Source organism: Lepisma saccharinum, chromosome 1, assembly GCF_977018435.1.
Source record: "Lepisma saccharinum chromosome 1, izLepSacc3.1, whole genome shotgun sequence".
In the NCBI taxonomy this organism is placed as follows: domain Eukaryota; kingdom Metazoa; phylum Arthropoda; class Insecta; order Zygentoma; family Lepismatidae; genus Lepisma; species Lepisma saccharinum.
Genome location: NC_139229.1, coordinates 111741983 through 111999770, shown reverse-complemented (window position 1 = coordinate 111999770; position 257788 = coordinate 111741983). Strand labels below are relative to the sequence as shown.

The window sequence follows — 257788 nt, the reverse complement described above, 5'->3', positions numbered from 1 at the left end:
TTGATTACAAGGCGACGACGCTAAGCGGCGTGCACGAGAGGGGGTTGGTTGGTGGGGGTCATATCCCCCTTCCCTTAGAGCCAATATTCCTTTTTTTAAAAAAAGGAACGTTAAAGGCATGAAAATATAAACAAATAACATAGTTGTAACGTTGCATAAGTAAAATCTTAAAATATTATTGACTTCCGTTATAAGCTGAGGCTGTAAACGGCCACTCAGCACACATAAGGACAAAACACAGTACAACACACAAAATTATACTGACTATAGGACCAGTCGCCAGAGCCTCGTTACTCTGCATAAAGCAGTCCAGGGTGTACTGCGTGGAAACTCACCCCTTACACACCGTTGTCTTCTAATCAATGGGTTCCGTATTCGATACCTTGTGGAGTCACATAGTGGTTTGGATCACACTTTAAACTGTAGGTCTCGTCCCGATTAGCGATTGGTCCTATAGTCAGTATAATTTTGTGTGTTGTCCTGTTTTTTGACCTTATGTGTACTGAGTGCCCGTTTACAGACTCAGCTTTTAATGGAAGTCAGAATATTACTTATGCAACGTTAGAGTTGCTCTTTGTAACGGTAAGGGGCTGGACTCCGTATAATGTGACGGGTGCAAAGTAGCCTAAGTGCTGACGTACCTAATATTTTAAAATCAAATTAAAATCGCCTGATTAGCCTTTCGGTGCATAAATGCAGAGGCACAACCACGAATTTTTGTCTGGGGGGGCAAGTACCAGGATGAACATACCAATAATAATAATAGTAATAATAATAATAATAATGTTAATTATAATAATATTATTATAACATTATTATTATTATTAGCATTATTATTATTGATTCGCTTTATTCTACTTCGCTTCTTGTGCCACTTTTGGCTAATTTTCGAAGGTGGGGATGCGTGATGATATGATGAAATTGATGAATGGACACTCAAAAACATCCATGCCCAAGCCAGAATTTGAACCCGGGCCAACATTATTAATATTATTATTAGTAGTAGTAGTAGTAGTAACAAAGACGTTATTACCCTCGTAAATTATGCAGAAAGGGGGTAGAAGTTTGTGCTAAAGCATTTGATTTCTAACAAATGATTTGAATTATTTTTTCAACACGTTCAATTTCACATTAATAATGGAAAACAAGCACACAAACTATTTTTTAAAGACAGAAAATGCTTGATAAATGCATTCCAAATACAATTCTTTTTTACATTAACGTGTATAACTTTCATGCACGATAAGCTATAGGTTTCACATATATGCAACATGAAGCGACGTGGACACTAAATTGTGTTCGTATTCAAAGTTTCTTTAATACATATATGTATTATATACAACATATAAATGCATTACACATCCAATTCATCCATCTCACAATAAACCAACAGCAAAAATTACACACATTGTCTCTGAAATGAGCACGTTCCCTTTCCTCAAAACAATTGTTCATGCATTTATTTCTCTGTCTGGAAATTTACAATGTATTACAGAGAACAAAGACAGATTGCGAGCGAAGCGAGCAAGAAAATATTTAAAAAAAGGTAAAAGGTAAAGTGCTCCCCTGTGCTTAGCACCACGCCATGAAGGCGTATAGGGGGTGTGGGGGTAACGCCCCACACTTTCTTGATCCGGTCGTGAGTGGGGGTGATGTGATCAGCATCACGCCCCTGACCGCCTTTACCCCCCAGGGTTTCCCCCAGGTACCCATGTTATTCGACGCTGAGTGGGCGCCGGGACCGCTTCCATCGTTAGAAAAGTTGACGGATTTGAACCGGCCGGGGATCGAACCCGGGAAAATTTTTGGATCCAATTTTTTTGCAGGCTCAATATTGATTTAATATGCCGCAAATAATTTCACGGGACGCTAATGCATTCTCTCTTTTACAACTTTTGTGCCTCCCTGATGTTGTAGTGGTAACATCGTCGCCTTGTGATCGAGGGGTCCTGGGTTCGATACCCGGTGGAAACACATGGTACAGTGGTTCGGATCCCACTTTAAACTTTAGGTCCAGTCGCGATTAGCCTTTCTGTGCGTAAAGTGGACTTAAAACAAAAAATCAACCAATGAATCTTACAACTTATATTCATCTAGATCGTTTGGCGCCCTGGGCCGAATCCAGCCGCCCCCTAGCTACGGTTCTGAATTTGATAAGATAAGAAAAGCAGGGGTTGCCAGCGAAGCGAGGAAGAAAATTTTACAAGTATTTTTATTTGCATAAAATTTGAAGTTGTGGGCGGTAATTGCCCCCCTGCAGGTTTACTTGGCCGTCAATGTATGCCCCCTTTGCTCCCCTAGCATTCATTTCAGTCCAAGGTTGGGGGGGCAATGGCCCCCCTGCCCCCCCTGTGGTTGCGACACTGCATAAATGGACTTGAAAACAAACAAATTTATATAAACTAAACTCCTTGGTGCAAGATCCAAAGACCTGCGAGGTGACTTTTCAATGTTTGGCCAGCGATCCCCTTCGCCGCTATTATTTGACTTCCTGTACCTGAATTGTTTGTTTGTTTGTTTTCAAGTCGCTCGCCAGTTTTCCTCAAGATGGTGAATCTGCACCCAATACTTTTTACTTTTCCACCATGGAACCAGTAACCTCTAGCACCGTAGACAATCGCCTATCAATTAGCTGCGCAGGACACCCTTTTCTTTAGTTAATTTGAAAAGTTAAAAGTTCTAGTTTAATAGCCCCAAGTACACTCGCCGGCAATAAAAATGAGACACCTATATCCTGAAATGATCGCTTTCTTGCAAGGCGTTGTGGGTGTTGCCTAAGTCTACGGCGGTGGTAGAAGTTGCCATTGAAATTTTGCTATTAAAATGAATTTATCACCGTACACACATGCGCCTTGTAGGGAAGCAAAGATTCCAGGATCTAGGTGTTTCATTTTTTATTGCCGGTGACTGTATGTATATTCGAAATTTTTAGGGAAGTAGCAATTTCGTATGTCACATGAGCAAATAACACACAAGATGTACCTAGAAACTCAGGCTTCTTCCGTCGCCTCGATGACTGAGCGGGATGGGTACTGGATTCAAGATCGATTCAGATTCGAGTCCTGGCGTGGGCATAGGATCTCCTTTGTGAGTGCCTCCTCATTAATTTCATCTTATCATCATTGTCCTCGTTGTCTAAAGAGGCAGAAAAGCGACGCAAAATATGAAAAAAGCAAGCATAAATATAAAAATCGCATAGTATTACCAAACAATAAAATATATGAGACAAAAAGCATAGCGTGGGCGGGGTTTAAGAAATTCAACCCCTCCACACGAAATATCTTTAAAATGGACGTATCATCAATAAAGTTTTAAAAATGCCTTTCTGTGCATAAAGTGGACTTCAAACAAACACAATCAACTAATTAAAGTCGACTTTATGCACAGATAGGCTAATCGAAACTGGACCGAAGCACTATGTGCCTCCATCGAGTACCTGACCGGGAATCACTTGATTACAAGGCGGCTACGCTACTATTATCCATCGTCGAGGCTATACAATATATGCTCTAAGATTGTAACTAACTCTCTAGCCTCCTTAAACCTGAAGGTTTATGGTTGCAGCAATACAAGCCTTCCATCTGTCCCTATCCAATCTTTTCCATCCTTACCGATTTCATTTAGGTTCATGTCAACATTAACCCTACATCTTCGCTTGGCCTTCCTACATGTGTCTTACCATCAGGTTTCCCAACAAGAATCCTGTAAACTCCTCTTTCCTCTCCCATTCGTGCCACATGGCCTGCCCATCTAAGTTTTCTCGATTGAATTATTCTAATAATATCTGGACACGCTCTAAGATTCAGCGTCCTTTAACGAACCAGCCATTATTATAGGTTCGTAAATCATATTTCTTGACATAAAAAGATAACTTTTGTAGGGAATTATGTGCTCCTTTACAATAAGTTTTCAATATACCTCCTCCCTCGTCAAAAGAACATGCACCTTCAGCAAGGACAATATTTGTTTTAGAGTATTGGAAGGAGAAGAGCAGATTTACAAGTCTTGGGGCATTCCCAGCGGAGCGTGAAAAAATACATTACAACGGAACGAAGAACTAAGAAGCTGCGCGGACATTAAATTTAACCAGATCGCGAAGTATCGTTCAGTGATAAACGACCACAAAAGAAAACAAAAAGGATCGCCATGGCGTCTGTTCGTCTGTGGAACAATGCCAACTTTGCCCGAAACCTTGACACTTCAGGTTTTCGAAAAAAAGTTCCGGACACAAGTCACCAAAACTCCTGTCATGGAAGATGGCAGCTGGTACGTAACCCTCATTCAACCATGGTCACTTCCAATAAACCACTTTTGATAATTTACAACGATCTTCAAAAACGTATTAATGTGAAAAACAATTATCATCTCTTCAATTCCTAAAACCACATTTTCGCCAACGGGAAGGGAATAAGGAAAATTTATTTACTCATTCTTCCCTTATATATTTTATTTGTTGACCTTTCAACACCTGACCTTCCTTCCCTTTAATATTCTTGCAAGATTTTTCTACCCTATCACGGTCTCTGTTCCACAGGCTGCCCCAGCTATACAATAAACTACCAAACATTATCATATTCTCCCCAGAAAGTACATTCCGATCGTCACTATCAATGGACATGTGAATCGTTTGTTTGTTTCCTTGTTTATGTCTGGTCATGTTAATATTTACCTTTCTTGTTTTACCTAAATCATCTTGAATTGTGTTTGTTAAACTATTACAGTTTCAGTGTAAAATGGCTATTACAGTGCTGTATCTGAAACTTGGAATAAATAAATAAATATAGTACCATACTCACTGGCGTACGTAGGATTTTCTTTTCGGGAGGGACTGAAATCGCAGAGAAATTTATACAAATGTATAAAGCTGCTTTCTAAGAGGGGGCAAGATACATAATATATTATTTCCTATTCCTAGAACTTTCCTCTCCCATAAATGACAATCAGGGCTCATGACAATCAGGAGGTTTCTACCACTCTGGTTTCTTTCAGAGTTCCTCATTGCTTTTATTTGAAAATATTGATTTTTATGAAAATTTCTGAGCAATCTGTAGCCCCATCAGCTCCCCTCTGCGTACGCCAGTGACCATAGTTGTCAGGTAACGGATTTTTATGTACCAAAAAGTGTTAGATATGTAAATATATATTTAGTTACTTTAATCAAAATATGGAATTATTATGTGGACTTACAATTGCGAAACATTGCACTTAGCAAGCGGTTCACATTAATTGTAATGCAAAATTAAAATAAAATATGTGCTTTATTTTTTGTTACCAATGCAATGACTTAGAATCTCTTGTTGTTCCAAATATAAGACACATTTATATTGATTGAAACTACGCTCGGCTCGATATCATTTAAAATATGTAATGGATTTCAGCGCGAAAGCTTGAGCTTGCGTTCTCTATTGTTGGCAATAATGTTTCAACAACAGATGCATTGTCTATTATTACAAAACGAACAAAATACAGATGAACGGAGAACCTTTGGTATTTGGCACAAGAATGGAAAATGTAGTAATAATGAATATGGAATATATGTCAGAAAATGTTTGAAAATATATGTAACAATATCTAAAATATGTAATATATGTGCTAATATATATGGAAAAATATGGAAAATTAAAATACCATGTTGCGAGCTTACGTACTACAATTGTCAAAGATAATACAAAATAACATTAATGTTAGTACCATACAAAGATATGTATTTCCGTGGACTGGTATTTCATTATTTTGAGTCTGAGTGCTCATTCTCCATATTACTCTCAGTTTCACGCGCTTGCAGTTCTATACTCTCTCTTCCTCTCTCTTTTTAACCTCTCTCCCTCTCTCTCTCTCTCTCTCTCTCTCTACCTCCCTCTTTTTCAACCCTCTCTCTCATTGTCTCTCTTCATTTCTCTTTTCCACACCACTCTCTTTGTCTTCATTTATCTTTCTCTCTCTTATTTCGCATGTCTCTCTTTTTATCATCTCTCTCTTTCTCTTTTCACCTCTATTTCTCTTTATTTATATATATATATATATATGTGTGTGTGTGTGTGTGTGTGTGTGTGTGTGTGTGTGTGTCTTTATATAACTCTCTCTCTCTCTCTCTCTCTCTCTCTCTCTCTCTCTCTCTCTTTCTCTTTCTCTTCATTTCTCTTTCCATCTATTTCTCTTTCTCTTTTTAATCTCTCTGTTTTTCTCTAACACTCCTTCTCTTTCTCTCCTTGTCTGTTTGTCGCTATTAATTTTGTTATCCGTAATGCAATATCATGGATGACTCCCCCAATAACCTTCCTCTTATATGCCTAAATAATTCAATGTTAACGACACCTTTTTTATTTGCTTGGAGTGGGAGCTAGGATTTAGATCTATTCAGCTATCAAAGGGGGTGTAAATCTAACGCCAGATTTCGCATAAATTAGATCCTTTTGAAAGCTTTGGTAGGGGATTTACTTTTGCGGCCGGATGGCGGTAGTGCTAGCGTGTGTATAAGAGTTCTATCAATCTCCATAGATAGATTAAATGGTATGGAAAAGAGGGGGGGGGTTGAAGGCAACACAGAACGACAGTCGTTCTATCCCCATAAATCCACACATCTTTTCCACCAGCTTAGTAGTCTTTGGTTGTGAACTTCTATGCGAATTCCAAGGTCCTGCGTAACGCAACAGCGCCACATACACTTATCCATTGTGTTTAACGAGGGACAAGCTCTTATCCCACCTGCCATCGTGGGACAAAGGACAATCCTGCTTCCGGAGTGTTTTAACTAGAACACTTGCAAGCAAAACAAAGAGTCATATTAACCAGTCTGGGGCACAGGATATATTGGTGCGCAATATTATCAGAGAGACGTCATTGTTACGCAATGTAATAGACCGAGTTTTGCTTTTCCGAAAGCACTAGACAGCTCACCTCCGTGGCGGAGTGGTTATCAGAGGCGCTAGAACGCCAGAGGTCCCGAGTTCGATTTGGTTAATTGGTTGATTTGGTGTTTTAAGTCCACTTTATGCACAGTAAGGCTAATCGGGACTGGGGTTAGGTGGTAGACCAGCAACAGCTGAACCTCGCCCAGCAATAAAGTCAATTCAATTCAATACAGTTTAAAGTGGGATCCGAACCACTGTGCCATGCGCCTCCACCGGGTATCGAACCCGTGACCCCTTGACTTGATTACAAGGCGAGGACGCTACCTACCACTGTCCCGAGTTCGAATCCCAGCCTGGACGTGGGCGTTCTTTGTGAGTGTCCCTTAATCAATTTAATTATATCATCACCCATCCTCAACGTCGCGATTAGCAAGAAATGGTAGAAAAGCGACGCAAAATAACAATTCAATATTTCTAGCTTCCCCTTTTGTCCACTCAGATCTCATTGAGCGAGAAGGTACAGTCACCGGCAATAGAAATGGAACACCTTGCTTGCCCGCAAGGCGTCATGTGTGTTGCCTAATTCTTAAGCGAAAAGTGGATTCTAATAAGAAATTATCGATGGCAACTTCTACCACCAACGCACATATCGCCTTGCATGGAAGCGAGCATTTCAGGATCTAGTTGTCTCCTTTTTATTGCCGGTTACTGTACGTATAGTGTAAGCCTTACTGAAATGTATATGCAAGTCATCTTTGTGATAGAAATGTGCAGCTACTGAGCTTTGAAGCGATTGATCAACTCGGGTGCGATTTGACCAGCTACCTTGATTCCGAGGCATGCATTTCGTAGTGAAAAGCGTACCGTGCAATTTGGTGATGCAATTTTCGCGTAGAAACTGGTTCGTTGACTTCCAGTTCGATAGGCGCTGCAGTGTCTAGCGGTGTGCGTGCGAAGGGTCAACGCCATTCCTCGAAGCCGTTAGGGTAAACAAAACATTCACACTTGCCACACGCTGGTTTGGCTTGTCTTTTTTTCCACAGCCCAAGTACGTTTCTTGGTTGCTCTGCCTTGCCACAAACTTTTTATAAAAGAGCAAAGGGTGCGTCACGCGAGTCACCAATTTGATAATTGCTTTTCTAGAAGTTCTTTATTGTGACTGTCCCGATGACAAGGAGGCCAGTGGTGTTGGGACAGTTGGTGTTGTATTTTCCTTCATTTACGTCGCCATTGTCTCTTTAATGTAATCGAGGCGATGTGATGAAGGGATCTCCAAAATCGTGAAGGTGAGGATGAGTGATGATATGGTGAAATTGATAGGGACACTCACAAAGAACACCCATGCCCATCCCAGGATTCGAACCCGAGACCCCTGGCGTCGCAACGGGATGTGCTAACCACTCTGCCACGGAGGTCGCCATATTGAAGTGAGACCGTTGTTATTGTATACAACAATCCTACTCTGAAAGAGAAGCCGTATTAACTTCCTGTACATGTGGCTGTTATGAACAAAGCAAGCCAAAATGGAGCAAATTACTAGTATACCCTGTCCCAGCTAACTGTGGAGCAGGGCCGCGCATAGCGGCAGAGAAGGAGGGAAATTGAGTGGTGAAAGCGCAGCGTTGCCAACTGTAGAGCCCTGATCGTACATGTACGGCCGTACGGTCCAGACCTTTGTCCGTACACTAAATGTACGTATGGCTTGTCAAAATTTCCACTTCCTGTTATATCGCTAATATTTCCCTAACAAATTCTTAAACCAAGCAAACGGACCTGGAGACAAAAATATTGTCTGTTTGCCATGTGCGTACGGTATTATCGTTTTTAAAAGTTTGCAACGCTGCAGAACGAAGGAGAGAAAGCGGATAATTCCAGTCGTCCATTACGTAATCCCGTTTCTGTCACTGTTCATTGGTGGAGCCGTCTCGCGTCACTACTTGCGCAGAGACTTGTTCTCTTTTGCCTGGTCTACAGTTAGCTGGTACGGGGTTTAGTTTTCTGTTTCAATGGAATATTTTCACAGAAGGCTACTAAAAGTAGCACCCCCTAAATTTAATTCCGCATCCATCAAGAACCCCTAGATTATTAATCCTAGCACCTTCAGCACACCTAGATGATATTAGTAGGCAAATTGTCCATCGGTATTTTCAATCTTGTTTATTCTACGTACAGTCACCGGCAATAGATATGGGACACCTAGATCCCGAAATACTCGCTTTCATGCAATGCGTTAAGCATAACTCTACGGCGGTGGCAGAACTTGTCCTTGAAAATTTGCAGTTATAATCCACTCATCACCGTGGAATTAGGCAAAACACACATAATGTATTGCAGGGAAGCGGGTATTTCAGGATCTGCATTTTTATTGCCGGTGACCGTGCATCCTGTGTTGTTTTAAGGAATGGAATTCTGTGGATGCGAATCAGATGTCGTCCACTGCTTATTGAAGTGTTCATATCAATTCATGATCATATAATATTGTGGGAAACAGACTGAATAATATAATGGACAATTCGCCTACTATTACTTTTGTTGTTGAGTGTACAAGTCCACTTTATGCTCAGATAGGCCAAAGGGGACAGGAGCTACAGTTTACAGAGGAATCAGAATGACCGTGCAACGTGCTTCCACCGGACTGGAATCTGGGGCCACTTGATCGACTAAACACACACACAAGCAATGACGTCATTTTTCTTTGAAATATTGGTTGGGCACAGTGTCTAATGAGCCTATTTTCTATTGTCCATTGTCTATCTTTCTCTTTCTATTACGGTTACAATATCTTTAAAATAGAAAACCGTGTGGTTAATTCGTTACTATGAATTGACAATAAATGCATCTGTTTAAAATTAATAATATCCTCACAAATTCGTAACAGAAGTTTTGATGCAAACAAGGAATAACTAGCAAAATTGAAATTTGCTACTGTCACAAAAACACGAAAGCGGAGTGAGCAATAATTTTCCTGGAGAATTGTCTCTACAACGCATATTTGGAATAGTGATATACTACAACGGAATTCGCTAAGAAATGTATTTGCTCTTCTAGGTTACTAATGTCTTCAAACACGAGAACGTTCGCAAAGTGCCGCATACCACATCACGAATTGATAATAAGGGTGATTCAGAGTTCGTGAGTAGCAAGCGAGGAAAACAATCCCCTTTGTTCTGATAAGCTGGTTGAAGAAAACCGTGGTACGTGGGTGAATGCACCTTCTATAAACAATCCGTTACTGAAATGGCAATAGTATTATTCACCAGTGCTCAGAAAGGAAATAGTTAAAAAGAAATAAAGTTTGAGAATTGTTTGGCGCACCAGTCCTTAATGACGCATTTTTTGTCGAGCAGTTTGGCAAAATTGATTACAGTTTAACTGGTTTTTACTCTATACAGATCCGAGGAGGATTGGGAATGAATACATCATTTCGAAAAAACTTTAATATTCCTAGTTTGTAATAATAATAATAATAAAAATAATAATTTGTTTATTTAGCGGGCGAGGTTCAGCCGTAGGCCGCTCTACTACCTAACCCTTGCCATGAGCTACACAAGAAAATATAAGTAGCTATATATAACATGAATACATATAGAAAGAATGACTAAAACTAAAGAGAAATAAATAATTTCACATACACATACATTACAAACGTATTCATTATAGTAATAGTAGTCATAAAATAATACAAATATGAAAGAACAAAAACTCGATAGTCTAATCACTCCACCAAAGGGGTCTCGTTGAAGAGCTGGGGGTACCTTCTTAAAAGCAAATTACACCAGCGACCTTCAGTGGATAAATCTCCGCTGACACGGGATTTTAACAGAAATCCACAGGAAGCGTTTAAATAACGCAACGTCAGCCTTAGTCAAGAAAAGACAGTTAACGACAGACGCAGTATCGTCAACGGTTTTAACGATCTGAAATTCGAATTAAACATTTTAAACAACTTTTTTTAAACATGCCTAGGTAGATCAAACAGAGATGCTAGTATTGTTAAGAGAGTGTCGTTCAAAGTGGTAAGTAAGAGGGATGTTCTTGTGACCAACTGGCCCTGACCGAACATGTGCCTGGGGTACACATTTATAAATCTGAGTCTCACAGATAATGGATATGGAACCATAGTAATGTATGATGACCACAGGGCACGCATCCGTAACTATACCCTGTCCCAGCTAACTGTGGAGCAATGCCCCGCATAGCGTCAGAGAAGCGAGGGAAATGAAGTGACCAGCGAGAAGCAGTACACGCTGCTGGGAAGGCTGATAACTTCAGTCGCTTTCCCCCCACTCCACGCAATTCCGTCTCTCTCGCGTCACTACTTGCACAGAGCCTTGTTTTCGTTTGCCTGCTCCACAGTTAGCTGGGACAGAGTATACAGAGGGATCGCCCTGGACGCCAAACGAGCAAGAAGAGAAAACGTTTGGAAGGAGCATAAGTCGTGGCGCTCTATTATATTTATATTGTTGTGAGTTTGCAAAGAAATATATCTAAAAATTGTCTTGCTTGCAATTATTTCTGTAAGATTCATTGAATTAAGTTATTTAAGTCGTTTTCTTCCAATATTGGTTAATCGCGACGATGAGGATGATTGATGGAATTGATGAAGGAACACTCATAAAGCATACCCATGCCGGGATTCGAACACTGGATCCCTGGCGTTGTAGAGCGCTGTGCTAACCACTCCACCACGAATATCGGCTATTTCTGTGAGAATCACAGGAAGTTTATAGTTGTTTTTTTTTAATACGATACTTCGTCTTGAAGTTATGTTACGTATATTTCAGGCACATGCATTATTTTAACAATGCTTTACTGTTGGAAATAATCCTTAGCGATTATTTCTATGCTGTAATAACTGTATTCAGTATACTAATCAGCAGCACGTTGTTAAATTACCTATAGAATTTAAGTCCAACTTATTGATTGATTTGCTTTATTTTACTTAGCTTTTTGTGCCACTTTTGGCTAATTTGCGAAGATGGGGATGGGCGATAATATGAAATTTATGAATGGACACTCACCAACACCCATGCCCAAGCCGGGATTCGAACCCAGGAACACCTGACGTCGTAGCGCGATGTACTGACCACTCCGCCACGATGGCCGGCTGTGGTCCAATTTAATCACAGATAGGCATTGGACCTACAGTTTTAAAATGGAATCCGTTAGCACTATACAATGGGGGAGGCTGTAGCAAATAAGAAAATCTATCTTAGGATATTACGGGAAACAGGCCGCAACCAATAGCAACACAATCGAAAGCCATTGTTATGTGAGAATACAATATGATAAGTAGGGAACGGAACTTTATGTGCTAAAAAACTCAGAAATATTTATTTTTTATGTGTCATAAATGTTGAAAATATGTGATAAAAACAGGAAAATATGTGACAAAAATGAAAAACATTTGGTAACAAAAACAAAATATTACATGCATTTTAAACACCTAAAATCAGTTTCTAAATGCTTACCTCTTAGCGAGCTATTTTTTGGAAGAGTTGCAGTGAATCACCATAGTTTTCTCCAAATTCTCCATTGTAAATCTGTGGCGATTATCTCTAAACAGCATCTTATATTGTGAGAAAGATCGCTCCACGTCACAAGAAACAATTCTTGCATATTTGAAGCACGAAATGTCACTAACGCTGAAGTTTTCCAAAGCTTCTTCTTCCTCTACTTCACCTTCCAAAACACGTGCAATTTGGCACAAAGTTTGAAAACCTTGGTTTTTCCCAAAAATTTCCGTACATTTAGACATTAGCACTTGTGAGTTAGATCCAGTGAGTTCTTCCAGTTTCGTTTCTACTATACGGACTTCACCCACGGAAGCTGCCAAAGTGTTCGCGGACGATTCAAGCTTTCGTATGGAATTAGAGAGAAAGGATAGGTTTGTTGAGATGTATGTCAATTCGACTTTTAAGGAGGGATCCTTCAACAGTTCTTGCAGAATTTCTATAGACGATGCGTCTTCTTTGTCGAGATCGTTTACAACAGATACAAAATTTTCAAAGTTCTGGGCATAATATACAGCTGCATCCAACCAAGTGCCCCACCGCGTAACTACAGGTGTAGGGGGAAGGGGAACCTCAGGACATTTTTGTTTAAAAATGTCTATTCTTCTAGGCGACTTGATAAAAACTTTCTTCCCATTTGAAACCAGTTTATCGACGTTGGGATAAAGAGCTCTTATCTTTTCACATATTCTATGCAACGCATGAGCCACACATGTAACGTGCACCATTTTGGGGTAGCTAACGGCAAGGCCTACTGCAGCTTTTTTCATGTAAGCTGCAGCATCTGTCACTAGGAGAAGAACATTGTCAAATTTTATGCCTTCCGGCCACAATAGCTGCATTGCTTCGTTAAAAAGCCTTGCTATCGTTACATGTGTAGCCCCAGCTAGCTCTCTACACACTAGCAAATAATTTATCGTTGAGACATTTACGTCTTTATGTAGCACTCCCACAATCACATTTCCCACTTTTCTACCGGTGGAGTCTGTAGTTTCGTCAATACATACCCAAATATTTTGATTCGCACATTGTGAGCGAATATGTTGTAAGGTTTGCTCGTAACACCTGTGCAGATACGTTTTTCGCAACGTTGATTCGTCAGGCGGTTCGAAGTTCGTATATTTCGAGAGAAAGTTTCGTAAATCAGGGTTCTTTAATTTGAACAGTGGAATATCTGCGGACACAAAAGCTCTGCACAAGTTCATTGAAAACGCGGACAATTTCGACGGTTCCCCAGAAGTAGATGGAGTTTGTTGCCCGATAAGTGCCTGTCTGCCGCTCAAACGTGAAGAAGCAACAACATGCTTGTTGCTATCTAAATGCTGCGTAATTTGCGAACGTTGGTCAGCTGCGATAGATTTACCACACGGTTGGCAAAATAACACTTTGCCATCAGTTGAAAACACATCCTTATATTCTTTACAGAACTGTTGCAAACGAGATGAAACACTTGCCTTAACTTTTGGCATATCGTACGAGAAAACACCTACTGCTGCACAAGCACCGAATCAGAACATGACAAAAGCAGAAACACTCTCGAAGCTCTGCATTACGTTGTGCGTTTGCCTCATCTGGGTAATATTTTCCCCCAGTAGGATCGTAGACGAGGCGCCAAAAGTCTGCCAGCGAGCTTGTTCAAAGACAAAACAAACCTAGCACTCTCGATATGAAAGAGGTGCGGATAATAAACATTTTTCCTTGGAGGATTTCGAGGTAGCTGAAGTCAATGAGCGATTTTATGTATGTAAAATAAAAATTCGCAAAATATGTATTTACATACGGAAAACTGGAAAATATGTGTTTTTATGTAAAATAAAATTTGCTGAGTTGACATATAAGGCTATGATCAGAATTTTGGCAACAACGAGGGTCTCTGTCTTATCGCAGAAAAAACATTTATTTACCTAAACTTCCGTTCCCTAATGATAAGACACCACGAGTCCCCCACGCCCTCCACTCTTCCGAACTGCGACGGAAAGTACAGATGTACTTGAGTCGGTACACGTGCACTCAAATGCTGACGTAAGAGGCACGTTATCAACATCCTATGGAAGGAAAAGGAGTGGCTTCTCAGGTTCTCGTGCTTTTTTGTTGTCGACTTGCAATTGTAGGGTCAGTCCCGGTTCGCTAAAGGCATAAAATAAAGCTTGCTTGAAAATGCAGACAAAGGAGGAAAACGTACACAACTGGGGTTGGGAAGTAAAAAAAATATTTACACCACAGTCCCGCCGCCCTCATAGCCTGCACCGGGACCGTCCTTATGACAGTGACCCTCTGTTGCCGCGTTTACCCACGAAGGAACTTGCGGTCAAACAGCCAATTAGACCTACCGCTGCCCCCTCTTTGGGCAACAAGCGGCAACCTTTCAAACACCACTCCCCGAAGCAGCCAGCAAGGAAACAGGATTTTGTCAAAATAGCCGTTCTGCGCCGTGATTGGGACCGGTTCGTACGGCGGTACAGCTATAGTGGAATGTTATGGGTATGGGAGGAAGGAAGGCCATTTCAACAGAAAACTATATTCCGGCCGTCGTAGCAACCGGTGTCCAATCACAGTGCAGAACGGTTATTTGGACGAAATCCTGTTTTCCTGCTGGCTGCTTTGGGGAGGATGATTTTTTATCGTTGCCGTTTCTTGCCCAAGTAGTAGGCCTAATTGCTTGTTTGCCCGCGAGTGCTTTTCTAGGTAAACGCGGCAACAGAGGGTAACTACCATAAAGGCGGTCTCCGCGCCGAATATAAGGACCGCGGGACTGTAAATTAGAGACAGAATACTGGGCATAGACGCACAAGAAAAAATAACAGAATACCAAACAAAAACGTCAAGCAAGGAAAAATATGTATTTATCTGTCTTGGTGAGTGTCCCTTCACCAATTTCATCACTTATCTTCATCTTCGCGATTAGCCAAAAGTGGAAGAAATGCGAAGTGGAATAAACCAAGTGAATCAATCAATAAATTACATATCTCTGTATAGTTCTCTGTCTTCTCTTTTTAAATGTAAATATTTCTAATTCTTTTCCCATACTTTTTCTTGTAGTAGTGTCGAAGTGAGCGGTGGGCCAGTCGAATGCTGTGACTGCTATCAGGGTTCGATTCTCGGCCTGGGCGATCTCAGATGGAAACTTTTCACAATGTTCCTGCGTAAAGCGGTTCTGCAGTTCATTCATCTTCTAATAAATGGGTACCTGGCGTAAACCCTGGAGGGTGATGACTAGGGAAAGGAACTTTAGGTAATTAAATGTTTTTTCTGCGATAAGATACAGACCCTCATTTTTGCCAAAATTCTGATTATAGCCTTATATGTCAACACAGCAAATTTTATTTTACATAAAAACACATATTTTCCAGTTTTCCGTATGTAAATACATATTTTGCGAATTTTCATTTTAAATACATAAAATCGCTCATTGACTTCATCCACCTCGAAATCCTCGAAGGAAAAATGTTTATAGGCTACTCTGCACCTCTTTCATATCGAGAGTGCTAGGTTTGTTTTGTCTTTGAACACCCTCGCTGGCATACTTCTGGCACCTCGCCTACGATCCTATTGGGAGAAAATAGCTGTAAGTAGTAGCTGGGGCTGGCTACACGTAATGATAGCAAGGCTTTTTAATGAAGCAATGCAGCTATTGTGGCCGGAAGGCATAACATTTGACAATGTTCTTCTCCTCGTGACAGATGCTGCAGCTTACATGAAAAAAGCTGCAGTAGGCCTTGCCGTTAGCTACCCCAAAATGGTGCACGTTACATGTGTGGCCCATGCGTTGCATAGAATATGTGAAAAAAAAGAGCTCTTTATCCCAATGTCGATAAACTGGTTTCAAATGGCAAGAAAGTTTTTATCAAGTTGGCTAGAAGAATAGACAATTTTAAACAAAAATGTCCTGAGGTTCCCCTTCCCCCTACACCTGTAGTTACGCGATGGGGCACTTGGTTGGATGCAGATGTTATGCCCAGAAGTTTGAAAAAATTGTATCTGTTGTAAATGATCTCGACAAAGAAGAATTCTGCAAGAACTGTTGATGGAGCCCTCCGTAAAAGTCGAATTGGCATACATCTCAACAAACCTGTCCATTCTCTCTAATTCCATATGAAAGCTTGAATCGTCCGCGAACACTTTGGCAGCTTCCATTGTTAAAGTCCGTATAGTAGAATCGAAACTGCAAGAAGTCACTGGATCTAAGTGTCTAAATGTACAGAATTTTTTGGGAAAAAACAAGGTTTTCAAACTTTGTGCCAAATTGCTTGTGTTTTGGAAAGTGAAGTAGAGGAAGAGGAAGCTTTGGAAAACTTAAGCGTTAGTGACATTTCGTGATTCAAATATGCAAGAATTGTTTCTTGTGACGTGGAGCGATCTTTCTCACAATATAAGATGCTTTTTAGAGATAATCGTCACAGATTTACAATGGAGAATTTGGAAAAAAAACTATGGTGATCCACTGCAACTCTTCCAAAAAATTGCTCGCTAAGAGGTAATCATTTAGAAACTAATTTCAGGTGTTTAAAATGCATGTTATAGTTTGTTTTTGTTACCAAATGTTTTTATTTTTGTCACATATTTTCCTGTTTATATCACATATTTTCAACATTTATGACACATAAAAAATAAATATTTCTGTGTTTTTTAGCACATAAAGTTCCGTTCCCTAGTGATGACGGCCGGAGGGAGCTGCTTGCCACGTCGCCTCCACAAACGACATGTTGCTATGTGCCCCGAGATTTATCAGCAAGAACCATCGCCGGAGTTTTCCAAGATTGTACGTCTTCGGTGAATACACGATCTCTTAAAATAAAAACTAATAATAAAGAAATGCCTAATTATACTAATTGAAAGTCTCTTTACGTTTCTTGTTCAGGTGGATACGCGATTCTTACGAACACCAATGACGTTCACAAGCTGGAATCCGCAAAGTGCGTTTATAAGTACTTGAAGGACCTTCACGCGTATTTTCCTCCTTCCATGAACTTGACACTGTCAATGGCCATGACCTCAGGTAAATCTGATGAAATGCCAACCTTAACAAAGAAATAAGAGCCATGCAATGTTGAAGAGAAGAAACCGAGTGACTTTTGTAGTTACTTGCGTCAACATTCCAAAAAAACAGAATGACGTAACTAATTATTTGCGTCACCGCCGAGGAAGCTACCACGAATCACTCTGAGCCAATGTTACTGCTCAAATATTCCCATTAGGGAGATAATTATTTTAAACATCTTGATTAATACATGTACAGTCACGGACACTTCTGGGTTGTAACGACTCCATATACTTTCAATGGAATTGCTACAACCCAGAAGTGTCCGAGACTGTACGGGTGTATGCCGATATTATATAGTTCTGGGCACAGGCGTGCGCAGACCCTCTGATTAGGGGGGCGAAAGCCTTGATGAAAGTTCAGAGTCGAGAAAGAAAAACCTAATTCTATCTCACTGTTTAAGTTTTATTGCATTGGTGTGTGTGTATACACCCCCCATATATGTACACACACACACACACACACACACACACACACACACACACACACACACACACACAATACATACATACATACATACATAATCAATTCATCCCCCACATAACAAACCAACAGCAAATATCATATTAAATTGTCTCTCAAATGTACGCACCCCTTTTCTTCCAAACAATTGTTCATGTATTTCAGAGAAATCCGTTTAGCAGCAGAACTTCTCTCCCTGGCAATTTACAATGCAATACAGAAAACAAATTGCGAGCGAAGCGAGCAAGAAAATTTGCAGATCCAAATTTTTGCAAAATGAAAACAATATTGATTTAATATGTCGGAAAAGTTTTCATGGAGCGCCATGGCATTTATTTGTTTAGATCTTTCGGCGTCCAGGGCCAACTCCAGCCGATCCCTAGCTACGGTTCTGAACTTGACAAGACTGCAAGAAAAGCAGACAAGAGCCTTGATGAAAGTTCAGTCGGAGAAAGAAAACCTCATTCCATCTCGCGCTTTTATTGATGGGTACTAACAGTGACGGCGAGTGGGTTCCAAAATTGGGGGACAAGATGCCATAACTTGGGGGGGGGGGGGGGAAGGACAGTTTGCTTTCTCTTGGTAGATAAGGCTTAGCATAGTGCGGGGACAAATGTGGCAAAAAGTGGGGGTAGTGTCCCCAACGTCCCCTAATCGCCGTCACTGGGTACTAAAGAGGGGTGTATATATAAGTAGCCTATGTGTCCGGACCCACCGAAAATCACTCCATTAGAAGAATTAAAGCTTCCGTGGTATAAAAGTTATCTGTTCCCCTCCCCATTTATTCTCCTTCTCTGTGGTTCAAACTAATGTACATATAAACATGTTTCCTAAAGCAGATTCAAAACAACTACACATGATTTATTCATTTCCAATGTGTGGCCAATTTTGTTCTTCACCAACATGGGTGTAACACTGCCTGAGTCTTAATAACAAGTAAGTTGCTGGAGAACGAAGTGAGATAGTTTAATTACGTAGGAAATAAACCCGCCGTAGTTGCTTGGAACTTTCGCCGACTTGAAAATACTTTATTCTTTAAAGAGAATAATAATTGTTTAATAACGGTAAAAAGATTTATCTACACTAAACTTCTTGCCCAAGATAGAGACAGATAGAAGACTTGAGGTGCTGCAGCCATAAACCTTCGGATTTAAGTCTAGAGAGTTATAAATCTAGTGTAGCTAACTAGCTAAGTGAGAGTATTAGGAGGGGTAACTGGCTCCATTGCCTTCCTTGCACACGCCTAACACTGCGGGAGGGGGATAAATTATGACTTTTTAATGTTTGGTGAGAACTTTACTTACCTGCCACTATAATAGAATCAGATCCCACTAAATACAATATTTCATTGGATGAGGCTTTATAATGCAGACAATCCGGTGTAAATATCTCTTAACGTGATTTGCATAACGGTTGCTCGAGTTCTGAAACACCCTGCAGTATAAAGGATACAGTAAATTAATGCTAACCTTCACGATAACTTAGTAGGTAACGATGAGCCCTTGAAGTGAATAACGCTGCCTCAGTAACATGGAGGTCCCGATTACTCTAACTTTGCCCAATTTTAGATGAATACATGGAATTCTTATGGAAAGACAATTATTTTAAAAATGGTCTAATAAATCCTTCCATTCTGAGTGTGCTTGCACACGTAACGATAAAATCGGAGTTCTCGTCGATACCCTGTTGGGTTGCAAGAAGTTGTGGACAAAGTCTGAGAGCGGAGATGGCTCATGCCTGGAATGTAGAAGGTTTTATCTTTTGTGTTTCTTGCAATCGCGATAGAAATGAAATATGGTAGACCAGGGCATTACGGATCAATTTTTCTTTACAACAGTTTTTATTGGCCAAGGAATTATGCTAGCAACACAAAATTCTACCAAAAAATTAATTATAGTTTCTACTATATGTGCATAGCATTGAAAGAACCAGAAGTTGAAAATACAATTCAGAAAAAAATATTTTGTGAGACACTGCAATTGATCCGTATTGCCCTGATAGCAGGGGTAAAACGGATCACTAACGGGGCAATATGGATCAGTTTAATTTTATGTATATAACATAAGATTAAAAACATAAAAAACATAAAAACAAGTACCGTATACTGTATTACAGTTTTGGGATCTGACATATACCGCACACAAATTGTTTTCTTCCGACAGCATTTACGCAACGCTCATGATACCATTTACGACAGGACTGACATTGAATCCAATCTCCCATCTGTGCACATCTTGGATCATCATATGAAATGTTACAAAAACTACAAGAATTGCTAGCAAACATGTCTACATTCGACATGACATTTGTTCGTACGCCCTGACTAGTCCTCTTTCTTTATTAAAGGGATGCGGTATGTTCTCTTTCTCTGCAAACTTGAAAACGGATCTTTGCACAGCTTTGGGTGTTAGCCCGAATCCTCTTCGAGCTAAATCACACAATCTCGAAGAAAGAGTCTGCTCAAACTCATCACTAAACACTTGCTGTACACCAGGACGACCAACGTCATCTGATCCACCAGATGTTCTTCGTTGCAATGAAGTATATGGCACACCACAATGTTCCGCAGCTTGCCGAATAGTCTTTTCTCCGGATGTCACCAAACGCACAGCTTCACACATTCCTACTACAGACCACGAATTTCTGGTGGACTTCTTTTGATAATCGCGAACTATCTGGAAATTGAAAGTGTCGTATTAGAAGAGATACTGTTAAGTAAAAGTACGTAAAACGTACTGAAAGTGGGAGATCCGTTTTGCCCCGTTTTGGCCGATCCGTAATGCCCTGATTTGCATATTCTCGACATATGTCCATTTAAATAATAACAAATAGGGTTAGTCATATCAAATACTGGCACATCGCAAAAACACACCCTACCTTATCACATGTTAAATTGTAGAGCACTTAAACCCCTACATTCTACAATGCAACCTTACCAAACGTCGAACAAAACTTACAATGGGTACTTTTCCTGCACCGTCTCCACCAACTTGCTTACAACAATCACTTGTTACAGACGCGCGCCAACTGCCACAGCGAACAAAGACAGGCAGCTAGTAAGCGGACAGATGGCAGCATGATCCGTTATATTTTTCAAGTTCGTGCCTGCAACAGTTTTCTTTGCAGGTCACGTGAACCTTACATTGATCCATAATGCCCTGTGATCCGTAATGCCCTGGTCTACCCTACGTTACTGGGTGCTTCCCAGAATGTGAAAACATTTGAAATACTCGCAGTAAGATCTCTGGAAGGCAGTTCTCATACCGTACCAACTTGCACTTTGTTGATTGATTGATTTGGTGTTTTAAGTCCACTTTATACACAGTAAGGCTAATCGGGACTGGACCTACAGTTTAAAGTGGGATCCGTACCACTATGTGCCTCCACCGGGTATCACCAACTTGCTCTTCTCTCTCCATTTGATGAAAGGCAGGTTCCAAGAAAGCAAAATTTCAATTCCAGCCTTAGTGCTTTTCCATGAGACCTTCGAAAGAATCATTGGCTTTGTCCCGAAGAGGGAGGGGGCTAATTTAACTAACTAACTAACGAACTAACTAACTCTCTAGCCTTCTTAAACCCGAAGGTTCATGGCTGCAGCAACACAGGCCTTCCATCTGTCCCTATCTTGAGCAAGATCTACGTATATACTCTTTTCCATCCCTACCGATTTCCTTTAGGTCCATCTCAACATTGTCCCTCCATCTTCGTCTTGGTCTTCCTACAGTTCTCTTACCATCAGGTTTTCCAACAAGAATCCTGTAAACTCCTCTTTCCTCTCCCATTCGTGCCACATGGCCTACACACCTAAGTCTTCTTGATTTAGTTATTCTAATAATATCTGGACATGAATACAAATTATGTAGTTTAACAACACAATAATAATAATAATATGTTTAACAACACAGCTTTTTCCTTGACACAGCTGAAATTTATGACTGGTGGTCTTTTTCGTAGTGAGCGGTCTTTGGTCCGGTCCGAATGTCGATTTGTCGAGGGACCTGTATACCGACCTGTCGGTGGTCGTTCTAGAAAATGTATAGTGCTGGACCACGTGTGCATCTGTGCCATTTACCCCCGTTGGTTTCTTTGCTGACGATATCGGTTTCGGGGAAGACACCTATTTTATGGGTGCCTGTGCAAACGCTCTAACTGTACTGCAGTCCTGTTGTCCTGACTCTGCCGGGAAAGGAGGGGGGGGGGGAATCAGATAGGACACACTACGCTAGACCAGCTCCCCGTAAGATAGGAAACCAGTATGAATAAATATTTTAAAATCAAAAATATAGTTTTGTTTCGCACCTCAGAGTATATTAAGTATGACTGTTCTCCCAAATAATATCCTCTCCCTCTTCTGTCTAAGTCATTCCTTCTTGTGGCGCCATTATTGCTTAAAGAGCACAGGTCTCGTCATGAGAACATCAATAAAAAAAGAACCAAGGGAAAGAGAGGAGAAGCAGGTTCAACAATCCCAGCCTAACGGCATTCCTCAGACAAAGGTGACAAAAGGACGGCTGTACCAAGAGTCGAGACACACGAAACAGGAACGGAAATACAGTTTCATAGAATTTTCCTTCTATTTTACAAGGCCAATTTTTTTCTTTCCAAAAATACCATCCTTTTGTAGAATGCTTCAAATAGTTATTGTCTTTTTCGAAAATTAATTTTGTTAATTATTTGTATGTTTTTTACTTTGGTTTGCATTTATGTTTTAAAATAATTTCAAATACAGGTCAGCAGCAACGTATTTTCTGTCGTACTCGTAATATTTATTTTATCATTCGTCATCAGTTCCTTCATTGATAACAATTACATATCGCCACCATTTCGTACATTAACTTTATTTTTCCACCTATCTATAGGTTTTTCTTATTTATAATATTAATATTCGCTCTATTGAGAGAGTACGTCTCCGCGTAAAGGTGTGACCCATTTTTAAAGACCCCAAATGTCAACCTCTCTTCCTCGTAGCACACCATGTACTGCTTTTTGCAGACTAACAAGGCTCTGGCGTCTGGACGAATAGCCAATAAATCCTCCTTGGTGCTCGTGTTGTGTCGTCCATGTATGTATGTGATTGTCCCTTCATTCATCTGATCTTATCACCATTCTCATTCCCATCGTCGCGATGAGACAAAAGTGTCAGGGAACGATGTAAAATAAACTTGATCAATCAAACGAATCGATCAACCAAATAAGATAAGCATCTTCAATTACTTTTATACAATGCGTGGAAACTAGAAAGGAAAAAGTGAAAAACTGCAATTCCAACTTTCAAATTCTTCTTCAAGAAAGCAATGAATGAGAAGATAATGAAGGATTAGGCTCTAGTGCAGAGACCTTCAACCCGCTACTTGTCTCTAGTTTAGCAACCCACCAAAGCCCGTAATGGCTAATATATATTTTTTAACAGCATTTGATTATATTATTCTTATTTGTTGCGTTGCAGTGACTAACCTCACTTTAAGGATTGGCAATTTCTTTTCTTTTTTGCAACAGTTACGCATGATGTTGTATATTGAACATGTAATTATTTACAAAGCTACCACTGCCTCTGAAAACGTCAGAAAGACTGGAAGAAGAACTGCCGAGGGAGGGAAAGAATGTGTATATAGGGGACAAAGTAAGAGACAGCTTAGAAGAAAACTAAATGTAACAAAATATTGTAGAAAAATCAAAACTATGTAGTGCGAACAGCCTATGGCTCGCACAAAAAGAAAATAAATCTATAGAATGTAAAGATGTCCTACTATAGGCAGACACGTATGTAGAACTCTATTTCGGAAGGGGTTGGAATCTAGTCTCTTACATGTAGTAATAATAATAATAAAGCTTGTAATTAATAGGTTAACAAGGAATATGTATATTAATAAGATTAAAACAAGTCAATTCATAACAATAAAATTAAATAATAGTTATTACATGAAGAGGTAAAACGGTATTAATTACACCTTATATCTATTTTAGATCAGTAAAATTTGTATACAAAGAGCTGTTCTACAAAATGAATTTAGATGAACAATTTTAAATGGATCATTTATTGAATACCAAAATGTTGTATGTAAAACTGATTATGTATAAAGCCTCCGATCATTATTTTTACGCCTATTATTATTGATTTTGGTACACATAAATTTTCGCAGTCTTTGTCAACGTAAAGCTTTCACAATCTAAGTCTTATCCTATGTAATTTCTGCGGAAATAAATCAACTTCACATTACACACAAGAAAATAAGTATTTGGCTTATTTAATATTTGACTGTCTTTGACTATAGTTAAAATTTTTAAGACCACTGCTAGTGTCGTCTTATTCCCTTTCATTTCATGTTCTTTTTCTGTTTTATTTCACTTCGCATTTCTGCCAGATTTGGTTAATCGCGAAGAGGAGACAGAGTGATATGATAGAACTGATGAAGGGACACACACAAGGAACACCCATGCCCAGGCCGGGATTCGAACCAGGGACCTCTGGCGTCGCAGCGTGCTGTGCTAACCCTTCCGCCACGGAGGCCGGCACCTTTCACTCAGACGTGTGCTGTGATTACACCATGGTGAGGGATTCTCCAGATACCACAGCTGCCTCGAAGAGGTTTTCCCGAGAGAACACGTCAGAGACCTTCGATGGCCTTGCCCCTAGCGGGTGGATTGTTTTCTTCCCAGTGCACGCGCACTCGGGGCATTAGGTGCAAGCGTACTCGGGTTGTTGAGTGCACGTGCACTCAGGTGCAGACGCACTGGGAAAGCACCGTCAATGCTTCCGATTGAGTACTGCGAACCTGTTGCACAAGAGAACCTTTCTGGTAGCGTCGTGATTAACGCTGTTGCCTTGTGGAATTGGAATGGAAAGGAATCAGAGGCGCAACCACGAATTTTTGTCTGGGGGGGGAGCAAGTACCAGGATAAACGTACCAATAATAATTTTAATAATAATGATGTTAATAAAACAATGACAATAATAATAATGTTATTATAACATTATTATTGTTATTGTTATTATTGATTTGCTTTATTTTACTTCGCTTTTGTGCTACTTTTGGCTAATTTGCGAATATGGGGATGAGTGATGGCATGATGACAATGATGAATGGATACTCGCAAACATCCATGCCCAAGCCGGACCAGAACTAATTTCCGACCAAGGTGGTGGGGGGGACAATGTCCCCCTGCCCCCCTGTGGTTGCGCCACTGAAAGGAATTATTGTTATTCCACTTTATGCACAGATAGGCTAATTGGGACTGGACCTAGAGTTCACAAAGTGGGATTCGAACCACTGTAATGTGTCTCCACCGGGTATCGAACCCGGCAACAAGGCGACGACGTTACCACTACGCCATCGGGGAGGCCACTGTTGCTTGTGGTTAAGAGGTCAATGATTCGATTCCCGGTGGTGATATGTATGTTACGAATTGGACCAGTCCAGTACCGATTAGCCAATCTGATCACAAAGAGGGTTTAAAAACCGCCTGTTACACAAGATAGGTCAGTAATGATGATGTAGAATTTGGGTATATAAAAAAGCGGGATCTCACTATTTTCAATGCCACGCCAGGTTTTTTGTAAGATATTCTTCTTTAGCAGTCAGACCAACATTTTATCATGTTTTGATATCTTTGATGTTCTTTCTTTAAGTCCTAAGGGTGTTAAATATGTTTCTTTGTATATGTACTATTCAGTTACCTTCAAAATACATGATAAAAACAATTGAAATCGTAAAAAAATGTCAAAATTCTATCCTAAAAGAAGTGCTTCAAATATGTAATACGTACCACAGGAAATGAACAAAAAAAGGGCTTATAATATAGAATATTACCTAGGTAGTAAAAATCCCGCTCAGGTAAATACATGTAAATTAACTAGGAGGTATACAGTTTCTCAAAATACAGGATTTACGGAGGAAATGTGAGGGGGGGGGGGGGGTCGAATCTCCAAATTTTTGTCTGTATATATTGAATACTTCAACCCGTTATGGTATTCCATATTAGGTACCTGGCTAATATTGTTTTCAAATCCACAAGAATCAGATCTTTCCAATGACAGTCCAACAATATCTACACTACAAAACCTCACCTTTGTATCAAAATAACTCCCATTGCGTTTATGTTACATTAGAAAAAGCGACAACATAAAAAACAACTCGCCTCCGATAACATGGTCAACATGATTTTTTTTCAAAAGTAAAGTAAATGGCGAATCTAGTGTATTCTTTTGCCCTGAATTCAAATATCTAACTAGAATTTTTCCTGTGACAGTTATTTTTGAAAATCAATTATAGCGAATTAATATGTAGTGTTTCTTTTCAAGACGTATAGGTGTTGTTAACCTAGTATCTTCATAGATTCTTCCAAAGTTAATTTGAAGGCTGTACTGCTGCATAATGGCAATGGATTACTATCAGTATCTGTAGCGCATGCAGCTGGTACTAAAGAGACACATGAACATATGAAATTGCTGCTGGAAGAACTCTAATATAGCAAATATAACTGGAATATCTGTGGACACTTAAAGGTGTCTTGGATACACTAAATTTTGCTGTTTCTTCTGTGAATGGGACAGCAGGGATAAGAAGTCTCACTACATTAGAAAATTGTGGCCTAAATGTGAATCTCTTATTCCTGGACAGAAAAAATATGGCAAATACACCTTTAGTGAATCTTGAAAAAGTGTAATTACCTCCATTGCATATCAAATTGGGAGTCATGAAAGATTTTGTGACAGCAATGGATAAAAACTCTGCTGCATTTATGTACTTCAAATCTAAATTTCCCAACGTCAGTGATGCGAAACTGAAAGAAGGAATTTTTATAGGTCCACAAATAAGATCACTAATGGCTGACAAACATTTTGAGGAACTGTTAAATCCACCGGAAAAAGCAGCCTGGCAGTCGTTCAAAAATTTATGTTGCAATTTTCTTGGAAATCATAAAGCAGAAAACTATCGTGATGCAGTGACCGATCTTGAGAATTCATACAAAGCTATTGGATGCAACATGTCTTTAAAAATTTATTTAGACTCCCACCTATAGACTTCTTCCCAGAAAATCTTGGAGCCGTCAGCAATGGACATTGCGAGCGTTTCCACCAGCAGATTTCTACCATAGAAAAAAGGTGCCAAGGCAAATAGAGTATGCTGGATGATTACTTCTGGACCATGAACAGAGATATCCGAAATGCAAATATGTCTACAAATCAATACCTTCAACGTTTTAAGTAAGCCAGAATGACATATTTCTTTATCATATAGATTTATGTTAAGTAATGATTTCATAAAACTTTATACGTCTGTCACACAAAAACCCTGTCTGATGGAAAGAATCTCAAAACATATTCGCATTCAGCATGTAAAATACTTCTAGATTCATTTCATTTTGTTCTTGTGAAAGAAAAAAAGTTATTTTTGTAGAGAGTGTATCCACCAACTCCAAATTACACAAAAAATGGCTCCCGCCTCTTATGCACATGTTTAACTACATGTAAAATAGCTATGCACTATTATTGGTCATTATTTTCCGCTTGCATTACTGGGTTACAGCACCATAAATTTTATTCATAAAAAAGAGCAATAAACTTATCATGTTGATGGCCAATAACAGAAACAAAGTTCAGTTAATTCGCATTCTAGCAGAATATCCGAAAAAAAATGAGCTCAATAGAATTTAGTTCTAAATGTATTAGGCGGGTTCAGAAATCCATGTTATCCTATCCTGCCACTTAAAAGATGAAATGGTTCTATGGATTTCAAAATTACAGGATGGAGAACGTAAACTTAATTATCAAAATTTGGCCCTAACTTCCAAAACTTCTCCTTGAACGAGATGTATAAAAGTTGATAAAGTGGCATAGCCATACATTTCAATATATTAACGGTGTAAAATGTAAAATTGAAGATATTCACTGTCAAGCGGTAACCTCGCGAAAGATTAGTTTGGCAGCAAAATGATTTTTGATATTATCATTATTTATTAATTATTATGGTTATTATTAATTTTTAATGATAATAAATGGGGTGGCATTATACCAGTTAGGCCTCTCCTTCGAGACCGAGACGAGAACAGGTGTTCATAAATCGAGACGAGACGAGACGAGGAACGAGACAGACTTTTACAACACGGGACGAAAGCCAGATCGAGTCTCGCCTTGTCTTGTCTCAATATTATTCGTATAAAAGAAATAGAGAAGCAGAGGAAAGAAGAAGGAAAATGAGAAACAAATAAAAATAAGGAAGGAGAAGGGAAAGTGGAAATAAAGAAAGATAATAAAGATAGAGAAACAAAAGAAAAAATAATAAAACAGGTACAAGATAGAGAAACAGGAAGGGAAGGAAAGAAAGGGAGATAAACAGAGTAAAGAAAAAAGAATACGAGAAGGAAAGAAAAAGAGTGAGAAACAGAGTAAGAAAGAAAGAAAGAGACATGGAAATGGAGATATGTGGAGAAGCACAGGGACGACATAAGAAAAGAAATAGAAATATACAAAAAAAGAGAAGCAGGGAAAGAAAAAGAAAAATGAGAAATAGAACAAGAAAGGAGAGAGAGAGAGAGATTCGACTACGGCAGCAGTCCGATCCGATGGAAATTCTGTGAATCTCTTGTGAAACAACTCATAGGGAACGCTGTCACATGAGGCTAAAAATTGATATCATTTTAGCATGGATTCCTTACGGAGCCAATGACTTGCTGTATGCACATGAGTATAGCTATAGGAGAACATCATTTGTCCAGAGCAAGGGAAATAGGGTATAAAGCTCTGAATTCAGTGCAGGGCCGTCATATTCTATTTTACTTTCATGACCTTCCAGAATAGCTTTCAGACTGATGTAAAAACATTCTCTTGTTCACTGACGATTGCAAAATATATAGTAAAATCTCAAATTTCACTGACATGGCACTTCTGCAAAATAATTTGGATTCCCTAATAAAGTGGTGTGAATTATGGAACTTAATAAACTTAACCCTCAAAAATGTACCGTGGTGGATTCTCCTTTAAAAAACACATTAAATACAAAATACTCCATTAAAGATAAATGTGTTCAAAGAGCTGCCGCTCAGAAGGACCTGGGCGTCATATTTGATGAGAAACTTTCCTTTTCTGAACACATCTCCGCAGTCACCAAGGGTTCCATGCGTATGCTGGGTCTACTCTATCGTTTTACCGAAATAAACAACTTGTCTGCTCTTAGCACTTTTTACAAATCTTTTGTTTCACCAAAAATGGAATATTGCTCTCCGATCTGGTCTATGGAATGCCTCTCAAACTTAGACTAAATTGCGTTCAAAATTACATCCTGGTCATTGTTCGACACCGAATTCCGTCCACAAGACACTTGGAAAAGTCCATCCTTCTACAAATGTTAAATATCCAAACTACTCACGAGGGAGATAGACCGGCAGACCATATATTCCTACCGCCTTCTTCACGAAATTCATTTTCGAGAGCTGCCCCCGCTCAACAAGAAGCACTCAACTTTGTGCTTCTCAGAAGTCAAGATTATACCTCATCCAGCATTCTCTGTTCCATAGACTGCCCAGCCAATAAATCTAACCAGCCAAATAGACATTTTGAAAATCTGGTACGTTTTAGAAGACTGTTAGCTAAAAGTATGTAAGTTTCTTAACCACATGTAATTTTATATTATATGTTATTATTTTTGTCGTTATTTTTTTGTTGTTTAAAATGGCTAACACTGTATTTGGAATCTTCAGTTAAATAAATAAATAAATTTGTCTATTTTTGCCCTGGAAGGAGAAATCTCTAGCTATGATTCTAGGGATTGGCGCACAAATATCTCTCTTTTTTGAAAGCAGTACACATTTTGTTTTGCCATCTTTCACTGTATTCGATTTTCAAAGCAAAAATTTTCAAAAACCTGAAGAGAAAAGTTAACGAATACTAAAGTAGTAGTTCTCCCCGAATTCTGATTGAAATAGAGAAGAACTAATCAATAGATACTGTCTAATTAAGATGTCATACTTATGAAAAATCTACCTTCAGACAAACATGGAGGTCGACGACATTTTATCTTACTGTTCCTCTAGGATAACCGACATTTAGAAATAAAACATGCCTTTCTTGATTCATACACAGTTTTATAAGCTGAACGTTACATTGCTTCATAACTACACAAGTTATAGGTTATTGTAAAATATTAACTATAAAGTACATGAACTAATTTGAAACTTTTAAGAACAAAAATTGATATTTCATTGTGCTATACCAGTTTCTGAGCTTTATTCAGAAACAGACCCGGATTTATGTATGTGAGGATATCCTGAGATCCCATTTATGCAATTTCTGTTATAACTATTAGAGCAAGCTCTGTCAGTATATATTTTAAATTTAAACATTCTTACGTATCTCATTTCCTAGAGCTCTTTCTTTTTCTTTTTTTTACAAAACAGGCTCCTTTGTTGATGGAGATCGGAGCTAAAGCCCTCCCCCTCCCTCCTTTTCAAGTTCCCTAAATCCGGGCCTGTACAGGAAGAAAACAGAAGAGAAAATCAAAATATCGGATAACAAATTCTTTCTCTTGAAAAAATACTACGAAGAAAGTTGAAGATAAAAATGACAAACAATAACATTACTGCTTACAAATATTTCAAAAAATCCAAATATTTCAGAATTTCACTTAATCTCTGGTTAGTGTCAGGTATAATATTTTCTTGTATATTGCAGGGGCTGTTTTCATACAGACGCTCCAGAAGCATTCTTGCCAACTGCACTACATGTGGCATATTGCACCCTACAGAGACCTTTTTAAGGCACTGGAGCTGATCATTTTTTGCCCTGAAAAAGACAATATCCAATTATTATATGTATATAAATATATACTTGTAAGTAGAATGCGACTTGTTGTTTTTTCAAAGGGGGGATGAAGTGAGTGGATTTACTATCTTAATTATCTTATATGCTCTCCAGTAGCCCCTCAGAAAACTATTTATTAATAGGTTTCCATTAATTAAATGAAAAAACTATCTTTTCCAGTTCTTCTTTGTAGCTAATCAGTGGTGATTTATTCATTCTAGTTTTTGGACTTTTAACCACTGTTATGTTTTAAAGATATTTACCTACGTTTTGGAGGCTGAATCTGCCTCCGTCTTCAGGGTAGCGTGTAGTCTGATAGATCACATAAAAGGTTGCCTATGAGGATTATTCTTGGTGGCCTAGGCTCCACCGCGTCTGTCGGTCACAAGGACCTCTATATACAAAAAATTGCCAGGTAAGATTATCAGTGGCCCAGGCTCCACTTTGTCAGACCACGTCAAGGTCACGATCAAGGCTTCGTGTGACACCGTTAGGTTTCCACCTTGATCTCCGGGGACTGGACCTCCTAGGCAACCTCTTATGTGATCTATCAGACTACACGCTACCCTGAAGACGGAGGCAGATTCAGCCTCTAAAACGTAGGTAAATATCTTTAAAACATAACAGTGGTTAAAAGTCCAAAAAATAGAATATCTTTTCCAGCTATATACCTTTACAATTTTAATCTTGATATCAAATGGAATACAAATCAACCATATTCTAAGTTGAATTCTAAAACTCACACTGTAAGAAATGATTTTGACTTGCATAAGATTCAGAAAATAGTACTCAACCTATTTTCACTGCATGTAACAATAAGCCGTGGCTCTACAGCTCGTAAGGTGGCCTATCTCCCGACTGCCAGTCTCCCTCCCACAATCCTAACTGGAGGTGTGGAGTTCTTCAACCGGTATTGGAGTGACGTTAGGTCACCACGTCGAACTTCCAACCGTCATAGGGGATTTTTATGACCGGCTTACGCTATTCACTTGTAGCTATTCACCCACGATGTTGGGTGGCCACCGGTCCTATCCATAGGCCGAAAACCCAGAGACTGACCCAGGCGGACACGAACCCATGCCGTCCCACAGTCTGAGCCCAATGCACAAGCAATATTATAGATTTTAAGATTGCTTGACAATATAATGCATATTTCTTATATATACTCATAGTTATGGGGCTTTAAAATTAACTGAACTGAACAGAAACTCTATGAGTATGATATATTAAATAATATAGTTTACATATCAAGCGGGTGGGAAGTAATTGAGGACTAAAAGTGGTAAACGTTGTAAGTGCCAAAAGCGAAAGTGTTGGGAAATCGCATCGTTCCGCACATCAGCCCGTAAGAACGTGCACACTAGTGACCTCTTTACACGCCCTTTGAACTACTTAAAGGGCTACCAGCCACATTTCACAGTTTAACGTGGAAAACGGTGTTTGAATTATTGTGGCACTTACAGCGTTTACCAATTTTAGTCTTCAATTATCCCTCGTTGGAATGAGTCACTCATAACTAGAGCTAGGGTGGGGGGGGGGGGTATAATCCGCTATCTCTCCTTTCAACCGTATCGTGCTTAGAAGTATGCTATACTGTATATAATACATATCTATCTATTTATCTACACACACACACACAAACACACACACACACACACATTTTATACGAAACAAAGGAAGACCTTGCACAATATTCTGGTAGAGAGAGAAACATCTCTATTAACTTCTTTATCCTCATAATATCAGCACCAGATATGGGAATTGTATTTATAATTATAAATTATTCTATGATATTAATGTAGACATGTAAGAAATTATATTTAATCACGAAACTGTACTTTGATGTAACACTAACTTGAACATCTAAAAGACATTTAAGTCATGAATATTAAAGATAAACTAAGGACACTTTGATTTTGTGTAGAGTTAGTGTGACAGCTAAATCAAATAAATAAAGAAAAATATTTTTCGGGTAGGACAATAATAAAATAAGATTTTCATTACCCATTTTAAACATATAAATGAAAAAAAATGTGCTTGACAAAATTTGCTTAGATCAGTGCTTGATGTACGACATTCCATCAATTGATTTGTTGTTGGTTTAGGATATTATTTGTGTGGATTAAATTTTACACGACAGGGGAGAGGCGATAATTTTTTTAGATGTCAAGGGAAGGAGGGGCAGTTGATCACCATTTGCCAATAACCATGTTATTTAACCACTTAAAAGGATGCTACCCGCTCATAACTCCAATGTACTAACATTTAATTTAATATGTTCGTGTGATTGTGTTTAGTATACATGTTAATCAAAGATAAGAGATTGCCAAACTTACTTGCAACTGTCTTCATTGTTGCTACCTGCAAGCGTTTTTGTTTCTTCATTGCAAACAACACGGCTGCGATTGAGAGCGACAAACACACATTTTTCAATGTCCCTGTTAACCATTACTTCAACTATAGCTTCCCCTGAAAAGACAAATAGAGTTTGGTTGGCAGAACACTGTGCATAAAGCAGTTTCTTCTTAGTTTGTTAGGCTGATCTAATGTAGCGTTTAGCTACATCAGTGTTAGTTGATTAATATGAACTGATAAAGGGGAAAAAATCAAGTGAAAATGCAATGCAAGTGGTATTAGTATTCTTGTCATTAAGCATCGCTTTTCTGCCACTTTTGACTAATCGCGAACAACGATATTCAGTGAAAATTAGATGAAATTGATGAAGGGGTTTCCACACAGGAGGGCTGGGCTGGCTGACTATACCATCAAAATTGGGGTTGGGGGTGAGAATTTTTTCCTTAGAATAATATAAAATTCAACATGTATATTCTTCTCAAATATATGTAAGGGAAGTTTATACCTTGGCACCATTCTGCAATATGTGCAACAAGGCAATGCAGGGAAGAATCGGAAAACATTTCCTTGGTAATTCATTCCCAGATAGCACAGTGAGCTTGCTTGAAGCTTTTCATGTAATGTGAAGAAACTAATGACAAGCTGTAAGCTTGCATCAGGTTTGAATGAAGCTAACTACATTACATAGTTACCCCGTATCAAAATTGCAGCAAGCTTGACATACAAAAAACTTGCACCAAGCTTTTCACAGAAAGATGCATGTTTGAAACAAGCTTATGTCAAGCTTGATGTATCCAACTGGCTTTGACAATCTACAAGCAAGCTTGCTACAAGCTTTAATGCTATCTGGGTTTACTTCAGCTCGTCCCAAGTCAATTTTGCCATTAGTTGTACCATACTTAATCCGTTAGAAGAAGAAATGGAATATAGGGAGGGGGAGAAATTAAATGTTCACTAAAGCCAAAAAAAAGTGAGTTTCTGCATTAGGACAGTAGTAGTCACATTGTTGTAATTGAATACTCGAGTTTTATGACATGATCTGGGCGAGATGCGCTAGTGGCCCTGGAGGGGATGGGAACCCTTGCACTCACAAAGACCACCGATGCTAGACCTCGAACTCGGGAAACTCAGTGGGGATATCGAAAGCACGGCCACTAAACAGGCACAATCTTAGTTGTAAAATACCCACCAGAGATGCAATTCCAGGGCTTCAAGATTACCAGCGTGGTGTGATACACTTAGTTGGCAGGTTCTAATCGCTACTCTGGCCGTGTCCGAATCCCAGCTGCTACCGTCTAGAGTAACGTGGTGGAATCTTACTACCGTTATAGTTCGAATCCGCGACATAACTTAGGTGGCGTTGGGAAGAGGAGCAACTCGTTGTGACGCTACGGCAGCCATATTGGAACTTTCACTTTGTAAAGATAATGTTTAGTGAATGGACGATCTAAAACGTAGCTCAACTTTGAAATTTTATATACAACACTGCATTTAGTAAAGTTATTAAAGAAGAAACCACACATCACATTTTAAAATTAAGTAGTGGAAACATTGAAAGCATTATAATATTGGCATCAGCTTTCTGCTTCCGTACTGTGCGCGTATGTCCCGTGGGCAGTTCACACCTGGCGGCAAAAGTGGCAACTATACTGCAAGGCAGCACGAGCGGCTAGCGGTCGCCATAGTAATGTGGAGTTATATTCCAACAGCACCAAACCTGACCTGCCTATCTTATTCACGTATTCATCTATAAATGTAGATAGCACACAAGTGTACAACAGACAATAAACACGTGACGTCATAACATCACTACTGACAGTATATTCATAGACCAAGTTGTCGCTAACCGCTCGAAAAGGCAGCATCTAGACGATTTCGACGACACAGAAGAGTGACGGCGGAAAAGAACGTAAGGATGCGCTTGCGGACTGTGAATGCCACTATAATGTAGCAGCTGGGAAGTTTCTGTTGGAAGATTGAGAGCCAGAAGATTTGATTGTTCCGACTTTCTCTGCTATGATTAGTGATTCTAAAAAAAATTGGTCACATGGTCTGACTGATGCTCATTTTGCAGGAATTGCCGCCATCTTGGATTTTCAGAACTATTTTTATAAACCTTATTGTGGCAATGTACACGTTATTAATTCATTTTTCTTTTTCTTTTTGCGGAATATTTCTTGTCTTGCGATGATTTAAATATGCAGGCAGTTGAATTAATGAAGTATCTCTCGAAGAATAAGAGAAAAGACTCTGATGAAACTTATGTTTGTGTTTCATATAAATCGAGAAGGCAAGGGGAAAATATATGGAACAGTATTTGTACAATAGCAACTCAAAGAATCAATTGGTGTGCTAAATGATTGTGTAATATAGACAAGGAGGACTTATTGTCACTTACCTATGTGGTAGGATCGCAATGGGTATCTAAATTTTTGGATCAGGAATCTCGACAAGTGACTTCAAAGAAAACCAACAACTCGCAAATAGTGTAAGCACACTCCAATGTTAAGTGGATAAAAATTGGTTTCAACAGTATGTGTTCTATGTTATCAGTTAACCTTCGAGCGGGCGCGCCTGCGCAAAATTTACGCCAAAAGTAATTTTCTTGAATTTTCTTGTGTTCCCTTTGAATTCGTCGACCTATGCTTTTTATGTATTCCTAAAAGAGGTATTTTGTGTTGCATATTAGCAGTCATTGTTACTAATCCATATGTTATACTCTGTCAATTGTTGTTTATTTCAGATCAGAACACCGTGTCGTAAAGTTTGCGCTGCGCGCCTGCTCCTGTTCTGTAATTATTTAGTCAGGTCATTTTTGAAAATGAGTTGACAAAACGTAGACGTTAGCGAAATTCAGCGTATCCTTCAAGTTTCTTGAATAGAATAGATTGATTGATTTTGATTTTGATTTTGTTTTTGAGTCCGCTTTATGCACAGAAAGGCTAATCGCGACTTGACTTACTTTGGTAGCTAGGCTCGTTCCCAGGATGTTTTGAGGGGACGGACATATCAAAAAATGTGAAAGTAAGTTCTTATTATTTGGTTTATTTTGCTTAGTTTATACGAGATATAGTGTGTGTGTGTGTGTGTGTGTTTGTTTGTGTGTGTGTGTGTGTGTTGGTGTGTGCGTGTGTGTGTGAGGTGAGGGAAGGGGGAGGCGGGAGTGTGTACACAGGATATTGCCATAGACTGCCCATAATTTTTGATATGACTTAGAGAATTTTAACTCGACTCGGTCCCTCTTGAACTTGGAATGTAAAGTGTTTGTACATAGACTTGTAACATTTAGTACGACACGCGCCTGCTGATGAAAAGCGTGGTGCGCTATAAATATGTAATAAGTTACGTACTGTTTTTTCATCTTTTTTCAGCATTCTAACTTGTATTTCAATATGTTTCATTTATATTAACCTCAGATATGATATCAATGAATGTAGACCCAAAAACATTTACGTTTATATTATAAAAATCCTTGCTCATAATGAATGATACTAAATGACGTAAAAAATGCGTCACGCGCCCGCTGGTGACACGATTATGAACGCGCCCGCTGGAAGGTTAAAACGTAAAGGAGAAACAGCTTTTCCGAATTTGTGAGCACAGACATTTTTCGATGCAACAAACTTTCTTCAAGATGTACCGTAGGTAGTTTTTGAGATAACTTCTACCGTTAGTGATGTGTCAAGTGTTTTTGCCTCAGATATAATGTGCAACAACACTGAATCTATGATAATTGAAATGTATGGTTACAGTACGCTTTTCATATTCTAGGAAAAAACCCTTTCCCAGCTTCCATATCCATTCAACGATAAAGCAAGATCTGCTGGTGTCGATAAGAAATGCACCAATGGGCTCCGTGAAGAAGCACAAGAAAAAGCTTCGGACCCATACCCCAATTTTACCTTGTTTTACATACATAGATGGGCCAAAGTAATTCGAATCAGTTAGTTGTGCCTTCGCCATTGATTCTAAAATTCCAGTTACTCGCTACATCCTGCCTGTTCCATCTATATGGCAGAATTGAACGTCACCATAAAGGCTCTGGATTTTGCTGATGTCCACTCATGTGAAGAAATTTCTTGTCTGCTCTGATTTGATCAGCGTGCTTAAGAATCTGGAATCGCCTAATTCCAGGCTGATTCCAGGTAGTGCAGACCATCCTTCGACGGCTCGTGTCCTTGTTTGCCACTGCTGATGTCCCTGGCCACTTGGGTATAAAGGAGAATGAAGCATCCGATACTGCTGCTAAGTCTTCTGATGGAGACGCAACGTCCTTGTCCACCTTCTGCCCGCTAGGGACCTGCAGAATGTGGTTTCACTGTTCTCTTCTGGACACTTGGAAGGAAGAGTGAGATGCGGTAACGGGAAACAAGGGTGTTTCATACAGCCCCTCCCGTTGTTCTAACTCGGCTTGGTATTGGATACAGCCGTCTCACACACGGACATTTTCTGCAAGGGTTGGATCATCCTGTCATTTTTTTAATTGTTGGGCATAGTCTTCTTAAATGTGCCACCTTTGCTTTCCTCAGGCAGACTTTTAATCTTCCCAACTGTTAATCATCCGTGTTGAGAGATTACGAAAGTGATTTTAGATAATGTTTTTACGTTTTTCCCCAGGGGCTATTTACATCCCTTTATTTAAACTTTTGAAGAAGAATTTTATATCAAGGACTATTTCCCCGCATATATTGAAGGGTGCGAAATGACATGTACCCTACAATTTTAATTAATTCATTCATTCCATGTATGCAACCATTTTTAACTTTCAAGATATTCTGTCAATTGAATCAAGAGGGTACATAATGACGTGATTAAGTGGTATAGCCTATCGCATATTGAAGGAAATTCAGCTTCTTCATCCGGCAATCTTTGAATATCTTTCTTGCCCTAGGAAAATTTCAACTGAAAGTAATCTTGTATCGGATTATATCTAAAAAAACATTGGAGGTTTATTTTTTTTTTAAAAAAAATATTGTCGAATAATGGGACTTGCATGCATTCGGTATGCAGTATAAGACAGTGCTTACCACTATTTTTTCTTCACATTTGATAAGAATTTGCATGTTGTGAAGTGCTTCCCTGTGCTTCGTGCCACGCCATGAAGGCGCATAGGGGGTGTGGAATTATGGCACTACACTTTCTTGATCACGGCCGAAGGTGGGGTTGATGTGATTATCACCACGCCCCTGGCTGCCTTTATTCCCCCAGAGTTTCATCCAGATAACCACTTTATATGACGCTGGGTTGGAACTAGGGGTGGCCAGATCCGGATCCTAGCGGATCCGAAATCCGGATCCGGTTGGTTCCGGATCCTTAGGATCCGGATCCTAAAATTTTTCGGATCCGGATCTGCGGATCCGGAATTTTCAGATCCGGATCCGGATCCAGAACTTTCGGATCCGGATCCGGATCCGCGGTTCCGGAATTTTCAGATTCGGATCCGGATCCGGATCCAGAACTTTCGGATCCGGATTCAGAACTTTCGGATCCGGATCCAGAATTTTCGGATCCGGATCCAAAACTTTCGGATCCGGTACTTTCAGATCCGGATCAGGTACTTTCGGATCCGGTACTTTCAGATCCGGATCAGGTACTTTCGGATCCGGATCCGGTACTTTTGGATCCGGATCCGGAATTTTCGGATCCGGATCCGTTTTGCCATCCCACATGCGCTTCTTTGGAAAGTAAGAATGTGCTTATAACATATTGTTACCTGCTAATATACATATATATATAATATACATACACATATATATATATAGTGTGTGTGCTCGCGTGCGCGATTTGTAATTAATTAATACACTTACTTACTAGGGAGGTCTAAGTCTCCCCCTCCGATTTCCATGAAACTTGGCAGGAGCCCCCCCCCCCCCTCCCTCAAATGTCAAGATGAGGAGAAATTGAAGTGGGGATCTGTCCCCGAAACCACGTAAATATGGCATAGGAAGAAACAGGGGGCATAAGGCCTCTCTATACACCTGTCAAATTTCATGGGAATCGGAGGGGGACACAGGGGTCAGATGATTCCCACGGCAATTTGTCCTAATCTTGACATTTGAGGCGGGTTTTGCCCCCTAAAACAGTATTTTAGCCCAAACAAAAAAACACGTATTTCTTCCTTTGGGCCCCTCTATACACCTGCGAAGTTTCATGAAAATCGGAGGGGAACACAGGGGTCAGATCCTTACTTCAATTTGTCCTCATCTTGACATTTGAGGGGATTTTGCCCCCTGAAACAGTTTTTAGCTCAAACAAAAAAACACGTAATTCTTCCTTCGGGCCCCTCTATACACCTGCCACGTTTCATGGAAATCGGAGGGGAACTCAGGGGTCAGATCCCCACTTCAATTTGTCCTCATCTTGACATTTGAGAGGAGGTTGCCCCCTAGAACAATTTTTTTTCCGAAACAAAAAAACACGTATTTCTTCATTTGGGCCCGTTTATACACACACCTGCCAAGTTTCATGGAAATCTGAGGAGGACACAGGGGTCAGATCCCCACTTCAATTTGTCCTCATCTTGACAATTAAGTGGGTTTCGCCCTGTAAAACCGTTTTTTAGCTGAAACAAAAAAAAAACATGTATTTCTTCCTTTGGACCCCACTATACACCTGCCAAGTTTCATGGAAATCGGAGGGGGACACACAAATCAAATGCCAACTTAAATTTGTCCTCATATTGACATTTGAGGGGGGGTTGCCCCCTAAAATCATTTTTTTGCCGAACAAAAAAAAACACGTATTTCTTCATTTGGGCCCGTTTATACACACACCTACCAAGTATCATGGAAATCGGAGGGGGACACAGGGGTCCGATCCTCACTTCAATTTGTCCTCATCTTGACATTTGAGGGGGTTTTGCCCCCTAAAACCGTTTTTTAGCTGAAACAAAAAAAAACGCTTATTTCTTCCATTGGGCCCCACTATACACCTGCCAAGTTTTATGGAAATGGGAGGGACACAGGGGTCAGATCCTCACTTCGATTTGTCCTCATCTTGACATTTGAGGGGGTTTTGCCCCCTAAAACAGTTTTTTATCTGAAACAAAAAAACACGTATTTCTTCCATTGGGCCCCACTATACACCTGCCAAGTTTCATGGAAATCGGAAAGACACAGGGGTCAGATCATCACTTCAATTTGTCCTCATCTTGACATTTGAGGGGGTTTTGCCCCCTAAAACCGTTTTTTAGCTGAAACAAAAAAACACGTAATTCTTCCTTTGGGCCCCACTATACTGCCAAGTTTCATGGAAATCGGAGGGGGACCTTTAGATAACCTCCCTTGTTAGTCTTACACTTTGTAATTATTTAACACTGCATATATTATAATGTTTTATTTTAATTTGTAAAACTGTAACTGTAGAACAATTGTATAATTTTTGTATAACATTTCTATCTTGTTATATGTGTTAAAGGTTTCATCCTGGAATGGAATGTCTCACATTTATGTGTGTTTTCATTTCCAATACATTCGAATGAATACATATTCGTTTCAATGGTATTTACAAAATCACTTCGGACATTTGTGCACGAGTGTGTTAGCCGATGCGTAGCAAAGTATTTTAGGAACAACACTTGAAAAAAATTCTTGTAGGACTAAGGTGTGGTAATATTATAATGGGATTGAGATACGAAACTCTCGGATCCGGATCCAGATCCGAAACTTTCAGACCCGGATCCGGATCCGCGGATCCGGAACTCTCGGATCCGGATCCAGATCCGGAACTTTCGGATTCGGATCCGCGGATCCGGAACTCTCGGATCCGGATCCAGATCCGAAACTTTCAGATCCGGATCCGGATCCGGAATTTTCGGATCCGGATCCGTTTGGCCATCCCTAGTTGGAACCAGAGCCGCTTGAAAAAAACACGTTTTTTCCTCGCCGAGATCGAATCCGGGTCTCTCGCATAGTAGTCAGATGACATAACGACTTAGATACAGCGTACGTATATCACAATGAATGCTTGGAACACTGCGACGACTACACCGTTCATTCCAACAAGAGATTCGGCAGTACTCCCTTAAGTCCAGAATTAGAGCAACTTGGCATTGGACCATCTAATTCAACTTTTGTTGAAGTACGATTCGTGCAATACCACCATACAAAACATGTTTAAGTTTCGAAATTTTGTCCTCCGTTTTCAAGTATACTCTTCCACATAGAGCGTGCATGCCTTCAGAACATATACCGATGAATGCGCTGGAAAACAGCTCAACACTGGATCCTTTAAATTATGGTTACATAGAAAAAGTTGGTACGTACAACCCTATTGTAACAACCGAACATTAAAACCTCTTAACTTTTGGTACATCCTGTTTCTATCAGAAGTGCCTATGAGTAACAGTGCGTCTTTGCAGAGTTGGAAACATCAGTTTCTACACATTTGTCAAGTATAAAATAAACAATTTATGTTTAAATGTTTGATGGAAATGAAAAATAAAACATAATATGAAACATTGCAATATTTTCAGTTTTAATGTCCTCCCTTCCAAATGTAAAAGCCACATAGCATTTATTTTTATTTTTAGCATATTCTATGCTTTTTCTGAGCTCAGTGGGCTTGAAAACATATAAAATGACAATCTACTCTCCCATGATACTAAAAAAAATTGAAACAAAAAAAAATCGAGAATCCAAGATGGCGGAAATTTCTGGAAAATGACCACGAGTCAGATCATGTGACCAATTTATTTAAAATAACTACATATAATAGAGTTCAAATATACAAACAACATTTCTTGCTCTCAAAATTCCAACAGAACTTTCCTAGCTTCTAGACTACTATGAGTTATAGTGAAAAGTTTTGACGATTTTTCATTAGTAATTGGCATGACTAAATCGGCCTCAAACTTATATTAAGCACTGATGAATGTAATGTACATATTTACACGATTTACAAAATTAATAAGCTGTTATATTACATTTAGATTTCATTAATATCAAATGAGAAAAGTTAATACTAATATTCTTACCTCCAAGCTTAATTACTTCTTCGGTGCACACATAATCCATTGTTGACTTTATAATATTGTCAGTTATTTCCTTAATGGTAGGGTCTCTTGGTTTGGTACAAAACTCCACTACCTTTGCGTACTCCGAAACGCAGCCAAATATTAATTCTCTCTTGCTGTGAATATAGACATGGTAAAATCAATGGAAATGTTTGGTACGTACAGTCAGTCATTTGCAATAAAAATGGATAAACCTAGATCCTGAAATACATCTTCAATAGCAGGTTTTGATATCTCGGTAGACTTAGGGAGCATTACAGGAAGCATGCTTTTAGGATCTAGGTGTCCCATTTTTATTGCAGGTGTTTGCCTACACACAACACTATGTATAAACAGTAAACACCTCATCCTGTCCATATCTACACTTGTCACCTCGGTCTCCATCTCTAAGTTCTCTGTAATCAGAGAGCCTCCCCAATTGCACATAACACCGTCTCCTTGTAATCAAGAGGTCCAGAGTTCAGTACTTGGTGGAGGACATAGTTGATTGGATCATACTTTAGTTCCAATCCCAATTAGCCTTTCCGTGAATAAAGTGATCTTAAAAAAAAAAAAGCTTCTCTAATCGTGTTTCATGTTTCTCCTTACCCTCTCTTCCTCTTTCTGGCTGGATTCTAGTTTCTTTGCTTGTCTGTATAGAGGCAGAAATGGGGTGTGGGAAGGCAAGAATATTTTCTAGGAGACAGTAACATAGGGTAAGGACGGGGCAAACGGACACTGGGGCAAACGGACAGTCCCTAAGGAAAATTAGAATAATTTGGCGTTGAAGTTTGCAACAGTGCATCGGTTGGCGTTGTGATATGAAGCAGAACATTGGAGAGAAGGTGTGTCGAACATCCGTTGAAATCTTGAAGAAGAACGCCAATCCAGCAATAAAACCTGACCAGGTAAGGATAATTGTACTAGCAAAAACCTAAACAGTAAGAATCTCTCTGCGGAACATAAGGATTGCGTGGATTATGATGGTCCCGCCAAAGTTGCGCTTTGTAGTGTGGATACGGCATTGCTTCCTCGACATACACAGCCTGTGACAACATGCTGCTGCCATGTGGTGGGCTTTTTCGAAAATGTAAAGCCCAACAGGCTTGTGTTGGGGCAAACGGACATGCATAAAGTGCATATCATTTAAATACTATAAGGTATTATGTAATTCAGCAACTAATCTACATTTGACTCAAAATCGAAAGGGCACGTGTGTATGTAATGCATGTATTATCCTTCAGATGTATGCTTTTCAAAAATAATGTGTCCTTGTTACAGGATGGTGCGACATCGTGAACGAACCACAGACCGCTGTTCCTGGACGGATGAGAATATGCAGAGGGCTGTTAAAGCAGTACAAGATGGCATGCCTCTAGCTACAGCCGAAAGAACATTGTCTGTTCCTCGGAACACTTTACGGAGACGGGTGGGTAGCAACGTGCAAATTCCGAAATTTGGCCAGCACACTACGCTTTCAAATGCGGTGGAGGTACAACTGGTGGAGCACCTTCTGAAACTTGATTCTATAGGATATGGTTACCCCCACACCCCCTATATGCCTTTATGGCATGGTGCTAAGCACAGGGGAGCAGTTTACCTTTTTTTACCTTTTAGGATATGGTTTGACCTCTAAGGAACTCCGCAGTTTGGTATATCGGTATGCATTTACAAATGGTGTGCCACATCCCTTTAATGATCTACAAATGGCAGGGAAGAACTGGATACAAGGATTTTTAGCTCGTCACAAGGAACTCAGCTTGCGTGTTGCAGAGGCTCTGTCATATGCACGCGCTAAATGACTATCTAAATCAAATGTTAACATAGTTTACAATAATTTATCAAAGTTGCTAGACGAACACAATATGTGGGACAAACCTGCCATCGTACAACTGTGACGAGACAGGCTTGCAACGGATCTACAAACCAAAACGAGTCATATCAATGCGGGGTAAAAGAGAAGTCGTGAGCCAAACGAATTGTGAAAAGGGAGAAACAGTAAGCGTTATGGCATGTGTATCTGCAACTGGCCAGTATGTGCCTCCTTTTGTTATCATGAAGGGTTAAAGATATAATGAGAACTATGAAATTGACATGTCTCCTGAGACGAAAATAGTTCTTTCGGATAGTGGCTACATGCAATGGGAATAGTTTGCTCATTTTATGGACCATTTCAGTAGTGTCAAACCCCCTGGTCCTGTTGTGCTCATTCTTGATGGACACGGATCGCATTGTTCAGATCCACCAACTCTGGAGAAGGCATTAGCCAATAACGTGTACCTTCTGTGTTTACATCCACACAGCACACAGAAACTTCAGCCGCTCGACGTTTCGTTCTTTGAGCCACTTAAAACATTTTACAACGACGGCTGTAGAGTTTACGTGCAAGAAATCCGGGGGATGGTATCAATAAAGTGGCCTTTGGTGGCATTTTTGCAGAGGCTTGGAATCGTGCGGCCACAGTGGGGAATGAAGTAAATGGGTTTCGTGCGTGTGGGATACATCCATTTAATCCACAACGCCTGCCTGAGCACGCATTTATTCCTGGAACTGCTTTGTCCATGAAGTGAATGGTCAAGATCAGCGATCACCAGAACCTTTAGCGACAGACGATAATGCCTCTTCCCAAGGAAGTTTTCAAGAACTCAACCGCTTGCCATCAACTTCTGGGACCTCGAACAATAATCGAAAAACGGGGGAATTGCACTTATTAACGGATCCTTCTTTCATCGCTCGCCTCAAAGAGAAAAACCTGACTGCAGCAAATCAAACAACAAGAAAGGAAAAGCATGTTAAACGCACCGCAAAAGATGTGTGCCGTGTATGCAACGGTGTGTACAAGCAGGGTCAACACTGGGTGCATTGCTTAGTGTGTTCTGTCTGGTTCCACGTAAAGTGCGTTGCGAATGGAAATGACCAATACTTTGTGTGTTCTTCTTGTGAGAATGATGACAGTTCATAAATGAGCTAGTGTCCATTTGCCCCTCTCACATGTCCGTTTGCCCCGCGATGGTGGGGCAAACGGACACTGCTACACACACTGATTCATTTAACAATTTGGAAGCCAACGTTCATTATTTTGAATTATACATTGTACTATTTGTTAACTCAATGTTCACACTTTCTGTATCGACCATAATTGTAATTTTTCAATAAACAGTTTGATAGTTATTTTGCAATATATCCTTAGGGTGTCCGTTTTCCCCGTCCTTACCCTATAGTATACTCCTAAATATCACACACAGGCTTAAAGAGCATTTATTTATCCAGTTTTTATTGTTTGATGGGGTTGAAGGATCGACAGGGGGAGAAGGTGTCCATGACGTACCTGTACCAGTAACTAAGTTACTTTCTAATATGAGTAACTGTACCTCAGTTAATATTTTAATGAAATGACTGGATTTCAGTTACTTTTAAAAAGTATTTTCCAGAACCCGGACCAGGCAAAGAACCGCCCCCCCCCCCCATTCACAGCGCAAAACGGCTATTTTGACAAAATCCTGCTTCCCTGTTGACTGCTTCATGGAGGAGGAGATTTATATGTTGCCGCTTCTTGCCCAAATAGGGGTGCCGCGGTAGGTCTAATTGGCTGTTTGACCGCAAGTCTCTTCTTAGGTAAGCGCAGCAACAGAGGGTCACTGCCGTAAAGTTACGGTGGCCTCACTATAGTCCGTTAAACTACCAATCACAACTGAAGAGCGCTCTGGTGGTCAACTGAAGACAGGAACAAGAAGCAGCGCAGTTGCTGTTCAACTGTTTACTTTAGGCAGCTTTCTTTTTTCAGATATGGCAACCATATATAATTAAGGAGGAATTTCATTTATATAATTGAAGTGTTAAATATAATTGATTTATGGTCCACATGTCTAAATTTGCTACTGTTTTTACATTGATATTTTATTTTTCAGTAGCATACGAATATGCACACTGTGTTGTGTACAACAGTGCACGAAATTAACATGTATTGTTGTTATATGATGATTGTTTTTAAATTGCGATGTGTAACTACTGCATCATGACTTTCGAAGTAAATTTGACAAAAAATATTTGAAAGTAAATGTAATATAAATGTGATAAGCTTAATGTGAACATTACATTTTTCGTATTTTGAATATTGTTGTGAAGTTTATGATGTTCATTTGGCTATTTCGTACTGGGGAATAGTTTTTCACAACTATACGGAGAAGGGATTCATTAGAAGATGCAACCCCATTCTCAATATGGGTAATGCAACTGTGTACTACTAGTGACTCCGTAAAGTGCTATATAAAGTGAAGTTATTGTTGCATTCTTTGCTGAATAAAACATTATTTTATGTTCTCTCCCATAGTTATTAGCACTAAAACTTTCAAAGTGATATATCGCATTTGCGCAGTCTCCATTTTTAATGCTGCGATTTTAAGGACCGTGTGCACCCCTATTGCTGCATTCCCAAACTGATGGCGTAAAAACCCTCTCGTATTCTCTCTCTCTCTCTCTCTCTTTTCTACAAACCTGCAAGCTGCTTTAATTCCATCTCTCATAGTTTCTAATTTGGGTCCTGTACCATCGATTCCTCTTTCAATAATTGATTGCACACTTCCGGCGCACCGTTCGATTCCTTTGACAAGTTTCTGAAAAAATATACAGTTGAACCTGAGTTAAACATATGCCAAAGTGAAGGAAAAGTAATACGTATAACTGAGAATTACTTACAAATCAGAATTAGTAGATACGTCGTCATTATTACAATACTGTAATTGTATCTATTTTGAGCAACAAGATATACGTAATGCAGGTTATTTCTCTCACAAAGTAGTAAATTAACGAATCTAAAATTTGATTCTGAAATACATTACATTTTCCAGTTTATCAGTGAACGCTTGACACTGTAATACTACAGTAGACACTATGGTTTTATAGTTTTACTACCAAATTTTAAGAAATTGTCTAAAATAGCATTTCTTTTACTAATGACTGTGCAAAGTGTGGTGTACGTGACGCCTAAATCTGCAACATTTTAGTTTTAGTTTTATGTGGATTAACATCACTTAACGTATATTTCCTTCTTTCTGGTCAAGCGTGTAACTTTTTCTCCTGCTGTTCTCCATGGCCGAACAAGTAGCAACTGAAAACTGTCGCTTCTGTGACACTCTTTTGGCTTGGTTACGTATAAATCAAAAGTCTTTCATGAAAATTAATATAACATATAACACCGAATTACGTATAAATGCATTACGTTTTTAAATTACATTGGACCTACATTAATTTACGTATAAAACAGAATTGCGCAGAACTGAGTTACGTATAAAGCAGTCTCAACATTAATTCGTTGAGTTAATTTGATACCGACAACATTAAATTATCACACTATAATAATTTATAGGAAAATATAGCATAATTTTGTGATTAGAACATATTATAATTTATTAGAACGGAAATTGAAGGAAATTATCAACAAATGATTTCGCATTCAATAAAAATACAAAAAAAACAACAACACAATAGAGGATGTACAGATAAGATTCATTTCATTCCTGATTTCAAATTCCGACTTTAGAGATTTTAGCATGATTTTACAATAGGGGCATTCCAAGCAAAGTGGTGCTACTCATGTAAATAACAAAATGAATTAATCTGAAAATAAATAGTGTTTTTAATTTCACTAAGGTTTAAATGTTTGTGAATGCATATAATTTGCATATTTCACGAACACAAATTATTAGCATCTGTAGACAGATGTAGTATCACAGACAAATAGTGTTGCTCACGGGACGGGACATGTCCCGTCTCGTCTCGTGTCTCGTCTCGAAAACGAGACGAGACACGAGACGGGACAAGCCTTTTGAAATTCGAGACGGGACGAGACGGAATGCCTTTCTCGTCTCGTTTTCGAGACGAGACACGAGACGGGACGGGACGGCTTTTGAAAAGTCTCGTCTCGTCTCGAATGTCTCGAAAAAATAAAAGCAAAATATTTAATCAGTTGCAAATACTTGTTTGCTTGGAATAAAGTATTTCAATTAGAAACGTTGATAAACGTGCATTAAGTCAAAAGAGAGGAATGAATGAATACTTAAACTTATTTTCAATACTCTTTCGAAACATAGCATTACTCCCCATTCTTGTTTTTCAATTTATTCCAGGTTAATAACTTTATGTAACGATAGTACTCCAGATACTAATACAATTCTGAATAACATCAAGTAAAAGGGCAGGTAGAGAAGGTGGAAGGAGGGGCCAAAAGATCGTGGAATGTCTGCGTCCGAGGTTTATCTTGTAAAAATAGTCTCAGCTCTATAGGTTGGAAAGATAAACGGACCGACGGATAGGTATTATTATTATTATTATTTAATTTTTACATCAAAGGGTGTACAGAAGTGAATGTTATTAGGAAGTAGGAAAAACATTGTGGGAAACATGGCAGTACAAACTGATAAGGAGTTGTTGGGAAAGTTATTAAGGAGTCCAAGATATAAGCAAGACTAAGAGAAGGAGATAATTAGGGACAAATAATCTTGCATTATTCCACTCCGAACAGCTGAGAGCTAAAGAGGAGGGGAAAATACGGGAAATATGGAAAGAAGTAATTTGGTGATTTTAGTGTTTACAGGGAACCACGACAAGATTTTACCACATGATTATTTGCACGGGTTGCGAAATTATTAGAATGTTATGGAAATTTCGGATGTCTTTGTTGAGAAAATTCTTGTTGTTTCCCTCAGGCATTCTGCAGGTGGTTGGATTCGATTTTTTTACGTCCGTTTGAAGATTATTTCCAATGCTTTTTTTATTTATTTATGTATTTCTTATTTAAGGAGAATACTATTCCTGGGATTGTAATAACGAAATACTGAGGCTGATATAGAATAGATTTCAAATGAAGGAAGTGCACTAAGTTCTGTATAATCGTCGTAGAAGGTAACTTTGTTCTATGGGGACTCCCCGATGGTACAGTAGTAGCGTCGTCACCTTGTAAGCAAGGGGTGCCCGGTTCGATACCCAGTGAAGGAACATAGTGATTTGAATCCCACTTTAAAGTGTGGGTCCAGTCCCGATTAGCCTTTCTGTGAATTAGATGAAGGAATGTTGTAGCTGTTCTTTTTATTCTGTGAATTTAGACTTCAAGTTTATGAGCAAAATACATATAGTATCTACTGTCTACATTTTCAATCGTTACTAAACAAATTTCACAAAGTAGTTTTATCAAACTTCAGAGGGAAGCTGACACCAATGTCAGGGTGGCGGGAGCCTGTTTACGGCCAGGGTGTATTCCGAGACTATTTTTCGCCGTTCCCCACTGACAGAGGTTTCGCTTTGAACAATGGACGCCGTTGCTTCAGGGGGCAAACACCAAACATAGGGGCGAGGTTGACCTGCAGTAGCGGGTAAGTGCCATAAATCGAGGCCTATGAATGAAGGTTGATGCAAGGCAGGGGCAATAAAAATTCTGCAATTTGGTTTGCTTGCTGACAGGAAGTTTTGCAGGAAAAGCTGAAAAGGAAAACGGCAGACTTTGAATGAAAGAGGGACAGTGAACACAAGTTATTTGTATTATTCGCCGACACACAAGCTTCCAATTCGAAGGTGAGGCTATCAGCAGCGAAGTTATTAGAGGGTTGGGAGCAGTGACGACGCCAGAGGAGGCAGGGGGACGCCCCATGTCGGACACTTCGCCCCCCGGGCCCTCCAACTGAAGTTAATTAAATATCGGATAATAAGAGAGTTCATTTATAAGAGTATGACGATTTTCACCTTTTCAAAGTGGTGTATTCTGCATGATATCACTTTTCTGCTTATACAGTAGAGCGTCGATTATCCGAACGTCGGTCAACCGAACGACCGCTTAACCGAACTGTGTACTCGGCTCACTTTCAGATATCTGTAATGAAAAAAGTACGTGACTTAGCTGCTCGTAAGCGTGTCGGCTTGCTTAGACAGACCAAAATAAAGGATTTTTTTAAACGTTAATTTTGTGTACTGTGTGTATTGTTCATGCAAAATGCGTATGTAATATGTACATATTTTTGTTTAATAAACTGTACCACATACTATATATTCCTACTAAAGTTGCCTTTGTACGTTACTTTGTAATACATACTTAAAGAGATGCCTGTTTTTATGAATAAATTTACTGTACAGTACTTCTTTTTGGCAAATAAACATGCACAGTTCGATTATCCGAACAAACCAGTTTTCCGAACACCCATGTCCCCCAATTACTTCGGATAATCGACGCTCTACTGTAATACCAACTTGATTAACAAATATTAATTTGTTTCGTCCAAGATTCGAGCGCCGACCTGGGCATAGGTGATTTCTCATTCATTTATGTCCTGTAATAGCCGAGATTAACCTAAGTTTTAACCAGTCTTAAGAACTGGGAAAAAGTGTTGAATGTGGATGGTTTTAAAACATCACGAATATTTTCAGGACCACAAGACATCATCTGTAGTACGGGCAAATTATGCTAATCGTGGTCGTTAGTGACAACGCTAATTATTAAAAGACATTGAAAGTTGATTCAAGATTTGGTTGGTTGGTTGATTTGACGTTTGAAGTCCACTTTATGCACAGTAAGGCTAATCGGGACTGGACTTATAGTTTAAAGTGCCTCCACTAGGTATCGAACCCAGAACCAAAGGTGATCGAAGAAAACCCGACACTACATGTCAGTTGTTGTGGATTCATCGCCGTTTCTTACTCTTCAGGGACTTCAGTTTCGAGATGATGAGTCTGAGGAAACCTTAACAAAGGGGATTTCTTCGATACTCTTGAAGCTAATGAGGGGATATTATTTCGAAATGTATTGAACGTGAACCTTAAAATGCAAATTACACTTAAAATTCGATTCAAAACATATCGCGGGCAGGTAAAAGAACGATTATTAGGATTTGCCACTCTTCAATCATTGGATGCAGGTTCGCTCTTTCTCGTACATATCAAAATCGAAGAACAACTTCCCACGAACTCCATAGATGCCTGTAATTGTGTAGCACAGACATACGTTGGAGTGGTAGAGTAAGAGTAAGTAATGCCAGGGTCAGAATATTTCTTGAATTATGAGATAACTGTAACCTTTGTCTGATTTTTTTATCCTGTGATAACATTTCCCTGAAAGGCGAAACACAAATTTTGCCCATAACTCTTCAGCTTTACGAAGATTGTTGTCCTTAAAATCTTTGGAAAGGCTTGCTCGAAACAGGATGCTGGATGCAAACTGCCTCATTTGGCTGTTCTTGCCATTGAGAAGAAATGTCAAGTCCTGGACGTACCAAAGGTGGGCAATGTGTTCTCCAAAGCACATAGAGCAGAATTCTCCTACAGGAGAAGTGCCTCACATTGTTTCTAATACTTAAGAAGATTCATTTCTTCCAACGTCACGTTTATTTTGCAAGAAAATTAAACTCTTAGAAGCATTATTTTCATCATTTATATTATTATCTTATAAATTAAATATTTATATCAGTAGTTTCATCTCAAGAAAGACGATGAATTATAAAATTATGAATGTCTTTCAATACTGAAATAGGCCACTAGAGACAACGCAACTTACCAATAAAAAAGAATTAATGTCTTTATTAAAATGAATCATGTGGAGATAAACTCGTAATCAAGAAGTAAATTTAGGCAGTAAACGTCCACTCTAAATAAAAGACACACACAAAACACCATACATGAATATAATAATAATTATAATATTAATAATTATTATTATAATTATTATTATATAAGTATATATATGTGTAGTGTTTTCGGGCGTTTTAATGTGACTACCCCCTTACAATATTTTGTTGCCAGCCTTCCCCCCCCCCCCCTTCAGTCAAATTTCCCTGGCGCCGTCACTGGTTGGAAGTAAATTTATTAGGACGAGGAAAGTAACATTAGCTGTTGATAGTGTTGCACCAAAGGACGTGATACGTGCTACTGTTTGTATAAATGATAGGAAATTTAAGCAAAAAATTATAATTGTTGAGACTTGAGAGTTGTTTCCTTCATTTGATCTTAGGAAGAGGTATTCTGAGACAGAGTGGGATTATTTTACACATACATGGGAAAGGGTGGTTGTTTAAAGATAGAGACGTATTTTGCACATTTTTTAAAAGTTCAGATAAAACGAGAATTTAGCCTTACTGTTATGAAAAGATATAACGCAGTACAGGGAAATAATAACTTCACATTTTTCGCACCTGGTGGGATGCAACACAAGAGTATTCCAGGAAGTCTATGAACGAGGATGAAGGAGGATATGTGAAATTTGACTTACCTGCGGGTGAATTAGTTTATTCTAATATTCTTAAGGTTGATATATATATATATATATATATATATATATATATATATATATATATATATATATATATATTAAGTCCACGCGAGCCGACCTACAGTTTAAAGTGCGATCCGATCCACTTTGTGCCTCCATTGAGTATCTACGCGAGGACCCTTCATTACAAGACCTCGACATTATTACTACGCCATCGGGGAGGCACCCAATTTACACAAATATGTTGATTCCAATAACACGTTATATGCATAATCTGATAATGATGCACTTTGGGTGCATCTAAACATATTTTTTTCAACTATAGCATGTCTAAAAGAATCATTGAAGTTGGGATTTTTATAACTTCAGGAGGCACGGCTCTGTAAACGTGAGATATAAACTTAATGCAGGTTTGCCTTCCATACGTGGTGGTTTTGTCACGTTTCTTCGCTTCGTAAAACATACACTTTTGCAGGAAAGGCTTCTTGCATCCTCCTGGGGCCTTGCTCTAGCTAAACAAAAAATATATTTGTTTATCATAATCGAGGGTTACATATTCCTGCCGAACTTACTAGAAAACAAGGATTCTATTGGGATCATACTGCTTTGAATGACAGTATCAATGAAGTTTTATGTACGCTAATACTAATAATGAGAATAAAATATTAATCAGGAACTTTATTTTTCGTCAACTGGATGTAACATCTTTTTTTGTTATTCAGCAAATATTCAATTGATCACCTTTTTTGACATTAATTTTCTTGCCAGGACAGCTGTTTTTATGCAGATTTTGACTATCTTAACTACACGTAAGCTAGATATTAGCTAATATTCGTGCTGTTATATTACTATTCTTCTACCATCTTTGTAACATGTCATGCAATAACAATAATAGAATTGATTAATTTACATATTCGAGTGAATAGACCTATGAATTATATTAATGCATTAATTTAAACATTTACTTAATTGTTGTCGTTAATGTTATTATTATCATTTTTTTCTGAAACACTTGGCTCAGACAACCTCCCCCGACATATATTTCTAGATGCGTGCCTGCCGAAGGATAAATTAGATCAAGCGGTGGTGGTACCGGACTTAAGAGGCTAAAGGGAAAACAAAGAAGTATGTGCGTCATAAGCTGGGCATAAGAAACAGCACAATATCACAAAGAAACACTTTTTGAAACTTATGTCATATAAGATGTTTAACAATATTAAGAACAATAAATGCTTTCTATTTGTAATATACTAAATATTGCAATTTTAAATAGTCTTTTGTGTTCGTACTACACATTTAAAAACTTTTTGGTTGCTCCCTAGCGCCAAGCTTAGAATTTAAAGAAAAAATGTACATTTTCATAGTGCACGGAAGTTCGACATTCAGAAAGAAAGAAGGTCTATTGGAAAACATTTCAAGACTTCCAAAAGGTATAGCAGTAATGAAAAAGAGCACTCACTTATACTGTGTTTGTTACAACCTGTCCGGCTTCCCGCGGTAGCTGATCGCTGGCTTTTCTAGCATAAACCAAGCGGTGTTGCTGCTGAAGACCGCCTGAACTCCGTGCTGGGGAAAGCCAAAGCCAGGCAGCAAATTAAAATACGCAACGTGGCAACAACGTCTACGTAAGCTCCTCTCTTCTGGCTTCCATTCGCTCCTCGCTGCCCAGCAGACGACTTTTTTCTCGTTTCTCATTGGCACCAAAACTGTCGAGCGATCGCTAGCGCGGGAAACGGGACAGGTTCTAACAAACTTGGTATAAATGTACGATGGATAGACAGTTGTATGAAGCGAGAAAAACCACAAAGTAGATTTCATAAGATACCTAGCAATCAGTAACCAACAAACTGCATTTTTAATATTAATGTCCTCATGATTAACGAACCTTATTTATTCTCACTACGCAATGGGTAAAATATTTGGAGCTTTATCCCACTTTCCGGAAAAATATTTCGTGTTTCTGCTACTTTTGACTTTTGTTGGCATGATATCCCGGATCACTTTTACGAGACGAGACGGGACAAAACGAGACGGGACGGGACGAGACGAGACAGAACCCTTCGAGACGGGACACGAGACGGGACAAACGAATATTTTCGAGACACGACACGAGACGAGACAGCATTTTCACGAGACGGGACGGGACAGACCAAAATCTCGTCTCGTCTCGTCTCGTGGGCAACACTACAGACAAATGAAGCCAAATTTTCGTTAATGGCTATGTCATCGTACTCAAGCTTTTCCATTTGTTAGCAGACACCACACAGTACCTACTTCATAACTCTATGAAATCAGATCATTATTTCTTCCACTTTTGGCTAATCGTGACGATGAGGATGAGTGATGATATAAAGGATTACTAATGATATCATGAAACTGATGTTCACTCACAAAGAACAGCCATTCCCAGGCCAGGACTAAAACCCGAAAACCCTGGGGTCATCGAGCGCTGTGCTAACCACTCCACTGTCACGGTATCTAGTGACATGTGAAACGCAGTTCGATGTAAATTATTTTTGTTTAATGATTCACTTATGTTCAAATATAAAAGTGTGAGGTATTTTATTTTGTGGATAAACTTGTATCCGAGCCAGACGTCGGGAGTTGGAGCCGGGTCTTTCCTGAGTGACAGCCGCCGCTTAGAACATGACATATTTGCACCAACGCGAAGATAAGGAAAGATTATTTTCGTCGCTACCAGGCTTGAGTCGCAGCGGGCGGGCTAACCCATGTTCACGGATGACCAGAGATATCAGCTGGACCCCAAGCCTGCAAGTGTCGAAGACGCCTCGGTGACCGAGTTTCAAGACAATGGACACAGGTCATTCGCATCTCCTCCAAAAGCGAAGCCAAGCTACCTGAGCGTGGGTTTCAACGGACGAATTTGATTATCTTATAAATATACGGTGCTACCATCCGAGACACAGTTTTTACCCGGATTTCATAGAGAGAGCATCTCCGTGCTACACTCTCGCGTGATCATTGCTTTGTGTCCGTGAACTTTGTTTCCTTACGTACTGTGAGCGACTTGCAGATAGAGAGTTACCAGTGTGCGCCTTATTTTGGTGAAGATTACGCGGTGATTTGTTTTCGCCAAGCGTGGACTACATAAGGATGGAGGGCTAAAGAAGATAGAGAAGGGGGCCGTCGCTTCCCCGGCACCCGCAACGATGCAGAAGCCAGCCAGACGACGCCAAAGCCAAACACTGCCCAAAGCCCGAAGGACGTTTTCAGAACGACGCCGATCGAAGCCCGTCACCAGAGAGAGAGATTGAAGGACGACTCCAGAACGACGCCGATCGAAGCCAGAGGGAGAGATTGAAGGACGACTCCAGAACGACGCTTCCAGAACGACGCCGAATCGAAGCCCGTCACCAGAGAGATTCCGAACCGGCGCGTGACCACGTACACCCGACGCTAGTGACAAGAGGAACTCCCGAAGTTCTGAGGAGGTGCAAGTACACCATATCGTCGCAATTATTCTTCGTCGCGATCTACCTCGGAGGACAACTTCGCCACAAACGAACCGTGTGCAAGCCCCGCGTCCAGGAGAGATGAATGACCACGCCATGTAGCAGAGTCTGGTACAGTATACTTCAGAGGGTCTCATGTCCATGTAAACGTGCGTCGTTAGTATCAACACCGTACAGTTAACGCCGAAGCCTCACTTATTTGCAAAGTTACTCAGGAAACCCCGAACCTAATTTCCGTCTCTGACAATTTTTGGTATTGTTGTAAAAAAGGGTTATTTCATGTTCAGATGTTCTAATTTAATTGTCTGCATTCAGCGTTAGAAGCTCCATTTCATTTCTTTAATATTTAGTATAAATTGTCAAAGTGTGCTCCATTTCCTGTGTAACCGACCGCCCCGTCGCGCCATTTAATTTGTCAATAGTTGACTGATGAGTCTTTTTTAATTGTGGAAAGCGTAGTTGTTTTTATTGCAAGGTCGTGTGCGTGAAATAGTACTATTTGTTGCATAGTGGTTTTTAAGGTAATTTTTGCTCGCGCCGACGATTGATTAGTGTATTCCGGCAGCTGGAGCCAATTAAGTTTTTGCATCACTATGTAATTGAGTAGTTGTTCTCATTGGACGAGAGAGGCTTGTGTGTAATACCCCCGTCCGAGAAACTTGTATAATGTCGTGCTTACGACTCGATGCATACGTTCATTCGAACGAAAGATTTAACCACGCCGACCCAATTGTCTTAGTTAACCGCTTTCCGAGGGCTGGCACTTAAGTTAATTTAAAAGAGCACAGGAGCTGGCAGACAAATGCCCTAAATTCACATAAAGGTTTAAAAATTAAAAGGAATGATATGTTAATGAGATCCATGATTTGTATCCATACTTCACATGTAAAAATACCTCATGTGTGTGAAAGAGAGATAGAGTGAATGTTGTGAGAGTGAGGAGGCTTTGTAAACAGTTGTTGATTGCAATATTTTCTTTGTTGTTACAATATATATTCACTTTTTTACCGTTCGTCAGTGTTGTTATTTGACGTTTTCAGGTACCAGATATTATGCTATTAGTGTTTTATGATTGTTCGAATCTACATATCAAAGGTAAACAAAACAGTGTAACTTTTCAAGGTATTAATCTCCGCCTCGCAATAGTATGACAATAAACGACCGTCTCAGTACCGAACTTGATAACTGGACCGTGAGTCACGACCGGTTTCCCGTACACATAACGACGTTTGGCCCCGTGCCGGGGTATGATTGACACGTCATTTCGGGGACCGTGAGTGCACTCGTTACACCACAACGGAGTAATATTATCAGCAATATTTATCAAAGTCTCGAACAGGATACAGTCGATCTTCTTGTCTTCTTACCTGGATTTTAACAAGTCTGTTCGGTTTGGAATCATCCTTACCGGTTGCGGCAATGTGTGTGTACAGTCTACGAGACCGACCCCGTAGCGGAGTGGTTAGCACACCCCAGCCTGGGCATGGATGTTTGTGAGCGTCCATTCATCATTCGTCCGTCCACCACCCATCCCCATCCTAGCAAATTAGCCAAAAGTGGCACAAAAAGCGAAGTAAAATCAATCAATCAATCTACAGTCTACTAAGGAAGTGCATGCGAGATACTGTACAAACCTTATAACGTCTGAAGTCTTCGATTCCCAAGTTTTCAAGGCATGATCCAAACAGAAAACTTTGGAACGGATCTAACTGCAGAGTAGAGCCTGTGAGATAAAAGAATTGCCACAAAATCAACGCTATCATATGACACAGCATGTAAACTAACTACAAATAGTTTAAACAAACAAGTGCATGTATAGGGAAAGCAACATTTTCAGGACAAATATACCTATATACTCAAGATGGAATATGTTTTCACGTCTTTCTTGCATTATTTCTTTCAGACGGCCAAGAGCACCTGCAGGGGTCACATACGGGCAGTTGCCCCCCCCCCCTTGATATTAAATTTTGTACAAATAAAAATACATTTCGTAAAATTTTCTGGCTCGCTTCGATTGCGGTGTCTGCTTTTCTTACAATCTTCTCAAGTTCAGGGGCGGCGGAAGTTGGACCTGGGCGCCGAAATGAAAAAAAAAAATGTAAAAGAACAACATGGTGGACCATGAAATTTTTTGTGCCATATTAAATCAATATTGTTTTCAGTTTGCAAATATTTGGATTTAAAAATGTTCTTGCTCGCTTCGGTCGCAATTTTTCTCCTTTCTGTAATGCATTGTAAATTATCAGAGAGAGAAATTATAACTACCAAGTACTTCAGGCTCTTGCTGCTAAATAGTTTTGTCTTAAATGCATGAACACAATTATATTGTTTTGAGTAAAAGGAGCGCAGCACATTTCACAGACAATTTATTTATTCATTATGGTTCTTCTCGTGGCCTCCCCGATGGCGAAGTGGTAGCATCGTCGCCTTGTAATCAAGGGGTCCCGGGTTCGATTCCCGGTGGAGACACATAGTGGTTCGGATTCCACTTTAAACTGAAGGTCCAGTCCCGATTAGCTTTACTGTGCATAAAGTGGACTTAAAACACCAAATCAACCAACCATTATGGTGCTTCTATGTTGCTGCATTAGACCATATATATATATATATATAATGTATATACAGTGAGAAAAAAAAATGAGGTTTTTCTTTCCCGACTGAACTTTCATCAAGGCTTTCCCCTCTCCCCCTAATCACGCCTATGTGGAGTTCTTCAACAAGTAATGGGGTGACATATGGTCAGCCGTTATAGGATATATCCGCGACCGGGTTACGCTACTCACTCGTAGCTCTCCAATTTCCTCACGATGGTGGGTTGCCACCGGTCCTATACACACGTCCAGAACCCAGAGACTGAAACCAGGTGGACTCGAACCCATGCCGTCCCGCAGTCGGAGTCCAAAGCACAGCGCCTTATACGGCACGGCCACGGAGGAGGACTATTAGAAGCTATACTGTAGATAAATTGCTTTTGTGTTGTGTTTGCCAATTTCAGAAGGCTTCATTGAGTCCAATCCAAATTGTATGACATGGCAATTTCACTCGAAAATTGAAGGATGACACATTTTACTGTGTAACTAAAAAATGCCCAAAATGTCACTTACCATGTTTTACACTCGAACCCTTCAAATAATTTGGTTAGAATTATCAAATTTACTAAATTTCGTATCAAATTTGTTATTGATGGTTACGAAAAATCTTAACCAAGCGTGTTCTGTTATTTCACATGAATTACTGTTTTCTGTACAGCTTACTTTTCTTTTTCGAAATGCCCTGCTTCCAGATAAATGTTCACATCTAACGGAATATATAGCTTCACAGATAAATAAATTTAGAGGTCAATTAATTGAAAATAAAATGGTTATAATGTATGAGAAGGCAAGTAGGCCTATTCATTATGTTCACCGTTACTGGACGAAACGACAGCACCAACTTGAACATGTTTCACAACTTACCTAATGTTATGGACTCTCAAGTTGGTTATTTAATTAATCGTGATTAGCTAAGGGAAAGGAAATCGACTTAAAATAAAATAAATCAACTGAACTAACTTTAACCTGCAGAACACAAGACAACATTTAAAAGTTCTTTATATTACAAAACTTTCCACAGATAATAATTAGTATATTTTAGTTAAGGTAGTTTATTGAGTCACCATTCTTCCAATAAATAAAGGAGGCCGATACTGGTTGTTATACATTTTCTTTGCATTCATGTTTTGACTTAAACAATTGATAGTATTATCAATGAAGTGAAGTTAATTTTTAAAGTATCCAATACCATTTCATAAAACGTTTTGTGAAAATACAGTGCTTTGACAGATGATGCACAACATGCCCCACAACGATGCTAGATGTCACACATGCTTGTTACATACCCTGGAAATCTGAGAGAAAATGCTGTTGGTAGTATTTTAGAATAGAAAAAAACGTACATAAAGTAGTGGTTTTCATTAAAAAGACAAACAAGGACACTGCATTTAATTTCGGGTACATTATCAGCATTCAAGGAAATCAATTGCACAGATATATTATAATTTAGAGATTTCTAAAAAAAAATACAAACTTAAAATTTGAGCAATATTTTTTTACATTTACTTCAAATTTATGATTATTTTATATTTGATAAATACTAAAAATATTAAAGAAAATAAATACACACTGTACCTGTCTCTTGCCTGTTTCGTTATTTGTCATGGCTTTCCTACGTCTTTAGGATAATCACAAGTAAATGTTCGAGCATAATAAATGATTTAGATTAAATAATGTAGACATAAATAATTAGCACAAATACATACGACATGCCTCCAGATCTTCGTCACTTCCGTCTCCACAGTTATTTATCAGATCACATTTCTGATAATTTCGAACACATCTTCCATTTTTGCACTTGAATTGTGAGCAGGGTCTTGTACCTAAGGAAAAATAAGAACAAGAAATTATTTTGTTATATTTTTTTCTTGGAAAAGCTGTCGTTGAATGAAAACATTAAACACTTAGGGAGATTTCACACCAAAGAGACAAGAGACAGCGAAATGCAACACGCTGCAAAAGACACTTGTCGCTTGGAAGCGAACCCTTCTGTGCCGCTTTCTCAATACCGTGCATCGTGCCGTCTGAGTTTGTTGTTCGCATATGGGCGTGATTGCATTGAATGCTTCACCTCAACGAGCTATATTTAAACTCTAGAAGAGAGCCCAACCGGAGACCTTGCAACATGTTTGAACCTCTTAATTTGTTGATGTAGCCTAATAAAGTATCAATATGTACAATGTTTTAAGATTTAAACACAACTTTCTTTAGATTTATCAAGGTTTTTTTTTTGTGCAGTTATCGGCTGTAATTTGCCTTCACCATCATGTTGTGTTTTGGCCATTTAGGACGTGACTGTTTTTGTTTGAAACAACCAGTACATGGGGACACGTTACTCCAAAATAGATCAGTCAATGTGGTAAAGTACTCTAGTTCATTGCTTCTCAACCACCGGCCCTTCGTATCACATATAAAGCTGCGAAAGGTTCTGCTGAAAGTGGTTGACAAATATAACAATCCCAATTTGATATTAGAGGTGTGAGTTTTTGTTTTAAGTCCATTTTATGCACAAATATACTAATGAGGACTGGACCTACAGTTTAAAGTGGGATTCGCACCACTACGTGCATCCACCAGGTATCCAACCCGGGATCACTTAATTACAAGGAGACGACGTTACCGCTAAGTCATCAATATTTTTATATTTGTCAACAATCCTACACGTAATCAAACTCTTAGGACTCTTAATGATTATGCCAGAATTTATTTATCAATACAAAAATCTTAAATACTTGAAAGGTATTTGGAGGAAAATTCTTGGGTTCCGGGCATTGACAGAAAACGGGACATGGTTTCACGAAAGTTGAGAATTACTTTTTTTTCGGTTGACTAATAAACTGATTAATGCAATTATATTGGTACAAACAAGTGTCGCTTGCAGCTTGTCTTTTCGGTGTGAAACTCTGGTGTCATTTGTCGCGTGTCGCATGACGCGTGTCTCTTCGGTGTGAAATCTCCCTCGAAATGAGCAACAATAATTAGAGGGTGAACTATATTCGACAACACACTGAGTTTATGAATCGAATGGGGGTGAGGGAATTTCCTAAAAGCAGCCGAGGGCTGGCCTAAATATCAGGTGCTCTTGCCCCTTCCTCTGTTTCACGCTAACGCCATTCGCAATTCCAGACTGGGCGAGAAGATCACTGCATTTACATGTAATTTTTGTTAGGGATGGCCACAAAATCAGTATAACGGATATCAGGATTTCAAATTATCCGATATCCGTTTCGGATGCAATGTATTATCCGAATATCCGGATAATTCGGAAATCCTGATAATACAGATATCTGGATAGTACAGGGTTGATGAAGGATTTGTAGATAATCTGCACAGTGAAATGAGAACGTGGCGAATAAAAGAATATGTGGATAATCCGAATATAAGATATCCGGATAAATCGGATATACAGAATATATGATATCCGGATAGAAAATTATCCGATATCGCGATAAAATTTTATCCGGATTTGGCCATTCCTACTTCATACATATTTACACGGTGTTCGATTGTGCCCAAATTAATAATGTCTATATTATAGCGCTCTCATCATCACTGCCTACTGTAGTTTCGCAAGTCAGGACTCTTGTGAAAAGCCCATCTGATGCTGTAGAGATCATCTATATTATCTTGTAAGCAAGAGGTCCCAGTTTCGATTCCCGATGGAAGCACTCTCAGCAGTTCAGAGTCCGCTTTAAACTGTAGATTTACTCACAATTAAATAAGCCCATCTGTGTATTAAGTATACTTAGAAATAACGAAAAGGTGCTGTTGTAAGATACCCACTATTTATAATTCAAGAGAGAGAGAAGCAAATGCCGTCGGTACTATAGCACTAATATTAACGAAGATTTTGCTTTGTCATGTGACCATTTTTTTATCTAATTATTACAAATAATGTTACGAGGGCCACTATTTATATTTTGAGCCTTGGCAACACTGATTGAAGTTAGGCGCGATTTGACGTTTGCACGGAATCGTCTGGCATTATTGACCATAACGTACTTCAAATGTTTTGTCAATAGCTTCATTTGTGTTGTTTATGTTGCCTTGGAGATTGCGCGACAACAATAAAATGGAATTAACTCGTGAACATTTTCGTGCGATGATTTTTTACGATTTTCGACGTGGATTATCAAGACAAGAGTGCATCGATCAACTTACTTCCACATATGGCGATGAAGCCCCATCCTTTGCCACTGTGAAACGCTGGTATAACGAATTTAATCTTGGCCGCCATTCGCTCACCGACGAGATTCGCGAAGGTCGTCCAAAATCAGTTGTTGTTCAAGAAAACATTGATGCTGTGCAAAACCTAATACTGCAAGATCGTCATGTGACATACTATGAGATTGAGGCAACCATAGGCATTAGCTCCACCAGCATATATAAAATATTACATGATCATTTAGCTGTGAGAAAGGGAAGGTTCTCGTTGGATCCCACGCAATTTGACAAAAACTAAAAAAAAAACGCTCGCGTCAATTGGTGCAAACAAATGCTCAATAAATTCAATCGTGGTGCTTCAAAAGACGTATATAAGATTGTAACAGGTGACGAATCATGGATATATGCATATGAGCCGGAACGTAAACAGCAGTCGACTGTATGGGTGTTTCAAGATGAACCCAATCCAACGAAAGTTGTTCGCGCTCGAAGCACATCGAAACAAATAGTCGCCTGTTTTTTCGGGAAAATTGGTCATGTGGCAACTGTGCCTTTAGAGGAACGTAGAACGGTCAACTCTGAATGGTACACAACAATTTGTTTGCCAGAAGTCTTCGGTCAAATACGGAATACAAACAAACGCCGTCGGATCATTCTTCATCAAGACAATGCCAGCTGTCACACATCTCGTCTAACAACCGACTTTATGAACAGTCAAAAAATCGAATTGATGGGTCATCCGCCGCACAGTCCTGATTTGGCACCCAATGACTTCTTCTTGTTCCCGAATGTCAAGAATAAATTGCGTGGACAACGATTTTCGTCGGCGGAAGACGCCGTTGATGCGTTCAAAAACCATATTATGGAGGTGTCTCAAGAAGATTGGAAAAACTGCTTTGACAAATGGTTCGAACGAATGCAAAAGTGTATTGACCATAAAGGAGAATACTTCGAGAAACAATAAAGCAGTTTTCAATGCCAAATTCCTGTTTTTTCATTGTTAGGCTCAAAATATAAATAGTGACCCTCGTACTTGCTACAGTATTGAATAAAGAATGTTAATGTAACTGGTTTAGACCTGCATAAAGGCATTTTATCAGCACCCTTTTCTTGCACCTTTTTCAAAACATTTTCAGAATCTTTTCTTTCCCTTTCGCGACCATAATTGTGCACCTTAAAATCCATTCCCTAATGTTGATGATGATAAACCATTCACGAATTGAGGAGTACTGGTACACTCTACTGTACTTACGGCATGTTTCAACTCTTTCATCGCTTCCGTCAAGACAGTCATAATATCCATCACAAATATCTCTGGCTATGAGGCAACGTCCATCGCCACACCTGTGTCCCGACCCGTCGCAGGTTTCTGCATGCAAAGAAAGAAAAAAATTACCACGAGATTGTTACAATTTTCTCTTGATATTTTACAGAATAAAGAGAACTCTGCACAAGCACCAAAACCATGTTTACGTACGTTAACGTGTTTGTTGCACAATTTTTAAAATACTTTAAAACCATATTACGAAAATATCTTGTTTTATACGTAACATTGGCAAAATGCTTACGAATTATATGAAAATTAAGTCCTCACGATAATTTTTGAATGGTAGATGGAATAAAAATATTAATAATAATCCCTATACACACAGGAAAGTTTAGCAGATTGTTATGAATAAATTCGTGATAAGAACTGTTAGTGAATATGGAAATATACGAGGGTCGTTCAAGGAAAAAGTTTCCCTATGTTGAAAAAAATTGATTTCTTACGTTACAGACGAAACTCAAGTTACAACAAGTAGCATGGTCCTTCTCACTTTTCAACATAATTTCCAAGGCGATACAAGCATTTGTCCCATCGTTGCAGAAGTTTTGAAAGCCATCTGCAAAAAATTCGGGGTCCAGGGAACGAAGAACACTTTTCACGGCTGTCTGAACCTCCAAATCAGTGTGTAAACGTTGACCTGCTGCAGGAAACAAGTGAAAGTCACTCGGGGCCAAGTCAAGCCTGTAGGGGGTGTGGTAACCTTTCCCATTTCATTTCTCGAAGTTTATCCTGTGTTAGTGCTGCCGAATGGGGACGAGCATTGTCATCCAAAAGAATGACACCAGCAGAAAGGAGTCCAGGACGTTTGCGGCGAATTGATTTTTTCACTTTCTCCAGTGTTTGGCAATAACGTGCAGCATTGACTGATTCCCCTTTCTTCAAAAACTTTGAGCAATACTCCACACCGCCAAAACACGTTGTTCCGCCATGACTCGCTACTCCTTATCCAGGGCACGTTTCTCACTGCATGACTCACGCTAATCACGTGACGCGCATGCGCGGTAGCCCGCACGAACATTCCATTGTGTGTAAATGTAGAGGAAAGACGAAAGAACACACTGCTAGTTTCATTTCATTTATCGGGCTCGTACTTTCTAAAAAAAAAAAAAGAGGAAACTTTTTCCTTGAACGTATAAATTGAACTTGTGGAAGATAAGCAAGGAAAACTTGCATCGAATCAACTTGAGTAAAATATTTTTTTCGTTTCATGTCTCTACTACAGAAAATTCTGTATATGTTGTGTCATTACCTTATATACTTGTAAAATCCTAATTGTATTTGCCAATTATCTAAGTTAAAATATATTTCTACCAATTAGCAAACAAAACATACCTGGACTCTCCACATCGGCGCTAGAAGATGATGGTGTGCCTAAATAAATAAAAAAATGTTAGCCTATTAAAAGTTTCCTTTACCACTTCATAAACTGTACAAAATTAGTTGATGGAAATAGAAGAATTATTGGACGAAGTATTTCTAGGATTAAATAAAATATATACTATATATATATTTCTAAAAGTTCTGGTTCAAATATTTTCTGGAGTGCAATTCGTTTATTGCATTCAGAAACAATTAAACTCGCATATAATCAATGTTCATTATGTAGTTGAATTAATAAATTATTTAAAGAACTTCTAGATAAACAATATAGGCTTACCTGAGTTAAAGTATTAACTTACTATAGTAAGTTGCAAGTATAGAACTAATACACTAATAGATTTAATAAATTAACAAAAAAAAATATCCAGGAGTTTAATTCGGTCAATTCCTATAGCCTATTCATGCTAATTTATAATGTTAAGAAAATCCATGGGACATGAAGTGGCTTATGTGCGTTAACTCCCCCCCCCCCTCACACACATACAGATATATGAACGTGCTGCTTAATTAGTACCTATATCCAACTCCCTGACTCAATAATTAAAGCTTGAGTATTGCATTTAAAATACACGGAATGTAATTAATATAATATTGTTTTTTTTAAAAATGCTTCCATACCTACTTTTCAATAAAACTAGTTATGCATGCAATCAGGTTAATTATGAATGTTCTAATGAATTGAATGTTCTAAGGGTAATACTCACTTTATGAGTTACCTAGCACTACGGTAAACATAATATTTTTGACCCAAAACCGGGACATCTCAAGGAGGTTAGTTTACACCCCCCCCCCCCTCCGGGTGTAAAATCGGTTAGGCCTAATTATAAAAGTATTGTTATCATTAACGTATTATTAATATTATTTATTAAAATATAGATCACATAAATGATAAATCATAAGCGTTGTCAAGATGTATTAATTATTGTAATCTCCGTATGACTTACATAATGTTTCTGGTCCCTTCCCATCAATCATTGATGTACGAGGGTCACTATTTATTTTTTGAGCCTAACAATGAAAAACAGGAATTTGGCATTGAAAACTGCTTTATTGTTTTTCGAAGTATTCTCCTTTATGGTCAATACACTTATGCATTCGTTCGAACCATTTGTCAAAGCAGTTTTTCCAATCTTCTTGAGACACCTCCATAATATGGTTTTTGAACGCATCAACGGCGTCTTCCGCGACGAAAATATTTGTCCACGCAATTTATTCTTGATATTCGGGAACAAGAAGAAGTCATTGAGTGCCAAATCAGGACTGTGCGGCGGATGACCCATCAATTCGATTTTTTGACTGTTCATAAAGTCGGTTGTTAGACGAGATGTGTGACAGCTGGCATTGTCTTGATGAAGAATGATCCGACGGCGTTTGTTTGTTTTCCGTATTTGACCGAAGACCTCTGGCAAACAAATTGTTGTGTACCATTCAGAGTTGACCGTTCTACGTTCCTCTAAAGGCACAGTTGCCACATGACCAATTTTCCCGAAAAAACAGGCGACCATTTGTTTCGATGTGCTTCGAGCGCGAACAACTTTCGTTGGATTGGGTTCATCTTGAAACACCCATACAGTCGACTGCTGTTTACGTTCCGGCTCATATGCATATATCCATGATTCGTCACCTGTTACAATCTTATATACGTCTTTTGAAGCACCACGATTGAATTTATTGAGCATTTGTTTGCACCAATTGACGCGAGCGTCTTTTTTAGTTTTTGTCAAATTGCGTGGGATCCAACGAGAACATACCTTTCTCACAGCTAAATGATCATGTAATATTTTATATATGCTGGTGGAACTAATGCCTATGGTTGCCTCAATCTCATAGTATGTCACATGACGATCTTGCAGTATTAGGTTTTGCACAGCATCAATGTTTTCTTGAACAACAACTGATTTTGGACGACCTTCGCGAATCTCGTCGGTGAGCGAATGGCGGCCAGGTTTAAATTCGTTATACCAGCGTTTCACAGTGGCAAAGGATGGGGCTTCATCGCCATATGTGGAAGTAAGTTGATCGATGCACTCTTGTCTTGATAATCCACGTCGAAAATCGTAAAAAATCATCGCACGAAAATGTTCACGAGTTAATTCCATTTTATTGTTGTCGCGCAATCTCCAAGGCAACATAAACAACACAAATGAAGCTATTGACAAAACATTTGAAGTACGTTATGGTCAATAATGCCAGACGATTCCGTGCAAACGTCAAATCGCGCCTAACTTCAATCAGTGTTGCCAAGGCTCAAAATATAAATAGTAACCCTCATAAGTCCAACACTGAAGTTGAGGAAAGCCGAAAGTATGTATCAGAAGAAGCAACCTTCTGAGAGCTTTCAGAAACCGTTCATAAAACTCCCCACATATCTTGACACACAACCAGAGGCTTGTCTTGAGTTTGTGTCAAGATGCAATAATTTACATTCTAGTTGCAGGTTCGTATTGAAACTCCATGTACGCTTCTTGACGATGATTATTCATCGATCTACAAATAACTAAACCCACACAAAACCATACAACTGTCTGCTCGAACATTCTCGATGATCATGACGCTTATTTTAAAATTCCATTTTTTTTAACATGAAATGTAGCTATCTCAAATTTAGATTTGGTTTTAAAGCTAACTCTTAGACTTTTATAAAACGGAACAAATAGAGTTTGTTTTAATAATATCGACTGGACGTCCGGGACATTCCTCTGAAACGGGACTGTCTCGGTCAAAACGGGACATATAGTTACCCTACCTACCACACATTTTTGGATTCTCGTCACTTCCGTCTCCACAGTCGTTGTACCCATCACAGCGAAATTTACATGGAACACAATTCCCATTGTTGCAAGTATATTCAGAACTGTAACAGCTCCCGTTTCCTGTAATAGTAAGCGCAAAATTGTTACTAGTGCGATTCACCATAAACTGTCATTTCTTAACAATCTAATGGGAGCTCGCCGATGGTGTATAGTAACGCTTTCGGATTGCAATCAAGGGCAGGTTAGCACAGGTAAATCTAATATTCACATCTAATCAAATTAGAGCCCTTAAACCTATTTGCTGACCATATGTTAAATACAATAAAAAATTACAGAAAAGATCAATCGTAATCTTTATTACACATAGTATTTGGTGGGAGAATTTTCCGCTATGATTCCTGCACCCCCTCCCCCCTCTCTGGTTTTAATTTTCAGCTCTTGAGCACTATTGTCAAACTAACAGCAGTGTGCGAATTAACGGGGGTGATGCCTGGAATTTATACACACACACACACACACACACACACACACACACATACACACAATTATCTCCGGCAAAAAATTTACTGCCGGTATGGTTTTTGGCATCTTACTTTTTTACCGGTATGCCATACAGTCTCATACCGGCCCAATTCGATCACTGGTTATGTCAAGGAATATCATTCGTTTTTTATGTAGATAATTAGACTAATATAAATTATGCAATTTATACTCTTATTAGTACGCGTTATTCACATTCACTCTTCATGTTAAACTATTAACAGTAAACGTACCTTGAAATCTTGTTTCATAACCATTTATTGGTGGACCTGTGACATAAATTTCAAATATTAAAAGAGTAATGTAACATCTGACATTAAAAAGTTTATCTTATTTAAATTTTGTTTTCATGCATGGAACATTAATAGTAAAATTGGTGTACACGTGTTAGAAAACATTTCTTTTATAAAGTACTGAACAGGTTTTTATCAAATTAATGTACTGTGATGACAATATGGAATGATTCAGTTATACAGAACATGAAATAAGCGTTTACTGAAAAATATAATTATATAAACTTTTGGACTAATCAGGAATGTATTCCTTCATTTGTTTTGATTTGTATTAACAAATAATAGTTTACTATAGAAATGTAAACAGCATATAAATATAACATTAGTAGAATGGCTACTCACAGCATAATTCAGAATTTTCATCACTTCCATCTCCGCAATCATCTTTTCCATTGCATCTGTAGCCATCGTACATGCACCTTCCATTGTTACATCTCATTGCTGAACTATAACATTCTCGAGAAACTGGAAAAGACACAATCATTCTATGAAGTAATTCATGAATCCTTCCTGGAGGCGAATAATGAAGAGATTCTTTCTGGATATAAGCAAGGTAAGTCACTTCAATCGCTGAATATGAGAGGCACGTTAGCTCTAGAAAGTTTGGAAGACTTCAATCCCTGAAGATGAGAGTAACTTTAGCTTTCGAAAGTTTGGAAGACTTTAATCCCTGAAGTTGATAGTCACATTTGCTGACAAGACTTCAGTCCCTAAAGATGAGAGTGATGTTAGCTCTTGAGAGTTAGGAAGTGTATCTGAAATTGACCTGGCTGTTGTCCCGAGAAAATCTCTTCACAATAATTCTATGCTGGACCAGATGATTAAAATTTTAATTAAAAAAGTATTTACTAAAGAAGGGACGAATGTAGTTTCTGCATGAATGAATATAATTTGGAATTAGATTCCATAATACCACTTTGCACATCGCCAATCTCCGTGGTAGAGTGGCTAACTACCAAGACAGAGGTTCAAAGTTCGAATCCTGGATAAGGTCTAGTTTTCTTTCCCATCAATAGGGAGGTTCAGAAGGGGCAAAATATAACAAAATATCAGTTTTATCGGTGCCAGAGGGCACAGATGGTTCAGTTCTCCGGAGATTCTGGGCTTTTCTTTGTATTTCTAATTCCATCTAATTATCGTAAAACTTCTATATTGTGATTAACGTAAGGAAAGGAGGTATGCAAACAGCAAAGACTGACCAAACAAGCACAGAGGATAGGCTAATTTTCTTCAATAGCCTATTAATCTATAGTCCAAAATGAAGAGAAAGTCAATGCTAAGTTATTATTTAAGACATAAACGATTAGAACTAAGTCACATTTCAAACATTCATTTGTTATTACTAGACCTCGGATTTTTAGGTTCTAAAAAGTGTGCTTTTAGGTTCCTAAAATAGCCTCTAAAAATTCTAAAATAGGTTCGAAAAACCCTAAAATAGGTTCTAAAAATCCTAAAATAGACCCTATAAATCTTAAGTTAGGTTTGAAAAATCCTGAAGTTGGTTAAAAAAACACTTAAAATAGTTCAAAATTCCTGAAAAATACTGATTAGGTATAATCATATGGGACAATGAAAATGGGACACCTTTGTGTGTGTTGCCCAACCCTACAGCAATGGCAGAACTTACCATTGGAAATTTTATATTAAAATCCACTCTTCGCCTTATAGTTAGGCAACAATCTCTTTCCATGTCATTGAATCAAATTCCGCAATTTTGTCTGTGAGGATCATCTTATATCCTGAACATAATCTTTCAACAAAAACATATATAGCTATATAATTGTATTCACTATGTATCCTTTATATGGGCTCTGTAATTAGGTATGTACCTGTTGAGTTCAATAAATAAAAAAATTCTCAGTGGTGCAAACTTCACTGTTGAAATGTTAGTTTGCAAGGCGTGAATGCCACAAAGCGCCGAAGTGACGCAAAAGTGAGCAAGACCACACAGATCAGAAGTTTGCACTTTGGGCTGTACAGTTAACAGTGGCACCAGACATATTGCTTTGTTTCGAGCTTTGAAAAATCACCATGGACTTGGAGGAAGGGAAATCAATAGAGAGTACGTTTCAAACACGTTCGTCATTGATTTTTTCCGTGACCAAACAAAACAAATTTCTCTGTGCGACATAAACATTCTGTAAAACCTTTAAAAATATATAAAAACCTTAAAAAGAGGCTTGATTTAGGCGCATAAACCTAAAATAGGTTCTAACAAGAAAAATAGGTTTTCTTACGCACTATAAAGCATCCATCAGTTGTTGCGTTTTTTAACGAAACGCTGACATAACTTATTTTCTCCTACATACCTGTGAAGGAAAAAATAGGTTAAAAACCTAAAATCCGAGGTCTCGTTATTACGTACCAAAATTATATTTTATTAATAAAAATCTACCCAGACGCACAAATCCACATCTACCGAAAATTAATATAACAAAGAAGTGTAAAATAGAATACATCAACCGGAAATTTTCTAAATGGGTTTAATTGTTTTAGGAAATTATGTTACTTATAAATTCCATTGAATGACAATGTGATGCAGGATAATATAATTAACTAATACGTACGACATGTTTGAACATCTTCATCACTACCATCACTGCAGTCCTTACGCCCATTGCAAACTAAATACCCTCTGGTACACACGCCGTTGTTGCATCTGAAGTCATTACCACCGCATTGAATTGAACCTAAACAAAAAATGACAGAACTTGATTTCCACACTGATAGTCGTGTAACCTGTAAGAATGATATTTAAAACAAAAACACCGATGTCATATATCTACTCACTAAGGTGATTACATAACCCTTACACCTTACAATATTATGAAGACACTCTCTCCATTTTGTTACAAACCTACAAAACAAAGTCATTACACCAATTTTCAGTTCTTTTAACATTTAGGAGTAGTTCAAGATAATAAAAAAAGCTTCATATCTGGATCGTAGAACGTGGGAATGTTAAAAAATTATGTCAATATAGTGGACATCATTTTTTTTATTCTTTCTGTTCATTATTATATCGCAAAAACCCTAAAAACAAGATAATTGGATATTTTGATGAAGAGAATATTATGGTAATAGTATGAAATTTCAGTGAACTGCAAAAAGAGTAGCGTAACTGAAATAATCATCAGTATGAAGGTTAAAATATGACATGCATGTGCTTATTTTTAGTAGAAAATAATGAATTTAATCAATGATGTGCCCGGGAGGGTTGATACAGTAGGTTTGCATAAGCTTTTCTACAGCAAAAGAAAATCTGATACACGAAAAGATTGTAATGTAGAGGACTGACTACTTGAAAAAATTAAACAGATCTCCATCCCCTATGTCCCTCCATGGAATTATTGGTGGAAAAAGAACAAAAAAACCTTATCTTGTGGTAAAAACCATGATTCTTTTTCCTAATATATATTACCTCTGTGGCATTTAGTTTAAACATCATTTAGTTTCATAAAGGCTCCACATCTGTCCTTTACGAGAGATTGGTGTATTCCACAGCACGAGACAGAGTGGAAGAAACTTACCACACACTTCATCGCTTTCATCCCTCCCGTCTTCACAGTCCATGTCTCCATCACATCGGAATCCAGCTCGGATGCATTTTGTGTTGTCGCATTTCATATAGTTTTGACGACATTGAAAGGAAGCTGCAAGAAATAACCGATAATTTAATCTAATTTGATTGCATCCGTCAAAACATACCGAGATAAGCCCATTAACAATATCTACAGGGCGACATTTTTTTTTAAAAAAACATTGATCTGTAATTTCACAAAAAAAGTCTCCTAAGCCTTCCCTTCCGATGTATTCTGATATTAGTTCACCAACAATGCATCCTTACTTATTTCTTAATTATTATTAATTGATTTCAATTAGCAATCCACCATTAATCACGATGACAAATTTAACAATAATACTAATAACATGACAAATTATTTGGTAGGCTTTGCCCCACGAGCCCATATAAGTTGCGCCACTGAATCAGGATCAATCTTAAATAAAGCAAATCATCTTAATTAAAGTTCATTCATCTGGAGATAACTAGACTAAAAGCAATACCATATCAGAGGACTCAAATGTGCATACCTGTGCTAAATACGAAGGATGTAAAAAAGGCACCCAGTACACAAATGGACAAAACCAAGGACAACGCGATGACCCACACAGGATTCTACTGGCTGTGGGTTCAAGTGCCAGAGCGTCGTTGGCCTTCGCAAATTCAGTTACGATAGTGTACTACGTGACTTTTTGGTGCCTTCTCAGAATGTTCATTTTTTACACCCCTCTGAAATTTAGATATCATTATAGTCACAGCCACAGCTGCAGCTACGTCGACCGGAGAGGCTCAAACAACTCCCTAACCCAATTCCCGGGCCCCAGGAAGAAGGTCAAGAGCAAGCATTAGAATACCAAGAACAAGAAGTAGAAAACAAGGAGCCTCCGCCAGGAGCCTCTAGAGGAAGGTACAGAATTTCGACCGGAAGGCAGAAGCGAGAAGACGTACCAGATCTCCAAGGCTCACGGGAGAAACCCACAAATACTATCTATCTTCAAAGGATCCGAACTCGGGACCAATAGGATTCAAACCCACAACGCCCCATTAACTAAAATTTTACATTACTGCTACGCAACATTACATACACACTTAGCCATTAGATTCAACACTTTCTCAAACAATGATTACCCTTCCTGGAGCTTCCAGAATAGCTCCTTCTTATCGAAGTCATTCCATAACCACCCACTATTAATAAATCAAACGTTACCTAATTTTTTACATAACTTTCATGTATTCTAAATTCCCCTTACATGCATTATTACACTACACTTGTATGCTTATCCATTTTTATACTTAATGTAATATATATTTGTAAACCGGGGCTGCCCAGGACTGCCGAAAAGCCCCGGGACTTGGTACTTGATCCTGCAGAATGTCTGCACGAGACACCTGTAGAATCAAGACAACTTGTAAAATTTAAACAATAAAGAAAAACGGCGGAACCGACATTCATGTAAAAGACGCCCTGAATCTTTTTAGGTATCAGTACATAAGATATAAGATATACCCTCAAATGTATGCGGGTGAAGGCTGGGCATTCTTCGCCCCTGCCCCATGGTGATCATAATAGCACTGTTCACTTACCTGCTCTCTCTCTCTCTCTCTCTCTCTCTCTCTCTCTCTCTCTCTCTCTCTCTCTCTCTCTCTCTCTCTCTCTCTCTCTCTCTCTATATATATATATATATATATATATATATACACACACACACACACACACACACACACACACACACACACCTTATATAAACGCGCTTGATTTATCTCCATATAAATATGTGCTACATGAAACTAAACTTAAAAAAACACACTACATAACTTTATTGATTTTTATAGAACTCCGTGTGTACAGTCAACGGCAAAGTTAATGGTAGGCAAATTGTCCACCACTACTTTCATTACTTTCTTATTCTACATCTTGTGTTGTTTTAAGGAATGAAACTATGTTGGTTCGAAGCAGGCATTGTTCTCTGCTTATTGAAGTCATTATTTCAATTCATTGTCATCACATTGTGTAATTCAGACCGAATGAAAATGATGGTGGACAACTCGCCGACTGTTTCTTTCGCCGTTGGGTGTACAATCTAGACATCTCTGGGGTGAAAATCACATACATGGGCGTAATTAATAATAGTATACACTAACCACAATTCAAGGGCTCGGGTGTAAAACATGGTAAGTGACATTTTGGACATTTGTGAGTTCATTAAGAAAAAAGGTTATTAGAAGCTCTGCTGTAGATAAATTGTTTTCGTGTTGTGTTTGCCAGTTTCAGAAGTCTTCATTGAGTCCAATCCAAATTGTATGACATGGCAATTTCACTCAAAAATTGAAGGATGACACATTTTACATTGTAACTCAAATATGACCAAAATGTCACTTATCATGTTTTAAACCGGAACCTTAATTTATAAAATTTTAAACAAAAAATATCTGAGAGAGTGAAACATTCGATATCATTTTCTACAACGCGATCCGTAGTTAGAAAAGTATTTTTATTTACTACTGAGGTTCAGATCTAGACAAATGCATTAATTAAAAATGTTAATTACAACAGACTGCGATTAATTTGAAATTAACATAAGAAAGTAACCTGATTATTGCAGTTCGTAGACTAACTAAACACTGCTACAGTTGAATATCGACATATGTTGCAATGTAACAGTTGGGCTGAAAAGTTCGTAGGCTAACATAGTAAAAAATATTTTCTTGACAAAATTCGATTTTATTATTCAATATAGTTGTCTTTGAGGGCGATACAACGATTATAGCGGTGATACAATTTTTCGATGCCATTTTTATAGTACGATTTCTCTTTAGCCTCAAAATAGGCCTCAGTTTCGGCGATTACCTCTTCATCAGTGCTAAATTTCTTTCCAGCGAGCATTCTTTTAAGGTCTGCAAACAGGAAAAAGTCACTGGGGGCCAGATCTGGAGAATATGGTGGATGGGGAAGCAATTCGTAGTCTAATTCATATAATTTTGCCATCGTTTTCATTGATTTGTGACACGGTGCATTGTCTTGATGAAACAGCACTTTTTCTTCTTCAAATGGGGCCGTTTTTTCGTGATTTCATCCTTTAAACGCTCCAACAACGCTATGTAATAATCTCAGCTATCTCATCAACTTCACTTTACGATCATTTAAAATTATTTTGTGGACTTTTTTTATGTTTTCGTCGGTAACAGCCTCTTTGGGGCGTCCACTGCGTGTATCGTCTTCGATGCTCATTTCGCCTGGTTTAAATTTAGCAAACCACTTCTCAACGGTTGATTTTTCTGGTGCAGCGTCCGAACAATGTTTATCAAGCCAAGCCTTGGCTTCAACAGTATTTTTTTTTCGCCAAAAAGCAATGCTTTATTAACACACGAAATTCTTTTTTATCCATTGTTTCACAATAACAAAAGCTGCTTCACTCACAATGCTATATCTCACGAACTAATTATCCGGCAGCTGTGAAATTTATACACGTATCTTTTGAAGGTTAGTACTAAGTAAAAATCACATGGATTTAATTCTAGTAACGCCATCTATGAGTCAGCCTACGAACTTTTCAGCCCAACTGTTATAGAGGAAGGATGGAACACAAATGCATTACTATATAATTTTTACTTACACCCTTGAAAAAACTTGCTGTATTTAAAGATTCACTTATAAACTTGATTGCGTGCACTGTCAATATAGTGTGTTTTATTAAAAAGTTTATTCTAAAATGACTTGTTAATAACAAGAAACCAAATAAACTCACCACATACAGCTGCATCCTCATCAGAGCCGTCTTCACAGTCGATGTAGCCATCGCACTGCCATGTGCCTCGAATGCATTTCCCATCTCCACAACGGAATTGAGTATGTGCACAGGTGTCTTCTGAGGGGTAAATTAACTAATTTTATAACTGAGTCGCTATATGAAGTAACTTTAGTTAATAGCATCACTGTAGTAATAGGATTGTTACATACATTGTGATGTAAAGTGTGTGTGTCAGAGTAACACGCAAGGTTCCAGGTTCAAACCCTGGTGAGGCATGAATGTATTATTGTGTTTGTCCAATCACTATTTCATCATTCATCTTCATCATTGCGATTAACTCAAGAGATAGAAAGCGACGCAAAATAATTTCATTAGAATGTTTTAAACAATAAATCAGTTTTAAGAGGCTTCTTTCTTCTGAAATATTGAAACAGGATATATGATTTCAAGTGTGACCCGAAGCAGTGACGTATCTATAATTTTTATTTCCACGATGGTTTCTTGTCTTCACCGTACAATATTCTTAATATAGGTGAAGATTTTTATGAAATTACAGTTTGTATGTAATTATTAGAGCAGATTTATATACTCTAAAATTGCAAAATATGGTTGCAAATATGAAGCAAAAAGGTACAATGCAATTAAATACGCACTGTTAATGTCAAAACCTATCTAAAAAAATTGTCATTTATGAATACAGGATATGTGTTGAATTTAATTTACATAAGCATCAATAATATTAGTTGAGGTATAGTTTTATGGTTGAATAAAAATAAAACACTTATTGTCAGGTCCGAATCTTCGAAGAGTCGCCGACTTCCGTGGAGGAGTGGTTATCACATCGCTCTTCGATTCAGAGGGTCCCGGGTTCGAATCTCGGTCTGGGCATAGATGTTCTTTGTGAGTGTCTCTTCATCAGTTTCTCTATATCATCACTCATCCTCGGTTAGCAAAAAGTGGCAGAAAAGCGAAGTAAAATAAACAAACCCAATCAATCTTTGAAGAGTCGAATGTTGGATCCTAAGATTAGGGTTACGAAATTCAAGAATCAGGTAAATGTCGAAGATCCAATCCACTGGATACTTTCCACTCGTTACTTTTATCATCCGAAGAAACACATACTCAGTTACGTCTCATAATTCCCCTTGAATGTACATTAAGACCTTCGCAATATCGCAAAACACCCATGATATATTCAATTCAATTGTCAACCTCTTTACTTACAAGTGAAACTCTTGAGAAAGGAAGAACCAGCAGAAACTCACCTTCGTAACTCAGAGAACCTAGGACAGAAAAGAAATGGTATCACAATGACGAAATTCAGTCAATCACTAACAGAGTGCAATGTAAAATTTACCAATATATCATCAGAGATACACTGTCTGACGTACAGATAACAATCATGTTATGTTTGAGAATGCAAAGTAAAATTTTATGAAACTTCTCTTAAATGTATTTTCTCCCCCCTCTCTCTCCCTCTCTTTCCCTCTACCCTACTCTCTCTGGCTAGAAACCAACCTCTCGTGTGGTGTTCAAACCCTGGAGGTTTGATATTTATGATATAACCTTTTAATACTTTTAAAAAGAATAATTTAAATCGTCGGATTATGAGCATATGTAATGTATACAAACTAGTCTTGAGAACTGAATAAAATGTTTTGACTGTGATAGCTTGTGTTGTGTACATTTCAGGTTCGACTGATGCCACTCTGTCAAACTTGAGCAAATTTGAGTAATTCAAGATGGCGTCCAATATGCTCCCCCAAATAAAATTGACAACTTTGTTGTGACTTGTGTTTTTTAAGTGAAGAAGTATGAAAACAGCAGTACTTTGTTAAAAAGATACACGACAGGTGTCTTATAAGTGGAGAATAAAAAGAATCAAAAAGGTTTCTCTATCCCATAAAAATTACTTCCTCTTCAGGTCCCAGGAGGTTAACTAAAGTACCACTAACTTGTACATTGTAATAAACCTGCAAATTTGAAAATATGATAATCAATGCGTACTGAACAAGCTTTTTAGTGAACTCGATTATACATATTCATACATGAGATTCGCAGGATTCATTGATAAAATGTTCAACCAAATATATATCAACATTTAATACGCTTGTAATAATAAGGAATTTCATTATAGGCTAATCATACTTGTCACGTGTAAATCTCATCGCTTTGCATAAACACCTAAATATTAATGAACTAAACACGAATGAACATCATCTGTGTTAAATTTTCTATTTTCGAGAAGCGAACAAAAATAACCAAACCAACACGCGGAGACCACAGACAAAGAAATTTTGGCAAACTCATAGATTATCTACACATGGCCAGACTTCGCTCTGATTGGCTGTTCCACGCAATCCAATCGAGGAAAGCCAGTTGCAATTAGAACATGACCTATTCCTCAAAACCAGTCAAGCAGCCAGCCCGACGGCCATGGTTTTCTCCCAGGTAGCTATTTCAGTGCCAACTAGGGCACTCCTACTGGAAATCCAGTTCCGTGTGATACAGTCTTTAGAGAATCTTCACTCTGAGTGACAAATTTTAGAACTTGAAATTATCGTGCGTTCATAGCTGATGTAGTGAGACCGCATGTCCTCTGCATCGAGTTCGAACGTGGAGAGGAAGGCTAGAATGGAGCAAATTTCCGTGTGGCCCAAGTTGAACGGATGGAGGGGAAGATACGCCAAGGCTTTTGGCCGAAGGTTTTCACACGCTAAATTAACTCTCTATCCTTCTTAAACCTGAACGTTTATGGCTGCAGCAACATAGGCCTTTCATCTGTCCCTGTTTTGAGCAAGATCAATCCAATCTTTTCCATTCCCACATATTCCTTTAGGTACATCTCAACGTTATCTCTCCATCTTCGTCTTGGCCTTCCTACTGGACTCTTACCATCAGGTTCCCAACAAGAATCCTGAAAACTCTTCTTTCCTCTCTCATTCGTGCCACATGGTTTGCTCACCTAAGTCTTCTTGATTTAATGATTCTTAGAATATCTGAAGATGAATTCAAATTATCAAGTTCTAAATTATGTAACCTACTCCACTCACCTGTCTCCTCGTCCCTTTTAGGTTCAAATATTTTTCTAAGATTTTCACACGCTGGTGGAGCTAATAGCTACTATCTTCGTTGAACAATAACATCATTCAGATTGGTTTTATGTTCAAATAATTAAGAAAAGTCTGGATTCTCAATCGTCGACCAAGAGAAGAATAAAGAAAATGATATACCACATGTCAGTATTGTTTCACAAAATTTTCTCAATTTTGTAGGAGCCATATGGAACGTGCGTTACTCAAATGGATCAAGTTTGACAGAGTGGCATCAACTGGATCTGAAATCTACAGAAGGCCTACATAACATAAGCTATCGAAAACAGTCAAAACGTTTTATTTCTGCAACAAAACAAGATTTTTACTTGGACACTTTGGCACTCAAACTAATACTTACTACATATTTCCGGATTTTCGTCCGATCCATTACGGCAGTCCTTTACCCCATCACAGAGATAGGTGCAACTAGTCCAACATCCAACACTATTATCACACTTCAATTTTGAAGCTTCGCAGCCATCTACAAATAAATAATACAAATTGTTAATCCATGAAAAAACAAATACATGGCACATGTTAATGTTGTTTGTTTTTCATTTAATTAAATTTAATATAACATTCAATTAAATCTCTTGTTCAGTAAAATATGTATATTAAAGTGTTGGTATGTGTTAACAAGTTGATGTTTCTCAGCATAAGTCATAACGATTTTTAAACAAAGTATAACCACATTTTTTTTTTAGAATGTGCAATATAGGAATTGGTAATAGGCATACAAGTAAAAATCAATATCTAATACCAACATAATACACGAGCAGTGGCGGCGAGTGGGTTTCAAATGGGGGGTGCAATGACAGTTTACTTTCCCTTGGTAGATATGGTTTTGCATAGTGCGGGGGCAAAAGTGCCAAAACATCGGGGGCAACTGCTCCCCCTTGCCCCCCTATTCGCCTCCACTGTACACGAGGGATTTTTTTAAAAAAGATCTCAGACTGAATACTAACCTGAAATCCACACTCCAATCTCTCGTGAAGGACTGCCTAGAAGTATAAAATAGAGTGCAATATTAATTGTTCAAATATCTAAAAATATCATTTCAAACTATTACGTACTTTATGTGGCTTAACAATTATTTTAATGAGCATGTACCGTACGTACATGATAATTATAATAGAAAGTCAGAATTTAGGATGTGGTTTCACTATCATGATTAAGAAATGTGAATCGAAATTATCTGATATCAATGGCACATTTTAGAAGGGATATCGAGATCGAAACAGGCTATTTTCTTCGTTTTACTTCAAAATGGTCGTGTCTTGTCATTCTCTTACTTTCAAAATTTCAATTATCAAAATGCTGAAAAATCTTACGATAATGATTATTGCAATTGTAATGTGATCGTGGAGTTTTCGGGCTCGAGACATAAAACCAGAGTTGTTAAAGGTCCAAGAATCCATAAATTTTAATGGGTTCTATTAGGTTCCGTAACACGACGGGAACCTTTTTTTCACGCACAATTAAAATTCGGTCCAAGTTGCGTATTGTTTCATTTTAATACGGAACTTGGATCCTAGTTATACTTATCCGGAAAAGGTTCCCGGACCGCATTTAAATTCATTTGGAAAAAAGGTTCCTGGACAGTCTTTAAATTCAGCCAGGAAAAAGGTCCCTGGACCGAATTTAAATTGATCGAGAAAAAAGGTTTCTGGACCGAATTTAAATTCAAGAGGGAAAAAGGTTTCTGGACCGAATTGAAATACTTTAAACAGAAAAGGGTTCATTGCAGCCTAGAACCCATTTACACTTGCTGATTTTCTCTCCCGGACTGCCAAACCAATTCTTAATGACTTTCCCCCGAAATGAAACCGTAACAACGTCCTGTCTGATATTAAGATAGTGGTATTAAAACTAATCTCGGATTTAGGCATGATATAAGAAGGTGCTGGAAGAGAACAGAATTTTACAACAAACGCTGTACCCAATAGCGGATATTGGGTGCCAAAATGAAGAGGGGGAGGAGGAAAGTTTACTTTGTCTTGGAAGACAAGGCTTAGCATTGAGAGGTAATACGACAAAAAGTGGTAAAATGTGGGAGGCAATGCCTTCCACGTCCCCCTATTCGCCGCTACTAGCTGTATCTATAAAAGCTCTTCTCGTGAACAAGTCAATGGATATCATAAACCAGTGACTTACCTCTCAGATGGCTCTCAGCATCGATCTCCACATTTTATTAAACTTCTATGGAAGATCATAACATAATTTCTTTTAGAAAACAAAATATTTTTTTAAAAAAAGATTCATTTTTTGTTCGATAACATAAATCAATCTTCAATAACATATGGCGTACACTCTATTATAGAGGATCATAAGTTCACTTACTGCACGTTCCAGGTTCTTCATCACTTCCGTCTCCACAGTCGTCATAGTTGTTGCAAAGGAAGTTGCACTCGATGCAGTTCCCGTTTCGACATTCAAATTGCAACGATGGGCATGAGCAAGTCCCTGAGGAAAGAAATGCTTTGTACTAACTTGAAAAGCAAGGCAAGAAGATTATTATAATAAAGCGACAGAGGAGACGCAGACGTCTTGAGGAGTTCAGCGTAGCAGTAGTCTAACCCAGTTCTTTTTTAAAAGACTAAAAACTAAGGCAAAAGTTTTTTTTTTCCTGGAGTGATGGATAGCGACATAATTGTAAAGAAAGAGGAAGACAAGGGCAACCAATATTTTAATAATTAGAGCCCGGATTTATAAGCACAATCAAACAGTAAAATAAGCAAGTTAATAAGCACAAAGAATGAAAAAAAATAGCATAACAAATACAGGAAAATCTGAAAAAATATTTGTTTATTAGATCTCTTAACTTATTCAAAGCTGTTAAAGGAAGGTCACCCTGAGATTTTCTTGTGTGAAGCTCCTGCGTCTGTCAGTGAAGAATGATTTGTGCAGTGAAAATATTCTTTCCACGTAGCATGACATCACAGACGCATGTGGGAAACACCACAGTTCTTCTTTAGTGAATTCCTCTTCAAAGTCTGTTTCTTCACCAGAAATAGTTTTATAAATTTGGCACAGTGTTTTGTAACAGGGATTTTTCAGTAATTCCTGACTGAACTTGTAGGAACACAATTTTACCAACACCGTGAGTTTCCGAAGACAACGTTACTGAAATTTCATCAATAAGAGAGCGAATGTTGCAATGTATTATTTCGAGCTTTCAACTGTGTTATAATATGAGGTAATTTGGAAAAATGATTATGGATGGACTGTATCTTTTCTTGGATGCCGTTTCTCTCGTGCGGCTATTTAGAAGCACTGACCTCGTCATCCCGATGCCGGAGTGTGATTGAAATATGACAGATTTGAGTAAAATATGCTATTTTAAACCAAAATCATAAAATAAGCAAGCATAAACGTATCCTGCAGAAATAAGAATTTATAAGCACTTTCAACCTTAGTTAAATAGCTCATCAAGGTATGTAATACGAAGTATAACCTTTCTTCTTGCCATTAGAAGTCTGGAAAATAATATGCATTTCGCTTATAAATCCAGGCTCTATTAATAATATTTTTTTTTTGGTTGAGATTGGTCATTTTTTATTTACATAATTTGGCAATCCTTGTGAAATATAATTACCTTAAAATTTAACTTCTTAAACTATACAATTTGAACATTCATTCACTTAATTCATATATCAGTTTAAAGTTGCATAGGGGAGGGAATCACTGTTATACTCGTCATCCTAAAAAATAAGAGTCGAATTCACAATAAGGTACGAAAATTTAGTCAATCATATCTATTCTGAACTCCTGTGTAAGCCCACAGCTGTATTTTCATTTTCATATTTTACATTGCTCTTCAAATAAACGTAGACGGCAATTATGAATGTTGATTTGATGAGACTGATTACCCGATGACCGGGCAATAACTCCAGATCTTCAATCGAACACTCGACGCCATCCGGCAGTATACATATATATATATATATATATATATATTATTTGATTTTTATATATATATATATATATATATATATATATATATATATATATATATATATATATATATATATATATATATATATATATATATATATATATATATGCGTGTGTGTGAGAGAGAGAGAGAGAAAGCGATACATAGCAGCACAGCGCCTTTTATTTGTAGTTTGTCTTGAGGGGGAAAAAAACAACGAAATATCAATCATTAAGCGGAAGAGTACTGATAGTCTAATCTAAACCGCAAACAAGGAAGTTGGCGAAGTTTATCTAATTCTGGATATACTTTTGTCAAGAGAATTATACATTTCAATAAGCTATCCTTGGCGATTTGTAAACAGCTGATCAGAATTTCAATCTTCTTCTACTACCAGTGGTTAGAGTTTTAAATCAATTTTATGTACAGACAGGCTAATCGGGACTGAACCTACAGTTTAAAGTGGGATCCGAGCACTGCAACTTTAAAAGGGAGGTTAAAAATAGTAATTTCGAAATATTTCATATTGTGTAAATCAGACCCCTACAACGCAGCTATATACTCCTAGTATACATCTTTACAACTCCAGCCCCCTCCGGGAAAAGATCCTGCGTACGCCAGTGAACACACCGTATATATGATTGATTGATTGATTCAGTTTATTTTACTTCGCGTTTTGTGCCTCTTGGCTAATTTGCGAAGATGGGGATGAGTGATGAAATGATGAAAGTGATGAATGGACATTCACAAACAACCAAGCCCGACCGGGATTCGAACCCGGGACCCTTGGCGTGGCAGCGCGATGTACTAACCACTCGGCCACAGGGTCGGGCGTATATATGAATTAACTTAAAATTTCAGATATAGTCCTGTATGACCATTGTATATTGAAACTGTAATAGCCGGAAAAAAAACATTGCAAAAACAACGCAAATGGCAGACAAGAATTTTTTTAAAAACTTGCACAGTTAGCGATTGTTAACTGTGTTCTGGGTGAAAGAAAAATGTCAACATTCGGATTGATCGCGTGGGTACTCATAAATTAAATCAATTCATTAGAAATTCGTTTTCAAATTTACCATTGATGATTTTGTGCAAGAATTTCATGTCTGCTATTTCGCGACGAGTAAGTGTGTGGGCTGAACATTCAAATCAGACGTCTGTTTTATGGAGGTGTCTCAGTGAAGGTAGCCTTTTCTATGGCGAGGAATGGCGAGGAAAAAACTGACGATTATATCCCCCTCTTCATTATTTCTCGACACGCTACTGCACCACATAATGCCTACACATTTTATGTAGTCACAGAATTGACAGAAACTCCATGAATGTTAAGATTTTCATGCTGTTCGATATCACACAAGAACGAATGTATCTGGTATTCTTATGTAAGAAGTATCCTACCTTGTATATACAACAGAAGCAGCCCGAATGTGGATACGCATGTTAACATCCTCATGATTTGTCGAACACTACATGTGGCGTTTTCATTCTATTTCCGTTATTTATGTAACGACTTCCGGTAGTTATTTCTTTCAGTGATCGAATCGCAAGGAGGAAGTCAGCGAATTCTCCCTTTCCTCTGAATTTTTTTGCCACCTCTTGCATTCGTAAATTCGTTCCCAACCCGGGAAATAAAATTGAACTCTCCTGTGAATAGTATATATTTTATTATTCATCTTTTTTTTTCAATTTTATAAACGCCGAATCACACGGAATGAATTTCCAGTAGAAATGCCCTAGTTGGAGCCGGACTGGCTACCTGACTGGAAATGTTATCTGTCGAGCCTGCTGCTAGACTGGTTTTGACGAGTAGACCGTGTTCTAATTGCAACTGGCTTTCTCTGCTAGGGAACAGCCAATCAGAGCGAAAGTTAGGCTATGTGAAGATAATCTGTGTGTTTGGCAAATAGAAGAGTTTTTTTTTCCTGTGGTTTCCAAGCGTGGTTGTTTTTGTTTGCTGCTGGATGAAAGGAAAAATAGAGGTTGAAGTGCATTCGTGTTCATTACAATTTAGGAATTTATCCAAAGTTATGAGATTTGTACACGACAGATGTGATTAGCCGATAATAAAAATTCTTATTATTACCAATGTATTAAATGTTTGACATTGAATTCAACAAAATGTTTATATCAATGAATCCTGCGAATCTCATACATTAATATAATATACATAATCGGAATCCATCAAAAAGCTTGTTGAGTGTACCTTGATTACAAGGACGTATTTAAGGAGGGGCCCGGACCCTCTGAAAGACTTACTAATTACATAAATTAAATAATGTAACAATTAGAATTAATTATTTCCGCCAAACTTATTGGAAGGCAATGATTATATATTGTAATCATACCGCTTTGAATGACAGAGGCAAAATAGATTTATGCAAGACTTATTACTACTTATAACGTAACATTCATAAAATATCATCAGGAACTTTACTTTTCGTCAACTGAATGTAACAACCTTTTTTAATATTTAATAAATATTCAATTCTTTATCTATTTGACATGAATTTCCTACCAGGGTAGTTTTTTTAACAAATTTTGCCGTTCTTAACTACACGTAAGCTAGATAATGGATACGTGCTGTTATATCACTATTCTTACACCCTCCTATTACCTCTTCTTGTACGTAATAAAAATAAAATATTAATTTGAATATTTAAGTAATACTATTTTAATTAATTTAATATAATCATTATTTTTGTTTAAATATTATTATTATTTTGAGACACTTGGTTTGGACCCCGCCCCCCCCGAAACATATTTCTAGATACGTGTCTGCGATTACCATATTTTCTTTCGAGCCAATTTCTAGCCCATGTTTTTCTTTCAATTTTAATTTTTAATAACAGCAGTGGCTATTCTCATATAACGTTGTTCCTAAAGTGACTCGTCCACATTTTTAGCTTGTCTGCTCTGCGCAGTGCCTTGTGAAAAAAAAATAATACCGACAAGTACGGTAACGAGTATCGTGTGAGGCGAAAACTAGCAGGTGAGCAAGTACCACAAAACTAGTCCAAGCTCAACTGGATACGAAAATTCTGGAAGTGTATGTTATGCTTATTCGCATTAGGTGCAATTGCATATCACTGCCATCTCGTTCGTCATAAAATAAAGGATGTCTCAAAAATACGGAAAATTTTGAAATGGAAAAGAAGATGAACTTCGGAGCAAGTGTATTCATGGAGATGAATAGTACAGGGTATGCAATGAATTGTAAACATGTTATTCATTCACAAGATGGCCTTCATGTTTTGAACATGACGTCAGGAAGATGGCTACCGTTTGTGCGCATACATTCCTGAAGTCGTAGGGGAACATCGGGCATGTCCACAGGAATCCACGGATTCGTGTCTTCAGTCATGCTTCAGTTCTGCAATTGTTGCTGGTCGATGTTCATACACTTTGTCTTTAGGTACCCACAACAAGAAAATAAATAAATTCACAGACCGTGAGATCTGGTGATCTCCGGGGCCATGGGATGTCAAAAAATCGCGAAATCACTCGATGGCAGAACAACTGTCTTCATACTGCAATGATTGGCGAGTTGTGTGTGATGTTGCCCTGTCTTGCTGAAATCAGGCATTGTCACGAATGTCTGGAAATCGATTGTCTCTCTGTGCAACAAAATTTTTCACATTTCAACATAACGTTTGGAACTGACGGTCATCACTGTGTTACCATCACCATCTTAAAAAAAACAACAACAAAAAAACATGATGTCAGACGATGACACTGCACTCCATACAGTCACTTTGTTTTTTGGGGGATATTTTCAGAATTGCATAAATTCTCGACGTGCAGCACTGACACTGTCGTTATTCTTATAATAAGCTTTCACAGCGTATGCACGTTTTGCAACACTCCACTGCTCCATGATAACTGAATGGCATGGCACCTACTTCATGTTTTGTACGTTACGTGGCGCCACATTCCTCGCAGTGTTGCCAAGTTACGATTTAAAAAATCCCATATTTTTTAGACACCCTTAACTTCTTAACTTCTTGTGAGATTGAACACCCAACGGCAAAAGAAGTGGTATGCGAATTGTCCGCCATTTTCTTCTAGTCCGTTTTCCACAATGATGATTATCGTGAATTGAAATAGAAATGTCAGTAAGCAGAGAACATCTGCTTCTCATCAACAGAATTCAATTCTTTAAAAGCAACATAAGATATAGAACAGAAGGGAATTAAAATAATGATGGGCAATTTGCCTACTATTATCTTTGCCGCTGGCTGTACGTGTGTCCTTTGGTGCTTCCGAAGTGACGTCATCTACAGTCGGGACGCGCTAGAGTCGTTTTCACGTTCAGAAGACACAATGGGCTCTTATGGGCAATGCTTTTCTTATGGGAAATACGAGCGCGCTGTTGTGAAATTTCTGGATTTACAAATTTAGCTTAAGTAAAATCGGTACCTGCAGTTTTGCAGGAATACGATGGTGAACACAAAAAACTGGTAACTTGCTTACATAATTTTAGATAAATTAAAAACGCAAATTTTCTGTGAAAACACAATTTTTACATTGTTTTCATTCCTAACGTTGAAACATGCCGTAAAATTGAAGCTTTCATTATGAAAAAAATTGACACTGTTTTTTAATTGTCATGGGTGACGGTGGTACTCAGAATTTATCAATACTTTAAAGCATATTTGCATTAAAAATATTCAAATAAAGTATGTGGAGATTTTTTATATCCGTGCAGTAGAAAATGTCGTCGCTGGCCATTTTTTGTTCTGTAATTCCAAGTAAAAACTTCCAGCGACAAAGTTGTGGAGAAAATAATGAAATTATTTTTTATAACCACTCAAAGGTTACCAGAAATATTACTTCCATGCATTTGGAGTTTCTTTTTAACCCGAACCGCGCGCGAAGTAAGGAGACGTTGTCTGGCCATCTTGAGCTGACTCAACGTAGCATTCCGGCTAATCACCACCAAGTTTTCCAGTTGTTATTTTATTTCCATTCAGTAAAAATATGAACTTCATGCAGTTTGTTATAATAGAATTGAAATTACTTAAATTTAATAATTGACAATTATTTCCAATGCTGCTGTTGTGAGCATCATTAGTGCTGTCGCAAATACACGTTGTTTTTGTTTACATTACTGTCGACATTAATACTGAAATGAAGATCACCTTTCAGTTTCCAACTTACACATAAATTCATAGACACCATATTAACCTTTGAAAGGCTTTCCAACACGTGACAAAATATGGGGCTTCAAGATAGAAATATGACATGCCTTGCTTGAGTCATTCACGTCTTATCAGTTCACGTGGGCCATAACTCATTTGTTTGTTTGGGTTGCAACTTGAATCTAACCCATGTGCCAGGTTCCTCTTACTTGATTGAGAGATCTGCTTTGGTCTGTTTAGACTTTTTCCCTCTCCCGAAAAAGTGTTTTCAGTTCTCTCAGTGATTTTTACTTTTTTAAGTGATTTCTGAAGTGTCATATTCGTGCATTACACTCGCGTGTGTAGTGATCGCAATGGATCATAGTAAAAAGGGTAACTGTAACGTTAACAGTATAATATTAATATTAATAATTACATATAATTATCATTATATATACAAAATACGTAACACCTTCATTGTGAAGGAAGGTCATCATTTCCCGGCGACATGAGCTAGCGCTGTATTGGCAACACTGTGCGGTTTCTCCATAAGCGCAGTTGTGTCTTCTGAACGTGAAAACGACTCTAGCAACCGGCGTGGAACCACCCGCTCTGGTAGCGACGCGCAGTTGCCGGATTGACCTACTTCAGGATTTTTGCGAGTCCACAGAAGCACGTGAAAGATTAAACATCTGGTTAAACAGTCAACAACGGGACACTTCCATTGTTCTCATTCTCAGCAAAAACAACTGATTCTTTAACTACTACTTCTGTTCTTCCATTCATTTTTTATGTTTTTACATACAGGTAGATCGAAGCATTAATTACACATGTACCAAATGTATCATTAATGTTTAGGAAATCGAGCAATTGCCAAGCGTTTCGTTGTAATTAATTGAACTCTGTATTGCCAGAGCCTGTATTATCCTGTAGCTTCCAAACTTCACACACCCACATGTGCCTCCCTGATGGTACAGTGGTAGAGTAAGCGTCGTCGCCTTGTAATCGAGTAGTGCTGGGTTCGATACCCTGTCGAGGCACATAGTGGTTCGGATCCCACTTCCAACTATAGGTCCATTCCAGATTAGCCGTAGTGTGCATAAAGTGGACTTTAAAAATACCAACTCAATCAATCAATCAATCAATCAAATCACACACAATTAATTTGTTCTTGATAAAATCTTCTCTGTAATACAGTAACTCAGTTCTGGAAATTCTGTATAAAAGGTAAATTTTTGTAGGTTCCGCAAAATATAATTTAAAAAACGTGTTAACGAAACCAAGTTGTACGTAATTTGTTTATACGTTATTCGTCCTAATTTTCAATTAATACATTTCATTTGTACGTTCTGAAGCTTCAACTATGTCACAGAAGTATAAATTCCATGTCGTTACAAAACAAAGGGCGAGTTTCGTATACAAAAACAATAGGCGGGCATATCTGCGGTCGGTATTGAGTTGCGAAAAAGACAAACGTCGCGGTGTGACAAAGAAGGCAAAGAGGGGCGGCATGAAATCAAAAGGAGAACGATTTGCCACAGTTGTTCATAACACAAGACGCATTTTCTTTTGTTGGTAATTGTGATACGATACAACACAAGTAAAATGATGCCCGTAACTGATGCTTGCAATGTACCATAATAAAAACACAACAAAGGTTCTTTCAGTGAAGATTTTCGGTTGCTGTGTAGAGCAGGAAGATAAAAGGTTTCATGCTTGCCAGAATGTAAAATTCATACGGGAAGTTAACGTTAACCTACAAGAAACTTCAGATTCAAACTTCTAGATTCGTTAAATTATCACTTTACGACGGAAATAACATATATTAGCATACTGATACGTATGTGCTTAATTTCGCGTGACGCTTCATTTTTTCCCGAGCTTGCCAACAGCTGTTTAGCCTGTCCGTCTGTTTGTGCGAACGTGGCAACGTAGAAAACCCCCAGCCACATGGCAGCCAACGAGGAGACAGAATTTGGTCACGTTATGCCGTTCTGCGTTCTGATTGCACGCCGCTTCTTATCGCGTCCCGACTGTAGTGCAGTTTAAAGCGCCCATTAAACGAACAATCGAGCATGCAGCAAGCGACAATGCACACTTGTTTACTGAACTTGTAAGCTTGTTTCAAATCATGGAAACATATATTGAGCCAGGTGGTGGCTGTAGTTCTAATGTGTGGAAATGTATACCCTGTTCCATATATCTCTGGAGGAAGGCCGTGCATAGCGACAGAGAAATGGGAAGATTGATAAGTGCGGTCACTTTCCCCACTACACAATTCCATTTCCTCTCACGTGTTCATTGGTGGAGCCGTCTGGCGTCAAGTAAAGTAAATCAATCTATCATTTGTCTTGAATATCTTTGATTTAATTTTCTTTGTCCTTTCGATTTCCAGATCGAGTGTTATTGTACAAAGGCTTCTTGTTCTTTGTATTCTTTTGACTGTATCTACTTTGCTAAGATATAAAATTAAAATAAAAAAAAACAAAAAAACTTTTCAGCATTACATTTACTGATTTTTAATTCTGTTATGTTATTTTTATTTATTCTCGTGTCTTTTGTTTCTGTTCAGTTATTCTTATTCCTACTCTTCCTGTTTCTGTCTCCAAATGTTAAATTTAAAAAAAAAACACTTTATATGTGTGGGCCAATAAGCATAAATCTGGGAAATCCAGATCTTCGAGACTACGTTGGATCTAATTTTATGTGTCTTCCGTTTCCTTCATTTGCTTTTCTAATAACTAGTGAGAGTAGACAACCTTGTTATGAATAATTTTTTATCTCAAATTCTTCTGAGTGCTGTTCTACTACACACAGGGACGTCGTTAAGGGGGGCACGCGGGGGCACTGGCCCCGGCAAACGTCCACGTGGCCCCGGCAAACTGTTCAGTATTTGCTGGAAATTTTATTTTGATGACAAATATTGCAAAATAATTCTTCAGTAAATTTTGCATGCAGTTTGAAAAAATTCTTCAATTTTCAGTAGCACGAACCCAAGCAAGGCATTTCTTTCTTATTTCCCTCTTTCTTGCTTGTTGAACACAATGAGATGTATTAGTATATAGCAGAGGATGAATTTAATGGTTTTGTGGTCCGCCCCGGTCAGGGAATTCGGACACATATTGAAAATGCAGTTTTCCTCCGTGCTGCACACCAGATCCAGGCATAGATCCAGGATCCCCCCAAAACCCGCACTTTCTCTTCACCTGGCCCTGCACTGGCTCCATGGGCACCGAAAGAAAGACACAAACAGGAAGATTTAGCTACGGGTGGCTAGAACTTTCTGCGATAATTATTTTATGGTTCAGAAAATATATCCCCATGTGTTTCAAATTCCAAGAACAGAATTCTATTGCTTGTCCCTTTTTCGGCGCGGGAATGAATGACCTGCCCTGCAAAGGAGGGGAAAGGCCACTTTATGAAAATTCGGAGAAACATCGAAGCGGTCGGTTCATCTGTTGATTTGGTGGACAGTTGATATCTGTCAGTTTGAAGTAGGATTTGTTGTCCGAGGGGTGGTAAACTTCTGTAAACGCGAGAAGATAGCATCTCGAAGTGTTTGTGATCTCGTTTTTCTACATCGCGAGTAAACTGTCGAATGAGAAGCTGCCAGATTGTCTTCCTCTGGAAACAATGGATCAGGATTGACTGATCGACCAAATGTCCAACATATTGACGTTCTAAAAGAGTCAACAAGATCCTGGGTTCGACTTCCAGGGTGGTGATCTCATGTATAATGAAGAATAAACCACGTTTCAATTAAGGAAGAAAACTAGGTATGTAACAATTTTATTTACAGCCGTCTGCATGCTCTATAAGTATTATGTTACAAGTATATCTTTCTGACTTTCTGTGATTTTTCTTCATTTACTCTCCACCTGCAAATGCAGGTCAAGGTTGGGTAGACATACAAATATAATTAATCCCTAGTCATACAGCGAATAATAGTTATATAATATAATCATGAGTTATGGAGAAGCAAATTACTTATCAACCATTTTCTGTTTCTATTTGTTGTGCTGTGGTTAACAATGTGCACTACGATGCCAGGGGTACTGGGTTCGAATCCCGGAGTGGGCGTATGTGTTCTTTACGATGGTCCTCTCATCAATTTCACATAACTCATTGTCATCTTCATTTTCACGATTAGCCAAAAAATGTCAGAAAAGCGAAGTAAAATAAACCAAATCAATCATTTATATATTTCTATATTACGCCGCTTTTCTACCTCTTGGGTTAAATGCGATGATGAGGATGTATGATGAACCGAAGGAATGGCGATGGGACAGACATGATACTGTAACGAGTGCACTCACGGCCCCCGAAATGACGTGTCAATCATACCCCGGCACGGGGCCAAACGTCGTTATGTGTACGGGAGACCGGTCGTGACTCACGGTCCAGTTATCAAGTTCGGTACTGAGACGGTCGTTTATTGTCATACTATTGCGAGGCGGAGATTAATACCTTGAAAAGTTACACTTTTGTTTACCTTTGATATGTAGATTCGAACATTCATAACACACTAGTAGCATAATATCTGGTACCTGAAAAACGTCAAATAACAACACTGACGAACGGTAAAAAGTGAATATATATTGTAACAACGAAAAAATATTGCAATCAACAACTGTTTACAAAGCCTCCTCAAACTCTCCCAACATTCACTCTATCTCTCTTTCACACACATGAGGTATTTTTACATATGAAGTATAAATACAAATGACGGATCTCATTAACATATCATTCCTTTTAATTTTTAAACCTTTATGTGAATTTAGGGCATTGGTCTGCCAGCTCCTGTGCTCTTTTAAATTAACTTAAGTGCCAGCCCTCGGAAAGCGGTTAACTAAGACAATGGGTCGGCGTGGTTAAATCTTTCGTTCGAATGAACGTGTGCATCGAGTCGTAAGGACGACATTATACAAGTTTCTCGGACGGGGGTCTTACACACGAGCCTCTCTCGTCCAATGAGAACAACTACTCAATTACATAGTGATGCAAAAACTTAATTGGCTCCAGCTGCCGGAATACACTAATCAATCGTCGGCGCGAGCAAGAATTACCTTAAAAACCACTATGCAACAAATAATACTATTTCATGCGCACGACCTTGCAATAAAAATTACGCTTTCCACAATTAAAAGGGACTCATCAGTCAACTATTGACAAATTAAATGGCGCGACGGGGCGGTCGGTTACACAAGAAATGGAGCACACTTTGACAATTTATACTAAATATTAAAGAAATGAAATGGAGCTTCTAACGCTGAATGCAGACAATTAAATTAGAACATCTGAACATGAAATTACCCTTTTTTATAACAATACCAGAATTATCAGACGCGGGAATTAGGTTTAGGTTTTTCCTGAGTAACTTTGCGAATAAGTGAGACTTCGGCGTTAACAGTACGGTGTTGATTCTAACGACGCACGTTTACATGTACATGAGACCCTCTGAAGTATACTGTACCAGACTCTGCTACATGGCGTGGTCATTCATCTCTCCTGGACGCGGGACTTGCACACGGTTCCTTTGTGGCGAAATTGTCCTCCAAGGTCGATCGCGACGAAGAATAATTGCGACGATCTGTTGTACTTGCACCTCCTCAGAACTTCGGGCGTTCCTCTCGTCACTAGCGTCGGGTGTACGTGGTCACGCGTCGGTTCGGAATCTCTCTGGTGACGGCTTCGATTCGGCGTCGTTCAGGAAGCGTCGTTCTGGAGTCGTCCTTCAATCTCTCCCTCTGGCTTCGATCGGCGTCGTTCTGGAGTCGTCCTTCAATCTCTCCCTCTGGCTTCGATCGGCGTCGTTCTGGAGTCGTCCTTCAATCTCTCTCTCTGGTGACGGGCTTCATTCGGCGTCGTTCTGAAAACGTCCTTCGGGCTTTGGGCAGTGGTTGGTTTTGGCGTCGTCTGGCTGGCTTCGGTGTCGTTGCAGGCGTCAGGGGAAGCGACGCCCCCTTCTCTATCTTCTTTAGCCCTCCATCCTTATGTAGTCCACGCTTGGCAAAAACAAATCACCGCGTAATCTTCACCAAAATAAGGCGCACACTGGTAACTCTATCTGCAATTCGCTCACGGTACGTAAGGAAACAAAGTTCACGGACACAAAACAATGATCACGCGAGAGTGTAGCGCGGAGCTGCTCTCTCTATGAAATCCGGGTCAAAACTGTGTCTGGAATCATAGTACTGCCTATATATAAGAGATTCGAATTCTTCCGTTGAAAAGGACGCTCTAGTGGCTTGGCTTCTGTTTCAGAGGGATGGAAATGACCTCTCTCCATTGTCTTGAAACGCGGTCAAGTGCGCGTCGTCGATCCTTGCAAGCTTGAGCTCCATCTGGTTTTCCTGGTCATCCGTGAACATGGGTTCGAACGCCTGCTGCGACTCAAGCCCGGTAGCGGCGAAAATAATCCTTCCTTATCTTCGCGTTGGTGCAAATATGTCATGTTCCAAGCGGCGGCTGTCACTCAAGAAAAACCCCATCTCTCAACTCCCGACGTCTGGGTCGGATACAAGTTTATTCACAAAAATAAACAACCTCACACTTTCAAGTTGGTGCATATAATGAATCAATAAACAAAAAATAATTTTTATCGAACTGCGTTTTACATGTCACTAGGTACCGTGACATCTCGCCCTCCTTCCGATCAAAAAATTCTGTAGGCGTATAAAAATTTTTACTACTCAGGGGCATGAAATTTTGACTACAAATTTTTTTTTAACACCCTGTACAAGAAAAGTCAACCAGTTCGATAACACAACACACATGATATAAATAATACCTCCAATTTACATAATAAATATACATTTTATACACTCTGGGTATGGCGCAATGTTATTTTATACTTCTAAAATGGCGCGATGTCGCTTAACCATGTTTCGCCATCCCATTCCTCCCTTCGGCGCTGACGACCTGACGGCCCCGGCTGTGGAGACGTGTTGCTGGGATTCGACCCGTTCGCGTTTCGCGTCGGTCTCCTTTGAACCCTCGGCGGGCTGCGCCTAGTGTTCTCGTTGTCCGAACGCGGGCTCTCCGGTCTACTGTTGGGATGACGTTGATAATAACCATTGTTCACTCGACCGTTGTAAAAGTTGCTGTCGCCGCTGTTGCCATGGTGACCCGGCGAACCGCGAGTCTGACCACCTCGACGTCTCTGTCCCCGATACTGGCGTCTCTGTCGTGGCGAAGGCGGATCATCTCGAAACTGGCGAACTTCGGCTCCTGGAGCGCGTTGCTGCCCATCGTACCTCCTCTGGACGAAATGGACGCGTGGGTGCTTGTTTCCTCGGTTTCCTTCATCCTCCGGTCGCCTCCTTTTGGTCCATCTTTCGTTTCGCGTCCTCTCGCGTTCCTCTTCGCACTGGTTTAGGTTCTCGAGCGTGAGCGACATGGCCTCTGCATCGAAAACGCACGCCCCGTTGAGATGTCGTCTTATCTCTTGCGGGTAATGATAAATTAGGGCCGCAATTATCTCCGACGTGGTCATCTGTGGCTGGAGAGCTTGGAACTCATTGAACTTACGCCAGAAATATTGCGAAAAAGTAAGTCCCCCGTTCCTGTCGTACCTCTCGTTCCTCAGCTGGATGAGCATCCTTTCCACTTGCATAGGGCGCTGAAAGTGTGTCAGGAACGCTTCCCTAAACGCCGAGTATGAATGAAAGTGTCTTTCATTCCGATCCAGCCAGTTCTTTGCCCGATCTTGCATTAGGCCTTTCAGCACGAGTAATCGCTCCCCATCCGCAAGTCCTAACTCCCGCGCTGTTGCTTCGAATTCCTCGATGAAGGCAGACGGCAAAATCCTGTCGGCCCCGGAGAACTTCTTGAAATGTTTTTTATATTCAGGCGGGAACAGAGCTCTTCTCGTTGGTGCTGGTTCAGACCGTATATCTTCCCGGTTTGAAGTTTGGGCTTCGAACGGTCGCGGCGATGGAAGATGTAGTCCAGGTTCCACTTCGCTTCCTCCGTTGACAAGCGTAGTCGTTCTTGCGTCACTCGCGCGCCTTGAAGACGAGGGGATCGCAGCTGGCTGCGATGACGTCATAGCTGCCGGCTCTCGCGATGATCCCGGGACATCGGCTACGTTCAATTGTCGCAGTTTTTCCTCGATTCCCTTTATCTTCTCGGAATTCCCTTCCGCTGGGTTCGCTGCTCGCCGCACTTGTCGCTCGGGGGCATCGTTGCTCCGATTGCAGGCAGACTCCAGCTGTGCACATTGCTGGCCGATGTGTTGCAAGGCTCCTTCTTGTTCACGTACGCTCTGCGCCAGTGTTGCCACCTTGGCTCCTTGATCCATGATGCGAGCGTCGGTCTCGGCGATCCTGGGTTTGATTTGAGCCTCGGATTCTTGGATCGTTGGGAGGAGTTGTTGCGTCATTTCTTCTCCGGAGGCGCGAACCTTCTCCGGAGGCGCGAACTGTTCCTTGGAGGCGTTCTTCCATCCCTCGTACGTCGGTCTGCATCCTGGTTTCCAACCCCTGGATATTGGTCTGCGCCTCGGTCTGCAACTCCTGGCTGGTGGATTGTACCTTGGTTCCCATTTCTTGGATGTTGGTCCGCATTCTTTGCATGCTGGCTAGCATCCTGGTTTCCATTCCTTGGAGCATCTGGAGGATTAGCCGGAATTGGTTGGCAACACTGCCACTTCCTACGTCATCTCCTTGTTCTTTGCCGTGGTCGTCGTCCGCACGTGACGTACCCCCCCGGGCACTTGGTATCTCCCTTTCCATTCCTGGCGGGCTCTTGCACTGGAGACAAACCGGTCCGGAATCTCCCTCGCTGTCGACTTCGAAATCATAAAATTCCTGTCCACAAACCTTGCAAACCATCATGACGTCACTCTTGTTCAAACAGTCTATGCGACGATTTCTTAATCTCATGAAGGCCTTTCCTTAATTATCTGCTCAATCTTATGTCGCACTTTGGAACAGTTACGCAAACTTACGCGAGCTCACACAAAATGTGAATTACAAATCGATACATAAAAAGAAAAGGGAGGTCCGTCGGGAATCCCTTATCCCGCAACTCAGCCTGATGCCATAAATTACGCCAAAAACCAAAAAAATACACAAGAAGTACATAAAAATGCCCTATGCAGCTGCCCTTGCTGCTTTCGCCGAAAAAAAAATATCTGCCCTATTGTTACCAATTACGCCCAATAACGTGTCCTTACACGTGAACCTACGACAAATACATGAAAATAACCCTCGAAATACAAAACGAAAAACACAAAAATAACCAGGAACCTAACACAAGAATTTTTTATATATGACGTATACAACAATGAAATTTCTACCGCTCTCGCAACCTGGTTTTCCCGGAAAGACATGACAAAAGTTGCCGTCCCATGTTCGCGGCGTCAAATGTAACGAGTGCACTCACGGCCCCCGAAATGACGTGTCAATCATACCCCGGCACGGGGCCAAACGTCGTTATGTGTACGGGAGACCGGTCGTGACTCACGGTCCAGTTATCAAGTTCGGTACTGAGACGGTCGTTTATTGTCATACTATTGCGAGGCGGAGATTAATACCTTGAAAAGTTACACTTTTGTTTACCTTTGATATGTAGATTCGAACATTCATAACACACTAGTAGCATAATATCTGGTACCTGAAAAACGTCAAATAACAACACTGACGAACGGTAAAAAGTGAATATATATTGTAACAACGAAAAAATATTGCAATCAACAACTGTTTACAAAGCCTCCTCAAACTCTCCCAACATTCACTCTATCTCTCTTTCACACACATGAGGTATTTTTACATATGAAGTATAAATACAAATGACGGATCTCATTAACATATCATTCCTTTTAATTTTTAAACCTTTATGTGAATTTAGGGCATTGGTCTGCCAGCTCCTGTGCTCTTTTAAATTAACTTAAGTGCCAGCCCTCGGAAAGCGGTTAACTAAGACAATGGGTCGGCGTGGTTAAATCTTTCGTTCGAATGAACGTGTGCATCGAGTCGTAAGGACGACATTATACAAGTTTCTCGGACGGGGGTCTTACACACGAGCCTCTCTCGTCCAATGAGAACAACTACTCAATTACATAGTGATGCAAAAACTTAATTGGCTCCAGCTGCCGGAATACACTAATCAATCGTCGGCGCGAGCAAGAATTACCTTAAAAACCACTATGCAACAAATAATACTATTTCATGCGCACGACCTTGCAATAAAAATTACGCTTTCCACAATTAAAAGGGACTCATCAGTCAACTATTGACAAATTAAATGGCGCGACGGGGCGGTCGGTTACACAAGAAATGGAGCACACTTTGACAATTTATACTAAATATTAAAGAAATGAAATGGAGCTTCTAACGCTGAATGCAGACAATTAAATTAGAACATCTGAACATGAAATTACCCTTTTTTATAACAATACCAGAATTATCAGACGCGGGAATTAGGTTTAGGTTTTTCCTGAGTAACTTTGCGAATAAGTGAGACTTCGGCGTTAACAGTACGGTGTTGATTCTAACGACGCACGTTTACATGTACATGAGACCCTCTGAAGTATACTGTACCAGACTCTGCTACATGGCGTGGTCATTCATCTCTCCTGGACGCGGGACTTGCACACGGTTCCTTTGTGGCGAAATTGTCCTCCAAGGTCGATCGCGACGAAGAATAATTGCGACGATCTGTTGTACTTGCACCTCCTCAGAACTTCGGGCGTTCCTCTCGTCACTAGCGTCGGGTGTACGTGGTCACGCGTCGGTTCGGAATCTCTCTGGTGACGGCTTCGATTCGGCGTCGTTCAGGAAGCGTCGTTCTGGAGTCGTCCTTCAATCTCTCCCTCTGGCTTCGATCGGCGTCGTTCTGGAGTCGTCCTTCAATCTCTCCCTCTGGCTTCGATCGGCGTCGTTCTGGAGTCGTCCTTCAATCTCTCTCTCTGGTGACGGGCTTCATTCGGCGTCGTTCTGAAAACGTCCTTCGGGCTTTGGGCAGTGGTTGGTTTTGGCGTCGTCTGGCTGGCTTCGGTGTCGTTGCAGGCGTCAGGGGAAGCGACGCCCCCTTCTCTATCTTCTTTAGCCCTCCATCCTTATGTAGTCCACGCTTGGCAAAAACAAATCACCGCGTAATCTTCACCAAAATAAGGCGCACACTGGTAACTCTATCTGCAATTCGCTCACGGTACGTAAGGAAACAAAGTTCACGGACACAAAACAATGATCACGCGAGAGTGTAGCGCGGAGCTGCTCTCTCTATGAAATCCGGGTCAAAACTGTGTCTGGAATCATAGTACTGCCTATATATAAGAGATTCGAATTCTTCCGTTGAAAAGGACGCTCTAGTGGCTTGGCTTCTGTTTCAGAGGGATGGAAATGACCTCTCTCCATTGTCTTGAAACGCGGTCAAGTGCGCGTCGTCGATCCTTGCAAGCTTGAGCTCCAGCTGGTTTTCCTGGTCATCCGTGAACATGGGTTCGAACGCCTGCTGCGACTCAAGCCCGGTAGCGGCGAAAATAATCCTTCCTTATCTTCGCGTTGGTGCAAATATGTCATGTTCCAAGCGGCGGCTGTCACTCAAGAAAAACCCCATCTCTCAACTCCCGACGTCTGGGTCGGATACAAGTTTATTCACAAAAATAAACAACCTCACACTTTCAAGTTGGTGCATATAATGAATCAATAAACAAAAAATAATTTTTATCGAACTGCGTTTTACATGTCACTAGGTACCGTGACAATACAACCATACTTGTCCAAGTTCCGAACCTTGGGCCTCTGATTTCGTAGCGTGTTATACTCAGTGCAATTCTTAGGAAGAAAAACTGTAAAAGTAGGGTGAAAAGAAGGAAAGTTGTACGATGCATAAAAAGCCATGTTTGGTTCTTCTAAAACCTTCCAATTATCGAGTTCGTGTTTAAAGTCCACTGTATGCACAGTAAGGCTAATCGGAGATCCGAACCACTATGTGCCTCCACCGGGTATCGAACCTGGGACCCCTTACAAGGCGGCGACGCTACCACTGCATCATCGTGGAGGCCGAGAAAAATTGACAATTAGTCAGTAAAATTAATATTGAGGGACAAGGCCTGCAAGAGTTCTTTCATTCGGTTGCGCGTGGTCATCACATCGAGTCCCATAGTTTCGAGAGCAGAATTTGCTTCCATATCGCTAATACAAGCAGGCACGTACCCAGGGAAGGGGCTCGGGGGCTGCAGTCCTATCGCGAAATCCTACAAATATTTGATTTTAATTATGTGTAGTAGTAATTAAATTTACTTCATTAACAGGATTAAAGATCTTATATATGGTTAGTTGCAATATACCAAGAAATTCATCTTCAGCTCATTTACCTCTTCCACAACCTTTTCGCCTTTAGATGGTGGTTGCCGATAAGGGATAAGCCCCTTCCGAAATCAAATTCTGACTACCAGCATGACCACCAGAGATCGAACCTTGAACCTTTCAATTGATTGATTAATTGAACTGGTGTTTTAAGTCCACTTTATGCACAGTAAGGCTAATCGGGACTGGACCTACAGTTTAAAGTGCGATCCTAAATACTATGTGCCTCCATCAGGAATCGAACCCGGGACCCCTTGTTGAACCTGCCGAACCAAAGACACGAGCGTAATCATTTGAGCGTGTGGGAACTTTGTTTTATCCAGTGCCATCATATATTCAGTTTTCCACACACAAATAAGATTAATTTTAAGAAATTAGACGTGGGCATATAATTTCTTATCGTCATCATTTCCCAAGTGAACAATCAGATGCCTTAGAAGACTCGGGACCGCCCTATAGAATCGTGTTTAACGCAGTCGCCTTGAACTAAGACATACCGCATTCGATTCAGGTATGAACTGTATACATGAGATACCTAACTTGAACTCATTACGCACACATTTTATATTTGCACTGTTGCCAATACTTGTAAACCTGGTTCCAGCACTTTATATCTAAAACCACGGAAAAGGGGTTTATCTACTTCTCAATTTTCTTCGAGCAAATTTACAAATCTAAAGACTAAATAACATTGTTCTTGGTGTATCAGCCATTAAGTTAATGAGTAGGGCTCGGAAGTTGAGGAAAAATCCTTTTTTTTCTTAGTGTCCAAAGACGAGGCCCAACATAATATTGGGTTGGTGCGAATGAAATGTCCGGCCCAGGTGCGTCATCAAAACTACAATACCTGGTTAATCAAAATAGTCGCCGTCTGCAGCCACACACTTTTGTCATCGCTCAGCCAACAATTGGATTCCATGGCGAAAGAAGTCTGGAGTCTGCGACGCAAGGATCTCCTCCACGGCATGTTGCACCGCCCGATCATCAGCGAAGGTCTTCCCTGTCAGGAAGTGATCGAAATGCTGGAAGAAATGGTAGTCAGTGGAAGAGAGGTCGGGAGAATATACTGAATGAGAAAGGGTTTCATATTGCAACTCATGGAGAGCCTGCACCGTCCTTTGCGCGACATGTGGACGAGCATTGTCGTGCAACACGAGGACACCATGTCTGTGGACCATTGGTGGATGCTTGCGGAGAGGTTTGTGGTGCATTTCATGGAGTTCAGCACTGTAACGATCTGCATTGATGGTTTCACCTCGCCTGAGAAAGACATGATGGCTCACACCCACCATAGTCCACCATACCAGCAACAACGCCTTCCGTGGTTGGAGAGGTGGTTTCGGAAACCGTCCTGGACGTTGATCACGATCCAACCATTGTCCTGATCATTTACGATTGTCATAGCAGATTCATTTTTCATCTGAAGTGACAATCCGATGCAGGAAACCATCCCGGTTATTCCTTACACTCAGAGAACTGCGCACCTCCAGACGGCGAGTCTTGTTGACCGGTGTCAAATCATGTGGTACCCAAGAGTCCAACTTTTTCACTTTACCGATAGCACGGAGCCGCCGAACGACAGTGGTAAGGTGTATGCCTAACTCGTCTGCAATGGCACGAACACTTTTCTGAGGGTCCGCTACCACGACGTTCCTGAGGAGCTCATCCGAACATGATGTTGAGTAGTATGAAAGTATATAATATAAGCACAAAAATTGTACAAATGAAGAGCTTTTTGATTAAACAGCCCGATTTGCCTACACTTAAAACTATGCCAAGATGCCCTTATTCCCTATTTCTTCAAGTGTGATATGCTCTTAATTCTAAGAATTTTGAATTCTAGTGTAGAAAAGAAGAATCCTCAATAGACAGATTTGCCTACACTTAAAACTATGCCAAGATGCCCTTATTCCGTATTTCTTCAAGTGTGATATGCTCTTAATTCTAAGAATTCTGAATTCTAGTGTAGAAAAGAAGAATCCTCAATAGACAGATTTGCCTACACTTAAAACTATGGCAAAAAGGGCATATAGCCCAATCGGCCATGTGTGTACATATTTAAATCCCAAGAATCTTGAATTCTAGTGTAGAAATGAAGAACTCCCCTCAGACAGATTTGCCCATGAGTGTAAAAGCTGAATCTCTTAGTTTGTTGTACATAAACTTGTCAAAAATATGCCCCCCTTGATATTGTTTTGACTATACTTAAAACTAGGGCAAAAATGCTTATAAGAGCTTTTGCTTACACAATAATATAATGTAATATATGCTTAAATACTTATTACCTGGAATATGCTCAATATTTTAATTGGACACCAGCCTCAACTCATATATCTAGTACTAAAACAATGTAATATGCAGAGATTTTCTAGAATTGCTCTGTGACTCTCTCATTTCTTACATCATAAACATATGATTTTTCACCTATGAGAATAACACTACATATGGTGTTATCAGGGAGTGTTTCGTGGAATTCACAGATAATTTTAATGTTTGTCCTGTCATTAACCACAACTTGTTTCCTTTTTGAAGTGTTGATGACAAACATGGGTCTCTGTGCTTTGAATTCATCTGGTGTGTAATACATATCAGTATTGCCAGTAGTGACCTTTTTGTATGCTGTAAATGCTTCATATAATTTAAGGAAATCATCCTTGGACATGTCTAAATTATAATTTTCTCTAGGGAATACCTCATTTCTGCCATTTTTAAGATATATGTTCTTGATGTTGCAGTTATCAAATTTACTTGAATTTTTTTCCTGATTATTGTGTCTTCCAGTCTGAAACAGTACCACCACAAAATCCGGCATGTCATATTGTATACTGGAGAATGAATTTGTGGCATCAAACTCATAATAAGTACCAGTGGCGGGCTTCTGTACACATTGATATGTATAAAATTGTAAAGGAATCTGTGGATTTTTTAGAATATCTGCTTTGTATTTAAGAGCATAACTGGCTTCATATTCAACAACTGGCATTCTTAGCTCCATAGTCTGAATAAGGCATTTGCCTTCATCAGGTAGGGTATTAGGCAGAGCTTCCCCTGTAGAGTTTAATGTGCTGTACCTCATCAAAGCATTATTATCATTGGCAGCTCTTCTAAATGTGATTCTTAAACCACCCTTCCACATAATATCTTTGTAATCTGAGAAGAATCCTGGCAACAGGCGCATGGGGAATAGCACTGTGTGGCTCTTAGATATAATTTTATCACCAGCCTCAAATCCACCTATTTTGTAGTAAGAAGCCTCGGTTTTGGATAATTTTAGTGTGGCCAAAGCTGTGGAGGTAATGCCGGGATAATCTACTCTGTTTATAACAACACCATGTTTTCTGATCTCAATTTCAGAGAACAGATGCGGCACAAAATTGTCCACCAATCTTATATTTGAATTTGCCGGATAATCTGTACCATCGAGCTTTACAACATCAAATTTGATGTATAGATCTGCTCTGTGGGGGTGTATAAAACCATCCCCTACATCAAGATCAACCTCAATCTCTGTGTTGGGTTGATTTAAATTTGCAAATGTCCTCCTGTTTGGGGGGAATGATTGTAGCTCATAAATCTCAATATTTTCCATTTTTTTTGTATGTATTTTTATTTAAATATTAATTTCTATGATTGCAGTTGTTGTGGCTCCAGCAAAATCAACTAATTCTTCTTTTTCATTAGTGACCATCAACTCAATGTAATCTATTCTATTATGGCACACAGGAAAATATAATGTTGGGGATGGATTGTAGATGATGGGCTCCATAAATTCAGAGTTAGGTTTGAATATTGCAATAATGCCAGTTTGTTTGTGAGTGCCTATGCCATTTGATTTGGTGATCATACCCTCGGCCACATTACAGTGAATATTTAGAGTCTCTATGGCTAAGAATTTAGGTATATTAATAGCAGTGTGTTTGATGGCTGGTCCAAGTTTTGTGTTGTTCTCAAAGCCTAACAGCTCTCCTATAGTACCCAGATCCACTGTTTCTGTAGCAGATACAATCTCTACTCTGTGAGTGACAGAATTTTGAGTTAATACTATACCTCTGGGTAATTGAGCATTTAGAGTGGACAGATTATACTGCCCTGGAGTGATGACAATTTTTTGATCACCTACTGCAATTTTGTTGTTGTGGTGTGTAATATTAGGGATTAAGTACATGCCATAAAATGCTCTGAGAGCTATTGTTTTGGGATACACTATGTCATCATGTAATCTAAGTTTCAATATTGAATTTTGGCTGGTGAGATGGAATACCCCCATGATGTTTCAGATACCACAAGGCTTTTTGAAAATCTTCAATTGATGGTTTATTTATTTGAGACATATATCTAAGAACAGATAAACACAAATGTCCGCAATTAACATCTTTGAAATTTTGAACACGGGCATTATTGTAATAAAAATTAGCTGAATTTAGATATTTTATTAAATTTTCAGGTGGAACACCTCCAAATGAATCAAACACAAATGCCCCATCTTTTAAATATTTAAGATAACAGATCCAGTGAGTGCCCTGATTTTTGTACTTATCCAAATTAACAATGCCACACTCTTTGTTGAGTGGCTGTTCTGGTAAAGAATCAGACATGTACACACCTCTAAAATGTTTGATGCCCAGTGGCTTGATTAAAGCTTCAATATCTTGGTTTGTAAGCGGCTCTTGTTTTTTTTAAACTTATTCATGGCTCTCTTAACACCTTTGCCTTGTTTCTCCATGGCCAGGTTATGGCGCTTCAATTCATCTAATTCTGCCCTATTCTTCTTGGCATCTATTACTGTTTTTGCTATGGCAGCTGATCCCCCAGCCAAGCTCCCCACAGCCCCAAGTGCTGCTAAGATGGCCGGGATAGTAAAAATAAAACCACCCACATGTGATTTTTTTCTAGATTGTTGTATTTTTTTTAATTGGGGGGTACTAAGTAATAATTTCATACCATGGCCCTTGGCAAGACAAGAGCTTTTTTTCTTGCGCTGCTTTTTGGTTAAAAGACTATCAATAGTTTTAAGAGATTTAAGACCTGCATAAGGTATTTGATACATAACACCCTTGGACTTCATTGTAGGTTTATTATATATACATATTCACAACCCCCACCCCAGTTTTTGTTTGGTGCTCATAGCTATGGTGGTCCCCAATGCTGCTATTCTCTCACTTAAAGAAGCATCTTTGCTTACAAATCTACCAAATGCAGCCTCTTCTAATTTCTTGTCTGCAACATGTCTCTTGTCAAGATCAGAATGTGTGTTGTATGCTATGTCATGGTCTCTACAAGCAGCATCTAGGGGATTAACACCAGGATCACCTCTGTTTAATCTATGGTCCAATTTTGTGCCTGGACCACAATACTGATAGCCTGGAATGTGTAGTTCAAATGGCAGCTTGTTTATAATGTCATTAACCAGCCCCCGACCCTCAGAAATATTCCAAAATTTAGGTGGTAGAGTATTAATAATTTTTATAAGATATCCAATCCCCTTAGTGTCATTCATTATAAAATTAGACAATTTTGTGCTTATCATGTCCATAATTCCAACCTTTTCATTGTAAAAATTATGGTTGCCAGCATTTTCCTCCCCAGCTATCACCAATAACCTATCTACAAGTTTCCTGACATCATCAACCCACACAAATTCTTTAGGCAGGGTGTTGTAATGTTTGATTCCACTGCCAGTCTTGATCTGTGACCATATGGGCTTGATTAAGTTGTTATATTTAGCTCCACTGCTAGACTTGACTCTTTTTTGTGTGGGAACATTGTTCTGGTATAGAGCATCTGATTTTATTAATATTTCTTTGTAATGCTCATAATCTTGATCTGTATAGCTGCCAGGTCTCTTCCTAGTTATCAGTTCCCACAATCCAGGTGTGCCAAGATACTTAACAAAAGCACCTTTTTCTCCAAGATGAGATTCTGAATATACAATCAGATCATCTCCCATAAATGTTACTCTGAAATTGCCAATTCTATGTATGATGCTACCATCACGCTCTGTGTCAGCATATAAGCCAAAAACCTCATCTTTGTTGTCTTTAGGTGTGCTTAAATATTTTTGAGCAAGAAGACCCAATTCAATAGGATCCAGACTAGCTTCAATTCTTCGAGGAGCACCAGGACTAGGTGTATGAATACTAGAAAGTGGGGTGATTGGATAATCTAATATGTTCCTTGCAGCTACAGGTACAAGCTCTGTGATCAAATTTTGATTTTGCTCTGTAACAGTTTTGATATTTTTACCTAATTCACTAATAGCATCAATAATAGGCTGTTCTGTTTGTTTGTGTTGTTCATAAATTCCTCGGTTCTCTGATTTCCATCCCTTAAATCTTTTTACAAGATAATCTCTTAATTTAAGATCATCAATAATTGGCCTTTTCATGGTTATTTATATATGTTTCAATGTCTAGAAAATTGTTAATTTTATTTCTATATTTGCCACTATTGGGTTTTCTTGTCATATCAATTGTGACAAACCCATAACTGTCCTGGTTCCAGCACCTACTGCAAAACTTGGAAAAATTATTGTAGCTCAAGTCCCCACCTACATATTCATCATGTATGTGTTTGAGGTTGGTATGATCTTGATGAAACACACATATAAAATTGCTGTTGTCTCGGATCAGCGGCTTGGGTATTTTTGAAAAAGTCTGTGCAAGGTAGAAGCAATCAATGTTTTAGTGTCGGCCCTGTGTAAAGAAATTTCTAACCTTGTTTTGATTATCCAGTATAATGTCATCAAACACAACAACAGAATTATCGAGACATTCATGGAGTGGCTTAACATCTGATTCAAAAGTGGCTATATCCAGTCCATCATATAGCTTCATCAGCTGCTGATATTTTAATTGTTCCAAGCTCTTAGAGAAGACATACAAGTGCCTGTTTTTCCAGTCTAACCAGTTGGGTGCCAATAAAAAATTATCAATCATTAGTGTAGTTTTACCACAAGCCGATGGCCCAACAATAAGACATGTAATATTTTCAGGCTGCAACTTGCCATTTCTCTAATTCTGCTGTTCAGGTTCTGGCAGCCTTTTTATAACATCCCAGGTGCTCATATTATCACTTTGTCTGCATCGATCCAGCTGTGTTCTGGAAGTCCTAGCCATTTGACAAATAACTTGTTGCCTTTTTTGCGGATGATTTTTTCTATGAGATATGTGTCAGGCTGTTTAGTTTTGGTGAGTTCTTCTTCATAGAACCTGCCTTTGAGAATTTCTCCTCGGTGGTCTTTTATTATATATGTGTTAAGGGTCCCAGGTTTAACTTGAACCACTGTAAATAATTCAGTGCTCCAGTTTCTTGTAAAGCCTCTTTTGAATAAGTACTTATATTTGCTGATTCTTACTTGATCACCCACCTTGTATTTGGCTTTTCTTGTTGTTGGCTGATATCTAGGATAATAAACAGTGCTGATCAATTTTTGCTCATCAGATGAAGTTACTTCAGAGGGTTTCATGTTGATTGTGGAATGCACCAAGTTGTTATATTTATGTAGAAGTTCTGGAAGAATACTGAACCATTTATAATTACCTTGAAGTGTAAATTGTTTATACATAAGATTTTTTAGGGTTTTGTTGAATCTCTCTACAATTGAGGCCTTGAGATCACTGTAATTCGAGTAATGTTGTATTGCCTTACTTTTAATAAATTGTTGGAACACAGAATTATAAAATTCTTTGCCATTATCTGTTTGCAAATAGCGCGGTGATCTTCCACTCTGATTGATGATTGTTCTGATGGATTCTGTAACACATTTTCCAGTCTTGGATTTGAGTGGCACAGCCCAGGCAAATTTTGAAAATGTGTCTATTACAGTGAGTAGATACTTGTAGCCCTTGTTGATTTTGTCTAAGTTTTTCAGCTGTCCACTTGCCATCTCAATCAAGTCGCACTGCCATAAATCATCTATGCCTTTTGTGACTACTGGCAGTCTCTTAAAATTATGTCTGGCTTGTCTGTGTAATTCATCAACAATAATTTGTCTACACATAATATGAAAACAAGAATATTGCAACTATGGGCTGTTCAGCAGCTGATACTACAGGATTTTCTAAATATAATTTGTCTCCTATTTGTATATGAAATTCCAGAGAGCCATCATCTTCAGCATAAGATGTTTCTAATGTATTGGGGTCTGTAAAATCCTCCAATTCTACACTGGTGATTTTTGCTTTGTTCTCAGCATTTGTTATTGATAAGGTAGGGTAGTGGTGTGCCTGTGGTTGAAGCCAATATTTGATCTTGATTGGTCTAAGTGTGCCCCCAACAAAAAACTGGTAATAAAATTGTGCAGGGGACAGCATATATATTTTGCCACCTGGTGTGAATGGTGAATCATATTCTTTGTTGGGGATGCTGTACAATTCAAGAATTACTGTATGTTTAGGATTCTCGATTATGCCTGTTATTTCTTTTTCTGCTGTAAGCAATCTGCTTGTTACAGATTCAAGGTGCTCATTGATGGTCCTAACAACATCATCATGGCCTGGCTTGATTTTTATGTCCACAACAAGTTTCTTGTATTGTTGCACAATTTCTTGTAGCTGGGTGGCAAAAACAGACAAAGCATTTGCTTGATTGGATTCCATGGTCCCTAGCTGTTGCTTGATATTAGCTACAATTTGCTGTAAATTTTCAACAACTGCCAATTTTGAATTTTGAGCAGTAAGATCATGGATTTGTCTTCTGATATCCTCAAACAGGGCATGCAGTTCATTAATATGTTGATTGGTTGGTAGAGTGGCCACTGTCTGAGTGAGTTGTTTGATCTCTGTCTGGATATTCTTGATATCTTCTGATTTCAATATGCGATTCACTGCTCTCTTTATATTTTTAAGTTCCTGTGATGTAGGTAGATTTGATACAGTATTTTGCAAAGATTCAAGTGCCAATTTCACATCATTTAATTCAGAAGCATCAACCACACCACGCATAGCATCTTGGAGCAGGGCTATATCTGCCTGAGTGGGTGTTGATTGTTGTAAAATTTCAAGCTTTGTTTGGATATCATCGATCAAGTGATGAAAATGAGATAGCTCAGATTCAGTGTTGAGGTTTTCAAGTTTTGTGATCTGTTGCTGGACACTGATAAGGGTATCTACAATACCGGGCAAACGGGACTCTAGAGATTCTTGTACATTTGTCAAATCACTTTGCACTGCTGCTATTGTACCCTCAAGATGGGTTATGGTACTTTGAATTTTTCCAAAATCTTCATATGTTTCAAGTTGCAGCTTAATGTTGGCAACACTCCGAGTTATTGCACTCAAAGCATCAGAAGATGGCAAGTTGTTCATAAAATTTTCAAGTGTCTCAATTTTTTCTTTAACCTCGGCTATGGCATTGTTCAAGGGGTCCCGATTAGGTATCTGTAATGATTGAATCTGTTCTTTTAGAGTGGAAATCACTAGATCAAAATCTTCTTGTGATTTTATGCTTTTGACAATTGTTTGGAGCTGTGCCTGGACATTATTTATTTGCTCTTCCAATTGTTGTTTCAATTGCTCAGAGTTGGTGGCCTGGGTCTTAAATTTGGCTTGAAGAGCTGCTACAGCCTCTTCTAAACTTTGAAAATTATCCAATGTGGCCAAATCAGTATATTTCTGAAGCAATAATTTGAGTTCAGAATCAATTTTAAGAAGAGGGTCCATGCATTGTGATTGTAAATTTGTAATTTCTAGTTGAAGACTGGCATTGAGTGTGGTTTGTAAAGCTTGTAAATCACTTCTTAATTTCTTGACTCTGACATCAAGCATCAAAATCTCATCACTGTGATCTTCATGCCTTGTATGGCCAAATATATCATTAGGCATTTTTGTTTTAGTGGTTATTTATTATTGAATATCTAATGCTTAATTCTATAAAAAAGGGTATAAGCTTGTCATAGGATCCCGGGACCTCAATATATAAGCAGTCACCAGCAGAAACAGTATAAACAGTGCCAGAAATCATGTTTGAGTGTTTAATTCTATAAATAGTTCTCCCTATTGAAATCTTTACATTACCCTCAGGGGTTGTAATAAATTATAATTGTCCATCTACAGGTAACTGGTAGTGGTTTAAATTATTGTTAAATATGTACAATGTTTTACCTGCTTTATCATCAACATCTGTAAGTATGCTGTTCAGATGAATAATTAACAAAGCACTTAGTTCAGATATTATATCAGAAGAGGGTTGTGGTGTTGGCAGGTCCATAATAGCCTGTTTTTTGAACCCAAATAAGTTCATAGGCATGTTTATTTATTTCAAATCATGCTCTGTAATTGGGCATTGATTCCCACTTTTCAAATCACAATGACCCCATGGTAGAGTATGTATGCCACATGACAAAATGCATCTCTTATCATCATGTGTGTCCAGAGCCACTTTTCTTACAATATTTGTAGTCAACAAGTGATCCACACTCTGAATTCTATTTTCTGATGTTCTGATTGTGCTACATGATTTGAGGCAATTTTTGTAATCTTCAAATTCAAGCTCTTTGTCTACAGTCACTCTGCCAATGCCCTTGGCTTTTTTGGCAACAACACCACTACATGTTTCAAAACTGTACATCTTGGCCCTTAACCCAGCAAATGCCACAATAACATCACCAAGTGTCTCATCTTTTAACTTGCCAGGCACCTTTTTGTTGTGGTGTTGAATTTTTGAATGTTCACTGGTATCAAAATATTTAAACAATTCAGGCTGTGCTATATCTTGATAAACATCTTCTGTTTGAATATCAAGAACAAAACTATCTGTGTCCATGTACATCAATTTTACACAATCACCATAAAAAGGTTTCAGCACATTATAATAGAGCTCCAGCATGTGTAATTTGGCCAATTCCAATATTACAGCCCCTACATAAATAGGCTTATCAAACTTAATCTTTGTTTTTTTCATATTAAAAAGTGCCATATTTTCATCATAAATTCTTCTGTAGTTGAAATTAGGCTTTGCAATCAATTTTTTGCTCCGGCTGGGGTCAGTAATTATTTTAACATCAATATGTTTTCTGACATTTTCAATTGTTTTGCCATACACTGAATTGACCATCAATTTAAACAAGGTCTTATCAAATTGGCTTATTGCAGATGTTCGAAGCTCTGTATTTGTATCAATATATGGCTTCAACCATCTTGAGTGCCTGAACCTCAAAACTTTGCCAATTTTGGTCACTTGAACACCATGATGCATCAGGAACTGGAGGTTTTTGTAATATATGACATAACCCTGTTTTGGCTCTAGAGTCATCATCAATTTCTTCTGTTTAGAGCCAGGTGAACACTTAACCTCAGGAATTGGGGGCAGATCAGAAAATGTGTTGTGTAAATTATCTGGAATTGTCAGATCAACCTCTAAGAACAGCCCATAGTTACTGTCATCAAAATCCTTAAGATCTTCAATATTGAAATCTTCAACCCACTCAAGCCCTGCATATGGCAGTTTATCCATCATAGCATAACCATAGAGGCTGTTGGCATCTACATACAGTATATAATTTGATGGCAGTGCTGGATCATAATCAGGAATATATTTGTTATTAGCTCTGGCATATCTCTGAGAGCATTGCACCATGCCCCCTCTTATACATTGCTCCATAAACAGATACATATCCTGATCTTGGATCAGATCCAATTGCATTTTAGTGTTTAAAAACATTGCAGACCATGCTAGGCCCGGAGCACTGTAAAAATACATTGGATCCAGTTTATAATTTTGCATGGAAGATTTTCTAAATGCCTGCAGTATATCAGCTAAGAGGGTCACATCAAGTTTTAAATAAGCATTGTGATAATCACCAAATGTCTGGCATTTTAAATTGTTCCACATCAACTGGGCATGGTGATAATCATCATCAGTGATTCCAGATCCTCTGATTTTGCTGTAAAACTCTTGTTGTGGTGGCAGAGCACACTCATCAAATTTAGAAAAATCTGTAACATAGTCATATGGATATACACCCTTCCGCCTAATTAATTTCAGGTCCTGATTTGGAAACAAAGCACATGTGATTTTGAATTGATCATCAGATAATTGAGTGGCCAGTGTAGCCAGGCTAGCAGACAGAATTCTGTATGAATCAAGAAATCTTAAGTGAATAGGAACACCATTAACTTTAATTATTTTGCTAATAGCAATATATTTCTCGTTATTTTCTGCTAAAATATTTAAATTCTGCTTGTTAAACCCCTCGTACCTGATCAGATGATGGAAATCATAATTGGATGCACCATGGCAAAATATAGGGACAAATTTTGGTCTCTGGATCTTAATATTACAGCTATTACACAGGGCCATTAAGAATTTACCATCTGTATGGGAATGGTGATGTACCTTGATATTTATATCTGAAAATTCAGAATCACATACCGGGCATTTTTCTGCATTGTTGAAATCTTCATTCTGTTTCTCTGTTAAAGGCAACATGGGTTTTGATTTTAATAAGATATTAGATGCTATGTCATGGCACTCATTTTCTATTCTATGTGCAAATTCTTTGATGGCATCTGCTCCTATGTATATAATCTTCTTTACTAACCACACCATCCTGTACAACAACATAATAAAAACTAGAAGGTTCATGTAACTGGTATGGTGTAATTGAAGGTTCATCAGGATCTGGGCTACAGAATGCAAGAGGTTTGAGATTTGATTCAAAATCACAGACTATATATGCTGGGTGTTCCAACAAGGCTTCAAAGTTTTTGAATTTGGCATTTTCACTTGGCATTGGCATCACCATATGAACAGGTTTATGGTTGCCACAGTATTTCAGATGCTCAATTAACTTGTTTTTAGCAATTTCTGCATTCACTTTACAAACCCCATTTATTATTTTTTTACCATCAAATACAGTCAAACATCTTCTGCACAACTTGAATATTGTCTTAGATTTGTCTAATTGTTTTCTGACTAAAGCTTCAAGATTATGTATCAGAGTGTAATGATATGTGTCATCCCCTTCAATTAAGAGCAGATCAATCGGAACAGCAGAATCATCATCAAATATACTGATTCTGAGAGGTGCTATCAAGCAATTTCCACGGCCAGTAGAACAAATAAATACATTAATAGATAATTGTTTACCGTTGATATCCCTGGCCTTTTTTTCAAATTTATCAATATTCTGAACAGACATTGGATATTCTAAACCCTCCATTGCTTCATCAAAATTGTGTTCATATTGTTTATAATAACTTATTCTCTGAGGATTTCTTGAAACTGGAAACAAAGCAGCTAAAATACACCACAAAAAGCATTTCTGGTCGGTATTTTCTATGTTAACCACGGCTTTTTTGTTTTTAATATTGGCAGGTAATGGCAGATATGTAGATCCTTGTAATGGGCTGAATTCAGAAATATTAATATATAACTTGTGTGGAGAACCGCATAGGCTCCATCCAGACTCTTTTCCAGCAAATTCAGAATGTTTAATATTCAATTGATCTATCAAACTGCTTATTATTTTGTCTAAATTTGTATTTGAATATACCGGTACAGTTTCTGTTATGTGGGGCTGTGTAAATTTTGTGCCATTTGGCTTCTTATATTGTGTAAACAATTTGAGGGACAGCTTATAAGAACCATTTTGTGCATTTAGAATTGCCTGCACATCAGGATTTATACTGTTCAAAAAATTCTTAATATCACATCTTGGCTCTGATACAAACCGGTGATCCCTTAATTGGCCAGCAAAACTGCTATGGATAGGTGGTTCATAGCGTGGCTGCTTTGCCGGTCTAGCATTAACAGGTGTTTCATGCTTTCTTTTCAGACCAGATGTAGATGGTTGTGGGGGCAATATTGATGACTGTACATAAGAATTACACTTATGCCTTTTGTAATATGCCTTGCTTAATATTTTATGGCATCTTGGACACATTTTTGTGGCCTTTCTGCATTTCTTACGGTCACAATTAAACCGGTGCCTAGACCAATTAGAACTAGATATATTTTTTTTGCATTGATTGCAATATTTTTGATTTGGCATTTTTATTGTTTATTTATATAAAATTTCCTGGTCCAAAAAAACAGAACTATGGACAATATGCCAAAACAATTATAACAGCAGTTAGTGGCTGAGCTGGTGCTTTTATACCCAAACAACAGCAGTAACTAGGCTCTGGTGATCCCCAATATAAAATAATTTTGCTCTATTATGCTGTTGTATAACACACTTTACCAGGTTTCAGATCTGGGAGCTATCAGTTGTATATCAACTAGCAGTGTTTATTCTCAAAATCTCACGTGTGGACATATTATTTTGCCTCATGTATTTCAATCTTACACATTTTACCAGGATTCAAATCCAGAGCTCTTGTTTACAAGGCAGCAATATTAACACTTTGCCATCAGAGGAGGCCTCACATTTTACCAGGATTCAAATCCAGAGCTCTTGTTTACAAGGCAGCAATATTAACACTTTGCCATCAGGGGAGGCTTCACATTTTATCAGGATTCAAACCCAGAGCTCTTGTTTACAAGGCAATAAGCCATGGGACTATGTCCACATTTTATTGAGTATCAGAACCCAGGAGTTATTGAGCTCTATATCAGCTAAATACAATTCAAAGTTGGACTTTGAAATGTGCAATGAATATTTCTGTAAGTCTCTCTCGGGTATATATTATCAGAACAAGGCAAAACTTGAATCCAATTCAGGCATATATGTCAACATGCAAGAGGCCAATGTTCTTTTTACTAGGAATTTCCCTTGGAGTCAATAACATGATGGCATGTATAGAGAATTTTCCCTGAAAGGGCACAGTGTAGATTTTATCTTATGTTTGCATGCATGAGATAAAATCTCCCAGGCGTGCATAATTTATTGCTGGCCAGGACATGAAACTGATCAAAGATTAGAAAAAACATGAAACCAATTTGCTTGCCTGCCCTTGTCCTATTGTATTGATCTGTAAGTTGTAGAGGATGAGAATATGAGCATTTTTGCCCTAGTTTTAAGTATAGTCAAAACAATATCAAGGGGGGCATATTTTTGACAAGTTTATGGACAACAAACTAAGAGATTCAGCTTTTACACTCATGGGCAAATCTGTCTGAGGGGAGTTCTTCATTTCTACACTAGAATTCAAGATTCTTGGGATTTAAATATGTACACACATGGCCGATTGGGCTATATGCCCTTTTTGCCATAGTTTTAAGTGTAGGCAAATCTGTCTATTGAGGATTCTTCTTTTCTACACTAGAATTCAGAATTCTTAGAATTAAGAGCATATCACACTTGAAGAAATACGGAATAAGGGCATCTTGGCATAGTTTTAAGTGTAGGCAAATCTGTCTATTGAGGATTCTTCTTTTCTACACTAGAATTCAAAATTCTTAGAATTAAGAGCATATCACACTTGAAGAAATAGGGAATAAGGGCATCTTGGCATAGTTTTAAGTGTAGGCAAATCGGGCTGTTTAATCAAAAAGCTCTTCATTTGTACAATTTTTGTGCTTATATTATATACTTTCATACTACTATGTTGGTCGATGGCCACGGGGTTCATTTTGTAATGCTGTGTCACCGGAACGAAATTTGACAAACCAGCAGCGAATGGTTCGTTCATTTACCATTCCTGGCCTAAATGCACTGTTAGTGTTTTTGGCGGCTTGCTGAGCAGAATGTCACAGTTTGAATTCGTAAAGACAAATCACTCGCAATTGTGTGTTCTCCATGGTGCACTTTCAGACGACCCTGTTCAGCAACACACTGCCTCCTGACTGTCTGGGTGCTCCAGCCTGTTTGCTGGACGTATACAGAGTTTATGACGTTAGTCCCGTGACCTCAGTCAATCCCTGTGTTGTGTTTTTGAGATGAGTTTCCCACCAGACATAATTTCATTCGCACCAACCCAATATATGTTCATTTTGGGTCATTGTAGGCCAGAAAAAGGTGGGTTTCATTTGTCCTTTTTTGCCTTTTTCTACGTTTTTTGGCTTATTGGTCCTTTTTTAGCCTATTTTTAGGTCTTAACGGCTTCTTTTTGCATCTTCACCTTCTTTCGACTAGGTTTTTACTGACCATTCTCAATTCGAATCATCATCAGTTCATCACCTCTTAAACATCCTTTCTGTAGTAAAGAAATAAAAACAAAAAGAAATAAATAAATATATTTGAACCATCCCTGAAACGAGAGAAAAACATTTTTGGACGACTGAAGCAGGTATGGTACAAGATCCTTTAACCGTAACTTGTCCCGAAGGTGTAAGAGGCAACTTTATCTTGTTTTGAAGCTTTCAGCACGGTGTTTACGACCAGACAGCACGCGCCTGAAGACATTCCGTTTTTAGGTCCTTTTTTTATATTTTTAGGTCTTTTTTTGGCAATTTATAGGTCTTCAACTTCCGAGCCCTATTAATGAGTTAATTCTGCATTTAGTTTCCCAAATAATGGCTGTGGATTTCGCGAGACTGTTGGGGGCAAATAAGTGGCACTCGAGTGGCAATATAAACAAACATTGTGAATTCCGTTCTACCTTGCGAAGACGCTCCAGCCGTTTGCCTCGCTGGGTGACACAGAGTAGAAACCGCTTGGCTAGGCATCACAGACTATTGACTAAGTGATCACGCAACGAGCAATTCTACATAATAAACATTACGTACGCACAAATGTGGTACATTAAGAGTTTTATCGCTTAACGACACGAACTCTTGTGATTTCTAGTCTTATATTACATATTATTGTTTTTACGTGGTATAAACATACGAATTTGTTAGTATTAAGGGTATTATTCATTATAATGTTTAGGGAATGAAAATTTTCTTTCCTTCAGGATGCGGCAAACAAGAGAAAGTTATGTTTTGGTGGATTTCTTTTGTATATTTGGTTTTTTAAAGAAAATATATGGAATTGGCGAACCTGAGTCATGTCAAGCTTTGCGATTTGACTTTTAAATTTTCAAAGGAGAAAATTTTTCTCCGTCGGGGCGAACGTATCAATCCCTAAGATTGTATGTTTATTTTATTAAGTCTCTCTGAACGCTTCATGTTGACCAGGGCATTCACTTGTTTTTCTCAGCTGTCTCAAGCCTCTTAGGCATGTTTACAATGCATTGTGTTGTGCCATGCAAACCTCCTGAGCATTCAGGAACAGGTAACACTTCTGGTTTTAGAGTCAGCGGTTTGCATGGTAGCAATTATGATAATCACACGATTCGGCATCGAGGAAGAGCTCGATGGCCAGGGAATATAGAGGTGAGACAAGCTGGGAGGTGAGTGACTTTGGAGATGGAGTGGAGAGAGAGAAGGTGGTCAGCAAGGCAGTAGGTGAGGAGTAGAACAACGCTCTGGTCGACAAATAGGAGAAAAGCTTACAGAGGACTTCGCTATTTTCATTCAGCTAAAGACTTCAGATAGACAGGTAATTATCCTACACCCAGCCATGATACAGGTTCAACGGTTCACAAAATCCAACGAGTGACCATTGTCTTTTCAGTAGTTTAATTCCTTTGTGTAATTTGTACCTTTCGCATGCCAAGCGATAACTCGTCATGCTAATGACGAGTGGTCTCATCAAGAGGATGAATGATGAGTAGTTTACATCACCCCATCGATTAACTGGTTCAGATCCCTTCATTCTATAGAATGACACGATACAATGAGTACATCAGCAGACTTCTGTCGATAATATCATTAGATTATCTAACAACATTAACTTTATTATTGGTTACAAACTTAAGTTGGTGGATTGTACTGCTCAGCAAAGATGAGAAAGTCTCTCTGGCGCTGCTGTTCGGTAAGCAATTTATTTGTTCGAGGGTTAGGTAGGGGGGGGACGCAAGGACTGCTCGACTTCTGACACCCTTTCAATTTTGCCACACTTATATGGACGAAAGGTCATTGAGTTCGAGTGCGTCTGTTGTTTGTACCCAAATGAAGGTCAAAACCGTACATAGTGAGAGCCGAGAGGTGATTTCGAATGTTGTTAAATTTTTTGACAACGAAGCGAGAGAAGGATGTTGCACGTTTCCGGTCAATCAAGCTACAAAGCGTGCGGCGGCTGCAGTTCGAATGTTGGACACTTTGATAAAGAAAATTAGAAACGAAGGAAATTCCGGTGGGGGGGGGGGGATTTACGACACCAGATAAGCACAGGTCTGCCGAAAAGAGTAGAATTGTTGTAGACGACTTTGACAAGTGTTTGATTCTAAGAACTATTGGTAATTTTTATACGATTGAACATGAAGTGCCAACAGTAAAAAAAGTGCTTTGGAAATTAAAGAAAGAAATTAATTTTTGGGTTAGTCATGAAACTCTTCGCAACATTATTTGCAATGACTTAGGATTTCGTTTCCGAAAGTGCAAAATCGTGAGAAGTGCTTTGGTGGAAAGGAGTGACATTGTGTCCAATCGAACAAGTTTTCTGAGGGCATTGAGGCGAAATGAGAAGAGTGACGTGAAAACGACAGTTATATACTTAGATGAAACATGGATCCATGAGAACTACACGGTGAAAAAGTGTTGACAGGGTGAGGGCAGTGTACATGGTTCTTTATCAAATACCAGTGCTGGAAGAAGGGTGATTATCCTTCAAGCCTGGAGTGAAAACGGTTTCGTACCAAACTGTCTACTTATGTTCAAAGCTAACAAGAAAACAGAAGATTTTCTTGGGGAAATGAATGCTGAAAATTTTGAACGATGGTTTGAAAGTCGATTGTTACCGATATTCCCTCCAACAGCATTATTGTAATGGACAATGCGCCTTACCATTCTCTGCAAGTCAACAAACCTCCCACAATAGGCAGCACTATAGCTGCAATGCAGGACTGGTTGAAAGACAGTTCAATTGAATTTTCAGATAACCTTCGAAAGGCTGAATTATATCAGCTAATCAAAACCAACAAAAAAGCCCCCGCAATATCGGGTCGACACTCTTGCAATAGAAAACGGCCACACCGTACTTCGTCTTCCACTTTATCATTGCGATCTAAACCCTATTGAGTATGTTTGAGGTATCATAAAGGGTCGTATTGCATCATAAAATGTTGATCGTAATTTATGCAGAATACTGGAAGTTGCAAGAGAAGAATTTCAGAACTTTCCCAAAGAAGAATGGAAAAAGTCTTACGAAAAAGTAAAGGGGAAACAAGAGGAATATTGGGTCCAGGACGGAATTATTGAAGTAGAAGTTGACAAGTTGGTAATCGAAGACTACTCGGAGTCACATGAGGCGTGAGGATTCGGATTCAGACGAGAGTGGAAGTGCCAATGAAGTTGACAAACGGTGCGATAATGACAGTCAGGTGAATGTTAGTGACGAGTCGGATTTGGGTTGCACTCCACTGTAAATGGTAAGTTTACAAAACAAATCATTCTTTAATAATTCTTGAAGCTTTCCTGGTGGCGAATATTGAAGAGGTTTTCTCGGGCAATCAGCCAGGTGATTTCCGGATAGGCTTCCGAGCTCTAACGTCACTCACATCTTAAGGAATTCACTTCAACCCCTGAAGATGAGCTCCCGAAAGCCTATCCGAAAATCACCTAGCTGATTGCCCGAGAAAACCTCTTCAAATCATTCTTTCTTTTTAAAATGTAAGCTGTGTGTATATTTGATGGGTTATTTATTTACATAAATATTGTTTATGCGAACGTTGCCCCCAAATTTATCTTAAGTTAGCGCCTCTGGCCTGGTCACCCCAATCGCCGCCACTGTCTCTAAGGATATAATTATAATTAATAATTAAATTGAAGATAAAATCTGTTCCTTAGATGGTAATATTTACTATCGCATAGTAAGAGTCACAACCATGACAATAGATTTTATTGTTATTAATTATTTAAATCTGGAATCGTCACGAACGCTATCCATTCTTTTCAACCACTGGCCGTGTCCGAAAGGTGCGAGACCGTACTTGAAGCTAGCATCGTCCGAGTACAGCGCCTAGAATAACGTAGTGTGGAAAACGGCATGGTTCTGCGCTCTCTGGCTGGTTCCACTCGAAAATGATCCGCTAGAGGCGCTGGTGTTGACCCCGGTGCTTGTTGTTCGACTGCTTATAATGGAAGTAAATGGAGTTTTCGCTGCAACGTCTGATTCTTTTACATGAAGCATTTCTATGAATGTGATAATTGCTATGATATTTGGTACAGTGGTCGCGAAGATATTAACGAACATTCTAGACAGTCGACCACGTCCTGTTATCGTCATACTTTCGTTAATAATACGGGAGAAAAAATACGCGTGGAATGTTCTTGGCAACTAAATTTTTGTGTATGAATTAGGTTCATTATTATTATCATCATCATCATTTCTTTTAAAGATATACACACTGAAGCATTTGTATTTTTGATATTTACTGTCTCTTTTCTTCCGCTTTAAACTAATCGCGGCGATGATAATAATGATGATTGCATGAAACGACAAGGGGAACCCCACAAAACTTTCTTAGTGCCATCGACATGAGTGTAAGGCAACTTTCAAACCAATGGGACAAGCGACACGGGATGTTCACACTGTCACACTAGTGACACACACTTCCAGACTGTAAAATAGCATTCATTGCACATGAGGGTCCAAACAGCAAACGACACGATCATATGGCGTATTCGCGTGCTACTTGTTACTTCGGTCGGAAAGCTCCTTAAAGGAAGGGTGCTGAGACCGAAGCGACGCGCTACAGGGGGAGTTCCCAACTAAGTGACAAGCGGCATGGTGCCTTCAGTCTATTAGCAAGCGTTGCTTGCGAACAACAGATAGGCGACACGATAAACCGCACATATATTTTCTATGGGGTTCAGATCTGGGGATTGAGGGGAGTGTGAAGTTGTTTTGGGGTGTTATATAACAGCAACAATTTTGTATTAAGGGCGGTATGCTTAGGATCGTTGTCCTGTTGAAACAAGTAATCATTACCCAAGTTCATTTGAGCAGCACTAGCGCTCAAATTATTCTTCCATATATCAATGTACATGTACTGGTCCATCGTCCCCTCTAAGAAATGCAACTTGCCGACCCCGGCAGCACTCATACACCCCATACTAAGAGTGAACCGCCACCGTGTTTGACAGTTGGGATTAAGTTTCGCGGCTCCAACTCTGTATTTCTTTGCCACCATACCATATGCCTACCATCCGACCCAAATAAATTGAATTTGCTTTCGTCCAAAAAAATGACCTTGTTCCAGAAGTCTGCATCGTAATTGCGGTGGTATAGGGCAAATTCGAGGCGCTTCTTTCTGTTTATTGCACTAACTCAAAATGTCTTCCTTGCCACGCGTTCATGGTAGGTATTTCGTCTGCATACGTTACGAACTGTACTGGAGGAAACTTTTTTACCTTGGTCTTGAAGGCTTGCAGCCAACGTCGGAGCACTAGTTTTGGGGTCCTTTTTTGATAGTTCGTAAAATAATCCGTTCGTCTTGCACAGAAAGCACTTTTGGTCGTCCACACCTCGGCTTATGTTCTACTGTTTTTCTTTCGCCAAAGCGATCTATGATCACGTGCACTATTGATTTAGGAATTCCGGACAAGCGTGATATTTCCCTTAACGATTTGCACTGGTTGTGTAGCTGGATAACTTGCCGACGTTCACAAACCGTGAACTCTCTCCTTCCAAGACCCATGTTGCACTATCGTGTTGAATGAGGCGGAGCTACTGCCACTACTGAGACTTCCGAACTGACAGCCGTGAGCCCAGAGGTTGAATGGGTCAGTGGTATGGCAGTCCAGGTTTATTGATCGTGTTTCACAGAGGTCCTTTTTATTGTTTTTACTAAGTGTTCAAAGACTTTCTGTGCCCATAATTTGTGGTATTTTTGTTATGATTGTTCATGGATTGTTTATCTTTTGATATTTTCATTTCGTTGTTGTGACAAGAAAGAAAGAATTTGAGGTAGAACCATTGCACTTTTATCCCGCTCACCTACCATCATTCACAACGCCAAGAGGATCCATTATTAACGTAACTACAGCAGTGTCCAAACACTTTTTACACTCACTGTAGGTGAGATAGGAAATGAATTGCACTCTGAAATGATTATACAGCAATATGTGAAAATGCAAATGCAAGGCGAGGGTTTCCCTTATTCAATGTTATTCCATTTGAGTTACGCGTAACAATTGCTCCCATTTAATTAGATTGCAATTAACGTATGTTAATAGGCATATCTTAGGTCGACGGGTAGTTTCACTGTCACCAAAATAGTTTACACAATTATCCAGTTCTTACATACCTGAACCGAGTTGACATCGTGCAACTGGAAAATCTACTACATTAAGGAAACGGGCCAGATTCTTAACAGTCAAATCCACTAGGAGCCTCCTTATATACTGGTGGAACTGCCTACGCATGCTGGATAGCACGGGAAACTACGTGCTTCTCTTCGACTGTCGTATGAAGTATGCACAAGTGGAAGTTCTCCGTCGCAGATGTGTAGTGGGCGTAACCGTTTTGTCTTTCTGTGTTCTGAGTCGAGAGGGGGCGAGATTCGAGACAGGTAGGGTCTCCTAGGTCAAAAAGCATGGGATACAACTTGACACTCCTTGGTGGCGTGCATTAAATATTTGCAGAGTCACCTGTCAAGGCCGACCGCAGGATTTTTTTCTCAGGGGACAGAGTAAGATTTCACATCTTCCCCTCCAGTCATATAAACTTTATTATTATTTAAATACTTGCTTACTTTACTTACTTAATTTAAATTGTATGTATATTGCATAACGAGTACTAACCTGTGTTGTAAGAGTTGTTCAAAGTGGCGGCCAACTGCATTCACACAATCCCGGCATCCTTTGCTTAAAAATAATCGGGACGTCACAGGTCGAAAGGCATCCACGCCACGCCTCGCCGTCTGCAGGCACTCGCTATCTCAGCCCAGATCCAAAATGAACACATTGTAGAAACTGGAATCGCCTTGTTTCTACTCCAAAAACATCTATCAATTTGTTGATGAACAGTTGTATGTATTTTTGTACTGTTTCATAATGCACAGATATCAAGCAGAGACCACTTCACCTATTGTCCTTCATGGTATCTCTGATCCATATTTTTACATGCCGAAGGGTATTAACAAAAATCAATATGTCGGGGTGTGAATTATCAACGTCAGATCCCTACTTCGGGAAATGACTCTTTTTTGTAATCCGGAACTGAGAAAATCCAAGGAATCTGATTTAAAATAGTTTAATTCTTGATATTGTCTGCACAAAAGTGTCTGGAATTTCTTGAATTTAGTATTTTTTATTCGAGAAGTACAGAAACAATCACTTGAATGGAAAATAGTGTGTACAACTCAAGATTTTCACCGCATTTGGAAATTTCGAAAAGATGGAGAATTCTTTTAAGTTACGTACGTCGGAAATGGCAGTTAATTTGCTGTACCTGACAGCCTCTAAATCGCAGGAAACAATATTATTTGTAACATTCCTAGCAGGACGAAACAAATAAGCATCGGATGCACAGTATGTTGCCAAACGTTCTTTAAAACTGGAGGGGGTTGACAGTGCCGTTACAGGATAAAAAGTTGATACATTGATGTACAGCATCTCTCAAAAGTCTTAGGAGAACAACATTTTAAACTAGGCAACCCAACCCAACTTACACAAGTTGTTGGTGGATTGCATGTAGAGTTAGGGTTTCAGGGTTGCCACATACACAAATTATATTTGTGCAATTTGCGAAAGGAATAACAAAAGATATTACATATTCAAGAATACAAATAATTCAGTATTACATCGCAAATGACAAAATACTTTATGAAAGAAGTAAAGTTCTCGTTCAAAAAGGAGAAAATTGATATGTTAGAATTTCATCACCATTAAGTCTACACAAAAGAAAAGAAGCGATGAAAGGATAGTGGAGGAGAGGAGAAGAGAGGAGGCAAAAGTAGAAGAAACGAGAAGATAGAAGAGGAGAGGAGAAGAAAGAAAATGGCATGCCGGGGAAGAGGAGGTGAAAGGGAGACGAGAAGAAAGGAGAGGAAAGGAGATGGGAAGAGAGGAGTGGAGAGTAGAGTAAACGAGAGGAAAAGAGAAGAGAGGAGAGGAAGAGGTCGCAGTGGAGTCAGGAATCGAAGACAGAAGAAAAGATAGGAAGAATGATGTGGGGACAAGAGGAGAGGACAGGAGAAATTTGAGACAGGAATAGAGCAGAGGAGATAAAGAGAGTAGAGGAAAAGGAAGAGGAGAAGGATAGAATGGTAAGGAGGCGAAAGGAGAGAGCGACACAATATTGTCTGAGCGTCAAGAATTGATGCAATGATCATCAACATGAAGCAATCAATAACATTTTTTAATGTCAATCTAATATTTTCTCGGAGCAAAACGCCTTTTAGTTGAGTTCAGAGCATGATAAGATGTTCCGCGTGAGATTTTCGATTCTACTTACCACTAAAAATATGAATTTAATTTTCACATTGATAACAATTTTCCAATTCCTCCTCTAAGCAATTCTTTATATTATTTTCTTCAAAAAGCAATTTAAATCGAAAATACCCAAATTGTTGTGTTGTCATAATCCAACAGAAGGTATTTGGCCAAACAAGGAATGTGATGAACTGATGACTATGGCAGATCATCTTCTTTTCTGAGCCTTCAAAACAATGCTAACCCTGATCTCAGTCTGTTTCCCTTCAGCTAGAACCACAAAATATTACTTATGTTTTTAATTGTTTTTATTTTTCAGCCTTTTTTTTCTTTTCTGTCATTTTTCAATATTTCTTAAGGTTTTTGTTTCATTGTTCTTCATTTCATGCTTATTTTCTCCTTTTTGTTTCGTGAATTTTTAAATGCATTTGCTAGCACAACTTACACATTTAAATTTCCTGACATAGTCTTCTTAGCAAGTTCGCCATTAATCGAATATATTGTCAGTGGAAAAGCACAAATAATATTCTTAAGTGAAATGTTTGGCAATGCATTAAATAATAATTAAATTGTGGAAAATTTATTTTTCCTAAAGCAAACTTAAAATACTTTGTGTGAAGCCTACTTTAAGGTTCCCTTGGTGGCATCTATTATGCCTTTAATCTGCGATTTTTTAAAGTAAAATTAGTAACAATATAAAAAATATGTAATCTTATGTACGCGAAGCACAACTTTATTTTCAGATGCTGGTGATCTATGCTTACTACCTGTTCTCTGCACCTGTCACATGGCATCTGATTGTCTGCTGCAATTAAGATGGTTGATTGAGATTTAAGGTTTTCAACTCTGGGGAGGAATCAACGTTCTCCCTTGAGGCTGAGAAAATATTTCATCCAACGCCTCTGTCCTTCTGAAAAAAAAAACAGAAAGTTTCTGCTGTGGTTTGGAATCGATCTCACGACCTCTTTCATACAAGTCAAACATGCTACCTCTACACTACAGATGTCACTGTATTCCAACATACAGTTTGAAGAATTACAGACACTGCTTAGGTCTTCTAGTTTGACAAAATTTGGTCTTCGTATTCACTGTTAGTTATGTGAAACGTGAGGGGGAATTACTCATGTATGTGCAAGTAGTGCATTTGTAGGTTCAGAAGTTCGAAGTATCGAGAAATATTTGAGAAAGAAGACAGGCCAGGCACTAACCTTACCACAGATTAGGGTATATACCCTAATCTGTTGCCTTACCAATCGCATAAGTGGGAAAAGTGAAATTATACATATTTTGATCGAGAAAGTGGAAGGAGAAAGACACCTCAATATCCCAGCTGGGTATTTACAATTGTATTGTATTGGGTCATTTGAAAAACACGAGATGTTAAACTAGAAGACTCAAACAGTGGATTGTCATCCTTCAAGCTGCATAATGAGTACCAGTGGCCTTCGTGGTGTAGTGACAGCATGTTAGAGTTGTGTAATAGCGCTCATAAGATTGATTCCAAACCCCAGCAGTAACTTTATCAGAAGGCAAAAGGTGTTTGATGAAATGTTGGTTAAGATTTATTGGAATAGCGTTGATTCCTTCCCAGAGTTGTGTAAACCTTAAATTCCAGACAGCTATCTCATTTGCAGTAGACAACCAGATACAATGTGACAGGTGCAGAAACCAGACAGGAAGAAGCATAGCTTAGGCATCACAGACTGATATCAGGTTTAGCATTGTTTTGAAGGCTCAGAAAAGAAGATGATTTTTCATCAACTTCCGAGCCTCAGTCATTATTCCTTGTTTGGACAAATACTTTCTGTTGGATTATGACAACACATTAATTTGGGTATTTTCGATACAAATTGATGAAAGTTCCTATTGCTCTTTTAAAGAAAAAGAATTGCTTACAGTGAATGCTAATAATGATGATACTATTCAAATTTCTTTCAAAGTAATTGCAGACTTTACACATGTAGCTTGCCTAGATTGAGTGGAAAGTTAGTGCTTTGAAATAAATCTCATCTCTGAATTGCATACCTTAGTGCCAGAAAGAAGAAGAAAAAGAAAACAAATACCTTGAGCAAATGGAAACATTCCAGGAATTCTAAACAGAGTTAATTATGGCGAATATTCTAAAACAACTGAATTCCTAAACTTCATACTCACTGTATCTCAATGCCATACTTAGGGAAAAAAATGGTGAGCATTGGATTTGAACCCACGACCCTTCATTCCTCGGAAGAGGAGAGCTCCTACATCTGTACTTTACCAAATGCTCTACAACATTACTGGAAGCAAACGTCTTGAAACGCATTGATGACTGTGCAAGCTGCAACTTTTCTTGTGAAGAACACATTTTCGCTTCAAATTCTGAGGATTTTTACTTTTTGTTCATTGCGGAGTACTTTGCAAGGTGTTGTTATTTACTTTGCATACACTATTTGTAATTATGTCCCTTTGTGTTCAAACTTGACTGTGATTTCGTCCAGGTGAACAACTAGCGAGTGCAATGTTTCGAACCTCACAACAGTTTCTCTGATTCCAATTTTAACATGCCGAATCGCAAGTATTCTCTAAAATTATTTGTTACACTCAAGTTTTCAATTTTGTTCTCTATTGATATGTTAGGTGAATATAGTTTCTGACATCATGTTATGAACAAGAATGTAAATCTTTTACCACAGTGCTTGTCAACTAGTAGAGGGGCCTGTAGTACTGTTGGCTACTCTCTGCTAGTGCTCAAGAGCTATGTTGCCAAATTAACGATTTCTGAACTTAGAAATGTTTCAGGGGGGTCAGATAACATTTGGAGAAGTGTACAAAGGACACCCATTTGCAAATGGATGACCGAGGTTACGGCCCCTGTTCTCCAAGCCCCCTAAATCCAGATCTTTGTAGGAAGAATACAGAAGAGAAAAGTAAGATATCACATTACAAAGTTTATCTCTTCATGAAAAAATACTATGAAAAAAAGATAACAATAAAAATGGCATATTAAACAATAGCATTACTGCTTACAAATACTTTAAAAAGAATCAAATATTTCAGAATTTCGTTTAATCTCTGGTAAGCGGCAGAGCTGTTTTTCTCCTGTGACCTCGCAGGCAGGCCAGAGTTGTTTTTCTCCTGTGGCCTCGCAGGTAGGCCAGAGTTGTTTTTCTCCTGTGGCCTCCCAGTTACAGAATTTTCTTGCATATCGCAGGGGCTGTTTTCATAAAGGCTATTCAGAAGAATTCTTGCCGACTGCACTACACGTGGCATATTGCACTCTGCTGCAACTCCTTTAAGGCACTGGAGCTGATCATATTTTGCCCTGAAAAAGAAAACCTCCAAATATTATATTTGTACACTTATAAGTATTGTGTGACTTGTAATATTTCAGAGAGGGTGTAGACTGAGTGGGTTTACTCTCTTAATAATCTTATAGATCCTTGCTAATAGTACCTAAGAAAACAATTTATTAATAGGTTTCCATTAATTAAATACTGACATCCACTATCTTTTGAGTTATGTATTGCGTATGCCTTTTTAAAAAATCTAATCTCGTTAGTAAATGGAGTACAAATCAACCAGTGGCCGCGATCGGGTGCCAAAACTGGAGGGGTCAAGAACAGTTTATGTTTCCTTTGGTAGATAAGGTTTAGCATAGCGCGGAGGCAAAAGTGACAAATAGTGGTGGGTGTCAACTGCCCCCCAAATTGCCACCATTGAAACCAATCGCATTAAATGGAATACAATTCAAATCAACAGTATTCTAACTTGAATTTTAAAATCAAACTATAAGGAAAAAAATGACTTACAACAGAACAGGCCCGTACCCAGGATTTTTCTGAGGGGGGGGGGGAGCAGACCCATAGGCGAATTTTAAAGAAATTTTCTCTCATGTTATACACTGAGTGGGGGGGGGGGGGTGAGTGTATAGGAGAGGGTGGGTAGAGAAATTTGCTCACTTTGTTACAAAATGTTGAAGAACAGCATTTTCTAACCTATATGTATGCAACCACGTGACAAATATTTGCAGTTGACACTGACATTTGTTTCTGTCAGAGAGTGAAAAAAAAATGTATGATAGGGGTGAACTACGTGTGTGCATAATGCAAACAATTCAAATAGCCTATGAAAAGCAACATACGTATGTGGAGTTGATAGATGAGGGTTCACAGACACACCCATTTGGCAAAGTCCCTGACTTTTCCAAGTATTTTACATAACTGTGTAATGATTTAACATGAAAAAAATAAGCGTTACACTTCAACTTTGTAAGTTAATCAAATGAATCACATTTGTTGAACATTTTTGAAAATAAATGATAAATAAAGTGAAAGAACCTTTTTATAAGCAATATTACCCAAAAAGGAAGATAAAATGAAACGTGTTTCTGGTTACAAATTCTGCCAAGCAAAAATCATTTAATTCCCCTGACTTTTCCAGGTTTTGAAAGATTTTTTAAAAATAATTTGTTTCCAATGACCTCAGTCATAGTCTTGCTTTCCTGACTCCTCCAGTTGTTCAAGACTTAGGTGTCAGTGCGAACCCTGTTAATAAATTATCTGAAGGGAACTGCTAAGTGACTTCACCCTGGCGGTGTGTCTGCTGGCATAATATTGTTCCTATGGTGTATTTTCGCATTTAGAATCTTATTCTACAGAAAAAATAAATGCCAGTGGCAACCAAGAAGCTATTAAATGGAGATGCATACATGTGGGATAGAAAATTCCATTATCAACAGCTCGTAGCATCGAATTTTTTAGCCTTGATGTCTTCTGCACACTGTGAAAGTTGTCTGTTGTACCGTCACACCACTGTGTATTTATGTTCAAGACAATTACAAGTAGAAAAGAAGAAAAGTTACAGTAAAACAAATTCAGATTGGCAGAATTTCGTAAATAATAATGTACTTAATTTCTTGAGTGTTTTGGACAAATAACAATAAGTATGTTAAAAGTACTTCAGACAATTTTTTGCCTCAAAAATCTAGCAACGATTCTGCTGTGAAATGGATTCTCCTATTTACATAATATTATTTAACCCTAAGCCATTGAGAAATGGGAATGTTATTAATAATATTTAGATATTTCAGTGTTATAAATGCAGTGGTCAGAAGTAGGGAGCTACTTGTAGTGTCGCTACTGTAGCTAGCTACAAAATTTGTAGCTGTAGCTGTAGCGACGCTACATTTTGAAAATTGTAGTTGTAGCGGTAGCGAAGCTACAAAATTCCTGTAGTTGTAGCGAATTTTTCGCTACAGCTACATTTTTTCTCAGCATTTTAAGGTGAATTTAGAATGTGGCAACAGCGTCAGAAAAAATCGACAATAACCCTTAATTTTGCAGGAGGTTCATAAAGACAGTCTATTACATGGAGATACAGATTATCTAGATTGTAGATTATAGATATCTGCGTAATTTATTTAATTAGTATGTGAAAAATTCAGATATCCAGATAACTAACTGACATATATGAATATATTCCTGCTAATAGCTATGTTTTTTTTTTAGCTGCTTCGCTATTTTGGGGAGAAACATTCCTAGTTTGCTGCACCACTGGAGAAAAGTGCCTCGTTTGCATCACCCCCGGAACAAATCCTGTGGATACATGGTGTAAGACACCAAAATGCCATTAATTACTGTGTAAGACACAACTTCCAGTGCAAAAACGAGCGATAGATTTTCCAATGCACTGACAAGGGAATAGTGACAGCAATAAATGGCTCAGTACGTTAACAGCACTGATCATAGTCAGTATATAGGATCTCACCAGCAAGAAATTATTGTTACAATTATTTTCGCGATAGTATTTGTTCACAAATTTTAAAATTACAATACGTTTAGAACACTCAGGTTTACACGACAGTTTCCTCAATAATTTTATCATATTGCAAAAAGTATGTACGAGTTATTGACTTTCCTGCAGAAACGACAATTATCTTTAGTTAATATACATAGTTTCCAAATTTATGTATTTCTCCTACTTTTGCGTCACTTTTCTGTAACTTTTGCTAATCATGACATCATCATCATCCTTCGCAGTTTCCTGCCTCTGGCTGGGTCGGCATAGAAGTCAAGCCTCTCCATCTTTTCCAGGTCTTTCACAACTCCTCTCTTTCCAAGGTGTTCCAATCTTGTCTCCTAACACTCTCCACTATCTGATCTTTCCACCGACATCTTGGTCTCCCCCTTGGCCTTATTTCCACTCCTTGTGCATTGTAAGCTCTTACTGGTAGTCTTTCTGCATCCATCCTCTTCACGTGTCCGAACCATGTCATCTGTGCCTGATCTATTCTGTCCTGAACCTTCACTACACCCACTGTTTGTCGGATCTCCTCATTTCTTATTCTATCCCTTCTAGTCTTCTTCAAAAGACTCCTTAAAAATTTGATCTCCATTGCCTGCATCTTTTCTTTGTCTCTCTATGTCATTGTCCAAGTCTCTGCTCCATACGTAATTATTGGCACATAGTATGTGTTATATATTACCTTCTTGCATTTCATAGGTACATCCCTGTTCCATATTAATCTTTGAATGCTTGATATAGTCCACCACCCATTTGTCCTCTTATGTTTACCTTCTCATCTATTCTTCCACTTCTCTCAATCATGACAATGAGGATGAATGGTTTATTTAATTATTCTCTTATCTATAGTCGCTTTCTGCCACTTTCGGCTAATTGTGAGAACGAGGAAGAATGATGAATGATGAGCAGTGTGGGGAATGGAGGATCTCATCCTCCCAACTTGGGGTCTTTCCTAGTTTTTGTTTTGAGTCCATTTTATGCATAGATAAGCTGATCGAGACTGGATCCTAACCACTATGTGCCTCCACTGGGTACCGAACCTGGGGCCCTTTTGTAGTTATAGGGCTCCAGGTACTTTTCATTCAAAATGCTGACTTCATATCAGTCTATAAAAAATGAAATATTTATTCTCAAGAAAAATATGTTGATGTGAACATAAATACGTAATCCTACCAAATTGTATTTGTGTATAGTTGTAATAATTAATTTGGGTAACACCCTAATTGCAATATTCATATATCAAATTTGAATTGATATGCCACTTGCATAGGTATGGTATTCTCAAAAACTATAGTAAAAATAAGTAACTGAAGTAACACTGCTATCAAAATTATCGAATGACTGGAATCATGATAATAAATAACAGAATCTATTTACCAATAGTAGGGGATTTTTTAAATACCCATATGGTTGTTTTCCATTTTTTTTTATGCAGAAGTAGCGCAAAAAGTAGCGAAGTAGCGAGTAGCGAACAGGAGTAGCGTAGCGAGCTACGTTTTGGTAAATGTAGTTGTAGCTGTAGCGAAGCTACATTTTGGAAGGGTAGCTGTAGCTGTAGCGAAGCTATTTTTAAAATGTAGCGTTCTGATCACTGTATAAATGTACACATATCAGAAATTATATTTATTCAAGAAACCCTAACTTCATGTAACATCTTGAACATGTATAATACATATAAATACTGTATACTAAATAAAAATGTAGGACACTTGGTATAGAGCTAGTGTAACAGCTATATCCAATAAGAGAGAAGGGAGAAAAAAGAATTATATTTTAATTGCCCATTTTAAATACGCAAATGAAAAAGAACAACAAATTTTGTTCTTCAAAAAATTTGCCTCGATTAGTGCTGTCCTAAACTCCTTAGTTTAGGACTTCATCTCAATAGTTTACATTGAATTATTATTAAATTTTATATGACAAGGGTGAGGCGATCATCTCTTTATAAGTCAAGGGCGTTCATTAAATATTATCTTATTTGACTTCTTAAGAAAACCTCTTTTAAAAAAAAGCTTATAGCTTTGATGCTTCATTTAATGTATTCATGTGATTTTTTTATAACATGTGACAATCAAACGTAAAAATTGTCCAACATACCTGCAGCTGTCTTCAGTGTTGCTACCTGCAAGCGTTTCTGTTTCGTCATTGCAAACAAGATTGCTGCGATTGATAGCGACATTCCAACAATTTCCGAGATCGTTAGATAATTTATAATCATATACTATGTCTCTTACAACTTCCCCTGAAAAGGAAAATAGAGTTTGGTTGGCAGAACACTAAACATGAAGAAGTTCTATTCTTAATTTGTTAGGCTGTTGTAATATGGTGATTAGTTACAGTAATGTTGGTTGATTCACTGATGACAATATTTTAATTCGAACATGCAATACAAGTGGTATGAACATCTTGGTTATTTATCATAGTTTTCAGACTACTTTTGGTTAATCTCGAACAATGAAGATCAGTGATAATTAGACACAAATATAAAGGGACACTGACAAAGAACACCCAAGATGGGGGTTTGAACTTGCGAACTTCGTTGCCAAGATTGAAAGTCCTCCACTTTACTCATTCAGCTTCCAACCCGAAACAATTTTAGAGATAAAAAACACACTGAAATTACCAGGGCTTCAAGATAAACAGTGCTTACTCTGGTCATGTCCGAATGGGTATTGCTGATCGCACATCTTCTCGAACACCTTTCTTGTTCAAGCCCCGCCCTTCGTCTTCTGGCATCAGGGCAAAATTCATTTGTTGTTAGATTATTGCTTAGCATTAACACACTGCAATTTTTGTGACATCCAATCCAAGAATGGGGCGGTGCTTTGGAGACTCGTGTCCAAATCGGCAGAAATTGTCACCTAGAGTATCATGTTGCCTCCTACCATTATATAGGGGCTATCCACCGGAAGGAAGTATCTTCGCGCGAAGGCCAAAGTTGGAGCATAACTATATCCGGTTCACCTGCTCACAACATGATGCAAAGGGAGTTAAGATTGTGTAATGTAGGAAAGGAACGACGGAAATCAGAAGCCCATTAGCAGCAGCAGACTCCACAGTAATCACAACAGATGTGCAAAATCCCAAATAGTCTGAACCTAAAAAAAAATTCCATCCCGATCCAGACTTCCGAAAACTCTAAATAATAGAGTGTAAAAGTAGTTTATTCCCTGCATAGTTTTTGTACTACAAGTGTCCGAAATGTATTGAAATTACCAGTTTTTATTCCATAAATGCAAAACAACCGAGGGTGAAATTGTGTGTATAATTAACATTTTTCAGTGTTGAGTAACTTTGAATATTTTCCGCCCGTATAATCTCCCAATTTATTCTCGAAACAACATTATCTTTCTCTATTTGAACGTCAGGATTTTAAAAACACCCCGTCTTGATTCCATCCCTACCAAAACTTTTGCATCTCGCACCCCCTAGTAACCACTTCATTAAAGGTAGAAGTGATATAGTAGAGCGTCGATTATCCGAAGTAATTGGGGGACATGGGTGTTCGGAAAACTGGTTTGTTCGGATAATCGAACTGTACATGTTTATTTGCCAAAAAGAAGTACTGTACAGTAAATTTATTCAAAAAAACAGGCATCTCTTTAAGTATGTATTACAAAGTAACGTACAAAGGCAACTTTAGTAGGAATATATAGTATGTGGTACAGTTTATTAAACAAAAATATGTACATATTACATACGCATTTTGCATGAACAATACACACAGTACACAAAATTAACATTTAAAAAAATCCTTTATTTTGGTCTGTCTAAGCAAGCCTACACGCTTACGAGCAGCTAAGTCACGTACTTTTTTCATTACAGATATCTGAAAGTGAGCGAGTACACAGTTCGGTTAAGCGGTCGTTCGGTTGACCGACTTTCGGATAATCGACGCTCTACTGTAATTCAAACCTCGATTTTCTCTTTGTTTTAGTGATATGAGCAAAAACATTACTTTTCATTTCAAAAGATGCTCGGTCATAGTCAGTTAGGTTACACGTTTTGTTCTTGAAGAACACATGAACTGTTTTGAATTTTTGTGTAAAACGAAAAAAAATAATTGTGTAACCAGAGGAAATACGTTTTTGTGTAATCACAAAATTAAGTGGGGGTATTATTATTAATTTTTGTCTTTTGTATATGGTAATCTCTGCAACATTTATACAGAAGGGGTCCTAGAATTGAACACTGGTGAGGCAATGATGTATCATTCTGTTTGTCCCATCATAAATTTTTCCAGTTTATTATTCATCTCCATCGCCATGATTAACAAAATAGTAGAAAACTGACTTAAAGTTTTGATGAGCGTTTTATATTTCTGCGTTCAAATGGAAATGAAACCAGCAAGTGTGCATTACCGCATCCTGATAACTCACCGCAACTGAAGAAAAAAGAAAGAAAACACCTCACACTTTTTCACTTACAACATAAATGTATGCATCCAAAGATGCTTGCGCTATGTAAGAAAAATTACTTTCTAGTTGCTATTAAATATGTGGGCTACACATATTGCCAAATGTAACGACGCTGAGAAAACGGATCTCATCTTGGAATTATCCAGTATTACTTTGTTGTTGCTCATCCAAATATGTGGAAAACCCTCTACTTTGTCCAGATATATCTTCTCCTCGTGGTCTCCAAGACTGCAGTTGCTAAAATTTGGGAGCGTTCAGAAGAACATCATAACATACGTGTATACTCGTTATTAGTTATTAGAGCCGAAATATCTGCTTTCAAGAAAGTAAAAATCTGTAAAAATAGAAGACGGACCAGAGAAGTTATATTATATGTGGGGGAAATGCATTCACCAAAATATATAGACAGTTTTGTACAGTTCTGCCGTGAGCAGAAATTTTGATTGAGAATAAAGATGCATGATTTATTGGCTGAAAAATTTCATCGCATGTGTTGAGCCAATTTTACCAATATCAAGTCCATAAGAAGACTAGAAGCAGATGCTTCATCCTCCCATTTGTTTTCTGAAAGTCGTCCTTGCTCATCAAAGCATGCTGATAAACCCTTGAAACGGGCACTCACAGATGGACATATCATATACATACATCACATCAAGAATTGTGTTTCGTATGACAAACAAGCAGCATTCATGTCTCTGACAAACACCATACAGAGGAAACATTAAGTGAGGCTGCCACTTCCTATTGTGTCAATATAATTATTGCCAAAAAAATGTTGACTACTTGCCACAAAGGCCAAGTACTACAGTTATCCTTAGAAAGCAAGAAAGTATTGCAATATCAGTTTCGTGTATGCAGGATTACATACCTTGAAAACATTGTGGGCAATTGTTCTATACCCAACGCTGTATCTATTTCTGAAACTTTAGTGTAGCTACATTTAAAATTGTAAACTATCTAAAAGGCTCGAGGCAATCTTGGTAGGAAGTATGAGTATGTAATTCATGTAAAGCTCGTGAGGTGATGGTTTTTTCCTACACCTTTCGCATCTTCCTTTACGGTTTAGCAGTTACATAAATAGGGTTCCCCCCTACCTTACCCAAAATGTACTCTTCTAATCAGTGCTCAAAGTTAGGGGGGATGCTTGGGAATGGTATCCCCAAAGCTAGCAAAATTTTTGCAAATGATCTCCCCAGTTACCTCATTCTATAGAAGCATCCCCTCAGCTAACTCGAAGTCTCGACCAAACACCCCCTCAGCTAACATTTTTCCATTTCAAGAGCTGCTTCTAATATAATTTACGTCCTCAGATAGTTTACAAGTAGCAAATCCTAAGTCACATTACCTATCGTACCGTCAATGCTAGAATACATTAGGAGGAACCAAATTCTTGGTACAAGCTATAACGGAAACTTTTCTCGGCAGACTCTTATATTTGATCATCATCCTTAATTGTTTTGAAAGGAAGTAACTTTGAGGTTCAACCCTCAAATTTCTCAGATAAAATATATATATCATAGGTTCTACATGCCGATTATCTTGCTTAACTACTTTTACCAATATTTCAAGGTTTATCTGATCTGAATTTGGCGTAAGCAAAGTAATAAGATTCATGATAACATGTATGTGCAGCTAAGATCTCCCGTGATTTGATTGAGATGATTTTTCCACTCTCCTCTCAATTGCAGTCCCACGCAATTTCTTATCAATTCGAAGCTCTGGAACTTGAGTATATGTGTCCCTTGATCTTAATATTCTATTGTATTTCCTTTCTTTGCCACACGAAACACAATTCTTGATGTATACGAGGTGCCCATCTGTGAGTGCCCGTTTCAAGGGTTTCTCAGCATGAACTTTCAGAAAACGAATGAGAGGATGAAGCATCTGCTTCTAGTCTTCTTAAGGCGAGGAGGGACAATTACGTACCAGTTGTGCATTTATTTCAATATCGTCGGATTGGGCACTGCTATTTAAAAAAGGGATTAGTATGCAAGAGAGTATGAATTTCTCTCCATGTTGAAAGTGGAAACTGTTTTTCAAGTTGATTGTAAACTAGACACGATGTTTGAAAAATATGATTAATACGTATTTACAGAATCCCACGTATTCCTTATGGGAAATCAACTTCAACTTCAAGTTACAGTTACAGCTAATCAAATGGGAGTTTCAACTTTTCCTTCTACTATGACATAGCTCAATGTGTCCTTTGCCGTCCATTTACTTTTCTACGTCATTGGATGTTTGATATTCTCAAGAGAACGAATGAAATAATGGTCCCATAAACCTAATGCATTTCTCCTTGCCTCATACGGCCATCCTGGCAGTGTTGCCAAACCTGATGTGCATAAAAGAGCTACATTTCACCATTAATAGAGCTAAAGATGGCTTTCAAGGAACTTGATAAACGAAGGCTGCTAAAGTGACTCCTAGGGTAATTTTAGGTGTCAGAGGGGTGGGGGCGCTGCTATTACCGTTAGCTTTAAAGTGATAGCAATTTATTCTTAGTTTTCACCGCCTAGATTTGGTGGCATCACCCATCTCAATAATCCAATGATGTTAATATGAAATCGAAAATAAAGGATTCTTGGATAACAATATTGTCATCTTCACCTTAGCCACAGCGTTATATATAAAAATGCCTGGGGAGGAAAAGGGGCGGGGGGTTGGTGATGCAGCCTATATATGAATATCACGTCATGTGCAAAATGTACACTCATAGCAAAGATTGGTCTTTATGGGCCAGAGCCAGTGGTGGCATCATGGTGAGGCGGGTGCCACAGTTCACAGTCAAATGAGTGCACGAAAGAGCCAGATCTGGCACCAGAAGAGCAAAGTTGGCAACAGTGATCGATCGGCAGCTGCCCCAGCGAGAAAGACCTAGGAGAAATTGTACCTCCTCGCCTTAAGGACTTGATATTGGTAAAATTGGCTCGACACATGCGATGAAAATTTTCAGGCAATAAATCATGCATCTTTATTGATTGATTGATTGAATTAGTTTATTTTACTTCGCGTTTTGTGCCTCTTGGCTAATTTGCGAAGATGGGGATGAGTGATGAAATGATGAAATTGATGAATGGACATTCACAAACAACCAAGCCCGACCGGGATTCGAACCCGGGACCCTTGGCATCCCAGCGCGATGTGCTAACCACTCGGCCACAGGGTCGGGCTCATGCATCTTTATTCTCAATCAAAATTTCTGCTCACGGCAGCACTGTACAAAACTGTCTATATCTTTTGGTGAATGCATTTCCCCCACATATAACTTCTCTGGTCCATCTTCTGTTTTTACAGATTTTTACTTTCTTGAAAGCAGACATTTCGACTATAATAACTAATAACATGTTCTTCTGAACGCTCCCAAATATTAGCAACTGCAGTCTTGGAGACCAACGAGGCTCTGGCATCTGAACCTACGGCCAACAAAATCCTTTGTAGTGTTGTTTGATTTGAGATTTTCTTTTTAAGTACACTTTATGCACAGATAGGAAAATCCTGAGTGGACTTATAGTTTAAAGTGGGATCCGAACCACTTTGTGTCTCCACAGGGTATCGAACCAGGGTCCTCTTGATCACAAGGCGACGATGTTACACTAAGCCATCGGTGAGGCTATCTTTGTATGGTTGTATGTATGGTCTCCTGTGTATTGCTCATAGGAATATAAATTATGTACTGAGTGCCCCAGTAACGCCTCTGTTTCTACCCTGGGTAAGCAGATTTTAGAGACATTGTAAGGAGCTTGGCCTCATATAATATGACGGGTGAAAATAGCCTAAGTGCTGAAGCATACAAAATTTTAATTTCAATCAATCAATAACATTCTGTCATGAATATCGGTAACAATTAAACAAAATTAATGGCTAGTTAATACTACAACAACAAAAACAACTATTATTATTATTATTATTATTATTATTAATAAAATAAAAATATTAATATCAATTATTATGATTATTATTAAATGTTATTGCATGTATATAACAATAATATACTATTCAATAGTCCATACCAGTTACAATACGTGTAATTAAATAGGACTAAGGACACATGCTGCTAGAAGAATTTGATGCACACGCTTGTTTTATATGAAAACCAACAAGTGTAATATGTCAAATTAAAGATAAGCATTTACGCTACAATGTTTGTTTGGAACATTTTCTTCTCAGATGCCTAGCTTATTAATAAATTAATGATAAGTATAAAATTAATAGTAAAAAATATGATTTGTTTTACTAATCAGTGATTAACTACTTAACGGTTGCTTCTATCGAAAAGCTAAAGATAACATTAAATATAGAACATATATTAATCTTTTATTTAAAAAAAAGTTTGTTGAGATCGGGCCGTTGGTTTCAGAGATATAGTATTTTTTTAAATGTCAACATCCGCCATCTTGGATTGGCCGCATTTTCTATTAGCTACCACTTTGAGATGGCAAGCATGATTTTTTGGTATGATTACATGCCCATATAACTGTGGCATAAAGGGAAATTAGTACCCCCAAATTATACCGAATTCTTGATTTTGGCCAATTGGCCCATAGCCTATTACCAGGTATCCAAAAAAGTTCATGCTGTATTTTGCAGTGAGAAATAAAGAATCTGTAATTTCTGGCAAATGTATTTTATTCAGAAAAATAAGCTCCTTCAGCTTCAATTACATTATCCCAATGAGATACAAGCTTATAAATCCCGCATTTGTAAAAGTTCTGGTCCCTAGGAGCAAAACAATTGTTCTATGACCTGCGTGACATCATCTCGGTTTAGGAACTGTTGCTCACGCAAATGGTTATCCATGTCCAAAAACAAGTGAAAGTCGGATGGGGCAATGTCCGGGGAATAAGGAGGAAGAGGTAAAATTTCCCAACCAAGTGTGTTGATTACCTCCTTGGTCGCTTTCGCCGTATGAGGTCTAGTGTTGTCTTGAAGAAGGATTACTCCTTTCCTGTTGACTAGTGCTGGCTGCTTCGGACGCAGTGCAGCTGCAACCCTTTGCAACTGGGACGAGTACACCTCGTATGTGATGGTTTTGCCATGCTCTAGCAATTCAAAGTGCACAACACCAGCGCTGGTCCACCAAACACAGAGCAGTACCTTCTGTTGATGAATGTTTTCTTTGGGGGTCAATGCAACACAACCAGGGGACGACCAATGATGTTTTCTTTTGTGGTTACTGTATAACACCCATTTCTCGTCACATGTCAATATCTGGTCCAGGAATGGGGCTTTCTTGTGGCGTGACAGCAATGATGTGCAAATGGTGAGCCTCTGGCGTTTGTTTTCCTCTGACAAACCGTGAGGAACCCACTTACTGAGCTTCCAAGTCTTCCCGAGGTTGTGCAGATGTAAGTTCTTTGCATGATTGCTGTGGATCACGCTCGATGGTCTCCTTTAGCAGGGCTTCGTCGATAGTGGCGGGGCGTCCAGATCGAGGTTTGTCCTGGAGGCTCTCATCGCCCGATGCAAATCGACTGAACCACTTTCGCACTGTGCGCTCACTCACTGATGCCTCTCCAAACGCGAAGCATATCTTTCGAGCAGCGGCTGCAGCATTGCTGCCAAATTTGAACTCATACAGTAAACACGGCCGTGAAACGTCCTTTGACACTGACATGTTCCCTTCAGGATTGTAGTTTCTACAGACCTGCTGTCTATATGACCGACACGCCTCCCAACTCTGCACTGACTGACGGTTACCAGGAATGTAAACTTCTGATGTCATCCAGACAGGATTGCCGACACATGCCGTTTGACTTTCACTTTTCATTCCAGCGGCATGAACTTTTTTGGATACCTGGTATATTAGTCGCATACTTGAGCAGGTTAAGCAAATCAGGTTTGGTGCTGTTAGCATAAGTTACTATTACATTCGCTTGCCGCTCGTCAAGACGTCATAGCAGAATTAGACAGCTAGATTTCAGAAAATAATACTGCAAACCAGCACTATGATTTTAACTGAAAATTTTTGACGATTTTTCATTGCAAATTCAGATAAATAGATCAGCCTCTAATGCACTGATGAATGTAACTTACGTATTTCCACTATTTTTAAATTAATAGACTGTAATATTACATTTAGATTACATTAATATCAAATGAGAAAACTTAATATTAATTCTTACCTGCAAGCTTAATTATTTCATCTGTGCACACATAATCCATTGTTGCTTTCAAGATATTGTCAGTAATTTCCTTAATGGTAGGGTCTCTTGGTTTGCTACAAAGCTCCACTACCTTTGTGTACTCCGAAACGCAGCCAAATATTAATTCTCTCTTGCTGTAAATATAGAAGAGTGTCAAGTCAGTGGCGGCTCTAGGTCTGGCTCTATGGGTGTGCACTTCAGTCTCGCGTCCAGAAGTGTTATACCACTCCTGTGAAATACTCGCACCCATTTTTGCGTACATAATGATGCTTAATATATTGGAAACCCAAGTTTTGAACACCTTTCACTGAAAATGAGGCTATGACAGAGTTATATTTCATGATTTTTTTAACACTGATCTTTTTTACAAATTTCAAATATTTCGGAAATTATCCAGCCAATCACGAGAAGAGCGATGTTATTGTGCAATATGTTATTCAGCATTCGATAACCTGACAAAATCACTCATAACATAGAAATACAGATCTACAATATCAATACTATTCTCGATTTGCAAAATATTTCGTGAAAACTTTCTCCCCTGCTCTGCTGATATTAATGAACAAGGAGGATAATAACATTGGCGTACACCAAAGAAGCCGATCCAACTACCACATGGAGGAAATCAGTTGTAATCTATCTAGCTGTTGTTTATTTCTAACGAGAGACTGATCAAACCAAGCAAATCAAGCGAAATCAAGAGAATAATAAATGTTAAAGCAAATAATAGTACTCACTAGGTTCACACTGCCCTGCTTCGTAATCATACTTCAGAATTTTCCTTCTCTTCCGCCGTATCTACATATTACTGCAGTTACTACAGGCTTTACAGCTAACTTCCCTCCAAAAATTCAATAACCTTAAATATTAAGTCTGCTTTCACTATGTACAGTTTCCCTAATCATCATAAAATCAAACACTTTGCACTGAAACAGGAACGACCTTTTGACAGCGTTAAACAATTATGTAACACAGTACAACAAACAAACAAACAGCCACACAATGCAAAACAGCGACTATTTGATGCACACTCCCTCCCCGCGGGTTGATAATTCGAAATTTCCCTTTTCAAAAAAAACAAAAAAAAAAAAAAAAAACTCAATTTGCGATGATGTATGGGTTGCATTGACTCTGTCACACGATCTCCAATGGAATTGATTTGCAACCCTACATTTGCTCTAACACCGATCGCTGCGTTCCCGGCTTTCCTAAATGATGCAACCTCCCCTCACACGGTGCCCAAGCCAAAAGACTCAATCAGCGTCCTCTACGCGACTGCTGCAACAGCGTCATAGGGAGTGAAACTACCATTGTGTTCAAGCCCCGATCGCAGCTCGGTCTACGCGGGTTGATATTATTGATCGCAGGCTTCTCCACCATCTCTCTTGGTGGAGCGGCGTGGGAACACTTGATGTTTCGAAGGAGATAAGAGTTCAATAAATAAGTATAATAATAATGATTTGCATTACAGATTTATTTGGGCGTGCACGTGCGAATGTACCAGTAGGCAGAAGCCGCTACTGGTGTCAGTTGCAATAAAAATGGGACCCGCAGATCCTGAAATATTTGCATGATGCGTTATGTGTGTTGCCTAACTATACAGCGATGGGCCAACTTCAATGCAAGTTCTAATATCCACGTAGAGTATTTTATGACAAAAGAGAATCAATGAAATGTAAATGTGACAAGCTTAATGTGAACACTACATTTTTTTCGTATTTTCAATATTGTGAAGTTTATGTAGTTAATTTGGCTAGTTCATTTTTGGGGCATTCGCAACATCAGTAATGCAACTTTATGCTAGTGTGTCTGAAAAGTGGTGTTTCATTCAACGTGAAATAAAATTTGTTACATATTCACATTCACTTCTACAAGCTACACATGAAGAATTTCTCAAGAGTGCCAATGATATTATTTTATTTTTTGTTGTAGAAAACATTATTTTCAATTTTCTCCAATAGATATTAGCATCAAAACTTCCGAAGTGACATATTGTATTTGTGCAGTTGCCATTATCAAGGCTGCGATTTTTGGGGTGTGTGAGACCCCTATTGCTGCCTTCTCCAACTGAGGACGTAAAAATGACGAGCAGCTAGTGACAGCCTTAGCAACTTGGGAGATATATGCTAACAGCACTAAACCTGAGCTGTCTAACCTATCCACATAAGCACATAATAGCAGATATAAGCATGTAAATAGGTTAGGTAGGTTAAGTTTTGTTTATTTAAGCTTTCCCCTTCTCCCCCCTTCTCTCTCTCTCTCTCTCTCTCTCTCTCTCGACAAACCTGCAAAATGCTTTCACTGCATCTGTCATCTCTTCTAATTTTGGTCCTGGAATAATATTCACTCCTCTTGTATTAACAGCTATCACCCGATTAAAGCATCGTTTAAATCCTTCGATATGTTTCTGAAAAAAATATGTGATAACTATAACATTAAATTATTACCCTAGGAAAATATATTGCAAAATGCAGCCATAATTTGTGATTACAATATGTTATAATTTATTAGAATGGAAATCGAAGAGAATTTACTAACAAATGATTTTGCATACAACAAAAATATGAAAACCACAATAAGGATGTACACATAAGACTCGTTTAATTTATAATTACAAAATTCAGACTTTGCAGCTTTTATCATGATTATAACAAAATATTAGATAAATATCAAGAGCCCAAACAATAGCTGTTTTTCAGCAGTGTAATTTAATTACATAAATAAATATTTGCACTTTTCTGTATAGTAATAATGAAATGTATGTATATAGTGCGGTTGGAAAGCAAGAAAAAATGGAAGAATATTTCACTTCCGGCGGAGAACGTGCCCTTTGGGGGGGCGGAAACTACATTAATTCCCGAACCTAAAATGCCCCAGACCCCAAGTTTTTAAGCCTTCGTTTGTCTGTAATGGCATCTTCAAAATGGCGGTCATCACCAAGATTCTATTCCTGTTCATTGCAACCTTACATTTGGGAAGCACACTGTCGTCGTGTCGTCAGGGGGAAGGGGGGCCACCATGCCTAGAAGTTACGTGGGAAATATACTTTTTAGGGGATTTCGTTCCGATTCTCGATGAAGATATAGGGGTCGATGAGATGAAAATGGCGATAAGGAAACTGAAAAAGGGGAAAGCGGCAGGACTTGACTCTATTGGGGCGGAATTTTTCAAAGCCAACGAAACTGACATTCATATGGTGGAAGCACAAAGCAAATTAATGGACAAGATTTTTAAAGAGGGGTACTTTCCGAAGGACTGGGCAAGCTCCATAATCTGTCCTATTTATAAAGGGAAAGGGGACAGAAATGACGCAAACAATTTCAGGGGCATTTCTTTATTACCTATATGGAGTAAAATTTACACACACATCTTAAACCTTAGGATCAAGAAATGGACAGAAATATTCGACAAAATTTCACCACTACAAGCGGGCTTCAGGAAAGGGTACAGCACGTTAGACAACATATTCATATTACAAACTCTCGTACAGAGGAAAATAAAACAGAAGCGGGGGAAATTATACGCATGTTTCATTGATTTTGAAAAAGCATTCGACAAAGTTCATAGGGATATTTTGTGGGGAAAATTGTATGAGAAGGGAATGTCCGTGCACATGATCAGAGCACTGCAAGCAATATATGAGAGGGTAGAATTCGGAGTAAGATGCGAAGGAAACCAAGTCTCGGCACTGCAGCCTTCGCTCAGGGGACTCAAACAAGGATGCATCCTTTCACCAGTGCTATTTTCACTTTTCATAGATTGGGTAGCGCATGAAACTAAAATGGACCAGGATTCTATCCCATGTATAGGAGTGCAAAGTATACCAGTCCTTATGTATGCAGACGACATAGTCATCTTGTCCGAGACAATAGAGGGTCTTCAAAGGGGCATAGATAGCATATATGAGGGGTGCATCAAATATAAAATGAAGGTAAACATTAAAAAAACAAAAATTATTGCTTTCAAAAATGGCTACATATTTAGCAGACAAGAGACATGGACATACGGGGAGAGTTAATCGAGCGAGTTAAAAACTTCACATACCTGGGAACAACACTCTCCATGACAGGGAGTTGGACACACCACATAAGGGCAAGAAAAACTAAAACAAAATTTGCAATAGAACAAGTCATAAGGACAATAAATAAGGCACCTCAAATGCCTTTCCTGGTCATTCAAAACCTCTATTCATCAATAGTGTTAGGTACATTAAACTATGGAATAGAACTGTGGGGGTTAAGGGGGACAACACAATAATTGGCATACAAACAGAATTTTATAAGAGAGTAATGGGCGTAAGCAGAGGCACGGCCAACTGTGGGATTCTTAAGGAATTGGGCCTGAACAGAGATGCGGTACAAGCATGGATGAGGGTTTTTAAATATTGGCTGCGATTATCACAAGAGGGCCAAACTACGCTGAGGGGACAATGTTTGGAAACACAGACAAGAGAGGATAACGTTTACAGCTGGGGCCTGGAAGTGAAAAATCTCTTATATAATAGCGGAATGGGTTGGGTATGGGAAGAGGGAGGAAGGGGGGGATCTCAACAGAAAATCAAATCAGGGACAGGTTACTCGACATAGACAGACAAGAAATAATAGCAGACTGCCAAACAAAGACCTCAATCAGGGAACAGCTAAGAGTAAGAGAATGGGGGGAAAGCGAAATATATTCAGGTGGTGGGAAAAAATGAAAGACGCACGCTGGCATGGTTCAGATTAGGGGGATGGAAACAACTAAGAAAGAGAAACGAAGCAGGGGAAACGATATGTCCTTTGTGCGATGGGGAGGAGACGGACAAGCATATCCTACTGAACTGCCCTTCTACACATGACCTAAGGGACAAATGGATGAAAAACTTAACAGGTAGGGAGGTGATAGAAGTGGTAGAGGACAGAACAAAGATAAAAGAAGCGGGGCAGCAAGTGGGGAAATACCTGGGGGAAGTAAGAGAACAGCGGGGGAAAGCTATTAGAGAAGGCAACGAAATGAGTGATCATGCTCCAGACGAGCCATCTTTATAGTATAAGTGTGTGTAAAGCAAAATGTATGCGTGTTTTGGTGAGAGTGCAGGGAAAGAGAAGTGAGGAGAAAGACTGGAAGAAGAACTTCCGAGGGAGGGGAAGAATGTGTATATAGGGAACAAAGTAAGAGACAGCTTAAACGAAAACTAAATGTAACAAAATAGTGTAGAAAAATCAAAAATATGTAGTGCGTACAGCCTATGGCTCGCACAAAAAGAAAATAAATCTAATCTATTTATCATCCATGACATCTTATTTTCACCTAATTTGCAGTTTAAAACTGTATTATGATAATAAGAAATTAAAAAGACCAACTTTATCAAATATTATTAGATATGGTGGCCAATATTGCCGTGAAAATTCTAAAAATAACCCTTTCAGCTATGTGATCATGTTTGAGATCAAACATTATGTTTTGGAGGTTTCAGAACTCAATGGTGGTATCAAAAGTAGTGCCAGACTAAGCCTACGAAATAATATTAGTTCAATTTTTTATTATCTGTATATATACAGGGTGTTTCAAAAGTCTGACACCAAAGGACAAATTGCGTTATTAGTGCAGATGGCGAAAAATGGAAAGAGGGGAAAGTTGTTGGAAATATGAGGTTTTAAATATAATGTGATCGAATTTTCAATGTAGCATGCACCGTTGAGGCTGTACGCTGGTAAGAGCCTCAATGAGAACTGACATTGCCTTGTTGCCACATGCTTCGTCCTTAAAGGGAGCATTTACGTTTTCGCAACACCGTAATGTACTCGATAAATTGAGAATCATGGAGCAAAATGAAAGGCAAAGTCAGAAGTGCATATATATGTATGTGTGTGTGTGTGTGTGTGTGTGTGTGTGTGTGTGTGTGTGTGTGTGTGTGTGTGTGTGTGTGTGTGTGTGTGTGTGTGTGTGTGTGTGTGTGTGTACAGAAATACAAACACACACATGCACACATACGCTCAAGCACACAACTACAAAACCTATAATTGTGGCTAATGTTTTCTGAAATAGAGGTTGTTCATTAGAGTATAGTGATATGAACAAAGGATAATATTTCTGAACGAAAGAGGTCTTAATTTTTTCCCTTCTAATCAGGGTAGATCACCACTAAAATATATTTGCGCTCGCTACATCTTCTGTTGGCACATACCGGAAATGCCAACAATAATGATGATTAAGAGGGTAAAGGTTCATGCAGACTTTCTTCGGTGCCTTAGGTTCACCGTATCGAGTAAGTTGTGTGTCTCAATGAAGAAGGAAAGACATCTGGTACAGTTTATCGAAAGGAAGGAAGCAGTGGACCAAAACCAGCAGAAAAAATATTAAAAAATGTAATGATTCGTGTGTTACGGGTTGCTGTCTTCTGTCATCACGCTGCTTCTCCTCCAGACACCTCTGTCACACAACCAAAGGGCCAGTGGCACACATGGAGGGCATCGATATCCACATCCAATCTTTAGTCTCATTTTGGCGATACATAGATACCTTAAACTCTGCTGGTTACGCTGTCTTCCCTTGTCACCAGACTTTGCTTCTCTGAACTACCTTCGATGTGTCCTCCACAGTCACTGTCCGGTGGTTCTATAGGGCTACTGTCACAATGGCTACTGTGATTATTTTGCTGATACAGTAATTGGGACCTCGCCGCCGCAACAATTATGGTTTTTATTTTGTCTTCTCCACGTAGAGGGAACGTAGTCTGGATCATCTACACCTTCATCGTCAAAAGTGGCAGTGACTTCTTGGACGTCCTAAGGAGGTACTTGTGGTTGATATATTCGAGTACCCTGTTGACAAGTATTTTTAAGTCCATTGTATCTCTCTCACGATGCCTTGCAGTGCCATCAAGTTCTCTGGATGCTCTTAGCGTTTGTTCCTATTGTGTGCAGCAGTCTCTTGGATCTCTGATCTTGTAAGAAGTCACACTCTATTTACAGAATTTTCATGACACAGGCACTTAGTACCTCACATTTACATGATGAAGTGTAAAAAAAACTTCATCTCTGTAGCAGTTTAAAATGACTCCACTTTCTTCTGAAACGGTTTCATCCTCTGGAGCTCCAATTCTCGTAGCTTAACTTCCCCAAAATTCTCTGTCATGCATTTTCTTCGGAATCTGGTGGATTCTTCCATTGCTGACTGTGGAAATGGATACTCTCGCCCACAATTTCTTATTATCTTCTAGGTAGAACAAGCTCTGTCACGTCATTAAACAGCGATTCCCACCCCCCGACGACTACATCTTGTCTGTGCTGAACGTAACGCCTCATCACCTCTGCTTCCCTCGGAAGATGAGAGCTTCTTAATGGTGATGACTTGCCCAAGAATGGACATCGACATTTGATCTTATTTTTAAGTCCGGTTTATGTACAGCTCTGGCATGCAGTTTAATTTAGATGCGAACCACTATGTGTCTCCACAGCGCACCAAAAACTAGGATTTCGTAATTACAAGGTGACGACGTTACCAGAATGCCATCAGGGAGGTCTGGACATTGGTTCATCCTGCTAGCAAGTCAATGACTTGATGTGCTGCCGTCCAAATTCTGGACGAAGTAGGTACAGAAATGTTGTTTGTACCACAAGAGGTTAAGTTCCCCAGTTGTCCAGAGTATCGCCAAAATGGGACTAAAGATTGGATATGGATATCGACGCCCTCCATCCGTGCCACTGGTCCTTTGGTTGTGTGCCAGAGGTGTCTGGAGGAGAAGCAGTGTGATAATGGAAGATAGCAACCTGTAACACACGAATCATTACATTTTTTAATATTTTTTTTCTGCTGGTTTTGGTCCACTGCTTCCTTCCTTTTGACAAACGGTACCAGATGTCTTTCCTTCTTCATTGAGACACACAACTTACTCGATACGGCGAACCTAGGGCACCGAAGACGAAGTCTGCGGGAACCCTTACCCTCTTAATCGTCATTATTGTTGGCATTTCCGGTATGTGCCAACAGAAGATGTAGTCTGAGCGCAAATATATTTTAGTGGTGATCTACCCTGATTAGAAGGGAAAAAATTAAGACCCCTTTCGTTTCGAAATATTATCCTTTGTTCATATCATACCCTAATGAACAAACCATTTCAGAAAACATTAGCCATAATTGCAGGTTTTGTAGTTGTGTGCTTGAGCGTATGTGTACATGTGTGTCTGTTTCTGTACACACACATGCACTCTGACTTTGCCTTTCATTTTGCACCATCATTCTCAATTTACCGAGTACATTACGGTGTTGCGATAAAACTTAAATGCTCCCTTTAAGGATGAAGCATGTGGCAACAAGGCAATGTCAGTTTTCATTGAGGCTCGTACCAGTGTACAGCCTCAACGGTGCATTCTACGTTGAAAATTTGATCACATTATATTTAAAACCTCATATTTCCAACAACTTTCCCCTCTTTCCATTTTTTGTAAGACTTTTGAAACACCCTGTATATATACAGATTATAAAAAAATTGTACTAAATTTTTTTTGTGGGCTTAGTCTGACACTACTTTTTATACCATCGTTGAGTTCTGGAACCTCCAAAACATAAGGTTTGATCTCAAACATGATCACATAGCTGAAAAGGTTATTTTTAGACTTTTCGTACACATCATAGGCGTGTCTCCTTGCGCACTCTGAGGTTTCTTTGTTTAAAACTGCTGAAAGGGAGTATTATTAACAAATACATTCTGTACAGGACGGAAGGCATAACAGGCACATCACTTGTCTTAGAGTTCGTGAAGTGGGATGCTGCATCTTAAGTTTCCGTTAACGATCTTATGTAGTAATTTCAAATCTGCAATGGATCTACGAGATTATGGAATATTAATGTGTACATTTAAAAGCAGATCGCTCTTAGGTCCGTGTGCCAGGACCAGCATTCTATATCGAATGATGGAGTGGAAAAAGCTGAGAGGTGGCAAATAGACAATATCTGTATTCTCTCTATGACGACACTTCCACATTCTGAGTTAATCTAAAGGGTTGCAAAAGGATTATTATTTTAAATAACTGTACTGAGTATTCTTCTACAGGTTTTAGTTGTATTGTGTATCTCATCCAGGGCCTGCACACCGCTTAATTTTCTTCCGCACCCCCTGTTCAAAACCTATTTTCAACCAAAAACACTATTAACTTTTGCAATGTCATATTATGTCATGTCCTCATATTGAGCATTCAGAGATATGAGTTTGTTTGATTTGAGCTGGTGTTTTAAGTCCACTTTATGCACAGTAAGGCTAATCGGGACTGGACCTACAGTTTAAAGTGGGATCCGAACCACTTGTGCCTCCACTGGGTATCGAACCCGGGACCCCTCAATTACAAGGCAATGACGCTACCACTGTGCCATCGGGGAGGCCCCGTACAGAGATATGAAAGTGAGTAATACCGCTATCATTGTTTACAACAGGCAAGCCTTAACTTACTCTGAGAGAGAAGCCACACTTAATTTTCTCAACTGGCGACAGTCTCTACAAAGATCAGCAGCTATTGTCTTCTTTCGTCAGCATTGTTGACAGAATTGTTTATTTGTTTATTCAGGTGGTTTGTTCGTGATTTTTGATAATTGCCTACAGATCAATGTGAGTTGTTTGAATTATTATTATTATGTTTTAATTTCGCATTCTTATTATGAAACGGTTTTATATTTCGCCTACTTGTTCTTCCGCTTTTCTTCAAGTCACTCTGAAAGAAAAATTGCAGCTGCTTTCAAGATGTCATCAGGTCATGCTTGGGAAATTACTTAGCACAAGCTGTATCCTGACGAGTCACTTTTGTCAATACAATAGCCGGTTTGTAGCAGGTTCACATTTCTAACGTCTAGGAAACGTACCATTTCAGACATTTTTCAAAGACTTTTACTAAGATACCCAAAGTTCGTTGTCGAGAAGATCATGGCAGAATGAGATTTTTGGGAACTGCAGTCCATCCACTTGATAGAGGAGGAGAACAAAGTAACATAACATTTTCAGAATAGTGAAGCAATCTAAAAAGTGAACTGATGATTACTGTACATGAAAGTGATTACAAGATTTCATATTATTTGAACGTGTTATTTTCCTTTCAAATAGCAGAACTCCAGATTGTATAGTGAACTTTTTTCACCCAATGAATACAAGTTGAACATTCAGCACTTATTCTCATCTGAATAACGTATTTAACATAACTGAATTTTGCACCATATTGATTGTATTGTAAAAATTCAAAAAGTGTGTTTCTGAAGGCAAGGATGATTTTTTTAAGACACTATGAAGTTCAATAAGACTAGCCTGTGCCTGAATGTTTACAGTCTATGACCAATTTCTTGGAGTGTATGACACACTGTACGCCATTGACCTGCCTTGAAAACAAGATTTGTTCCATTCAAATTCCAAACATGTGGTTGTTGCGGAAAACTAAGCAAAAATGAATTAAGAAACTACATTCTTCAAATTCAGTGTCACAGATGCCTGCTGAAAGTTGATTGGTTGATGTAGTGGCTAAATGATGCATGTACGTATGTTTAGTGTTTTCTTTATTTTGAACATAACACCACTTTCATTGCATTCTGTACCCCCTAACACCCCCAGGTAATTAATCCAGGTGCTGTCGCTGATCTCATCCCACGCAGGTTATACTCCAAATTTCTCCATATATAAATTATAGAAAGGGCTTGGACACTCAGTCTCGGGCTCCTCTCGACAAGTGTCTGATCGTCTGGTCTTCTTGTCTCCATTTTTACAATGTTGTTTCGATATGGGCTCATTCCTACTGACTGTGGTAATGGGTGTTTATGGACAGTGGCGGATTAAAGACGTTTTCACTGATGCGGCGGACACTCATTGCGCCCCTCCCCCTTCGAACTTTCGGCACCCAGCAGCACACTTTCCTCACAAACTACGGTCCTACTATGTTATAAAATCACTGTCTTAACTAAAATTGGAGGCTCAGCCGTGTGTCTTATTTTGCCTGCCTGCCCCCCCCCCCCTTCCTCCTTCATACAGTCATAGAGTTTCTTGCACTACGTGATGACTACAACTGTGAATTGCATGCTTATAATGTTTTTAAGTCAGAAAATCCTCATCGTGTGACTGATGTTTATTGAAAGAAGTTTGCATTTGACAGTAAAACAAGTAATGAATGTGCATTTATTTAACACATATCGAACAATCCAGATACAAGAAATAAGTAACGATATTAAATTCAGCGTAAAATAATTATTTGAAAAACTAAAACATTGGCTTGTGTGCTTTGGCATGAGTAAAATATTTCACAGCATGTTCAGTTCATTGTTCAAAACTGACATGTTTGTTTAACTTTGCAGAGGAGCACTATTCCGCAGATAATATTTTATTTGCTGATGTTCGCGTTCTGCAGAGGCCACAGTTATGATGGATTGACAGATGGAGTTGGTGCTTTAAGTCCATTTTATGCACAGTAAGGCTAATCAGGACTGCACCTACAGTTTAAATTGGGATACGAACCACTATGTGCCTCCACTGGGAATCGAACCCTGGACCCCTTGTTTACAAGGCGACGACATTTACCACTGCGCCATCGGGGAGGCCCTGCCACAGTTACAAGTAAAGTGAGGAAAATTAAATAAACAGTAAATAAACCCGGAAAAGAAGTGTAATAGTAGTGTTCCATGATGAATGTAGTGACATCTCGGATGGTCTAGTTTTCTGATCAGAGGTACGTCCAAGGAGGGGTTGCTGGGAGTCATAACCCCCCTTTGTCTCAGTATATCTAAAAAGAGCGTACACCCCTTTCGAAAATCCTGGGCACGCCACTGTTTGTGATATCTTCCATGGTATAGTGTCTGAATATACTGAATGTACGAGATTAGAACTAACGTCGCTGGTACACTGTTGAAGTTCATTTTCTGATAATTCAAGGAGCACCGCAGGCCAAAGAATAGATTTTGTTACAGCCCCGGAAAGTCTCTATTCTATCTTGCGGCGGCCTACTGCACATACATTTGGTACAGGCTTGCGTTATTAACAGAGGCGTGGCTTGCATGTAGCCGCTGTTACCGCAGGTAACACCAAAATATAAAGAATTGAAGAACCCGTCTTAAAATATTATTACGTACATAAACTGGTAATATTGTCGTAAAGTAAACATTGCAGACTGACATTTTTTCTGACACCGGCAAAAGCGAAGAGAGGACTGATCCGGTACCCTCCACAGGCAACATGAGGAAAGGGCACTGAGCCCACGCAAGGAAGATTTCGCGTTGCGGCAAAGACTGACCGCGGGAGGAGGAGGCGGGTTTTTAGCATGCCTGTTTAGCCGGCGCAGTTGCCGGTGATCCTTACCGGAAACATACCAGTGTTGCCATATTCAATTGACAGAAAAGAGCTAAGTCGCCTAATCGGGTCTATCTTACTCTGAAGGTGTCCAGTCACACTGGGGAACGATGGCGCAGTGGTAGCGTCGCCGCCTTATAATCAAGGGATTTCGGGTTCGATACCCGGTGGAGGCACAAGTGGTTAGGATCCAACTTTAAACTGTCCCGATTAGCATTACTGTTCATGAAGTGGACTAAAATCGCCAAATCAAAAATTTAAAAAATCAAATCACACTGGGGCAAAAGCAAACTACCAAGTGATATTTTGTATTTACACTAAATATCAGCGATTATGAAAGTCCTCTTTGTCCTTCTTCGACATCATGGGCGAGAAGGAGAGGAGAGGGATGGGTATGGTCAAGGGGTCCGCTGTCCTTCTAAAAATGTCAACCTAAAATTATATATTTCACACATATAATATTGTTTCGGTTACAGGAATTTGTGATAATTGTTGATAATACTGATTGAGATTGACATACGTTGTCGCAGGAATGCAATAATTTCGGATTGAAGCAATGTTTTTGAGGTGGTAGAACTGTTTTTGGGTGAAAACAATACTTACAAGCATAATTTCCCGATTGTTATCTTAGCACGCTCTGAAGTGTCAGGTGTCGCAGGTTCGAATCCTCAGCAAGAAATGGTTATTTCAATGTTCGTTGTTATTATTTTACTTACATAATTATAAAAATTAATAATTACATACACAAATAAATAATAATTTTATTTCAATAATTCACCATGCATCCTCATCGTCACGATTATCCTATAAAGCGAAAGCCTTAAAGGTAGCAAAGGACGTAAGATATACGAAATAGTAGTGGTGTCAGAAATGAGATTTCAGTGGATTTAGCGAAACATGGGAGTGGGAGTAGTTAGGAATCAGATGAAGACTACATCTACTCTACATACGTCTTATTTGAAACGAAAAGTTTCGCGATTTGGGCAAATCTGGTTTCAAAAGAACAAAGATGGCAACATTAGTAGAACTGGACTTCTTGCAAGTTCTGAAGGAAATATTGGGGAAGGGCCGATGCTGAGAGGGGAGGGGAAGGGGCAAGGAGGGTGCTTCACGTGTTACAAAAGTAAACAACGGTTTGTGGGAGGGACTGTGCAGTGGGAGTTTTGTGACTGGTGTCTTTCGTCTTTATGTAGTTTTCGGGCATTGTCAATTAATTAATGAAGCTTGCTCCGAGTTCCGAGGTGGCGGGTTCATCCTATCTGGACAGTGTGTGTAATCGTGCGATAGAAGATATTTTGAAGCAACTTTCGGTTCGTTATTTTGCAGAAAAAATCGAAATTGTGGAGAAAGGGAGGCCAAAGCCTATTTTGAACGATTTAAAAACCAAGTCGTCTGCTGGATATGACCGACATTTCAATGTTTCGTGGTATAACAACTATCCGTGGTTATGTGGATGTGTGCAATTGTCGAAACTCTTTTGTTGGCCATGTACTCTATTTTCGGGTGAAAAAAAAAGTGTCGAATTCAGATGTGGATAACATGGACCATGACCATGACGCATCCAAAAATTCAAATTCAAATGAAAAGCTTCTCTTTATGACAGCATCATAGAAGTTTTTTGATTTGATTGATTTTGCTTCGCTTGTGCCACTTTTGGCTAATTTGCGAAGATGGGGATGAGTGATGATATGATTAAATTGATGAATAGACATCACAAACGCCCATGCCCAAGCTAGGTTTCGAACCCGGGATCCCAGCATCATATAACTATTTTGAAAGTCGGATTGATCTGCTCTATAAGTAGCCTTCGATGTTTCTGTAAGCATCAAATTACGTATTATTGTGTCAACAACCAATGTTTGCGATTTCACTTTAGTCCTTATGTCAACATTTTTTTTCCTGATTAATAACTTTACCAAAATCTAGTATTGAATTGCATACATATGATTAATATTATATGAACTACTTGGAAGACATTTGGCGGGGGCATGAGGTGGAGAGGCGCCCAAGCCTCCCTTAAATGTCATACTGATAACCGGTAACACTTTTAAAAATCCACGCCACGCCACTGGTTATTAAATAAGTGATATGTTATTGTTTTCTCCAATTTCATCTTTATTTAACTGTAGAACAATAAAAGAAGGGAATATCCATTTAATCCATCTAAATTTTTAATTTTTTAAAAAAGGTAATGGGGACCCGCGGCCACAAAGCCTGAAGCATCGCTTGCACCTCCGGTTTTTATAGCACTGTATAAAATACTACAACGTTTTTGCTGAGCACACCAATCATTCCAAGTTGTTTAACTTTAAAAGAAAATAGAGTAAAAAAGATTTATCAAAAAATCACAATAAATCGATTATTGATTACAATAGATGTGACTGTCGGGAACAGTGGAGCAGCTTAACCCTTTGGCTTAACCCAACAGGCAAGAATAGCACTGCTGTCACCTCCCATGGTTGCCAAATTTTAGCTCCTGGGTATGTCATAGAATGCCACAATATTTGATGTATTTCATTCCAATTTGGATATTTATCAATAACTAAAATAATTAAGCCATTGTGAGGGATGCAGGAGAAGAATGATCGCCATCTCAAGGATTTAATTCGCCCTTGAAGCAAGCTACTAAGATTGATAGTTGTAGTTCGCCTAATTTATTTCCATCGGCGTCCTAGTGGTGCTGGGGTACATGTCAGCTGCTCTCTCTCCTGGCCTCTGCCATTCCACTGGGTTGCGTATGAAAAAAATGAGTGAGGTGGTGGGAATAATTTCTAGATCCTCTGTGCAGGGGCGGTCACCTCACAAATCCTTTGATCCACCGTAGTAATATTATACTAGTCCTTGATATAAAGTTCATTTCGTGCTTGTCGTAGGTCGCCCTCTTCCCTTGTCATTCTTACCTTTGTTCACCCCTTGTCTCTCGTCACCTCCTATCTTTCGTCTCCCTCTAATTTTTCGTTGGTTTATATCTTTCATCGTACCCATCCTTATCTTTGATCACCCCCTGTCTCTCGTCTCCCCCTTATCTTTCATTGCCTCCTATCTCTTGTCCGCACCTATCTTTCGTCATTTTATCTTTGTTCGCCCCTCTCTCTCATCGTCCCCTTATCATTTGTCCCATCGTATCTTTCGCCACCCCTTTCATTCTTCATTCTTATCTTTGTTCTCCTCCTATTTCTCATCGTCCCCATCCTTCGACACCCCTTATCATTCATCACCTCCTATCTTTCGTCGCCCCCCTCCTTTGTCACTCTTATTTGTTCTCCCCCAGTCTCTCATCACTAGGGAACGGAACTTTATGTGCTAAAAAACTCAGAAATATTTATTTTTTATGTGTCATAAATGTTGAAAATATGTGATAAAAACAGGAAAATATGTGACAAAAATAAAAACATTTGGTAACAAAAACAAAATATAACATGCATTTTAAACACCTGAAATCAGTTTCTAAATGATTACCTCTTAGCGAGCTATTTTTTGGAATAGTTGCAGTGGATCACCATAGTTTTTTCTTCCAAATTCTCCATTGTAAATATGTGACGATTATCTCTAAAAAGCATCTTATATTGTGAGAAAGATCGCTCCACGTCACAAGAAAAAATTCTTGCATATTTGAAGCACGAAATGTCACTAACGCTGAAGTTTTCCAAAGCTTCCTCTTCCTCTACTTCACTTTCCAAAACACGTGCAATTTGGCACAAAGTTTGAAAACCTTGTTTTTTCCAAAAAAAATTCTCTACATATAGACATTTGCACTCGTGCGTTAGATCCAGTGAATTCTTTCAGTTTCGTTTCTACTATACGCGGACGATTCAAGCTTTCGTATGGAATTGGAGAGAAAGGACAGGTTTCTTGAGATGTATGCCAATTCGACTTTTAAGGAGGGCTCCATCAACAGTTCTTGCAGAATTCTTCTTTGTCGAGATCATTTACAACAGATACAATTTTTTCAAAGTTCTGGGCATAACATCTGCATCCAATCAAGTGCCCCATCGCGTAACTACAGGTGTAGGGGGAAGGGGAACTTCAGGACATTTTTGTTTAAAAATGTCTATTCTTCTAGGCGACTTGATAAAAACCTTCTTCCCATTTGAAACCAGTTCATCGACATTGGGATAAAGAGCTCTTATGTTTTCACATATTCTATGCAACGCATGAGTCACACATTTAACGTGCACCATTTTGGGGTAGCTAACAGCAAGGCCTACTGCATGTAAGCTGCAGCATCTGTCAAGAGAAGAACATTGTCAAATTTTATGCCTTCCGGCCACAATAGCTGCATTGCTTCATTAAAAAGCCTTGCTATCATTACGTGTAGCCAGCCCCAGCTACTTACAGCTATTTTCTCCCAATAGGATCGTAGGCGAGGCGCCAAAAGTCTGCCAGCGAGCGTGTTCAAAGACAAAACAAACCTAACACTTTCGATATGAAAGAGGTGCGGAGAATAAACATTTTTCCTTCGAGGATTTCGAGTTAGATGAAGTCAATGAGCGATTTTATGTATTTAAAATGAAAATTCGCAAAATATGTATTTACATACGGAAAACTGGAAAATATGTGTTTTTATGTAAAATAAAATTTGCTGTGTTGACATATAAGGCTATGATCAGAATTTTGGCAAAAATGAGGGTCTCTATCTTATCGCAGAAAAAACATTTATTTACCTAAAGTTCCTTTCCCTACTCATCACCCCTTATCATTCGTCATAACCTATCTTTCGTCATTCTTATCTTTGTTCGTCCTCTGTCTATCGTCGCGCTCTTATCATTCGTTGCCTTCTACCTTTAGTCACCCCTACCATTCACTGCCCCAATTTTAGTCACTTGCTGCACTCGCCGTTAAGCTTCCTCCTGTCCCATAATGGTAATTCTTCGTAAATATATAAATATATTTCCTATATTGCATTTCAACCGTGCATGTTACTGAAGAAAAGAAATAAGGCCGTTGAGGATCTGTTGCCCCTCGGATAGTAGGTGCCCTCTATGCACCCCTTTATTCTGCTCTTGTATGTTTCTTAATTGACACTGTGAGGGTTATATTTAATTTCAACTGTGTAAATTATTTTTCAATGTATGAAAAATATAAAATAAGTCCTCGGTGGACGTCGCCCACGACCAGGTGCGGATCCACGGGGAGGGCAATAGGGTGATCGCCCCTCTCAACTGTCAGGTGTTTGTTGAAGACTCGAATGTTCTGTCTTGTTTAACAAGCTTGAGAATATTTTTTAAAGTTTGTTTTAAATCTACTTTATTCTCATGATAGGCTAATCGCAAATGGACCTACAGTTTAAATTTGGATCCCAGAACCCTTGAGAATAGGTTCTTGTTTTCTTTGTTTATTCACTTTACTCCTTATCGTTGAGTTTACCATAACAATGAAAGGAATTGTGAAAGAGACACACAATAATAACCATCTATTGTAGCCCTGAAATCCTACTTTTGCAAAAAAATAATCTCTAGAATATGGAAGTTAGCTTGGTTCCTTTTCACAGTATCATATATTGTTTACATAAAACAGTGCAAGTGTCAGTTAGAATTTATTGTAGTTGAGGTGAGGTACTCTACTGAAAAATGCCCCCCCCCCAAACTGTAACTTTTGGATCTGCCACTGACAATGACGCCCCCCTTTAATCCGCCCTTGTCTGCAGAGCACATCAACCAGATGGCATGCCACTGAGGAAGGGTATGTGAGAAGAGATACTGTACACACCTTGATTTGTCTCAAGTCTTCGATCTCTAACTTTTGAATGCATGATCCAAACATAAAACTTTGCAAGACATCTGAGTGCAGAAAAGAGCCTGTGTGATAAAATTGCCACATGTGAGTAAACTCGTATCAAATTACATACAGCATGGAAAATAATATGTATAAATAATACATACATACAGGCTGGCGCATATTGTATCTATTAACTTCAAATGACAAAGGGAAGATGGTGAGTGCACCATGAGTGCACCTTGAAAATAACGTCCTCTAAATGTTTTCCTTCTGCTTGCATGCACATGCACTGTTCGAGGCTATGCGGGATGGCTTTCATGATGAACGTCTCAACATGTTCTGTGGAATAGGGTGTAATTCACGGCGACTGACAGTTCACAATGTTACCCGTAGCTCTCCACTGTCTCAGAATGCTGTGTGTCTCTGGAACAGATGCATGGGGATCTTCATTGTTTCGCCGCAGTGCCCGATACCTGTTTGGAAGAAGACTTCCACAGTCGCAATCTACGTCTACACCGACCAACCATATAATGGTATTCTAATCGTCTGATTTCCGACACTCCGTGGATGTAGGCAGGCACATGCGCATGTGCATTCTGGTAGGGTTGCCAACTTAAATTGGTAGATACAATATGCGCCATCCTGTATGTACACACAAATAAAAAGGAAAGCAACAAGTTATGCCAAATGTTCTAATCCACTTGTATCCTAAATCTGATTATAATAAACAATTTAACTAATTTTCTCAGTAATAACCAAAAAGCAGTTTTCGGTAAGCAAACATTTGTTTAAATGAGCAACACACAAATTATTCACCAGTGAAAAATTATTCTAGTGACAGTGCACATTTGCTTAGAGTTGCCAATTAATTGGTCAGAATTACCACATTTGATAAAGACTACCAAATATTTTCTTGATGCTTACCAAAAATACTAAACATGTTTCGTTATTTCAAATAAATTAGCTTTTTCAGTTTAGTTTTTTTTTAATTGTATGAGAAGGCACGGATGCCTTACTCAATCCTGCAAGGGGAGCATGTGCATATCCAACGTTATTGGTTGAATCGACAACACCAACTTGAACATGATTCACAACATACAGTAGATAACGTTATGGACCCTCAAGTGACATATTTAAGAAGATAGTTAATTTAATTGGCTCCCTGCAAGGGGAGCATGTGCATATCCAATGTTATTGGTTGAATCGACAACACCAACTTCAACATGATTCACAACATACAGTAGATAATGTTATGGACCCTCAAGTGATTTAAGAAGATCGTTAATTTAATTGGCTCCCTAGTCACAAGCAGATCATGTGGAAGAAAAGCGATGTAAAAAAACTGAACTGAATAAACTAACTTAAATATCAATTTATTGAAAGTTAAATGGCTATATTGTATGCGAATAAATTCCCAATTAACCTGCATAACACAAGACAATTGCTTAATAATGAAGTAAATATTAAAATATTTAAGGTTCCTTATATTGTAGAACTTACATTATGGTAGCAAATCCACATAGATAATAATATTTTATTACATAGCACATATTGAATCACTATGAATCCATCATAGTCTCCAGTAATTGAAGGGAGACAGACTGTTTGTTGTAAATTTTCGTTGCCAATTTGTTGTTGCTTTTGTTTCGGTTTAAACAATTGTCGAATGAAACAATTTAACTGAATGAAATAACACCGACAGCATTATCCCTTAACTTAATTTTTTTAAAGAATCCATAAGCATTCCTTTGAACTTTTTGTGAAAATGTTTCTTTGACAGATGATGCACATTGTCACAACATACCACATAGTGAAGCTAGATGTTACAGAAGGGGACACATTGTTACATACAGTAAAAATTTGACAGAAAAAAAATTGGTAATAAATTAGGATATAATCGAAATATGTACAACATCAAATGCGCATCTTCATTCAAAAGGCACATGAAAAACTATGTTTAATTTTGAGCATATGATCTTGCAGATGATTTTCAGCGTTCAAGGAAATATATTGTACACATACATTATTTTGAGATTTCAAACAAAATGTAAACTTTAAATCTAGGCAATAATATTTATGATTACTTCTAATTAACAGGTATTCTTATATTTGAAAAATATAAATATTACACTACATTGATAAATTCACTGAATATTTGTGCCTTTCCTGTTGCCTTATTTAACATGACTTTCCTACATCTTTAGGATAATTGCAAGTACCAGTATGAATGATAATTTAGATGAAATAACCTACTCCATGTATAATTAGCACTAATACATACGACATGTCTCCAGATCTTCGTCACTTCCATCTCCACAGTTATTTCTTAGATCACATTTCTGATAATTTCGAACACATCTTCCATTTTTGCACTTGAATTCTGGGCAGTGTCTTGTAACTAAGAAAAAATAATAACTACAAATGTCTTTGTTATTTTTTTCTTGCGAAAGCTGCAAGAGAATTAAAACATTCAAGTTAAAAGTTCACAATTAAGGAGAGGGCGAACTATATATATATTGGACAATTCATTACGTTTATGAATCGGAGTAGGGTGAGGGAATTTCTTGGAAGGAGCCAAGGGCTGGCCTGAATATCAGATACCTCTCTTTGGGGTATGCATGCAATTCATAATTCTAGACTGCGTGAAAATATCTCACTATTTATATGCACTTCGTATTTACTCTATCTTCTGCTTTTTCAATGCAATTCAATTCAATAGTCTTTATTATTGAGCGAGGATTAGCACATGCTGATCTACCACCTAACCCTACAAAAAAATATAACAAAATTAGAAAGATTTCACGATTACCAAGTTGAACTTTAGTCAAAGTATCAAGAACAGCCGTGAAAATTGACTGTATCTACAGGTGTCCTCATCTTTAGATGTTATCGTATACGCAATTGTATAATGTCTATCTCTTTAAATGGAGTGAGAGCTTTCCTGTTTAAGTGCTGTCAACATCAAATATTAACATTATTCTACTGTAGTTTCGAAAATAAGAGGTCCCGTGTTTGAATCGTCGCCTGGATTAGGGTGCTCTTTATGAGTGCCCTTCATCAATTTCACCACATCATCACTCATCTTCATCCTCGCAATGAGACAAATGTGGCAAGAAAGCATCAACAGCTGTTTTTTTGATTGATTGATCGAGTTGGTGTTTTAAGTGCACTTTATGCACAGTAAGGCTAATCAGGACTGGATCTAAGTTTAAAGTGGGATGATCCGAACCACTATGTGCCTCGACCAGCTATCGAACCAAGAACCCCTTGATTGCAACGAGGCAACCACTGCACCATCAACAGCTGTTGTGAAGAGCCCATCTGATAGTGTAGAGATCAGAGTAATTGCCTTGTAAACAAGGGGTCTCGGTTTCGATTCCTGATTCTCAGTGGTTGCAAGCCTACTTTAGACTGTAGGCTTAATCATGATTAATCAATATGTGTCTAAAGTGGACTTAGAAATAACAAAATAAATGCTATTATGAGATATCCGCTGTTGAGAATCAAAAACAGACACCCAGAAGAGATCGATCGCCAATGGTACTATGGCACTAACATTAACAAAGACTTTACTTCTTCCTGTGTGTAATTACAAATAGCCAAGTGTCGTTCAAATGTATTATACTGGTTGAGTCACCTAAAATTACCACCAGAAATATTTCGTGAACATCAATAAATATTGAAAAACTGTTTTCGTAGATATATAGGTATGAGAGGGGCTCATGAAATTAGTGGACACAATACGTTCAACTACATAAGGAAGTCCCATTTTATTTTCAGCTCATTTGAACGTATGGAAAAAATCATTAAGAATGGCGTTTGTTACATTGTAATACATCAAGTGGTTCTCAAGTAATTGTAACCTGAAGTTGAGCGTGAAGGCGCGCCCTTCACTATGCCTGTCGGCAGATCCGAGCACAAATGCCATCGGGCATACAGCCTGCATGCATGTGGTTCATTTTTCCTACACTCCCAATAGATACAGTATCATCTCGGCCTTTTCAGAGTCTGAAAATACTATCTTCCCAGCAACAGTTCTGACGTACGTACACTATCACAAACGTCTTGTTCATTAGTGCACTTTGTTACGCTCTTGCTTTATTTGATAAATTTGATTAATCAATTTGAAGGAAAAAATGTATAAGCTGCAAAGTTTAAAAGTTGAAAACTTAAAGATTTGTCATGACCAAACGAGAAGACTTGATTGTTCCAATGTACTAAAAATTATGACGTAAATAAATGAATGCTAATTAAAAATTAGAAAGATGTTAATGTACTAACATTTTTGTATGTAACTGATGGCAGAATATTTAAAATTTATAATTTTTAATTAACAAATATTTGTTAACTCCGAAGATGTATCAGAAATTTGTAAAAGCTTACTTATGTACAAATTACACATTTTATTGTAACCCGCAGTTGTAGGAACGTAACAACTTTCCTAGGCACAATGCGTAGTTTGTAGAAGAGTAACATGTTTGTTACGATACACGAATGGCGTCAAAAGGGGGATGGATATGTATGATACGAGTACGACATACAAATCAACTTGTGAGAATGTTTGTTTCAAGCATCAACTTCACCTTACAATTACTTGAGAACCACTTGACGTATTTATTTATTTCATTCTTGAACTCTGTACATACCTAATTACAGAGCCCATATGAAGGATACATAGTCAATACAATTACATATATTTCTGTAATATTGAGATAGAAATTATATATATACACACACACTTTATCACACAATTTCAATACGAATTTATGTGTTTAAGCTTAAGCCATTGTGTTATTAGTGGCTTTACTGAAGTCCCTTAGGTTCATAGAAAAAATGTCAATGGTGTTATTCTACAGGGTGGCTCAATAAGTCACTTAACACCCTCAGTACAAGGCCACTGCGGCATGGAATTTGAAATTGGCGATGGCCAATCGTTATCTGGCCAAGGGGGAACCACATTGACGCCACCCACACGGTCGGCGGCCATCTTGATGTCCGCCATCTTGAATTCAACTTCAGAATTTTAAATGGGAAGGGGGTCGTGCAACATATCAAAATGGGCTAGAATTTCACGAGAAATGCAATGGTGAAGGTTTTTTCGACGTATCGTTAACCAGTAAAAAGTTATGACTGAATTCTTGTACCAATTTGCTCCTTTTCGAGGTGTTAGAAAAATGCCTTAAAATTTGTTTAGCGCTTCGGTAATGCATCGAGATCAAAGTGACGTCTATGGAGAGACATTCGCATGCCATTGCACATTATTTTAATCGGATACATCCATGAAGAGCTGTGCATTATGAATGGTTGTCGCGAACAATTTACAGTGTGACGCTTCCATTGAATTAAAAGTCCTTCACAGTGACAAGGCTAATGTTTATGTTCTTCCGAGTGTCCAGTGGCATACTCAAGGAGGGGTGGTGAGGATCATAATTATGCTTAGGCTCAATATTCTTTGAAAAAAAAAGAAGAAAGAAAAGGCAGGAAAAGATGGCAAAATGAGGACTTCAAGAATGACTACTAAAAAGTATGCGTAATCCCCACCCCCTTCGAAAATCCTGGGCACACCACTCGAATGTCTGCTATTTCCACTGCACACATTGAACGATATGAATCTGCTTTTCATTATCAAAACAACAATTGGCGGCAAACCATAAAGGTTCTTCTTACCTTTAAATGCGACAAATGAGGTGTTTGCATTTCAGTTTCCATCATATTTAATAATTCTCGTCGTATGGGATAGAATTATGTGTCTTTTGTAGTCGTAAGGTCTGTGGCATGAGCTTTTACATTGAATTGGCAATGACCTTGGCGTTTATCGCAGAGAAATTTTGTGCAAATCTTGTGATGACTACGTAAAAATGTCACGCTTCGCCACTGTTGAAAAATGTAGCACATGTAACCCTTGGCAGTAAATGTGAGTGTATAACATATGTTACTTCAAGTTGACACACTAGCATAAAGTTGCATTACCCGTTTATTAGGATAGAAGTTGTATATTCTAATGAAACCCTTCACGTACGGTTTTGAAATATGTATATCCTCCAATACCAACTAGTCAATTAAATTACACAAACTTCACAACATTCAAAGTGCGAAAATTGTGGTGTTTACATTAACATTAAGTTACCATATTATATTTATATTTCATTGATACTTCTTTGCTCTTAAAATACTTATTGTGAAATTTACTTGAAGTCCATGAAGAACTAATTACAATTCATAGCTTATATATGATTACAACACTAGCAGATTAATTTACTGCGATGCTACACACAGCACAGTCTATACGTTACAGCCAGCCAAGAAACCAGAGAGTACATATATACGTATGTGGCTCTTCAGTGCTTAGTTTACTTCAAAATAAAATAGTATTCATGTCTGCTGTGAAAGTAAAATAACAGTATCTCAGTAGGAAATTTAGACATACGAACTATTTATTTAAAACAATAATAGTAGACTCTTCACTCAACAAATACAATATTCGCCCCAATCATTAAGGCCGGCTTTAGATGAAAGCATTTCCTTTAGCATTTTTGCTGGCATTAATGCTATGTAAAAGCTTCCAAAAATTTTATAGCAGATAGTACTCTACACGCAACGCAAACATTTCATGTAACTTTTCGGCTAGCTTTTGTGATTACAATGTATAACATATACAGCATGAAAGGCACGTCGAGTTACACCTTCTATGTTGAATGCACGGTGTTTACATTTGAAACAACTAAAGTATTCTTCCATACGTGTACAGTAAATGTTGTAAAGTATGTATTTAAGCAGTGCCATTGTTTTGTTCCTAATAGCGTATTACATGAAACGTTATTCCTCTCGGATGAATAGTTATCGGCTTTTAAAAATGTGAAGTGATACATTGTTTACATCTCACGCGGCCCCCATTACAACTGCACTCGTGACCTAGAGGTCGCTTCTGATTGGTTAGGTTTCCTACTTCAGCTGCCAGTGGGCTCCTCAATTCTGATTGGTAGTTCTGTGGCATTAACGATGGATTTAGAGACTGTTTCTAATTCTGTCGGGAATTGAATAAGAGAAAGCTCTCACACGATCGTTAAGTAACGAAGCTAAAAGTCGATCTCATAGTGAGGACGTACCTACAAGATATAAAACCTACTAAAGTAACATTGACGATTTTTCAGATTATGCAAGAATTTCGATATGAATGGGTTGTTTGGGGAGAGGCAAGGCTCCAGAAGTCTGCAGTCTGCAACAATGAGTATTATTATTTTTTTATAACCATTGATGTAAGTCTACAAGACATCCCGGTTTAGTTGGGATAGTTCATTCATTCTTTCTAATCCCAGTCCCGACTTTTTTTACACTGGCGCCGTGTGGTGAAAACTTTTTTTTTTTTGTTAACTCACATTTAGACAAAGGGCCAGATTAACCTATGGGCAACTGGGGCAATTGCCCCGGGGCCCCCACCAAAAGGAAGCAGTGAAGGGCCTCCACCAAAAAATCTTTTAACCACATGGCTATGCTTGTGAAAAATTACGTAAGAAGTTGTATTTTAAAAATAAAGAAAACTTCAATATTGTTGTGTCTACACTCTTCTGGATCTAATTGTAGCACAGTTCTCAGTCGATCTGTTTGTAGATATCTGAAGCTCAGTATACTTTATACCATGGATTGATTTGGCTGTGGTGTGGAAATAAGGCACACTTATTCAAACAATCAATTCTCAGATATGATTACGATAATAAATAATCTTACAAAGTACATAACTTTTTTCGTTAATAACATTGTATTAGAACTGAGAGTTTTTCCAGGGGGAAAAAAATGTGTAGATACTAGCGCTCTCTCTCTCGGTGCATCAGTGAACTACGGGACACCTAACTTTTGATCGATTTTGTACAACGGCTTTGTGTTCTTCACAGCATCACCTCACCATTATCAAACATTGGTGGATACGTTAAGACAAGCAGAAGGGAAATACTATGTTCATAAGAGTTTAACTGAGACTCGGTGGACATGTAGAGCAGATGCCAAAAAGCCATAGTTCAAGGTTACGAAAAATTTAAGGAAGCTCTTGTCGAAATAGTCAATGACAAAGAAGAGAAGGGTTTTGAAAGAAGTGAAGCGAATGGGCTCTCATGGCAAATGTCGTCCCTGGAAATTGCATTGTTAACCGTCTTCTGGATTGACATTTTAGATTTGATGCTACGAGCAAAACACTCTAGGATCCAAGGTTAGTTCTGCAGTCTGCCATTGACATTTTGAGATCTTTAAAGAAGTTCGTAGAATCAAAAAGGAACTCGTTTTCTGAATATGAGGAGATAGCCAGAAGAAGTGGCACAGAAGAGTACATTAAGGAACACTCACGTCAGCGGGTGAGAAACGTCCGACTGAATCCTCTTGACTATGAAAATGAACATCAAATCCACCTCATCACTCGCAGACAGGATTTTTCCCTATGGAACTGTCACAAAGAGGTTCAGTAATCTAAACGAACTTGCAGTGGCAACTCCATCACCAATTACATCTGCAGCTCGCGAGCATCTACGAGGAGGATCTGGAACCCTCGCTAGAGAATGAGCTGATACAGTTTGCACACCTAGTAGCAGTAGCAATGTCAAACATCAGGAAGACATCCCAATGGAACTGTCTATGTATAATATTGTATGTAAGGATGCATTCTGCAGTACATTTCCCAATGTCAAAATTCTTTGTAGAATGTATTTGGTCTTAATGGTAACAAACTGCAGCGGAGAAAGATCTTTCTCAAAAATTAAATTAGTGAAAAACAGGCTTCGTGCTGCCATGGGACAGGATCGCTTATTCAACCTTTGTTTATTAAACATTGAACATGAACTTCTTTGTGAATTGGACTTCGATGATATAGTAGATGAATTTTCGGCGAAAAAGGCAAGAAAAGTGTGTCTACTATAAGTATTAAGCCTTTGGGAAATTTCTTGAAGAAAGTGTAGTTACTACAATTTCCACAATGAACCTGTCGATAATTGTCCAGTAAATGGACCATGCATATGTAGTAACATATTTCTTCTTAATTGTAAATAATATAATTTATAATAAATTATGTACGTAAGTACAGTCTACTGCTCAGTTCTCTGTTTCCGTCTGAACCCCCTTAGTATTTACTATATATTGTAGTTACGGTGTTCACTCTTCATAATATACTGTAGACATTTAGACACCGAATTTTACTGCTGCTATAGCGATACAATTTTCGTTCTGTGACTTTATGTTAATGCGCTATTCTCCCTGCAAATCTATCTGCGATATGTTCGATTGTGAATGACTACTGATTTTAAAATCAGGTCTACCATTTCAACTGCTGAAAATTGGTGGTTAACATATTGAGCTAATAAAACTCCTAGTAAAAAATAATAAAAAAGTGGGGGGGACCCCCACAAAACATTTTGCCCAGGGCTTCCACAAATCTTGATAATTATGACTCTGTTTAGACATGTTCTTCATTTTGATAATCATTGCTATTACATATGATTTAATTCATAAATATATTCTTTTCTAACCATAGAAATAACATGGCTGTTCAATGGTGCTGGTATAAGAAAATTAAGAAAGAATGAAAAACACTGTAATTTGCGGAACACAGTATGATTCAAATACTTCAGGGAATTTAAGGTAAGGAATAAGCTGTACACCATGTGACAACATTTGTTTGTTAATGACTGTGTTTCTGATTGTCGGATCGTTCATCACAATTTTCATTCTATTTTTACTCTACATTTTGTGTTGTTCTAAGGGTTGGAATTATTTTGATGCGAAGCTGTGAGTGAGAGTGAGAGAGAGAGAGAGAGAGAGAGAGTGAGTGAGTGAGTGAGTGAGTGAGTGAGTGAGTGAGTGAGTGAGTGAGTGAGTGAGTGAGTGAGTGAGTGAGTGAGTGAGTGAGAGAGAGAGAGAGAGAGAGAGAGAGACACACACACATACACACACACACATATTCTTATCCTAATGTTATTTGTCAATTTATCTATATTTCAAATAAATTTCTAATAATTATCAAACGAAACATACCTGGCCTCTCAACCACATCGGTGCTAGAAGATGATTGTGTGCCTAAATGAATAAAGAAAAATGTTAGTCTATTGAATACCGGTAAATTGAAAGAAATTAGTAATGCTAACATAAGTGTTATTAGAAGTAATTCTAGCATTAAATAATATATATATACACTATATGTTTCTAAAATCTTGTTCAAATCATTTTAGGGTGTAGTTTCTTTATCAGATTCGGAAACAATTAAACTCAATTATAATTATTTAGGCCAAATAGATCAGATCCTGCATTAAAAACATGCCGGGTAAGATGAGATTTGTATGTATGGTATTTGACGAAGTGACTCAAGGTTTGATTACCGCGAATTAGGAATGTTTACTTTTTACCTTTTCCGAAGTCAGAGAGAAACCATGAAAAAGTGATGAAATGCAAATTTGCTCGCTGCAAGAAAGCTTTTCATATGTTTCCTTAACACATGCGAATCTGTTTTCCCTATTGCTTACCAGAGTACACTGCGTGATGACGTCAAGTTGAATATTATGGTAAGGTCCCAGCTTAATAATAATAGTAATAATAATAAGAGATCTAGGGATATAATTCGATTAATTCCTGCATTAATGCTAGTATATAATATTCAAGAAATCCATAGAACATTTCATGACATGTGTGTTATGGTTACAAACACAAACACACACACACACACACACACACACACACACACACACATATATGATGAATCCAACTTCCTAGGTTATTAATTAAAGTTTGAGTATTGCATTTAAAATGAATTGAATGTAATTAATAGCATTTTAAAAAAACTGGCTGCAAACCTACTATTCAATTAAAAATGGTCATGTTTGAATTAAGATTAATTTTCAGATGAATATTCTAAGACCACCACCTACTTATTGAGTTACCTACCACACATCTCTGGTTTCTCATCACTTCTGTCCCCACAGTCGTTGTACCCATCACAGCGGAATTTACACGGAACACAATTCCCATTCTCGCAAGTATATTCCGATGTGTAGCAGCTCCCGTTTCCTGCAATAGTAAGTTCAAAATTGTTACTTGTCTAATTCACCATAGACTGTCCTTTCGTAACACTACAACCGATGTTGAATTGCTATCAAGGGGTTCACATCCTGGCTCAAACTCCGGTGATGGCACAATGTACAGTGGTTCGGATCCCACCTTGAACTGTAGGTCCAGTCCCGATTAGCCCATCTAACCATAAAGTGGGCTTCAAATAAACTTTGACTTCTTTAATAAATAATTACTTTAAAGTGTTTTAGTCCTACTCACAGATACAGTGGATAGATTAATATAATTACAATATACCCCGCAAGAGATGAACATTCAATTTATATAGATATTATAGTTCTATTCATATTTTATTTAACATCTTAGGCCTACAAGAAGCCTAACAACTGGCAATTGGTCAATTTCAAATGGCCGTTTTGCAAATTCTTTTGTAGTGGAATGGTGGGGTAAGGTGTATTTTCCCTTCATATCTCAAGAAAAAAATGTGTTCAAATTGTCGATTAGGCAACAATAATAACCAATATTAGTAATAATGGTGAAAGTTTTCAACTTTACAACCATGAACGTTTACAACATCATTATCAGAGTTAGGATTTTTAGGTGCGCACCTTTTTTTCGTAGTGAAAGTGAGACCTCTCTGGAAGGACTCAGTGTGTGAAATGTTGCCTCAATGTGAGAATGGAGCTGATTTTCCAGCACCTTTTTCCCCCTTTTTTGATAACCTTTCCCCTTCCCTCCCTTTTCTGGAACATTTATCTATTTTCCCCCTTTTTCGTGTTCTTAATCGCTTTTCCTCCCCTTTTTGTGTCCTTTTACTGGTGATGTTAAATATATTTCTTCAGCAAATCATTGAATTTTTATTTTCTTTTTTCGCGACACTTTTATCTTTTAAGATGTTTTCACATCGTTAACTGAAATTGAATGTATTTAAACTGTGCTTGATTGTTGCCTATTTGAAATCAACAATGGAAAGGCAGCTACTGATATGCACCAGATTGCCGTTAGTTTTTTTAAGATAGAAGGAAGAAGGAAATGCAGTTTGGTCTTGGAAGCAGTGAAGCAACAATGTGTTTCTGAAGTGGTGGGTTTCACATTTCATTTGTGTGCAGTGGACAGATATTGTTTGTGGATGTAAGTTCCTTACCAGCTTTTTCATTCTGTTAGATCCTGTTAGTGCATGTACTTTACCATGCCGAAAGTGCCCAGATCCCGATTTCTCAGTCTGGCTCAAGAATTTAAGCATGAGTTCATAGAAAGTAATGGAACTGTTATTCGATGCACGGTTTGTGATAGGGGAATCACATTAGATGAAAAACACCAGAGAGATCGCATCCAGCAACATATTTCCAGCTCTAAGCATCAAAAGAACAAGAAACTGCAAGGAAGTAAATCTCGGTATCCTCTCTTACACAATGCATTTGAGCAGTGTTCTTCCAAGAACCAAAATTTAAAGGAATTTAATGTTGATTTGTATGCATCTTTTACACAGGCGGGGATTCCACTCAACAAGGTGAACCATCGGTTGTCAGTGCCCGCTGAGAGTACGTTAAGGAAAAACTATATTGAACCTGTGTATGAAGAAACTGTTCGTAAAATTAAGGTGAAAGGTCAGATTGCGATATAGGTGTCCTTCTGGATGAGATGACAGACTCAATGCAACGATATGTTTTGAACATTTTGGTTTCTCCTCTGACATGTGAGGAAGTTAAGCCCATGTTACTAAACATGTATGAGTTGCAGAAAACCAATGCCAGTACAGTGATGCAGTCATTTATGGATTTCTGTCAAAAACTGTGGCCCGGTGGAATTCAGTTCAAAAAAAGTTGTTGTTGTACTTACTGACCAGGCTCCCTACATGCTTTCGGCATTTAACCAATTGAAGCCATTGTTCCCTAATTTAAAGCATGTAACCTGTTTGGCTCATGCCCTTCACACGGTTTCTGAATCTATTAGGAACGAATACAACGTTGTAAATGAGTTCATATCTGATCTGAAGAAAATACTCCTTAAGGCCCCGAGTAGCATTCTTGCCTACAGAGAAACTACCTGCCTGCCCCTGCCACATTTCCCCATCATTACTCGCTGGGGATCATGGATTGAGTGTGCTGCATTTCTGTGTGAAAATTTTGAAAAAATTAAGGAGTTTGTGCTTTCCATAGATTCAACCGATGCAGGTGCAATTTCCAAGGCACAGCAACTTCTCCTCCCAGACAAGATAGATGATTTGCAAAAAGAACTATTTTGTGTACATTCCTACAAGTACCTGTCGACAGCCATCAAAAGCTTAGAAGAACAAGGCGTCGAAAAGGAAAAACAATGGGATATCTTTACTACTGTGAGGGGGCAGTTAGATGGTTTTGCCAGAGACAAACTTGAGGCTAGTCTTGACAAGAATCTGGATGTTGTGGAATTTGCCACTTCCACAGAGTTGCCATTCCGAGTTAATACTAAGTTTGCCCCACTTGTTTCTGTGGATGTAGAGAGAAGCTTCAGCTTATATAAAGATATTTTATCTCCGAAAAGAAACAAACTCACTTTTAAAAATTTAGAAATGCTTAATGTTGTAAGGTACAACAGCTTTGTGTTTTTCCCAGACTTTGGTGAATAACTGTAACACAACCTATGTGTGTGATGTGTACACAGCTTCGAGTGAATAGCTTACACTAATAAAATAGGAGGGAAAGTTTTAAAAAGTAATATACTTATGAGCACCTTTTTTTTTTTCCCCAATCAGCACCTTTTTTTGCCCCTTTTTGGGTCTTATTTTAGCACCTTTTCCCTTCCTTTTTCCCAATGAAATTTTCCCCTAAAAATCCTAACTCTGATCATTATTAATAAATTTTCATTTGAAAGGGTTATTATTCCAAATGTTTTTGGGAGAAGGGTGTAAATGTATTTTTGAGAGCTTAAGAATATTCCTTCAAGTGAAGCCAAAGTATAACACTTGTTTTTATAATGTATTACTCTATACGGCTTCATGGCGTGGTGCAAAGCATAGGGGAGCACTTTACTTTTTATTTTTTTTATTATGTAGATAATTAGACTAATATAAATTATAATATAATTTACACTTATATTTGTATCTGTTAATCACAATATCTCTTCACTTATAAAAGTCAATGTATTAATATAGTACACTTACCAGCAAATCTTGATTCATAGCCATTTATTGGAGGACCTGTGACAAAAATTGCAATGAATATTAAAACAGATATGAAACATCTGGCACTGAAGAGTTTATCTAATTTAAACTTTGTTTTAATACATGAAACATTAACAATCAGTATTTTTTTTAATGTATTGAAAATATTTTTTAGCATCGTGACAATATGTGATGGTCCAGTTAAACACTAATAAGTTTCTCCTAGGAAGTGGATTTATAGAAGCTTTTAGACTATTCAGAAATGTATAGTTTGTTGTTTGATTTGTAGTATCAATAATAGTTTACTGTAGAAATGTAAGCGTAATTTATATGTAATATTAACAGAATGGTTACTCACAGCATAATTCAGAATCTTCATCACTTCCATCTCCGCAATCATCTCTTCCATCGCATTTGTGCGACGTGCACCTTCCATTGTTACATTTGAATCCGATATTATTACAGGTTTTAGAAACTGAAAAACACAAAATAATGCCATGAAGTAATTCATGAAGCTTTCCTGGAGGCTAATAATGAAAACATTCTTTCGGGATATAGGGCAGTCACACAAGTCACTTCTATCCTTGAAGATGAGAAAGAGACAGGGATGGTTGAAGGTAAATTGGATTTTTGCGCATCTCTTTTTTCCACCCTCGATCCCAACCCCGCATCTTTCTATCCTGGTTCTTCTACTATCCATTTTCCTCCAATAAAAATCCTGATCATCTCATATATCTACCATTTGAATGACAAAAAATAATAGCTTTACTCTTAATTAAATATTTTTTTATTTAAGTATTAGTGTTAAAGAACATGGTAATTGTAGTTATGTATTTATTAATACCCACATAATGGCATCAAAATAACAGTAATCTCTTAGCTTAAATTGTTACATGATTTTTGCAACATATTTATTATATTATTCAGCAGTAACTTCGATTAATTTGTTAACAATAAATCAAACTTTTAAAAAACAATGGCCACCCAGCCGGTGCAGGAACACAGTGGTTCGCATCGACCTTTAACTGTATGCCCAGTGCCGATTAGCCTTGTGTGTGCATAAAGAAGACTCCAAAATAATAATAATAGTACAAGCAAATAAACAAATACCCAAGCTTATGTAATCAGAAATAGGGTTTTGGCGCTAATCAAAGAGGGCATCCCAGTTTAGCACCCCCTGCCCTCCAAGAGTGGCACCTCAGAGAGTTATCAACCCTTAAGTTGCCCCCAGGGGCGCCGACTAGTCAAAATTATTGGGGGGGCTCTGATCACTGAAGTAAATTAATGAATGACTCAATCCCTCTCTTTTTTAAGTTTTGGCCTCAGTGTTCAAAATCTCGTAAAAGTCCATGAATTCCTCCAAAATATTAAAATTTTCATTTACAGTTCGAATCAGGGAGTCGTAATGTAATGAAATGAAGCGGTATTTTCAATTACGGTTTCCGTTACGTTACAACCTGAAACAGAATAACTTTTTTCGTGAACAGAAACGTTACCTTAGGTATATAAACATTACGTTACAGGTGTGCATAACGGTACCGAACCATAACTGATTTGTAAAGCAGTAGGTCGTTAGGTGACGCTTTAACGTTACATCCATTGCCGGCAACCAGTAACGTTACATGGTAAGAAAGAGGTTCGTCACATATTGACTAGTAACTTTAGTGTATGTGGAAAGTGATAGTAACGTTACAAATAACCAGTAACTTAATTGAGGTCACGACTGTTAAAACGTTACACTCCTTTTTTCAAAGCAACTTTATTTATAGCTGGTATCATACAGACGTTCCGATGTGCAATACCGTGTCTGATGCCGTGTTCCGGAGAGAATAACATAGGTCTCTCGTATAATTGTGCTCGTTACTTTTGTAACGTTACAGTTCCTTCCCTCCACAAAAGTCTGTTTAGAAAAAGTGATACACATATCCGTTACGAATAGCAAATACCGTTATCGAAGGCGTTTTAGAAGAAGCCTCATAATTATGATCGGCAGCATACTAACATTACAGTACTTTGACCCCTTGAAAGTCACTAAGTTATAATACGTATTTTCGTTTTGGATGTCAGTGAAAAAATTAAATTGTAAAACAAAACGTTTGAAAACATCCGTAAACAAGATTCGGCATGACAAAAGTTCTGGTTATTGGAATTTACTTATTAACTATGTATTTATCACAAATATATTTCTTTTCTGCATACTTAATCGCTTTATGTGAATTTGTTCTAATTTGATTATTTAAGAAAAATGAATTTTAACATGTACGTTCACTTTATACGATAGCAAAGCAAACGTTTGTTGAGGGAAAACGTTTATATCTATCTATCTATCTCTCTCTCTCTCTGTTTACATGTGTTACATCATTTTTTTTTAAAAAAAAATACAGTTGTTTAGCGATGAGAATGATTCGTGCTTAGATTAAGTTGCTGAAGGACGAAACATAAAGGACCAACCATGGTCGAGCCAAAAAATCATCTGTGCCACGCGTTCGTCCACCTAAGCGAGAGGCAAGCTTTCTCCTATCGGAAGACGAAAAATAATTGCTTGTTGCGCGACCTTGAGAAGGCAAACCGAACTGATAGCAGCATCACCACGCAAAATCGGAAAATCTGAATCCTGAAACTTTGTACACGTGACCTTCGATCACGAAGCATTCGAGTAGACAACGCCTTGGGGCGATATGAAAGGCACTTTTGGCAAGTAGAAAATACGTAGAAACGAAATGTTAGATGGAATTGTTGTACGAAACAAACGAAACCGCGTTTGTGCAACTGGTCTGTAGCTAGACAGGGCCATTGGACTCTCATGAAGGCAAGAATTGTATGGAAAGTGATTCTCAAAACTAAGCGAATAAAAGGACAGTATATCATTTACAAGGGCCCTCATCCGCTTACAATTTTGAAAATTACTTGCAGTAATTCTTGTCTTCTTGGACGGGAGATGCATTAAACTTTTTGGTGTAGAAACAGACAGAACGCCCGCCTACCTACCATGTTTGAAAGAAGGGCATAGACAGACAAGAAAGTAATTTTCAAGAATGCAAGAACGGCAGTCGACATGGACATTGAGCAACGTGTGACTGAGAAATACAATCGGAACAAAGGACAAGTTTATTCAAGAAACAGTAATTTTATAAAACTTCCTATCATTAACTCAAACTCAGTTCATCCTTTTATCCTCTTTTGTTTGTTATACTTTTGTAGTATTCATGTTTTATATCGCTTTTCTGCCACATGTAGATAATCGTGACGATGAAGATGAATGATGATCATATTAAATCTATGAAGGGATGCTTACAAAAAAAACAGCCATGCCCAGATGTCTACTCGAACTTGAAATGTGTATGAGTGGATCACTAAACGACTTCGGCCTTCGAGCTACGGTTTCAGTTGTAACATGCAGTATAATTACGTTTCTACTACTCTGAATTGACCAAAGCATGTGGTATGTATCCTTCATTTTACTTAAAAAGCCCCCTTTATATATGAGATACTACAAATAATTTCAGGCATACCCTCGAATTCTGATTGCCTGGCACTTCTTTTTTTTTAACTAAGTAATGAAGTGACGTTTATATTCATATTAGGCCTACGACTAGCTCGAACTAAAAACTCTTGTGAAATACTGTGTATATGTTATCCTTGTGAAGTGAGGAACTTCATATTTTGCTAAGATTGGTTGATTGGTTGATTTGGCGTTTTAAGTCCACTTTATGCACAGTAAGGCTAATTGGGACTGGACCTACAGTTTAAAGTGGGATCCAAACCACTTGTACCTCCACCGGGTATCGAACCCGGGACCCCTTGAATACAAGGCGACGACACTACCACTGTGCCATTGGGGAGGCCCATTTTCTAAGAAAATATGTATGAAAAAATATATTTGTAGCTACTACTTGAAGAATTCAAATTATTATGATGGAATTTCAACTTACGTATACTCTGCATATAATGTGTTATCGGAGAGGAGTTTTTGTCTCGCAGTCAATTTATTTTTAGTTGAGGAACTCCAGAGTAAATTGGAAATATATAATGACCCACGTTGTGGTGTGCTGTTCGATTAATCAGAATTGGAGTGAGAGAAATCTGTAGTTAAGTTCATTCAACACGTCAATTTGTAACTGTGAATGCAAGTTTTATTTGATTTAGCAGAAAATCAGTCTGCTATTGTTGTAAGTAATAAATGGAAATATATATATTTTCTGCTCGAGTAGGAATCCGCAGCCGTTATCCAATCAATCAGTTTCTGTGTGTGAAACTTCTGTCTAGGAAAGCTACATACAATTTGCTTTTAATAACAGCAGCTTCAAAATAACCTATCCATTCTTGTCATGCCAAGTAATGTTTGATTTTGATTTGTTATATTTAACTTTGGTTTTATGCCACTTTTGGCTAATCGCGAAGACAAGGATGGGTGATGAAATGACAAAATTGATGAAAGGACATCACAAAGAAAATAATGCACAGGCTGGGATCCGAACTCGGGACCTGTGGTGTCGTATTGCACTGTGCTAACCACTCCGCCACGGTGCTCTGCAAAGTAATGTTTGACCATACATCGTTCATGAAATAAAAACATAACATATACAGTGGCTCACATTAGTAATCAAATACGTAGCATTTTGCTGCATTTCTTCACAATATTTGAAAATTAACAACATGTACATAAATATAAACGATGGTGAAATATTTATACGCATTTCTTAAAGTTATATGTAACTTTTTTTTTAAAACTTTGGGAGCGTTATACGGGGCAGCCCCTTACCATAACAAATAACGTAACTGTAATGTTGCATAACTGAAATATTAAAATATTTTGACTTAGGTTAAAAGCTGAGGCTGTAAGGAGGCACTCAGCACATATGACAGAAAGCAGGAGAACACACAGAATTATACTGGCCACAGGGCCAGTCGCCAGAGTCTCATTAGTCTGCAAAGAGCAGTCCAGGCTGTACTATGTGGAATGAAGTTGAGGATTGGATGTAATACGTGGAAGGTCACCCCTTACACCGCTGTTACGTTTTCAAATCTGAAAATAATTATTTATGTTTGGGTGTGAAAAAAGAGATCACTTTAATATTCAGACAAATCGTGAAAGCCTTCTGTTTCTGTTAAGCTACGTTTCCATTCTGACAAGTTCCAGACCTATGACGTGCAACATGTGCCGGCGCATGTTGCGCGTCATTTAGTGCACTGTTTCCAATTCAAAAATACTTCTGCAAAATACGCTCACAACAACACCGGAGTGCAGGACTTGAGTGTAGCGTTGTTCCATTGTGCTTTAGAGTAGTCAGTGTTTCTTCTCTTGTATTGTAATTATTTGGTAGTGATTTAACTTGTGTAAAGATGAACATTACAAGTATGGCGGGTTTTGTGGTTATGGCAGGCACGTACCATGAACTTGTAAAAAAAAGAGGCGAAAACGACCTAGATGGTGGATTAGAAGTTTTCTAGCGAAAAGAAATTCGGAAGGAGCATATAACTCGTTGATGAGAGACTTACGTCTTCAAAGTGGATACAAAAACTTTGTAAGAATCACTGTAAGTGATTTTGCATTGTTATTAAATCTTGTTGGACCACAGATTGTAGTCACGTCGTCTGTTTCTACTCTAGTGCGCATGCCCCAGGAACTTGCTGCAGGCTGTTTTCATTGTCCGCGGTGCATGTTGTGTGTCTTAATCGTTTGGGGCAATTTTGTCCCCGGCACTTGCGCAGCGGCATGTTGCAGACAGTTTCCATTTCAACAAATGCTTGGCACATGCAGCGTCGCATGCTGCGCGTCATGTTGCGCGGCAAATTTGTGGTAATAGAAACGAGGCTTTACATAGTTTTTTTTTACTGGTCAACTACAGTGCGGGGAAGGAACAATTGATGTTACTTCCTGACTACATTTGTTACCAGTAGCTGCATTGCTCCCTGACTGAAGTATGAGAAAAATGGGTAACAAAAACAAAAATACAACATTTGACGAACGGCAGCAATTTATTTTTACCATACCTAACCAAAGGGTACAGGGAAATTGAAAATGTTAAGTACATGTAAGCGTACCATGGGTGATGCAATAAAACGTAATGAAAAGCAAAATGAGGTAGATTCCGTATCTCAAAAAATTCAACCAAGAGAAATAGGAGAACGAAATGAACGAGCGTCAGTATAAAAAAATCAAGACCCTTTCCTCATCCCCACCCCCTTTCCAAACCAAGGGCTCCGAAAGCAGCTGTGCAACTTGGAGCAGGCATTGGGATTGCTGTACGGTTCAGTAGCGTTTCGTCCGAAAGCAAAATTTCTAGAAAAATGCTACAGTTCGTCTGCGTCCGAGCCTGGCAGATGATGAGTCACACCTTGACTAACCACTGGCAGCGATGGAATTGGTAACTAGTATACCTCGGTTTACAACTTTTAAAACTACATTGCATAGACAGCGGAGTGCACACAGGGAGTGCAGACTCAGACAAATTGTCGAGAGAGAGGTCCCGGGTTCGATACCCGGTGGAGGCACAAGTGATTCAGATCCCACTTTAAACTGTAGGTCCAATCCCGATTAGCCTTAATGTGCATAAAGTGGACTTAAAACAACAAATCAAATCAAAACCAATCGTCGAGAGGAAGTGAACTTGGATCTAGAAATTTTAGTCATGGCAGGTGGCAACACTTTCTTACTATCTGACAACTATGAAGGTGAGATTTGCAATTTCCAGAGGGAAAGAAATATTAAAACAACAAAAAAATATTTTCTTGGATGGAGCATTAAAGAGTGTTAGCAAGAGTTTGCTTCATTAAACACTATTAGGATGGTAGCCCTCGGACAAAATGCTACTTGGTCAGGTCAGGTAAGTTGCCTGTTCCTGGAATTCGGGCGCGAAACGCTACACCACGTGCTGTACACCTGGCGGTTCAGAAAGCGAAGATGAGCATGAGCGACGAATGCTGAAACTGATGAAGGGACACTCCTAGAGAACACTCATGCGCAGGTCGGGATTCGAAACCGGGACCCCTGGCATCGTAGCGTTCTGTGCTAACCACTCTGCCACGTAATATTTTTTTATTTACTCATTTTTAGTTGATTGATTGATTGATTTGGTGTTTTAAGTCCACTTTATGCACAGTAAGGCTAACCGGGACTGGACCTACAGTTTAAAGTGGGATCCGAACCACTTGTGCCTCCACCGGGTATCGAACCCGAGACCCCTTGATTACAAGGCGACGACGCTACCACTGCACCATCGGGGAGGCCTGCTTACTACTCATTTTTAGCTACTTCCTTTTAAACTAACTAACTAACTAACTCTCGAGCTTTCTTAAACCCGAAGGTTCATGGCTGCAGCAACACAGGCTTTCCATCTGTCCCTATCTTGAGCAAGATGTATATACTCTTTTCCATCCCTACCGATTTCCTTTAGGTCCATCTCAACGTTGTCCCTCCATCTTGGTCTTGGCCTTCCTATAGGTCTCTTACCATCAGGTTTCCCAACAAGAATCCTATAAACTCCTCTTTCCTCTCCCACTCGTGCCATATGGCCTGCCCACCTAAGTCTTCTTGATTTAATTAGTCTAATAACATCTGGACATGAATACAAATTATGTAGTTCTAAATTATGTAACCTTCTCCACTTACCTGTCTCCTCATCCCTTTTAGGTCCAAATATTTTCCTAAGAACCTTATTTTCAAATACTCTCAATTTATGTTCCTCTTACGATGTAAGGGACCAAGTTTCACACCCATATAATACGAGCACTACTTACAAAATTACTGTTAACTTCCAAACCTATGTCTTTAGCAGTTTTGAAAAGTATTTTAACATTATTCTTAATTGTATTTATATCATCCCCTAATAAGTCTACATCATCTGCATATGCTAACAACTGAGTCACACCATTTCATTTTAGTCCTTCGTTAGTTTCTTTTACCTTCCTCACAGCATATTCTAAGGCAAAATTAAAGAGCAATGGATATAATGCATCTCCTTGTTTAAACCCATCATGAATTGTAAATTTGTCAGACACATTAATACCCAAACGAATTTTACTTTCTGTTTCACTGGTGCATACTTTTATCATATTAACAAGAAGAGGATCGACTAAGTAAGTAAAAACAAGCTTCTGAGGTATATCAAACTCGACTAATATATTATATAATTTATCTCTTTTGACCGAATCATATGCTTTTTTGAAATCAATGAATAGCTGATGGACGTTTTGATTATATTCCCACTTTTTTCAAGTGACTTCCTTTTACCTACGCTAAAAAAAGAAATTTAAAAAAAATGAATATTAGTCTTTTTTTCAACATGTCCATTGAGAATGTAAATCATCTGTCCGCTTTTCATTTTGTCAGGAAACCTTTAAAGTTTGACATTATAGTTATTGGACCTTTGTCGCCATTGCACTGAAAGTTTACATCATTGCAAAGGTTGATATATCTATCTACCAGATAGAACACTGGAATTGAATGAGATTAGGTAGTTGTTCTGTAATGGAGATAACACAATTCCATATAAAATAATCGATTACTTTGATTTCACTATTATTCAAAATGTATCTATCTGTTAAAAGCAAAAGTAAGAACCGAAGTCCACCATGCGAGCAACACTACTACTTCTGAGCAGCTCCCACAAGTGACTGAGGTTAGAATGAAAGTTTGTCTTGTTTTAAGTTCACTTGTATGCACAGATAGGCTAATTGGGAGTGGACCTACAGTTTAAAGTGGGAAATGAACCACTGTGCCTCCACATGGAATCGAACCCGGCTAGAATGCAAGTGGTTTCTCATACTCAGATGGCAATTGTAGTTGATTGAGGGAAATTGTAGGCTGCAATTGTTTCATCTCTTATCGTCTGATGTCTACATACAAGCAATTTTGGTATATTGAGTGTGTTTTTCGTTCATCTACACAATATGGCAGCAGCCACGAGAATGCAAACTCAAGACAGGCACACACATTTGGAAGTAGTAAATACTGTATAGATGAATGAACAGGGCAAAATTTAAATGAACACACAAGTATTGCTTTCGAAAATCTTAGCATGCTGTGGAGCAAATTGCGGTTTTGCATTAAAGGGAAGACACGCGAATACCACTACTTACTCGTGCATGCAGTGATCGAAGTGGTAGTTTGTAGCTAGGGTGAAACGAGCCTTGGAAATCGGTCTGGAAGTTGTTTGTTATTGTTTCACATAATTTGTAGGTAGTCACACGTAGTCTGAGAAACAGAAAAGTCACACATACAAGAACCTTACTTGCAGGCCACGGATAATAATCCTCATGAGTAAAAAAGTGTAGCTTTCCTGACGAAGTGTTCTCGGCTTGCGAGCCAGCTTAAATCGGCGTTAGCGTCCAGTGTTTCGAGCGCATACATTGCTCCCATCATAAGGTAGAGAGCATCCTGCTTAGAGCAATGAATGCGCTCCAAACGTTGGACACTAACGCCGATATAACCTGGCTCGCAAGCCGAGAACACTGTTCGAATCTCCACAGGCATATCATAAAAATGTATCATACCCAAATGACACATCTGGTGTAATACCTAACGTGCCAAATTTTGGAAAATAGGAGCTGATAGCGTGTGTGAGACTTAACTCCAATTTATCAAATTTATAGGAGAGGAAATAATGTATTCTTAGGAATATGACTCTTAAACGTGACTCCGCCTTACAGATAAGAATTAGAAGTGGAAAAATGTCGATTTACTCCAAATACTCTTCAGAGGATTTTTTCTAACAAAACTGAAAACAGCATTATTGTAGTTACGTTCCTCTGATTCCCGTAGGATGATAGGTGAAATACATTTCATGAGTGATGTTTGAAAGAAGTTTCGTTAAGATGTCAAACATGTAGCCCACAGCCATGCTGTATGAAGAAAGCATAGAGGATAAGCTCCAATCACACTTAATATAGGCTCACAACAAAGATAGCGGCTGAGTGACCATGCGTAATGAAAGGCAAAGAAAACAGTTAATCATTGGAAGAAACAATGAGTTTCATGTTTAAGATGATTCTATCAGATGTATAATTAATGCAGTTGCTTATAGAAATAAAAATGGTCCAAAATGCTTCAAAGTAATTTAAAATATGAAGCGTTGCGGATACGAAGGGCGAACTCAAAAAAGTTCATTGTGAGGGAAATGCATTTCAAGTTGCCAGACACAGTGCGAACTCCATAAAAAACTTTGAAAATCACAAATCAGGCATGAAACATTCCGATCTACTGTTACCAAGTTTTTGTGGAGCTAGAACTGTGCCTGACAACTTGAAACCCATTTCCCTCACAATGTACGTTTGTTGAGTTCGCCCTTCGTATCCGCAATGCCTCATATCGTCTCTAGGAAAAACCATTCAAACTAAAAACCACGATTTTCATACTAAATAGAAGGCATTTTCACCACATACTTGGAATTAGTTTGAGAAAATCTAAAATAAGAGGAATTCCTATCCCTGTTCTCGTGTTGATATTTCCTGGCAAATGAGAGGCTGTCGCAGTCTATTGCTGAACTATACATTAAAGAAACAATGCTTTCTAACGACCGCCATGTTAGGCAGATTTCAGTTGTATATTGGCATTTATCTTATTCGTATATTTTAAAGTTAAGAACTTGGATTAAATTATTTATAGTTAATTGTTTTTATAATTCATGTATGTATTACGTTTTTTTTTATATTTGATAATATTATTCGCATATTTTTGCAACATTTATTCAGAATTTATAGGTTAATGATTATCCCAAATAATATATGCAATGTTTTCATTGTTTTTCAAGCACAAGTTAAATACATTTCTTCTTAATATCGATTTTTGTTCAACAATGTACAAGATTGAAGTAATTTGTCTTCGTTATAAACTAAATCTTTATTTAATCATTTTTTTATGTACAAGAGCAAATATGATTTATTTGATAAAATCAGTTTAGTTATTTCTATATAGTTTAATATTATAGTATTATAGCAAAGTATTTCCCCCTCGTTTTCAATAAAATATCGTATTCCTATTGGCTGTTTATGTTAGGAGTGGGGGAACCACGCTTCGTGTTCTTGGCAATGTAAAAACTTCAACGTTGGCATTTTTAATTGTTGCCAACCTTAACTTTAGCTTACTATCGCTAATTAACATTGATGTGTTATATAAATTATCAGTTTTTCTTGTGTTATTTTATGTTATGAGTTTGTATTGTAAGTTAGAACAATCTGTTATGCTGCGCCTCGCGCTTGAGGTAACAGTTGAGGTCTTGCTATTAACTGTGAAGGCGGTGCGCGGACTCTCGTGTTAAATAAATTGCTTATGACTGCCTGCGAGTGTGCATGACCCAATAAATTATAACTTTTAACTTGTGCGAATCAGTATGTACGCGCGCGATTCGTGATTAAAGATTTTAGACATTTTAATTATAAAGTATTTGGAATTTTATTTACTGTCACGTGTCGCAATTTGGTGGTTTCCTTCCTGGAGGAAGGGTGGATCGTCTTAATCCCGATCCCTGGGTGAGAACTGGTGCTCCCAACTGACCAGCCGGAGCAAGGAGCGGTGTGTTGCCAATTCGGATCTCCATACCCTGGAGTTACGAGTGGTGGCACGTTGCAGCTTTATACTCCGAAGTCGATACCAAAGGTTCATGGACGTCTGCAGGATTTTTTTCCAGGGAGGGGCAAGCAAGGTAGTTTTTTTTTCAGGGGGGGGCAAACAAGGTGCATGTTCCTCCATTAACAGTGTTGTCTCCTCAAGAACCATTGCTGTAATTTGAAGTTATCATGTTCATGCAATAATTAACATATATTATTATAGCTAAAATGCAATGACTTTCCTTTTCCAGGTGGGTCGTGCCCTTGCCTCTCTTTTGGACATTCATGCAAAGGTTCTATTTTTATTTCGCGTCTACCACTTTCGGTTAATTGCGATGATAAAGGATGTGATAGGTTATGGAAGTGGTATAAAGACAAATGACCCATCCATATTTTCTAATCCGACATTAGACTTCGCAGTGTATTACGCTAAGTAATTTGCCACGGGATCGGCTTCTTCGTGTTTGTCTGCTCATCAAATGATTGATTAGTTATTCAAACTATATAGGTAGCAAAGCTATATAAAATAACGAAACAGAAAAAAATCCACTTGACGTCTTGTACAACCTATAATTTCATGCTCTCAAATCCACACAGAAAACTTCTTGTGGCATTAGTTTTACAGAATGGCCTTCGGGAATAAAGATCGCCCATTTCCTGGTTCAGCTCGAAACAATTCAGGTGCCTTATCGAAGCTGCTCTTGAGCACGCAGGGTTTCTAACCTACTTCGCCGTAATTCAGTTGTTGTATCTTGTTTAATATGATGTATTGTAGAGCCAACAGCAGATTAAATAGAAGGAAAAAGATTTTTTCCGACGGAAAATAAGTTGGCAATGCTGCGAACACCGAGGCATTCTTGATAAGATGCTTGAGGAGGGTCGAGAAAACTTTCCTGAAAAAGTGCAACCCCAGTATCGAAGGTCATGCTACACGTGGATTGGCAACTTTCGGGAGCATGCTGTCTGTCTACACAATTCTACCCAAATACCTGTTTGAAAATGAATCTTCTGCTCGCATTTTATTTTTCAAATGTGGTTCTGTAGTCATTTTGCAATTATTTTTATTTGTTCTTATTTTGCTTTGCTTTTACGTCACTTTTATAATTAATCGAAACTATGAAGATGGATGATAAATAGATGAAATTGATGAAGAGACACCTAAAAAAGATATTTACAGACCAGGACTCGAACCCGGAACCTAAAGCGGATAAGTTGGGGGGGGGGGGAAGACCGTCAATAACTCCCGGCCACGAACTGGCTTATAATTTTTGTAATTTCTCAGGAGTTTTTGTTCTGTTCATGCATAATGCCTGCTTTCGGAAACTTAATTTATAATTGACACACTTTGTTCGTTGGGGACAAGCCACGTATTGTTTTAGAGGAGGGACACATCTCGTTCATATACTAGATACAATCATGGACTATACTTGAAATGGCCTCCCCGATGGCGCAGTGGTTGCGTCGTCGCCTATTGATCAAGGGGTTCCGGGTTCGATACCCGGTGGAGGCACAAGTGGTTCGGATTCCACTTCAAACTGTAGGTCCAGTCCCGATTAGACTTACTGTGCATAAAGTGGACTCAAAACACCAAATCAATCAATCATATACTTGAAATGTGACGTGCTAAACACTACTTTCGGAGATCAGATGGACATGGCAATTTTGATATACAAGTTGCATTTTTTCTACTTAGATTACACTGGGGAACAAAAAAAAGATTTTATTTTGTGGCATAAAGTTTAATAACAGTTTCAGCACACAAAACAGCTGTGATTGCCAATTGTATGATTGGTTCAGTTGAATTGACTCCAGTTATAAAAATAAACACACCATGGAAAATGTAGAAGGTAAAATTACTCTACGCTTTTCTCGGTAATATCAAAATTTGATAATGGGCTGAAATTCCCATTAAGAAACTTATTTATTTATATGTAAAATGTTGCTAGGCAACTTATGAAGCATTGCTAGGCAATATATCGGACACTCAACAAAGCTTAAGGAAGAATACCAAAACATAAAAATGGTTTTAGAAAAAATTGAATATGCTGAACATAAGTGGCTCGTGTGTGTGAATTTGAAGATGGTGAATTTTTTACTAGGACAGCAAAGTGGGTACACAAAATATCCCTGTTTCCTATGTTTATAGCATAGTCGTGCTAGAGAAAAGCATTGGACGATAAAAGTTTGGCCCCCAAGGGAAAATATTATTGGGAAAAGCTAATACCATTCATGAACTGCTGATAGATAGGGACAAAATCATCCTTCCGCCACTGCATATTAAACTTGGGTTGATAAAACAAGTGGTGATTGTTTCAAATATATATGCCACATTTTTCCAGGACTAAGTATTGAAAAATTGAAGGCAGGAATCTTTGACGGACCACCACAAATTCATACACTTATAAATGATTCCAATTTTACAACTTACATGTCTTACATCGAATATGAGGCCTGGCTGAGCTTTGTGTCAGTCGTCAAAAACTTTTTGGGAATCACAGAGCAGAAAACTACCGCGATATAGTTGGAATTATGTTGAAAAATTTTGAGAAATTGGGAGCTAATATGAGTGTGAAGATACATTTTCTACATAGCCACATTGACAGATTCCCTGAGAACCTTGGTGATTTTAGTGAAGAACAGGGAGAAAGGTTCCATCAGGATATAAGGAGAATGGAAGAAAGGTACCAGGGACGGTGGGATCAACACATGATGGCCGACTACTATTGGAGCTTACAAAGGGATTTACCTAAAAATCAATACAGCAGGAAATCGTATAGAAAACGTTTCACATAGTTTATTACTTCATTGTGTACATATTTTCTTAATTATTATGATCGTAGGCCTATATAAATTTATTTTTATAATAATGATTGTAATCACAAAAAGAAATATTAAATTGTTGTTGGAATTTATATGTATGTCTTATGTTTCTGCCATTTTGGTTTAGTTGCATTTATTTCATAAATTAGAGCCAATTCAGGAAATATATTATTATATCATTATTCAGCAGCATGAAATTGCCCTAAATTAGCTCTGAAACACTGTGCCGCAATTTCACTGTTCCCCAGTGTTATTTGTGTCCAAATTTTATCCTAATAGATAATCTCGTAACAACGCAACATGTTTAAATTGACTCGAATTCACAATGACTCATATACAGTGTGTTTATAAATGAACGGTGCAGCTTCAAAAATTAATAATAAATCTATTTATTACCTTACACGGGCAAAACTTACACCATAATCAGCAGCAACTGTCCAAGTTTATATAACTTTATTTAAATTGGTATAAAGATAGAAATCGAGAGGGGGCAATTGCCCCTCTGTGCCCCCTTGCTGGTGCTCTTGGCCATCTGGAAGAAATAGTGCACGAAAGACGTGGAAACTAAATCCATCTTGAGTATCCTTTTGTCTTGCTACTCTTAGATTCTGCAACCTTTCTTTCTATAGTCCAATGTTTGCCTTCCTTACCTCCTAGAATTGATTTCTGTACAAGTTTGAGGGCTAATCTCCCCTGTCCCCTGTGGTTGTGCCACTGCACCTTCTTCCGCCGTTGTTCCTTTGTGAACTGTCATCGGCTTCAAAATACTTCATTTTCTTCAAGAGCATAATATCGTTTAATAACCGGCGATATGATTCCTCTACCCTAAATTTCTGGATTAAAGTATAATAATATAGGGGCATGGAAATCTGGAAAGGGGGCGAGGATGGCCACCTCTCCCCTTTAGAAAACGAATGTCAGCTAAAAGTATATATTTCACATGTATAATTTGATTTGTCATAGTAATTTACATTAATTATTATAATGTGGATGCAGGAATGTGATAATTTTGAATTCAAGTGGTGTTTCTTGAGGGGGCAACACTATTATCGGGTTAATATGCATATGCATATGGCATATTTCCCTGCGTCTAAAATATCGACAGATGTCCATGATTAGGGGGGGAATTTGCCCCCCCCCCTTGCACCCCGTGCGCACGCCTATTGCTACTCATTTCTACACTAGTTGGAAGCTTTATTCAATTTCGAGCCAAAAATGTAATTTAATATCAAATCAGGGTTCTTACACGTCCACGAACCCATAAATTTTAATGGGTTCTATTGGGTTCCGCAACAAGACCGGAACCTTTTTTATCGCACAGTTTAAATTCGGTCCAAGTTGCTTATTCTTTCATTTCAATATGGAACTTAGACCGTCTTTAAATTGATCAGGAAAGAAGGTCCCTGTGCCGTATTTCAAATGATCAGGAGGAAAGGTCCCTGGAATGAATTGAAATACATGAAAAGGCTCTTTACAGTCCAGATCCATTTATGCTTGCTAATATTCCCTGCTGAACCGGAATTGAATTGATTTAAAATTCCTGACCCTTTAACAACCCTGGTTGAAATTCATTTTTTTTTTACAAACAACCATATTTTTAACGGCTATTTCACATTAATCCCATACGATATACTGAGTTATTTTTTGCAATGTTCCAATGAAAGGTAAGAGATTTTGGCTATTCCTTTTTCTTCCTTGATGTTAAATAGATTATATTCGTCACGCACCTATGACGTTACTAGCTAACATTTGTGAATTGTTCTTTCCTTGTAACGTTAACATCTACCATACTGAATTTATTTACGTTCCTTATGCAGATGGTATTTACCCAAATGCATTTTGTTCCGTTCCGCTACAGTGGTTTACATTTTGCTACATTCCTATGTAACATTAATTAACCATATTGCCTTTCACTTCATTCCGTTATGGAGGATTGCATTCATTACGTTCCTATGTACCGTTATTTACTACCATGTTGCATTTCGTTACGCTTTTGTAACACTAGTATATACCATATTGCATTTCGTTACTACGTTCCTTGTAACGGTAATATATACCATATTGCATATTACGTTATGTTCCAATGTGCTCATTTCGTTCTGTTCCTTTATAACGTTAATATCTACCATAATACATTTTGTTACGTTCCTTGTAACGTCAATCTATAACATATTGCATTTTGTTACGTTACATGGGTACCAGCAGTTGAACCATACTCTTCCTCCTACAAAATGGAAAGTACCGTGTAACGCAAATTGGGTACGTTACGACTCCCTGGTTTGAATGCAATATGTCAATTGTTCACAGATGGATATGTCACAAGTTTCGTCAACCATAATAGCAAAATATTCCTTACTTTTAATATCTGCTACCACGGAGCACAAAACAGATCTCCCTAATATATCAATGATCTCTTTCTGAATGTCATGTGTGAGCCATTTGTAGCCCGAATGTCTCATCCACTCTCCTAGTTCATGCATATCTTCTTTTGAAACTCTTTTTAGTAAAAATGTTAACAATACTCAATTATATACTTAGTATATAGTAATTAATCATGTGTTTTGCTGTCTCCGGTCAAAGCACCCCCAAAGTTGATGGTTTAGCGGTCTCAGCCCCCCAAAGTTGATGGTCTAGAACATTTCAAATGTGTATTTAAAGTTAAGTTCATGTGGCACAATTCAGAGTAAACTTTACAAGAGAAGCAAAATAATACATTAGATTCTCTTAAGCAAAATTATTTGGGGGGCTCTGCCCCCACATCGTTAACATTGGGGGGCTCGAGCCCCCCCCAAGCCCCATGGAGTCGGCGCCTATGGTTGCCCCTGACCTTGGAGGAAAGTTAGTCATCCAGAGCTAGGGAGCATGCCTGACACTAACCTCACTGATACCCCAAGAGAATCTCTTAACAATAATTCCATATTGGACAAGATGATTTAAAATTTAACAAACTATTCACTAATGAAATAACGAATAAAACATTCTACATGACTGGACATAATTTGGAATTAGATAGCATTATACTAACCTCCATTATAGAATGGTTAGCATGGATCAGTATGAAGGAAAAGGTTAAAGGTTCGAATTCTGGATAAGATTTGTATTTTCTTGTACCATAACAGAGAGGTAGCAACATAAAATAACACAAACCGCTTGAGAGTTCAACTCATGACTTTTTCTCCGAGAATGCTGGACTTATCTTCATAGTTCTAATTCCATCTAGTTATTGCAAAGCTCCTTTATTGTGATTATCGTAAAGATGTAGAAAATTGACAAAATAACAAACATGCACAATACAATAGCATATTAGGCTACTTCAACATGAAGAGAAAGTCAATGCTAAGTTATTATTTAAGGCACACGTGTTTTGAACTTTTACGTCACCTTTCAACCATTCATTTATTGCTATTAAGCATCAAAATTATGTTGCATTATTGAAAATATGCCAAAATGCACAAATCAGATGCATTGTGCATGAATGTATCAATTGGAAATTTTCTAAACGAGTTTAATTTTGTTATTTATTAATTTTATTGAATGACAATATAATGCAGGATAATAAATATAATTATCAGATACGTACGGCATGTTTGAACGTCTTCATCACTACCATCACTGCAATCCTTATGCCCATCGCAAATTAGATACCGCCTTATGCATTTTCCGTTGTTGCATCTGAAGTCATAAGGCCCGCATTGGATTGAACCTAAACAAAAAATGACAGGACTTGATTTCCACAATGTTATTTCTATATCCTGTAAGTATTATATTAAAAACAAAAACACCAACATAATATACTCACTAAGGTGGCAACATATGGCAAGAATAAAAATTAACTTATACTTACATGATCACAACCTCACTATTTTGTTACAAAGATTCAATAAATTAATTATACCGATCATCTTATTTTAACATTTAGTGTTCAAGGCGAATCCTGGATCTTAGAAAATGCGAAAGTTCAAAATTTATGTTGATATAGAGCACATCAAGATTTAGAATTTTTCTGTTAATTATTATCACAATATTATGTTATACATCTCTGCATATCAGTACTGACCAACAGGATTTTGTTCCAAGTTGCTCTTGCTTGACAAATTTTTCAGTTCTTTCACATGCCACTAAGGCTATTTCCAAAAATTCCCAGCTAGATGTAATATACTTGGACATCAAAAGCCTTTGACAAAATAAACAATTCATTTCTTATTCACAAATTACGAACCAGATTTAACATACATGGTAAATTTCTCCTCTTAATCCAGGATTACCTACACTCGCGAACTCAGCGTGCCACTCTTTCAGGTGTCTCTTGTGATTTTCTTCCTGTCTTGTCTGGGGAGCCACAAGGGATTGTCCTCTACATGGACGATCTTCCTCAAAGACTTTCCTCGCTTCCTGTAAATATAGGCTACTCATGTTGGCTGGCACCTGTAAACTTTTCAAAGAAATCTCAACCAAGCAAGTTGCTGCGATCCTCCAGAATGCTCTTTCAGGACTAGTTACATGGTGTAATCAGTGGAATCTAAAACTCCACAGAAATGTTCCTCCCTAACAGTTTCTTTAAAAAGAACAAAATACAATCACATTATGTTCTCGAAAACAATAATACAGGAAAACCTCGTTAATACGATATTGGTTAATACGAAGTACCCTTTAATCCGAAGTTCTTCCCATTCCCCAGCCGATAAGATAGGATTTATAATGTATTTAAGTACGGATAAATCGAAATACGGATAATTTTTAATACGAAGTTGTTTACAAGACCCTTCCCCAAAACTGGTTTCGCTTAATTCGAAGTAGACACCTGCGTAAGTCAACAAGAGAAGATCGAATGTGGAGAGAGCTTGGACGTTATTTTAACTTGACCTTGACATGTTTCCTTGTCCTAAGAGCTGCTGACAACTCGAGGGAAGCAGCCTGAAATGCCCGCTGGACATTGACATTCTTTGTCAATGCATTGGAGGTCAAGCTCTTTCCCCGCTGAATGCGCCACCGTGGAAATATTCACCAGTGCTAGATGAGAAATGCGAGATAAGATCGCACGAATGTTCCAAAATACAAGACGCCTGGCGCCTGGAAGTGTCGCCCATCTGTCTAGCTAGCTCTGAGCTCGAGATACAGCAATTTCCCGTGAGCGAGCAACTTTTGGCCTGGTAGCCAACAACTTCCCGTAACCACTTTCATTAAAAGCGTGTTCTTTGTGCCCTGTAGAACTTCATAAAAAAAAGGGAAACTGTTACAGATAATCAAAGCCGCATAGGCCAACTAAAGATCGTCAACCCGCTTAATGCGTTATCATCTAGGTTTCCCGCAAAAGTTGACGTCGATCTTACGTATGTTGCAACTCCAGTTTCCCGCTTCATACGTTTCCCAGTTTCCCAACTGTGCCGGTCATAAAATTTGCCAAAACAGTGTTTTCTTGTCTGAGTGACTTCTCCCCTTTATCTATCAGCAAACGGGGGAGGGGGGGGTCCGTTGCTAATTGTTTCGGCCACGATTTTCTTGCTCGTGTGCGAACACGGGCTCCTTTCCTTTGGCGTCTAAAAAAAAAAAAACAGTTCTGAATACCTTCTTTAAGACGAACAAAAACTGCATGATAAGTAAAAGAAAAGTGACCCCCTTCCTTCTCCTACAACAGGTCATTATCCGCCACTGGTGTGCATGGTTTCGGTCTTCGACAACATTATCTTTAAAATTTCCCTTCTGCCACCTGCTGCTCTAACTTCCAGCCGGTCTCATTGTGTTTACACTGCAGCTGGCGCCAGTGTTTAGTCTAGCGTCTGGAAAACTCTCGCTTGCCGATAACTGCAATGACTCATCCAGTGCGAAGGAATAAGCTTCATTGTTTTGAATCTCGCAAAGCCATATAATCCCTGCTTTTCTTCAGAACCATTAGCATGCTGCTGTTAAAAAAAAAAAAAAACGCAATGCTCAATGTAGGAATACGAGAGGAAAAGTTTTGGCGGAGCGAGTGTTTGACCTCCAGAATACTCCTGAAACCTACAATAAATTGTCGATTAATCTGAAAATACGCAAGTTCGTAAAGCTTGTTTTTAGTTCATTTTATGCTGATGAGCTAAGCGGGACTAAATATACAGTTTAAAGTGGGATCCAAACCGCAAACAGATCGCAAGTTGTGTGTTTACTTTTTCAGAGTGGATTACAATGCAAGTTGAGGAAGAGTTTGAACTGATCCCTGCAAAGGGGGAGGGGGGGGGGGCGAATATGAAGTTAACTGAAGCAAAGAATACGTGATTTTTTTTACGATGTGTTTTAGACAGCTGAACCAGAACGAAATTTACAGCCCCGATTTTTTTTGTTTTGTTTTGTGCCAGGGAAAGGTTGTGTTCTCTCCCAAGAGAATCTTCTCTTACCAGTTAATCCTGTAACAGACAATGTTCTAGTGAACGCACATAAAATCCAATATTCATTCTGTCCGATTATCTCCCGTCTCTTGCTCGCGCCAGTGTGACTACTGTCAAGATTCTTCCGAGTTTCACTTCTTGCAATAAACGAGATTGTTTTCCTTTCCGTAGGTTTCCGTGCAAACGGGTTTCTTATGAACTAAAATTGTAAGAATTTCGTGGAAGAGCAAGGACTTTGCACAATTAAAAGAAAATACCGTTTTTTATAAGACTTTTTGCCACAATATGCATCCCGTGCATAACCGGTTGTATAACTAGGCAGGATAAATGGTGTTAACCGTCTCCTTGGAATCTTTGTGTCCGCGTTAAGCTCAGTGTTCTCATTTTGTGTAACATTTTTTACACTTTCTTTAAAACGTACAATATTATTACATAGTACATATAAAGCTTATTTTCTGAGCTACCAACAAGTATAAAACATCCTTTGTGGGGGCAATTTATACTCTACTTTATTTACACCTGAAAACAGACGCCATCTTGAAAAGTTTGGATAACTCGAAGTCGTTTAATACGAAGTTGACATTTTTTGGTCCCTTGAACTTCGTATTAACGAGGTTTTCCTGTATTACTACAGTTGCGACTCAAATAGATTTATGTGATATCGTAGACGAAAAACTGAACTTCAAAGAACACATCACAGTCACAACTAAAAGCTCTCTATGCGCCTCTTTGTCCTCCTGCACACATTCACTGAAATTTATACTCCATCTTCTCTTAGCCTATTTTTTAAATCATTTCATTTCTCCAATTCTTGAATACTGCTCTCCAATCTGGGCCATGGCTTCCAATACTAATCTTTGTAGCATGGATTTCGTCCTCAGCTTCATTACTGCTATTGCTCGCCATGGCATTCTTTCTTTACGGCATCCTGACAACTTTGAACATTCAGTTACTGCAGACCCGACGCGACCTGGCCGATATGAAATTTTCCACAAATCAGCAATGGAAAATTAAGATCTGAATTTCTACTCACAGAATTAAACTACAGAGTGCCCTCTCGATTGAACACTCAATTGTTCTACAATCCTACCACTAAGCCAGTGGTGTAGCGGCCACCCCCACAACCTCTGCAATGTGTGTGTGTGTGGGGGGGGGGGGGGTGAGGTGTAAGGATCCCGCAATGTACTCTTGAAATTTTATATAATCACTCCTCACAGAAATTCCACAGATAGTGTCGCTTATAAGAAAAATCTATTTACGAAACAGAAATCTGGTTCCAAGTAACATCATATGATGTTGTCTGCGATAATAAGCAGTGGGGTATTGTCTCAGCCATGGAGGCCGAGGTAACTTGTCACATGGGTCCCCTCCAAAATGCAGAATTAACTTACTTACTCCGCAGATGGCCATCAATAGGAAAATATCCCTCATCTCATATCTTTATAGCTACGCAGTTTGTCGTAAAAGTAGGGTAGTGTGTCAATTGCCTGCAGTTATGAATCCAGTAGAAATATTAAGTTGCTCAATCAGTCGATGACCTTTTACCATGATATTTAAAACGTAACTTCAAAATGGCCCCTAAACCTTTTCATATTGAAATAAGAGCTGAAATGAATTTTCCACATTGTCTACACCTGTTACCAGGCACGTATCCAGAGGGGGGGCTCAGGGGGCTCGAGCCCCCTCCGACCGAAATTTTTCAATTTACACTAGATAAAATGAGATTTTTGGCTTGTGTGTGTGTAATAAAATATTGTGATTATAATTTAAAGAGAGATAGATATAATTATCGAGGAAAAGTGGAGAATGTTCTATTACCCTGAGGGATAACCCTGTTATTGATAATATTGTATGTAAAATTTTCTTGCTCTTTCGGTGTTGTCGTGACGAACTTGAGCATTATATAAAGATTTGTCAGCATTTGTAAGTTGCACAACAAAGCACTGTTGAAGGCAGCGCCATGAGTCGGGTGATTCGTTGGATTAGTAATTCTCTGAAAAGTGAATAGGAGGTGGAGTCGAACTACAAAACATTTTATGTGTGGAACATTCCAGAATATAATATGGATATAAATACGCGGATTCAATTTCACGGTTGGTCTGTACAACAGAATCATTCAATAAGACTTCAGGAGTAAGTGTGGCAGTCGATTAGTGATCAGTCAGTGTCCATTGACAGTTTTATAAGATGTAGAGATTACAGGAGGAGAACTAGTGACACGTTTTGCTGGAAAGTGCTGAAGTCTACCACTATTACAAGTTCAGGTCCAAAGCTGAAGACATTGCCGACAGTGTAGTGCTAGTTTCGGGTCATGAGCCGAAGGTCTCTAAAGTAAATATTTCAGCAGTAATGGACATTGGAGCATATTTTTTTTTTTTTTTTTTTTTTTAAAAAAAAAGGAAATAAGCTGCACAGATCAACTGAAAATCTAAGTTTTGAGTGACGATTTATTAGTAACCGGACCAAGTTTCCTGTACGCAGTCTGTTTTGCAAAAACACTAACTACCACAAAGGGGCAGCCATGAAGGCTGAAAATTTTATGAATGTCGAGAAGAGAAAGCAAGAAGATGTTGCATATGTGGAAATTTTAACGGAAAAAGCAAGCTAGACCATGACTCGAAAACCAGGGTCTCTGGCATATACCGTGCCATTCTTTGTTCTACCAAGTGAGCTACCGAGTCACCCTTGGCTTCGCTTAATCTTTTGCTGTCGCTGTAGAGCAATGGCACAGTATGCCTGGTGGAGCCTGCATTTTCTGCTAAAATTTCTGCATGGCACATTTCTTGTGTATGCCCAACCGTAAGATGTTGCCTGTTTAATTAACAAGCACAGAAAAAGGATATACAATAAAACTAAGGGACATTCCCACCGGTTGACAAGATATTTTACTTCTGTGGTTAACACAACACGAGCTGCCGTTTCAAGGTGACAATGGGATTGACCCACCAAGTTTCACACCGAAGCTACAAGCTATACGTGTCGCTTGAGGATTTCACAAATCGAACACAGGCTTGTGCAGCCTGTCGTGCCGCTACGGTGTGAAAAGGTTCTGTTGATTGTGTGTGTGCCTTCGGTCTGAATTCTTCCTAAATCTTGGAGATCCAACTCACAAGGATGGAAAATTAGGATTTTTGTTAAGATTACGTTTCGAAGGCAGGCGACAACACTATAAAGGATCATATCCAAACCTGGGAGACCACATTCGAATGGGCCGGACCCTGTGGCTGAGTGGTTAGCACATCGCACTGTGATGCCAAGGGTCCCGGGTTCGAATCCCGCTCGGGCATGGTTGTTTGTGAAAGTAAAAGGTTAAAAAGGTAGTGTTCCCCTGTGCTTAGCACCATGCCATGAAGGCGTATAGGGGGTGTGGGGGTAACACCCCACACTTTCTTGATCCGGTCGTGAGTGGGGTTGATATGATCAGCATCACGCCCCTGACCGCCTTTACCCCCCCAGTGTTTCCCGCAGGTACCCATGTTATTCGACGCTGGGTGGGAACCGAGGCCGGATTTGAACCCCATTCATCAATTTCATCATTTCATCACTCATCCCCATCTTCGCAAATTAGCCAAGCGGCACAAAACGCGAAGTAAAATAAAATAAATCAAATCAAAACATTCGAATGGATTGTCCATTGCATAACAGCTTTGTGAAACGGACACATACACATACTGAGATCGTTTCGGCACAAACACAACGTTCGTACATTGCAACAGAGGAGTCGAGTGATAAAAAATGTCCCAATATCACGTTCTGAAAGAAAAAAAAACAGCAGCTTAAACAGTGGCAGATTTAGGAGACAGTTGCTCTAAATTTTTGGCCCCACACTATGGCTTTTTAATGCTAACCTTTGTCTACCAAGAGATAGTAAATTCTTCTTGCCCCCTCCCCCCCTTCAGTTCCAAAACTGAATCGCCACCATCGCCATATCTATACCCCTGTAAAAAAAAAGATGTTTAGCCCCTCCCGAAAAGAATTTCTGGATACGTGCCTGCCGGTTACGTTTTACTTCAAAAGGGCCAAAAAACTCAGTAGGAGGTGGAGTACAGGGGCAATTATTCTTTTACCCTAATGGCCATTATCAACTCCTCTGACACACAGGGTATATAGCGTATGAGTTAAATGTGACCATTTCTTTGTGTAATTTTGTGAAGTTAATTTTTCTTATATATTGATTTTTTTTATACATTTGTGTGGAACCAATTCTTTTTCAATGTGTTACGATTTTGTGACCTGCAGTGTTCGAAGTATACATTCCTAATTGCAAAATTCCTTGTTCGAGTTTGGATCCTTGCATGGATCAACTTGAAGACAACACAGTACGTGGAGGAGGATGCTTATGCAAATTCGAGTACTGATGATCACACTATTAACACAACGGTTCCTGTTTCATGAAAAAAGTATTTTCAGAAATGATCAATGGTCTATCGAAAAGAAATGGCAGCGTAAAAATTATGGATAATGATAATGAGGTCCAGTAACAATAAAATCAAACACCATGTCTGTGGCACCCTTTGGTTTGGGCTTGACCTTGTGATGTTAAGTCACCACCGACAATCTAGAAGTCCGGTTCAACCCCCATAACTGAAGTGATATGTTTGCTTGAGTATATTACTTTTTCTTTCACTATTAGTATTAGAAGGGAAATGTGGGCGGCTCTTTTGTCGAATCTTGGCCTGGCTCAGTCAGGAGATGGTTAGAGGCTGAAGGGGCATTAACCTGAAAGTCCAAAAGAGAAGTATTTACTATCCTTTAACAATTCCCCTAAAATAAAATATTAGGCATCGGGAAGCTTCCCCCTCTTCCAAAAAAGATTCCTAGCTGTGCCTCTGCGTTTAAGTGAGGAAATAATCTCAGATTCTTCTTCCAGATATTTATCAGAGATTCAGACCATCCTGATTCAGTTTGAACAAGGTACTATAGTGATATATAAGTGAATAACAAAATGGGAAGGCAGAGTATTTGCGGTAAAAGTTAATTTCTTTTACAAAGGGGGGAGGGAGGGGCCACTAGCGAACTACAGTATTATACGTCCAACTTACTCTGGCACCATATATATATATATATATATATGCATGCCACTGGGGGGGGGGATATCTTGCTTGCAGGGGGGGCCCCAGAGAACTGCGCTTCGCCACTGCACTAAGCTTTATCTTATACAGCGTTATCTGTTCCACAGGGAGCCCCAGTTCTATAGTAAACTGCATGCAAATATTGCCGTACTTTCCGATAGTCACTTACAATCCACCTGTACATCTTTTGATTGTTTATATTGTTTGTTTATATATATTTTTTTTACCTAAAACCATCTTGACTTATTTTTGTTTATCTATTACAGTTTCAGTGTAAAATAGCTATTATAAATGCTTTATCAGAAACTTTGAATAAATAAATAAATAAATATCACAAAAACCCTTAATCGAAAAGCAAGAGAATTGAATATTTTGACTTGTCAGAGAATATTTTGTGCAAAATTTGGTAAAAGTACAAAATTTTAGTGAATTGCAAAAGTAGTTGTACAACTCGTGAAACAAACTTCCATATGAAGGTTAATATATGACGTGTATATGCTTATTCAAGGGGAATTTGCCACTAGACTATCCTAGGCTATATCATAGGGGCTGCAAGTCCAGGGGCTGCACAAAAATGAGACGCTGAAGGGGTAGAAGTGATAAAGACCATTACAATTGCTTAATATTGTGATAATAGCAAAATAAAACAAGGTGTCATGTTCTCTTACTTGCTTATTTCATGAAACAAGGTCGATGGAGTTTTTAGAGTTAAAATTACTTCCTAGAACATAATTCTGTTTTCGGTACTGTATTTTAACTGGAGTGAAATTCTATATGGCGGTTACGTAACAGTGCTCGAATACAAACAATTGTTCCTCGAAGGAACTAATAAACATTTTCAATTTTTATTTTCAACAACTGAAAGTCAAGTGGAAGAATATTGAGGGTTGAAATCAATATCCCTGTTTCTCAGTTCGCAGGCAGTGTGGGTAGTGTAGTGTCGGTGTCTTTTCTTTTGATGAATGAGCGGTATTGTGTGTGTATGTGTGTGTGTAATATTGGGTGACGAAATGCGTAGCGCAAGTGGTGCTTATAATGACAAGTGAAAAATACAAAAAAAAAAAAAAAAAACATCTTTCAGAAATTCTTAAGAAAGTCCTTAAATTAAATTCATTTTTCTATTCGGAAAGTATGTCTAAAGCAAATAGGTCTTGTTCAGTAACCTCATCGGCTTCAAATGTAACAGGTCCTCTGATCTAAACTCCGAAATTGGAATCACAGGTTAAGTTAAGATGGCTCTCAACTCAAAAATAAAATGAATGTGACGCTGTCGACCCCCAAATTTCCCATGAAGAGGTAGAATCAACGAGTAAAATAAATCTATCTGAATCCTCTTTTGGTTAAATTTAACTTCCTATGATGGTGATTATATCACTCGAAATTTGCCAAAAGAATGTGACATCCAGTGTGCGAATTAAGCCTTTTTGGTGGGGGGAAAAATTTGTAATTTTTTTGGAAAGGGGGGTATGTTGTTTTTAGGAATGTTACCAGCTAGTAAACTCTACTACTTTCTTCCAATTCTAAGTACTAGGACATTAAATCTAATCATGACATTTAGATTTTTAAAAACAGTATAACCTATTTACATTCTAAGAAAACCCACACCATGCACAAAAAGAGCTGTGAACTAGTAACACCAAGAAAACTTGATATAATATCTATTGTGCTTTCAACCCAATGCGACATTTGGCGAAAAATGTGATCTATGTACATCCAATGCAATGAATAAAGCTAACGAAATCAGTTCATCTAGCCATGGTGAGAGGCTTTCGTAGTTAATTTGACAATGGACAGAGTAACGTCTTGTTCTATCCATTGTCAAATAAACTACAAAGGGCCTTTTTTGTAAAAGTTCTGCTCCCGATAATATAAACAAATAAAAAATGAGCTATTTAAAAAGACACGAAGTATTATGCAATTGCTGTTCTCCTGGATTTTTTCTTTAATTTTTTTGTCAGTCCATAGTTAAGGAATGGTATAATACAGTGATGCCCAACCTTTTTTTGCCCATGGGCCACATTAAGATTTAGCACGATCTTCGCGGGCCAGAACATCTTTCTGACATAAATAGCATACAAATCGTACGGCGTAGTTTAATTGCAGCTTTTAAATTCTAATATCGCAAACGTAAGAAAATCCTTCACACATACAGACAGTTAATATTTGTAAAAATAGCAAGAAGCCAAAATCAAAGAATTAAAATAGTTTTTTGGTACTTACAATTTATTAGTGCGATGTTTGTGGTTGCTTTGCAGAAACTAACTTTTTAATGTCTGGTTCAAAACTTGACACACCAATCAGCAACACAGAATCAAGATGTTCATCTGTAATACGATTTCGGAGTAATGGTTTCGCTTGTTTTAACACAGAAAATGTTTGTTCACATACGTACGTGCTAGCTAGCAAACACTGAAACCATTTCAGCGCTTACTTCCTGAGATTTGGAAAATCTTCAGGTGAGAGTTGAGCATAAAACTCTTAATTGTTGTTTGCAAAACTTGTCATGTAGAGATAGATGCCTGACATTGCAGTTCAATGAGTTCTAGTTGCAGTGTGGCTGGTGCAGTTGATGGATCTGCCGAAAACGGATTTTGAAAAAGACGTACTTCATCACCCAGGTCACGAAAATCAGAAAATTGTTCGTTAAAGTTTTCTTGCAACAACTTCAAAAGTCTGATTATTCTTGTCTTCGAAAAGACAACATCAGGTTGTTCCTGAAGTAATATTGTGCACGTCGGAAAGTACAGAAATTGATTATTTTCACTTTGTTGTACGAATAATTGTAGCTTTGTTTCAAAATCCTTGATGTCTGCATATACGCCCGAGATCAATTTTTACCTTGCATCTTTATGTTAAGTTCATTCAAGTGGCACGTGATGTCGCACAAAATCGCCAAATCCCACAACCACGATGAATCGCTGAGCTCCGGCACTTCTTTTGATTTTTCTGTCATGAAAATATCAATTTCATGCCTCAGGTTGAAAAAGCGTTTCAACACCTTTCCTCAACTTAACCAACGGACTTCACTGTGATACACAACATCTTTGTGTTCTGATTCAATGTCACTCAGAAACTCCTTGAAAGTCCTGTGATTTAATGCGTGTGATTTGATCAAGTTCACAGTTTCGATGACAACCTCAATTTATTCCAAGGAAGTCCAAGTTTGTTAATTACTGCAGAAACGTCTCGCAACAAATCTTGAGCAGTGGTGGTGCCATGCATGCTTTGCATTGCACCAAGTTCTTCAGTAATTTGAAATGCACTGTTTGTACCCCGAATAAACACTAATAGTTGGGCAGTGTCACTGATATTAAGATCGTTCAGAAATGAATTGGACACGCGATATATAATCCACATTTGTTATATTTTACCTGCAATACAAAGATGTACATTACCAGTAATCTCCCCTTGACTGAATTCACCACTCCCATTTATCAGGAAGTTTCCTGATGGCTGCAGAGAACCACTCTCTTGGAGTAGAGTTGCACCACTCATGGACAGCGGTCTGGAGTTCTTCATTATATTGAAAGTCTCGACCACGCAATGCGTCCTTCATTTTGTCGAACAGTGCATCATCAGAGGAAGCTAAATCTGGTGAATACGCAGGATGTGGGAGCACCGTAAATCCCATTGTTGCCAATGCCTCCTGTGTTTGGTGGCTCATATACGGCTTCGCATTGTCATGCTGAAGAATCACCCCGAGAGTCCATTTTCCTTGCCACCTCTGTTGAATTCTGCATCGCAGCTTTCATATTCCATCTTCATCCCAGAAAACTGAACCCATTTGCTTCTTGGGAGTAAGAGTCGGTCGAGGTTTTTGCAGCGTGGACTTACAGTGTGTTTCCATTCCATGGATTGCCTTTTTTTCTTTGGAGTTTCGAAGAGGAACCAAGATTCGTCGCCAGTCACAAGTCTTTCGAAACAATGTTCTCTGTCTTGGTTGTAACGGCGCAACAATTCTCTGCAAATGTCCACTCACTGTTGTTTCTGCTGATCCATCAGATCGCGAGGCACCCTCATTTGCAGTTCCTCATGAACGATTGCATGCAGAGTTGCTCGCCCAAAACCAGTTTCACGTTGCAGATGTTCAATTGCTACACTTCGATCTCCCATAATCAAGTTGGAAACACTTTGGATTGCTGTTGGGGTACGCATTGGCCTTGGGTGACCACCGCTGACACCTTTGTCCAGACTTTCGTTTCCCCGTTTCAAATTTTGAACCCACTGAAACACTGTACTCTGTGAAAGCGCTGACCCACCACAAACGGCCACAAGTCGGCGATAAATTTCGGATGCCGAAACACCCTCTTTAAACAGGAACCACATAGTACACCTCTGACCACGAGAATCATCATCCATTTCGTAGCTTGTGCACGTATTCACTCACACCCGTTCATGTTATGAGTCAGCAATTCTCTGGTAGTGGCGCTACCCGACCCATCTTGTGGTGTAATGTAGAATTATGTCCGACCATTAAGCAAAACAAAATTCGCTTGACAGATGTGATTTGCAACAATGCAGTGTTGCCAGTCCAATTCATTTCCGAACGACCATATCTGTAGACTCGTCAGCGGCAATCGAAAACACCTCAATAGTCTTAGCTGCGCTCTGCAGTTGTGACAGAAATCTTCAACTCGTCTCGTAACAGTCATGCATGAAAGACTGACAGTTTCAACCACACTTTTCTTTTCCGGGCACATTTCTTCCACAATAGCTAGCATACACTTTTTTACTGTCTCACCGTCAGAAAATGGCTTGGTCTCTCTAATCAAAATGTGAGCCACCCGAAACCTTGCCCTCACTGATGCTTAATTCTCTTTCCTTCTTTTGTTGAAGAGTTTCTTCAGTTCTCCAATTTCGTTGCGTAACTTTGAAATTTTTTCTTCGCGGAATGATCCGACGTAATCATCGTACTTGTTTTTATGCTTCGTTCCGTAGTGTGTCTTGATGTTGTGTTATTTAAACACCGCCACAGATTCTTTACAGATAAGACACTACGCTTTTTCATGCTGCTGCACAAAAAACGACGAACTTGTCCATTTCTCCTGAAAGTTTCTGTACTCGGAATCCACTTTCCGCTTTTTCCACTCAGAAGCCATCTTTCTCACAATTATCCGCCCCGAAATAGTAACTGCCTGAAAGAAACAATCAACCATGAGGTTGACCGTTTGTTGATTGTTTCATTTTCATTCTTTCTTTGTTTTCCTTGCATGGCTCAACAATGCAATATGTTTCGTGTGAGCTTCAATATGAGGGTTGTGTTCAGAAACTTATACACTAGGTTTATGAGTGAAAATATTGAATACAGATCTCACATAATTACACAGATTCTGAAAAATGTAAAATGTAGGTTAGAAAACGTAAAAAAGATGGTGAAATTACATCATTCCCGTTTTCTTTCTGAACGACGGTAATGTACAAAATGTAACAAATAAAATGTTTCTGAACGCAACCCAGAGTGGTATATATTAGTCTCGCAATGATTTTATAGCAGCAAACAGCAACGTAAGGAAGCAGGGACGTAGGAAACAATACTTTTAAAGCTTTCTCCTTATGAGGGCGGCAAATTACCTTTTTACCAAGAGCGCTGGGGTGCCCAGCTACCTTCCTGTAAGGAACAATTAATTATTTTCTTCCAAGTGACTTGATGACTGTGAATGTGATTTACGTATATAATGAGTATGTGTTGCATTCTGTTGTTTCTCTGTTGAGAAAAGTTAATTTCATATTTATATTAAGGAGAAATAAAATAAAACTTTTTTCGACATGTTTATGGTAAAGAAATGCATCATATGTGGTGGGTCGGATCTGGCACATGGGCCTTAGGTTGGGAATCACTGGTATAATACATACTTTCAATTCAATTAAAGACATCCCTGCAAGGAATTTTCAAACATTCTTCTGCCGGGAATAAAAATGTTTGTGGTGGGTAATCCCCTGCACACCCCTTCCCCCACCCATTAATTCGCACAGTAATGGCATCAATTACTTATATTTTTCAAATTCGAAGGGTGCTTACCCTGAGCAAATAACATACGCCACGAAACAACTGTTTCTCAGTAAGTTACGTGTTAATAATAATAATAATAATAATAATAATAATAGTAATAATAATAATAATAATAATAATAATAATTACAATAATAATAACAGTGTCGACAGGGCCCCAAATCAAGGATAGATTAGAAGCCCAAATTTTTACCCTCACCCCCTTCCTGGACATTCTTGTTGCAGTATACGTATATAGATTTTAATCAGTAGTTTGCAGAGGAGCGTTGTTGTAGTAAGCAGTGGCGTAGCAAGAGGTGGGTGAAGTGGGCGACCTCGCATCCCAAGAGGTTGATACTAACAATGTAATAAATAGAAGTGAGAAAAATAAATGGAAAGGCTATTTTTTGTGGCCAAAATTAAAACGTCCTGGTTTTTATCTGACTTTAAATTCTAGTTTAACGTTATAATTTCAATGAATACGTCAAATCAGAGACGTAAGATACAGGCGAGTGGTCCCTAAGGTTAAGGGGACTCGAAAAATAGTAAAAATGTTTTTTTCGTATTTCTCATATGAAACATTTACGCAAAAATTCACGGTAACTTACTTGAACATTTTTACCCATTTATTCTTTTCTTGAATAAAAAGCACTTTGTCTCTTCTTCTCCAGTCTTCCAGTAACAGTCACGACAAAAGAACTATCTTCCTCAAAACTGAAACTTACAAAGAGCTCCTTGAAGCTAGTGTAGAGTAGTATGATTCAGACCAAATTTAGGGAAGTCATTATTATCACTTTTGAACGTGAAAGAGCAAGAGCTAAAGATGTTGTGAAGTAAACGTAACATTCGCAGACCAGAAATAAGCTTTCTGTTAAGAGGAACAGGGGAGGCAATAACTAAATATTTATCTTTTCTTCTTTTGAGTACACAAATGTCAAAGAAAGAGAAGTTGTAATTTTATAAAAAATTCACAGGTAGAGGTTCGATTTGTACAATTATTAATATAAGTGTAGCCCCAACCAAACATTCAAAGTAATTACTTAATTTTTGGTAATAATCTGGCTGTACATATGGGACTCAAATTTGTTTCTTGCAGCTGCCTACCTGACGATTTTGTTACGCCACTGCATCAAATGATTAGTACTACAAGAACATTTCACACGTATACAACAAAAATGGATTCACAATTATCATCTAAGTAAGTCCTAACATTCAACATTAGCTGGTACAAATATTGTGCAACAAAATCAAAATGGACATATTTTAAAAAAAGAAAGTCAAATTATCTGTACCAATTGATTGTATGTACCAAAGATTCTACACGTATGAAGTAAATAACTATTGTTTTAATATTTGTTCTTGAAACCGATTGTGTGGAAGAATCAGCCTCGTAGATAGATATTTTTTCACCCTAGATAGGATTGTGGTTTGGCGCCCCGTGCACCGACATTTTATGTACGTCCTTCCATATTATCTTCTTACACCATGGTTTGTGATGTTCACATAATTCAAAGTTTGAAATGGGGAAACAAAAAGAAAAACTCATAAAAAATAATACATGTTATATTTAAGGATTCGTAGTTTGCATTTCTGATTTCTGAAAATAAGTTGAGGATATTTAAGGATACTTCAGTTATATCTTAGTGCCTGAAGAACACATTTAAATCCATACTATTACCACTACTTTGGTTAAAGTAGTGTGTTTCAAGAATATACCTCTGCCAAGTGCAAATTTCTCCTTCGCATATTATTAAATATAATTTTCGCAAGTATTTTTTTTAAATAGTGTAGTCTGATAACGTAAAAGAACGGATGGGGGCCTCGCATTCTAATATCTCCCAGGCAGGGTGCGAAATCATTTTAGACTGGTGCGGGGGGGGGGGGGAGAAATATATTAATCTACAAACCCCCTCCCCTTCCCCCATATACAATATACATATTTATAATGTGTTATTAAAAGTACAAATAAATTACTAAAGTAAATTACTAAATTAAATATATATTATTATTATTAATTGCACAAAAAAATTGTCACTTTTATATATATCAGATATTATAAAGTAGCAAACTACTTCCTTTACTAACTGGTTAAAGATGTTAATAAATTATGAAATAGTTGAATGTTATATTATGTGTAAGTTCTTATTGAGTTTTTGCTTTATGTTAATATAAATCAATTAGATTTCATAGTTATTATTGTTTTGCATTCTTGTTTTACTTTTATTTTACGTATTGATGTAGATTTGTTAATGATCTCTTGAGAGAGAGAAAAAGGATTGAACCCTCAAAACTACACAAATTTGTGTATGTTTTCGATGTTATTCTTAGTAGCCTACAGTATATTTGAAATTAAAAGTAATTGCTTATGTTTTGTTTGTTGTAACATAAACTCTCCCCCCCGGAAATTTTTTGTGGGGGGGATTTTTGAAGGCTAGATTGTTGGTGGGGGGAAATCCCCCACAGGATTTCGCAACCTGCTCCCAGGGTCCCGCGATATGTTTCTATGCCACTGGCAGTAAGTTAGGACAAACTTTCACGCAAGAAATAGAAAATCTGATACATGAAAAGACTGTAATATACAGGACTGACCACTTGAAGAAAGAAACCAAATCACCGTACACTATATCACATCCTCTGAATTGTAACAAATAAACCAGCATACCTTGTGTGGTCGTAAAAACCATGAAACTAGTAACTTTCCTAATATATATTGCCTCTGTGTCATTTAGTTTAAGCAACATTTAGTTTTATAATGGCTCCATATCTATCCTTTATGAGAGACAAGTGTATTCTTCACCACAAGATACACAGCGGAAGAAACTTACAACACAATTTATCGTCTTCATCTCTGCCATCTTCACAGTCCATGTCTCCGTCACATCGGTACCCAGCTCGGATGCATTTGGTGTTGTCGCATTTCGTATAGTTTTGAACACATTGGAAGGATGCTGTAAGAAATAACCGATTATTTACTCCCAATTGATTCATTGATTGAGCACAAGCCCCTTTACAATATCTATATGAAGGATTAATCTTAAATAAGCCAAAACCTTCTTAATTAATACTTATTTATGTGCACATAAACTCTTTACCTAGACTAACAGCAATAACATATCAGAGGACTGAAACGTCAATATCCATGCTGAAAGCTGAGGCTATAATAGAGCACTCAGTTCACAAATGGACAACAACCAGGAAAACACAAAGATCCACACATGATTATACTGGCTATGAGTTAAAGGCACGTTGCTGCACAAGTGCAGTTACAGTGTACTATGTGGAAGTGAGGTTGCCTTTTGGATGACCTTTTAGATGGTTAAACCTTACACTTCTATTGGCAGAAATGATAATGGTTGCTAACATTTGGTTCCGGCAACGGGACGAGTCTCTTGGGGGAAGCGCAAAACTTTTCTCCTGAGATTTCGGCCTGTGTATGAAACCAGTGGCCACCCACCATTGTGAGGAAATTGGGGAGCTACGAATGAGTAGCGTAATCCGGTTATAGAAAACCTGCAACAACTGGATGGTTCGTCATTCAGGCCACATATCGCCCCATAACTGGTTGGGTGATTGCCCACCTTTGCTGAGACAAGTGGGAGTGAGGCCAGCAGTCGGTAGGTAGGCCTTGGCCCTAAATAACTGTTACCCCACGGGATATTAAAGGTTACATAGAATAAAGGCCGAAACACATGGATCAGGCTATCCAGTTAGTTGGCGCTGAACTGGCTACCTGCCTGGATGTGATGGCTGCCTGACTGGTATGGAGGAATAGGACATGTTCTAATTGCTACTGGCATTTCTCGACTGCTGGCGTTTTTGATTATACAGAATTATTTTCAGGCTCGTGACATTCTCTCACTCTGAGTGTGTTTCTCTACAAAGCTCCTAACACTGGTAGAAAATTTATGAGAATTATTTACAATATTAAAACTATATACAGCTTTTATATATGTAGTGGTATATTACCTTTGATTTATCCCCATATAGATATGTGTTACATGAAACAAACTAAAAAAATATACACACACTGCATAGATTTATTGATTTTTTATGCAACTACGTGTTTACACGCACCTAGCAGTCAGCCATATCTGTGTACAAAATCCAAACAGCAATTACAATTAAAATATTTTGAACAACAAGTTCTTGAAAGTAACACTCGAATCTATTTTCTACAATGCAATTCAGTGGCGTGCCCAGAATTTTTGAGAAGAGAGGGTTTAGTTACATTTTTAGTAGTTAGCCCCAAATTTTGCCATCTTTTCCTGCCTTTGGCATTCTTCTTCTTTTTTTTTTATACAACGTGTTACAAAGTCTAAGAAAGATTGGACACAAAGTTTATTACTAAATCATCTTTACTTACATGCTGTATTGAAAGGTGGTCCTATAAATATGATTGTTGCACTGTCAATATGGTGTGTTTTATTTGAAAAGCTTGCTCTGAAATGATTTGTTAATAACAAGAAACCAAATTAACTCACCGCATACAGCTGCATTCTCATCAGAGCCGTCTTCACAGTCAGTGTAGCCATCGCACTGCCAATTGCCTCGAATGCATTTCCCATCACCACAACGGAATTGAGTATGTGCACATGTGTCCTCTGAGGGGTAAATTAATTACATTTTAAGACTAATCTAAAAAATAGTACATTATAGTAAGTAGCTATACAGATATAGTAAGCATATTTATGAATAATTGAAGGAAACATGTTCTAGTTTACTTAGTATAAAAATGCAATAACTTTAGAAGATACATTTTTTTTAGTTGCATGTAACAAGCACTCTTATTGTCAGGGGAGGGGAGGGGGTGATGGTGATACAGCCTGTCTGAAAATTCGGAGAAAATAATTACTTATTACTGAAAGATACTGAACAGTAAAGAACTCGGGGAAAATGAAAATTTGTAAATGCAAAACTCCCCCTTAAAATGCCCTCTATTACCACTGAACAACTTTTAAACAAAAGTTAAAGTAGAATTAGAAAATATTTTGTGTATCTGAATCCCCCCAGCCCCCTCAAGAACGAAGTTCTTTCTAAAAAAAATTCCTGCATAAGCTAGTCCAATGAAAATCAATTGTTAAATACTAAGATTAGGTCCATCAGGTAAGGGATCCACGATCGAATACCAATGAATCCTTTTTTCCCTCGATTGATTTTGCCACCCGAAAAAGCATGCACTAAGATCTGGTTAATCGCCTTGGCTGTATATTAAGACTTTCGCAATAGGATAGAACAATCTGACATTCAATTCCATTCACTGATTTATTTTGCTTCTCTTTTCTGCTACTTTTGGCTAATTGCGAAGATGAGGATGGAGCGGTGATTTGATGAAATTGACGAATTCACAAAGAACACTCATGCCCAGACTGGGATTTGAACCGGGGACCCCTGTCATTGTAGCGTGATATGCTAACCATTCCATCACGTAGGTGGCATATTCATTTCTATTATCTTCATTTTACTTACAAATGAAACTCCTGAGAAAGGATGAACTTTCAGCAAAATCTCACCTTCATAATTCAGAGAATCTAGAACAGAAAATAAATAATATCACCATGTGCAAAGAGAAATAGTTTAGTTATAAAATCAGTATATCACTAACAGAATACTGTTTAAAACTGACTCAAGATCACAAAAGACATACAGTGTCTGAAGCACAGATTATTATGTATTAAAAAAACAAAGTGAAATGTGAGGAAACTTCTGTTAAAAGTCTTCTCTCCTCGCTATACCTAGATACCAACTTCTCCTCTGGTGCTCAAACGTGGAAGTTTCTTATATTTTCAGAGGGAATCTTAACATACAAGTTACTTAACTTTCAATGTTCATGTAAGAAATCAAGTCTTGAAAATTCTGACTTTACGGAAATTATGAATAAATGCATTGGAAATTGAATTACTGCAATTACCTGAATTGAAGAATCCTGCATGCAAAAAGAAGTTCCTGCGATAAAACTCACTGTGAAAGCCATTTTGAATTCAATCCACTCTACAGGCTCCTCGAAGGAGGGGTTATGGTGAATTGGACATTTTTTATGAATTGTATAGGGTAATGAGAAGTAACTTCTTAATATTTTTTTTTTTTAGAATTGCATTCAAAATTATTTTACTAATAGAATAATACAGTCTTCTCAATAATTCAAATATTTCAAATATATCTTGATTCCTCCTATACCTTTTAATTGGATTGAATTAGAATTTTTGGATACATTGGAATCAAATACATTGCTAATATATTTGTGTATGTGTGTGGGTAGTACGAGGTGGTAATACATAATGTTGAAAGGAGAAAACATCTGCTTGTACCCTTGAATTTTTGGAAAGTTTACCTTGAAAACCGGGAATTACAGTTGAATTTTATTGCGGTCCTTGAGTGGCCACCCTGATTTAGGTTAGTGATTCATCCACACGTGTCCAACACCTTCTTAACAGTTTCTCATTATTTTCCAAGACAACTCGCAAATTTTTCATAAAATCACAATTTATTGTCATTTCGTCACTAAATTTACTTGCACACTCCACCCTTACTATAAAACCTTCTGGGTAAGCATTTTCAGTCCCTCTCCCCTCCAACTTGTTTGGCGGAAAAGTACGAGTTCAGAAACTGAATATTTGGCACGTGACTTCAGTGAACCCCCAGGAAATCAATGCACGAATTACACCTGACTGAAGAAAAATAATGTGTTTGTGTTTGTCTTGTGTAGTAGTTCCTCCATTCATATTGGGGGTTAGGCGTAGAGCTGACAACTCTGCACTGTAAAAAGCCATGTCAAGAATCAGCAATTTAAGGCCATGGATGTTCCCAAGGTAAAATATTCCGGAGGTAAAATAGTCCCCCGTTCGGATCTCTGGGTGGGGACTACTTTGGGAGGTCCCTGGACTAAGGATAAGATCTACGTTAGGAATAAGGATATTAAATTAGGCACTTGGAATGTTCTAAGCCTTTACCGGCCTGGGGCATTTCAATGTACAGTTAATGAGATAGTTAAGTATAAATTAGATGTAGTAGCTGTCCAGGAAGTTAGGTGGCCAGGAGAAGGGAATTGTAAAACTAAAAATTATACTTTTTTCTATGGTGGTATTGAAAATCATAATTTTGGAACAGGCTTTTTTATAAATAATAGAATTATCTCGGCTCTTAAAACAGTAGAATTTATTAATGACAGGATATCATATGCAGTTTTACAGGGTAGGTGGTGTAAAATTATTTTAATAAACATACATGCACCAACGGAAGATAAAGATGATAATACTAAAGATGATTTTTATACAGAGTTAGAACAGGTCTTTGATAAATTTTCTCAGTATAATATGAAAATTCTGTTAGGTGACTGTAATGCACAGATTGGCAAAGAAGAGACATTTAAACCCACGATTGGTAAAGAAAGTCTTCATGAATTAAGTAATTGTAATGGTATAAGATTGATTACTTTTGCAACCTCAAAGAATTTAATTGTGAAAAGTACCACTTTTAAACATAAAGATATCCATAAATATACCTGGTCTTCTCCAGATGGTAAAACTCATAATCAGATAGATCATATTCTCATTGATAAGAGAAGGCATACTAGTATAATTGACGTTCGTACACATAGAGGTGCTGACTGTGCCAGTGACCATTATTTAGTAATTGCTAAATTAAGAGAAAGACTCTCAGTGATAAATCATAAGCAACAAAATCTAAAAGTTTTAAAATTTGATACAGGAAAGTTTACTGATGAAAGAATTAAGAAAGATTACCAAATTAAACTGTCAAATAGATTTGATGTTTTGCAGGATTTAAATGATGATGAAAATATAAATGAAACAGACGTAAATAAGAATTGGGAGCACATACGTAATGCAATAGAATCAGCAGCTAAAGAAAGTATAGGATACCATAAACCGAGAAAAAGTAAGCCATGGTTTGATAATGAATGTCATAATCTAATAGAAATAAGAAATCAGGCTAGACTTAGGTGGTTAAATAACTCTGATGATACAAATCTAAACAATTATAATAGAATAAAGCGAGAAGTTAACCGCACATTTAGAAGTAAAAAAAGAGATTACTTGAAAAGCAAAATTAACGAAATTGAAACAAACAGCGAAAATAAAAATATCAGAGATTTATATAAAGGTGTAAATGAGTTTAGAAAGGGGTGGCAACCTAAAGTAAACTTGATAAAAGATAAAGACGGTGATTTTCTAGCTGACCCAAGTGATATTCTAAATAGATGGAAGAACTACCTTAATGACCTTTTAAATGTCCATGTAGGAGATAAATCAGAAGTGAATGAAGTACACACAGCAGAACCTTTAGTTCCAGAACCTAACTTGACTGAAGTTAAAGATGCTATTAAAAGGCTAAAGAATAACAAAGCACCTGGCATTGATTTAATACCAGCTGAGTTAATTAAATATGTTGGAAATTCATTAATATGTCAAATTCATAAATTAATTTGTTTAATATGGAATAAAGAAGAAATCCCTCAACAGTGGAAAGAATCCATAATTGTTCCTGTGTTTAAAAAAGGTGATAAAATGAACTGCAATAATTACCGTGGAATTTCTCTACTCTCAACAACATATAAAATATTATCTAACATTCTTTTAACAAGACTAACACCATATGCTAATGAAATTATAGGTGATTATCAATGTGGATTTAAACGTAACAGATCAACTACAGATCAAATTTTTCACATCAGACAGACACTTGAAAAAAAGTGGGAATATAATCAAAATGTCCATCAGCTATTCATTGATTTCAAAAAAGCATATGATTCGGTCAAAAGAGATAAACTATATAATATATTAGTAGAGTTTGGAATACCTAAGAAGCTTGTTAGTATGATAAAAGTATGCACCAGTGAAACAGAAAGTAAAATTCGTGTGGGTATTAATATGTCTGACAAATTTACAATTCATGATGGGTTAAAACAAGGAGATGCATTATCTCCATTGCTCTTTAATTTTGCCTTAGAATATGCTGTTAGGAAGGTAAAAGAAACTAAAGAAGGACTAAAATTAAATGGTGTGACTCAGTTGTTAGCATATGCAGATGATGTAGACTTACTGGGGGATGATGTGAATACAATTAAGAATAATGCTAAAATATTTTTCAAAACTGCTAAAGAGATAGGTTTGGAAGTTAACAAAGAGAAAACTAAATATATGCTTACAGGCCGAAACCAAGTGTTAGGTAATAATCAAAATCTAATTATTGATAACAACTCGTTTGAACCAGTTTCCAAATTCAAATACTTAGGAGTAATATTAACAAATGAAAATTATATTAAAGAGGAAATAAAAAGTAGGCTTAATTCAGGAAATGCATGTTACTTCTCTCTTCATAAACTTTTGTCTTCTCGTTTAATATCTAAGAAACTAAAAGTTAAAATATACAAAACAGTAATTTTGCCTGTAGTATTATATGGGTGTGAAACTTGGTCTCTTACATTGAAAGATGAACATAAATTGAGAGTATTTGAAAATAAGATCCTTAGGAAAATCTTTGGACCTAAAAGGGATGAGGAGACAGGTGAGTGGAGAAGGTTACATAATTTAGAACTACATAATTTGTATTCATGTCCAGATATTATTAGAATAATTAAATCAAGAAGACTTAGGTGGGCAGGCCATGTGGCATGAATGGGAGAGGAAAGGGGAGTTTACAGGATTCTTGTTGGGAAACCTGATGGTAAGAGACCTGTAGGAAGGCCAAGACGAAGATGGAGGGACAACGTTGAGATGGACCTAAAGGAAATCGGTAGGGATGGAAAAGACTATATAGATCTTGCTCAAGATAGGGAAAGGTGGAAGGCCTGTGTTGCTGCAGCCATGAACCTTCGGGTTTAAGAAGGCTAGAGAGTTAGTTAGTTAGTTCTCAATAATTCAAATTATCTTTCTCAAATAAAATTACGCTCAAATCCAGCGTTGCTGAAACAATATGGAACTTAACATTAAAGAATAAAAAAGAGAAAATCACATATTCCTCAATACAAATTCTATGCAACCAATTCTGAAATCCTGGTCTATATTAACAGCTTTGGATGTTACTTTCTACAGGTAACAGGTGGCGCAAAAGTCATCATCCTATTTGAACTGACCCTTATTTTGATATCTTGTTGTTTATATCAGTAGTGTTTTGTCAGTTAAATAGAAGATACTCACGAAATTTATTGTGTGCGAAAATGAATAGGTATACCCCACAAGAACATGGAAAAATTGTGACAATATTTTTAAGGAATAATCTATCTGAAATCTTGACACAACGAGAATTTAGACGACATTTTCCCTATCGTCCAGAGCCTACACTGCAAACCATTCGACATCTTGCTTCCTTTAGGGATATTTGAAGTCATTGGTTTATGTGAATAAGCCAGTAAGCCAGAGAAGTTACAGCAACTAAAGGACAATATAACTAACTAACTAACTAACTAACTCTCTAGCCTTCATAAACCCGAAGGTTCATGGCTGCAGCAACACAGGCCTTCCATCTTTCCCTATCTTGAGCAAGATCTATATACTCTTTTCCATCCCTACCGATTTCCCTTAGGTCCATCTCAACATTGTCCCTCCATCTTCGTCTTGGCCTTCCTACAGGTTTCCCAAAAAGAATCCTGTAAACTCCTCTTTCCTCTCCCATTCGTGCCACATGGCCTGCCCACCTAAGTCTTCTTGATTTAATTATTCCAATAATATCTGGACATGAATACAAATTATGTAGTTCTAAATTATGTAATCTTCTCCACTCACCTGTCTCCTCATCTCTTTTAGGTCCAAAGATTTTCCTAAGGATCTTATTTTCAAATACTCTCAATTTATGTTCCTCTTTCAATGTAAGGGACCAAGTTTCACATCCATATAATACTACAGGCAAAATTACGGTTTGTATATTTTAACTTTTAGTTTCTTAGATATTAAACGAGAAGACAAAAGTTTATGAAGAGAGAAGTAACATGCATTTCCTGAATTAAGCCTACTTTTTATTTCCTCTTTAATACAATTTTCATTTGTTAATATTACTCCTAAGTATTTGAATTTGGAAACTGGTTCAAACGAGTTGTTATCAATAATTAGATTTTGATTATTACCTAACACTTGGTTTCGGCCTGTAAGCACATATTTAGTTTTCTCTTTGTTAACTTCCAAACCTATCTCTTTAGCAGTTTTGAAAAATATTTTAGCATTATTCTTAATTGAATTCACATCATCCCCCAGTAAGTCTACATCATCTGCATATGCTAACAACTGAGTCACACCATTTAATTTTAGTCCTTCTTTAGTTTCTTTTCCTTCCTAACAGCATATTCTATGGCAAAATTAAAGACCAATGGAGATAATGCATCTCCTTGTTTTAACCCATCATGAATTGTAAATTTGTCAGACATATTAATACCCACACGAATTTTACTTTCTGGTTTACTGGTGCATACTTTTATCATACTAACAAGCTTCTTAGGTATTCCAAACTCTACTAATATATTATATATTTTATCTCTTTTGACCAAATCATATGCTTTTTTGAAATCAATGAATAGCTGATGGGCATTTTGATTATATTCCAACTTTTTTTCAAGTGTCTGTCTGATGAGAAAAATTTGATCTGTAGTTGATCTGTTACGTTTAAATCCACATTGATAATCACCTATAATTTCATTAGCATATGGTGTTAGTCTTGTTAAAAGAACGTTAGACAATATTTTATATGTTGTTGAGAGTAGAGAAATTCCACGGTAATTATTGCAGTTCATTTTATCACCTTTTTTAAACACAGGAACAATTATGGATTCTTTCCACTGTTGAGCGATTTCTTCTTTATTCCATATTAAACAAATTAATTTATGAATTTGACATATTAATGAATTTCCACCATATTTAATTAACTCAGCTGGTATTAAATCAATGCCAGGTGCTTTGTTATTCTTTAGCCTTTTAATAGCATCTTTAACTTCAGTCAAGTTAGGTTCTGGAACTAAAGGTTCTGCTGTGTGGACTTCATTTACTTCTGATTTATCTCCTACATGGACATTTAAAAGATCATTAAAGTAGTTCGTCCATCTATTTAGAATATCGCTTGGGTCAGCTAGAAAATCACCGTCTTTATCTTTTATCAAGTTTACTTTAGGTTGCCACCCCTTTCTAAACTCATTAACACCTTTATATAAATCTCTGATATTTTTATTTTTGCTGTTTGTTTCAATTTCGTTAATTTTGCTTTTCAAGTAATCTCTTTTTTTACTTCTAAACGCGCGGTTAACTTTTCGCTTTATTCTATTATAATTGTTTAGATTTGTATCATCAGAGATATTTAACCACCTAAGTCTAGCCTGATTTCTTATTTCTATTAGATTATGACATTCATTATCAAACCATGGCTTACTTTTTCTCGGTTTATGGTATCCTATACTTTCTTTAGCTGCTGATTCTATTGCATTACATATGTGCTCCCAATTCTTATTTACGTCTGTTTCATTTATATTTTCATCATCATTTAAATCCTGCAAAACATCAAATCTATTTGACAGTTTAATTTGGTAATCTTTCTTAATTCTTTCATCAGTAAACTTTCCTGTATCAAATTTTAAAACTTTTAGATTTTGTTGCTTATGATTTATCACTGAGAGTCTTTCTCTTAATTTAGCAATTACTAAATAATGGTCACTGGCACAGTCAGCACCTCTATGTGTACGAACGTCAATTATACTAGTATGCCTTCTCTTATCAATGAGAATATGATCTATCTGATTATGAGTTTTACCATCTGGAGAAGACCAGGTATATTTATGGATATCTTTATGTTTAAAAGTGGTACTTTTCACAATTAAATTCTTTGAGGTTGCAAAAGTAATCAATCTTATACCATTACAATTACTTAATTCATGAAGACTTTCTTTACCAATCGTGGGTTTAAATGTCTCTTCTTTGCCAATCTGTGCATTATAGTCACCTAACAGAATTTTCATATCATACTGAGAAAATTTATCAAAGACTTGTTCTAACTCTGTATAAAAATCATCTTTAGTATTATCATCTTTATCTTCCGTTGGTGCATGTATGTTTATTAAAATAATTTTACACCACCTACCCTGTAAAACTGCATATGATATCCTATCATTAATAAATTCTACTTTTTTAAGAGCCGAGATAATTCTATTATTTATGAAAAAGCCTGTTCCAAAATTATGATTTTCAGTACCACCATAGAAATAAGTATAATTTTTAGTTTTACAATTTCCTTCTCCTGGCCACCTAACTTCCTGGACAGCTACTACATCTAATTTATACTTAACTATCTCATTAACTGTACACTGAAATGCCCCAGGCCGGTAAAGGCTCAGAACATTCCAGGTGCCTAATTTAATATCCTTATTCCTAATGTAGATCTTATCCTTAGTCCAGGGACCTCCCAAAGTAGTCCCCACCCAGAGATCCGAACGGGGGACTATTTTACCTCCAGAATATTTTACCTTGGGAACATCCATGGCGTTATATTGCTGTTTCTTGACATGTCTTTTTACAGTGCAGAGTTGTCAGCTCTACGCCTAACCCCCAATATGAATATGAAAGGACAATATCCAGCATGAAATTGAAAACATTTCCCCGCAGATTCTTTCCAACACCATGGAAAACGTCATAAAAAGAGCCAAAATTTGCATCAATTCGAATGGTGGTCGTTTATTGGATGTTATCTTTAAAAATTGAGGACATAAAACTTGCAAGTATCAATAAAATTTTAACACAAAAAACCTACTTCGTTTAATTTAAAACCCAAGCTATAGGCTAAGAAAATCAGGTGATTACTTTTGCGCCGCCTTGTACAATGTTTACCATTCCTTGTGTTTTCAAGGGCCATACGCGTGCCTGTAGCTTCTTCAATTTCTTCTATTCTCCAGCATCGAGACTGATTCTTCCATTTCCTGCTTCTTTGTGTAAATTCAGTTCTTCATGGTTATTGTGTTCTCCCAATTCGTATGTGCATACTTCAAGCCCAAAAGTTCAATTCTTTCTCATTCAGTGTAAAACCATCTTTAACAAATTGTCTCATGATGCGACCATATTCTGTTCCAGCAACCACTTGTATGTCTCATTACATGATGATATCATTTTAAATAATGGTTTAGGTATTTCTGTGGCATTTTCTCATTGACGTTTATATAAACAGAAGCATATTGTTAAGAATTCCAATGCACAGCAACGGCAAAGTAGGACGGTATTTCTTCAACACATCAGAGGTAAAGACACCAATCGACTTTCAGACGGAATTCAATCTTAGCGGTCTAATCGTAACTTGGGTCCTAACTTTGATTGGGGAGGTAGGGGCAGAATTAAAAAGATTTTTCTGTTCCACAAAATTAGCAGGACTATTTTGCTAACTATCTGTTACAAATGCGAAATCATAAAAATTAGTCATTACTTTGATCCTCAGGTACCATTATCTTGTAAATTTTGAAAAAAACTGAATTTTTTGTAAAACCCCAGCAAATCTACACTCTCACTAGCAGGTATAAGTGAACCAACGCACACGGTGATAGACATAAATGTATGCATACCACCAAAGTGAGGAACAAAGGAAACCTTTCAGGATTGTTCCATACAATATCAACCACACATAGCTTGATCGGATGTGAATATCATGACAGTCCAATCTCATGGGTTAATCGTTTGGCTTCCAACATGAATATTGAAAGACTGTCATAGTCTTTTCAATCAATCTTAAATACATTTCTTGTGTTGCGGTCCACATTTCATGTCTTGAATCTCAAGCCGTCTTGGTATCAAAACCATTAAATTCTTAGAGAATCTTAATTGTGAGCAACATATTTCAAAAACTTGAAGTCCTTGTTTCGAGCGTTCATGACATACCTTTCGTCACACTGCTAGAGCTACTTCGTTTGACAATAACATCATTCTGGTTGGTTTTATGTAAAAAAAAAATTAAAAAAAATGTTTGTATTCTCAATCTTCGGCCAAATAGCATATACATCAAATGTCAGTATTGGTTCACAAAAAGTAGTCAATTTTGTGGGAGCCATATTTGACGCCATCTTGAATTACTCAAATGGATCAAGTTCGATTGGATATGAAATTGCATAACATAAGCTAACAAAACCAGTCAAAATGTTTTATTCATACCACAAAATAAGCTTTTCTCTTTGGCACTCAGACTAAAACTTACTACATATTTCGGGATTCTCATCCGTTCCATTAGTGCAGTCCTTTATCCCATCACACAGATCGGTGCACGAACCAGTGCAAACAATACCAGTAGCCTGAAGACACAGCAATTTTGAACGAGGGCAGGTAAAACCAACTACAAAGAATAAATACAAATTGTTAATCCATAATAAAGCAAATATGACATATGTTAAATTTGTTGTTGTTTGTGTTTTCATTAAATTAAATTAAATGTAACGTTTAATTAAAACTCTTGTGCATTAAAATGTGTGTATTCAAGTGCTGGTACATACAGTATGTGTTCCGTTAGCATGTTGAAGCATCTCAACATAAGTCATAACTATTTTAAAATAAAGCTTAACCACATTTCTTAGACTGTGCAATACAGGAATTAGTATTACAAGTAAAAATCAGTGTCAAATACCACACCTAATATGTGAGGCATATTTTCTTTAAAGAAAATCTCAAATAAGATGAATGCCAACCTGAACTCCACGGACCACTCTCTTCTGAAGGCCTGTCTGGAAGAATAAGAGAAAGTACAATATGAGTTATTCAAATAACCAGTGGCGTACGCAAGGGGGGGTTACCGGGTTTAACCCCCCCCCCTTGAGCTTTTGAAATATTATGGAAAATGCTGTAGAAAAAAATTAAAAATGGCTAATTTATCACAGTCAAAGATCTGCGACAGTAATAATAATAATAATAATAATAATAATAATTTGAATTATTATTCCCATGCAGCATGAAGAAAAACACAACATTCCAAACACAATCTAAGCGGAAGCAAAGTTCAATTTTGCAATTCTTTTTGCAAAAAGTCGCGCAGTGACTCTCGTGAGAATTGTGAAAATTCCTTGCTTCGTCGCAGTGTGCCGACCTTATTGCAAAAGTTCTTCCAGGTACTGATTTCACATTCCCTTGTGAACTCTCAACTGATGCTGAGTCTACATCCACATCATTAAATAATGTTGAAGAAGTGCTTTGTGAATCACCTAGAAGTGATAAATGTGTTGGAATGTCTATAAACTTACTTTTCAACGAAAACATAGACTCAGTGGAATTTAGCAACATGTATTCTCGCGCTTCATCATCATTATGGGTGAGTTCCATAGGTAAAGGTAATGTAAATTCCCCCGTGAATATAGCACCGTGCCATGAAGGCACACGTAGTGGTGTGGTGGGCCCCAAAGATTCTCGATCTCGAACTATTTTGCAGGTGATGTGATCAGCACCATGCTCCGGCAGCCTTCATCCCCCAGGGTTGCTCTCAGGTACCCATTGCTATGAGGCTGGGTGCGGAGACAAGGCTGGATAAATTCCAACCAATTCCGGGAATCGAACCCGGATATCCCACGAAGTTGTCAGACTAGACCAGCGCGGCTCCTTGAATGAGTTTCATATTTCGATTATTTCAATAAATTTAATATATTTGCTTTTTTTATGGATTTTCTTCACACTTAAAATGTCTGACTTATCACATACAAATAACCGTTGACTAGACAATTATTTTGTAACAAAGAAACAAAAGAAATGTAATTTTGTTCTATTTGTTTCATAATAGCAGCTGCATTAGTAGTAATTTAACTAATCAATTAATTAATTATGAGAATTATTAATTTATTATCATTATTATTATTAATTAAAGTATAATAAAACAATGGTAATGTGAATTTGTGGAAAGTTTTCGAAATAACACCCCCCTTGATGAAATCCTGCGTACGCTACTGCAAATAACTAATAGCATAATTTCAAATTAGTACGCTAATAAACTATTGAAAGAGTCGCAGTAGCTCAGTCGTTAGTTCGCCTGTTAGCGCGGAGGAAGTGTGCCGTGCTCTGTGCTTCCAGCGAGGGAGACACGAGAAGCCTGTGAATAGCGCTCGAGTACGTTAGGGCAAGGAACCTTCAACAGTACTTCAGTGAGTAACTATAGTTAAAACATTGTAAGAAAAATCAGCATGAATCGAGAAAATACAATATTAGTTTTGTACAAGGGTCGGTTAAACCCACAGTGCTATGGAAATTCACGGAATTTATTTATGGTCAATTCAAATTAAATATCGATGAGTTTTCATCCATACAGATACCAATAAATGATCGGAGCGTTTATCTGAAATTAGTGAGAAATACGACAATGATGAGAATACTTGAAAGAAAAAAAAACACAGGAGAAATTAAATTTTATTATGAAAATGCAGCAGTAACAAAAGTCACATTAAGCGATGCAGGAAGAAAGTTAAATTGGTGCGCATGTTCAATTTACCGCTAGAAGTGCCAGGTAGATAACGAAGAGAAAAACTAAGTGAATATGGTAACTTAGACGATGTAATTGACGAAACATGTAGTGATAAATTCCGATTCAGGGTGTCCAACGGTGTTAGGTTAGTTAAAATGTCCCTAAAAATACCGATACCATCCTTTGTCACAGTAGGAAACTATAAAGCATGTCATCAGTGGCGTATGCTGGTTCTAACGAGTGGGTAATCTCCGACCCTTGATCATCAAACTCCAAAAGTTTCCGTGCATTTTATATCAGGATCCATATGGGATTTAGGAATATTTTGTGGGAATGTTTGTCTTATTGTGGCGACCACAATCAATTAATTCTCATTATTGCAGTTTAATATACGTGCAGAATTTCAAATAATAAAACAAGACAGTATTATAAAGCAAAATAAAAAAAACTGTGAAATATAAAATGAAAGACATGCACTAGTGAAATAGAAACCCTCATTATTAATTTAAGTGCAAAATTCAACTTACTCCAGGACTCAGAATGAAATTCCCTATGAATGATAAAAAAAATTCTCTTTCCGAGCTCCAAATTCCCTGCGATGACAGGTTTTAAAAGTTCGAATCAGTGCAGGCCTGAGCCAGAAATTTATTTCGGGGTGGGGGTGGAGAGGAGAGTACTCATCCCTTATTAGCAGCCGCCACATAAAGTTGAAAAAGTGGGGGTAGAAGTTCTGAAGATAAATCTCAGATAATTACAACGTATTATGCAAGGTGTTTAATCTGCAAATGAAGTAAAATTAATTACCACTATACACTTTTTAAATTAGATATATGAATGATTTCGGGGAGGGGATTTCAGCTCCTCGAGTCCTCCACCTGGCTACGTGCCTGATGTGTTTGTTCCTTATATGTTTTAGTCGTTCATCTTCATCACTATTAATCTAAAAAGGTGGAATAGTAACTTAAATAAACTAAAATATATGTAATTTATTTATATCTTTTCCTTTAAAAAATATTCAGTTCCGTGAAGGAAGTACTCTCGCTGCTTTTGAAGATTAGAGAGAAGAAACAATCACTATTTTTGCAAATACAAGAATGGCGGGGAGTCAGCTTGTAGGTGCATTAATTGCTTAAGTTTTGAATTTTAATTTAGTTTGCTTCATCTTCAATATTTAAGCTTTTTCCTTTTGATAAATTTCTATGTAACAGACATCAGCAAGACAGAAGTTAATGTATAGTGAAAATTAGCGTAGAATTGGTTTGCCTATGTTAAGCCCCTATCACACGGAACTGGATTTCTATTTGGAATGCTCTAGTTGACGCTGGACTGGCTATCCATTTGCTAGTTTTAGCCTCACACGGTACTTGTTATACCGTACTTGTCGATAGTCTTTCGTTCCCATAATGGCGGCCGCGCGAGATGTAAACAACGTATCACTTCAAACTTTTAAAATACGATAACTATTGAACCGAGAGGAATATCGCTTCGTATTAAATGGTTTTAGGTAGAGAAGAACGGCGCTGATAAAATACATACTTTACAACGTTTACTATACACGTATGGAAGAATATTTTAGCTTTTTCAATTGTAAACATGCCTTTCGTGCTGTATGCACTCGGAAACCACAGACAAAAAAAAAGGCTACTTTACAAACTCACAGATTATCTTCACATGGCCAAACTTTGCTCTGATTGGCTGTTCCACAGAATCTAGTCGAAAAAGTTAGTAGCAATTAGAACATGTCCTATTCCTCAAAACCAGTCAAGCAGTCAGACAGGCGGCCATGATTACTACCCAGAAAGTCAGTTCATCGCCAACTAGGGCATTCCAACTAGAAATCCAGTTCCGTGTGATAGGGGCTTTATTCATATTTTCCTGTTCTTCGCACTTTACCGGGTATGTTTTCCCTATTTCCCTTACAGAAGGTAATTTGTGAACCCAAAATACCCGTTCCTGAGAAATGTCCCTGCCATAAAAAACACAGTTTCTATGTTTAGCGGCGACATAGCCTTCGGGAGAGAATTGTGGAGGAGGGTTGTAGGAGGTCAATGGTCGCCAGCGGAGGGGAAGGCAAACTCTACGGGTTGAGACCGGTGGACTCTCACCTGAAGGAGCTTACCCTGGCCACGGAATCGCCGCGCCTGAGAAGCAGAGTTTCCTCCCCCCTATTTTCTTTCTCTTCCCTTCTCGCCAAGGGTTGTAAAGGAAGCGGGTGGAATGACGTCAGGGTGAGATTCCCTAACGTCATTCCACCGGCTGGAGAAAGGTTCCCGGACATTCAGCGGCAAACGGTTGGAAGCATTCGCGGCGCGTTGGAAGCAAAGAAATGTATGCATCGAAATTGGTTTGGAAGAATATTGCGAAGAAATGTATATATTTTTTTTTTAAAAAAAAAGAAAGAAATACAGCCGGGTCATCTGCGATTACCTAGATGACCCAGAGTATACGCCGCTGCATGTCATGTAGGGTGGCGCGGAGCCGACTGACACATTTGAAAGTTGAATATATTACGCATGCGCGATAGTTTGAAGTAGATTGCGGGGGGGATGAGAAGAGGATAGGACGCCATTTCATAAAAACACAGCAACAGTCATGATGGAAAGTTGGAGCGTTGAATATCGCGTTTTCTGTGTTCGTAGTTATTACGAAACGAAGTCAGTGGTTAAAGTGCAGCGATTGTTCAGAAAACAATTCATTTTTAGCCGACATGGTAACGTACCGTCTCGGAATACCATATTGGTTTGGGTGAAGAAATTTGAAGAAACTTGCAGTGTATTGGATGTGAAACTTGGAGCTCCAACAACAGTGCGTTCGCCCGAGAACTTGCAGAAAGTGAGGGAAGCATTTGAACGTAGTCCACAACGGTGTGTTATCTCTCGAAGTGGAGAGATTGCATGGCCAGCTCGGTCACCCGATCTTTTTGTCAGACTTTTTTTCTCAGGGGATTGTTGAAAGACCGTGTGTTCAGAAGGCATATCACGACTCTTCAACAACTGAAAGAAGCCATTGTTGAGGAAGTAACGGCTATTGATGAGGAACTACGGAGACGTGTGTACGTCTCGTCTGCAACAATGCATTGATGCCGAAGGAGGCCACCTGTCTGATGTAATTTTCAAAAAATGAACTTGTAAGTTGTTAGTAATAAAATTGCATACTTCAATGCACCATTACATACGGGTTTCCTTATTCTCCTTCTTTTTTTCCATCATCTATAAGCATATCAAATGTGTCAGTCGGCTCCGCGCCACCCTGTATAATGGGCAAACCCCTACGTGCGAGCAATGTGGGAGCCATGAACATTTACGTTCGAACTGTATGCTACGAAAAACAACAGTGCTAAATGTTCCGTCCAGACTTATATTTTTTTCAGTTCGAATGTGCGGTTCCAGGACATCCATCCAGGTCCGCGCTTCCCTCTTCCTCACTCTAACTCCTATGCATTACCCGTGCAGCACCCAATGAACAAGCAGAAAGTTGTGTTTGGAGGGGAACAGGCGACTGCGTGGGGAGACGATGCCGTGACCTCGAAGCGCAGTTTGGAATTGACAGAAGTAGAATACCACATGCAGCTGGAGGAAAATCAACCGGACAGCAATGGAAAAACCAATCTGGAACAACCCATCAAAAAGGACAACGAAGAAGACACGGAAAGAGAACAAGGACAAGACAAGGAACACCGGAAACAGAACACACACGATGAAGAAAGTAGTAACGTGACCACAGGAAACGCCACAGGAACGACCCCCTGCCCCTCCTTACTATTAGTGCAAGAGTGCGATGGAAATCTCCATCGAATAAGTGTCCATATGGAAATCAAAGGAAATAGTGATAGAAACTCCTACGATGAGAGTGATGTCTAGTAAAGTAAGAGAAATTAAAATTAAAAAGAACAAAAAAGTAGCCAAATCAAAACATGACTTGAAGGAAGCCCCCAGTTCGATAGCAAAAAAAAAGTCCAATTAGAGAGCTAGGAAATATTTCTATACAGAGCGAATCGAATACAAGGCTACCTCCAATGGAAGTGATTACTACAATAGAAAATAAGCTACAGGAAACCACGAGACCAGATACATGAAAAGTTACCTCAAGCGAACCCCCAAAATGGGAATAGTATATTACAATACAAAGAATGTAGTTGTGACTTATTACCTTAAATTGTTATTATGTAATGTAAAAATAAACGAAAATGTAAATTAGCAAAGATCAACAACGTAAACAAAATGGAAAGCATACTAGTCTTAAGAAGTTCCTTATTATTAAAATCAAACGTTGAATTAGCTCTAATACAACTAATACAAGAAGTGTGTATTAATTCTTTTCAATATAATGATAAGTATGTAGAATATAATAATAATTACAATACAAAAAATTCAGGCATATCCATCTTAGTACGAAAAGGACTAAGATTAAAAAACGTTAAAATATAATCTAGTGGTAGAGTATTAATAAGAAAATTGAACCTCTAGAGTTCTGGAAACAAAAAATTGCAAGCCTAGGAAAAAATTAAAAATTAAAAGTCATCAGAGACAACAAATTTATAAATCAGTGCATTATGAACAAAAATGTTTAGCCTGAAGTAACTAATTTCTCTAACCTGTGTTTTATTATTTAAACTATCTAGAATGGGAACACCAGTCATTCGGGTGGCAACACTTAATGTCAAAAATTAAGAAGTGATACGAAAATAAGTGCCTTACGTGACTTTTTGGTGTGTAATAATATACAGGGTGTCTCAAAAGTAATAGTGCAAACTGACACAGGTGAAAGTACACGATAATAGAAGCAAAAAGTCTCAATAAACATGGGTTCGCAAACGAGCCGTTTTCGAGATAATTGCGAATGTGTGGTTACAAGTCGCCACTGACTTCATTGTTTGTAAACGTCGTCCTAGTTGGTAAAATGCTTTCGAACACTCCCGGTTCATTTCGGAGTTGGTCACAAGCATTGTACTGATTGTATCCATCATGTTTGATTACAACGCCACCTCTCGGAAATGTTCTGTTTTGTAAACAAAGAGCAAACCTTGGACCGCGCAAGGAGTAAAGCACTCGGTGTTTACAAAATGCAATCAATGACGGATTGTAACCACACATTATTAGCATCTTACCAACTAGGACGACGTTTACAAACAATGAAGTCAGTGGGGGCTTGTAATCAGGCATTCTCAATTATCTCGAAAACGGCTCGTTTGCAGACCCATGTTTACTGAGACTTTTTTGCTTCTATTATCGTGTACTTTCACCTGTGTCAGTTTGCTCTATTACTTATGAGACACACTGTAGATTTAGCCTGTGTGCAAGAGGTGTGTGTACTTTCCTTATAATGTGACTATTTGTATCGTGATTATAACAACTATATCGACAACTATACGGTACATGTACTTCTAATCTAATGCGTCATGGACTACAATTCTCAAATGTAAATTACCATCCTGATGGGAGAATAATACAGGGTGTCCCACGAACGGCGCAACTGGGAATTAAGAGTGGCGTTACTTTGTAACCGAAACCTGTACATACATAAGTCATACACCAAATGTTAGCCCTGTCCAAGTAGATATTTTTAAACATAGAAACAACAAACGGAGTGCAGTGTTGTTCATGCAGTGTTGCCAAATGTAAGTGAAAGTGTAAATTTATTTTTCCACAAAGCATGGAAAATTGCATGTCAAACATTCGTACGGAAATTTGGACGTCAATTTCCACCTTGGGTAGGTGGACTATTTCGCCATCTATAGTTCAGAGAAGAAAACCGATCGTTTTCGCGTATAGCCAATCCTGAAATGCCTCGTAAAGGCGTACCGGTCCAAATGGGTGTTTTAAAAAAAATATGAGGTACAGTGGCAACACTGTTGATGTTTGAAGGCAACAAAAGGTGTGTTTAGTGATGGTCTATGACATGGAAATAATGGAAACAGGAAAAAAAGAAAATGAAAATTATGGTGAATAAAGTGTTACTTACCTACTCCTGGCAACCATGCAATGCGCGTAACAGGCAGTGTAGCTTTACAAAAGGTGTTGAAAATGACAACCATTTTCCCTGAGGCATTCATCAACACGTTTTATCATGTTGGAAGCAACTTTATGCAAGGTTGATTGGTTTATATTGTTATTGGCTGTGCAAATGTTTATTTTTAGATCATCAAGTGTTCTTGGGTTATTAATGTAAACTGTTTGTTTCAAATAACCCCACAGAAAAAAATCTGGAGACGTCAGATCCGGGGAGCGACTGGTCCATAAGTTTTTGCTTATAATGTGATCGCCAAAAAACTCTGCCAACATGTCTAAAGTTTCATTAGACGTGTGACATGTTGCGGAGTCTTGTTGAAACCAACAATCACGTTCATCACGTTCCAACAGAGAAATAAACTGTGTGATAAGGTCACGATAAACTATTCCGTCAACTGTTGTGTTGAAAAAGAATGGACCGATTATTTTTCTCCGCGAAATCGCGCACCACACACCGATCTTTTGTGGATGAAGTGATTGTTCATGAAACAAATGGGGATTGTTACTTGACCAGTGTCGAGAATTTTGACTGTTGACATATCTATTTAAGTGGAACCATGCTTCATCCGTGAAAAAAACCTTATCCAAAATATTCACACCATTGTCTCTAATAAAATTTCTAAACCACTGGCAGTATCTTACACGTGCACCTTTGTCTGCTTCCTTCAGTTCTTGCACAGCCTGTACCTTATATGCACGTAGGTGTAATTGTTTTAACGCTCGGTGAGTTGTTGTTTTTGATACACCTGACTGTGCAGCAAGTTTACGAACAGATTTCCTGGGAGATTGTGATATTCTCTGCTCCACATCCTGCAGCACACCTTGTGTCAAAACTGGTGGTTGTCTGTGGTAGGGTTTGTCATTAACTGATCCTGTTTCACAAAATCTGGAAACAAGTCGATATATCGTCGAATTTTCTGGAACACTGTTATTCGGATATTTCTCGCGAAACACAGTTTTTACACTAGCGTACGATTTTGAACAAAAATAATGTTCCACAATGAACACCCTCTCTTCCAAAGAGTACTTCATTTCACAGAACAATTCTAATCTTCCCCTACGAACAATGCGAAATGCACGGCTCAAACAGTTCTGAGTACACAACTAACTGATTCTTTTGTTCTCGTTCGGTGGGCGCTCTTATCGCATTGCATGGTTGCCAGGAGTAGGTAAGTAACACTTTTTTCACCATAATTTTCATTTTCTTTTTTTCCTGTTTCCAGTATTTCCATGTCATAGACCATCACTAAACACACCTTTTGTTGCCTTCAAACATCAACAGTGTTGCCACTGTACCTCATATATTTTTTAAAACACCCATTTGGACCGGTACGCCTTTACGAGGCATTTCAGGATTGGCTATACGCGAAAACGATCGGTTTTCTTCTCTGAACTATAGATGGCGAAATAGTCCACCTACCCAAGGTGGAAATTGACGTCCAAATTTCCGTACGAATGTTTGACATGCAATTTTCCATGCTTTGTGGAAAAATAAATTTACACTTTCACTTACATTTGGCAACATTGCATGAACAACACTGCACCCCGTTTGTTGTTTCTATGTTTAAAAATATCTACTTGGACAGGGCTAACATTTGGTGTATGACTTATGTATGTACAGGTTTCGGTTACAAAATAACGCCACTCTTAATTCCCAGTTGCGCCGTTCGTGGGACACCCTGTAGTTGGACAATTAAGTAATAATTGCAAGAAAATGCAACATTGGACCATGTGGTACAAATTAATAAACGAAATGTAAGAAATTTAGTGATGAAATTTAAAAATGACAATGGAGATTTGTGTCAAAATGAAACCGAATTTCGTACTTTATTACGAACTTCACTATATGATAAATACAGCGTCGAAAGTAATTCACTGCTGGAGCCAAGCGAATACATCAAGAGAAATTGTCCACGACATATGTATGAACAGGAGGCTGGAACAGAGTTTACACAAGAAGAAGTCTACAAAGCAGTATGTGCTGCGACACCAAAATCTTCCCCAGGATTAGACGGAATCTCAGGTTCCTTTTGTCGTAAATTCTGGTTAGTTATCGGTCCTACGATAACCGAATGGGTAAATGCCGTTTGAAGTAAGTAAAACCGGAGTAGCTATATTTATACCAAAAATAGATCATCCAGAAAATGCGTCTGTTTATCAACCAATTTCAATGTTCAACACCGATTATAAAATGTTAATACGATGTGTACTCAATAGGCAAATGAGCACTTACATGAACTATATGTCAAATCACAAACCCTGACACCTTCTGTAAACAAAACCACGTGCATGCAGAAAGCATTGCAAACTCATAGAAGTAAAATAATCCACACGAAAATCCAGCGTTGTTACAGGATTCATTACGTAAGGTAAAACAATGGCAAATTTGTAGTATGGGATACGCTGCCGCAAATGACGTCTCACTTTAAACCCAATGCTCTTTCTTTTTTTACTTATTGCTTCACCTTTATGGTTAACTCTTTGCACCAGTAATCATTTCCCATAAATTTGGCTTCTTTCTTTGAATATATTTTACTTGCATTTTTTAGACAAAATGATATAACATGGTAATGTAAATTTCTAAGGATGATATAGATAGGAGTGTATTTGAAATTTGTTTGTACATTTTATGTAAATTGTATCTTATGTAAATAAAATATATAATGGGCATAAACAGCCATATGCATTGCTGTAAGTCCAATAAATATATTGATGATGATCAAAACAAGACAAAAAGTTCGTAAATTTATTGCGGTTGGAAACTTTGACAAGCATCCTAATAACGATTTTTGTTCCGCCAAATATAGTGCACTTCGTAAAATAACTTGGTGACATGGCAAGGCAAGATAAGTGTGAACATTTTGTAGTAATATGCATTGTAACTTTCAATGAGCTTAGAGATTTGTGTACATAATGATATTTTATAACATTGGTTATTTTCTAAAAATAATCATGTGAACAGCAAGGAAGTAGTGCAACTTAGTAATATTGCCTGACTTAGCCTTAGAAAAATAACATGCCGAGTTCTATGCGTGCGGGAAAATCTCCGTGTTCTCCGAGCTTGTTTTCAAAACACCAGCAAGGACAGCCTTTGCAAAGGGGTGAGAAACAGATTCTACTCAATATTTATGTAACGTTCTGTCAGTAGTATCCTGAGAAACCAGTAAATGAAGTGGTTAAGTTGGTATCCCAGTGCAGTGGTGTGTCAGTGTCTGCAGTTTTAAGGGTTATGAAAGAGAGAATGACCGGGAGAGTAACAATGTATGCGGCTGCATATTCGTCTGATGTTTTGAGAGTGGGTTCTCACATTCAGAGGCTCTTATATAAAATGAATAGGTGCGGCGAACTATGAGTGTAACAGCAGATGATTGCGGTCATGGATCAGCTGACGCGGAGTGATACATCGAATCGGTGAGACAGTTTGTTTACAGAAGGTCTCAGGGATGGTGATTTAGACCTTAGTTCAGCCATTTCAATACGGCGTTGTTGGAAATAAAAAGATTTATGACATAGCTATTATCAAATATTCGAGATTGAATTTCGCTGTGTGAAAATACAACATAAGTTCAAATTTAGTTCGTTGATTTTTCACAGGCTTTTGATCGTGTAAATCATAAATATTTATGGAATGTTTTAAGTCACATGGGTATAAGCCCGATACTAATAACACAAATAAGAATTTTAATGGAAGGGATAGGCATTAAAACAAAGGTAAACGGCTTCCTGTTCTCGCCATTTGTTGTACGAAATGGACTTCCACAAGCAAATCCCTTATATCTTGAACTTTCTGTATTATAATTGGCACCCTTTTTATGTAGTGCAAATGAAAACGTACAAGTGATTTCAGTGGAACAGTTGAACATTAAGGTAAATGCCTTTGTAGATGACGTCACTGTTTTTTGTAAAAACAAAGGTGATGTGAAAGCTTTAAGTAAATGTCTATCAAATTCCCTTATCACTCTCTTCCCTTCTATCATTGATTGATTGATCGAATTGCTTTATTTTACTTCGCTTCTTGTGCTACTTTTGGCTAATTTGTGGAGATGAGGATGAGTGATGATATAATGAAATTGATGAATGGATACTAACAAACATTCATGCCCAGGCCAGGATTCGAACCCGGAACCCCTAGCGTCGGAGCACTAACCACTCTGCCAGAATTATCTCCTCCACTAATATGGCTTCTGCACGCATATGCACGAAAATGTAGGCTTAAAGTATAAAATGATTTTTATAAAATAACAGCAAAAGGATAAAAGTGATTTATTCATATAATCGTTTATGTTTGTGATACTGGTGCACTTCAGTGACTATCTACCAACTTCAGAAGAAAAGCATTAAAACAAATACAATAACAGAAACGCTGACCAAAGACCACAGGATATTGTTGACAGGGTCATGTAAAAGAAGAAGAAGAAGAATGATATCAAAGTACGAGAACGTACATAACGTTAAAAAAAAAAACAGTTTTTTGCAGTTACGGTAGCAAGGAAATGCCACAATTCATACACTGCTTCCCTTTCAAGGTTCGCCAGGTTGGGTATAATTTTTAGTTCTACATTAAAGGACAGTATTAAATTAAGCTACGAAAAACTATGTTCAATTTGCGGTATTATTTTATATCAGTATCAGCTCAGGTAAGGCACCACTCACCCCCGCGAGCCCTTTGGGGGCGGGATTTCTCTTTATCTCTTTTTTTTTAGTCATGCCATAAAGCCCTCGAACTGAAACATGATTTTTTTATTGTTAAACTTCAAAACGTTCATTCTTATCATTATTTTACATAAACAATATTAATTATATTTTTGACTTAAAAATGTTTATGTTGTAAAATAAAAAATAAAAAATCTTTCTCTGTTTTGGAAAACAAAATTAATTAATTTCACGTTTCATTTTTTTTCAGTAACATAAACCAACCTTCTAAAACATTTGGAGAACGCTCATGCGCGTTGGGAACAGATTCGTCGCCCCCCGTTGAAATTAGCATCGTTCACTTAAACTCACAAGAAAATCAGAATGCTTGTTATTTTTATTGTTAATAACGGGGGGAATCATTTAGTTATTATTCGAACATAATAGCAAAGCGAGAAATGCGTTAAATCGAAAAAAAATAATGCAAAATACAGGAACAAGTTCATGTTTTCATTTTGTACTAGTTAAACCAAATAACAAATAGCTTCACAGTTTTCAAAATTCCAAAACAAACTTTTATGTGAGAAGTCACTCAACATAAAACACTATGATATTCACTGGATATTTACTCACCTGGTGCATCAGTAGAAAAGCGTATAATAATAATAATAATAATAATAATAATTTTCAATAAAATTTATTTATTTTAATGAGATTTTATAATAGTTTATAATTGTAATCAATTGCATGGCAATAATTATTGTTATTATTTGTGCTATCAAGTTTCATCAATTTCTTGACCCTCTCCCCTACAAAAATTTCTGGCGAGGTCCATGAGAATACTATGCCCGAGTCCGAATCGGCAATAGAGCACACTTCCACCCCCGGAATGCGTCTACCCGTTGTCCGAATTGGCAGCATAGAGGGTAGAGGCGGAAGGCGCGACAGGTGCACTCTTCAAGTGAATCTGCAAGATTGCACCTTTCACTTTGCGGAGGCAACGTTTACTGAATAGATCATGTAAAACTCGGTGCTACCTGGACATTTTTTCCACAACACTGTATGTAGAAAAGTTGTAAGAGAAGAAATCACATGCCACGTTTTTAATGTGAGTAGTAAATCATTAGGTGGAAATCATTGTGATGTTTGGTGGGCGTCTGCCTTCTGCTTCCGTTGTGTGTGCCTGCGCCTCAGAGAAATGTAGATGACGTTCGAGCTCACACCTGGAGGGAAAAGTAGTAATCGTATTGCAAGGGGAACATGTAGATTCGGAGGATTTCGACGGCGGCACACGTAAGCAACAGGAGAGAACGGGACGGAGCGCTTGCCAATTCGGACACGGCCTATGATAAGAGGACCATAAGTTTACTTACTGCATACTCCAGGTTCTTCATCACTTCCGTCTCCACAATCGTCATAATTGTTGCAAATGTAGTTGCACTCTATGCAGTTCCCGTTTCGACATTCAAATTGAAGCGACGGGCATGAGTAAGTCCCTGAGGAAAGAAAGAAATGCTTTGTACTAACTTGAAAAGCAAGGCAATATTATAGTATCATAATAATAAAGTGACAGAGGAGACGCAGACATCTTAAGGGGTTCAGCACAGCAGTAGTCTAACCCAGTTATTATTCCAAAAACGAAAATCTTAGGCAAAGTTGACAGTAAGTGGTTTTCTATACCCTCAGAATACAATTTTCTTTACGTGCACACAATCATAGATAAAATAGCCAATAGCCTGTTTGTTACGTGTGGAAAGACGCTTGTACAATATTTTTGGATTAGATCACTGCTATGAGATTTGGTTCATTATTTGGTAAGAAACCTGATGCGAACCGATTACGATCATGACGTCTTCATCGTTGGCTACTCATAATGAATTGCGTCACATAGTGAAAAAAGTTGTAACAGCCCACAATAACGCCATACATATTTTTTTTTAAAAGGAAAGATAACATAGTTGGTTTCTATTTGTCAATATATATTAAATTTGTATTGAAAGTTTACAACTGTTTCATATTATTTTCATAAAACAGATAGGTGCAATGGCACGTACTACATTGAGAAAAAAATGCTTCATTGTATTGAGAATCCAAAACACATAATAATTTTGAATACACAGTGGGACTTCTCCACATTGGACACCAATGGGGAATATAAGAATGTCCGTTATTGAGACGTGTCCACTATTCAGACTTGTAGTGCACATTTGTTATTTGAATTTCTTCTAAGTTTAACGAGCAAAATTTATCATGCATGTAAATTTTCCACATACATTTCTAATATATGTACTAATACACTATATATACACTGTGGACAAAGCTGGAACCAGCGATCAAGAAGAAGAAGTTGTTTGGAACATGTAACAATGACACTTTGCATTTACAGTAGGCTACATGAGATATGCCACAGTAAAGTAGACGGATGAGAATATATTACCTTAAAAGTCTAGTTCTAAGTTGCAGATCTCAAAGTCTCTTCCAGATTGAAAATAAAGTAGTGAGTGAGAAACAGAAAGTAGGTTTTATAAATTTTGCAATATTGCTAACGATTCTTAAGACAAAATTCCAAAATCGAGTGATTTGTTGATAGCGACGAAATAGGAAAGCAAGAGGAAAAAGGACAGCCAATATTTCAATAATATCATTTTTACCTGAGACTGATGTCGCGGTGGCTATTCACATAATCTGGCAATCTTAGAGAAATATACATACCATAAAATTTAACTTTTTAAACTATAAAATTTGAATTTTCATTCAGTAAATTCATATATCCGTCTAAAGTGGCACAAACGTGGAGAGAAGGGGGGAGAATCACTGTTATACCCAGTATCCTAAAAATAAAATTCGAATTCGCCATAAAGTCAATCATATCTGTCCTGAACTCGTGTTTAAGCCCAGAGCTGCAATTTCATTTTCTTATTTTACATTGTTCTTCAAGTTAACGACGACGACAATTATGAATGTTATTGAGGCTGATGAACGGATGAACACAAAGGAACCCCGATGACCGGGCTTCAATCGAACACTCGACGCCAGCCGGTGGTAGCTGCCAGGCTCCTATCCAGGATTTTATTGAGGGAGGGACCAGATTAAAAAATGTGCTTATTACAAACACCCCCCCCCCCACACACACATATATATACAGAGAGAGAGATTACAAATTAGTTGAAATGTTAAAATGTTTTTTAAGTGTCAGGTTATATTTTATTTTTGCTTTCCGTTAATAATGATCAATAAGATTTCATACTGATATCAATCTTGCATTCTTGTTTTTTCTTTATTTTGTACATGTTGCTATAAGGCCAGCAGCCCTGATTTTTAAAGGGGGGAGGGGGGTAGATCCGAATATGTCGAACACAGAGAAGATCAGGAATGCTATGAAGTTGATTATATTGGGTTGGTTTACGTTGCTTTGCTGCCAAGTCTGTCTAATCGCGACGATGAGGATGAGCGATGATATTATGAAATTGATGAAGGAATACATTCACAAAGAACACCTATGACCAGGCTGAAATTCGAACACGGAATCCTTTACGTTGTAGAGCGCTTTGCTAATCACTCCGCCAGGGTGAGGAGTATTAGATATGACCATCAATGCTATGCTAGCGTCGTCTCCTTGTAATCAAGGGGTCCCGGGTTCGATACCAGGTGGAGCCACATAGTATGGTTCGGATCCCACTACATATTTTAGGTCCAGTCCCGATTAGCCTTACTGTGCTTAAAGTGGACTTAAAGTACCAACTCAATCAATCAATCATCAATGCCATGGCAATATTACAGTTAGATATAAACGTACATTTGTATAGTTGCAATACCTTTGTTCAAAAGGAACAGAGAAAAATCAACAAACCGAAACCCCTCACCCAAAAAAAATCAGCCACACAGTCGCTTACAGACAAATGTATCACACGGCGTAAAGCTTAGTACTTACTGTTTACATTCAATTCTCCGAAGTATTCAAATAGTATTGTGTTCTGCAAATCATCGATGCTTTCAATTTTCGTTTAATTTTCTTATATCGGCACAATTGAACATTTATTACTAGGGAAAGGTTTTTAAGGTGCATGATTGGGGTCGTTAAAGAGAAAAAAAAAGGGTTCCGGAAATGTTTTTAAAATGGTGCAAAGAAAGGTCTAAACCAGTCATATTAACATTCTTTATTCAATACTGTAGCAAATAACGTGATTGTTTGTTTGTTTGATTGATTGAATTGCTTTATTTTACTTCGCTTTTTGTACCACTTTTGGCTAATTTGCGAAGATGGTAATGAGTGATGACATGATGAAATTGATGAATGGATACTCACAAACTTCCATGCCCAGGCCGGAATTCGAACCCGGGACCCCTGGCGCCGTAGCGCGATGAAATAAAAAGATAAGTAGTAATAAGTATTATACTGGATTACGATCAACATTTGTATGTTTTCGAATGTAAGTCGCTCACGCTTTGAGCTCAGGAGATCCTTATATGTGGAGAAAGTACAATATCTTGGGAACTATGAGCCTGCAATTATTGATGGCTCTCGTTCTGATCCACAAAATGGGACTATAGGATTTTATGTAGCAGCTCAAGAAGAGTGAAAATAATTTATTTTTCTGTCCAATTTTTTAACAAAACATGAAAGCAAAGGAAGTAAAAAGGTGCTGAAGCATCAAGGAAGGGGTAAAAAAGGGGATAAATGTGCTAATCTCACGAAAAAGATGCAACAAGTGTGTTCATTTTACTTAATTTCATGTCCTGAAATACATATCTCAAATGATCGGTATGAAAACAGCTATATTTTTGAAAAGGTGCTGTATCTTAAAATCCAGTCCCTAAGTCAAGATAATTCTGTGTTTAGAAAATAATATATTTACAAATTAAATTATGCTTATTAGCAATTATTACTATAATAAAGAACATGTCTAAATGTGAGTTTACAAAAAAAAGATACATTTTCGCACCACAACTGTTCGAAAAAATTCGGGACAGGGATTAAAAGTAATGCACTGTTCCGGTCTAAATCCGTTAATCGGACGTTTAGTAGCCTTGCATCAATGATTATAAATCTGAAGCTACCGGATATTGCAGACTGCAGACTTCTGCAATAAACACATTGATTCAAGCCAGACCAAATTATTTTTTGTACAAATTTAAATAATCGTCTATCTTATTTTCGTAGAATTTTATAGGTTCACATTTAAATATTTCATAGATCAAGGGGGGAGGGGGAAATGACCTGGTAGCAACGCCTTGTAATTTGTAGTTTGTCTTGAGGAAAGAAGCACAACAAAATGTCAGCCATTCAGCGAAGAGAACTGATAATCTAAACCGCAAACAAGGAACTTGGAGAAGCTTATCTATTGCTTTGTCATACTAGTGGTATGTATAGGGGTTATTCCTGAGTAAACAAAAAAATATACCATCGGGCAAATCGATTATGGATGGCGTAAAACTAACTTCCGGTTTGACCAAGTTCCCCTATAAACAAATGGAATACAGATTGCCTTCGAGCTTATTTTGTTACAAAAGATCTGATACAAACTGGATCACTTGAAATTTTTAAGTAATATGGAGAAACAAAGGTACCTTCAAGAAATTGGCAAGTTCTCAGAGCTTTTGGATGAAGATTTATGGAACAATAGGTAGTAATGTTTTCCGAGACAATGTTGATCTTCAACCAGCGGTTTCGTCAACTGGATCTAAAATTCTTCTTTTGTTATTCAATAAATATTCAATTCCTTATTAATTTGCTTATTTTTGGCGATCTACATGTTTTGTAAGCTATAATGAATATGTGCAGTTATATCTCTATTCTTATACCGGCTGTATACCAATTACGTAGCTAAAAATAAAAGGTAATAATGCAATAAAAAATAAAAATCATTGTTATTATTATGAGACACTTGGTTCGGACCCTCCGAAATATATTTCTAGATATGTGCCATGGACATATATTTATGTAAGCCTATGTATATACAGATGTATGTGTGTGTGTGTGTGTGTGTGTGTGTGCGCGCGCGCGCGTATTTAATTGATAACACTGAAATACTTCGATTGCAAGTAAAATGGATAATTTTCGAAATTGTACAAATACGGTATGCGCCAAATATACAGTACTAAAACTCACGCACCTCAAACACGCATGTGCGTTTGTCGATGGGGTATATAGCTCCACCCGCTCGTGTTCTCACTGTGTTGCCCACGAGACGAGACTTTGGCCTGTCTCGTCTCGTGGAAATGCTGTCTCGTCTCGAAAATATTAGTTTGCCTCTGGACACATGATCAATCTCGTCTCGTCTCGAATTTTTAAAAGCCTGTCCCGTCTCGTCCCGTGGACAACACTAGTTCTCAGTAGTAAAAAGGAAGTTATAACTCGCTAATAGTGTGTATGTTAGGCCTAGTGTTTCTTTCAGGATAAATAAACTCACAGATGACAACAATTTAATATTAGTCTTTTAATTTCAGTACTGTATATTTTGGCGCATACTGTACATTAAAACACAGCCCCTATAATTTTATGTCTTGGAGAGCAGGGAGGTGCAGTCTGGCGTTCGGAAAAGTTCGGAACCATTCGTAAACCTCCACGGATGACGTCAGCCACGGGACATGTCAGACGAGAACCAGCAACGGCATAGGAATTCACACTTCTTCCGTGTTTTCGGAAATAAATATGTTTTAAAATCGAATGAATGTTCTAGCGTGTGTGTATAAATAAATGTATATGTATAGAGCAGACTATATCTAGTAAACTGTGTCGCTGAAAGTTAACTATCAATAGAATTACATATAATGAAAAGCGCGAAAGCCGGCTCGGAGGTGGAGCAGAGAGGTTTGTTCAGAATTTTCTATTTGAGTGGTGTACATTCGTGTTTATGGGGGTGAAAAGTTATACTTAGAGCCAAAATTACCACAAAGTTGTCCTTTGTAAAACATTGTGTGGGGTGTTAGGGCGAAGTTGTTGGATAAATCACTGGGGCCGAGATATTACAACTTCATGTTTATAATCCAAAAGTTACTTTTGTAGCACTTTCATCCTGCAGTGTTTGCAGTTTCTTTATTTGTTCTTCAGCACATATTAATTTCTTTTTCAGAGTTTCCAACACACTATCTTGTTGTAGATTGAGTATATTGGGCATATTTCCAGTACTCAAAGTCTCTGAATTATGTGCCATGCAAATTCTTTTGCGAGGAGACAACTCTTCAAGTGTGTCCACTGTTCGCTTTCGAATCTGACGTTTATTGGCACGTAAACTCCGATCAATTATGCCATTTGGCTATTGAGCACTACTACAATTGACCACACAACCAGGCAAATTTAAACATGGTACAGCGTTTCTATTAAGCTGCGGTCTACGGGTAATAATACTCAGCAGTTCTGCTTTTAAGTTCCGTTCGTAATCGGCATACAGAAAATGCAATGAGCACACTGTCGCTGTTTTGGTGTTAACAGGATCAAATCTCTTCACTTTGAAACCCACATCTTGCACGTAATCGGATCCTTTAGGAACGAAAAATAGCTTACACCCAGGCACGTATCCAGGAATTCCTTTCGGCGTGGTGGGTGAACACCATTTTTTAAGGAGTATTGTATGTTTAAGGCCAGTGGTGGCAATTTGGTTCTAAAACTGGGGGGTTTGCGAGGAAAGTTTACTTTCTCTTGATAGACAAGGCTTAGCATTAAGAGGACATAGTGTGGAGGCAAGAAAATGGGGAGCAACTATCCCCTAAATCGTCGTCACTGTTTAAGGCTCTCATTGTAATCAGAACGTGATCGAGACATTTTTTACCACTCGACTCCTGTTTCCATGCTATAACTTTGTGTGTAGGAACCATCTCGGTATGTGTGTTTATCAATTTCTTCTGATCAGGATCAAACCATCTGTGTACCAGAAGTGCTTTTACGAAGCTGTTACACATACACGAGATGGACAATCCACTCGACAACGCGAGATTCAAGCTGTGGGCTGCGAACTGGACACAGACAGTTCTCGAATATTTCTCTCTGATTCGAGCCTGAACACTACTAATGTGTCTTGTCCTCCCATGTTTGCAGCAAGTGTGCAAAATTGTCTGTCACAGCTTCCGCAGTCTCACACATCGGCACGAAACAAAGGAAGTCTTCTAGAATACAGTTGGATTGCGAAACAGTTAATGCACAGTGAAAACCCTTCCGTTCCCAACACATCTAATGTTTCGTCTCCCAATATGGTTGGCCTCCCCGATGGCGCAGTGGTTGCGTCGTCGCCTTGTAATCAAGGGGTCCCGGGTTCGATACCCGGTGGAGGTACAAGTGGTTCGGATCCCACTTTAAACTGTAGGTCCAGTCCCGATTAGCCTTACTGTGCATAAAGTGGACTTAAAACACCAAATCAACCAATCCCAATATGGTTAAATGCTTACTTATTTATCTCCAGTGATGTGCTCAAGGGAGGGTTAGTGGGATCATAGCCCCATTTGAACGTCAAGGACAGTAAAAGATGGCAAAATGAGGACTGACCACCAAAAATAGTATACGTAACCACTTTCCCTTCCGAAAATCCTGGGAACGCCACTCGTTATCTCGGACTAATTTTTTAAAATCAAGTCCCCAGAAGTTTTTATGATTTCGTATTGGAGACTGAAGTAAAGCGCCTTGTACACGATCAAATAAATCATGAACAAGTCCTTGAATTGAACACTTAAAAGGCAATGAAGTCAGAAACAACTCAATTTTTCTCATTGGATCCAAGATCCTGTCAAAGTAATATCTATTTAGGAATGGTTCTAATTAACGCATATTTATCCTCATTATATTCTAGAATGTTCCGCAGATAAACGATTCATAGATATTACCAGTAGTTCGACTCCTCTTATTCAAGAACATTCCCTCTCGCGTCTTCCAGAGATTAGAAATTACAACGAATCGCCCTACGTGTTGTGCAGCTTCCAAATACTGACAAGTCTCTACATAGTGCTCAAGTTCACTGCGACAACACTAAAAGCTCAAGTAAAGTTTACGTGCCATATTATCAACAACAGGGTAATTCTCCGTCTTGCTTTCATAAGTATTTCTCTCCTTAAATTATCGTCACATTATTCAAGAAGATAAAAACCTAATTTTATGTAGTGTAAACTGAAAAATTACCTGAGGGGACTAGAGCCACCTGATCCCCATCTTGGATACGCGCTAGTAACAATAACAGGGTTATAGAACATTCTCAGTCATATTATTGACGAAGCCGAAAGCCTAATTTTATCTAATGTAAACTGAAAAATTTCCTGGAGAGAGGGGGGCCAAGCCCCCTATACCCCACTTTGGATGCGTGCTATTATCAATAACAGGGTTACAGAACATTCTCCGTCTTGCCTTGATAATAATTTCTCTCCTTAAATTATCGTCACATTATCTTATTTCACACAACAAGAAACCAAAATCCTCATTTTATTAGTTTAAACCGAAAACTTTTACTTGGATATGTGCCTGTCCTACTGTATTTGTTGCGCTGTTCGGGCACAAAGCAACAGCACAATTGCGCGGCATTTTCCTGAAATGTTATTGTTGTTGAAAAAAATTCTCCACTATCACACAAGAGCTACAGAAAAAGAAAACACAAGGCACTTTCACGTTCCCTCACACAAATGCAGATCCTATAACAAGCGGAAAGGTCTGTGACAGCGTCAGTTCTGTCCCGTGAGTGACGTCATGGTTGGGAACGCCCACGACCCTCTTTTTTCAGCTTCGGGAGGGAAGACTGCGCTACTTTCTCAACTATATTATATACTTACTTTGTTGGAGAGGGCTTAGTTCCACCACTGGTTCTACCAGGCAAAGTATTCTGGTTCTACCAGGCAAAGTATTCTGGTTCTACCTCGGCTAAGAACTTACCTGACATAATAACAATTGCATATTTTAAATTTGTTATATCAAAATATTCGCATTAATTTTAAAACACATAAAATATTTCATTGTGTTTATTTACAGGCGACGAAGTGCCGACTCGCTCATGTTGGTTCCCAGTTTTTTCTCTTTACTGCCTGAATCCACTGATTTTTCTGTATCGGGTCTGTCGGAAAACGATGTATAAATACTGGGGAAGAAATATTCGTTCCCGACCTACAACCACGCAATGATTGCCGCCTTTTCTGTAATACCTTACCCTTACACCCCTGAAATCCATCTTATTGTTTTCAAAATCGGCAGCAGCGTCCCAGCCTGCGCCGAACACGGACGAAAATGTAAACATCCGTGAATAGATCCTATACTAGTACAACCATAAGTGTAGATAATTTAAAAAAAAAAAAAAAAAAAGTTCTTGTTTCTGATATGCCTTCCAGTCGGCGATTTATCCCAACACCGCGCACGGATCACCCCCGTAGAAACAATCTTACAGTTCCTCAATGGAAAATTCTGGATATACTTTTCCCGAGAGAATTTATAATTTCAATACGTTATCCATACTGAATTGCAAGCAGCTGATTAGGATTTCAATCTTTTTCTACAACCAGTGGCTTGAGTTTTAAGTCAATTTTATGTACAGATAGGCTAATCGGGACTGAACCTACAGTAGAAAGTGAGACGCGAGCACTACAACTTGTGAAATAAAGGTAAAAATAATTAATTTCGAAATATTTCACGCCTCCTACAACGCAACTATGTGGTATCCATCTTGACAATTCCAGCCCCCTGCGTACGCCAGTGGACGCACCGCATATACTTATTTATTTACTTAAAATTTCAGATACAGTATTGTATGACCATTTTATATTGAAGCTGTAATAGCCGCAAAGGAACAACATTATAAAAACAACTCAAGATGGCACAGAAGAAATTCAAAATCTTACACAGTTAATGTTTGTGAACTGTGTTTTCATCAGAAATTTTGTTTTAATTTTACCATTGATGATTTTATTCAAGAATTCCATGTCTGCTATTCCGCGACGAGTATGTGGTAGTTGGATATTCAAATCAAACATAATATATCTGTTTTATGGAGTTGTGTCAGAGAAGGTATATTATGGAGAGAAATACGTATGTGAAAAACGCCACATTTTCTCCAGAGAAGGGGTCGTCGTACGTACCTGTTCGACACCCTCCCGACACCAATGGGTCCATTTTATATCACACCTGAGTATGCAAATGAAGCCCTGTCCCAATTCCTTGGGATCCTGGTGGCGGGGGGTGGTTGTTGTTCCTTAATAATTTGCACAGTAACTTGCTTCATTTCATTTATTTGTGCGTGCTCTTTCCCTTCATCTTAAAGGGGCAAAACGCCAAAGAGGCACACGTTTCTACCACGTGCCATAACAGTAGCAAACTCAGTCTGTACTACGACGCCAGGGGTACCGGGTTCGAATCCTGGCCTGGGCATGGATATTTCTGAGTGTCCATTCACCAATTTCATCATCATATCGTCACTCATCTCCATCTTCGCAAATTAACCAAAACTGGAACAAAAGGCGAAGTAAAATAAAGCAAATCAAATAAAATCACAAAATCAAAGTCAAAATCAGCTTTCATTATTGAAGATAAACACCTGCATGGAGAAGGAAATTCCACAAGGTCACTTGACCTTGCAGGTGGCCCTCCTAGCAATACACAAAGAAGCTCTCAGCCTCCCCGATGGCGCAGTCTTCGCCTTGTAATCAAGGGGTCCCGGGTTCGATACCCGGTGGAGGCACAAGTGGTTCGGATCCCACTTTAGGTCCAGTCCCGATTAGCCTTACTGTGCATAAAGTGGACTTAAAACAACAAATAAATCAAAAACAAAGAAGCTCTCACCCACCCTCCCCTCTGTTGAAGAAAGCAGCAAAGAGAAAATGAACCCATGAACAAAAATAATGACCCTCCTTTACGTAGGTGTCCTGGACTTTACAAGCACTAACAAATAACAAGGATACGGACAATGGCGTAGCGCAGTTATCTTGCTTGAAACATTTTTTAAAAATATGAGGTTACATATAATTGCACAGATATTCAAAAAATACTGGGCTTCCCCGTTGGCGTAATGGTAAAGTCGTTGCCTTGTAACCAAGGGGTCCCAGGTTCGAAAGCCGGTGGCTCCAGTTCCGATTAGCCTATCTGTGCCTAAAGTGGACCTAAAAACTTAAAACAACAATTCAATTTAAAAAAATACTGTTTATGGGAATTGATTAAAGGATAGTAAACACTCCCCTTTGGGATTTAGTAGTGGATGCGCCTTCAACTCCAAAGCCATTCTGTGGCTGCCCCAGGCCAAGATTCGATATAAGAGTTGTTCACATTAGTCTCCAAATACTAATAGTGAATATACTAAAGCAAACTTATCACTTCAGTTTTGGGAGTTGAACTGGACCTCTAGATTGTCAGTGGTGACCTAACATCACGAGGTCAATTGCAATCTGCTACGAAGAAATAGCAGCGGACTCCAATTTCGAGACATAGATAATAAAGTGGCGATGTGACTCTATTCACTGAAAAGTTTTCACTCAATGAAATGCCGATTGGAAGGACTGGGCCCTCAAAAAGGTGTTTCCACACGGACACGGTGTTTAATTTTGGTGTTAGTGAACCACAATATTATTATTCATAATTTAAACGATTCCATTTCTTTTCGATAGACCACTGAACATTATCTCTTAAATACTTTATTATGAAACAAGAACCGGTTTATTAATAAATCGTCAGTGCTCGAAGTGTGCATGTGGGAGGGAGGGACGAAGTGGGATGCCACCACCTGGCTAAGAAGAAATTCATAAAGCATCCCCCCCACAGATAGCATAATTTGCATAAGCATCCTCCTCCACCTACTGCATCGTCTTCAAGCAAATTCACAGCTAGGAATTTTCACATCGAACACTGTAGGTCACAAAATTGTAATGAATTGGAAAAGTAAAACTGGTTCGACAGAAATGAGCAAAAAGATTCAGTAAGTAAGAAAAATGAACTTCACAAAATCCTCCAAAATAATGGTGACATTTAACTCATACACCCTGCGTGACAGAAGAGGGGCTACTGGCCCTTAGGGTAAAGGGATAATTGCCCCTGAACTCACCTCCTACTGAGTTTTGGGGCCTCCTTGAAGAAAAACGTAACAAGTGTGGACAATGTGGAAAATTTATCTCCGCTCTTATTTCAATATGAAAAGGCTTGGGGCCCCCTTGAAAATATTTAGTGGGAAGTTACATTTTTAATTTAACTTGTAACTAATTTTAGTGGTAAAAGATAATGAATTATCAAGTTTGATTGTTTATTGTATAGCAATAAGGCATCGACTTGTTGAGCAACTGAATATCACTACTGGATTCATAACTGTAGACAATTGACGCACTACACTACGTTTACGACAAACTCCGTAGGGTATTTTCCTATCGATGGTCATCTGCGAGCAAGTAAGTTAATTCTGCATTTCAGAGAGGGCCCACATGTCAAGTTGTCTGTGCCCCTTGGCTGGGACAATACGCTACTTATTATCGCAGACGTCATATGATACGTTACTGGGAACAAGATTTATGTTTCGTATATAGATTTTTTTATAAACATGAGAGATACACTCTTTTTTTGATTTCTGGGAGTATAAAAAAATTCAGGAGCATAATAATATAAATAAATTTTCTTTATTAACCGGGCGAGAGGACATTGCGTCTCCCCCCCTTTGCATTGCGGGAGTTGTGAGGCCGGCCGCTACGCCAATGGATTTGGATTACTCTGACCCAACGTTGTCAATTTTGATCGAAGGATGCAAAGACCCATACAACAACCACCTCTCTGCCCGAACACGTCTCCGCTCAACGGCGAATAAGAAAAATGTGGCTGGATCGCTAACGGTTCGATACGGCGAGAAAAGAGTTGTGTTTTTTACGGGAATATATCTTTCTTACTTTTTGAAAGTCATGGTTTCAACTTTGTTTGCATGTGTTCCTCCATGTTTATTTTTTAATTTAAAATCATGAAATGCAACTTTCAAGCTTTCCTAGAACCCGAAGTGGTCATTTGTAACTGGGTCGGGAAGGAGTGGATTCCGCGTACGCGGCAATTGGATGAAATAAAGGAAATATTAGTTTATTTACAGTGTTTTGTACTATACTGACATATTATTCATAACAATTATACATATAGACATTACGTATGTGTGTAAGCTTAGGGGCCTCCTCGATGGCGCAGTGGTAGCGTCGTTGCTTTGTATTCAAGGGGTCCCGGGTTCGATACCCGGTGGAGGCACATAGTGGTTCGGATTCCACTTTAAACTGTAGGTCCAGTCCCGATTAGCCTTACTGTGCATAAAGTGGACTTAAAACCAAATCAATGTAAGCTTAGTTTACGTACCTTCTACGAGAAAACGTGTTTTATTCCATACACAACATCAGAGGCGTGCCCAGGATTTTGAAAGGGAAGTTTACGTTCACTTTTTTTTGCGTTCTTTTTTTAGGAATTCTGGGTCAAAGTGGGGGGTTATAACCCCCACCAACCCCCCCCCCACTTGGGCACGCCACTGACTAACATTCTTTATATATCGCGGATTGCAAACCTGTGGTCTGTATTTGTCGCTGGAGAAAGTGTGGCGTTCTTCAGTCTCCACATACGTGAGAGTAATGGTGAGGATAATCTGAGGATTATATCCCCCTCTAATTTGTTTATCGACACGCTATTCTACCTCATTCTGTCACATAATTTGTTCATCGACACGCTATTCTACATCATTCTCACATTATTGTTCTTGACAGAAACTACATAAATGCTAAGATTTTCAAGCTATTCGATATCAAACAAGAATGAATGTATCCTACCTTGTATATACAACAGGAGTAGCTCGAATATGGATACACATGTTAACCTCCTCATGATTTGTCGAACACTACAAGCACAGCTACAAGTGGCGTTGTCCAAGGAGGAAGTCAGCGAATGAATTCCCTTTCTCCTCTGAATTTTCTTGGGATTGTGTGTTCGTTTGACCTCGTCCGACGTGACGTCACCAACGAGCAATTGAGCATGTAACACGCAGCAAGCGACAATGTATGCACACCTGTTTACTGAACTTGTTCGCTTGTTTGAAATAATGAAAATCGAAAGTCAGGCCGTGTCCGAAAGGTGCAAGACCGTACTTGAAGCGAACATCCTCCGAGTATAGTCTTGGAGTGTGGTCTTCAAGTCGTGGACTGGAAGCGAAAGTCTTTCGAATTGTACTTCGACTGCAGCGCCAAATACGATCAGTAGATAGAACTGAGAACACGTTGCTTCCCTCGCGTTTTAAACACTTGTTTATAACCATAGAAATCACATAGCATTTTCAAATGTTCGTACACATACATTTCCACACATTAGAAGAACTTTAACCAACAACTTGCTGACCCATAACGTATATTTAAACCGTGTTGCTGGCTTTCTATCTCCGCGATTCAAAACAAATGAGCAACGAGTGTGGATCACGTGACGCATGTCGCGTCCGAATCGGCAGCAGATGTCACCTAGAGCACCGTTCCATCCGGGGACTCAGCCAAAGTCCGTTGTCCGAATTCGCGGCAGACATGGAGTCGGAGGGGAGAGCAAAGAGGCGCGACAGATGCACGCTTGAATTCGCTGTGACGCTGCGCTTGGCAGCCATATTCTAACTTTCACTTTGTACAGACAACATTTACTGATTAGAGGATGTAAAACTCAGTTATACTTTAACATTTTATCAATAATACTGAATGTAGAAAAATTGTAAATGATGAAATAGCGTGTTACATTTTTAATAAATAGTAAATAGGTGGAAATCATTGTCATGTTTGTTTGGCGTTTGCCTTCTGCTTCCGTGCGATGCGCCTGCGCCCCAGAGCGCGGTGGGTGAAGTTCGGGATGACACCTGGCGGGAAAAGTGACAACCGTACTACAAGGGGACATGTAGATTCGGACGATTGGACGTGACTTCGACGGCACGAACTGTACTAGGTGACGTCACTTCCGTCAAACCCACACTTCAAGTACAGCGCCTATAATAACGTAGTGTGGAAAACGACATGCTTCTGCGCTCTCTGGATGGTTCCACTCGAAAATGATCCGCTAAAGGCGCTGGTGTTGACCCCGGAGCTTGGTGTTCGACTGCTTATAATGGAAGTAAATAGAGTTTTCGCTGCAACGTCTGACATGAAGCATTTCTATGAATGTGATAATTGCTATGATATTTGGTACAGTGGTCGCGAAGATATTAACGAACATTCTAGACAGTCGACCACGTCCTGTTATGGTCATACTTTCGTTAATAATACGGGAGAAAAAAGACGCGTGGAATGCTCTTGGCAACTACATTTTTGTGTATGAATTAGGTTCGTTATTATTATCATCATCATTTCTTTTAAAGATATACACACTGAAGCATTTGTATTTTTGATATTTACTGTCTCTTTTCTTCCGCTTTAAACTAATCGCGGCGATGATGATAATGATGATTGCATGAAACGACAAGGGGAAGGAACTCCACAAAACTTTCTTAGTGCCATCGACATGATTGTAAGGCAACTTTCAAACCAATGGGACAAGCGACACGGGATGTTCACACGGTCACACTAGTGACACACACTTCCAGACTGTAAAATAGCATTCATTGCACATGAGGGTCCAAACAGCAAACGACACGTTCAAATGGCGTATTCGCGTGCTACTTGTTACTTCGGTCGGAAGGAAGGGTGCTGAGACCGAAGCGACGCGCTACAGGGGGAGTTCCCAACTAAGTGACAAGCGACATGGTGCCTACAGTCTATTAGCAAGCGTTGCTTGCGAACAACAGATAGGCGATACGATAAACCGCACATTACAACTACAGATCTAGGCGACACGATAAGCAACACTTGTCGCTTTGTCGCTTCTGCGTCGCTCAAACTGGGCCATTTCCTCAATAGCTTGCAACATGTTGCCGTGGTTTGTTGTTCGCGCATACGCGATGCAATGAATGTCTTGCATTAGTGAGATTGTGCACCAATGCGACAAGTGGCACGCGACACTTATCGCTTGAGGATTTCACCAACCGAACGCTGGCCTGTGCTTCCCGTCATGCCGCTATGATGTGAAATGTTGCTCTTGATTGGCTCGTTTCCAAGCAACATGTGTCGCTTCGGTGTTAAAGTTGTTTTGGACCGAAGGACCCGTGTCGCTTTGGTGTGAAATCCTCGAATCGTTTGTCGCGTGTCGCTTTGGTGTAAAATCTCCTTGAGGAAACGGTGCAGTCAGAGCTTGTGTCCCTACGGTTCGAAAGGCTGCATTGATTTCCGACTGCTCGCTTTCAAGCGACATTTGTGGTTTGTCGCCTCGGTATGAAATATCTCTCAGGATACTATTTATATTCTAATAACATAGAAAAATAAACTCTAATAGACAGTCCAAGACCTGACGTCCGGAATCACATTGCGATGTTTCTTCTTGTGTTACGCATGCTATTTATTTATTAATTTTATTTTACTTTTCTTTCCAAATTAATGCCATTTCGTGACTGCAAATCACTCCACAAATATAACTGTTTCCAACAATTCACGTACCACCTTTCAAGACAAACAAATCTACACAATATATTCCAAAAACTAAGCCGCATTACTATCATAACAAAATTAGCACCTGGGTCGATCGCACTGCCATCTACTTGTCATCGTCTTGGGGAACCAGTTTCTTGGGTCGTTTTCCACACTACGTTATTCAAGGCGCTGTACTTCAAGTATGTACTTTGCACCTTTCGGACAGAGCCTCAGGCTGTAGTTCTTCTATTACGTAGAAATGTAAGCATAAGAACTTTTTAAATGATATGTGATTTCTATGGTGAAAAATCAATCTGTACAACGCGGGAAAAAAATAACACGATCTTAGTTTTATCTACTGATCGTATTTGGCGCTGCAGTCAAATCTAATCCGAAAGATTCAGTCCAAGGATTCAAGACTAAACTTCGAATCTATTCTCCGTCTTTGTCCGAAAGGTACGAAGTACGTACTTGAAGCATGGTTTTGGAGGAAGTGACGTCACCTAGCACAGTTCGAAAGCGCAAAGAACAGGAGTACGCAAGTTTGGTTTGAGTTGCTGTTTTAAGTCCACTTTATGCACAGTAAGGCTAATCGGAACTGGACCTACAGTTTAAAGTGGGATCCGAACCACTTGTACCTCTACCGGGTATCGAACCTGCTATGGGGGAGGCCCTGAGTACGCAAGTGCATAACTCGCAGTGCAGATAGAAGCTGACTCGGTCACGTGATTTCCACACTCGTTGTTCGTTTGTTTCCCTAACTGCATGAATGAAGTGGAAAAATCAGCGTGGATGTCATTCAAAAGTGTATGTGAAAACGTTCTGGGCAACAAGAAATCAGAAAACTACGAACAGATTTTTGACGAAATGCTACAAAACTTGAAATTGTCAGGGTGCAGAATGAGTGTTAAGTTGCATTTCTTGAATAGCCATATTGATTTCTTCCCTGAGAATCTTGATGCAAAAAGTGATGAGCAAGGTGAAAGATTCCACAAAGATATCAGAACCATGGAAACAAGATATCAAGGGCGGTGGAATGAGGCAATGATGGCTGATTACTGCTGGTGCCTCAAGAGAAATACTTCTGTCAATTACAGTAGAAGCTCAGTGAAACGGTGCAAAATATTTTCTGTTTGATCTGTTAGAGTTCACTCACACTCTATGAACTTCTCTTTATGATGTTGCACTGACATCAATGACAAAACTTGTATAAAATATTAATTCCTATGTCTTGTTGTAATACTTCAGTTTCATTGAAAATACTCCAAACTTGATTAATGTACATTAATTTTAAAACAATATTACAAAAGAAAATGACGTGATAGGAGGAAACTGAAAGCAGATCTGAATTCAGCACACATAAGTTTATGTAAATCAGTTCTTACTTGCAGTGAAGCAGATAAAAAGTTTCAAAATGCATACTTGTGTAATCTGTAGTTCAGCCATTTTCCGATGATGGGGCTCTAATCAAAATATATCAAAATCACGCTTCTAAGATTAGGTATCCAATCTATTCGAAAGGGTGGTAAAATATCTGTAGTTTAGTTTAATTATCTCCCGATGATGGCGCTGTAATCAAATATATAAAAATTACACTTTCAACATGGAGGTATCTCATATTTTCCCAAGGGACGTAAACAATCTGTAGTTCAGCCATTTCCCGATGATGGCGATGTTATTAAATATTTTAAAATCGTACTTTAAATATGGAGGGATCCATCCAATCTTTCCCCAAAGGGAGATAAATAATCTACTTTTACCATTTCCCGATAATGAAATTGTCAAAAAATAATAAATAAAGTACAGATGTGTTGGATATTCATGCATGTAGTGTATCTAGTCGAAAAGTCTGACTGAATATGATAAATTTTGAATTGCTTTATTAGTTTATAATAATAAGCATACTACTACCTTACAAAAATGCTACTACTACTACTACTACTAATTATTATTATTATTATTATATTATGTCACGTGCAAGATCCGACGACACAATGAGAAATGCAAGGAAGAAATGTTTTCCGAGAGCGAAGATAGATCGCAGCACGCTATATAAAGAGAAGCAGAGTTAATTGTATAAACTAAGAGCGGAGAAGAGTGATTATATATATTATAGTAAGTGTAAAATACATAAAGGAAGAGTATAAAATTTATAGAAGGTGTGAATAAAATGTTGTAAATAGTCAATTAAGATAATCAAGAATATACTCATATATGAAACAATTAAGAAAGTTAATAAGTGAGCAAAAGAATTCAGAAATGTATCCTTTTTGATCCTAGTGCTCAAAATTTGATTTGATGCCTCTGACGAGGAGAAATATTCCCCTTTGGTCGTTAGATAGGAGGTGGCGCTACTGTCAGTTTAGAAGCCCCTAATCTTTCTATAAGTATAGCTTATGGTGCTGTATAATGCCAAAGAAGAGAGTAAAGGAATATATATTGGAATGAAGAAGACAAGAGGGTAGCAAAATTATCCAACCCCCAGTTAGAAGTAATGATCCGAATGTTTACAATATGATATTTCAAAAAGAGAAAACTAGCTATAGCCTAATCCAGTTGTATTAGACGTACCATCATCTAGTAAATGCAATTATGAAAATTGCCAGGGGAGTAATGATAAAAACCCACGAGGAAAGGAAAGAAAATACACTCCTCACAAAATGTTTGGAATATTGTTATATAAGGCAAAACAATTTTGGAATATTATTGCTTGTCAATAGGTGATAAGCAAGGTTGCATTTGTCGGTGAAAAGACGAGAACGTTCACCAGACATAACACGTGTTGTTGCATTCCAGTGCCGTGTCTATCATCTGTTGTCTAATATAACAATATTCCAAACTTTTTGTGAGGAGTGTATATATAAGGCATAAAGGAAAAGAGGCCAGATGACGTTATCGGAATTAATGTACACTTCTCCATATGTTACTTGACCGTCCTGAAAGATTTCTAAGTCCAGAAATCGTTAATTTGGCAACATAGCTCTGGAGAACCAGCAGAAAGTAGCCAAATTTACTATAGGTGTCTTTACTAGGCGAGAAACCCAGTGGTGAAAGATTTGAGGAATAATTTAAGAGAATACTTGCGATTCGGCATGTTAAAATTGGGATCAGGGAAAATGTTGTAAGGTTGGAAACTAAGGCTCTGTCCGAAAGGTACAGTGGGATCCATGAGTATTACCTCGCAAATTGTCCATCACCATGTTCGTGCACTTTATTTGACCCAATAAGAGCTTCAAGAATTAAAAGAAAACTCAAAACAAGCTGTTGATAAGTTCTGCACCAGGATACATAAAAATCCATCGCTTAAAAACACATAGGATGTAAGAGAAAAATTAATGAAAATGGTCATGGACAATTTGCACGGCAATACTCATGGATCCCACTGTACGAAGTACGTACTTGAAGCATGGTTTTGGCGGAAGTGACGTCACCTAGTACAGTTCGCAAGCGCCAAGTACAGGAGTACGCAAGTGCATATCTCGCAGTGCAGATGGAAGCTGACTCGGTCACGTGATTTCCACACTCGTTGTTCGTTTGTTTAAAATCGCGGAGGTAGAAAGTCAGCAACACAGGTTAAATATACGTTATGGGTCAGCAAGTTGTTGGTTAAAGTGCTTCTAATGTGTGGAAGTGTATGTGTACGAACATTTGAAAATGCAACGTGATTTCTATTGTGAAAAACCAGTGTTTATAACGTGGGGAAAACAAAGAGTACTCAGCTTTATATACTGATCGTATTTGGCGCTGCAGTCGAAGTGCAATTCGAAAGACTTTCACTTCCAGTCCACGACTTCAGACCAGGGTTGGCAAAATTTATGTTTTTTTAAAAAAGAACAAAACAAACTGTTTTATTTGTTTAAAACATTTTTTTTGTTTTAAACATAGTTTTAAACAAGAGTTAAAAAAAACATGTTTTAAACATGTTTTAAACAAAAGGAAGTCAACCTTTTCCCAGTAAATTATAGTTAAAGTCCTTATAGAAAAAAATACTCATTTTTATGAGTACAGTGACAGCAAGGACAGTTTATTTACCTTTGGAGATAAGCTTTACCACACTGCAGGGTAGCGGTGTGCGGGACAAAATTTTTTGGGTCGAGACGGGAAATTCCTTAAATCCCGATATTCGGGACGGGGAAAATTCTCAATTTCCCGAAAAAGTCGAGAAATTTTCGGGACGGGATATGTTCGAAATTTCCCAAAGCTCTTCAAATCTCGAATTCTATACGTAATTTCCACCTTAAGTGCTTGTTTTTGCACTTCTGGTACAAAAACTAACAATTTCCGATAAGTACCAAACATTTACAATGCAGAAAACGTCGAGAATTAACGACTTTTTAAAATGACCATTCGGTATTTCCCGACTGCTTGGGATCCCGAAAAGTCGGGAAGTCATTTTCAGAAGTCGGGATCGGGACGGGAATCCCCTCCCGATCCCGGTTCCGACTTTTTGGGATCCCGCACACCTCTACTGCAGGGACAAAAGTTTGGGGTAATAGCCCCCTTTTTTCCCCCACTGCTGAAGTAGGTTAGGATTCATATTCATCTAAATTTCAATAAACTAAATATTATATAATTACTATCCTCGTTCTGGAAAAATCAGGGTGAAATATTTCCTGCTGCCTGAACAGTTTATAAAGCAGAAAACAACCCTCAGTGCCATAATAGATTCTCCGGATCAATTTATCTTTCCAAGTAAAAAATTAGGTAGTGTCTGCTGCCAATTTCTTTTGTGCTGGAACCTCAAAAAAAGATGCGGGTGGCAGCAGACTCGGTCTTTGTCTTATCGTGATTTCATCATTCTATGTATGCTATTACGTCTGTAACGCATACTGTGAAGTTGTAGCGATTACTTTCACAAAAATGTTTTACTAAGATTATGTCCCTTTTAGCATTCTTCTAATAATAAACCTAAATGCTTTCGTAGTTAGGTTAGGTTCTGTTAGCATTAAAATAATATCGCTAAATGCTTTCTAAAGAAAAAGGTTCTAAATTACCTGTACATTAATTCTCACTAATCATAAACTTGCAGGTCTCTCGTCTCAATCTGTTCTTAAGATTTGTAACATCCTCTTAGCAGACGAATTACGTGGCAGGAGCAAATTTGAAGCTTATTCTTACTGCTGACACGTGTGTAGCAGCAGACTCGGCCAAAAAAGTATGTTACCAAAAGTAAGCATCTGCGCTTCATTCAGTTATACAAACCAATGAATCGTATCGAAAGGGAAAAAAAATCGCTTCATGATCAAAATCACGCATTGTATATTCAGATATTAGTTTCCAGCTTCCACCAGTCTCAAACTTACAGGACGGTAGGAAACAAAGAACTGAGAAGTTTCGATTTCTACAGTAAAGCACGGGTCTTTCGTGTCGCACAACAGTTTTGCTACCTTGTGCATACATAGCTAGCCTGCCTAACCTAACAACGTAGGCATTTAGCCTAAAATTAAAAAGCTTTCTCCCATGACGTCAGTACATAAAGTTGCTCAAGTGTTGTGCGATAAGCGAGACACGTAAAGCACAAATTAATTTACACAGATTTAATGAAAAGACAGGGTTGCCAAACAAAAAAAATATCAGACTATAAAATATCAAGTACCAAAATGTGTTTTAAACACTTCTAAAAAAAACATGTTTAAAACACATTGTTTTAAACGTTTAAAACATTTGTAAAAAAAACAAAGCCGTGTGTTTTAAACATGCCAACCCTGCTTCAGACCGCACTCCAAGACCATACTCGGGGGATGCTCGCTTCAAGTACGGTCTTGCACCTTTGGGACACGGCCACAGGACTCGCTCGTGGTACACTTGGATGAAATCGCTGTCACGTTTGAACACAAAAGGACATAATTACGAATAGTTTATGCAAATTCTAAAACAACACGTTTGCAAATACTGTACAATGAGCGAAAAGTAACAATTCTCGCAATTTCGAGTGAAAATGTGTTCGTCGGATAGAAAAGTGGTAGTTTGCGCAGTCATGAACGCGTTCCAAGGCACTTGCTACAAGCGAAGTTGTAGAATATTGGTAAAGTACTCGCGTCTAAGGTATCTTTTCTTAGAAATTAAGGGTCGAGGATTCAAATCCTGAACCCTCCATATTTCTAGAAAACTTTTTTTGTAAGTATGGCATTCAGATACATTGTAAGTATGGAGTTCAGTAATTATATAATTCAGAGCTGAGTTTTATTTCAAAGCACTAAATTCCCACTCAATCTAGGCATGCTACATGTTAAAAGTCTGCCATTATTTTAAACCTAATAATATTTACGCAACATATCCTTCATTATTTTTACCATTCATACTATTTTTATTATTCTTTGAAAAACAATAGGAACATTAATCTTGCTTGCTTGCTTGAGTTGGTGTTTTAAGTCCACTTTATGCACAGTAAGGCTAATCGGGACTGGACCTACAGTTTAAAGTGGGATCCGAACCACTTGTGCCTCCACCGGGTATCGAACCCGGGACCTCTTGATTACAAGGCAAGGACGCTACCACTGCGCCATAGGGGAGGCCCTGGAACATTAATAAATTTGAATCGAACAATACCTAAATTGTTGTTGTATTCCAACAGAAAGTATTTGGCCAAGCAATGAATGTGAGGCTTCAGAGCAACGCTAAATCTTATATCATATTCCCTTCAGCTAGAACCAGAAAACACACACACACACACACAATATATATATATATATATATATATATATATATATATATATATATATATATATATATATATATATATATATATATATATTGCATTTGTCGGCCCTTTTCAAAGTTTTTTGCTTTTTTGTTACATTTTTCTTAAATTTGAAACTTATTTTTCTCCTTCCTTATTGTTTCGTGAATTTTAAATACATTTGCTAACATAACGTATAGATTTACATTTCCTGATATGATCCTTTTAGCAAGTTTGCCAATAAACGAATATATGGTCAATGGAAATGCACAACTATTATTTTCAAGCGAAATATTTTGCAATGCATTAAATAATTAATTGAGGTAAATTAATTTTTCCTGCAACAAACTTATTTGCGTGAAGCCTACTTTAAGATTCCCTTGCTAGCCTTTGTTATTGCTTTAATCTGTGCTTTAAAATAATATTAGGCACAATATTAGATAGTTTATAATCGTTCCCCAAACACAAATTTAT

General features: G+C 38.3%; 2 protein-coding genes and 1 non-coding gene across 4 annotated transcripts; all 3 read right to left on the bottom strand.

Moving 5' to 3' along the window:
* Positions 1–30230: 30230 nt before the first annotated feature.
* Positions 30231–84573, bottom strand: LOC145999335 (uncharacterized). Of its 2 annotated transcripts, none has more exons than XM_083136277.1 (19): positions 84516–84573; positions 81521–81643; positions 80146–80181; positions 79539–79661; positions 77351–77368; positions 76083–76202; positions 72305–72427; positions 71342–71464; positions 69117–69239; positions 68715–68750; positions 67939–68061; positions 65141–65179; positions 63734–63850; positions 60024–60140; positions 57361–57449; positions 46502–46620; positions 41990–42144; positions 32997–33129; positions 30231–30642 (listed from the first exon to the last, which is right to left on the bottom strand). In XM_083136277.1, the coding sequence occupies exons 1-19, from the start codon at positions 84568–84570 to the stop codon at positions 30444–30446; spliced, it is 1971 nt and encodes a 656-aa protein (XP_082992403.1). In that variant the 5' UTR covers positions 84571–84573; the 3' UTR covers positions 30231–30443. The 2 variants fall into 2 exon arrangements, with proteins under 2 accessions (XP_082992403.1, XP_082992408.1); XM_083136282.1 differs by having other exon boundaries at positions 76083–76199.
* Positions 84574–127765: 43192 nt separating this feature from the next.
* On the bottom strand, positions 127766–248076 carry LOC145999329 (uncharacterized). The gene is made up of 18 exons (XM_083136273.1): positions 247939–248076; positions 234588–234710; positions 220821–220856; positions 220337–220471; positions 210685–210702; positions 209656–209775; positions 208000–208122; positions 191333–191455; positions 173744–173860; positions 173386–173421; positions 170121–170243; positions 169218–169259; positions 161488–161604; positions 159198–159286; positions 143482–143603; positions 141176–141330; positions 132730–132874; positions 127766–128152 (listed from the first exon to the last, which is right to left on the bottom strand). The coding sequence occupies exons 1-18, from the start codon at positions 247991–247993 to the stop codon at positions 127834–127836; spliced, it is 1998 nt and encodes a 665-aa protein (XP_082992399.1). The 5' UTR covers positions 247994–248076; the 3' UTR covers positions 127766–127833.
* An 8999-nt stretch (positions 248077–257075) lies between these two features.
* Positions 257076–257150, bottom strand: TRNAT-UGU (transfer RNA threonine (anticodon UGU)). The gene has a single exon. It is a non-coding gene; the product is annotated as a tRNA-Thr (tRNA).
* Between the last annotated feature and the right edge of the window lie 638 nt (positions 257151–257788).

What these genes read in the sequence shown, in the direction of transcription:
- LOC145999335 (XM_083136277.1), bottom strand. Translation starts at nt 84,570, where the DNA reads ATGAGGATGTTAACATGCGTATCCACATTCGGGCTGCTTCTGTTGTAT. An exon ending in TGAAAGCGATGAAGTGTGTG is followed by an intron (nt 71,465 to 72,304) that starts GTAAGTTTCTTC and finishes TTTTTTGTTTAG; the next exon opens with GTTCAATTCAATGCGGTGGT. An exon ending in TGAAGATGTTCAAACATGTC is followed by an intron (nt 69,240 to 71,341) that starts GTACGTATTAGT and finishes TGTCTTTTCCAG; the next exon opens with TTTCTCGAGAATGTTATAGT.
- LOC145999329 (XM_083136273.1), bottom strand. Translation starts at nt 247,993, where the DNA reads ATGAGGAGGTTAACATGTGTATCCATATTCGAGCTACTCCTGTTGTAT. An exon ending in TGAAGATTCTGAATTATGCT is followed by an intron (nt 173,422 to 173,743) that starts GTGAGTAACCAT and finishes TTTTTGTCACAG; the next exon opens with GTCCTCCAATAAATGGCTAT. An exon ending in AAGACTTGAGACAAATCAAG is followed by an intron (nt 143,604 to 159,197) that starts GTGTGTACAGTA and finishes TATTTTTTTCAG; the next exon opens with AAACATATCGAAGGATTTAA.